Genomic DNA, 257555 nt, shown 5'->3' with positions numbered 1-257555 from the left:
TGCTTGGGGAGTGCTGTCTGCCTAGTTAGCCTCACTCTTTACCACGTGTCTTTGGTGAACAGTTCTTTAGAACAAGTGAAAACTACAGAAGTCACTTCTGAAGTTGCTGAAAGTGACTTAAGTGACTTAACTTGTCTTCAGTTTTTTTTTGTGTGTGTGTGTGTAGATAAATATTTTTTATTGAAGGGTAGTTAACACACAGTATTACATTACATTAGTTTCAGGTGTATAACATAGTGATTCAACATTTATATACATGATAATTCTAGGTACCAGCTATCACCATACCAAGTTGTTATCATATTTTGACTATATTCCTTATGCTATACATTACATCCCGGTTACTTATTTATTTTACAATAGGAAGTGTGTACTTTTGTTGTTGTTGTTGTTGTGAGGGCATCTCTCATATTTATTGATCAAATGATTTTTAACAACAATAAAATTCTGTATAGGGGAGTCAGTGCTCAATGCACAATCATTAATTCACCCCAAGCCTAATTTTTGTCGGTCTCCAATCTTCAGAAGCAGAACGAACAAGTTCTTACATGGAGAACAAATTCTTACATAGTGAATAAGTTACATGGTGAACAGTACAAGGGCAGTCATCACAGAAACTTTCGGTTTTGCTCATGCGTTATGAACTATAAACAATCAGTTCAAATATGAATATTCATTTGATTTTTTTTTTTTTTTAATAATTATTTTTTATTGAAGGGTAGTTGACACACAGTATTACATTACATGAGTTTCAAGTGTACAACACAGTGGTAGAACATTTATATACATAATTCTAGGTTCCAGCTATCACCCTACCAGGCTGTTACAATATCTTGACTATATTCCTTATGCTATACATTACATCCCGGTTACTTATTTATTTTACCATTGGAAGTCTGTCCTTTTTTTTTTTTTTTTTTTTGTGAGGGCATCTCTCATATTTATTGATCAAATGGTTGTTAACGACAATAAAATTCTGTATAGGGGAGTCAATGCTCAATGCACAATCATTATTCCACCCCAAGCCTAATTTTTGTCAGTCTCCAATCTTCTGAGGCATAACAAACAAGTTTTTACATGTAGAACAAATTCTTACTTAATGAATAAGTTACATAGTGAACAGTACAAGGGCAGTCATCACAGAAACTTTCGGTTTTGCTCATGCATTATGAACTATAAACAGTCAGTTCAAATATGAATACTCATTTGGTTTTTATACTTGATTTACATGTGGATACCACATTTCTCTCTTTATTATTATTATTTTTAATAAAATGCTGAAGTGGTAGGTAGATACAAGATAAAGGTAGAAAACATAGTTTAGTGTTGTAAGAGAGCACATGTAGATGATCAGGTGTGTGCCTGTAGACTATGTGTTAATCCAAGCTAGACCAGGGCAATAAAACATCCACGTATGCAGAAGATTTCTCTCAGAACGGGGGGGTGAGGTTCTAAGCCTCACCTCTGTTGATCCCCAATTTCTCACCTGATGGCCCCCCTGCGACTGTGCCTGTCTTAGGTTGTTCCTCCCTTGAGGAATCTTACCCGTCTCTGGCTAACCAGTCATCTTCCGGGGCCATACAGGGAAATGTGAAGTTGGTAAGTGAGGGAGAAGCCTTATTGTTTGAAAAAGTTAGCTTTTTACTTCTTTGCATATTTATGCCCTGTGGCTTCTATGCCCAGCATTTGTCTTGAGGTATCTTTACCACTTGGAAGAATTATGATACTCGGTAGATTTGATATGAGGCACGAATTCTATTTAAGGGTTGTAATTAGGAAGGAAGAAGAAAAGCTATAGAAGTAGCAGGCGGAAGAAAACATGGGAAGATTGATTATTTCTTTGATATATCTTCTTGTAGAGTAACTTCAGCATGTATAGGTTTTAAGCTACTACTTAAATTGCACACACACATTAACATAATAGGAGTATAGTTACATAACCAAAGCATATCTGTAATTACCAGCCATCTGCAGTGAAACCAAGAAAACCAGTTAGGCACCTTAGGCATTTGTGAAAACTTATCTATGATATGGTGGATATTGTCCAAATGAACTTGAACAGTCTGAGAGAAATCAGACAAATTAAAACAACCCATTCCTGGGGACTGTTCACATGCCATATGTTCTTTTAACAATAAATAGTTTGTAGTTGTAAGACTTTGGAGCGCTACAATTTGCACTTCTCCAAATTCTTGATTGAGTTCCAACAGTATAGATCCAGTCCAATTTTGTTGTTTTACTGTATGCACAGGCCAGCTTAGATATCTCCTTCCTCATTCCCATGGCAGGTCCAGGAACTGGTGGGATGAGTGCATCTACAGCTGTAGCAGTGCGTGGATCTTTGTTGGGGTTTTTTGATGATCGTCTTCTGGCATGAGTCTTCCAGAGGGTGCAGATGTTGGAAGTTCTTTTTCATATCGTATCTTAGTTCATTTTCGGGGTAGCCCAATTAGGCTTTGATCCTCTGTATAAACACAAACAGACCCTTTGCCTACACTTTTATATGCCCTTTATACCCTTGTGTAGAACTCGTTGGAGGTTACCACACAGGAACTGCCCTTTTTTTTTTTTTTTTTTGCTTTGTTTTTGGTATCACTAATCTACACTTACATGACGAATATTATGTTTACTAGGCTCTCCCCTATACCAGGTCTCCCCTATAAACCCCTTTACAGTCACTGTCCATCAGCATAGCAAAATGTTGTAGAATCACTACTTGCCTTCTCTGTGTTGTACAGCCCTCCCTTTTCTCCTACCCCCCCATGCATGTTAATCTTAATACCCCCCTACTTCTCCCCCCCTTATCCCTCCCTACCCACCCATCCTCCCCAGTCCCTTTCCCTTTGGTACCTGTTAGTCCATTCTTGAGTTCTGTGATTCTGCTGCTGTTTTGTTCCTTCAGTTTTTCCTTTGTTCTTATATTCCACAGATAAGTGAAATCATTTGGTATTTCTCTTTCTCCGCTTGGCTTGTTTCACTGAGCATAATACCCTCCAGCTCCATCCATGTTGCTGCAAATGATTGGATTTGCCCTTTTCTTATAGCTGAGTAGTATTCCATTGGTATATGTACCACATCTTCTTTATCCATTCATCTATTGATGGACATTTAGGTTGCTTCCAATTCTTGGCTATTGTAAATAGTGCTGCAATAAACATAGGGGTGCATCTGTCTTTCTCAAACTTGATTGCTGCATTCTTAGGGTAAATTCCTAGGAGTGGAATTCCTGGGTCAAATGGTAAGTCTGTTTTGAGCATTTTGATGTACCTCCATACTGCTTTCCACAATGGTTGAACTAACTTACATTCCCACCAGCAGTGTAGGAGGGTTCCCCTTTCTCCACAGCCTCGCCAACATTTGTTGTTGTTTGTCTTTTGGATGGCAGCCATCCTTACTGGTGTGAGGTGATACCTCATTGTAGTTTTAATTTGCATTTCTCTGATAATTAGCGATGTGGAGCATCTTTTCATGTGTCTGTTGGCCATCTGTATTTCTTTTTTGGAGAACTGTCTGTTCAGTTCCTCTGCCCATTTTTTAATTGGGTTATTTGTTTTTTGTTTGTTGAGGCGTGAGAGCTCCTTATATATTCTGGACGTCAAGCCTTTATCGGATGTGTCATTTTCAAATATATTCTCCCATACTGTAGGGATCCTTCTTGTTCTATTGATGGTGTCTTTTGCTGTACAGAAGCTTTTCAGCTTAATATAGTCCCACTTACTCATTTTTGCTGTTGTTTTCCTTGCCCGGGGAGATATGTTCAAGAAGAGGTCACTCATGTTTATGTCTACGAGGTTTTCGCCTATGTTTTCTTCCAGGAGTTTAATGGTTTCATGGCTTACATTCAGGTCTTTGATCCATTTTGAGTTTACTTTTGTATATGGGGTTAGACAATGGTCCAGTTTCATTCTCCTACATGTAGCTGTCCAGTTTTGCCAGCACCACCTGTTGAAGAGACTGTCATTTCGCCATTGTATGTCCATGGCTCCTTTATCAAATATTAATTGACCATATATGTCTGGGTTAATGTCTGGATTCTCTAGTCTGTTCCATTGGTCTGTGGCTCTGCTCTTGTGCCAGTACCAAATTGTCTTGATTACTATGGCTTTATAGTAGAGCTTGAAGTTGGGGAGTGAGATCCCCCCTACTTTATTCTTCTTTCTCAGGATTGCTTTGGCTATTCGGGGTCTTTGGTGTTTCCATATGAATTTTTGAATTATTTGTTCCAGTTCATTGAAGAATGTTGCTGGTAGTTTCATAGGGATTGCATCAAATCTGTATATTGCTTTGGGCAGGATGGCCATTTTAACGATATTAATTCTTCCTAGCCACGAGCATGGGATGAGTTTCCATCTGTTAGTGTCCCCTTTAATTTCTCTTAAGAGTGACTTGTAGTTTTCAGAGTATAAGTCTTTCACTTCTTTGGTTAGGTTTATTCCTAGGTGTTTTATTTTTTTTGATGCAATTGTGAATGGAGTTGTTTTCCTGATTTCTCTCTCTGTTGGTTCATTGTTAGTATATAGGAAAGCCACAGATTTCTGTGTGTTGATTTTGTATCCTGCAACTTTGCTGTATTCCGATATCAGTTCTAGTAGTTTTGGGGTGGAGTCTTTAGGGTTTTTTATGTACAGTATCATGTCATCTGCAAATAGTGACAGTTTAACTTCTTCTTTACCAATCTGGATTCCTTGTATTTCTTTATTTTGTCTGATTGCCGTGGCTAGGACCTCCAGTACTATGTTAAATAACAGTGGAGAGAGTGGGCATCCCTGTCTAGTTCCCGATCTCAGAGGAAATGCTTTCAGCTTCTCGCTGTTCAATATAATGTTGGCTGTGGGTTTATCATAGATGGCCTTTATTATGTTGAGGTACTTGCCCTCTATTCCCATTTTGCTGAGAGTTTTTAACATGAATGGATGTTGAACTTTGTCAAATGCTTTTTCAGCATCTATTGAGATGATCATGTGGTTTTTGTCTTTCTTTTTGTTGATGTGGTGGATGATGTTGATGGACTTTCGAATGTTGTACCGTCCTTGCATCCCTGGAATGAATCCCACTTGGTCATGGTGTATGATCCTTTTGATGTATTTTTGAATTCGGTTTGCTAATATTTTGTTGAGTATTTTTGCATCTACGTTCATCAGGGATATTGGTCTGTAGTTTTCTTTTTTGGTGGGGTCTTTGCCTGGTTTTGGTATTAGGGTGATGTTAGCTTCATAGAATGAGTTTGGGAGTATCCCCTCCTCCTCTATTTTTTGGAAGACTTTAAGGAGAATGGGTATTATGTCTTCCCTGTATGTCTGATAAAATTCCGAGGTAAATCCATCTGGCCCGGGGGTTTTGTTCTTTGGTAGTTTTTTGATTACCTCTTCAATTTCATTGCTGGTAATTGGTCTGTTTAGATTTTCTGTTTCTTCCTGGGTCAATCTTGGAAGGTTATATTTTTCTAGGAAGTTGTCCATTTCTCCTAGGTTTCCCAGCTTGTTAGCATATAGGTTTTCATAGTATTCTCCAATAATTCTTTGCATTTCCGTGGGGTCCGTCGTGATTTTTCCTTTCTCGTTTCTGATACTGTTGATTTGTGTTGACTCTCTTTTCTTCTTAATAAGTCTGGCTAGAGGCTTATCTATTTTGTTTATTTTCTCGAAGAACCAGCTCTTGGTTTCATTGATTTTTGCTATTGTTTTATTCTTCTCAATTTTATTTATTTCTTCTCTGATCTTTATTATGTCCCTCCTTCTGCTGACCTTAGGCCTCATCTGTTCTTCTTTTTCCAATTTCGATAATTGTGACATTAGACCCTTCATTTGGGATTGCTCTTCCTTTTTTAAATATGCTTGGATTGCTATATACTTTCCTCTTAAGACTGCTTTTGCTGTGTCCCACAGAAGTTGGGGCTTAGTGTTGTTGTTGTCATTTGTTTCCATATATTGCTGGATCTCCATTTTGATTTGGTCATTGATCCATTGATTATTTAGGAGCATGTTGTTAAGCCTCCATGTGTTCGTGAGCCTCTTTGCTTTCTTTGTACAGTTTATTTCTAGTTTTATGCCTTTGTGGTCTGAAAAGTTGGTTGGTAGGATTTCAATCTTTTGGAATTTTCTGAGGCTCTTTTTGTGGCCTAGTATGTGGTCTATTCTGGAGAATGTTCCATGTGCACTTGAGAAGAATGTATATCCCGCTGCTTTTGGATGTAGAGTTCTATAGATGTCTATTAGGTCCATCTGCTCTACTGTGTTGTTCAGTGCTTCCGTGTCCTTACTTATTTTCTGCCCAGTGGATCTATCCTTTGGGGTGAGTGGTGTGTTGAAGTCTCCTAGAATGAATGCATTGCAGTCTATATCCCCCTTTAGTTCTGTTAGTATTTGTTTCACATATGCTGGTGCTCCTGTGTTGGGTGCATATATATTTAGAATGGTTATATCCTCTTGTTTGACTGAGCCCTTTATCATTATGTAGTGTCCTTCTTTATCTCTTGTTACTTTCTTTGTTTTGAAGTCTATTTTGTCTGATATTAGTACTGCAACCCCTGCTTTCTTCTCACTGTTGTTTGCTTGAAATATGTTTTTCCATCCCTTGACTTTTAGTCTGTACATGTCTTTGGGTTTGAGGTGAGTTTCTTGTAAGCAGCATATAGATGGGTCTTGCTTTTTTATCCATTCTGTTACTCTGTGTCTTTTGATTGGTGCATTCAACCCATTAACATTTAGGGTGACTATTGAAAGATATGTACTTATTGCCATTGCAGGCTTTAAATTCGTGGTTACCAAAGGTTCAAGGTTAGCCTCTTTAGTATCTTACTGCCTAACTTAGCTCGCTTATTGAGCTGTTATATACACTGTCTGGAGATTCTTTTCTTCTCTCCCTTCTTGTTCCTCCTCCTCGATTCTTCATATGTTGGGTGTTTTGTGCTGTGCTCCTTCTAGGAGTGCTCCCATCTAGAGCAGTCCCTGTAAGATGTTCTGTAGAGGTGGTTTGTGGAAAGCAAATTCCCTCAGCTTTTGTTTGTCTGGGAATTGTTTAATCCCACCGTCATATTTGAATGATAGTCGTGCTGGATACAGTATCCTTGGTTCAAGGCCCTTCTGTTTCATTGTATTAAATATATCATGCCATTCTCTTCTGGCCTGTAGGGTTTCTGTTGAGAAATCTGACGTTAGCCTGATGGGTTTCCCTTTATAGGTGACCTTTTTCTCTCTAGCTGCCTTTAACACTCTTTCCTTGTCCTTGATCTTTGCCATTTTAATTATTATGTGTCTTGGTGTTGCCCTTCTTGGATCCTTTCTGTTGGGGGTTCTGTGTATTTCCGTGGTCTGTTTGATTACTTCCTCCCCCAGTGTGGGGAAGTTTTCAGCAATTATTTCTTCTAAGATACTTTCCATCTCTTTGCCTCTCTCTTCTTCTTCTGGGACCCCTATAATACGGATATTGCTCCTTTTAGATTGGTCACACAGTTCTCTTAATATTGTTTCATTCCTGGAGATCCTTTTGTCTCTCTCTATGTCAGCTTCTATGCGTTCCTGTTCTCTGATTTCAATTCCATCAATGGCCTCTTGCATTCTATCCATTCTGCTTATAAACCCTTCCAGAGTTTGTTTCATTTCTGCGATCTCCTTTCTGGCATCTGTGATCTCTTTCCGGACTTCATCCCATTTTTCTTGCGTATTTCTCTGCATCTCTGTCAGCATGTTTATGATTCTTATTTTGAATTCTTTGTCAGGAAGACTGGTTAGGTCTGTCTCCTTCTCTGGTGTTGTCTCTGTGATCTTTGTCTGCCTGTAGCTTTGCCTTTTCATGGTGATAGGAATAGTCTGCAGAACTGGGACGAGTGACGGCTGGAAGGACTTCCTTTCTTGTTGGTTTGTGGCCCTCCTCTCCTGGGAGAACAGTGGCCTCTAGTGGCTTGTCCTGCGCAGCTGCGCGCAGACAGGGTTTCTGCTTCCTGCCCGGCTGCTATGGAGTTAATCTCCGCTGTTGCTGTGGGCGTGGCCTGGCTCGGGCATCTACTCCAAAATGGTGGATTCGCGTTGGAGCAGGAGCTGCTGGGAGGCTATTTATCTCCGTAAGGGGCCCCCCTGCTCCCTGCAGCCCAGGGGTTAGGGTGCCCAGAGGTCCCGGATTCCCTACCTCTGGATTAAGTGGCCCGCCCTGCCCCTTTAAGACTTCCAAAAAGCACCCGCCAAAACAAAACAACTACCACAAAAAAAAACAAGAAAAAAAAATTTTTTTAATTAAAAAAAAAAAAAAATTTTTTTATTTAAAAAAAAAAAAGGTGGTCGTTCGTTTTTCTTTATTCTCCGGTGCCAGCCTCAGGCCTCTGCTCACCGGTCTTTCTGCCCTGTTTCCCTAATATTGGGGTCCCTGTCCCTTTAAGACTTCCAAACAGCGCTCGCCAAAACAAAGCAGCAAAAAAGCAAAAAAAAAAAAAAATGGTCGCGCGCTTTTCTTATGTCCTCTGTCGCCCAGCCTCCAGTGCCTGCTCACTGTTCTTGCTGCCCTGTTTTCCCAGTATCGAGGGCCCTACACTCTGGCCCGGATGGCTGGGGCTGGGTGTTCGGCAGCCCTGGGCTCCGTCTCCCTCCCGCTTTGCCTGCTCTTCTCCCGCCGGGAGCTGGGGGGAGGGGCGCTCGGCTCCTGCGGGTCCGGGGCTTGTATCTTACCCCCTTCGCGAGGCGCTGGGTTCTCTCAGGTGTGGATGTGGTCTGGATATTGTCCTGTGTCCTCTGGTCTTTATTCTAGGAAGGGTTGTCTTTGTTATATTTTCATAGATATATGTTGTTTTGGGAGGAGATTTCCGCTGCTCTACTCACGCCGCCATCTTCCGCCCCTCGGATTTGCCCTTTTCTTATAGCTGAGTAGTATTCCATTGTGTATATGTACCACATCTTCTTTATCCATTCATCTATTGATGGACATTTAGGTTGCTTCCAATTCTTGGCTATTGTAAATAGTGCTGCAATAAACATAGGGGTGCATCTGTCTTTCTCAAACTTGATTGCTGCATTCTTAGGGTAAATTCCTAGGAGTGGAATTCCTGGGTCAAATGGTAAGTCTGTTTTGAGCATTTTGATGTACCTCCATACTGCTTTCCACAATGGTTGAACTAACTTACATTCCCACCAGCAGTGTAGGAGGGTTCCCCTTTCTCCACAGCCTCGCCAACATTTGTTGTTGTTTGTCTTTTGGATGGCAGCCATCCTTACTGGTGTGAGGTGATACCTCATTGTAGTTTTAATTTGCATTTCTCTGATAATTAGCGATGTGGAGCATCTTTTCATGTGTCTGTTGGCCATCTGTATTTCTTTTTTGGAGAACTGTCTGTTCAGTTCCTCTGCCCATTTTTTAATTGGGTTATTTGTTTTTTGTTTGTTGAGGCGTGAGAGCTCCTTATATATTCTGGACGTCAAGCCTTTATCGGATGTGTCATTTTCAAATATATTCTCCCATACTGTAGGGATCCTTCTTGTTCTATTGATGGTGTCTTTTGCTGTACAGAAGCTTTTCAGCTTAATATAGTCCCACTTACTCATTTTTGCTGTTGTTTTCCTTGCCCGGGGAGATATGTTCAAGAAGAGGTCACTCATGTTTATGTCTACGAGGTTTTCGCCTATGTTTTCTTCCAGGAGTTTAATGGTTTCATGGCTTACATTCAGGTCTTTGATCCATTTTGAGTTTACTTTTGTATATGGGGTTAGACAATGGTCCAGTTTCATTCTCCTACATGTAGCTGTCCAGTTTTGCCAGCACCACCTGTTGAAGAGACTGTCATTTCGCCATTGTATGTCCATGGCTCCTTTATCAAATATTAATTGACCATATATGTCTGGGTTAATGTCTGGATTCTCTAGTCTGTTCCATTGGTCTGTGGCTCTGCTCTTGTGCCAGTACCAAATTGTCTTGATTACTATGGCTTTATAGTAGAGCTTGAAGTTGGGGAGTGAGATCCCCCCTACTTTATTCTTCTTTCTCAGGATTGCTTTGGCTATTCGGGGTCTTTGGTGTTTCCATATGAATTTTTGAATTATTTGTTCCAGTTCATTGAAGAATGTTGCTGGTAGTTTCATAGGGATTGCATCAAATCTGTATATTGCTTTGGGCAGGATGGCCATTTTAACGATATTAATTCTTCCTAGCCACGAGCATGGGATGAGTTTCCATCTGTTAGTGTCCCCTTTAATTTCTCTTAAGAGTGACTTGTAGTTTTCAGAGTATAAGTCTTTCACTTCTTTGGTTAGGTTTATTCCTAGGTGTTTTATTTTTTTTGATGCAATTGTGAATGGAGTTGTTTTCCTGATTTCTCTCTCTGTTGGTTCATTGTTAGTATATAGGAAAGCCACAGATTTCTGTGTGTTGATTTTGTATCCTGCAACTTTGCTGTATTCCGATATCAGTTCTAGTAGTTTTGGGGTGGAGTCTTTAGGGTTTTTTATGTACAGTATCATGTCATCTGCAAATAGTGACAGTTTAACTTCTTCTTTACCAATCTGGATTCCTTGTATTTCTTTATTTTGTCTGATTGCCGTGGCTAGGACCTCCAGTACTATGTTAAATAACAGTGGAGAGAGTGGGCATCCCTGTCTAGTTCCCGATCTCAGAGGAAATGCTTTCAGCTTCTCGCTGTTCAATATAATGTTGGCTGTGGGTTTATCATAGATGGCCTTTATTATGTTGAGGTACTTGCCCTCTATTCCCATTTTGCTGAGAGTTTTTAACATGAATGGATGTTGAACTTTGTCAAATGCTTTTTCAGCATCTATTGAGATGATCATGTGGTTTTTGTCTTTCTTTTTGTTGATGTGGTGGATGATGTTGATGGACTTTCGAATGTTGTACCATCCTTGCATCCCTGGAATGAATCCCACTTGGTCATGGTGTATGATCCTTTTGATGTATTTTTGAATTCGGTTTGCTAATATTTTGTTGAGTATTTTTGCATCTACGTTCATCAGGGATATTGGTCTGTAGTTTTCTTTTTTGGTGGGGTCTTTGCCTGGTTTTGGTATTAGGGTGATGTTAGCTTCATAGAATGAGTTTGGGAGTATCCCCTCCTCCTCTATTTTTTGGAAGACTTTAAGGAGAATGGGTATTATGTCTTCCCTGTATGTCTGATAAAATTCCGAGGTAAATCCATCTGGCCCGGGGGTTTTGTTCTTTGGTAGTTTTTTGATTACCTCTTCAATTTCATTGCTGGTAATTGGTCTGTTTAGATTTTCTGTTTCTTCCTGGGTCAATCTTGGAAGGTTATATTTTTCTAGGAAGTTGTCCATTTCTCCTAGGTTTCCCAGCTTGTTAGCATATAGGTTTTCATAGTATTCTCCAATAATTCTTTGCATTTCCGTGGGGTCCGTCGTGATTTTTCCTTTCTCGTTTCTGATACTGTTGATTTGTGTTGACTCTCTTTTCTTCTTAATAAGTCTGGCTAGAGGCTTATCTATTTTGTTTATTTTCTCGAAGAACCAGCTCTTGGTTTCATTGATTTTTGCTATTGTTTTATTCTTCTCAATTTTATTTATTTCTTCTCTGATCTTTATTATGTCCCTCCTTCTGCTGACCTTAGGCCTCATCTGTTCTTCTTTTTCCAATTTCGATAATTGTGACATTAGACCCTTCATTTGGGATTGCTCTTCCTTTTTTAAATATGCTTGGATTGCTATATACTTTCCTCTTAAGACTGCTTTTGCTGTGTCCCACAGAAGTTGGGGCTTAGTGTTGTTGTTGTCATTTGTTTCCATATATTGCTGGATCTCCATTTTGATTTGGTCATTGATCCATTGATTATTTAGGAGCATGTTGTTAAGCCTCCATGTGTTCGTGAGCCTCTTTGCTTTCTTTGTACAGTTTATTTCTAGTTTTATGCCTTTGTGGTCTGAAAAGTTGGTTGGTAGGATTTCAATCTTTTGGAATTTTCTGAGGCTCTTTTTGTGGCCTAGTATGTGGTCTATTCTGGAGAATGTTCCATGTGCACTTGAGAAGAATGTATATCCCGCTGCTTTTGGATGTAGAGTTCTATAGATGTCTATTAGGTCCATCTGCTCTACTGTGTTGTTCAGTGCTTCCGTGTCCTTACTTATTTTCTGCCCAGTGGATCTATCCTTTGGGGTGAGTGGTGTGTTGAAGTCTCCTAGAATGAATGCATTGCAGTCTATATCCCCCTTTAGTTCTGTTAGTATTTGTTTCACATATGCTGGTGCTCCTGTGTTGGGTGCATATATATTTAGAATGGTTATATCCTCTTGTTTGACTGAGCCCTTTATCATTATGTAGTGTCCTTCTTTATCTCTTGTTACTTTCTTTGTTTTGAAGTCTATTTTGTCTGATATTAGTACTGCAACCCCTGCTTTCTTCTCACTGTTGTTTGCTTGAAATATGTTTTTCCATCCCTTGACTTTTAGTCTGTACATGTCTTTGGGTTTGAGGTGAGTTTCTTGTAAGCAGCATATAGATGGGTCTTGCTTTTTTATCCATTCTGTTACTCTGTGTCTTTTGATTGGTGCATTCAACCCATTAACATTTAGGGTGACTATTGAAAGATATGTACTTATTGCCATTGCAGGCTTTAAATTCGTGGTTACCAAAGGTTCAAGGTTAGCCTCTTTAGTATCTTACTGCCTAACTTAGCTCGCTTATTGAGCTGTTATATACACTGTCTGGAGATTCTTTTCTTCTCTCCCTTCTTGTTCCTCCTCCTCGATTCTTCATATGTTGGGTGTTTTGTGCTGTGCTCCTTCTAGGAGTGCTCCCATCTAGAGCAGTCCCTGTAAGATGTTCTGTAGAGGTGGTTTGTGGAAAGCAAATTCCCTCAGCTTTTGTTTGTCTGGGAATTGTTTAATCCCACCGTCATATTTGAATGATAGTCGTGCTGGATACAGTATCCTTGGTTCAAGGCCCTTCTGTTTCATTGTATTAAATATATCATGCCATTCTCTTCTGGCCTGTAGGGTTTCTGTTGAGAAATCTGACGTTAGCCTGATGGGTTTCCCTTTATAGGTGACCTTTTTCTCTCTAGCTGCCTTTAACACTCTTTCCTTGTCCTTGATCTTTGCCATTTTAATTATTATGTGTCTTGGTGTTGCCCTTCTTGGATCCTTTCTGTTGGGGGTTCTGTGTATTTCCGTGGTCTGTTTGATTACTTCCTCCCCCAGTGTGGGGAAGTTTTCAGCAATTATTTCTTCTAAGATACTTTCCATCTCTTTGCCTCTCTCTTCTTCTTCTGGGACCCCTATAATACGGATATTGCTCCTTTTAGATTGGTCACACAGTTCTCTTAATATTGTTTCATTCCTGGAGATCCTTTTGTCTCTCTCTATGTCAGCTTCTATGCGTTCCTGTTCTCTGATTTCAATTCCATCAATGGCCTCTTGCATTCTATCCATTCTGCTTATAAACCCTTCCAGAGTTTGTTTCATTTCTGCGATCTCCTTTCTGGCATCTGTGATCTCTTTCCGGACTTCATCCCATTTTTCTTGCGTATTTCTCTGCATCTCTGTCAGCATGTTTATGATTCTTATTTTGAATTCTTTGTCAGGAAGACTGGTTAGGTCTGTCTCCTTCTCTGGTGTTGTCTCTGTGATCTTTGTCTGCCTGTAGCTTTGCCTTTTCATGGTGATAGGAATAGTCTGCAGAACTGGGACGAGTGACGGCTGGAAGGACTTCCTTTCTTGTTGGTTTGTGGCCCTCCTCTCCTGGGAGAACAGTGGCCTCTAGTGGCTTGTCCTGCGCAGCTGCGCGCAGACAGGGTTTCTGCTTCCTGCCCGGCTGCTATGGAGTTAATCTCCGCTGTTGCTGTGGGCGTGGCCTGGCTCGGGCATCTACTCCAAAATGGTGGATTCGCGTTGGAGCAGGAGCTGCTGGGAGGCTATTTATCTCCGTAAGGGGCCCCCCTGCTCCCTGCAGCCCAGGGGTTAGGGTGCCCAGAGGTCCCGGATTCCCTACCTCTGGATTAAGTGGCCCGCCCTGCCCCTTTAAGACTTCCAAAAAGCACCCGCCAAAACAAAACAACTACCACAAAAAAAAACAAGAAAAAAAAATTTTTTTAATTAAAAAAAAAAAAAAATTTTTTTATTTAAAAAAAAAAAAGGTGGTCGTTCGTTTTTCTTTATTCTCCGGTGCCAGCCTCAGGCCTCTGCTCACCGGTCTTTCTGCCCTGTTTCCCTAATATTGGGGTCCCTGTCCCTTTAAGACTTCCAAACAGCGCTCGCCAAAACAAAGCAGCAAAAAAGCAAAAAAAAAAAAAAATGGTCGCGCGCTTTTCTTATGTCCTCTGTCGCCCAGCCTCCAGTGCCTGCTCACTGTTCTTGCTGCCCTGTTTTCCCAGTATCGAGGGCCCTACACTCTGGCCCGGATGGCTGGGGCTGGGTGTTCGGCAGCCCTGGGCTCCGTCTCCCTCCCGCTTTGCCTGCTCTTCTCCCGCCGGGAGCTGGGGGGAGGGGCGCTCGGCTCCTGCGGGTCCGGGGCTTGTATCTTACCCCCTTCGCGAGGCGCTGGGTTCTCTCAGGTGTGGATGTGGTCTGGATATTGTCCTGTGTCCTCTGGTCTTTATTCTAGGAAGGGTTGTCTTTGTTATATTTTCATAGATATATGTTGTTTTGGGAGGAGATTTCCGCTGCTCTACTCACGCCGCCATCTTCCGCCCCTCGGATTTGCCCTTTTCTTATAGCTGAGTAGTATTCCATTGTGTATATGTACCACATCTTCTTTATCCATTCATCTATTGATGGACATTTAGGTTGCTTCCAATTCTTGGCTATTGTAAATAGTGCTGCAATAAACATAGGGGTGCATCTGTCTTTCTCAAACTTGATTGCTGCATTCTTAGGGTAAATTCCTAGGAGTGGAATTCCTGGGTCAAATGGTAAGTCTGTTTTGAGCATTTTGATGTACCTCCATACTGCTTTCCACAATGGTTGAACTAACTTACATTCCCACCAGCAGTGTAGGAGGGTTCCCCTTTCTCCACAGCCTCGCCAACATTTGTTGTTGTTTGTCTTTTGGATGGCAGCCATCCTTACTGGTGTGAGGTGATACCTCATTGTAGTTTTAATTTGCATTTCTCTGATAATTAGCGATGTGGAGCATCTTTTCATGTGTCTGTTGGCCATCTGTATTTCTTTTTTGGAGAACTGTCTGTTCAGTTCCTCTGCCCATTTTTTAATTGGGTTATTTGTTTTTTGTTTGTTGAGGCGTGAGAGCTCCTTATATATTCTGGACGTCAAGCCTTTATCGGATGTGTCATTTTCAAATATATTCTCCCATACTGTAGGGATCCTTCTTGTTCTATTGATGGTGTCTTTTGCTGTACAGAAGCTTTTCAGCTTAATATAGTCCCACTTACTCATTTTTGCTGTTGTTTTCCTTGCCCGGGGAGATATGTTCAAGAAGAGGTCACTCATGTTTATGTCTACGAGGTTTTCGCCTATGTTTTCTTCCAGGAGTTTAATGGTTTCATGGCTTACATTCAGGTCTTTGATCCATTTTGAGTTTACTTTTGTATATGGGGTTAGACAATGGTCCAGTTTCATTCTCCTACATGTAGCTGTCCAGTTTTGCCAGCACCACCTGTTGAAGAGACTGTCATTTCGCCATTGTATGTCCATGGCTCCTTTATCAAATATTAATTGACCATATATGTCTGGGTTAATGTCTGGATTCTCTAGTCTGTTCCATTGGTCTGTGGCTCTGCTCTTGTGCCAGTACCAAATTGTCTTGATTACTATGGCTTTATAGTAGAGCTTGAAGTTGGGGAGTGAGATCCCCCCTACTTTATTCTTCTTTCTCAGGATTGCTTTGGCTATTCGGGGTCTTTGGTGTTTCCATATGAATTTTTGAATTATTTGTTCCAGTTCATTGAAGAATGTTGCTGGTAGTTTCATAGGGATTGCATCAAATCTGTATATTGCTTTGGGCAGGATGGCCATTTTAACGATATTAATTCTTCCTAGCCACGAGCATGGGATGAGTTTCCATCTGTTAGTGTCCCCTTTAATTTCTCTTAAGAGTGACTTGTAGTTTTCAGAGTATAAGTCTTTCACTTCTTTGGTTAGGTTTATTCCTAGGTGTTTTATTTTTTTTGATGCAATTGTGAATGGAGTTGTTTTCCTGATTTCTCTCTCTGTTGGTTCATTGTTAGTATATAGGAAAGCCACAGATTTCTGTGTGTTGATTTTGTATCCTGCAACTTTGCTGTATTCCGATATCAGTTCTAGTAGTTTTGGGGTGGAGTCTTTAGGGTTTTTTATGTACAGTATCATGTCATCTGCAAATAGTGACAGTTTAACTTCTTCTTTACCAATCTGGATTCCTTGTATTTCTTTATTTTGTCTGATTGCCGTGGCTAGGACCTCCAGTACTATGTTAAATAACAGTGGAGAGAGTGGGCATCCCTGTCTAGTTCCCGATCTCAGAGGAAATGCTTTCAGCTTCTCGCTGTTCAATATAATGTTGGCTGTGGGTTTATCATAGATGGCCTTTATTATGTTGAGGTACTTGCCCTCTATTCCCATTTTGCTGAGAGTTTTTAACATGAATGGATGTTGAACTTTGTCAAATGCTTTTTCAGCATCTATTGAGATGATCATGTGGTTTTTGTCTTTCTTTTTGTTGATGTGGTGGATGATGTTGATGGACTTTCGAATGTTGTACCATCCTTGCATCCCTGGAATGAATCCCACTTGGTCATGGTGTATGATCCTTTTGATGTATTTTTGAATTCGGTTTGCTAATATTTTGTTGAGTATTTTTGCATCTACGTTCATCAGGGATATTGGTCTGTAGTTTTCTTTTTTGGTGGGGTCTTTGCCTGGTTTTGGTATTAGGGTGATGTTAGCTTCATAGAATGAGTTTGGGAGTATCCCCTCCTCCTCTATTTTTTGGAAGACTTTAAGGAGAATGGGTATTATGTCTTCCCTGTATGTCTGATAAAATTCCGAGGTAAATCCATCTGGCCCGGGGGTTTTGTTCTTTGGTAGTTTTTTGATTACCTCTTCAATTTCATTGCTGGTAATTGGTCTGTTTAGATTTTCTGTTTCTTCCTGGGTCAATCTTGGAAGGTTATATTTTTCTAGGAAGTTGTCCATTTCTCCTAGGTTTCCCAGCTTGTTAGCATATAGGTTTTCATAGTATTCTCCAATAATTCTTTGCATTTCCGTGGGGTCCGTCGTGATTTTTCCTTTCTCGTTTCTGATACTGTTGATTTGTGTTGACTCTCTTTTCTTCTTAATAAGTCTGGCTAGAGGCTTATCTATTTTGTTTATTTTCTCGAAGAACCAGCTCTTGGTTTCATTGATTTTTGCTATTGTTTTATTCTTCTCAATTTTATTTATTTCTTCTCTGATCTTTATTATGTCCCTCCTTCTGCTGACCTTAGGCCTCATCTGTTCTTCTTTTTCCAATTTCGATAATTGTGACATTAGACCCTTCATTTGGGATTGCTCTTCCTTTTTTAAATATGCTTGGATTGCTATATACTTTCCTCTTAAGACTGCTTTTGCTGTGTCCCACAGAAGTTGGGGCTTAGTGTTGTTGTTGTCATTTGTTTCCATATATTGCTGGATCTCCATTTTGATTTGGTCATTGATCCATTGATTATTTAGGAGCATGTTGTTAAGCCTCCATGTGTTCGTGAGCCTCTTTGCTTTCTTTGTACAGTTTATTTCTAGTTTTATGCCTTTGTGGTCTGAAAAGTTGGTTGGTAGGATTTCAATCTTTTGGAATTTTCTGAGGCTCTTTTTGTGGCCTAGTATGTGGTCTATTCTGGAGAATGTTCCATGTGCACTTGAGAAGAATGTATATCCCGCTGCTTTTGGATGTAGAGTTCTATAGATGTCTATTAGGTCCATCTGCTCTACTGTGTTGTTCAGTGCTTCCGTGTCCTTACTTATTTTCTGCCCAGTGGATCTATCCTTTGGGGTGAGTGGTGTGTTGAAGTCTCCTAGAATGAATGCATTGCAGTCTATATCCCCCTTTAGTTCTGTTAGTATTTGTTTCACATATGCTGGTGCTCCTGTGTTGGGTGCATATATATTTAGAATGGTTATATCCTCTTGTTTGACTGAGCCCTTTATCATTATGTAGTGTCCTTCTTTATCTCTTGTTACTTTCTTTGTTTTGAAGTCTATTTTGTCTGATATTAGTACTGCAACCCCTGCTTTCTTCTCACTGTTGTTTGCTTGAAATATGTTTTTCCATCCCTTGACTTTTAGTCTGTACATGTCTTTGGGTTTGAGGTGAGTTTCTTGTAAGCAGCATATAGATGGGTCTTGCTTTTTTATCCATTCTGTTACTCTGTGTCTTTTGATTGGTGCATTCAACCCATTAACATTTAGGGTGACTATTGAAAGATATGTACTTATTGCCATTGCAGGCTTTAAATTCGTGGTTACCAAAGGTTCAAGGTTAGCCTCTTTAGTATCTTACTGCCTAACTTAGCTCGCTTATTGAGCTGTTATATACACTGTCTGGAGATTCTTTTCTTCTCTCCCTTCTTGTTCCTCCTCCTCGATTCTTCATATGTTGGGTGTTTTGTGCTGTGCTCCTTCTAGGAGTGCTCCCATCTAGAGCAGTCCCTGTAAGATGTTCTGTAGAGGTGGTTTGTGGAAAGCAAATTCCCTCAGCTTTTGTTTGTCTGGGAATTGTTTAATCCCACCGTCATATTTGAATGATAGTCGTGCTGGATACAGTATCCTTGGTTCAAGGCCCTTCTGTTTCATTGTATTAAATATATCATGCCATTCTCTTCTGGCCTGTAGGGTTTCTGTTGAGAAATCTGACGTTAGCCTGATGGGTTTCCCTTTATAGGTGACCTTTTTCTCTCTAGCTGCCTTTAACACTCTTTCCTTGTCCTTGATCTTTGCCATTTTAATTATTATGTGTCTTGGTGTTGCCCTTCTTGGATCCTTTCTGTTGGGGGTTCTGTGTATTTCCGTGGTCTGTTTGATTACTTCCTCCCCCAGTGTGGGGAAGTTTTCAGCAATTATTTCTTCTAAGATACTTTCCATCTCTTTGCCTCTCTCTTCTTCTTCTGGGACCCCTATAATACGGATATTGCTCCTTTTAGATTGGTCACACAGTTCTCTTAATATTGTTTCATTCCTGGAGATCCTTTTGTCTCTCTCTATGTCAGCTTCCATGCGTTCCTGTTCTCTGATTTCAATTCCATCAATGGCCTCTTGCATTCTATCCATTCTGCTTATAAACCCTTCCAGAGTTTGTTTCATTTCTGCGATCTCCTTTCTGGCATCTGTGATCTCTTTCCGGACTTCATCCCATTTTTCTTGCGTATTTCTCTGCATCTCTGTCAGCATGTTTATGATTCTTATTTTGAATTCTTTGTCAGGAAGACTGGTTAGGTCTGTCTCCTTCTCTGGTGTTGTCTCTGTGATCTTTGTCTGCCTGTAGCTTTGCCTTTTCATGGTGATAGGAATAGTCTGCAGAACTGGGACGAGTGACGGCTGGAAGGACTTCCTTTCTTGTTGGTTTGTGGCCCTCCTCTCCTGGGAGAACAGCGGCCTCTAGTGGCTTGTGCTGCGCAGCTGTGCGCAGACAGGGTTTCTGCTTCCTGCCCGGCTGCTATGGAGTTAATCTCCGCTGTTGCTGTGGGCGTGGCCTGGCTCGGGCATCTACTCCAAAATGGTGGAGTCGCGTTGGAGCAGGAGCTGCTGGGAGGCTATTTATCTCCGTAAGGGGCCTCCCTGCTCCCTGCAGCCCAGGGGTTAGGGTGCCCAGAGGTCCCGGATTCCCTACCTCTGGATTAAGTGGCCCGCCCTGCCCCTTTAAGACTTCCAAAAAGCACCTGCCAAAACAAAACAACGACCACAAAAAAAAACAAGAAAAAAAAATTTTATTAATTAAAAAAAAAAAAAAAATTTTTATTTAAAAAAAAAAAAGGTGGTCGTTCGTTTTTCTTTATTCTCCGGTGCCAGCCTCAGGCCTCTGCTCACCGGTCTTTCTGCCCTGTTTCCCTAATATTGGGGTCCCTGTCCCTTTAAGACTTCCAAACAGCGCTCGCCAAAACAAAGCAGCAAAAAAGCAAAAAAAAAAAAAAAATGGTCGCGCGCTTTTCTTATGTCCTCTGTCGCCCAGCCTCCAGTGCCTGCTCACTGTTCTTGCTGCCCTGTTTTCCCAGTATCGAGGGCCCTGCACTCTGGCCCGGATGGCTGGGGCTGGGTGTTCGGCAGCCCTGGGCTCCGTCTCCCTCCCGCTCTGCCTGCTCTTCTCCCGCTGGGAGCTGGGGGGAGGGGCGCTCGGCTCCCGCGGGGCCGGGGCTTGTATCTTACCCCCTTCGCGAGGCGCTGGGTTCTCTCAGGTGTGGATGTGGTCTGGATATTGTCCTGTGTCCTCTGGTCTTTATTCTAGGAAGGGTTGTCTTTGTTATATTTTCATAGATATATGTTGTTTTGGGAGGAGATTTCCGCTGCTCTACTCACGCCGCCATTTTCCGCCCCACCCCTCATTTGATTTTTATACTTGATTTATATGTGGATACCACATTTCTCTCTTTATTATTATTATTTTTAATAAAATTCTGAAGTGGTAGGTAGATACAAGATAAACGTAGAAAACATAGTTTAGTGTTGTAAGAGAGCACATGTAGATGATCAGGTGTGTGCCTGTAGACTATGTGTTAATCCAAGCTAGACAAGGGCAATAAAACATCCACGTATGCAGAAGATTTCTCTCAGAACAGGGGGGGTGAGGTTCTAAGCCTCACCTCTGTTGATCCCCAATTTCTCACCTGATGGCCCCCCTGCGACTGTGCCTGTCTTAGGTTGTTCCTCCCTTGAGGAATCTTACCAGTCTCTGGCTAACCAGTCATCTTCCGGAGCCATACAGGGAAATGTGAAGTTGGTAAGTGAGAGAGAAGCCTTATTGTTTGAAAAGGTTAGTTTTTTTTACTTCTTTGCATATTTATGCCCTGTGGCTTCTATGCCCAGCATTTGTCTTGAGGTATCTTTACCACTTGGAAGAATTATGATACTCGGTAAATTTGATATGAGGCACGAATTCTATTTAAGGGTTGTAATTAGGAAGGAAGAAGAAAAGCTATAGAAGTAGCAGGCAGAAGAAAACATGGGAAGATTGATTATTTCTTTGACATATCTTCTTGTAGAGTAACTTCAGCATGTATAGGTTTTAAACTACTAATTAAATTGTGCACACACATTAACATAATAGGAGTATAGTTACATAACCAAAGCATACCTGTAATTACCAGCCATCTCCAGTGAAACCAAGAAAACCAGTTAGGCACCTTAGGCATTTGTGAAAACTTATCTATGATATGGTGGATATTGTCCAACTGAACTTGAACAGTCTGAGAGAAATCAGACAAATTAAAACAACCCATTCCTGGGGACTGTTCACATGCCATATGTTCTTTTAACAGTAAATAGTCTGTAGTTGTAAGACTTTGGAGCGCTACAATTTGCACTTCTCCAAATTCTTGGTTGAGTTCCAACAGTATAGATCCAGTCAAATTTGTTGTTTTACTGTATGCACAGGCCAGCTTAGATATCTCCTTCCTCATTCCCATGGCAAGTCCAGGAACCGGTGGGATGAGTGCATCTACAGCTGTAGCAGTGCGTGGATCTTTGTTGGGGTTTTTTGATGATCATCTTCTGTCATGAGTCTTCCAGAGAGTGCAGATGTTGGAAGTTCTTTTTCATATGGTATCTTAGTTCATTTTCAGGGTAGCCCAATTAGGCTTTGATCCTCTGTATAAACACAAACAGACCCTTTGCCTACACTTTTATATGCCCTTTATAGTTGGGGTTTTTTGATGATCATCTTCTGGCATGAGTCTTCCACAGAGTGCTGATGTTGGAAGTTCTTTTTCATATCGTATCTTAGTTCATTTTCGGGGTAGCCCAATTAGGCTTTGATCCTCTGTATAAACACAAACAGACCCTTTGCCTACACTTTTATATGCCCTTTATACCCTTGTGTAGAACTCATTGGAGGTCTCCACACAGGAACTGCCTTTTTTTTTTTTTTTTGGTATCATTAATCTACACTTACATGACGAATATTATGTTTACTAGGCTCTCCCCTATACCAGGTCCCCCCTACAAACCCCTTTACAGTCACTGTCCATCAGCATAGCAAATGTTGTAGAATCACTACTTGCCTTCTCTATGTTGTACAGCCTTCCCCTTTCTCCTACCCCCCCATGCATGCTAATCTTAATACCCCCTTCTTCTCCCCCCACTTATCCCACCCTACCCACCCATTCTCCCCAGTCCCTTTCCCTTTGCTACCTGTTAGTCCATTCTTTTTTTTTTTTTTTTTTTTTTTTAATAATTATTTTTTTATTGAAGGGTAGTTGACGCACAGTATTACATTACATGAGTTTCAAGTGTACAACACAGTGGTAGAACATTTATATACATAATTCGAGGTTCCGGCTATCACCCTACCAAGCTGTTACATTATCTTGACTATATTCCTTATGCTATACATTACATCCCGGTTACTTATTTATTTTACCATTGGAAGTCTGTCCTTTTTTTTTTTTTTTTTTTTTTTTTTTTGTGAGGGCATCTCTCATATTTATTGATCAAATGATTGTTAACGACAATAAAATTCTGTATAGGGGAGTCAATGCTCAATGCACAATCATTAATCCACCCCAAGCCTAATTTTCGTCAGTCTCCAATCTTCTGAGGCATAACAAACAAGTTCTTACATGGAGAACAAATTCTTACATAATGAATAAGTTACATAGTGAACAGTACAAGGGCAGTCATCACAGAAACTTTCAGTTTTGCTCATGCATTATGAACTCTAAACAGTTCAAATATGAATACTCATTTGGTTTTTATACTTGATTTATGTGTGGATACTACATTTCTCTCTTTATTATTATTATTTTTAATAAAATGCTGAAGTGGTAGGTAGATACAAGATAAAGGTAGAAAACATAGTTTAGTGTTGTAAGAGAGCAAATGTAGATGATCAGGTGTGTGCCTGTAGACTATGTGTTAATCCAAGCTAGACAAGGGCAATAAAACATCCACGTATGCAGAAGATTTCTCTCAGAACAGGGGGGGTGAGGTTCTAAGCCTCACCTCTGTTGATCCCCAATTTCTCACCTGATGGCCCCCCTGCGACTGTGCCTGTATTAGGTTGTTCCTCCCTTGAGGAATCTTACCCGTCTCTGGCTAACCAGTCATCTTCCAGGGCCATACAGGGAAATGTGAAGTTGGTAAGTGAGAGAGAAGCCTTATTGTTTGAAAAGGTTAGCTTTTTACATCTTTGCATATTTATGCCCTGTGGCTTCTATGCCCAGCATTTGTCTTGAGGTATCTTTACCACTTGGAAGAATTATGATACTCGATAAATTTGATACGAGGCACGAATTCTATTTAAGGGTTGTAATTAGGAAGGAAGAAGAAAAGCTGTAGAAGTAGCAGGCGGAAGAAAACATGGGAAGATTGATTATTTCTTTGGCATATCTTCTTGTAGAGTAACTTCAGCATGAATAGGTTTTAAGCTACTACTTAAATTGCGCACACACATTAACATAATAGGAGTATAGTTACATAACCAAAGCATATCTGTAATTACCAGCCATCTCCAGTGAAACCAAGAAATCCAGTTAGGCACCTTAGGCATTTGTGAAAACTTATCTATGACATGGTGGGTATTGTCCAACTGAACTTGAACAGTCTGAGAGAAATCAGACAAATTAAAACAACCCATTCCTGGGGACTGTTCACATGCCATATGTTCTTTTAACAGTAAATAGTCTGTAGTTGTAAGACTTTGGAGCGCTACAATTTGCACTTCTCCAAATTCTTGGTTGAGTTCCAACAGTATAGATCCAGTCAAATTTGTTGTTTTACTGTATGCACAGGCCAGCTTAGATATCTCCTTCTTCATTCCCATGGCAAGTCCAGGAACGGGTGGGATGAGTGCATCTACAGCTGTAGCAGTGCGTGGATCTTTGTTGGGGTTTTTTGATGATCATCTTCTGTCATGAGTCTTCCAGAGAGTGCTGATGTTGGAAGTTCTTTTTCATATCGTATCTTAGTTCATTTTCCGGGTAGCCCAATTAGGCTTTGATCCTCTGTATAAACACAAACAGACCCTTTGCCTACACTTTTATATGCCCTTTATACCCTTGTGTAGAACTCGTTGGAGGTTACCACACAGGAACTGCCCTTTTTTTTTTTTTTCTTTGTTTTTGGTATCACTAATCTACACTTACATGACGAATATTATGCTTACTAGGCTCTCCCCTATACCAGGTCTCCCCTATAAACCCCTTTAGAGTCATTGTCCATCAGCATAGCAAAATGTTGTAGAATCACTACTTGCCTTCTCTGTGTTGTACATCCCTCCCTTTTGTCCTACCCCCCCTTGCATGTTAATCTTAATACCCCCCTACTTCTCCCCCCCTTATCCCTCCCTACCCACCCATCCTCCCCAGTCCCTTTCCCTTTGGTACCTGTTAGTCCATTCTTGAGTTCTGTGATTCTGCTGCTGTTTTGTTCCTTCAGTTTTTCCTTTGTTCTTATATTCCACAGATAAGTGAAATCATTTGGTATTTCTCTTTCTCCACTTGGCTTGTTTCACTGAGCATAATACCCTCCAGCTCCATCCATGTTGCTGCAAATGATTGGATTTGCCCTTTTCTTATGGCTGAGTAGTATTCCATTGTGTATATGTACCACATCTTCTTTATCCATTCATCTATTGATGGACATTTAGGTTTCTTCCAATTCTTGGCTATTGTAAATAGTGCTGCGATAAACATAGGGGTGCATTGGTCTTTCTCATACTTGATTGCTGCATTCTTAGGGTAAATTCCTAGGAGTGCAATTCCTGGGTCAAATGGTAAGTCTGTTTTGAGCATTTTGATGTACCTCCATACTGCTTTCCACAATGGTTGAACTAATTTACATTCCCACCAGCAGTGTAGGAGGGTCCCCTTTTCTCCAGCCTCGCCAACATTTGTTGTTGTTTGTCTTTTGGATGGTAGCCATCCTTACTGGTGTGAGGTGATACCTCATTGTAGTTTTAATTTGCATTTCTCTGGTAATTAGCGATGTGGAGCATCTTTTCATGTGTCTGTTGGCCATCTGTATTTCTTTTTTGGAGAACTGTCTGTTCAATTCCTCTGCCCATTTTTTAATTGGATTTTTTGTTTTTTGTTTGTTGAGGTGTGTGAGCTCTATATATTTTGGACGTCAAGCCTTTATCGTATCTGTCATTTACAAATATATTCTCCCATACTGTAGGGTACCTTTTTGTTCTATTGATGGTGTCTTTTGCTGTACAGAAGCTTTTCAGCTTAATATAGTCCCACTTGTTCATTTTTGCTGTTGTTTTCCTTGCCCGGGGAGATATGTTCAAGAAGAGGTCACTCATGTTTATGTCTAAGAGGTTTTTGCCTATGTTTTCTTCCAAGAGTTTAATGGTTTCATGACTTACATTCAGGTCTTTGATCCATTTTGAGTTTACTTTTGTATATGGGGTTAGACAATGGTCCAGTTTCATTCTCCTACATGTAGCTGTCCAGTTTTGCCAACACCACCTGTTGAGGAGACTGTCATTTTGCCATTGTATGTCCATGGCTCCTTTATCAAATATTAATTGACCATATATGTCTTGGTTAATGTCTGGATTCTCTAGTCTGTTCCATTGGTCTGTGGCTCTGTTCTTGTGCCAGTACCAAATTATCTTGATTACTATGGCTTTATAGTAGAGCTTGAAGTTGGGGAGTGAGATCCCCCCTACTTTATTCTTCTTTCTCAGGATTGCTTTGGCTATTCAGGGTTTTTCGTGTTTCCATATGAATTTTTGAATTATTTGTTCTAGTTCATTGAAGAATGTTGCTGGTAGTTTCATAGGGATTGCATCAAATCTGTATATTGCTTTGGGTAGGATGGCCATTTTGACGATATTAATTCTTCCTAGCCACGAGCATGGGATGAGTTTCCATCTGTTAGTGTCCCCTTTAATTTCTCTTAAGAGTGACTTGTAATTTTCAGAGTATAAGTCTTTCACTTCTTTGGTTAGGTTTATTCCTAGGTATTTTATTTTTTTTGATGCAATTGTGAATGGAGTTGTTTTCCTGATTTCTCTTTCTGTTGGTTCACTGCTAGTGTATAGGAAAGCCACAGATTTCTGTGTGTTGATTTTGTATCCTCCAACTTTGCTGTATTCCAATATCAGTTCTAGTAGTTTTGGGGTGGAGTCTTTAGGGTTTTTTATGTACAGTATCATGTCATCTGCAAATAGTGACGGTTTAACTTCTTCTTTACCAATATGGATTCCTTGTATTTTTTTGTTTTGTCTGATTGCTGTGGCTAGGACCTCCATTACTATGTTAAATAACAGTGGGGAGAGTGGGCATCCCTGTCTAGTTCCCGATCTCATAGGAAATGCTTTCAGCTTCTCGCTGTTCAATATAATGTTGGCTGTGGGTTTATCATAGATGGCCTTTATTATGTTGAGGTACTTGCCCTCTATTCCCATTTTGCTGAGAGTTTTTATCATGAATGGATGTTGAACTTTGTCAAATGCTTTTTCAGCATCTATGGAGATGATCATGTGGTTTTTGTCTTTCTTTTTGTTGATGTGGTGGATGATGTTGATGGACTTTCGAATGTTGTACCATCCTTGCATCCCTGGGATGAATCCCACTTGGTCATGGTGTATGATCCTTTTGATGTATTTTTGAATTCGGTTTGCTAATATTTTGTTGAGTATTTTTGCATCTACGTTCATCAGGGATATTGGTCTGTAGTTTTCTTTTTTGGTGGGGTCTTTGCCTGGTTTTGGTATTAGGGTGATGTTAGCTTCATAGAATGAGTTTGGGAGTATCCCCTCCTCCTCTGTTTTTTGGAAAACTTTACGGAGAATGGGTATTATGTCTTCCCTGTATGTCTTGATAAAATTCCGAGGTAAATCCATCTGGCTCGGGGGTTTTGTTCTTTGGTAGTTTTTTGATTACCGCTTCAATTTCGTTGCTGGTAATTGGTCTGTTTAGATTTTCTGTTTCTTTCTGGGTCAGTCTTGGAAGGTTGTATTTTTCTAGGAAGTTGTCCATTTCTCCTAGGTTTCCCAGTTTGTTAGCATATAGGTTTTCATAGTATTCTCTAATAATTCTTTGTATTTCTGTGGGGTCCGTCGTGATTTTCCCTTTCTCGTTTCTCATACTGTTGATTTGTGTTGACTCTCTTTTCCTCTTAATAAGTCTGGCTAGAGGCTTATCTATTTTGTTTATTTTCTCGAAGAACCAGCACTTGGTTTCATTGATTTTTGCTATTGTTTTATTCTTCTCAATTTTATTTATTTCTTCTCTGATCTTTATTATGTCCCTCCTTCTGCTGACCTTAGGCCTCATTTGTTCTTTTTTTTCCAATTTCAATAATTGTGACATTAGACCATTCAATTGGGATTGTTCTTCCTGTTTTAAATGTGCTTGGATTGCTATATACTTTCCTCTTAAGACTGCTTTTGCTGTGTCCCACAGAAGTTGGGGCTTAGTGTTGTTGTTGTCATTTGTTTCCATATATTACTGGATCTCCATTTTGATTTGGTCATTGATCCATTGATTATTTAGGAGCGTGTTGTTAAGCCTCCATGTGTTTGTGAGCCTTTTTGCTTTCTTTGTACAGTTTATTTCTAGTTTTATGCCTTTGTGGTCTGAAAAGTTGGTTGGTAGGATTTCAGTCTTTTGGAATTTTCTGAGGCTCTTTTTGTGGCCTAGTATGTGGTCTATTCTGGAGAATGTTCCATGTGCACTTGAGAAGAATGTATATTCTGTTGCTTTTGGATGTAGAGTTCTATAGATGTCTATTAGGTCCATCTGCTCTACTGTGTTGTTCAGTGCTTCCGTGTCCTTACTTATTTTCTGCCCAGTGGATCTATCCTTTGGGGTGAGTGGTGTGTTGAATTCTCCTAGAATGAATGCATTGCAGTCTATTTCTCCCTTTAGTTCTGTTAGTATTTGTTTCACATATGCTGGTGCTCCTGTGTTGGGTGCATATATATTTAGAATGGTTATATCCTCTTGTTGAACTGAGCCCTTTATCATTATGTAGTGTCCTTCTTTATCTCTTGTTACTTTCTTTGTTTTGAAGTCTATTTTGTCTGATATTAGTACTGCAACCCCTGCTTTCTTCTCGCTGTTGTTTGCCTGAAATATGTTTTTCCATCCCTTGACTTTTAGTCTGTACATGTCTTTGGGTTTGAGGTGAGTTTCTTGTAAGCAACATATAGATGGGTCTTGCTTTTTTATCCATTCTATTACTCTGTGTCTTTTGATTGGTGCATTCAGTCCATTAACATTTAGGGTGACTATTGAAAGATATGTACTTATTGCCATTGCAGGCTTTAAATTCGTGGTTACCAAAGGTTCAAGGTTAGCCTCTTTAGTATCTTACTGCCTAACTTAGCTCGCTTATTGGGCTGTTATATACACTGTCTGGAGATTCTTTTCTTCTCTCCCTTCTTATTCCTCCTCCTCCATTCTTCATATGTTGGGTGTTTTGTGCTGTGCTCTTTATAGGAGTGCTCCCATCTAGAGCAGTCCCTGTAAGATGTCCTGTAGAGGTGGTTTGTGGAAAGCAAATTCCCTCAGCTTTTGTATGTCTAAGAACTGTTTAATCCCACCATCATATTTGAATGGTAGTCGTGCTGGATACAGTATCCTTGGTTCAAGGCCCTTCTGTTTCATTGCGTTTAATATATCATGCCATTCTCTTCTGGCCTGTAAGGTTTCTGTCAAGAAGTCTGATGTTAGCCTGATGGATTTTCCTTTATAGGTGACCTTTTTCTCTCTAGCTGCCTTTAAAACTCTTTCCTTGTCCTTGATCTTTGCCATTTTAATTATTATGTGTCTTGGTGTTGTCCTCTTTGGATCCTTTGTGTTGGGGGTTCTATGTATTTCCGTGGTCTTTTCGATTATTTCCTCCCCCAGTTTGGGGAAGTTTTCAGCAATTATTTCTTCCAAGATACTTTCCATCCCTTTTCCTCTCTCTTCTTCTTCTGGCACCCCTATAATATGGATATTGTTCCTTTTGGATTGGTCACACAGTTCTCTTAACATTGTTTCATTCCTGTAGATCCTTTTATCTCTCTCTATGTCAGCTTCTATGCGTTCCTGTTCTCTGGTTTCAATTCCATCAGTGGCCTCTTGCATCCTACCCATTCTGCTTATAAACCCTTCCAGAGTTTGTTTCATATCTGTAATCTCCTTTCTGGCATCTGCGATCTCCCTCCGGACTTCATCCCATATCTCTTGCGTATTTCTCTGCATCTCTGTCACCATGTTTATGATTCTTATTTTGAATTGTCAGGAAGACTGGTTAGGTCTGTCTCCTTCTCTGGTGTTGTCTCTGTGATCTTTGTCTGCCTGTAGCTTTGCCTTTTCATGGTGATAGGAATAGTTTGCAGAGCTGGGACGAGTGACGGCTGGAAGAACTTCCCTTCTTGTTGGTTTGTGGCCCTCCTCTCCTGGGAGAACAGCGATCTCTAGTGGCTTGTGCTGGGTAGCTGTGCACAGACAGGGCTTCTGCTTCCTGCCCGGCTGCTATGGAGTTTATCTCCGCTGTTGCTGTGGGCGTGGCCTGGCTCGGACTGCTGCTCCATAATGGTGGAGTCGTGTTGGAGGGGGAGCGGCCTGGAGGCTATTTATCTCCATAAGGGGCCTCCGAGCTCCCTGCAGCCCAGGGGATTAGGGTGCCCAGAAATCCCCGGATTCTCTACCTCTGGATTAAGTGTCCCGCCCTGCCCCTTTAAGACTTCCAAAAAGCACCCGCCAAAACAAAACGACCACAAAAAAAAAAAAAAATTTGTAAAGTTAAAAAAATAAAAAAATAAAATAAAAAATGGCCCCTCGTTTTTCTTTATTCTCCGGCGCCAGCCTCAGGCATCTGCTCACCGGTCTTGCTGCCCTGTTTCCCTAGTATTGGGGTCCCTATCCCTTTAAGACTTCCAAAAAGCGCTTGCCAAAACAAAACAGCAAAAAAGAAAAAAAGAAAAAAAATGGCCGTTCGCTTTTCTTATGTCCTCCAGCACCAGGCCTCCGGTACCCACTCACTGTTCTTGCTGCCCTGTTTCCCTAGTATCCAGGGCCCCCCCGCGCATGCACTGTGTCTGTGCTCTGGCCCGGATGGCTGGGGTTGGGTGTTCTGCAGTCCTGGGCTCCGTCTCCCTCCCGCTCTGCCTATTCTTCTCCCGCCGGGAGCTGGGGGGAAGGGCGCTCGGGTCCCGCGGGGCCGGGGCTTGTATCTTACCCCCTTTACGAGGCACTGGGTTCTCGCAGGTGTGGATGTGGTCTGGATGTTGTCCTGTGTCTTCTGGTCTTTATTCTAGGAAGAGTTGTCTTTGTTATATTTTCATAGATATATGTGGTTTTGGGAGGAGATTTCCGCTGCTCTACTCACGCTGCCATCTTGGCTCCTGTCCTGAAATCTTGTCTTCAGTTTTTTAATACTAAAATGAGTGGCAGGTACAGTACTGATCTAAAAGCATATGGAGACCTAAGTGATATGGATAAGAAAAGATGGGTTCAGAATAATTTAAAATGTCTTTTTTCATCAGAATGTGTTCTAGAATTACTAGTGACGTTTGCACAACCTTGTGAATATACTAAAAACCATTTAACTGAATACTAAATAAGTGAATTACAGCTGACCTCTTGAAAAACTCGGGGATTAGAGTTTTCAACAACCACCCAATTGAAAGTCTGCGTATAACTTTTGACTCTTTCAAAACCTAACTACAAATAGCCTACTGTTGGCCAGAAGCCTTTCTGATAAACAATTAACAAATATATTGTATGTAAAGGTATTACATACTGCATTCTTACAATAAAGTAAGCTGGAGGAAAGAAAATATTTTTTCGAATTGTTGCAAATCTACAAATCTTTTTGAGACATTTTGAGTTAAGGTTTGTGTATGGTGTAAGGGGGGTACAACTTCATGCTTTTGCATATTGATATCCAGCTGTCCCAGCACCATTTGTTGAAAAAAACTATTCTTTTCCCCATTGAATGGTCTTGCTGCCCTTGTTGACAATCAATTTGATGTAAATGTTAGGTATCTTTGATTTATTCAACTTTTTGTTTTCCCTTAAGTTAATAATTGCCTCTTTTTCTTTTATATAATTTTCTATATATCTAGCTGTGATCATTTCCATATGTCCCATCAGATGTATAAAATACTATTTGTCAAATATTTAAAGATGTCAGATACTTTATCAGTTTTCTTCCTCTGGAGACTGTCCTGCAGTTTTTGCCATCCTTCTCCTTTAGTCAGGACAAGCTCTCTGGGTCTGTGGCATAGCTTCCATTACAAGGTTTTTCTTTCACCAACTGTGCAAGTGGATCCAGCATCCCATTCCTTACATCTGTTGCTGTTTTCTTTCCTACTCAGCAGAACACATCTTGCAGTAGCTTACTTGGAAAGAGAGCCAACATGTTGATTCTTTATATATCTGAAAGATGTCTACGTTCTACGTTTCTCTTACTGACATACACTGATCTTACATTGATGGGTTGGCTAGTATAGAATTCTGAGTTAATGATTATTCTTCAGAATTTTAAAGGCCCTTGCCACATGGTCTTCTATCTTCTAATACTGTATTGAAAGTCTATTCTGATTCCTGTTCCTTTTCCTCCTTTTGAAAGCTTTTAGGATCTTTTTTTCTTCCATAATATTCTGAGATTTCAAGAAGATGTGTCTTGATGTGCTTCTTTGTCTTTTATTGTGCTGGGTATGTAAGCACTATTTTTAATCCAGAAAGACATTCAATTTAGGAGCTTTTTCCTGTATTTCTTTTACATCTCTCATACTCTGTTTTATCTTTTTAGAACTCCTACTAATCAGACATTGAACTATTTGGCTTTATTTTCTGACTTCCTTTTCTATTTCTTCTCTCTATCTCTGTTGGTTCTTGCTCTTGGTACCTAGTTCCTTTATTTGCAATTTTTTTTTTTGCCATAATTTATATTTCTTGGAACTGTATCTGTGGAGGTTCCCCAAGGCCTGAATTGAAGATGAGTTCATCCAGAGAAGATATGCACTGCTTCTGCTGGCTGCTTGATGGTAGTGTCAACCCAAAACCACTTTAAATTCTTGCCATTTTGTTTTTAGGATCAATAAGAAATTTAGGCAGAAAAGACACAGTTTATGTTTATAAATTCTTTGCAAAGATTTAAAAGAAAAAAAAAGATTTCCAATAGGTATCTAGGTTCCAGACAAGCAATTTTCTATGTAGTCCCCTGAGGTAGTTTTAGTGTTAGCATATTTTAAATCCACTCTTAAATGAAGATACAGTTCTTTGAGTTTGCAGCTTTATGGTAGGGGCTTTCTATTAGATTTCCAACCCTGGAAAGCCCTGGGCTCTCTTTCCTATGCCACAGTGGCACCCTGTGAAGCCACCGTGCCTAAATTCAACTTATAGCAAATGCCCTCAAAACAAAACATGCTTCGGTACTTGTCATATTTCTCTGCGCACCAGCTTTCACTTAGTTTTTGGTGTTTACATAGTTTTTGCTTTCTTGCCAGCTCACAAATTCATTTCTGAAGTGACCTTTTAGGCAAAGGATCTAGACTAGCTGAAACAATTTTGAAAAAGAACAATAAAGCAGGAGAAATAATCCCACCCAATGTTAAATAGCTATAGTAATTAAGATAGTGTGTTATTGGCAGAAGGATAGACAAATAGATTGATGGAACTAAAGAGAGAACCCAGAAGTAGACTTGTATAAATATGCCCAACTGAGTTTTAACAAAAGTACAAAAGCAATTTAACGGAGGAAGGATTGCTTTTTCAACAAATGGCCCTGGATCAGCTGGCTATCCATGGGTAAAAAAACAAACCCCAACCTAAACCTCACACCTAATGCAACAATGAACTCAAAATGGATATGAGGGAGGGCAAGACTAGAAGCAGATTTTACATTTCATTAATTCTGAGAGGCACTTATTTTTCCCCCCCAAAAATCTAAATTGAGACGTTTCACTATAACTATTAGCCAGACAGCAGTCATACTGTAATTGTCATTCCTGATCATAAGGATGAAAACTTGCCTAATGGATGCTAAATGGATTCCAAACGGCTTGGAAGAAAATTCCAGAGAAAAAAGAGGAACACTTAAAAAATATGCTGCATCACCAAAGCCCTTGATGGTACACGAAGACTAACTAGATTGTGTGGAAAATCGTGGACACCTAAGACTGAGTCAAAAACATGAATCATGAGTTAGCCCTTGAATGTGAAGTTTTAGGGATACTGTAACCATGTTCTCTATTTTTTTATATATTCATGAAAGTGAAATGTGATAAGAAAAATCTATATAAACCTTCACTTTCAATAATTATAAAAATTCTAAGTGATAAGGCAGTATGTGTGTGTCGTGTCACTGCTACCTTTTTTCTTAGCGGGAGCTAAAAAATGGTGAGTTTTACAACCGATGGCATCCAGGCAAAGCATAATTGTCTAAAATAGGTCAGGGAGATGAGGGGAGAGAATGCTTGAAATACTAGGAAGGAAAATCGACTCAACTCGGCGAATTATTAGAGGAGGGGTGAAGGTGAACGGGGAGGAAATCTAGGATGGTTTACAGGTTTCTGGTGTGGGCAACCGAGATTGTGCGGTTGGTAACCTCCCTGGGAGGGAAGGATAGGAGGAGGAGGTTTGGTGGGGGGAGTTCTATTTAGGACACACTGGGTGAGGAGCTTGTTGGCTGAGTTGATGGAAACGGATGCACGCAGCCCTTGTATTTGCATTGGTATTTGGGGGTACCGAACCCCGTGCCCAGTCTTCGGCCGCGAGAGCCCGCGGCTCTGCCTTAATGGATTCTGCTTCCTCAGAGTTGTTTGCCAGGGATGGGCTGGTGTGGTGCAGTACCGGCCAGATCTAGTAGGACCAGCCGTGCGTAGAGCTTCGAAACGCGCTTCTTGGAGGATTCTAGAGTCCCAGCTACTGCCACCGGGTCCGTGGGAGGAAGCGGCGTGATTGGCTGGAGGGACTTCAATCACTGCTCAGCGATTGGCTGAGAGGCACCAAACAAGCCAATTCAAACTACTGGGAGCCGCCCTTCCAGAGCGCTGGCGCGTATTTCCACCACGCCCTGCTACTCCTACTACTCCGCAAGCTGTGAACTCCCCTCGCAGCAACCGCTCCTTTCCGGGTTGGGTGAGAGGAGAGCTGTGATTGGCCGACTTGCAGGGGCGGGAGCTCGGCCTCGGGCTTTGCGTCTGTACTGGTGCCTGCGCTGGGCGGGGATTGGGCGGCGGGAGTGGCCTCGTTATCCGGAAGGCGTGGTCGGCGCCAATAAAAACGGGGACCGGCGCGGGTGCCGCAGTGGATTCTGTTGCCGCTAGAGCTTGGCTTGTGTTCTGGGGGCGGGGCTCGGAGCTTCAGTCGACTTCAACCGCAGCGTTTACCGTGCCGGGTTTTCTCTCTGCAGCCTCGGGAGAGGACACGGACCCCTCCTCCCTCTGCCAGAGAAATGTGAGTTGACTCTGGTGTGGGGGCTGCACATCTCCTTGCCAGCCCTCACGCCCAGCGCCGGACTCTGCGAGACGGAAAATGGCGCATTGCAGCAGCTGCAGCTACGCTGAGAACTACCTCCGCCGGCCGCCCCCAGACCTGGCCACCCCCGGGGAGGGGGGCAGCACCCCATTCCTGCCCCAGCTCCAGTCAGCACCCCAGGGCGGGGCAGGGGCGTGGGGGACTCACACTCACTGCATCCTCTCTGGTCTGCGGGGCGCCTTATTCAGGTCTCGGTATAGTGGAGCTGGAGAGAGGGCGAAGGTGGGGCTTGCAGGCACTGGGGAGGGGGCTCGAGATCCTTGTCTGAGTGAATCTGTGCTTAGGACCTCTGGGAAGTCTGTGATCTGTACACCTGCCAGTTGGTAATTTGGATTGCCCTGCAATCGCTGGATTTGTGTATGCCCCTCACCCTAGCTGTGACATGCATCCCCACTCTTGGCAGTGAGCAGAGCTCCAGAACTTATCTGCCAGTTCTCTGGCGCCTGGTGAGCAGCTCAGAAAGACTCAAGGGGCAGTGGCATGTGATTCCAAAAAGCCATTCATCCCAAAGCCACCCATATAGGAGGTGTTTTCCTGTCATTGAGTCTTGGCCAAGTATTTGGAAGAGAAATGGAGCTGAGGATTCCCGCCGTCCCCGAACATATTCAGTTTAGTCTCTGACCATTATCTTCACCATCAACCCCATTTCAAGATACTGAGGGAGAACTGTGGCTAGACAAATGAAGTACTTCCCTGTCAGGACCACAGTATATTTAACAGAGATTTTTCTTTCTTACTACTTTCTGGAGTCTTGGCCCGGGCTTAGGTATATTTGTGTTGCTTCTCTTAGTGACAAAAAAGGGAAAAGATATACTTAATGTTACATAAGGGTTATAGCTATCCCTAGATATTCTACTGCTGACTTTTCCCAACTCCCAGTAATAGTAAATGAAATGGTCCTTTCAAATGCTTTATAACCATTTCACTTTTTCTCTGATTTCTGCAGCTTTATCTGTATATGTGCCTCTCTGCATTTTGGCCAAGTCCTAGGATTCCATCTGTTTTCCTCTTGGGGAGAGGGACCCTTCTCAGCTGACTGGTTCCCAGTAGCACCCATGTGTGATGAACAGGAGATGAAGAAAGCATGGTGACTAGCAGGGCGTCACGAGGTCTCTGACCTTAATCTTGTCATTGGTGCCACCATTCTGGAATGCTTCCAAGACCAAACACTGGCTGCTACCTGCTCACTGAATTTTCCACTGTCAGAGAACTAGATTGTTTAGCTCAGCAGTAGCACAAGAGTCTTGGGGCTTCGTGGCTTTGTGTCTTTCTGTTTTTTGGCTTCTTTGTGCCTTAGAGGGAAATGGGAAAGCGATTCCTTAAATGGGGATGAGCTGGATGTAATCTGCTAGTATAGCTTCTCTGAGGAGTTATCCTCTAACTTTTTAGGCCAAAATAAATTGACTTACGGAGGAGTAACTCCTGGGTGTTAGTTCTATTGAGAGTAGTCCAGGCATTTCCTTTTCTGTGACTCTGATGGTTTACTCCCTGGTGCATTTAATTTACTTGGACTGCCCCTGTGAGGTATAGTTTGTGATATTCTGCTTCTGTTTGAGGAGTTCTGTGATTTCTGTTCTTCATCACATTTGAGGGATCTTTCTCTTGCCAGTGGGTTCTTCCTTGGGACAGAAAATCTCGTCTTAGGTTAGACTTACAGAAATTCCTTAGGGGGTGAATTTAGCCTGGATGTGTTGGAACATGGAGAGGAGTTTATCTTGAAGACTCCACCCTAGATGAATCTATTCTTAGGCTAAGGGAAAGAGAGGATGATTTCTCTTAAGTACTACAAACTAAGATTTCTCTTTGGAACATAAAGAACTAGGGGAGTCTTCTGAGTCTTGATGCCAAATCTAGAAAAGGAAGGGACAGAATGTCCCTTCAGTGCATGTACACTGAGGACCATGTCCCATATTTTTTGCTTCCTCTCTATGCTCTTGGAACAGATTCATAGCTAATATAATTGCTTTGGGCCCCAGTTCTGAGTGAAGCCCCCATCTTCTCTGCCAGAAACAAAGCAAGCAAACAGCCCTGACTCACTCCACCTATGGAAGCCTTGCCTTTGGGTGATTCTCCAAGTTGTCCTCAGAACAGTCCCAGTATACTAATTAATCATTGCATGAAACAGCCAAAAACTGGATCCTCTTCACAGAGTCTGTCAGCTTGCCTTTTCTTTTTTTTTTTTTAATATTCAGACATGGCAAAAAAAAAAAAAAAAAAGAGCTGTTCAATGGATAACACATGCTAAGTGAAAGAAGCCAGTCACAAAAAACTGTATTTGTATGATTCCATTTAGATGAAATGTCCAGAATAAGAAAATCCATAGAGACCAGAAAATAGTTGCTAGTAGCTGGGGAGAAAGAGGACAAGGGAGTGACTGACGGGTACAGAGTTAATTTTGTTGAGGGCAATCAAAATGTTATAAAATTAGTTGTGATGGTTACACAGCTTTGTGAATATAGTACAAACCACTGGGTTGCACTTTAAAAGGGAGAATTTTATGGTATGTGAATTATATCTCAATAAAGCTGTTACTACAAAAATACAAAAGAAAAAGTTGTTCAGTCCATGGTCTTTTCCTTGAGGGTTTAATCTTTTGTATGAATTTCTCCTAACTTGGTTTGGAGTTTTCTAGTTTGACTTCATGTTGAAAGACTTCTGACAGGGAAGTGCCATTAGGCCACAGCTGGCACATTTGTCCATGTAGCTGCCATGCCAGAACATGTGTCTGCGTTTGGGTCAAAGGACAGCCCAAACAGGACTCCGTGGTGCCACCCTGGATGCCCCTATGCCCCACCTAAATGTTGTTACAGGATCTTCCAGCTTTTGCTTCTTGCCTCTGTGCTGCATCTCCCTACTTGCTGTTGCCAGGGAGCTAGAATCCCTTCTGTGCATAGAACGTAATCAGCATTGTTGAGGTAGTGTGGGCTGAGCACGCCTGTGATCCTTTCTTGCCTTGGTTACTTTGTGTACGCTGTCCCCCTCTCTGCACAGGTCTGCTGCAGCTCAGCCACCCACCCAAACTCCCACCGAAGGGTCAGAAGGGACTGCCCCAGGTGGGGGTCCCCCTGGCCCTCCCAATACCACCAGTAACAGACGACTACAGCAAACCCAGGCACAAGTGGAGGAGGTAGGTGGAGAGCTTTTTCTTTGAGTTTCCAAATCACAGAAGTTTAGAAACTTCTCTTTGTTACAGAGGGGTAGCTAAATGCTCTGGGAGGCAAGGAATCCCTTAGGGTTACTTAGTTACTTAAAATTGCCACACAATTCCCTGGTCACTGTTCTGTCTCCCACCTCTAGTGGGGAGCTTAGCAGGCTCGTTTCTGCATCCCCTTCAGGTGGTGGACATGATGCGTGTGAATGTGGACAAGGTCCTGAAGAGGGACGAGATACTGTCAGAGCTGGATGACCGAGCTGATGCCTTGCAGGTAGAAGCGTCACAGTTTGAGAGCAGTGCTGCGAAGCTAAAGAGAAAGTATTGGTGGAAAAACTGCAAGGTGAATTTTCTTGTCCTCTCCCCCTTCTTTTCCTGGGTCTCAAGTCTTAGAGGGCAAGAAAACCCTCAGGTTCTACATTCCTTCTCTCTAGTGGTGTAGAATCTCTGCCCTCCAGAACTTGGAGGAAATCTCGAACGCTTCCGTGAGGTGCATTACCAGGAATGGCCACCAGGGTAGGCTAGAGAATTCAGAATGCTCACTGGGAGGCAGGGATGAGTTTGGAGGTGGTTAGTCAAGCTGCTTTTCCCCAAGATCCCTGGAAGAATTCTCACCTGGCCCTTCCTCAGACAAGCACTGAACCAATGGCTGGTATAGATGTAGTTATATATTTGCAGCTTTTAGGAATGAGCTGAACACTTGACTACGAAAAATGAACCCATTGATCCAAGATCCAAATGCTGCACCTCCATTGGAATTTGAGCGATAAAGAGCTGCAGGTGCTCTGTTGCTTCTGAGAAGCGTCAGCTGTGGTGCAGGGGTTGCTCTGGTGGGAAGCATGAAGGTTGGGCCCTCCCCGAGAGGCCTGCGGATCTCCTGGGAGACGTGTGGATTCTTTCATGATCCTGAGGATGCAGACGTTCTCTTCCCACGTGTCTAGTCCTGGCTCCTTTCCTCCTTCCCTAAGTCCAAGGGCCGGCTTTTTGTCATTGTTTCCTCAGATGATGATCATGCTGGGAGCTATCTGTGCCATCGTCGTGGTAGTTATTGTAAGTAAGTATCGCTGAGATCGCTGGTGGGGTGAAGAGGTGGGAAGGTCCTGGCATCCTCTCCGAGCCCTGCCTGCCTGGGCAGTGGGGCTGCTCTGACTGAGGTATGGAGAGCGTGGCGGTGGGGTCATCACCTGGTTCGGGAGGTGGGAAGGGCAAAGACGATGGGCTTCCTTGATGGACAAGCCTTCCTTCTACAAGGTACTATGGGAAGAGGGTCCCTGCTGTTCTGGGGAAGTGGGACTGTGCTCTTTGTCACTGCCTTGGGTCAGAGGTAGGCCATGGGGATGGGACACCTACAACTGGAAGACCTAAATGTCTAGTAACGATGTAATTTGCCCTCTTGTTCCCTCCTGTCTCTTTCTTTTCTCCATCTGGGACTTCCTGACTCCTGTGTCCAGTCTACTTTTTTACTTGAGAATGTGCTGCTCCCACCCTGTTCTCCATTGCCATCCAAACTCATGTCCTTCTCCCTCTGTGCTTTCTCAACAAAGTGCCCCATGTACCTTCATCCAGCCTGGCCCCGGCTTCTCCATCACCCATTCCTCCCTTTTCTGTTGCTTTCATTTGCACTGTGTCCCTCAACACCAGAAGTGCTGCTTGTGGCGCAGTCCTGAAGTCACTACCTGGAGAGCGGCAGTGGCGCCTCCTCCTGCCTGCTTCTGATGTACTCTCGTGTTCTCCCAAAACCAGAAAGAGCTAGAGGCCGAGGGGAGGAGAGGAAGGAGTGCAGCTGAGGTGGCATGCCCAAGGATACGCCAGGGTCAGGGGAGAAGGGTACTGGTACTCGTGGTGTCACCAGGAAAGGCCAGGCTACTGGCAGAAGGCTGGGAACAGCTGGGGAAATGGTGCCCACTCAGGGCTGCCCTGGCCACACGGAGCTCTTCTCCTGTGCCAGGCCTGAAGAGGACCCCGGGGGAGCCCCAAAGTCCAACTTGGTCCTGGTGCAATACCCTTTTAGAAAGTAAAACCTGTGTTTTGTGGTTGTTTCTAATCTGTTTGGCCAAAATTTTCTATGTTTTCAGGGATCTTAACAGTGTCCTGCTTTGTTCTTCAGAGAACACCTATTAATTCTGAAAATACCGGAACTCTCATTCCCATTCTAGAAGCAGTCCCATGAGCTCATAACTGGAAAGAGTTGTCTCTTGTTCACATTTTCTGCAACATTCTATATTGTTCATGAGGGCACCAAATAATTTTACATTGCAAAAGTTCGGGACTCTCAGTTAGTTTGATTATTGGCATAGATAGAGAATGCCTGGTACAGGAAAACTGAGTTGGGCCTGATTGGAAAATAACAATCTTCGAAGAAGCTACTTCTCACCCTCTTGTTACAGAAGGTCCTGTTCCATTCCTCCCTTCAGTTGCTAAAGGAGCATGAGGTTGTTAGAAGTTAGGGGGTCTTAGAAGTGAACCTCTTGGCCTCCTTTCCTCCACACCCCTTCCATGTACTTGCCAAAGGGGTGAGGCAAGAGGTCTTTCTGGAGGCCCGGCTGATTCTGAGCATTTAGACAAGTCTGGAGACAGGTGTTTTCCTATATTGCTCTGCTGTCACGGGGTCTCTCATTTAGAGCCAGCTCTGTTCTTCCTGCAGTAGGTTCCCCTTCCAAACCACCCATGCCCTCCGGAATTCCACTTTACCTCTTTGCCCTTCTTTCCCTTTGTGTGGTTTGTGGATGCCCCATGGTAACTGCTGAGCCTGTCTTGGTAGATACTGCTGGGCTTCAGGATAGACGGTTGAATGGGATAGACTCAGGTGTGAGGGGAGGAGGGCAGGCTGGGAACGGAAGGTGGAACCCCCATGACCCTTTGGTCCCTCCATCCTCCGATCCACAAGCAGGAAGAGGCTGAAGCCAGGCTGGGCTGGATCTAGATGCTCTCTTTCCATGCAGCAGCATTTCATTGTGCAAAACCATCCTCCCTCTCCCTTCGCTCCTGTTTCTCACGTTCCCTTCGTCCTGCCCCGAGGCGGGATTGAAAAGCTGGAAGAAAGCAGTCAGTGTACCCTCCCAACGGCCTCCTCGAAGGTCTCCACTCTCCTCTGGGCTCCTCCTTGCCTAATGCAGGGGGTCACCGCTGGAAAGAACCACCACTGTCCTCGATGTGTCCCAAGCTTGAAGCAAATTCGCCTCCTTGGCCCATCTAGCCCTGTCACAGGAATTATTTCCTGGGTTTCTGTCCCTCTGGGGCTCACCAGGTGTAGTTGGCTCTGTTCTTTTGGGGGGTGTTAGCCCTTCTACTTCCTTTCTCACCCCAACCCCTACCCTCTTCCGTCTTTGTTATCCGCCTTCCTCCCACCACCCATGTGCATGAGCAAATGTGCAACTAAACCCCGGGACTTGCAGTCAAATGAAGCCAAGTGTCCCACATCTCCTCCTTGGGTTTGTTTGCCATGAGATGATGTGGGGTTTCCACTGTGTGTCTGTCACCACCTCTCTGTTTTCCTAACCCCAATCTCAACGTGTGTAGAATAGTATCACTTGTACTTCCACCAAAGGCATGTGGCAGATTTACCAATTTCATGTATTCTGAACAAAGGCAAAAAATACAGATTCCTACCACTACACTGACTTGGTTGTTGTTTGGCTGGACTAACTGAGGACTGGGGAGCCGGGAGTGTTTCTTCTAGCGGTCTGACGTTGCTGGGGCCAGAAGCCTGGCTTGTGTGTGCTGTATGGTCTCCTCGAGATTAAAGATCTGGATTTTGGCAGAGGAAGTGGTCTCCGCATTCATACCGGAAGCAGCCCCATTCTAACAGGTGTGGTAAGAGGAAGTGACGGCAGGAAGCTGAGTGGGCGTTTCAGACATCCCGTCACAAACAACTGCAGGTTTGCTCAAACAGCTCCTTTCTCCTTCCTTGCAGGTCCTCAGCCTGCCTGTCCTGTCCCAGGGGTCGGGACCAGATGAGGCCTCTGGTACACACAATCTGCTCGCCATCATCCTCGTGCATGGGTTTTCTTTTGCTAATTCCACTCTGTTGACTAGGCACATTCTAGAAATGAGTAAAAGGAGAACTCTCTCCCTTGCAGCTGGGGGAGTGAGGTGTTTGTAGGTATGCTGAAATTCCCAACATCTGTCGAGAGGAGAAGAACCTTATCTGCAGCTCAGTTGTGGAGACTGAGCCTCAGGGCTGCCCCCGAGGGCCTGCGTTTCACACCTGGAACACTCGGCAAATTGGAGCTTCTAGGCCCGGGGACACACTCAGTTGGGTCTAGCATGGGGAGAGACAGGAAAGTAGAAAGCTTGGCCTCTGAGGACACAGGGGCTTTTATTTGGACAGAGTTCAATATTCGTGCATGGTGGTCCAACTCCGCCTTTGCCCACCATACCTCACCTGCCCTTTTCATAAATTCTTCCTGTTTTCTTTTCCTGCCACTGCACCTCAAGTCTGACTTGTGTTTTAGCCTCCAGACACTTCCTTTCTGCTGCCACTCTCACCTCCTCACGTTGTCTCCCTTGGAGCTCAACCCAGGGTCATTGTGAAGGGAGACAGGTCTGCCCTTCCCCCGAGCCAGAGCCCCCACGATCTGTCCTGGGGCTTTTTGAGCTCCGAGATTCGGTGTAAAGTCCTGGGAACACGTGACCACTCTTTTCTACTCTGAGGCAGGAGAGTAGCTACTTGGAGCACTACAGGGTGTTGGCAGACCTCGGTGAGCCAGCTAGGAGAAAACAAGGGAACAAGGTTGGATTCAGTTGGGATAACCCCAGAAGCTGGGAGCTGTGGTGGGGGTATTGGCTGGAACTGGGGAACTTGGGTTTCATCCCTGGTCTGGGTGGGGAGGTGGTTAGTTAGGGCAGGCTGATCTACAAGTGGGCTGGGTGGCGCAGAGCTGAGGGTGACCAGGCTCTTACCTTACCGTCTCTGAAGCCCCAGGAACAACAGGGCAAGAAGGAAGAGACTGCTGGCGAAAAGGACTCCAAAGGCCATTCTCTGCCCTATAGGGGAGAGCAGAGTGGGCGCGGATCATCTATGGAGCTGCACCCAGGGGTCTGCCCTGGCAGGGCCATGACGCAGTGTGATCCATCCCTGGGGGAGGAGCTCATGTCTGTGTGCTGCTCCCTCCCAGGAACTGGGCACAGAGTAGCGTCCACACTTGCTCTAGGTTGTTGGTCTGTGTGTTACTCCACACACAATTCTTTACCTCTTTCTACGCCTGGAGAAGAGTTTAAAATTGCTTTGCAAGAGAGATTTAGGTTAGAGTTGTGGTTGACAGTTAAACTGGGATTTTGTTTTTAATTGCTAGGAAATACTTTGTTAGGTTTACTATTTTGTGAAATAGCAGGGGAATGATAGGAGCTGAGACAAAGCCCTAGTTTGAAGCTTAGAGTGGTGAGCCACCAGGTGATGGCCAGTGCTCCTGGATGCTTACACTTTGGGGTGTGGGTGCCTGCCCTGCGCTGTTTAAAACCTTTAACAACATTCTGTGGCTTCAGGATGAAATTCCAGCTTGAAGGCCGTTGTGATATGTTCACTGATAGTAGTAGAAGGTTTAAGGCTTCCTGTTTTTCACATTTTCTCATTATTTACTAGGTAGGTGACTTGGGTGAATTAGTTAGCATCTGTAAGTGACAACTTACTCCTCAGTAAGATGGAAGCCATGATAATACATGTACTTCTCCATCCAGTGCCTAGTATTGTGTTTGATTCATGTAAATGCTCAGTAAATAGATTTACCTCCCAAGCTTCAGAGCCACCTCCCCCTTTCCCTAGACCCTTGGCTCTAGGTACGCAGTTACCCCAATTCTCTTCTGGCTGTTTTATAATTTGGCCTTCGCTCATGCTGTTCTTTTGGTCTTGGGTGTCCCCCTCCCCCTGAACTAGCAGCTCAGCTCGCATGTCTCCCTGGGGTCATCTTCTCCGATTGCCTACTCTGTCCCTCCAACTGGACTAAGCTCCTTGAAGGCAGGATCAGGAATTAATGCAAGCTGGTCTCCTGCTCTTAGCACATTGCCTGTTGCCCTCGAACCTGGGGGGAAAGGATGTCTCGGGATGTGTGGTGGCAGCTCTGGAGGCTGCCTCCTTGGGAAAGAAGTGGGGACTGAACAAAGTGCTGTGGGAAGCAGAACAAAGCCACAGATGAGCTGGAGGCAGGGAGCCATGAGCCCACGTCTGATGCGGGAAGAGGAGGGCATGCCCAGTACCTGGCAGGGCAACCCGGATGCTGGCCCTGAGGGGCTCCTCCAGGGAGATGTGGGTGACCTGGCAGGTATAAGAGGCTCCCGCAGAGCCAGGTTCCGCTGTCAGGGAGGAGGTGATGCTGTAGGTGCCCATTGCGCTTTGCCGGAGGCTGGAGAAGGAGGCACCGGAGACTGGGGCTGGGGCTCCACCCAGCTCCTCTCGGATCCATATCACAGTCACGTCCAGGGGATAGTAGCCAGAGACACTGCAGGTGAGGGTGGGTGGCAGAGCTTCGCTGGCCAAGCTCAGTCGTACTTTGGGAGAAGCTGGAAGAGTAAGTGAGTGCAGAGATTCCAAAGGGATGCAATGGGACCGCAGAGTTGACACAGTTGCCTCCTGAGAGGAAGCCTAGGCTGGATGCTGACATATCCTCCTCAGTGTGGCGCCACAGGGGTGTGGGGACCACACAGATGCAAGCCAGGAGGAGGTACATCCTCCCCAGGTAATTGAAAAAACAATAGTAAAACTAGCTAAAGGTTGGTTTGCTGCTGCTTATGGCAAATAAGCCAGTGATTTTAAGTGTTACCACAGTTGAAATATGCCCCCCAGTCAGGACCCTCCCAGTGCCCCTTCTTGGTTTGCCACCGCCCCTCCCAGGATGTGTCCCGAAGGACTGGGGTGATTGGACACAGCAGCCAAGGCAGGGCAGCAGGATCCCGGGCTGGGAAGTTTCTCCATGGAATCATCCGAGTGTGGCGGGAAGCAGTCCAACACTGTGTGCACTTTTAGGGTGGAGTGGCATTTAGGTTGTGGGAATGCAGTCTGCCTCTTGGGAAGTCGCTTTCTATTTGGAATCCATTCTGGAAAACACTCCCAATAGGCACATCCCTTCCCCCTCCCGCGGATAACCTAGCCGCGGCCTCACCTTGGACGTGGAGCTGGATGATTTGCTGAGCTCGGTACAGAGAGGTGGTGATCTGGCAAACGTAGGTCCCCTCGTCCTTCAGAGTGAGGCTGGGTAGGGTGAGGGAGGCATCCCCGGCCATGAGTAGCTGCTCGGGCTCCAGGGCAGCGCCCTCCCGCTTGACCTGTCCCTGCTCTGTGGTCCAGCTGTGCACCAGCTTCCCATCACCCTTATGTTGCAGCCGCCACTCCACGCCAGTGAGGGCCAAGCCTGGTGCCATGGAGAAGCCACAGTGCAGGGAGGCTGAGGACCCCAGCAGGAAATTCAGGGATGGGGTCCGTGTTGTCACCTGGAACTCCACTGTGGCGAGAAAAAGTGTGGTGGTGGTGGGCTTCTTCCTCCTTCAAGTCACCTGACCTCTAAGCTGTTGTAGGCATGCACCTGCTCCTGCCTTCTCAGGAGGCCAGTTGAGTTCATTTCCCGTCAGATGTAACCACAAAGAAATGGGGCTCTGGAAAGGCAGTGTGGCACACGTGGTAATCTTAACTTTTGTAGTCATTTAACGCGGGACAAGTGATGAACGCTATGAACTTCTCAGCAGAAAAATACACATGCCAAATGATGGGTTGCTGTTGACCTTCAGATAAGAACCACTGGAGTAGCAGAGAAAGCTTTGGAACCCTGGTTCTTCCACTTACTAGCCCTGTGACTGTGGGCAAGTCCTTAGTGTGGCCAACACATCTGCTTGAGGCAAGGCTGCTGGGAAGGCTGACTAGGTATGAGCTTAGAAAGCACACAGTGGTAGTATTTGTAGCAAACATGCCAAACATATATCTAATCAGACAAATCCAAGTGGTGGGGTACTCTGCAAGACAGCAGGCCTGAAGTCTCTGAAAATGTCAATGCTGGGAAAAACCGTTCTGGAGTAAAGGAGGCTAAAGGCACAAGACAGCAACATGCAATGTATGGTCTTGTATGATTCCTGGGCTTAAAAAGACAAAACAAAACAAAACAAAAAACAAGAAAGCTATAAAGAGCATTATTGGGGCAGTTAGAGAAGTTTGCATTTGGCCATTGTATTTGACAGTGTTGTATCAATTTTAACATGTTTTAAGTAGGATGTCTAGTAGCTACCAAGCTGTGGTGTGTGAGATGGGGACAAATTACTCTGGCAGGGAGGGGTATTTTACCATTGATACTGTTCAGGATTGCTAATGTACATAATGGTGAGGAGATATTCTTAAATCTTTACACACTGCACCCCATTATTGCCTGCACCACAATAGGCCACTCTCCACTTTGGTTTGCTGTTAAGGTGATGGTTTTATGGTTATGAAGGACAATATTCATCATGATATATATACATGTAAGCATTTGGGGTGAAGTGTTGAGTTATCTGCAGCTTCCTTTCACTTAGTCTAGGGAAGAATCTCTATATATCTATATATCTAGAGAAAGACATGTTTATCTGCAGGTGAGACTACAGTATTAACAATTGGTGAATCTAGGTGAATGGTGTACAGATATTCATTATATTATTTAATCTTTTTTGTAGGTCTAAAATATCTCAAAATAAAAAGGGGGGCCTACCTAGCCATGCCAGGGCTATGGTTGACACTGGATGGACATGAGAACCCCTTTTCTGATGTAGCAGTCTTAATTTAGGTTGGACCACAGGTTCAAGTGTTCTGGGGCTTTCTCAGGATAGGAGGGCAGACCCCTAATCTCTGGATGTGGTCATCTCTTTTTGTAGGCAAACTTGGATTTGAAAGGCTCTGGAGAAACCTATCATGTTCTCAATTTCCCATGCCCTCTGGGATGTGCTGGGTTGCAGAGGGCAACGGTTGGGCTTTACTAAGGAGATAATGAGCAAAATCTGTGTCCCTGTGCTCTGCTCTGGTCATCTTGAAGCACCAGACCAGGCTGGCTGTTCACCGGGAGTAAACTGGTGTTTGGCCCCGTAAGACTGCTGTGGACAGCATATGTGAACAGAGCATCGTTTATCTCATTTCCTCAGGCAGCCCAGTGAGGTGAACATTATCCCCATTTGGGGTGTTCAGGAAGAAAGGCCTAGGAGACTCCCTGAGGTGACATGTGGATGGAGGTAGACTTGTTCCCTTCTGTTCTCCATCCGACCTCTTGAAAAAACCAAACTTCCTTTCTGCTACTTAAATTTTCTCACCTGCAGTCTGAATAGTCCCCTGAGGGCTCAGGGGCAGGTGCAGTGCCGGGTGCAAGGCAGCCCCATTCTCAGTGTCCCCCAGAGTCTTCATCACCACAGAGACACTAGGCCCCCCTCCAGACAGCTGCACGTTGGCGATGAATGAAGCTGCTGTGTCAATAGGGGCCCCTTGTCTGGCCCGGAGAAAATAGTGGGAGATCTCGCAGGTCACCTTCTTCCCGCTGCAGTCGGCATGGAGCAAGGCCTCGGCCTGGGGAATCTTTACCAGGCTCGCTGGGGAGAAGGGCAGCACAGAGGTCAGGCTGGATGGAGAACACCCGGGCCCATGGGGGGCAGGGGATGGTGGGTGTACTCAGGAGCACACTGTTCCGGCAGAGGATCCCAGAAGAGCTGGGACTCCGGGTGGAGGGCTCTTACCTGAGGCCTCGAAGGTAACAGGTGGGTTGTCTTTGGTGTGTGTGTCCCCTTGGAAATCAGCAAAGCCTTCCAGGGAGCCATCATCCGTCACTGGCACCTGCCTCAGCACGAGTAAGGCCTTCACCATGTTCCTATTGCTGGCAAGGACTCCACCTTCCTCCACCAAGAAGCAGTCTAATACCACATCCACTGCCAGCCACTGCCTTTCTGCTGCAGAGAGAAGGCCAGGTGAACCTCCTGTCTAGTTACTTCTGTATTCACACCCACCTCTTGCCCCAAACTGAGTCATAAAAGGGTGAAAGTTGTCATCTAGGGTCCTAGCTTTCTCTGTGTTCCTTCTGTCATTCCCCCAACCAGCTTTCTTCGAAGCAACTGCTACTCCAAGTACCTGCTTCTTGGTGTGTGTTATTTAAAATCCTGGATTTTCCTTGCTCAGAAGGGTTTATGGTTTTACTCTTACTTCCAACTATTGAATGGAAGACCTTTTCGGTCAAAGGACTTCTCAGCAAAAGCAAACAAATGAGCAAATTGTCTTTGGCATAAGACACCGGACGTCGTCGTGTTACTAGGGGCTTGGTGGCGGTTGCTCAGTTTCTGGCCAGCCCACATGCTCTGCTCCCTGCCATTCAGTACAGGGGCGTCCCTTCCCCCACCTCGGGGGACACCCCGACCCCCCAGTGGCTTCCGGGGATACCCTTCCTCTCGGGAAGGTGTCTGCTCCCCAGCGGTGCCCGCTGCAGGGGGACAGCGGCCCCCCACCACATCCGCTGAGGGGTCCCTCTTTTCTCTGGCCTTTTTCCACCTGAGCGCTCAGCCTCTCTCACAACACAGTGGGTTCCTTACACAGCCAGCACTGAGCCTTTTTCCTGTTGGGCTTGGGAGGTGATTGGAAGCCACGCCGGCCCCCGTCTGGAATCCAGGGGAAGGTGGCGCCTGTGCTTCCCGGCACTGCCCTGCCGGCCTCCTGCTCACCTGCGTCCGCCGCTCCCGCCAGCGCCCAGCAGAGCAGCAGGCACCACCCCGCCGCGGCGCCCATGGGGGCTGCTCTCCGGCCTCCTCGCCCTCAGCCCTTCTCCGCTGCCTGCACGCTGCGACGCTGGAGGAGAAGGGGCTCTCCAAGCCCCTTGCTGGCCGCTACCTGTCGCCTTCTTTTCCGTCTTCCGCCTACTTACCTTTCGCTTTCACTTTGAAGAGGCGTCACCGAGGCGGCCTTTGCCCCTGGGAAGCCGTTTGCGGCTGGTGCCGGAGTTCTGCTCACTCTTCTTTCTCCTCACCTCCCCCCCACCCTGCAAAGCCTGGGCCGTTTGGAGACCTGACCGCACCATGTGCACCCTTTAGCCCCTTCCCAGACCCAAGCGAGTGGAGCTGGACGTGCGGGAAAGGAGGTGGGGTTGGAGGGGAGACTGAAGCCAGAAGCAGGGTTCCCGGTAGTCTGGGGACATTTCTTCCTTTCCTGTTGGAGCCACACCCACCGGCACCCCCCGCCCCCCGCCGACACACACTTCGGGTGGGCCCCTACACAAATCTGCAGTGGGGAAAGGAGGCGAGGGGCGGTCTGCGTTGTGAGATTGGAATTGCGGAGACCGGAGAGCCGCAGCCTGTCGCTTTATTTCACCGTGTTTGCAGGTCAGGGTACAGCGCGCGGGTCTCTCCTAGGGTGGGCGGAAGGGTGCTTTCCGCCTCAGCCCCGCCCCTCACGGGTGAGGCCGGCTGGGCGGGACACTCCCAGGCTTCGGCTGCCCACCCCCACCTCGTTCCCATGTGTCCTCGTCACCATCAATCTTGAAAAGGCACTTTCTCAAGTCAGCACACAGGTCCCGAGAGGACGGTACTGAAACTGGGGGTGCCCGGTGGGGTGGGGTGGAGGCTGGGACTTTACTGCAGTGACGACCCCCTCCGGGGAGCGCTGGCTCAGGGGTAGGAAGCAGGCTCTGGTTTTCGGTAAGCCTCCTGAATGGGGATGGCGCTGCCCTCTTCCTCCCTGGGGTGGCTGTACGAACAAGGCTCTGCGGGCGCCACTAGGCTCTCTTCATCTGCAGAAGGAATCCGATGAGTCTTGGCTAGCGCTGGGGGGCAGGGTGAAGGAGGAGAGATGAGCAAGGGGAGAAGGCTGGGGGCAGGGCTGTCAGGGGCGGCGCTGAGAGCAGAGGAAGAAGGGGGGCACCGGGGGGTAAAGGTGGAGCTAGGGAGCTTCCAGAAGGTTCCAGGCATGGGTGGCAGGGCTGCGATGGTGGGGCAGGGTGCACGGGTAGGACTGGAGCCCTGTATCTTTGTCTCTTACTTAGTCCGTATCTTCTTTGCTGATGGAGGAACACCACTCCGACCATGGTGAAAGCAAGGAACATTCCGGAGAGGACCACAAAGATGCGGATGCAGTCTGGGCTGCACAGGGATCTTTCGGCTGTGTCGGGCAGGGGCCACACCGCGGGTTTGGGGAAGGGCCTAGTCCTTGACTCCCCGTATTCCAGGCCTCCTGTTGCCCTGCCTCTCTCCTCTCCCCGACTCCACCCAGCCGGTGGACAAGTTCCCTCCTAATCCCCACACTCTGCTGCTGCTCCCTTTTCTCACGCCTAGGCCCAGGACCTTTCTGGCTGTCTTCCCTCCTGGACCCTCCTGTAAGCATTCTCTCTGCAGGTGGGAAGTGGGGACAAAACTCACGTGGCCAGGAGGTGGAGAGGGCTGGGGCAGGCAGCTGCCTGAAGTCAGCCAGAGTCTGAAAGTGCTGGGTTGTCTTGGCCTCTATTACCTCTGGTAAAACACACAGAGTGAGCATCGGCAGGGACCCCGCAGGAACTAAGGCTGGGCTGGAGGCCTAAGAGTTGCTGGGTGAAATGGGAAGGCAGACAGGCTGGCCAGGCAGCTCATGTGGGATGGGTACCACGTGTAGGGTTCTGGTTGGGGTGTGACCCTTACTGCTGTGGCAGGACAGAGGGTTGCCTGGAACTTACTTTTGGCATAAGGTAAGTGGCTGGGTTGTGGGGGAGAGCCTAGGGTCGGAGATGGATGCTGGCTCAGCGTGGCCTTGGGAGGAGGGTCACATTCCGTGCACTCCTTGTCCCTGCACTGCCAGTCCTCGGAGCAGGCACACTCGGCATTGGCAGTGAGGGTGCAGTTTCGAATGAGAAGACCTTGGGGACAGAGGAGGGCCACACAGGACCCTCAGGCCTCAGAGGGCTGGAAGGTCCACTTGCTTAGTCCTCCCCGCCAGGCCCCACCTCAGACCCACTTCCAGGGACATGCTGCCCTCTGTGTCCTCCCCACCCCCACTGGAAGCCTGCCCCTGTCACTGTCACCCACTGCCTTTGCCATTATTGCTGTTGTCATTAAAGAAAAAACTTGGACCTTTTGGAAAATTCATGATTCAGAAATAGGAACACTGAAAAGTAGAAACAGCTTACGAGATTTTCTGTCTTACTGATACCTTTATAACTTGTTACTGAAGCATAGCATACTTAGAGGTGCACATGCCATAAATATAATGCATGAGAACTGGTACCAATTGAGTTCACAGGAGTAAGCAGCACCAGATCAAGAAACAAGATGACCAGCAGTGTCATCTAACACCCCCAAGATAGCGACTAGGTTGACTTTTACCAGTGCCAGTCGTTTTGCGCCACATGTATGGACTCGTGTGTGTGCTCATCTGTCCGGCTGCTTTTGCTCAGCTCTCTGTGAGAGTCCTCTGTATTGCTGCATGCGACCAGTCTGCGCTCATGCTGTATAGTATTCCACCGTATGAATGGGCCATGACTGGTCCATCCCTTCTGATGTTAACAGGCATTTGGATAGTTTCCAGTTTTTAGCAATCAGAAATCATGTTGCAGTGGTTTCTGGTAGGTTTTTCCGCTCTACTAGAATTGCTTGATTACTGACCTACTTTGCCTTTAAAATATACATTTTATTCAAGTATAGAGGTCAGGTGCTGGGTGGTTGCTGATTAGCTATACTGGGGGAGGTGGGTGTGAGGGTCCCTGGGCTGAATTAGACCCTCAGGTGGTTGGGGTTGAGAAGAGGAAGGTGATTCTGGGGAAGGCAGCAGCATCCAGATGTGGGCCAGGCTTGAGCGGGAGCCTGGTGGTGCCTTAGAGCAACTCACTGGGGCCCCAGTGAGAGGAGCCCTGGCAGGTGGGAGGAGGTGCAGGATCCAAGGTAGGGAGCCACAGACAACAATCAATGTGAACAGTTTCCTGAGCGTATGCCTTCTGTCTGGAAAGGGAGAGGGACACAAGATCCTCCTTGCCATCCTATGCCCCTAGGGCTTCTTCTTCCTGAATTCCAACTCGAAGTTGTTACTAGAAGCTTGTTTCCTTGTGGCTCACCAAGAAACATGAGCCAGCCTGGCCAGGATCCCCAAGAGGGAACAGTGCTGGCAGAGAGGGCAAGAGGTGGGCAAAGGTGAAGGAGGCTGAGGAGGGGGTGGTCTGGGGGTGTCTTCCCAGAGGGAAGGTAAAGGTTAAGGAGGGGCTGGGATTGGTTAGGAATGGAGGCAGTGACGTTCTCAGTGATGAGCACCCAGAGACCTGGGTGTTCATTCCCCACGTGTGGCCCGTAGTTTCAGGCACTTCCCCATCCTACAGATGGGAATATTGAGGTCAGAGAGGGCTAAACTCATTCAGCCTCCTCTGACCCCCTCACACGTGGCCGCACTCCTCCAGAGTCCTGCAGCCAGCTGTTGCCTGAGTATTTTGGGCATCTGTGGATCCCATGGGGAAGGCACATGGTTCGGCTGCTCTGGAACACGGCACAGGGAGCACAGACTGCCTGGCATTTGGGAAAAGGCGTGGGGGTGGGGTTGCAAGGTGTGGGGAGGCTTGGACTAAGAAAATCCCAGCCCTGCTGGGGTTTCTACCTCAAAGAGGAAAGCATCCATTAACAATTGCATTTTTAAGTTAAGTGGACTGAGAGTACTTCTCTCGCATTCAAGATGTTGCCATTGGGCTGATTTGCAATGGCAGGACCTTTTATTTATTTTAAAGAATACAGTCCTAAGAGGCCTAGTGAGACTGACTGCATTTTACAGATCAGTAGTGTAGTGGTTCAGTGAAGTGGTCCTCTAGAGTGTCTTGCTGGAGACCATTTGTTCAAAGGGGCCACTTTAAAGCCTGATACTCGTATCTTTACTGGTACATAGTTTCTGAACTTCTAGCTAAAATGGAGAAACAACCAAAGAATTCCTAACAGCTGCAGATAATACACTTCTTAATTTTAAAAAAGCAGAAATTACAAAATAAATAAGAAAAACACAGGTCACATATATATATTCATTTCCCTAAACTGGCTTTTACCCACTGGCTGGTAGTGTTATTTCCTTAGAAAGATGTATTCCAAGTTCCAAACGAATATGCACCTCAGACGTAGCCAGCTCATCAGTGGGGGGCTGCTCTGCTGAAATCTGGGGTCCTAGAGTCCGTTCTCTCTCTTTACTGCCTTGCTCCAGCCATAGACCCATTTTCCGCAGTCCCCCAAATTCTGCTTACTTCTTCCCTGAAACACTAGACCTCTCTGCCTGTCATTGTGTGCCTGCTCAGGGCACCCCACTTCCTTGTCAGCTTTGGCTCCACTTGGTGTAGCCCTGAAGTCCTGACTCCCCTCCTCTCCGCTTCTCCACTCCCAGCCTTGCCCCAGCCTCGCTCCCCCAAATGCCTCCCCGCCTGGCTCACCGGAGTTGCAGTGCCGACAGCTCTCGCAGTGGCGCCGGTGGTGGTGGTCTGGTGCGAAGGAGGTCCCGGGAACACATGGGTTACACTGGGTGGCCTTTCCATGCTGGTCACAGTCCTTCACGAGGAATGTTCCTGTCAGTAGAGAGCCAGGGTCAAGGCCCGCGGGAGGCCGCTTCTCTGCCCCCTTCAAGGTGGTGCCTGTGGGGGGCTGGATTCCTCTTCTTGCTCAAGCTCAGCCTTGCTCTCTGCTTTCCCTTCACCCCAAACAGCCCCCTCTTCCCCACATCTCTTACCTGGCTCACACATCTGACAGCACACTTGTCCCCCAGCCCAGTAGTGCTTCTCTGGACAGCTCTTGGAGGTTGGGGTAGCTGAGAGCCCCGCCAGGGTCCCCAGCACCCACAGCCAGCAAGGAGGTGGCCGGGCCATGGCTCCTGCCCAGGATGCTTTTTCTGTGCCGTGGCTGTGCACCGCTGGCCTCGGGCGGGCAGCTCCCAGCTGGGTGCTGGTGCCTCCTGCACCTCCTGGGTGGTGGCTGCAGGTCTGCTTGAGTTGCCTGGCTTCAGGTGGCAAGCCGACCTTTGATGGCAGTTGAAGCTCTATTGTGGCTGTTTTTCTCTCGCAGCAGCACCCCCCTCCCCCTTTTCCGTGTGCTGGGTGCTGGGGAGTGTGTTAAAGGTCAAAGTGTGAGAAGACCTGCTGCTCTTCAAAGATGCGCTCTCTAACATACCAGCCTCTCCTTGGCTTCTGCCTGTCTCTCTCTCGTGCTCATGCTCGTGAAAAACATAAGATGTTGGGTGTGCAGTTGCCCCCCTTCCTGTTCACTCACTTGTATACAAAGGTGCACCTGTTACCCTTCTGGTCACAGCTCACAAGCTAATAAGCACTCAAGAGAAGGAAGGGGACCCAGAACTGAGTACAGGTCCACATGCTTGGGGTCAGATAAGTTTTCAAATTAAGGGTTTCACAGATTTGGGGGAGAAACTAACTCAGAGCCCCTCTGGGGTGGCCCTCACAATCCCGCACAACATCTCTGCATTCAGAATGATTGAACATTTCAACCAAGTGGGGCGAATAATGACTGACTGCCCTTGCATTCATTGGTGCCTGGTTTTATGGCCAGCGGTGTGCTATGGAATTGCTCAGAATTGCAAACGAGATGGAAACCTGTCGAAACATGACATGTGGCCCTGTTTGGTCTTCCTGCCAGCCTGGGATACGGGATCACCACTGCCCATCTGGCCAGCCTCCCTCCTCTTCTGTCATCCTCCCCTTCCTGTCCGGAGCACCTGGGCCATCTCCTCCCCCAGCGTCAGGCATTTGGGATGGTTCCAGGGCTCATCTTCCCTATTTCTGTGATTCTCCTGGGAAGACTACTTTGGGGATGTTGGAAATAGCTGGATTTTTTCCTCTTTGAGCCCTGGGAATGCATGGGTCGGAGCCTCCCCCTCCTCTTTCCCCAAGGCCTGAGGTATGGGGTGGCTTATTTCTCCAGGCCATTTTTCATTCAGGGACTTTGCAGTTGTTTCCACACTGCTGGTAAAATGTCACACTCCTGTGATCTCACCTGTTAGATCTGTTCTCTATCTCACTCTGGTTTCCTTTGTCTTCATTATTTCCATACCCTCCTGCCTGTCTCCAACCCCCTCCGCTCTTCGGGAGGGTCCTCTGAGGGGGAAGTCGCCCAGGGGTGTGAGCTGAAGAGTCGCTGAGGCCCGCCCTTCCTTTCACGCTGGGGCCCGAGGATGCTGCTGTCACTGGCAGTCCTTCCCCTTCTCGGGTTAAGGGCAGTGTCTTCACTGTTAGTCATAAGCTTCGGTGGGGCCTGTGGGATGGGTGAGACCCTAGAGGAATGGTGACGATTGGGGACCTGCAGGGAGGGTCCTGCCAAAGGGGAGCAGGGGGACTGAGGGGACCGCCAGCCTGGCCGGCCCGGGCTGCTCATCCATGCGAGGCCTGCATTCTCTCAGCCAGGGCCTGCTGTCCCCGTCCACGGGGAGGCAGTGGGGGCTGCCTGGCTCTCCCCAAGTGCCCCTGGCCAGAGCAGGGAAGCCTGGTGTCAGGACCTTTCCTCTGGGCAAACGGAATGACCACCTCTTCTGCCTTCTGTGCTGTTTGCATGGACTTCTGTGAGCCTTGGCCTCTCCTCAGCTGGCTCCCTAGTCCCCTCCTCTTGTCTACAGGCCCTGCAAGGCCCACCTGCTGACCTCTCCCTCCGATTTTCCACCACCACCTTTTCTTTTGGGGTTCAGCTTCTCCCCACACCTGGCTGGCAAAGTGATATGGTCTTTTCTAAACAACTCCCTCCTTTTCTCCCATCTCTAGAGCCAGGCCCACAGAAGCCCTTCTCTTTTGACAACTTCCATTACGTCAGAGGGGGCCTGACCAGCCCCTCAATCTGGAGCAGTGACTGTAGCCTGTGTGTCAGCTGGGGTCACCCTGCTCCTCAATATCTAGATCAGGTGCCCCTTGCTTTCTAATCAGGGCAGGGCCTGGGCTGAGTGGGGAGGGCGCGGGGCTGTGGACTGGCATGATTCCAGGGGTCAGGTGTGACGGTCACCTCTTGCTCTGCTTCCTCGTCCACCTGGAGCCTTCTGCTTTCCTCTCTGCTCTGGTGTCTCCTTACCTCTGCCCTGCCCCGGGCTCTACGTTTGGGACACAGGGCTTTCTTTAATTTTCCTCCAAACCAACTGTTACCAGAAGAGTGTAATGCATGGCAAAACTTCTACTGAAGCTTATATAGCATAAAGATGTAATTTAAAATCTCATTTTGGATATTCTTGTTCTTCCTGGTCTTTCCTACCCCAGAGATTTGTCAGTGTGGCTACCCTGCAAAGCAGAAGGGCACTGACCATCCTGCCGACTCCTCTCTCCCTTCCTGCCTCCTTTTTCCACGGCACGCTGCCTTTTAGAAATCTTCTGCCAGGCAGCATACCTCCTCTCTCTTTAGCCCCTAATCCAAAAATCAGTTGTGACCTTTTATAAATCTATACACAGAGTACTCAGAGGAATTAAACTCTCTCAAGACATTTACCTAGAAGAACGTTGTTATATTACATTGCTGTCAGAAACCACAGCTCCTGATCCTTATCAACCAAACCCCTTGGTTTTTCCAGCCTTCTTCACGCCCTCCTCCACTCCTACTTTCTTTGATGCCCCCCACCCCACCATACGCTCCTGCCTTAGATCCCCCTTCCCAGCCAGTTTTTGAGAGACCAACTGGGCAGGACAGTGGGGTGACCTGGTCAGTGAGGGTCTGTGTGCTCACATCCCAGTTCTATAATTTGCATTCCTGGGATTCCTCAGTCTGGGTCTCATGGGGGACTAACCAACTGTGGACGTTTCTTTCAACCTCTGACCACGTTTCAGTACCTCAGCCCCAAATCCTAGTGTCTCCTAGCACGCAGGCACTCATGAACTATTCGATGGTCTAGCCTCAGCCTTGCCCATGACAGTTCTATCCACAGGTATCAGGTTGAAACTTCAGGGGGCCCAAGGCCGCATTCACCTCCTAAACTCCACATCTCATGCATTTGACAAGTATTTGTTCCATGGCCATCCTGTGCCAGGTACCAGCTAAGGGACAGGCCACAAGGGTGAGAAATAACATGTGGTTTCTGCCCTCATGGAGTTGACACACCAGTGAGAGAGTCAGACGTTGGTTAGATAATCTCAAAGGCAAATATGGAGTTATTAGTAATGGTCATTACTGCAGTACCATGAGAGGACAGTCGGGGCGCCTGTACCCTAATGGGGGATTTGAGAGCTGGGGCCTCAACTAGGAAGCAGAGTTGAATGGAGGTAAGTGAGATCTGACTGCTCTCCACTTTCTTGAGAATTGTTTATTTGCTTTGGATTTCTCGACCCCTACCCTAGTCTTCCTTTGATCACTTCTCTTCCTTGATCAGTGGTTGTTTTTCTTATAAACAGAACATATGAAATAGGGATGATCTGTTGCTTGAAGGCAGAATTTGTAAATTGGTAGAATTTACATGTGTGCATGTGTATTTTGAAAAATTTTCACTACTCATTTAATTCAGGTTTTCTATTTCTTCTAGTGTCAGTTTTGGTAGGTTATAGTTTTCTGGGAGATTATCTGTTTAATCTGTTTCAGATTTATGGGCAGAATTGTCTAAATCGCCAGTAGATCGGTAGTTATTTTTCCCTTTTTCACTCCTGATATTGTTCATTTATAGTTTCCTCATTTTTTCTTGATACACTGCAAGAAGTATGTCTAACTTATTAATTGCTTCAAAGAACCACTTTTGATTTTATTGTTTTCTGTATTATTCTTTGCTTTCTGTTCCATTTTACACTCTGATCTAATTTTAAAATTATTTCCTTCCTTTAATTTTCCTGGAGTTTATTGTGCTATTCTTCTGACTTCTGGATTATTTGATTCATTGATTTAACATTTTCTTTTCTGATATCTGCATTTAAGGCTATAGACTTCCCTCTAAGAGCTATTTAGCCACATCGCTTAAGTTTTGCTATATTGTGTTTTCATTATTATTTGTTATTTTTTGCCATTATTATTTATATTGACATATTTATTCATAAGTACATTTTAAAACTTCCAGACAAATGAAGTTTACATTTTTTTTCCTTTTTTAAAAATTAATTTTGGCTTTATTTTATTGTGGTCAGAGAATGTCATCTGTACGTGTAATATGGTAGGCAGAATATCGCCCCCCCCAGTGCTGTCTCCATCCCTGGAACTGAACAGGTTCTGTTACATGGCAAAGGGGAATTAAAGTTGCAGACAGAATCAAGGTTGCTGATCCGCCGACCTTGAGGTAGGAGATTACCCTGCATTATGCAGGTAGATCCATTGTAATAGAAGGCTCCTGTGAGTGGAAGAGATGCAGAGAGAGAACCGGAGAGACGGCAGCAGGAGAATTCAGCGTGATGCTGACTTTGAAGATGGAGGAAGAGGTCCACGAGCCACGGACTGGGGGAGCCTCCAGAAGCTAGGATGAGCAGGGAAACTGATTGTCCCCTGGCACTTCCAGGAAGAAACCCAGCCTGCCAACACTTGCATTTTAGCCTAGCAAAACCCATGCCAAATCTGACCTACTGAACTTTGACAGTAAATTTGGGTTCTTGACAGCCACTTAGTTTGTGACCATTGGTTATAGCAACCATAGAAAACTAGTACATACAGATCCCCTGGCCTGTGTTTGAGATTTACTCTGTGGCCTAGCGTGTAACTGTAAATGTTCCATATGTGCTTGAAAAAAATGTGTACTTGTAAACCAAACTTTTTTGATTTTGTATTTCATTGAGAAAATGATTTTGAGTATGCATCCTCAAATATACACAATATTTGAAATAAATTGTGTTCACAGATTATATATTCAAGTATAAAATTCTATGTAAGTATATGTAGACATTGAAAAGGATGAGATAAATTTACATCGTTACATATAAAAATAGGAAAAGGATGAGGTAAAGTTAGGGAAAATGATAGTTAAAGATGTTATTTTTACTTAGAAGATCTTTTTACTCTCACAAGAATGAAAGTTAACATTTTATACAGTATAACAGTATATTAATAATATGTCTAGTAGCAGCAATGTGATTTAATGTGTTTCATTACTGAAAAATCTTGCTTCAGTTCTTTGTATATAGTGACTAGTAGGTCTGGGTCTAAGTTCAGTTATTTGGTTTTAATGACTGAGATGAAAAAGTGCTCTAGGTCAAACGATTTCAGCTGTGTTTTCTAGTTATGATTTGCGAGTCCATCTTCAGCAAGGCTTTTCCTGTTGGCATACTTGATGGCCTAGGTGGAGGGCATGTCCCTTCAAAGTGGCTTGGCAGTTAATTTTATCAGAACTTCAAGCGTTATTACTGGCCTGAGACCACTTTCTGTGTTATTTTCTTGGGGACAAAGGAGGTTTCCCAATCATGATAATATAAATTGGGACCCTAAACGTGGGTGAGCCCAAACTTACAGTTACAAATTTTCAAGATAACTTTTTCTCCACCCAGAAGGCAGACAGAGACAAGCTTTTTTACTGAGGCTCTGTGATGGTGAGTGGATTTTTCTAGATTTCCCTTAAATGCTTTAAGCTGTAGGTGGAAGGCCATCTTTCCCAATTCCCAGTTCAGGTGGGAGCAAGGTCTCCTCCCTGGGCTCTTGTGGGTATTAAAACCTCAGTCCCTAGTTGATCAGAGCCCCTCCTCGGCTGCTCATGCAGAAAATCAAGCAATTTCTAGCTCTGCCTGCTTCCCTGGCACCTGAAATTTCCCTTCCCTGGCACCAGGAAATTCCAAATTTCCCTGGAATTGTTAACAGCTTAACTCTCCATGTCAAAGAATGTTATACAGCATTTTGAGGCACTGATTGCAAAGTTGGAAGTCCCATTTTCTCAGGATACTCTCCTGATTTTCTGTAATATATGGTTTAAAGAATTAATGTTGGATAATCCATTTAAAAAATGGGCACAGGATCTGAACAGACAGTTCTCCAAAGAAGAAATTCAGATGGGCAACAGACACATGAAAAGATGCTCCACATCGCTAATTATCAGGGAAATGCAAATTAAAACCACAATGAGTTATCACCTCACACCAGTTAGGATGGCCAGCACCCAAAAGACAAGGAACAACAAATGCTGGCGAGGATATGGAGAAAGGGGAACCTTCCTACACTGCTGGTGGGAATGTTAATTAGTTCAACCATGTGGAAAGCAATATGGAGGTTCCTCAAAAAACTCAAAATAGAAATACCATTTGACCCAGAAATTCCACTTCCAGGAATTTACCCAAAGGAAACAAGATCTCAGATTCAAAAAGACAGATACACCCCTATGTTTATAGCAGCACTATTTACAATAGCCAAGAAATGGAAGCAACCTAAGTGTCCATTAGTAGATGAATGGATAGAGAAGATGTGTTACACATACACAATGGAATATCATTCAGCCATAAGAAGAAAACAAATCTACCATTTGCAACAACATAGATGAAGCTAGAGGGTATTATGCTCAGTGAAATAAGCCAGGTGGAAAAAGACAAGTATCAAATGATTTCACTCATATGTGGAGTATAAGAACAAATTTAAAAACTGAAGGAATGAAACAGCAGCAGAATCACAGAACCCAAGAATGGACTAACAGTTACCAAAGGGAAAGGGACTGGGGAGGATGGGTGGGAAGGGAGGGATAATGGGGAAAAACAGGGGCAATACTATTAGCAGACATAATGTAGGTGGGGGGGACATGGGGAGGGCTGTACAACACAGAGAAGACAAGTAGTGATTCTATAGCATCTTACTATGCTGATGGACAGTGACTGTAATGGGGTATGTGGGGGGACTTGATGATGGGGGGTCTAGGAAACATAATGTTTCTCATGTAATTGTAGATTAATGATACCAAAAAAAAAGAATTATTGTTGGTTTAAGGTAAAGCTAATTTATGAAATCAGATATTTTGTAAACTGACGTGTGTAGGGTTTGAGTGGTAATACTGGGTTTTTCTGGTTGTTGGTCATGTAGCCAGTGAAGGGCAAAACTAGTAAAGGGAAATTCTTATGGACTCCAGGGCAATGGAGGAACAAGGAGGGTCCTGGGCCCCAAACCCACAGAGGCAGGAGGTAGGTGGAGAGAGTGTGGCTTCCAGAATCACATAGATTAGTGGTCCAAAAGCATCTCTGCCAGTTAGTAGCTGGACCACCTTGGGCAAGTCCCAGAAGCTCTCTGAATTGAGTCAGCATCTATTTGGGGGTGGTGTCACTATGCAGCATGTCGGAGAATTAAGTGTAGTAGTATAAATTAAATGCCTTGCCTCGTTTGGGTACTCAATAAATGTTCATTCTTTTCCTCCTTTTCTTGATGTGTGAGTCCCAAGCAATGGGGCTGAAGGAACAGCTGGTTAACCTGGGAACTAAATTATAAAGGAGCATGAGGAGACAGAACACCTTACTAAACTGAACAAGCTGTGCACATGCAATACACCTTCTCCATGTATTAGCCCCACGTACAGGTTCTTCATAGCGCAGCCAAGCAGTTTTGCAGGGGCTGGGGGATGGTTCCCCTCACAGTGGGCTCCAGGGCCCTGGCATTTCCTATTTGCTTTGTTCCTGACCAGCTCCTCTTGCCAGCTCACATGAGTGAAGACTAGACCCACAAGCAATCTAGGGATCTCTGTGGGGGGAGGCAACTCTGTGATTCCTCCCATCGTCCACTGAGTCTAACACACTGCTGTAACCCATGAGTAACTCCCATGAGTAATTTGCCTTCATTTCCCCTCCTGGCCTATGCAGGTGTCATCTGAGCCCTCCTTTGTGGGGCCCATTCTCTTTTCAGTGATGTGCTGGAGCCAGCTAGGCTGTCTAGGCAAAGTCTGACTGTTAAATTGTCAGGACTCTAGGGATCTGGTTGCACATTGGTAGCTTGAAGTTGGCGATGGTGGGAGTACCTACAACCACGTAAATCAGCAAATGCCACAGAGGCAAGTTCCCCACTCCAGAGAGCTGACTGTTACACACTTGCCACCACATCTGTTCTACGGGCTCACTAGACCTGCACCCAGTAATTTTCTTCTGTCTTTTTTGGATCCGGAAGAGGTAGAGTTCTCTCTCTGGGGCTCAGGCCTTTCCTTCTGGCTTCTAGGCAGAACTACTCATGGTGAACTCCTGTCTTACTACTCCAGCCAGCTTAGGATCCCAAACTAGCAGGGCTGGCTGACTGGTTTCTGATCCTGGGGGTCTGTGCCCTCATTTTACAGGTGTCAGAACTGCTGGCCAAGGAAGTGAAATAACTTGCTCTTTGTGGCAGAGCTGGGAGAGAACCCAGGTCTCCTGAATTCTCCAGTCTTCTGACTATGTAGCACTTAACAGAGCCAGATACATATTTGGGGTGCAGTACATGTGTGGGACTGAATTTATACTTGACAATACCTTCCATATTCTGCAGTAAAATTTTCCTAACACACAGAGCAAGAAATAAAGACATGTCTCAGCCGCTCTTCCTGTGCCTTTCTGCTTCCTATCTCGGAGACTGTTCCCTGCTCTTTTGCTCTGTGAAAGCATCCCAATTTCTTTCTTTGCTTTTCTTTTTTGAAATTGAAATCTAATTATGCAAGTAATACATTCATACCATCTCTTTACAGAACATTAAACCAGTAAAATCCATCAATCCCACCAGTAGTTATGTGCAGTAAGAGTTATTGCACATGTCGTAGGAGATATATGCAAGAATGTTCGAGCGCTACTGTTTATAACAGCAAGGAAAAAGACAGAAAAAAAAGTATCTGTAGGCCCATAAATAGTAGACTGAATGACAAACTGTAGTATAGTTACCCGGTGGAATACTTCAGAGGGATGAAAATGAATGGCCTACATTCAGCCACATTTGCTCTTATGGATAAGTCTTTAAAACAATATTGCACAACAGTGTGAATGTACTTAATGCCATTGAATTGTATGCTTAAAAACAGTTATAGTGGTAAATTTTGTGCTATATATATATTACCACAATATAACAAACAAAGCCATTGTATAGCATGATACTGAGTGAAAGAAACAAGCCACAGAAAAGTACAAGAGTAAGATTCCATATATATAACATACAAAAGCAGGCAACAGCAAAGAATTTGTTGTTCAGTTGTACACACAAAAACGGTAAAACTAGAATGGACACAGCTCAGAGCTGGTCCCCTATTGGGGAAGGAAGGGTGTGATATGGAAGCTTCTAAGGGCCTACTAATGTTCTGATCTTAGCATGGGCTTTTGTGTTGTTATCTGTATATACTATTTCGTACATATGAAGTTCCCAATAAAAAATATTTTAAAATATAAATAATATAAATAAAATGTCTGGGAGAGGGGCGGAAGATGGCGGCGTGAGTAGAGCAGCGGAAATCTCCTCCCAAAACCACATATATCTATGAAAATACAACAAAGACAACCCTTCCTAGAATAAAGACCAGAGGACACAGGACAATATCCAGACCACAACCGCACCTGAGAGAACCCAGCGCCTCGCGAAGGGGGTAAGATACAAGCCCCGGCCCCGCGGGAGCCGAGCGCCCCTCCCCCCAGCTCCCGGCGGGAGAAGAGCAGGCAGAGCGGGAGGGAGACGGAGCCCAGGACTGCCGAACACCCAGCCCCAGCCATCCGGGCCAGAGCGCAGGGCCCTCGATACTAGGAAAACAGGGCAGCAAGAACAGTGAGCGGGCACTGGAGGCTGGGCGCCAGAGGACATAAGAAAAGCGGGCGACCATTTTTTTTTTTTGCTTTTTTGCTGTTTTGTTTTGGCGAGCGCTTTTTGGAAGTCTTAAAGGGATAGGGACCCCAATACTAGGGAAACAGGGCAGAAAGACCGGTGAGCAGAGGCCTGAGGCTGGCACCGGAGAATAAAGAAAAACGAACAACCACCTTTTTTTTTTTTTTTAATTAAAAAAATTTTTTTTTCTTTTTTTTTTTTTTGGTGGTCGTTTTGTTTTGGCGGGTGCTTTTTGGAAGTCTTAAGGGGGCGGGGCAGGTAACTTGATCCAGAGGTAGGGAGTCCTGGATCTCTGGGCACCCTAGCCCCTGGGCTGCAGGGAGCAGGGAGGCCCCTTACGGAGATAAATAGCCTCCCAGCAGCTCCTGCTCCAACGCGACTCCACCATTTTGGAGTAGCTGCCCGAGCCAGGCCACGCCCACGGCAACAGCGGAGATTAACTCCATAGCAGCCGGGCAGGAAGCAGAAACCCTGTCTGCGCGCAGCTGCCCAGCACAAGCCACTAGAGGCCGCTGTTCTCCCAGGAGAGGAGGGCCACAAACCAACAAGAAAGGAAGTCCTTCCAGCCATCACTCGTCCCAGTTCTGCAGACTATTCCTATCACCATGAAAAGGCAAAGCTACAGGCAGACAAAGATCACAGAGACAACACCAGAGAAGGAGACAGACCTAACCAGTCTTCCTGAAAAAGAATTCAAAATAAGAATCATAAACATGCTGACAGAGATGCAGAGAAATACGCAAGAGAAATGGGATGAAGTCCGGAAGGAGATCACAGATGCCAGAAAGGAGATTGCAGAAATGAAACAAACTCTGGAAGGGTTTATAAGCAGAATGGATAGAATGCAAGAGGCCATTGATGGAATTGAAATCAGAGAACAGGAACGCATAGAAGCTGACATAGAGAGAGACAAAAGGATCTCCAGGAATGAAACAATATTAAGAGAACTGTGTGACCAATCCAAAAGGAACAATATCTGTATTATAGGGGTCCCAGAAGAAGAAGAGAGAGGCAAAGAGATGGAAAGTATCTTAGAAGAAATAATTGCTGAAAACTTCCCCACACTGGGGGAGGAAGTAATTGAACAGACCACGGAAATACACAGAACCCCCAACAGAAAGGATCCAAGAAGGGCAACACAAAGACACATAATAATTAAAATGGCAAAGATCAAGGACAAGGAAAGAGTGTTAAAGGCAGCTAGAGAGAAAAAGGTCACCTATAAAGGAAAACCCATCAGGCTAACGTCAGATTTCTCAACAGAAACCCTACAGGCCAGAAGAGAATGGCATGATATATTTAATACAATGAAACAGAAGGGCCTTGAACCAAGGATACTGTATCCAGCACGACTATCATTCAAATATGACAGTGGGATTAAACAATTCCCAGACAAACAAAAGCTGAGGGAATTTGCTTTCCACAAACCACCTCTACAGAACATCTTACAGGGACTGCTCTAGATGGGAGCACTCCTAGAAAGAGCACAGCACAAAACACCCAACATATGAAGAATCGAGGAGGAGGAACAAGAAGGGAGAGAAGAAAAGAATCTCCAGACAGTGTATATAACAGCTCAATAAGCGAGCTAAGTTAGGCAGTAAGATACTAAAGAGGCTAACCTTGAACCTTTGGTAACCACGAATTTAAAGCCTGCAATGGCAATAAGTACATATCTTTCAATAGTCACCCTAAATGTTAATGGGTTGAATGCACCAATCAAAAGACACAGAGTAACAGAATGGATAAAAAAGCAAGACCCATCTATATGCTGCTTACAAGAAACTCACCTCAAACCCAAAGACATGTACAGACTAAAAGTCAAGGGATGGAAAAACATATTTCAAGCAAACAACAGCGAGAAGAAAGCAGGGGTTGCAGTACTAATATCAGACAAAATAGACTTCAAAACAAAGAAAGTAACAAGAGATAAAGAAGGACACTACATAACGATAAAGGGCTCAGTCAAACAAGAGGATATAACCATTCTAAATATATATGCACCCAACACAGGAGCACCAGCATATGTGAAACAAATACTAACAGAACTAAAGGGGGATATAGACTGCAATGCATTCATTCTAGGAGACTTCAACACACCACTCACCCCAAAGGATAGATGCACTGGGCAGAAAATAAGTAAGGACACGGAAGCACTGAACAACACAGTAGAGCAGATGGACCTAATAGACATCTATAGAACTCTACATCCAAAAGCAACAGGATATACATTCTTCTCAAGTGCACATGGAACATTCTCCAGAATAGACCACATACTAGGCCACAAAAAGAGCCTCAGAAAATTCCAAAAGATTGAAATCCTACCAACCAACTTTTCAGACCACAAAGGCATAAAACTAGAAATAAACTGTACAAAGAAAGCAAAGAGGCTCACAAACACATGGAGGCTTAACAACACGCTCCTAAATAATCAATGGATCAATGACCAAATCAAAATGGAGATCCAGCAATATATGGAAACAAATGACAACAACAACAGTAAGCCCCAACTTCTGTGGGACACAGCAAAAGCAGTCTTAAGAGGAAAGTATATAGCAATCCAAGCATATTTAAAAAAGGAAGAGCAATCCCAAATGAATGGTCTAATGTCACAATTATCGAAATTGGAAAAAGAAGAACAGATGAGGCCTAAGGTCAGCAGAAGGAGGGACATAATAAAGATCAGAGAAGAAATAATAAAATTGAGAAGAATAAAACAATAGCAAAAATCAATGAAACCAAGAGCTGGTTCTTCGAGAAAATAAACAAAATAGATAAGCCTCTAACCAGACTTATTAAGAAGAAAAGAGAGTCAACACAAATCAACAGTATCAGAAACGAGAAAGGAAAAATCACGACGGACCCCACGGAAATGCAAAGAATTATTGGAGAATACTATGAAAACCTATATGCTAACAAGCTGGGAAACCTAGGAGAAATGGACAACTTCCTAGAAAAATACAACCTTCCAAGATTGACCCAGGAAGAAACAGAAAATCTAAACAGACCAATTACCAGCAACGAAATTGAAGCGGTAATCAAAAAACTACCAAAGAACAAAACCCCCGGGCCAGATGGATTTACCTCGGAATTTTATCAGACATACAGGGAAGACATAATACCCATTCTCCTTAAAGTTTTCCAAAAAATAGAGGAGGAGGGGATACTCCCAAACTCATTCTATGAAGCCAACATCACCCTAATACCAAAACCAGGCAAAGACCCCACCAAAAAAGAAAACTACAGACCAATATCCCTGATGAACGTAGATGCAAAAATACTCAACAAAATATTAGCAAACCGAATTCAAAAATACATCAAAAGGATCATACACCATGACCAAGTGGGATTCATCCCAGGGATGCAAGGATGGTACAACATTCGAAAGTCCATCAACATCATCCACCACATCAACAAAAAGAAAGACAAAAACCACATGATCATCTCCATAGATGCTGAAAAAGCATTTGACAAAGTTCAACATCCATTCATGTTAAAAACTCTCAGCAAAATGGGAATAGAGGGCAAGTACCTGAACATAATAAAGGCCATCTATGATAAACCCACAGCCAACATTATATTGAACAGCGAGAAGCTGAAAGCATTTCCTCTGAGATCGGGAACTAGACAGGGATGCCCACTCTCTCCACTGTTATTTAACATAGTACTGGAGGTCCTAGCCACGGCAATCAGACAAAATAAAGAAATACAAGGAATCCAGATTGGTAAAGAAGAAGTTAAACTGTCACTATTTGCAGATGACATGATACTGTACATAAAAAACCCTAAAGACTCCACCCCAAGACTACTAGAACTGATATCGGAATACAGCAAAGTTGCAGGATACAAAATCAACACACAGAAATCTGTGGCTTTCCTATACACTAGCAGTGAACCAACAGAAAGAGAAATCAGGAAAACAACTCCATTCACAATTGCATCAAAAAAAATAAAATACCTAGGAATAAACCTAACCAAAGAAGTGAAAGACTTATACTCTGAAAACTACAAGTCACTCTTAAGAGAAATTAAAGGGGACACTAACAGATGGAAACTCATCCCATGCTCGTGGCTAGGAAGAATTAATATCGTCAAAATGGCCATCCTGCCCAAAGCAATATACAGATTTGATGCAATCCCTATGAAACTACCAGCAACATACTTCAATGAACTGGAACAAATAATTCAAAAATTCATATGGAAACACCAAAGACCCCGAATAGCCAAAGCAATCCTGAGAAAGAAGAATAAAGTAGGGGGGATCTCACTCCCCAACTTCAAGCTCTACTATAAAGCCATAGTAATCAAGACAATTTGGTACTGGCTCAAGAGCAGAGCCACAGACCAATGGAACAGACTAGAGAATCCAGATATTAACCCAGACATATATGGTCAATTAATATTTGATAAAGGAGCCATGGACATACAATGGCGAAATGACAGTCTCTTCAACAGGTGGTGCTGGCAAAACTGGACAGCTACATGTAGGAGAATGAAACTGGACCATTGTCTAACGCCATATACAAAAGTAAACTCAAAATGGATCAAAGACCTGAATGTAAGCCATGAAACCATTAAACTCTTGGAAGAAAACATAGGCACAAACCTCTTAGACATAAACATGAGTGACCTCTTCTTGAACATATCTCCCCAGGCAAGGAAAACAACAGCAAAAATGAGTAAGTGGGACTATATTAAGCTGAAAAGCTTCTGTACAGCAAAAGACACCATCAATAGAACAAGAAGGATCCCTACAGTATGGGAGAATATATTTGAAAATGACACATCCGATAAAGGCTTGACGTCCAGAATATATAAAGAGCTCACACGCCTCAACAAACAAAAAACAAATAACCCAATTAAAAAATGGGCAGAGGAACTGAACAGACAGTTCTCCAAAAAAGAAATACAGATGGCCAACAGACACATGAAAAGATGCTCCACATCGCTAATTATCAGAGAAATGCAAATTAAAACTACAATGAGGTATCACCTCACACCAGTAAGGATGGCTACCATCCAAAAGACAAACAACAACAAATGTTGGCGAGGCTGTGGAGAAAGGGGAACCCTCCTACACTGCTGGTGGGAATGTAAGTTAGTTCAACCATTGTGGAAAGCAGTATGGAGGTACATCAAAATGCTCAAAACAGACTTACCATTTGACCCAGGAATTGCACTCCTAGGAATTTACCCTAAGAACGCAGCAATCAAGTTTGAGAAAGACAGATGCACCCCTATGTTTATTGCAGCACTATTTACAATAGCCAAGAATTGGAAGCAACCTAAATGTCCATCAATAGATGAATGGATAAAGAAGATGTGGTACATATACACAATGGAATACTACTCAGCCATAAGAAAAGGGCAAATCCAATCATTTGCAGCAACATGGATGGAGCTGGAAGGTATTATGCTCAGTGAAACAAGCCAAGCGGAGAAAGAGAAATACCAAATGATTTCACTTATCTATGGAATATAAGAACAAAGGAAAAACTGAAGGAACAAAACAGCAGCAGAATCACAGAACTCAAGAATGGACTAACAGGTACCAAAGGGAAAGGGACTGGGAAGGATGGGTGGGTAGGGAGGGATAAGGGGGGGAGAAGTAGGGGGGCATTAAGATTAACATGCATGGGGGGGTAGGAGAAAAGGGACGGCTATACAACACAGAGAAGGCAAGTAGTGATTCTACAACATTTTGCTATGCTGATGGACAGTGACTGTAAAGGGGTTTATAGGGGAGACCTGGTATAGGGGAGAGCCTAGTAAACATAATATTCGTCATGTAAGTGTAGATTAGTGATACCAAAAACAAAGCAAAAAAAAAAAAAGGGCAATTCCTGTGTGGTAACCTCCAACGAGTTCTACACAAGGGTATGAAGGGCATATAAAAGTGTAGGCAAAGGGTCTGTTTGTGTTTATACAGAGGATCAAAGCCTAATTGGGCTACCCCGAAAATGAACTAAGATACGATATGAAAAAGAACTTCCAACATCTGCACTCTCTGGAAGACTCATGCCAGAAGATGATCATCAAAAAACCCCAACAAAGATCCACGCACTGCTACAGCTGTAGATGCACTCATCCCACCAGTTCCTGGACTTGCCATGGGAATGAAGAAGGAGATATCTAAGCTGACCTGTGCATACAGTAAAACAACAAATTTGACTGGATCTATACTGTTGGAACTCAACCAAGAATTTGGAGAAGTGCAAATTGTAGCGCTCCAAAGTCTTACAACTACAGACTATTTACTGTTAAAAGAACATATGGCATGTGAACAGTCCCCAGGAATGGGTTGTTTTAATTTGTCTTATTTCTCTCAGACTGTTCAAGTTCAGTTGGACAATATCCACCATATCATAGATAAGTTTTCACAAATGCCTAAGGTGCCTAACTGGTTTTCTTGGTTTCACTGGAGATGGCTGGTAATTACAGATATGCTTTGGTTATGTAACTATACTCCTATTATGTTAATGTGTGTGTGCAATTTAAGTAGTAGCTTAAAACCTATACATGCTGAAGTTACTCTACAAGAAGATATGTCAAAGAAATAATCAATCTTCCCATGTTTTCTTCCGCCTGCTACTTCTATAGCTTTTCTTCTTCCTTCCTAATTACAACCCTTAAATAGAATTCGTGCCTCATATCAAATTTACCGAGTATCATAATTCTTCCAAGTGGTAAAGATACCTCAAGACAAATGCTGGGCATAAAAGCCACAGGGCATAAATATGCAAAGAATTAAAAAGCTAACCTTTTCAAACAATAAGGCCTCCCTCTCACTTACCAACTTCACATTTCCCTGTATGGCCCCGGAAGATGACTGGTTAGCCAGAGACGGGTAAGATTCCTCAAGGGAGGAACAACCTAAGACAGGCACAGTCGCAGGGGGGCCATCAGGTGAGAAATTGGGGATCAACAGAGGTGAGGCTTAGAACCTCACCCCCCCGTTCTGAGAGAAATCTTCTGCATACGTGGATGTTTTATTGCCCGTGTCTAGCTTGGATTAACACATAGTCTACAGGCACACACCTGATCATCTACATTTGCTCTCTTACAACACTAAACTATGTTTTCTACCTTTATCTTGTATCTACCTACCAGTTCAGCATTTTATTAAAAATGATAATAATAAAGAGAGAAATGTGGTATCCACATATAAATCAAGTATAAAAACCAAATGAGTATTCATATTTGAACTGACTGTTTATAGTTCATAATGCATGAGCAAAACCGAAAGTTTCTGTGATGACTGCCCTTGTACGGTTCACTATGTAACTTATTCATTATGTAAGAATTTGTTCTCCATGTAAGAACTTGTTTGTTATGCCTCAGAAGATTGGAGACTGACGAAAATTAGGCTTGGGGTGGATTAATGATTGTGCATTGAGCATTGACTCCCCTATACAGAATTTTATTGTCGTGAACAACCATTTGATCAATAAATATGAGAGATGCCCTCACCAAAAAAAAAAAAAAAAAAAAGGACAGACTTCCAATGGTAAAATAAATAAGTAACCGGGATGTAATGTATAGCATAAGGAATATAGTCAATATATTGTAACAGCTTTGTAGGGTGATAGCTGGAACCTAGAATTATGTATATAAATGTTTTACCACTTTGTTGTACACTTGAAAAAAAAAAACCTACCTACTGCAGGGCACATTCAGGGTGGGGCATCTCTCCATTACCATGTCAAAAAAAAAAAATGTCTGAAAAAATCAGCTGTAAAACCACTCTGAAGGGACATGCCCTCCACCTAGGCCACGGAGTATCCCAACATAAATAGCCTGTTGAAGATGAGCTCATGATTCCAAATTAGAAAACACACCTGTAACACTTGGACCTAGAGCACCTTGTTCATCTCAGTCAGTCATTTAAACCAAACATTTGATTAGACCCAGACCTACTAGTCACTACGTATAAAGAATTGAGGCAAAATTTTTTAACAGTAATGAAACACTTTAAGTTACATGTTCTTACTAAATATATTTACTAAATACTGTTACAATGTATACATTTTTGCTATACAGTAATGTTTTATTGAGCACATACCTTCTTTCATGTTTATATATGAGTAAAAATATTGTTTTCTCCAACTTTATCTCATCCTTTTTTATTTAGACAATTAGAAGTGAAAATGAAAAACAATTGAGATAAGCCTCAATATCGCTTTACTTGGTCTCCTCCCACCAGCCCTCTCCTCTCCCTTTCTCCTCAGAGATAATCACTGTTTCAGATTAGCAAGTATTCTTCTAGAACTTTTTCTAAACAGACATATAACTTGTTTGTGTACTTTATTAGTTTACGAACATTCATGGCCAAAAATCAGGGAAGGACTCCCCCCACTCTTTGTAAGCTGTATGTTAATGAACAGGTTCTTTTTAGACAAGGAGAATGGAGGTTCAGAACCCCTGAAGATAGTCATCTCTCAGCAAAAAATCAGATGATGTTTCCAGCAAAGTCCCTTTTATTTTCTACTAAAAATATTGTTAAGCAAGATGGCGGCGTGAGCAGAGCAGTGGAAATCTCCTCCCAAAACCACATATATTTATGAAAATATAACAAAGACAACTCTTCCTAGAATAGAGACCAGAGGACACAGGACAACATCCAGACCACATCCACACCTGCGAGAACTCAGCGCCTCGCAAAGCGGGTAAGATACAAGCCCCGGCCCCCAGCTCCCAGCGGGAGGAGAGGAGTTGGAGCCGGGAGGGAGAGGGAGCCCAGGACTGCTGAACACCCAGCCCCAGCCATCCGGACCAGAGTGCACACACAGTGCATGCGTGGGGTCCTGGATACTAGGGAAACTGGACAGCAAGACCTATGAGCGGGTCCCTGAGGCTGGCGCCCAGGGACAAAGAAAAGCGAGTGGCTTTTTTTTTTTTTTAACTATTAAAAAAAATTTTTTTTTTTGCGAGTGCTTTTTGGAAGTCTTAAAGGGACAGAGACCCCAAAACCAGACGGAAATGTCCTGGGACACTTAGTACAGCAGCAGGGAATATGGGGATCTCTGGGCACTCTAACTCCCTGGGCAGCAGGGAGCACGGAGGCCCCTTACGGAGATAAATAGCCTCCCGGCCGCTCCCCCTCCAACTCTGCTCCACCATTTTGGAGCAGCATCCCGACGCAGGCCACACCCACAGCAACAGCGGAGATTAACTCCATAGCAGCCGGGCAAGAATCAGAAGCCCTTTCTGCACAGCTGCCCAGCACAAGCCACTAGAGGTCACTGTTCTCCCAGGAAAGGAAGGCCACAAACCAACAAGAAGGGAAGTTCTTCCAGCCGTCACTCGTCTCAGCTCTGCAAACTATCTCTATCACCATGAAAAGGCAAAATTACAGGCGGACAAAGATCACAGAGTCAACACCTGAGAAGTGGACAGACCTAACCAGACTTCCTGAAAAAGAATTCAAAATAAAAATCATAAACATGCTGACAGAGATGCAGAGAAATATACAAGAGCTAAAGGATGAAGTCCAGAGGGAGATTACAGACGTCCGGAGGGAGATTAAAGACGCCAGGAAGGAGCTTACAGAAGTGAAACAAACTCTGGAAGGATTTATGAGCAGAATGGATAAGATGCAAGAGGCCATTGGTGGAATAGAAACCAGAGAACAGGAACGCACAGAAGCTTACATAGAGACAGATAAAAGGATCTCCAGGAATGAAACAATATTAAGAGAACTGTGTGACCAATCCAAAAGGAACAATATCTGTATTATAGGGGTACCAGAAGAAGAAGAGAGAGAAAAAGGGATAGAAAGTGTCTTTGAAGAAATAATTGCTGAAAACTTCCTCAAACTGGGGGAGGAAATAATCGAACAGACCACAGAAATACACAGAACTCCCAACAGAAAGGACCCAAGGAGGACAACACCAAGACATATAATAATTAAAATGGCAAAGATCAAGGACAAGGAAAGAGTTTTAAAGGCAGCTAGAGAGAAAAGGTCACCTATAAAGGAAAACCCATCAGGCTATCATCAGACTTCTCGACAGAAAACTTACAGGCCAGAAGAGAATGGCATGATATATTTAATGCAATGAAACAGAAGGGCCTTGAACCAAGGATACTGTATCCAGCACGATTATCATTTAAATATGATGGAGGGATTAAACAATTACTAGACAAGCAAAATTTGAGGGAATTTGCCTCCCACAAACCACCTCTACAGGACATCTTACAGGGACTGCTCTAGATGGGAGCACTCCTAGAAAGAGCACAGAACAAAACACCCAACATATGAAGAATGGAGGAGGAGGAATAAGAAGGGAGAGAAGAAAAGAATCTCCAGACAGTGTATATAACAGCCCAATAAGCGAGCTAAGTTAGGCAGTAAGATACTAAAGAGGCTAACCTTGAACCTTTGGTAACCACAAATCTAAAACCTGCAATGGCAATAAGTACATATCTTTCAATAGTCACCCTAAATATAAATGGACTGAATGCACCATTCAAAAGACACAGAGTAATAGACTGGATGAAAAAGCAAGACCCATCTATATGCTGCTTACAAGAAACTCACCTCAAACCCAAAGACATGTACAGACTAAAAGTCAAGGGATGGAAAAACATATTTCAGGCAAACAACAGCGAGAAGAAAGCAGGGGTTGCAGTACTAATATCAGACAAAATAGACTTCGAAACAAAGAAAGTAACAAGAGATAAAGAAGGACACTACATAACGATAAAGGGCTCAGTCAAACAAGAGGATATAACCATTCTAAATATATATGCACCCAACACAGGAGCACCAGCATATGTGAAACAAATACTAAGAGAACTAAAGGGGAAAATAGATTGCAATGCATTCATTTTAGGAGACTTCAACACGGCACTCACCCCAAAGGATAGATCCACCAGGCAGAAAATAAGTAAGGACATGGAGGCCCTGGACAACACAGTAGAGCAGATGGACCTAATAGACATCTATAGAACTCTACATCCAAAAGCAACAGGATATACATTCTTCTCAAGTGCACATGGAGCATTCTCCAGAACAGACCACATACTAGCTCACAAAAAGAGCCTCAGTAAATTCCAAAATATTGAAATTCTACCAACCAACTTTTCAGACCACAAAGGTATAAAACTAGAAATAAATTCTACAAAGAAAACAAAAAGGCTCACAAACACATGGAGGCTTAACAACATGCTCCTAAATAATCAATGGATCAACGAGCAAATTAAAATAGAGATCAAGGAATATATGGAAACAAATGACAACAACACAAAGCCCCAACTTCTGTGGGACGCAGTGAAAGCAGTCTTAAGAGGAAAGTATATAGCGATCCAGGCACACTTGAAGAAGGAAGAACAATCCCAAATGAATAGTCTAACATCACAATTATCAAAACTGGAAAAAGAAGAACAAATGAGGCCTAAAGTCAGCAGAAGGAGGGACATAATAAAGATCAGAGAAGAAATAAACAAAATTGAGAAGAATAAAACAATAGCAAAAATCAATGAAACCAAGAGCTGTTTCTTTGAGAAAATAAACAAAATAGATAAGCCTCTAGCCAAACTTATTAAGAGAAAAAGAGAATCAACATAAATCAACAGAATCAGAAATGAGAATTGAAAAATCACGACAGACTCCACAGGAATACAAAGAATTATTATAGACTACTATGAAAACCTATATGCTAACAAGCTGAAAAACCTAGAAGAAATGGACAACTTCCTATAAAAATACAACCTTCCAAGACTGACCAAGGAAGAAACACAAAAGTTAAACAAACCAATTATGAGCAGAGAAATTGAAACGGTAATCAAAAAACTACCCAAGAACAAAATCCCCAGGCTGGACGGATTTACCTCGGAATTTTTTCAGACACACAGAGAAGACATAATACCCATTCTCCGTAAAGTTTTCCAAAAAATAGAAGAAGAGGGGATACTCCCAAACTCATTCTATGAAGCCAACATCACCCTAATACCAAAACCAGGCAAAGACCCCACCAAAAAAGAAAATTACAGACCAATATCCCTGATGAATGTAGATGCAAAAATACTCAATAAAATATTAGCAAACCGAATTCAAAAATATATCAAAAGGATCATACACCATGACCAAGTGGGATTCATCCCAGGGATGCAAGGATGGTACAACATTCGAAAATCCAACAACATCATCTACCACATCAACAAAAAGAGAGACAAAAACCACATGATCATCTCCACATGAAAAAGCATTTGATAAAATTCAACATCCATTCATGATAAAAACTCTCAGCAAAATGGGTATAGAGGGCAAGTACCTCAACATAATAAAGGCCATATATGATAAACCCACAGCCAACATTATACTGAACAGCGAGAAGCTGAAAGCCTTCCCTCTGAGATTGGGAACAAGACAGGGATGCCCACCCTCCCCACTGTTATTTAACATAGTACTGGAGGTCCTAGCCATGGCAATCAGACAAAACAAAGAAATACAAGGAATCCAGATTGGTAAAGAAGAAGTTAAACTGTCACTATTTGCAGATGACATGATATTGTACATAAAAAACCCTAAAGACTCCACTCCAAAACTACTAGAACTGATATAGGAATACAGCAAAGTTGCAGGATACAAAATTAACACACAGAAATCTGTGGCTTCCCTATACACTAAAAATGAACCAACAGAAAGAGAAATCAGGAAAACAACTCCATTCACAATTGCATCAAAAAGAATAAAATACCTAGGAATAAACCTAACCAACGAAGTGAAAGACCTATACCCTGAAAACTACAAGTCACTCTTAAGAGAAATTAAAGGGGACACTAACAAATGGAAACTCATCCCATGCTTGTGGCTAGGAAGAATTAATATCATCAAAATGGCCATCCTGCCCAAAGCAATATACAGATTTGATGCAATCCCTATCAAATTACCAGCAACATTCTTCAAAGAACTGGAACAAATAGTTCAAAAATTCATATGGAAATACCAAAGACCATGAATAGCCAAAGCAATCCTGAGAAAGAAGAATAAAGTAGGGGGGATCTCACTCCCCAACTTCAAGCTCTATTATAAAGCCATAGTAATCAAGACAATTTGGTACTGGCACAAGAACAGAGACACAGACCAGTGGAACAGATTAGAGACTCCGGACATTAACCCAAACATATATAGTCAATTAATATTTGATAAAGGAGCCATGGACATATAATGGGGAAATGACAGTCTCTTCAACAGATGGTGCTGGCAAAACTGGACAGCTACATGTAGGAGAGTGAAACTGGACCATTGTCTAACCCCATATACAAAAGTAAATTCAAAATGGATCAAAGACCTGAATGTAAGTCACAAAACCATAAAACTCTTAGAAAAAAACATAGGCAAAAACCTCTTAGACATAAACATGAGTGACCTCTTCTTGAACATATCTCCCTGGGCAAGGAAAACAACAGCAAAAATGAACAAGTGGGACTATATTAAGCGGAAAAGCTTCTGTACAGCAAAAGACACCATCAATAGAACAAAAAGGTACCCTACAGTATGGGAGAATATATTTGTAAATGACAGATACGATAAAGGCTTGATGTCCAAAATATATAGAGCTCACACACCTCAACAAACAAAAAACAAATAATCCAATTAAAAAATGGGCAGAGGAATTGAACAGACAGTTCTCCAAAAAAGAAATACAGATGGCCAACAGACACATGAAAAGATGCTCCACATCGCTAATTATCAGAGAAATGCAAATTAAAACCACAATGAGGTATCACCTCACACCAGTAAGGATGGCTACCATCCAAAAGACAAACAACAACAAATGTTGGCGAGGTTGTGGAGAAAGGGGAACCCTCCTACACTGCTGGTGGGAATGTAAACTAGTTCAACCATTGTGGAAAGCAGTATGGAGGTTCCTCAAAATGCTCAAAATAGACTTACCATTTGACCCAGGAATTCCACTCCTAGGAATTTACGCTAAGAATGCAGCACTCAATTTTGAAAAAGACAGATGCACCCTATGTTTATTGCAGCACTATTTACAATAGCCAAGAATTGGAAGCAACCTAATTGTCCATCAGTAGATGAATGGATAAAGAAAATGTGGTACATATACACAATGAAATTATTATTCAGCCATAAGAAGAAAACAAATCCTACCATTTGCAATGACATGGATGGAGCTAGAGGGTATTATGCTCAGTGAAATAAGCCAAGCGGAGAAAGAGAAATACCAAATGATTTCACTCATCTGTGGAGTATAAGAACAAAGGAAAAACTGAAGGAACAAAACGGCAGCAGAATCACAGAACCCAAGAATGGACTAAAGGTACCAAAGGGAAAGGGACTGGGGAGGATGGGTGGGTAGGGATGGATAAGGGGGGGGAGAAGAAAGTGGGTATTATGATTAGCATGCATAATGGGGGGGTGGGAGAAAGGGGAGGGCTGTACAACACAGAGAAGACAAGTAGTGATTATAGAACATTTTGCTATGCTGATGGACAGTGACTGTAAGGGGGTTTGTGGGGGGGACCTGGTATAGGGGAGAGCCTAGTAAACATAATGTTCTTCATGTAATTGTAGATTAATGATAACAAAAAAAAAGAAAGAAAGAAAAGAGGGATTACTCCCTGATAGGATAAAACTAACTGCAAATCACCGATTAATGCATGCTTTAAATATCCTTAATTTTGATCATTTAAAGGGTGTCAGATGATCAGCTATGGAAGTACGTTTTTCTGATAATATTCCTTTCTTTTAAAAAAAAAAAGCAGTTCCTGTGTGGTGATCTCCAATAAGTTCTTCACAATGGTATAAAGGGCATATCAAAGTGTGGGCAAAGGGTCTGTTTGTGTTTATACAGAGGATCAAAGCCTAATTTGCCTACTCCAAAAAACGAATTAAGATACAATATGAAGAACTTCCAACGTCAACATTCTCTGGAAGAGTCATTCCAGAAGATGATCATCAAAAAACTTCAACAAATATCCTGGTGCTGTTGCAGTTGTAGCTGCATTCATCCCACCAGCTCCTGGACTTGCCATTGGAATGAAGAAGGAGATATCTAAGCTGGCCTGTGCATACAGTAAAACAACAAATTTGACTGGATCTATACTGTCGGAACTCAACCAAGAATTAGGAGAAGTGCAAGTTGCAGCACTCCAAAACCTTGCGACTATAGACTATCTACTGTTGAAAGAACATATGGGATGTGAACAGTTCCCAGGAATGTGTTGTTTTAATTTATCTGATTTTTCTCGAAATATTCAAATTCAGTTAGACAATATCCATCATATCATTGATAAGTTTTCACAAATGCCTCGGGTGCCTAACTGGTTTTCTTGGTTTCATTGGATATGGCTGGTAATTGTAGGTCTGCTTTGGTTATGTAACTATACTCCTATTATGTTAATGTGTGTGCGCAATTTAAGTAGTAGCTTAAAACCTATACATGCTGAAGTTACTCTACAAGAAGATATGTCAAAGAAATAATCAATCTTCCCATGTTTTCTTCCGCCTGCTACTTCCATATCTTCTCTTCTTCCTTCATAATTACAACCCCTAAGTAGAATTCGTGTCTCATATCGAAATTACCGAGTATCATAATTCTTCCAAGTGGTAAAGACACCTCAAGACAAATGCTGGGCATAGAAGCCACAGGGCATAAATCTGCAAAAAAGTAAAAAGCTAACCTTTTCAAACAATATTGCTTCTCTCTCACTTACCAACTTTACATTTCCCTGTATGGCCCTGGAAGATGACTGGTTAGCCAGAGACGGGTAAGATTCCTCAAGGGAGGAACAACCTAAGACAGGCACAGTCGCAGGGGGGCCATCAGGTGAGAAACTGGGGATCAACAGAGGTGAGGCTTAGAACCTCACCCCCCCTGTTCTAAGAGAAATCTTCTGCATCCGTGGATGTTTTATTGCCCTTGTCTAGCTTGGATTAACACATAGTCTACAGGCACACACCTCATCATCTACATTTGCCCTCTTACAGCACTAAACTACGTTTTCTACCTTTATCTTGCATCTACCTACCACTTCAGCATTTTATTTAAAAAATAATAATAATAATAATAAGGGAGAAATGTGGGATTCACATATAAATCAAGTATAAAAATCAAACGAATAATCATAATTGACCTGATTGTTTATAGTTCATGATGTGATCAAAACCGAAAGTTTCTGTGATGCCTGCCCTTGCACTGTTCACCATGTAAGAACTTATTCACTATGTAAGAACTTGTTCATCATGTCATAACTTGTTCGTTATGCTTTAGAAAATTGGAGACTGTTGAGAATTAGGCTTGGGGTTGATTAATGATTGTGCATTGAGTCCCCTATACAGAATTTTATTGTTGTTAACAACCATAATATCAATAAATATGAGAGATGCCCTCTCAAAAAAAAATATTGTTAAACAATAATCTAGTATTTCTCAGTATGATCTCCAGCCCCCTCCTATTGAGGACCCTCTGCTTGAATTTCTCAGAGCAGAGAAGACCCCCATCTCTGGAGACCCTCATCACATATAGCATATGGTTACCACTTCTCCTTGGGAAGGGTCTTACCACCTTTTATATCTTCAATGATTAACAGCGAGGACACCTAACTTTCCCTTTCTTATTTGGAGTGTGGTAAGTTTCCTTTGTTCTCTAAAGGAAATATACACAGCCTGCATAAAATTCTCCTAACACACAGAGCAAGAAATAAAGCCTAAGGAACAAATCATGCATTGGTCCTCTCCATTTGCTGAAAAATTACCTCTTGGAAATGAAACAGCCCACACCATGTCCTTCTTGTGTTGCTTTTCAAAGTCCCATCTTTTTCCAGGTAAAGAAAGGATTGTTAATTGGTCTACTGTCTCAGCCTGCCAGGCAGAATTCTCCAAGGGCCTCTGCACTCTTGTGTTTTGTTTTTTCATAATGATATATCCTTCTAGAATTTTCTTTTTAAATCCAATAATGTGTCTTGGATATCATTTTGTGTTATACATCTAGAACTACTCACTTTGTTAAATAGCGAATGGATGTGCATAGGCTTTTAGCCATTCTCCTACTCATGAATACTTAGTTTTTTCCCAGCATTACAAATGGTGTTGCATAAATCTCTTAGCTTCCCTGTGCATGTGGGATGTGTCTTTAGAATAAGTATTGGGCACTGGAACCGCTGAGTCATACGGTATGCATATTTTTCACTTTAATACTGGCAAGCTGCCCTCCAAAGTGGCTCTACCAATTTACACACCCACCAGCAGTGGAATGAGAACACATAGTTCCTTGAATCTTGCCAACCTTTCATATTAACAAGCCATTTATGACAATCTAACTGGAGAAAAATGCTGTCTCATTGTTTCAGCACACATTCCTCTGATTTCCTGCGAGGATGAGCATCTTTCTGTGATCACTGGCTGTTTGTATTTCCTTTTGTGACTGACCTCTTTTTATCCTCGTGTCACCACCAGTGTTCTGAAGGCCACTCTTGGCCCTTCTGTACAGAAATCCTGTTTTGTGACCCAATCTGCAGGGCCTCTGCTGATCATGTGGGTCCTGTCAGAACTATTTGCTCTAGTGGCTGAGAAAAGCCTCATTGTCACAGGGGAGGTGGGACTTTACCTCGTTTGTAAGATGACAGTTTGGACTTGGGTGACACCTAGACCTCTCTGCTTCAGCACTAGATGCCTCCCTAAGACTACACTGACCTCAAAGCCTAGCCTGAAGGCTCCTGGGTGCATGTTGACTCTTTTAATTGATGTAAAATTCAACATTTTAACCATTTATAATGTGTAATTTAATGGTTTATAGTATTTTCACTACATTGTGCAAATATTACTGCTAATTTGAGAACATTCCCATCTCCCCTAAAAGAAACCTCATACCCATTAGCAGTTACCCCCACCTTCCCTCTCCCCCATTCCCCTTTCCTTTCTCCATGAATCCATTTTCTGTCTCTCTGGATTTGTCTTTTCTCAACATTTCATATACATGGAGTTAAATAATATGTGGCATTTTGTGTCTAGCTTTGTTCACTTTAGCACAATATCTTCAGGATTTATCCATGTTGTAGCATGTTTCATCAGTACCTCTTTCCTTTTTATGGCTAAATAATATTCTATTAATGGATATACCACATTTTGTTTATCCATTTATCAGTTAACAGACATTTGGGTTGTTTCTTCTTTTGGCTATTATGGATGCTGCTGCTATCAATATTCATGTACAAGTTCTGTGTGAGCATATGTTTTGAATTATCTTTGACATACACCTATGTGTGAAATTGCTGGGTCACATAGTAACTCTATGTTTGACTTCTTAAGGCAGTAACAGACTATTTTCCACAGCAACTGAACCATTTCACATTCCCACCAGCCATATGTGAAGGTTCCAGTTCCTCTACATGCTTACCAACACATGTTAATTTCCATTTAAAAACCTGTAGTCACCCCAGTTGGTATGAAGTGATACCCCTCTGTGGTTTTAATTTGTGTTTTCCTAGGACTAATGATGCTGAGCATCTTTGCTTTCTGGCCATTTGTATATCTTCTTTGAGAAATGTCTGTTGAAATCATTTGCCCATGTTTAAATTGGATTATTTGTCTCTTGTTGAGTTGTAAGAGTTCTTTATGTATTCTGGACATAGATTCTTATCAGATATACAATTTGCAAATATTTTCTCCATTCTGTGGGTTGTTTTTTCCTTTCTTGTCAGTGTGCTTTGATACATAACAGTTTAAAATTTTGATAGAGTCCAATTGTCTATTTTTTCCTTTTGCTTTTGGTATCATATTTTAGAAACCATTGCCTAATCCAAGGTCACACAGATTGACACCTGTTTCTAACAGTTTTTTGTTTTAGCTTTTACATTTATTCCTCTGATCTATTTTGAGTTAATTTTTGTATATGATTTGTGGTAGAGGTCCAACTTCATTCTTTTGCCTATGGATGTGCTTTGTCCCAATACCATTTGTTGCAAAGACTTTTCACATTGAGTGGTCTTGGCACCCTTATCAGAACCAACAACTGACCATCAATGTATGGGTTGATTTCTGGACTTTTGAGTTTATTCCATTCTTTGATGAGTTTATTCCATTCTTTGATACATCTGTCTTTTTGCCATCACCACCCTGTTTTGATTACTGTCACTTTACATTAAGTTCTGGAATCAGGAAGTGTGAGTCTTTCAACTTTGTTCTCTCTTTTCAAGATAATTTTGACTTTTTTGTGTCACTTGCATTTCCATATGAGTTTTGGGATTAGCTTGTCTATTTCTGCAAAATAAGGCTATTGGAGTTTTAATAGGGATTGCATTGGATCTGTAGATGAATTTGGGGAGTGCTGTCATTTTGGCAATAGTAAATCTTGCAGCCCATAAACACAGATCTTTCCATTTATTTAGGTCTCTAACGTCTTTTGACATTGCTTTGTAGTTTTCAGTGTGCAAGTCTTTCCTTAATGAAATTTATTCCTAAATATCGCATTCTTTTTGCTGCTATTGTAAATGGAATTGTTTTTCTTAGTTTCACCTTCAAATTGTTCATTGTTCATGTAACACATTAACTTCCAGAAGAGGCAGTTCTCTCCACCCTGTCTTGGGGTGTATGTGTGTTGCTATTGCACCTTGTGAGCCATTGCTTGGGCTCACCTGTGACTTATCTAAGTCACAGTTGGAGAATTTGATTTTGTGATGCAAACGGAAACATATCTGACTCATTTTTCCCACACTCCCTTTGCTTTTGACAGTTCCTCTCGACTGGGAGAGGAAGAGAGTGGGTTGATGGTGAGGACCTCTCCTTCTCACAGCTGCTTCCCCTGACCCTCCTCTCCCTCAGGGTTTTTGGGGGCACCTCCAAAGGTATTCTTGAAGGGCAGGGGCAGCCTTTTCTCTTACCTGCAAGGTGGGCCAGATTCCTTCCTCCTTTGGTGGTCATCTTGCTGATGGAGGAATGTTGAGGATGGCAGGCACAAGCAGGGTCCTGGGGGCTGGCAGGGCTAGAGGAACCCAGGGAGGGAGTATGACGATCAACCAGCTGGTGAAAATCTGAGAAGTGGAGGACCATTCAAGGTAAATCTGTGCTGCCTGGACCAAGTCCAAAGCCACCTCTCTGCTCGATCACTTGCTAGCTGGGCCCGTTGCTCAAGCTGAGTCTGTTTCCACTATACCGTGGGATGCTGATGCTTGCGTCACAGGTGGATGTGAACAACTAAGTGTGGTAACATGGGGAACATCCTGTATGGGGCTTGCTGGAGAAGGTGCCAGTAAATGTTCTTTGGAGTACAAGTTGACCATTAAACTCCTTTCCTTCTTGGAGTTAGGGCTGTGTGAGAGCTCAGGATCCCTGAAGTGGCACAGAGCTCATAAGGGAGGGGAAAGGAGGGATATGGGAGGCATATGGAACAAATCTCTCCTTTGCTAGAGCTCAGGGTCGGCAATGGGAGGTTTAGGATGGGCAATGTGGAGGTTTCTGGGGCTGAGCAAACCCAATCACATTTTCATGCCAAAGGAATGGGACAGCCTGTCTGGGGACAACTGCAAGAAGAAAGATATTGCAAGTTTGTGTTTTGTGTTATTTGCAGGCCAAAAAAAAAGTCTATGCATGGTTACTGGAATTTTAAACAAATATTAGTTTATTCAAGTAATCAATTTCAAAATTGAGTTATGCTTTTTAGGTTCAAATACAAATTTTGTTATTCTATTTTTGAAATCTAATAAAATTCTGAAAATCTTATTTTCTTTAATTTCAACCTATCAATTTTGTTTGACTATTTATAACACAATAAAACAAAGGCACTGGTCTTCACTTTTTTAGGAACATCTTTTATTGTGTTAAGCACACATAAAAAAGTAACCATCTTAATCACCAAGTGTACTGCTCAGGGGTATTAAATACATTCACATTGTTGTGCAACAATCACCACCATCCATCCCTATAATTTTTTCATCTTATAAACTGAAATGCTATACCCATTAAACAAAAACTCCTCATTGTCTCTTTCCCCAGTCCCTGGCTACCACTATTCTTGTTTCTGTCTTTTGATTTTGACTATTCTAAGTTCCTCATATAAGTGGACTCATACAGTAGTTGTTTTTTTGTGACTGGCTTACTTCATTTAGCATGATGTCTTCAAGGTTCATCCATGTTATACAGCATATTGCATAATTTCTTTCCCTTCTAGGATGAACAATACTTTATTATGTGTATATGTCCCATTTTGCTCATCCATTCATCCACTAATGGACATTTGGGTTGCTTCCACATTTTAGCTGTTATGAATAATGCTATGAACATGGGTGTGCAAATATTTCTTCATGACTCTACTTTCAGTTCCTTTGGGCATATATCTAGACATAGAACTGCTAGGTCAGGTGGTAATTCTCATTTTATATTTTTTGAGAACTGCCATGCTGCTTTCCATAGCAGCTGTACCATTTTACATTGCTACCAATAGTGCGCAAGATTTCAAATTTCTGCACATCCTTGCCAACACTTGTTTTCTGTTTTTTTTTTTTGATAGTTGCCATCTTAATGGATGTGAGGTGGTATCTCATTTTAGTTTGGATTTGCATTTCCCTAATGATTAGTGACTTTGAGCATCTTTTTGTGTGCTGATTGGCCATTTAGCTATCTTTGGAAAAATGTCTATTCAAGTCCTTGCCCATTTTTGAGTTGGGTTGTTTGGTTTTTGCTACTGAGTTATTGGAGTTCTCTCTATATTCTAGATATTAGTCCCTTATCAGATATATGATTTGCAAATATTTTCTCCCATTCTGTGGGTTTCTCTTTTACTCTTTTAATTGTGTACTTTGAAGGACAAAATTCTTAAATTTTCCTCAAGTCCAATGTGTTTATTTTTTCTTTTGTTACCTGTGCTTTTGATGTCATATCTAAGAAATCATTCTCACATCCAACGTTGTGAAGTTTCTGTCCTGTTTTCTTCTAAGAGTTTTGTTGTTTTAGGTCTTGCATTTCATTTTTGATCCATTTAGAGTTAATTTTTGTATATGGTGTTAGGTAAGGGTCCAACTTCATTCGTCTGCATGGGGATAAGTTTTCCCATTATCATTCATTGAAAAGACTGTCCTTTCTCTGTTGAATGGTCTTGGCACCCTTGTCAAAATCATTTGGCCATATATGTGAGGGGCTTTTTTTGTGTTGTCTATTTTCTTCCATTTGTTTATGTCTGTCTTTATGCCCACACTCTTTTGATTACCATATATTTGTAGTAATTTTTTTTACTGTTTTCTTTCTTTTTTTAAAATATAGTATTGATATACAATCTTATGAAGGTTTCATATGAACAATATTGTGGTTTGAACATTCACCCATATTATCAAGTCCTCACCACCACTTCCATTGCAGTCACTGTCTATTAGCATAGAAAGATGCTATCGAGTCTTTCCTTTTCTTCTCTGTACTACAGCTTTGTAGTAAATTTTGAAATCAGGAAGTGTGAGGTCTTCAGTTTTGTTCTTCTTTTTAAAGATAATTTTGGCTATTTGGAGTCCTTAACATTCCATATGAATTTTATTATGGGTTTTCTCTATTTCTGTAAAAAATGTCATCGGGATTTTGATAGGGATTGCATTGAATCTGTAGAGTGCTTTGGGTAGTATTGACATTTTAATAATAAGTCTTCAAATCCATGAGCATGGCATGTGTTTCCATTTATTTATGCATTCTTAATTTCTTTCAGCAGTGTTTTGTAGTTTTCATTGTACAAGTCCTTCACCTTCTTGGCTAAGTTAATTCCTAAGTATTTTACTCTTTTTGATGATACTGTAAGTGAAATGTTTTTGTCATTTCCATCTCAGATTGTTCATTGTTCATGTACAGAAATGCCACTGTTTTTTCTGTTTTGACTTTGTATCCTGGTACTTTGCTGAATTCACTTATTAGTTCTAACAACTTTTTTGTGTGTGTATTTTTAAGGTTTTCTACATATAAAATCATATCATCTGCAAACAGATAATTTTACTTCTTCCTTTCCAACTTGGATGCCTTTTATTTCTTTTTCTTGCCTAATTGCTCTGGCTAGAACTTTCAATACTGTGTTGAATAGAAATGGTGGAAGTGGGAATCCTTTAGGTAGTCCCTGATCTTAGAGGAAAAGATTTCAGTCTTTCACTATTGAATATGGTATTTGCTATGGATTTTTCCTATATGATTTTTATTATGTTGTGGTTGTTTCCTTCCATTTCTAGTCTGTTGAATGTTTTTATAATGAAAGGGTGTTGAATTTTGTCACACTTTTTCTGTATCAATTGAGATGATCATATGTCTTTTTCCTTCATTCTGTTGATGTGGTGCATTACAACTGACTGATTTTTTTTATGTTGAACCATCCTTGCATTCTAGGTATAAATTCCATCTGGTCATGATGTACAATCCTTTCATTATGGTGCTAAATTCTGTGTGCTAGTATTTTGTTGAGGATTTTTGCATTAGAGATCATAGGGTTACTGGCTTGTAGTTTTCTTGTAATATCTGTGCCTGGCTTTGGTGTCAGGATAATGTTGGCCTTGTAGAATGAGTTAGGAGGTGTTCCCTCCTCTTCAATTTTTGAAAAACTTTGAGGATTGGTATTAGTTCTTTAATGTTTGGTACAATTCACGAGTTCTAGAGTTTTTCTTTGTTGGGAGATTTTTGACTACTGATTCAGTTTTCTTATGAGTTATAGCTGTATTCAGACTTTCTAGCTTTTCATGATTTAGTCTTGGTAGGTTTTGTGTTTCTAAAAATTTGTTCATTAGTCAAAGTTATCCACTTTTTTGGTATACATTGTTCATAGTACTCTATTAAAATCCTTCTTAGAATAGGTAGTCATGTCTGTGGTTTCATTTCTGATTTTAGTAATTTGAGTCTTCCCACTTTTTCTCTTAGTTCATCTAACTAAAAGGTTGCTCAATTTTGTTGATCTTTCAAAGAACCAACTTTTGGTTTCATTGTTTTCTCTGTTGTTCTTCTACTCTCTATTTTGTTTATCTCTGCTCTAATCTTTATTACTTCTTTTCTTCTGTTAGCTTTCAATTTAGTCTAATCTTCTTTTTCTAGTACCTAAGTTGTAAAGTTAGGTTATTGATTTGAGACTTTATCTTTTTAATGTTAGTGTGTTTGTAGCTATAAAGTACCCCTTAGTACCACATTTGTTGTATCCCAAAAGTTCGGGTACATATTGTGTTTTCATTTGCATTTGTCTTCAAGTATTTTCTAATTTCCCTTGTGATTTCTCTTTTGATCCATTGGTTGTTTAAAAGTGTATTGTTTTATTTCAACAATTTTGTGAATTTTCCAGTTTTCTTTTTATTATTGATTTCTAACTTCATCCTACTGTAGTCAGAGAAGATAGTTTGTATGATATCTATCTTTTAAAATCGGTTGAGACATAATTTGTGGCCTAACATGTGGTCTATCCTGCAAAATGTTCCATGTGCACATGAGAAGAATGTATATGCTGTTGTTGGGTAAAGACTTCTGTATGTGTCTGTTAGATCTAGTTGGTTTATTGCATTAAGTTCTCTCTTTCCTTACTTATCTTCTGTCTGTTCTACCCATTATTATGAGTGGGGTATTGAAGTCTCTATTATTGTAGAACTGTCTATTTCTCCCTTTAACTCTGTTAATTTTTGCTTCATGCATTTTGATGGTCTGTCGTTATGTGTGTAAATATTTACAATTGTTATATCTTCTTGCTATATTGATATTTTTATTAATATGTAATGTCCTTTGTATCTTGTAACTTTTTTGATTTAAAGTCTACTTTGTATGACACTCCTCCTCTTTTTTGGTTACTGTTTGCATGGAATGTCTTTTTCTATTCTTTCACTTTCAACCTGTTTGTGTCTTTGTATCTCAAGCGATTCTCTATATAGTATATAGTTGGATTATGTGGTTTTTTTTAATCCATTCTGCCAAACTCTTTTGATTGGAGAGTTTAGACCATTTTCATTTAAAGTAATTGCTGATAAGAAGAGACTTACTTCTATTATCGTGCTATTTGTTTTCTATATGCCTTATAGCTTTTTTTGTCCCTCATTTCCTGCATTTCTGTCTTCTTCTGTGTTTAGTTGATTTTTCATACTTATATTCCTTTCTCATTTCCTTTTGTGTATGTTCTGTAGCTACTTTCTTTGTGCTCATCATGGGGCTTAACTTCAGTAACATACGAAAACTGTTCCTTTACAGCTCCATCTCCACCCTCTTTCACTTGTTGATTTCAGAGAATTGTATTTTATACATCATGTGCCTCAAAACATAAACTAAAATAATATTTTTAAATGTAGTCACTGAAATTATGTAGAAAACAAGATTTGGAGTCACAAACCAAAGTTACAGTAATACTAGCTTTTACACTTAGGCTTTTTTTCTTTGAAGGTATTATTCTCTCTTAAATCATGTCAAAAACAAAAAGTGCAGTTACAAACCACTCTTCTGATAATCTAGTTTTTATTATTGTCCATGTATTTATCTTTATTGAGATGTTTATTTCTCCATACAGCTTTGAGTTATTGTCTAATAATGTCCTTCCATTTTACCTTGCACCTCCTTGAACATTTCTTGTGGGGAATGTCTACTGGTCATGAGCTCCCTCAATTTTTGTTTACCTGGGAGTGCCTTAATTTCTCCCTCACTTTTGAAGAACAGTTAGTTCTGCTGGATGCAGTATTCTTTGTTGATAATTTTTTTCTTTTAACACTTTGAATGTATTGGTCTACTGCCTTCTAGTCTCCAAAGTTTCTAATGACAAATCTGTTGTAACTTACTGAGCATCTCTTGTATGTGGTGATTGCTCCTCTCTTGCTATTTTCAAGATTCTCTCTTTGTTTTTGCCTTTTGAAAGTTTGATTATGATGTGTCTTGGTTTGGATCTCTTTAAGTTCATCTTACTTGGAGTTCATTGAACTTTTTGGATGTTTATATTCATATTATTCATTAAATTTGGGATGTTTTCAGCCATTATTTCTTCAGATATCCTCTCTGCCCCTTTCTATTGGCCTTCTGAGATTCCCATAACATGTGTGTTATACCTCTTGATGGTGTCCTTCTGGTCTTTTAGGCTCTATTTGCTTTCCTTCAACCATTTTTTTTTTTTTTACTGACACTTAGACTGGATAATTTCCATTGTCCTGCCTTCAAGTTCACTGATTCTTTCTTCCTGCTCAAATCTTCCTTGAATCCCTCTAGTGAATTTTTTATTTCAGGTATTGTACTTTTCATCTCCACAATTTCTTTTGGGTTTCTTTTTAGGTTTTCTATCTGTTTATTGATATTTGCATTTTGTTCACCCATTGTTTTCTTGCCTTTTTCCACATCTTCCTTTAGATCTTTGAACATCTTTAAGACAATTGTTTTAAAGTCTTTGCCTAGAAGATCTGCCATCAGGTCTTTTTCAGGGACAGTTTCTGTTGACTTATTTTTTTCCCTTTAAAGGGCCATACTTTTCTATGTCTTTATACATCTTGTGAGGTTTTTGGTTGAATACTGGACATCTGAATCTAATAATGTGGTAACTTTGGAAGTCAGATTCTCCACCTTCCCCAGAGTTTGCTGTGTATTGCTTTTCCCCCTTTTTTATTGTTGTAAGCTGTCTATGGGCCAAGGATTAGCTTGAGGTATAAACTTAAGGTCTTTTCTGAGTCTTTGCATAGGCATACATTGTCACTTTCTAATTTTCCCTAAGTATGCTGTTGTTTTTGAATATTCTAGTCTTTAGTGTTTGGCTCCCTAAAGGGAAGAAAGCAACAAATGAAGAGTGGGGGGAAAGGCACTGGCCCTTTAAATCCCTTAGAAGTCATTTCAACCACAAGGGGGGGATCTAGCAGCAACTGGGGGAGGTGCAACAATGGCCACCTGTGTCTTTGTCTGTACCTCTGTGATCAGAAGCAGCAATCAGCTCTCAGAGCACAGATTCCTGATATTTAGAAGACAGGGTCATTTTTGCCCACCCTGTTTTCCCCAGGGCGTGTGCAAGCTGCCCTAGGAACATGTGCACAGCTCCCTTCCTTGTAGCTGGGGGCAGAGGATGAATAGTTGCTACTGTGATAACAGCTAAAATTGACCAAAATTAACCATAATTTTCTGTCCAAGTCTTCCCCTGGAAGTTGTGAGCCTTCCACAGACCCCAGAGTTCCCAAAGAGTCACATCAGACAGGCTCTGCCAGTGCAACTGCTGTCTAGGTGGGGAGCCAGATTCTTGGGGATACCTACTTTGCCATCTTCCCAATCATCTTCACTTTTTCAATTTAACATTTGATTAATTTAAGTCAAACAATCTAAATTCCATTTGCAAATATAATCCCCTGAATTCCTTTAAGTATTTTAAATCATATAACTAAGTTTCACATAAGTACTTAGATGCATGACTGGACAGGCTTATGACCCTAACAAGAAAAAAACTTCCTAAATACTTACTTTTTGTAAGTCTAATAGATGTTTAGATATAATGGATTGTAAGTCCCCTTAAACATTATAATTCTGTTTACAGTAAACATCTTTTATACCCTTCAACTTAGAATCATTGATTGAAAATCAGCTATACATTTTTAATAGAATGAGGATAATTTTATGGCTCCACTATATTAAATTTTTAAGCATTACAAAACTTAAAATACTAAATATACAATGATTAAAACTTACTTGAAACTTAGCATGAGCTTGACTTGCTCCATTACTTTTGTATCAGTTGAGGTTTGGCTGGCGAAGCAGGACTGCCATGAGTGATATGGAATAAGGAAGTGGCAAAGGGGTCTGTGGGTGTCTGTCCTCTGCATCTGTGGCGGGCCTGAGATCATCAGAGGTCAGTCAGAAAGAAGTGCTGGAAGTGAGGTGGGGGAGAGCAAGATAAGTGGACTATCTATCTGTCCCTCACCACCTCCAACCTTGATGATTGGCATTGCCTATGGGACCTGGCACCCTTTGCCATGGGGATGTGTATAAGCCTGGCCCAAGACTTGGAAAAGCTGAAGGAAGACATCTGACAGGATCTGAAAGTCCTGCAGGACTGGCCGCTCCCCATGCAGACAACATGAACCAGCAGAGCGGTGACTGTGCGTACGAGCAGCAGCATCTAGCAGCCCACACTAATCCTCAGGGTGCGCTGGTTGCTGCTTCAATTTTGCTTTTAAATCTCACATTTCTCTTGTGGCCAACTCTCGCCTGGAACCATACAGGGGGGGATTTCATCTTAGCTAAGCTGGCATCACACAGAACAACCACGTGAATTCCAAACCTGCCTGGAGTTTAAGGACATCTGTCACTAAGGGAACAGTTTTACTATCTCAAGTGGACAATATATGACCATGATCTGTGATTACCATCTCACGAAGGTGAAAGTCATCTATATGCCAGGGATTTGAGCCTAGGATGCCAGACCTGGGGCCTGCACAAGTCTTCTGGATTGAGTAACTAAGTTCCCTTAAGTGTTTTTAACTCCATTTATACATTTAACATATTTTTTATTTTGTCTAAGTCCACACCTGATGGGTTTAGATTCGCACCCTGCCTTCTGGATCCAAATAGTACAAGAGTACCTGACAGTCTGGGAACCCCACCAGAGCTGCAGCTACTCTTAGCAGCTGCGCCCTTTGGCCTAAATGAATACTGCATCCTTTCCTTATTCTTGTCTAAATGGGTCAGCAACTCTAGAGATGTTTCAGTGACGTCCCATGAGCATCTACACACCTCCACAGGCATCTGCTTGCTACCCTGAAATCACACTAATGCTAAGCGCTGAGTGAGGACCCTGCAGGGTCCCACAGGCGGCTCTGGGGAGTGGAGAGAAGTGCGTCACTACGTCCGCCCTCTATCGGCATCTTCACAATTAAAATCACACATCCAGGGCAGCAAACTATACGTCCAAGAAAAGGACTGAAGCCAGAAAGAACCATGCACAAACTGTGCATTAAAATTTAATGAGGCCGTCTGGGGAACTCTGGGTGTGGTCAGAAGGGGTTTGTGGGTTCATTGCACAAGCAGAAGCTTCAGGTTTTGGCTCAGCGGCGAGGAGCGTCTCGGCTCTTCAGCGCTGATTTGAGCAGAGGCAGGATGCTTGTAGTCCTGTCCTGTCTGTCTGGGCTTTGAGTGCCCCCTTGTGGTGGAATAGTGATTCCGGTCTTCATAGGGTCTCGCCCTCTCAGGAGCCCAATCTTCTGGCTCCGTGACCGTTACTATTAAGACATAAGAGCAGAGATGCCAGGTGGCTGACATACCCCCAAAGATTTTCTGTGTCTGCACAGCGGGTTTCAGTGAGTCCTAGGGATTTGGGGGAGCCTCTAAGGGAAGTCTGCTGATACAGGCAGAGGGACTCAGTCCCACAGACTCTATCTAGTCTGTAGCTGTTGAATAATCTGTCTTTAAAATAACATGAGCATTAGCTGATCTTAAAAGCTCCTATACTTTTCAGCCTATTAGGTCGACTGTAGACAAGTAGTTCTTACTTAGCTTTTGAGGGGCCAAGGGGGTTCCTTTGAGAATCTGAAGAAAGATGTGGATCTTCCTTTAGAAAATGCACACATACACAATATTGTGAAAAGAATCTCAGGAAGTTAATGAACTCTTTGGGGATCCAGGGACCCATATAGTTTGTAGAAGCCCCTACTCTAGACCTCTGCTTCTGTTAGTGTCTCCAAGACTTGATGGCCTTAAATAGGTTTGCTTCCCTTGTAAGGAGATGGACAGTGTCAGCTTAAGGACAAGATATCTGGAGAAGGAGAAGTACCAGGGATAAAATTTCTCTTGTGAGAGAAGTAACATCATTACCCTCAAGATGTGTAGAGAGGTGCCTTGTGTACTTTTGTGAAAGTATTTTGGAAAAAAATAGCAAAAATAGATAATTCACATAAGGAGATGAAAGGTGGGCTGCTCTCTGGAAAGATTTTCTAAAACAATTCCTTTTAAACTCTACTTCAGATTTTCTGAAATGTTTCCATGGACAAGGCAAATATTTAAGAGATTAAAAAACTTGCACTGGTCTGTTTCTAGACTAAAACTTAAATTGATCCATGTCCCTGAGACACACCTTTAAATGGATTTTCTTTTGGATGGGTGCTATTCATTTGCCCAGAAAATATTTACTTAATGTACTTGGAAAAGTGAATTTTAGAGTTGGCAAGCACTTCAGACGTCTGTTATTCTGATCCCTTAATTCTCAAGACAAACAACATCAGGCCCAGAAAGGTGAAATGTCATTCATTGCTCATTTATTTATCCACTCAAGTTTATGGATCACTTCCTATGCATCAGGAACTGGGCTTTGAATGAGGAATAAAAGTGGAAAAACACTGAGAATAATGGGGTAGAGAGGTGTGTAGACAAACAACCATAAATCAAAAAAGATAATTGCTTAAATGGCGATTATTCAAAAAGCATAAGAAATATAGCCAAAACCCATCTACAATTGCTCAAGTAAGATGATTGCACAGAGGTGGTAGCATTTGAGCCACAACTTGATGGATGCACAGGGCTTTGCTGAGTGGGCTGACGATGTTTCTGCCAGGCTTAAGAAACAGTACACAGGTTGGACAGTGCAATATGGTGCCAGGCTGAGGGACAAGGGGGGGCCTGAAATCAAGCCTGCACTCCACTCGGAAGAACTGGCATCTTTTCCTAATCTGCACAAAAAGCACAGTATGGGCCTCCAGTCCTAAAAAGTGGATGAATGCATAGATATCTGCAAGTGCAAGGTGCGTTCTGAGAAGTTTTCATTGTGAGAACCATTAGCTCAGAACTGCTAGTGTAAAAGCACAGGGTGAAAGGTGATGAGCTGACAGGCAAGCGAGGCCAGGTTAGAAAGAGCTTCGTCTACGACCATAACGCTAGTAGTGGTAATGTTGGGGGTGGAACCTGGGTGCCTTCCTTCCAGACCATTACTCTTTGTGCAGCAGCGAATTGTCTCCAATTAGATGCTGAACTCTGTGCTGGGTACTGATGAGGATAGAGTGAGGAATATGCACAGGCCTTGCCCCTGGGGTCTATAATCAGGGAGGAGGGTGAGACCCACACAAAGAGTAATAACAGTAAAATGTGATAAATGGCAATAGAAGGAGAAGAAGGAGTACAGGGGATAAACTCAGCACCCAGAAGGGGTTGGCCTTAGGCTTCATGCCACTCGCCAGGATTCAAGGTCAGGGCTGTCTGACTTCAAAACCTTAAAAATGCCCACACTCTTTAACTCAATAATCCCACTTTTTGGACTCTACCCTAGGGAAATAAATGAAGATAAGTGCAAAGATTGAGCTATAAGGAACATCTGTGAAAAAATTTTTATAACAGCAAAACATGTTTTCAAAAAAGAAAATCATCTAAATGTCCAACAATAGGAGATTGGGTAAGTATATTGTATTAACAATGATGGAATATAAAAGAGCTATTAAAATGTTTTTAAAAATCTATTTATCAATAGGGGAAAAGGTTCAATATTTTACTGAACGAAATAAACAGATTAAACTACATACTGCATAATACTGTTTTTATAAATGTATTGAAGAATTTACAACTGTGTGGGCATAATAGTGATTAATTTGAAGAGAGGTGATGATGACTGAATTTTATGCTTTTTTTTTTTTTTGAGAGGGCATCTCTCATATTTATTGATCAAATGGCTGTTAACAACAATAAAATTCTGTATAGGGGACTCAAATCACAATCATTAATCAACCCCAAGCCTAATTCTCAACAGTCTCCAATCTTCTGAAGCATAACGAACAAGTTCTTACATGGTGAACAAGTTCTTACATGGTGAATAAGTTCTTACGTGGTGAACAGTGCAGGGGCAGTCATACCACAGAAACTTTTGGTTTTGATCACGCATCATGAACTATAAACAATCAAGTCAGATGTGATTATTGTGATTCTCCTTTGATTTTTATACTTGATTTATATGTGAATCCCACATTTCTCCCTTATTATTATTTTTTAAATAAAATGCTGAATTGGTAGGTAGATGCAAGATAAAGGTAGAAAACATAATTTAGTGCTGTAAGAGGGCAAATGTAGATGATCAGGTCTGTGCCTATAGACAAAGTATTAATCCAAGCTAGACAAGGGCAATAAAACATCCACGGATGCAGATTTCTCTCAAAACAGTGGGGGTGAGGTTCTAAGCCTCACCTCTGTTGATCCCCAATTTCTCACCTGATGGCCCCCCTGCGACTGTGCCTGTCTTAGGTTATTCCTCCCTTGAGGAATCTTACCTGTCTCTGGCTTGAATTTTATGCTTTTTGCTAACCTGAATCTTCTAATTTTTCCTATGATAAATAGGTCTTACTTAAAAGTAAATAAAGTTATAGCAGAGCATTTACAAAAAGTTTCTGTCTCCTTCCCTGTAAGGTGGAGACACCCATTGGGATTGAAAAAGATAAGGCATTTAAACATTCCGGACAGGGCCTGGCATGTAGCTAAGTGTCATTAAATATTAGCTGGTGATGTACTATAATAACAGCTACAACATGAACCACTTCTATTCTAATTACTAGTCCTATTACAATGGCAGGGCTCCTGCCACGCCATGACTATTGCTACCTGCTATTACTGGCTGTGGCTCAGGGTCAGGACTCAAAGCCAGGAAGGGACAGGTGGGGGTTGTGATTTTCGTTTTCAAGATACAGTCCAAGGTAAGATGCTTTGCTCCAGCGGCAACAGTTGGATGGGAGGCAGTGTTAGAGATTAGAAAATGAGGTAGCGTAAATGTCCATCAGTAGATGAATGGATAAAGAAGATGTGGTACATATACACAATGGAATATTACTCAGCTATAAGAAAAAAACAGATCCTACCATTTGCAACAACATGGATGGAGCTAGAGGGTATTATGCTCAGTGAAATAAGCCAGGTGGAGAGAGACAAGTACCAAATGATTTCACTCATATGTGGAGTATAAGAACAAAGAAAAACTGAAGGAACAAAACAGCAACAGAATGACAGAACCCAAGAATGGACTAACAGTTACCAAAGGGAAAGGGACTGAGGAGGATGGGTGGGAAGGGAGGGATAATGGCGGGCAAAGAGAAAAGGGGCATTACGATTAGCATGTATAATGTGGGGGGGGCACGGGGAGGGCTGTGCAACACAGAGAAGACAAGTAGGGATTCTACAGCATCTCACTGCACTGATGGACAGTGACTGTAATGGGGTTTGTGGGAGCGACTTGGTGAAGGGGAGAGCCTAGAAAACATAATGTTCTTCATGTAATTGTAGATTAATGATACCAAAATAATAATAATAATAATAATAATAAAACAAAACAAAAAATATAAATAAATAAATAAATAAATAAAAAGAAAATGAGGTAGCGCCTCAGTTCTCAGCCCCCTCCTGGCCTTGGTGGTGTCAGTGCTGGGTTGCTGCTGAAGGGGCTCCTTCAGTTGGAGTAGCCTGGATCTGAAGGCCTGAGTGCGAGAGGAGGGCTTCAGAGGTTACGGCTCCTCGGAGGGCCTTGCTAAGCCTGTTACTGCTTCGAAGGCCCAGGCACCCTGGCCTTTGTCCGAATTGCATCTGACCACATACCAACTGAGGATCCCACTCCTTTGCCTCGAGTCCATCCCAGTGAAGATCTTGCCCAACAAAGAAGATCACCCCAGTCCTTTGGACCACTTCCTTCCAAGCTCTTTACCAGCTAGGGGCTCTCCTTCCAAAGCCAGACCTTATTCAGTCTTACCAGATCCCTAAATCTTAGTACCCCATAGATAAACGATTCTGTGTTCTTTGTCTTGGATAATATTTTGTAGGAAGATTTCCAATGTGGCAGGAGGCAGAAACACTTGAAAAGAGTTTGATTTTTTTAAAAGAATATATTTATGTTAAAGTGTAATTTGTATACCATAAAATGCATAGATTTTAAGTGCACAGTTTGATGAATTTTGACAGTTGTGTATACCCATGTTATCACCATTCCAATCAAGTCATGGAATATTTTATCACTCTGGGAAGTTGCCTTGTGACCATTTCGTCTTCCTCCCCCCCAAACAAGTACAGCCATTGTTCTTTTATCACTGTAGATTAGTTTTGCCTGTTCTAGGATTTCATGTCAATGGAATAATTATTTTTGTCTAAATTATTTGGCCCACAGTTTTTGAGATTTATCCACGTTGTTGCCTATACCTATAGTTAATTTCTTTTTATTATCAAGTGTGTTCCATTGTGTGAATATGTGTGTGAACATTTGCTTATCCATTCACTTGGTGGACATGTGGGTTTCCAGTTTTTAGCTGATATTAATAAAGCTGCTGTGAACATTCTTATCCAAGTATTTTGGATATATGTTATTATTTTTGTTGGATGAATACTTAGGAGTGAATATTGCTTAGGATATTGCTTCATAATAGGTGTTTATTTAGCCTTATAATAAACTCCCAAAGAGTTTTCCAAAGTAGTTGTAACATTTTAAACTTGCACCAGCAATTTATGAGAGTCCCAGTTGCTACACATACTTGTTAATAATTTGGTGTTGTGAGCTTTTAAAATTTTAGCCATTCTGGTATAATGGTACTGTTGGGTTATTTAGAAGTGTTTTGCTTACTTTCCAAATATTTGGGGATTTTTAAATCTTATTATTACTTATTTCCAATTTCTTCTGTTCAGGTCGGAGAACATAATATTTTAATTTTAATCCTTTCAAATGACTGCTATTTGCTTAAAGACCAGCCTGTGTTATATTTTGGTGAGTGTTCCATAAGCTCTTGAAAAGAATGTGTAGTCACTGTTGTCAGGGAGAGTGTTCTATGAATGTACATTAGGCCAAATTGGTTGATAGTGTTGTTCAAATTTTCCATATCTTTGCTGATTTTTTTGTCTATTTGGTCTATCAACTACTGAGAGAGGAATTGTTTTTTTATTTTTTTATTTTTGTATCATTAATATACAATTACTTGAGCAACCTTGTGGTTACTAGATTCCCCCCATTATCAAGTCCCCACCACATACCCCATTACACTCACTGTCCATCAGCGTAGTAAGATGCTATAGAATCACTACTTGTCTTCTCTGTGTTATACTGCCTTATCTGTGCCCCCCGCTACATTATGTGCACTAATCATAATGCCCCTTATTCCCCTTCTCCCTTCCTTCCCACACCCACCCCCAGTCCCTTTCCCTTTGGCAACTGTTAGTCCATTCTTGGGTTCTGTGAGTCTGAGAGTCTGCTGCTGTTTTGTTCCTTCAGTTTTTGCTTTGCTCTTATGCTCCACAGATGAGGGAAATCATTTGGTACTTGTCTTTCTCCACCTGGCTTATTTCACCGAACATAATACTCTCTAGCTCCATCCATGTTGTTGCAAATGGTAGGATTTGTTTTCTTCTTACGGCTGAATAATATTTCATTGTGTATATGTACATCTTCTTTATCCATTCATCTACTGATGGACACTTAGGTTGCTTCCATTTCTTGGCTATTGCAAATAGTGCTGCAATAAACATAGGGGTATCTTTTTGAGACTGGGAAATTGCACTCTTAGGGTAAATTCCTAGGAGTGGAATTCCTGCATCAAATGGTATTTCTATTTTTAGTTTTTTGAGGAACCTCTGTACTGCTTTCCACAATGGTTGAACTAGTTTATATTCCCACCAGCAGTGTAGGAGAGGGTTCCCCTTTCTCCACATCCTAGCCAGCATTTGTTGTTTCTATTCTTTTCTATGTTGGCCATCCTAACTCCTGTGAGGTTATATCTCATTGTGGCTTTAATTTGCATTTCTCTGATAATTAGTGATGTGGAGCATCTTTTCATGTGTCTGTTGGCCATCTGAATTTCTTCTTTGGAGAATTGTCTGTTCATATCCTCCATCCATTTTTTAATAGGGTTATTTGCTTTTTGGGTGTTGAGGCTTATGAGTTCTTTATATATTTTGGATGTTAACCCCTTGTCAGATATGTCATTTACAAATATATTCTCCCATACTGTAGGATGCCTTTTTGTTCTGCAGATAGTGTTTTTTGTTGTACAGAAGCTTTTTAGCATGATGTAGTCCCATTTGTTCATTTTTTATTTTGTTTCCCTTGCCCGAGGAGATACATTTCAGGAAAAAGTTGCTCATGTTTATATTCAAGAGATTTTTGCCTACGTTTTTTTCTAAGAGTTTTATCGTTTCATGACTTACATTCAGGTCTTTGATACTACATCTAATCTGCTTTTAAATCCCTCTCTTGTATGTTTCATTTCAGATATGGAATTTCTTAATGATTGAATCTCTGTCTTAAATTTTTTCTGAGTTCTTGAATATTTTTCTGTACCTCCGTGAGCATGTTTATGGTTTTTATTTTGAACTTTCTGAGGAAGATTTGTGAGTTCAGTTTCATTTGGCCCTTTTTCTGGGGTTTGTGAGATTTTGGTCTGAACCATATTCCTTTAACATTTCATATTTCTGTGTGGTGCCCTCTAGTGCCCAGAAGCTCTAGTCTCTGGAGCTGCTTGGCCCCTGGAGTGAGGTTGGGGGTTGCAGGGGAGTGGGGCTGGTGCCTGGGGGAAGGAAAGAGCTGTTTCCTGATTCCTGGCTGCAGTGCCTGTCTCCACTGTGAGAGCCAGTGGGCCGAGCACCCAGGTGTAAGCCTCTGTGCTTTGCATCTCTAGCTGTTGTAGGTGGGGCCTCCCTCTGGCTGGCCTGACACCAGTGCAGTGACTGCCTGTTTGCGAACTGATGCTGGCAGCCCAGGAGGGAGGTGCAGCAGGCTGTGTGTCACAGTGGGGGGCCTCGGAGCTGAGTAGTCAGCCAGGGGGATGGAGCCCCTGCAGCTCCTCAAAGTTCCCAACCTGCTGGGCAGAGTGCACCCAGACAACCCGGTCCACCTATCCCTTCTCCCGCACAGCAAGCTCTGTGCAAACCCCACCCCTTTAGCAGCCCTTTCGCTGCTAGGAAGCCTCTCAGACCGGCTGCCTTTCCTTTGTCCCACAGTGGCTGGATGTGGATCCCAGTCTTCCAGAAATGGCCAGAACCTCAGTCTCTCAAGCACTCCACCTGTCCCAGCTCCCCAACCCCACCAACCTCCAGAGCACCACACAATGTAGGTTTGTGTTCCAAAGCAGATCTTCAGGGCTGGGTATTCAGTAGTTCTAGGCTTCCACCCACTCCCGGCTCTGTTTCTCTTCCTCCTGCCAGTGATTTGGGGTGGGGGAAGGGCTTGGGTCCTGCTGGATCAAGGCTTTGGTATGTTACCCTGTTTCATGATGTCTGTTCTGTTCTCTCCAGGTGTATGCAGTCTGGTGCAGCCTTTTTTCCTGTTGCTGTTTTAGGTTTAGTTGTATTAACTATATTTTCATACTATATGTGGTTTTGGGAGGAGTTCTCTGTCTCACCTCTCATGCCACCATCTTGAATCAATCTCCCAGGAATTGTTAAATCTCCAACTATGATTGTCTATTTCTTCCTGTGGTATTTTTGTTTCATTTATTTTGGAGCTCTATTTTAACATGTGTACACATTTAGTATTCTTAATTTTTAATAATTAATTCTTTTTCTTGATTCTACTTTTTTTATCCTTATGAAATGACCTTTAAATATCTCTGCAATACTTATTTTGAAACTGGCTTTCTTATGCTTACTGTGTGCATGGTATATATTTTTCTATCCTTATATTGTTAATGAGTCTGTGTCTATATGTTAAGAGCTTGTCTCTTGTAAATGTTGTATAACTGGGTCAGACTGACAACTTTTTACATGATATATTTAGTCCATTTATGTTTAATACAGTTATCAGTATGGTTGGGTTTAGCTTACCATCTTATTATTTGTTCTCTACATGTACCCTCTGCAGAGACAGAAGCAAGGGTGCCCAGTGCCCCACATCTCAGGAGGCCCCATGCTTTGGAGTGCCTTCCTCAAAAATTTCTAAGGCCCCCACCAGTGCCTTTGGACAAGGCAGCCTGGCATTGCCATCTGGGCAGGGTGCCTCCAGACCAGACCTGTTCTGTGTAAGCCCCTTCCACCAGAATAGTGCTAATACCCTGGTTTAAAGTAAGTCTGAGGTTGGATACACAACAAAGTCAGGGCTCTGGGTGTTGATAGAGCCCATTGCCAACCCTTGGGCTTGAGTCAACCCTTGGACCTGTGGATCAACTCACCTGTTCGTGTTATTACTATGGAGGTGCTTCCTCCACTCCGAGGTGCCTCCACTCTGTAGGTGTGGGCAGGCCTGCATCCTGTGTCACCCCCCATATTCCAAAGGCAGTCAACCACCCCCTTTGCAGGATCTGAGCTACAGGTCCTCTCTTCTCCAATTGGTGTAGTGATGTTGTGTTCTTCTAGGTCAGTCTTTTCTTTTTTTTGGCAACAGTTTTGAGATATAATACACATAGCATACAATTCACCTATTTGAAGTATACAGTTCAGTGGTGTTTAGCATATTCACAGAGTTGTGCAACCATTACCACAATTTTAGAACATTTTTATCATCCCCAAAAGAAACCCTGTGGCCGTTAGCAGTCATTCCCTCACCCCCACTTTTTCAACTCCAGGCAACAACTAATCTACTTTCTGTCTCTATGGATTTGTCTATTATGGACATTTCATATAAATGGAATGACACAACATGTTGTCCTTTGTGTCTGGCTTCTTTCACTGAGCACCATGCTTTCCAGGTTCATTCATTTTGTACCATATATCAGTACTTCATTCCTTTTTATTGTCAAATAATATCCCATTGCATGACTATAACACATAAAATTTTTTATAAAAAGAGTTTTTTGAGATATAATTCATATACCATACAATTCACCCATTTAACATATACAGTTCAACAGTTTTCAGTATGTTCACAGTTGTGTACCATCAAAACAATTTCTCTTTTTTCTTTTTATTAAAGTGTTATTAATATACAGTTTTATGTTGGTTTCATATGTACATCACAGTCGTTCAACAGTCCCTGTGACCAACTTATATTGTGATTGTGAATTATTGTGTCTCTTTATCCCTCTGCCCCCCTGCACCTGTCCTCCCCCATGGTAACCACCAGTCACTTCTCAGTGTGAGTCGACCGCTGTTTTGTTCCTTCTGTTTTGCTTTGTTTTAAATCCCACAAATAAGTGGAATCATATGATATTTGTCTTTCTCTGCCTGGCTTAGTTCACTGAGCATAATACAGTCTAGATCCATCCATGTTGTTGCAAATGGCAGTATTTCTTTTCTTTTTATGGTGAATACCATCAACAGAATTTCAGAACATTATTACTGTTACCCCCAAAAGAAGTTCCATGCCCCTTAGCCATCACCCCTTATTTTCCCTCAAACCTTCCCTGCCCTAAACAACAGCCAGTCTACTTCCTGTCTCTATGGATTTGCTTATTCTCAACATTTCATATAGATGGAATCTTACAATATGTGGTCCTTTGTGACCGACTTCTTTGATTAAGCATAGAATTTGCAAGGTTCATCCATGTTGTACTTCATTCCTTTGTATTGCTAAATAATACTCCACTGCATGGATATACCACCTTTTATTTACCTTTTTACGAGCTGATGGACCTTTGGGTTATTTTCTCTTTTTGGCTATTATGAATAATGCTGCTATGAACATTTATGTGCCGTGTTTTGTGTGGACATGTGCTTTGATTTCTCTCAGTTGTGTACGCAGGAGCAAGGTTGTTGGTCATATGGTAACTCCATGTTTGACCTTCCTTGGAGGTGCTAGGCTCTTCTCCAAAGTGACTGCAACATTTTACATTTTCACCAGCAATGTATGAGGTTTACAACTTCTCTACATCCTGTCAATACTTGTTATTATCTTAATTTTATTGTAACCACCCTAGTCAGTGATAGCTCACTGTGGTTTTTACCTGCATTTCTCTGATGTCTAATGTTGTGGAACATCTTTTGATGTGCTTCTTGGCCATTTGTATGTCTTCTTTGGAGAAATGCCTAGTCAAGTACTTTATACATTTTTTAACTGGGTTGTTTGTCCCTTTATATGGTGTCATAGGATTTTCTTATATGTTAAAGTCTCTTATCAGATACATGGTTTCAAATATTTTCTCCCATTTGGTGGGTTGTCTTTTCAGTTTTTGATGGTATCCTTTGAAGCATAAAAGTTTTTCATCTTGAAGATGTTTTGATGAATTTATGTTATCTTCTCTTTTGTTGCTAGTGCTTCTGTTATCACATCTGAGAAGCCATTGCCTCACCTAGGGGGAATATAGATTAGCCCTATATTCTTTCCAAGAGCTTTATAGTCTCATCTCTTGCATTTAGGTATATTAATCACTTGGAGTTCATTTTTGTATAAGGAGTGAGATGGGGCTGAACTTCATTCTTTTGCATGTGGATATTCAGTTGTCCCAGCATCACTTGTTGAAAAGACTACTTTCTCCCAATTGAATTATTCTGTCACCTTCGTCAGTCCTAAACCATGCCTGCAGAGGGATGGATATTCCTTGCGTGACTGGCTCCTTGGAGTCTGTCTCCATAGTCTGGGACTCGGCTCGGGATTTGAAGGAGTTTGTATGCTAATTTGGGGGGCTCTGCTCTAGTTCCTTCTTTCCTGAGAGTGCCCTTCAATTCCAGCTGATGCAACAGCGCCAAACTCTGACTCCTTAATAAGACTGCCAATTTCTTCTTGAGCTCTGTCCCTATGCACCTTATGAAAACCTGTAAAAGCCAGACAGACGTGGATCTCACCCAGTGTGTTACCCCTTTTTTAAGTATGAAATCTCCTCCAGTGTCTACCCTTTTGATCACTTTCTAATGTCTTCAAACAACTGCTTTTTATATTTTGTCCAGACTTTATGAACATATATATCATAGTACCCTCTTATCTGTGGGGGATGTGTTCCAAGACTCCCAGTGGATGCCTGAAACTGCAGATAGTCCCAAATCCTATATATACTATGTCTTTTCCTATGCACACATCCCTGTGACAAAGTTTAATTCCTGAATTAAGCACAGTAGGAGATTAACAACAGTAACTAATCATAAGATAAAATAATTATAGCAATATACTGTAGTAAAAGTTACGTGAATGTGGTCTCTTTCTCTCTCAAAATATCTTATCGTACTCGTTTTTTTGTGGTGGTGTGCGATGGTAAGACACCGACGTGATGAGATGAGTAAGGTGACTGACAGTGTGACGTGGTGTTCTGCTGCTTCAGGACTATCGTCTGCTTCCTGAGCGTGGTCAGCTGTAGGTAACTGAAACCATAGAAAGCAAAACCTCAGATAAGGGGGGACTGCTGAGTAATTATTCCACTACAAGCTACTCTGCTGTTATCAGAACACAGTTTGATCTTTTAACCTTGTCAGACTGCAGGTAGTCTGTATACAAGAATCTTGAAGGATCAGCTGTTTCCTGGACTAGAAAGTCCAGAAAATTATGGCACAGCCTAAATCTTCAAGGGAAATGAGTTCATTCATTCATCCTTCAAACACTCACAGATTTACAAAGCACATATTAGGCATTTGGGAGCAGGGGTGTCTGAGACACAGTTCCTGCCTTCAAGAGGCTTGTAGTCTAATGAGCAAACAGATATTGGTGTGTGTTTAGCAGTTCATGGAGCATGTGTTCTGCTGCATTTAATCCTCATTACAATTATGTAATTTCCCCCACTTTATGGATGTGGAAACTCTGACCACAACCTCCAGTTCTTGCTCAGCCACTCGCACTTGCCTGGCCTACACTCAGGGCTGCCAGTCCACTGCCTCCTCCACTGATTTTTAACCATCAGCTCCTTCCATTTTCACTTCCTGTTCTGTCCATCTTGGATCCACTATTTCTGTTACTCTTTTGTCAATATTATAAAATTCCTTGCCTCTCTGACCTTTCATCACATCTTTGTGGAAACACCCTAATCCTGAATGAGCTGAACTATTTCCTTCTCCATGCGTGCAGCTGGGTCTCTGAGTATCACTGGGCAGTGTCACATGTCAGCATAGGTTGATACTTCAAGTTCATGATCACCAGTTGAGCCTGCAACACTGCCTGGTGATCCTGCTACCTCCTTCTGGTCCACCTGCTTCTTTCCTCCATGCAATGACTATTCACATTTCCTCTATTCTAACTTCCAAGTCCTACCTCCTCCTCTTGTTCTCAACAGCTGGCTTGACATCCATTTTTACCAAAAAACTAAGTGCCACCAAATATACAAACACACCTGCATTTGTACATATCCTCCTCCCTTCTCTCCGTTGCAGTGGATACAGGTGCCTCTGCTTTCTGAGGCCAGTTCTTCCACATGCATTCTGAACCCTATTTCATGTGACCTACTCGGGAATCTTATGTTATTGGTCATTTTCTCCATTCTGAGGCTCCCACCACTTCTGTACAAACTGATTCTAAAGTGTATATGAGAGGCAAAAAGACCCAGAATAGCCAATTCAATATCAAAGAGCAAGAATGAAGTTGGAGGACTGCCACTACCTAACTTCAGGTCTTACAAAGCTACAGTAACCCAAACAGTAGGGGATGGGCAAGAGAATAAACAGAGAAATAAAACAGAACAGACTAGAAAGCCCGGAAGTAGACTCACCAAATGCAGTGAACTGGTCTGTGGCAAAGGAGATAAGGCAACACATAGAGAAAGGACAGGCTTTCTAACAAAGGGTGCCGGACAACTGGATATCCACAGGCAAAAAAACAAGTCAGAACAGACCTTATACTTTTCACAAAAATTAACTCAAAATGGATCATAGACCTAACTGTGAAATGAAGAACTATAAAACTGCTAGAAGATAATACAGGAGAACATCAAGGCGATCTTGGGTCTGGCAAAGACTTTTTAAATACATCACCAAAGGTACTGTGTGTGAAAGAAAAAATGGATCAGTGAAATGCCATTAAAATGAAAATTTTCTGTTTGTGAAAGGCAGTGTTAAGAGAATGAAGACAAGCCATAGACTGGGAGAAAATATTGGCAAATGCAAATATAACAAAGAATCTGTGTTAAATGTATACAAAGAATTCAACAGTAAGAAAACAACCCAATTTAAAGATCCACCAAAAATGGGCAAAAAGATCTGACGAGATAGCTCATCAAAGAAAATGCAGAGATGGCAAATAAGCATAGGAAAACATGCTTTAACATTTTATGTCAGCAGGGAAATGTAAGTTATTTTTTTTATTAGGCCTTCATTGAAGAATACTTGACATACGATATTACATTAATTTTAGGTTGTACAACATAGTGATTCAATCATAATATACAATGCAAAATGCTCGCCATAAGTGTAGTTACAGTCTGTCACCAAAGTTATTACATTATTACTGACAGTATTCTGTATGCTGTACTTTTCATCCCCATGACTTATTTATAACTGGAAGTTTGTACCTCTTTATCCCCTTCACCTGTTTTGTCCATCCCTGTGACAACCTCCCCTGTGGCAACCATTAGTCTGTTCTCTGTTTATGAGTCTATGTCTGTTTTCTTTGCTTGTTTTGCTTTTTAGTTTCCACATACAAGTGAAATCATATGGTATTTGTCTTTCCCAGTCTGACTTATTTCACTTAGCGCAATACCCTCTAGGTCTATCCACATTGTCACAAATGGTAAGATGTCATTCCTTTTTATGGCCGAGTGATATTCTGTTTTATATATATATATATATATATATATACATATATATATATATATACACATGCATGCCACATCTTCTTTATGCATGCATCTATCAATGGGCACTTAGGTTGCTTCTATATCTTGGCTATTGTAAATAATGGTGTGATAAACATAGTGGTACATGTATGTTTTCAAATTAGTGTTTTTGTTTTCTTTGGGCAAATACCCAGAAGTAGAATTACTAGGTTATATGGTAGTTCTATTTTTAATTTTTTGAGGAACCTTCATACTGTTTTCCATAGTGGCTGCATCAACTTACATTCCTACTAATAGTGCATGAGGTTCCCTTTTCTCTACATCCTGTCTAATACTTGTTACTTAGGGTAAATGTAAATTAAACAAGATACTACCACACACGTATTAGAATGGCTAAAATCCAAAACACTGATAACACCAATTGCTGGCAAGTATATGGAGCAACAGAAGCTCTCACTAATTGTTAGTGGGAACACAAAATGGCACAGCTACTTTAGAAGACAGTTTGGTGATTTCTTACAAAGCTAAACATAGTCTGACCATATGATCTGGCAGTTGCATACCTTGATTTGTACCCAAATGAGTTGAAAACCTACGTCTACAGAAAAACCTGCATGTTTTATTTAAGCAGCTTTATTCATAATTGCCAAAACTTGGATGCAGCCAAGATATCCTTCTAGGTGAATAGATATACATCTAGATAATAACATAATCTGCAGTAAGAAGATATGAGCTATCAAGCCACAATAACATATGGAGCAAGCTTAAATGCATGTTGCTAAGTGAAAGGAGCCAGTTTGAAAAAGCTACATGCTGTATGATTCCAACTATATGACATACTGGAAAAAAGTGAAATTCTATAAAGATAATAAAAAGATCAGGGGTTTCTAGGGGCATGGAGAAAAGGGGGGGATGAATAGATGAGTCACAAGCCTTTTTTGGGATAGTGAAAATAGTCCGTATGATACTGTAATGATGGATACATGACATTATACATTTGTCAAAACCCATAGAACTCTACAACACACAGTGTGAGTTCTAATGTAAACTATGGACTTTAGTTAGTAATGATGTATCAATATTGGTTCATTAATTGTAACAAATGTACCACACTAATGCAAGATGTTAATAGTAGGGGTTCAGGGTGTGTGTGTGTGTGTGTGTGTGTGTGTGTGTGTGTGTGTAGAGGGAGAAAGTATATGGAAACTGTACTCGCTGGGCAATTTTTCTGTAAACTCAAGCTCTAAGAAATAGTCTATTAACTAAAACAAAACAAAAACTACCTTTTCTCAATTATACCTTCCCCCCCAGCTTTTGTTATTTCTCTCCCCCATCATAGCCAAACTTCTTGAGTTTGTCTAAGTAATATAGAAAATAATAATTTACATTTATTAATGCTCACTATGTACTAAACACTTTTCCTAGATTATTGTATTTACTCCTCACAGGAGTCCTACTGCACTGGGATTGTTTTATAGAGTTGGACCCTGAGGTGTGAAGGTTTTAGGAACTTAACCAGCCTCACTCTATTGGTAAGTGGTGAAACCAGTGTTTGAGGACAGGCTGCTGGACCTTAGAGGCAGAGCTCATAAATCCCTGTATGCACAGCTCCACTTTCTCTCCGGGGCCCTGACATTGCACAGCTCGGTGGGCACCAAGATACTGTAGTGTATGTAGTGCCTCCTGGGACATAATGTGAAAGGTGCCTCCTGCGTGAGCCCAGCTGACCTCTCACCCAGTCTTCATCTTGCTCCATCCCCATCTCTTTATTTGCTCTGCTCTTGCTAAGGTCAATGGCTGCATTTTAGTAAATCCAATGGACTCTTTTCAGTCTTCATCGTATTTGACCTCTCAGCAGGATTTGACCTAGTTGACCAGTCCTTTCTTAAAACATTTTCCCACAGACATCTTATTTCCTTGATTTCTTCCTGCTTCTTTGACTCTTCCTTCTCAGTCTCCGTTGCCAGCTCTTCCTCCTCTACCTGACTGTTAAATGTGGGACTTCCACGGAGTCTTGTCACAGGCCCTTTTCTCTTGTCACCCTCGTACACTCTGTAGGTGATCCTATTTACTCTTATGCCTCAGTTATTATCTATCTAGTGAGGACTCCAAATTTAGGTCTCCACTCCGTTCAGTACCAACATTTGGTGGTCTCATATGGTCCTTATAATCAACATGCTCAAAACTGAATTCTTCAGGTCCTGCACCGTACTTAACCCAACCTGTTCCTTTTTATTTTACTTTATGTGTGAAATATACATCCTAGCAGAAAATTGTGCACATGTTTATGTATAGTTTAAATAATTACGAAGGGAAACAGCTATGTAATTACCACCTAGATCAAGAGATGGAGCATTATTAGAAGTTTAGAAGTCATCCATGTCTCCTTCTGATCACAATCAACTTCCTCCTTCCTAGAGCAATGAGTACACAGTCTGTGGTGCCAATCGTGGCTTTGAATTTTGTTGTGTTAGTTTCACCACTTATCATGCATGCTAAACAATGTAGTTTGGTGTTTTAAAACTTGATGAACAGAATCACACTGTATGTTTTCTGCCTTGCTGCTTTTTCTCAACAAAATGTTTATGAGATTCATGCTTATTGCCATGTTTTGCTATGTTCATCCACTTTCATTACTATATAGCATTCCATTTTGGTGATTGCACAATTGTTTATGATGATGAACTGATGGGTTTATTTCAGTTTTTGGAACTGGAATTATGGCCGCTGCTTCTGCTGATCCTGTGGTATATGTATCCTGGTTATGACATGCATACATCTCTCTGGACACCCCTTCGGAGTGGACTTGCTGGGCCACAGAGTATTGTCAGCTTTACTAGATAATGACAAACTGATTTCCAGAGTGATTGAGCCAATTTACACTGCCTGGACAGTATGTAGTAGTCCCAGTTGCTCCACACATTTATCAACATTTAGTACTACGTACTGTCAGAGTTTAAAATTTTTGCTGATCTGGTAGATGTGCTTTTATTTATCTTTCTCTGATGTCTAATGAGGCTGAGCGCCTTTCTGTGTATTTGTTAGACGTTTGGATTTCCTTTTTTGGTGATGTGAGAATTTAGGTTTTTGCCACCTATATATCTGGATTCTCACTGCTTCTTAGACTTTTTTCTGGGTCATTCCTTACTAGCTTGTCATTTCTCTGGTTCACTTTTCCATGATTTAAAAAGTGTCCATGATTTTTAGTTGCTTTCAGCCAGAGGTTTGGACTGAGAAACGTAGTCTGTTATTACTGGAGACAGGAACTTCTCTATTATTTTCTTTTTCTTTTCTTTTGGTATCATTAATCTACAATTACATGAGCAACATTATGTTTACTAGATTCCCCCCATCTCCAAGTCCCCCCGACATACCCCATTACAGTCACTGTCCATCAGCATAGTAAGATGCTATAGAGTCACTACTTGTCTTCTCTGTGTTGTACAGCCCTCCCGGCCTATTATTTTCTTCAATACAATATTTCTGGCATATAAAAAAGCATGGATAATAATATAACTAATCACACATGTAACCATGACTCAGCTTAAAAAATGAAACTTGCATGTAAACCTGAAGCCCTTTATAGATCTCTTTCCCCGTCTTTTTCATCCTAAAAGAAGCTAATATCTTGATTTTGGTCTCATCATTTCTATGCATATTTTAATAATTTTTCTACAAATATATCTAAAGTCTATATATCGAAATCTTGCTTATTTCTTTATTTCACCTAAATGGTATTAAACACTAAGTATCTTTTTACCAACTAGCTTTTTTTTAAACACCTCTCCCTCTTTCTCTCTCATTCCTTCTCTCTCTGTATATCATATGTCACGTGGGTAAATTTCAAATATAAATGTATATATATAAATAAATGTGCAACAATAAAAATGAAATAACTAAAGCTACATGTATCATTTTTACTCTCCTAGTATATTTGTATTACATTGTATAAATATATCCCAATATATATATCCATTCTGTTGATGGAAGTTTATATGGTTTTCACTTTTTAAACTAGTACAAAACAATGTCCAAATCAACTTTCTTGAGTATGTTTCCTTGTCCATCTGAACAAGAGTGTCTCCAGATTATGTACCTAGAAATGAAGTGTGCATCATATGTAAGGATATGTATGTTCTGTTTTGAAAGATATGGCCAAATTGCCGTCCAAAATGATTTAAATTCATATTCCCCTTAACAATGCATGAAAGCTGTGGTTGCTCCAAATCCTTGCCAGTTCCTGATTTTATCACATTTCTTAATTTTTGCTAAATCTGCTATGTGTGAAATAGTATCTTGTTATTTTCATATGTATTTTCACGACTTCTAGTGAGGTTGAATATCTTTTCAAAAACCTTTTTTGGCTTTGGTTTTCTTCACTAGTGAGTTGCTGGCTCATATTCTTTGCCTGTTTTTCTGTTAGACTGTCTTTTTCTTACTGACGTGTGGTTTGTTTTGTTAACATTCTGGATAGTAATTCTTTACCAGTTAAATGAGTTGTAAATAACTTCTCCCAGTCTGTCCTTTGTTTATAGTGTCTTTCAATGGACAGAAGTTTTACATTTTAATGTGGTCAAATTTATTAACCCTTCATAATTTTCTAGTTCAATAAATGACGTCATGACCCATTCAGTTGCTCAAGCCAGAAATCTGGCATCTCCCTTCTCTCCTCCCTCTCCCTTGCTTCCCATACCCACTCAGTTAGCAAGTGCTGTTTATTCTAATTCCCAAATAGCTCTGGAATCCATTTTCTTTTCAGCCCACGGCCACCAGCTTTGCCCAGGTGACTGTTAGCTCCCTCATGACTAGCAGGTCCTCCTGGTATCTCCACATCCTTCCTCTCTTGCTATTGCCTAATCCATTTCTCCCACTGTAGTCAGAGTAGCATTTCATAGTTGCATATCTGATCATTTCATTCCTCGGCTTAAAACCCTTTAGTGGACTTCTGACCGAAACGAAATGCTAGCAAGAGTGTTGCTCCCATCTGTACAAGAAAATAGCTGGAAAAACTTCTCATGAGTGACTTTTCTTGATTTCTTCGGAGAATCGAGGTCATAACACAATAAACCTGGAATCTAGAGAGAGATAGGCACTTACAGGGAGACATAGGACCTGAGTATTTGCTTACTTGAGAAAGCATTAAACTAGAAAAAGTTTAAAAACTAGTAAAGATCTAACATGGGTTATTGAGAGTGTGGAGCCAGTGGGAGCTGCAGGCATAGCGAGGTTTGCACTGTCTTTCAGGCTTTTGCTTCAGGAACACTACCAGTCACCACAGGAAGAAAGAGGAAAGAGCAGAGGACTCTGAGAAAGTCCCCCACCCCCAAACTCTGTGGTGCCAACTGGGTGGCAGGGAGCAGACAGCAGCCACTGTCACCAACCCCCGACTCCCTGTTCTAGGATGAGCCTTAATCTGCAGGAAGAAAGTCATCCAAACCTGTAGATGGAAACTCACTGAAACTGAAAGAGGAGAACATGGGTAAAAGTAAACCCTTCCCTTGAGAGAGGCAGGACCACTTGTTAGGCCCAGCAGTACATCTGGAGGAGAGGCAGGAACACCTGCAAAGGCCACACTCCCAAGACCCAGATTCATGATGTCCACCTAAGACTGCAGCTTAATCATGCCGCTGGGGAACACACACAACCTCCTCCACTCCCACCATCACATCACAGGCATCCAGTCAGCTCAGCAGGGGGAGGCACCTGAGAGAGCCTGCAGGAGGCAGATACTCTTTGGGGAATAGCACAAAGGGAAGATAGCAGAGCCCAACGGGAGAACAGAAGCAAAGTATCACTGGAGGAACCTGAAGCCCCCAGGAAGCTGCCAGTAGCCATAGCAAAATCAGACTTCAAACCCAGCTTGCCTCCCGATTAGATGAGTGGAAACCCCCGCACTAAAGGGCTGGCAGAAAGAAAGGAATGTTCATCTTCCATCATAGAAATATTTACATTTGTATCTATGTCCAGGAAAAAGAGCTCACAAGTGAAGGGCAAATTAAAAGTTTATCAAATTAACAAATATAGGAAAGTCAGCTGCAAAGGGGGGTGGCACTCCAACCCCCACATTTTTCAAGGATCAGCTGTATAATACTATTTGAAGGTGGACTTGATAATTTAAAAATATATATTTTAAACCCTAGGACAACCACTAAAAAGGTTTAAAAAAGATAAAAATAGTCAATAGCAGAGATAAAATGGGATAATAAAAAGTGCATAATTAAACCCAGGGAATGTAGAAAAAGAGGAAAAAAGAAACAAAACAAAGGGTAAGTGTGTCGCGCGCCCCGTCCTCGCCGGCAAGAACAGCACGCAACAACAGCAGGATTCTTCTGCAGAAAGCTTTACTCTTCAGCTCTTTGTGAAACAAATGTGTCGGGCAGGACCCAGACAGGAAGAAAGGGTCTGCTTATATAGGCCTCATGCTCTACGCTGATTGGTGCTGTTGCATAGGCCTTAATTAGCATGACACTTTGGCCTGATTGGTTCATATGCTCAGACTCAATTTGCATGGGTTTTTGTTGCCCAAGTTGTTTTTCTCCCTTATGCAGGGACTTCCTCTTAAAGAGGGCGCCATTTTCAGGGTGCGGCAGGCGCGGCTACCAACATCTCCCCCTTTTTTGTTTTATAGAAACTCAGAACGGAACATGTCAGCTGAGGCGGAGATAGAGGCCTGATCTCCAGAAACATTTGATGTCCTATTTTCGGAGAGGGGTTTGTAGACATCTACCCCTATGCAATCAGGCATGTCTCTCAGAGGGGTCCAAAACCTCTTGCAGTGCATAGCCTAGCATCCTCTAGCAGACGTTGGGACCGTCTGGTACAAAGGGTCTTGGACCTTTTCTTTGACCCTCTTGCACCGCGAGTTTCTTAGGGAAAGCTGCAGGTAAGCGATAAGGTACCCGGGCCTGGTGCAATGCCACAAGGGCTCAGGGTGCAAGGGCTACCTCAAGCTAAAGCTGAGCTTCTTTATTGAGCATGTTGAGCCATACTTGGGGAGAGGCGCCAATATCTACTGCCATCAAGGCTTGAGCAAGGATCACTTTATCTTGCCTGTGTTGGGCACGGAGCCTGCATAACAACCAGAGTAGGAGCATGAGACCTCCAAGCATGAATACACCCATCCCAGCCATGCCCGCCCACTCTTTAACGTGGGAGAGAGCTCTGTGGAACCAGGAAGAGAGTCCTTCTGCTACGGAGATATCTAGCCGGGTGGAGTTGATGTGGGTTATTTCTCGCCGTAGCTCTTCCAATGCTCCATCAAAGTCTTGGGACCAGTTTCCTGAAAGATACTGGGACAGGCTTCGTGACAGATTAGCTGCTCGCATAAAGTTTTCATATTGTATGCTAGTAATGCAGAGAGCGCGAAACTTTCGCTCACATCCCAATTGGGCTAACTGCCAGAGCACATCTAGTTGCTCTTCCACTAGATCTACTCGCTGATTGAGGACCATTATTCCTCCTTTCAGCTTGCCATCAAGCGTGGACTGATGGTCAAGGGCAGAGGATACTGATTCCGCAAGGTTATTGAGTTCTGTAGCTGATTTGATAGAGGTGTCTAAAGCTATGCCAGCTGCGGTGGCTGCAACTGCGGATATGGAGATTAGAAGCACTATAGCGGCTGTAGCACCGAAGTCGCGTTTCTCTCGAAACAGTGTCATGGTATTAGGTGCGTCTACTGGGACGGGGACCCAACGAGGAATACGGGCTATTAAGGCATTGGTAAAGTTAAGTGCATCCCAGCACTGAGACAGAAAACAGGAGGTATTGGAACAGGAGTTAAAACCATCATTGGACAAGATAAACAGGAATGGGGGGGAAAGGCATACTGGAGCTGGTGGGAAGGGGAGCCTGGGGGCTCCCTGCGTAGAATTGACTGGGGAACAGAAACGAGTGGTAGGGCTTGAGGATTTCACATCAGTATAGCACTGATAGGTCATGTTGTAGCTGACGCCTTTCCCTCCACCCAAAAGGGCAGATAGTGGGGACAGGTCTGTACAAGAGCCATTAATGCCACACAGCATCCATTTGTGAAAAGGATTCCTGTTCATAGGCTGGGAGTAATTGCTATCTTTTATCAATGCTGTTCCCCAACTTCTACCTTTGGTCATATCTGGGGAGATAGTGAACCTCTGGTGTGTGTCTGCCCAAGTCACTGTAGCTGACTGGCAGTCTGTCCAGGGCCATGGTTCTCCCTCATAATCACCTAAACAGTGGGGAGCATATTTGGGTTGACGGAGGCTGGTGGTTGAGTTAAGGCCTCCGGAAGGGTCTACAAATGTTCCATTGATCCAGAGAACATTCTGGGGGATCGTTAGGTTCTCGGGCCCCCCAAGCACGATCCCCGTTATCGGATCACTGAACCAGCCATATTTTCTCTGCTTTAGGGAGATACAGTTGGTTAGATTCTTAGTGGTGAAACATAATGATCCGTCGGTTATAAAGGATCGGTTTTCTCCCAAAGGAGCTGTTGTGGTGTCTTTTGCCAGGTATGGCAGATTTATGCTAGAGTTGGAAGTAAAAAAACGTGGAAAAATTGCTGCATTGAAGCGGACGGGCATGGGCTTAGGAAAGGCAGACAATATTCCCCATCTCAGTACTCCCTGAATCGGGGTTCCCAGCGACGAGAGCAGGATCAGTAGGCACAGAGAGGTCATCTCCTTTGTCCAGGACCTTCCTTGTCAGGCGCTCTGGGATCCAGAAGGGGTTTTCTTCACCCTGGGGAAAAACACATACAGCTCCCCTGGATCTAATTATAATTGGATCCGGGCCTTTCCATTGGTTAGATAGTACATCCTTCCATTTTACCAGTTCTTGTGGGTCTTTTGGCCACTGATTATGGCGGTCCGCCGCTGTATGGCCTTGAGCGTCCAGGTTCAAAAAATTGAGAGTGAAAAGTGCTAGGGCTATAGCTGTTTTGGGTGTGGGGGGTATGTCCTCAATTCCCCCTTTTTGTTTAATTAGATAGGATTTGAGAGTGCGGTTCGCGCGCTCCACAATCCCTTGACCCTGTGGGTTGTAAGGAAGACCAGTGATATGTTTAATTCCCATGTGATGACAAAATTGAGCAAATTTGGCAGAAGTATAGGCGGGACCATTGTCTGTTTTGAGGATTTGGGGTAACCCCCATGCGCTCCAAGCCTCAAGACAGTGCTGGATGACATGGGAAACTTTCTCTCCAGACAATGGGGAGGCAAAGATGACTCCCGAACACGTATCTATAGACACATGTACGTATTTCAGCTTCCCAAAGGAAGAAATATGTGTCACATCCATTTGCCAAATTTGCAAAGGCTTAATACCTCTGGGATTGATCCCAACATGAGGTGTGGGAAGAAAACTGCAGCAATGTTGGCAGCTAAGAACAATGTTCCTAGCTTCAGCTCTGGTTATACTAAACCGCTTGCGCAATGTTTCAGCAGTGACATGGAATTGTGAATGGAATTTTGAAGCTGTGGCGACAGGGTCTAGCAGAGGGAAAGCTATACTTCTAGTTGCAAGGTCTGCTAAGTGGTTGCCTTGGGTCATAGGCCCGGGAAGGCCTGAATGTGCTCTAATGTGGGTCATATATAAAGGAGAGCATCTAAGGAGTAATTGTGATTGTATTTGTTTGAACAGGGTAGCTACCGAACTTGATGCTTTGATCAGTCCAGCTACTTCTAGGGAATTAACTGCATTAACAACATAACTAGAGTCTGACACAATATTTAAAGGTCCATGAAAGGTTTGTAGTACTTCCAAAACTATATGGCATTCTACTATCTGTGGAGTATTGGGTGTATAGTTTTTTGTCACAACTTCGCCATTATGGACATAGGCACCTGTACCTGTCTTGGATCCATCTGTGTAGACTGTTTCTCCATGTGGCAACGGGGTTTGGCTAGTGATCCGAGGGAACACTAGGGGATGAGTTTTAGCAAAATTGAGGAGGGGATGCTTTGGGAAATGATTATCAAAGGTTCCTGAGAAGCTATAAGCAAGTATGGCCCAATCATCATTCATAGCACATAATGTTTGTATCTGCTCCATATTGTAAGGGGTTATGATTGTTGCTGGAGCTTTCCCAAAATGTGTTAATGAGTTTTTTACTCCCCTCAGAGCGAGATCGGCTATGGCAGCTAGGTAATATTCTATAGTTCTAACTTGAGAGGCTCGGGGGTGGATCCAGATCAATGGGCCTTGTTGCCACAGGACAGCAGTTGGCAGTCCCGGAGTAGGAAGGATGCATAACTCAAAAGGTTCATTTAATTGTATCCTATTCAATTGTGCTGTCATAAGGGCTTGCTCTACTTTGTGGATAGCTTGTACTGCCTCAGGTGTAAGAGAGCACGGAGATGTTAGTTGTGGGTCCTCCTCTAGGATTTTAAACAGTGGTTTCAAGTCAGTGGTAGGTATCTTTAAAAATGGCCGCAACCAATTAATGTCTCCTAGGAGTCTTTGGAAATCATTCAAGGTTCGCAGCTGATCATGTCTTATCTCAAGCTTTTGGGGGTAAATAACATCTGTGGAAATAGTGGTTCCTAGAAATTTGTTAACACTAGATTTTTGGACCTTCTCACTGGCTATATTCAGTCCCCAAGTCTCTAGGGATTTAGTGAGCTTTACATAGGCCTCTTCTACTTCTGCTGATTGTGGGGAGCAGAGAAGGATATCATCCATATAGTGAATAATTTTTAGTTTGGGGTAGTTTTGGCGAATTGGTGCTAGCGCTTGCTGAACATACAGTTGACATATGGTGGGGCTATTTGCCATCCCTTGAGGGAGGACTTTCCACTGAAATCTGGCGTCTGGTTGCTCATGATTAATAGCTGGCAGGGTAAAAGCAAACCTTTCTCTATCTTTGGTGTTTAGGTGTATGGAGAAGAAACAATCTTTGATGTCTATTATGATTACTTTCCATTCTTTGGGTAGAGCAGAGAGAAGTGGCAGTCCTCGCTGGACAGGTCCAAATAGCCTCATTTGAGCATTTACTGCTCTCAAGTCATGAAGCAATCTCCATGATCCTGACTTTTTTCTGATTATAAATATGGGCGTATTCCATGGAGATACAGAGGGTTCTAAATGTCCTAATTGGAGCTGTTCTTGTACTAAATGGTGAGCTGCTTCTAATTTCTCAGAGGATAGGGGCCACTGAGGAACCCATATGGCCTCCTCTGTAAGCCAAGGTATGGGCATGGCGTCTTCAATGGCCCCTATGAAAAACCCAAACCGCGACGGTCACTTTTTACTTTGGGTATGATAGGCTCTGTGCGTCCCTGTTGGTGTTTCCCTAGCCCTTTACCAGGGATATATCCCATATCCATCATCATGCCTCGGGCAGGGGTGGAGTATTCATTAGTTTAAGGCCTAGGCCCTGCATAACATCTCTCCCCCACAAATTGACTGGCAGTGGGAGCACATAAGGGGTAACTGTACCTTTTTGCCCTTCAGGCGCCTGCCATCTCAATGGTTTGGCACTAATGGTAGGACTAGACTCATATCCTAAACCTTGTAAAAAGTGTGAGGACTGTGTTACAGGCCATTTGGAGGGCCACCAGGTTGCAGAGATAATACTTTTATCTGCTCCAGTATCTAGGATTCCTTCAAAACTTTTTTCTTCTATTTTGAGAGTCAATTTTGGTCTGTCTGCTAAGTCTAATGCTATGAAAGCGGAATTGTAGTTAGAGGAGCCGAAACTCCCTTCTCCTCTCTCAGTGGTGGCGGCTGGGTAATTGGCATGGAGACTGGGCAATACTAGGAGTTGGGCTATGCGGTCTCCCGGGGATATAGGGTAGATACCTCTGGGGGCTGAGCACATAATTTTTACTTGTCCTTCATAGTCCTGATCAATAACTCTGGGGTGGACTACAAGGCCTTTTAAGGCAGCAGAAGAGCACCCCAAGAGCAACCCAACTGTATCTGGTGGTAAGGGGCCTTTAAAGTCTGAGGGGATGGGTTGAACTCCCATCTGTGGAGTTAACACTATTCTGGTGGTGGCACGGATGTCCAATCCCGTGGAACCTGGAGTGGCTCTCCTCGGGGGGCTTGGTTGCTCCCAAATGATACTTGTGTGCTGGTTGCCCCATATATTTGTGGGCCCTGACGGCGGGGGCCCCTCTGGGCGTTTTTTGGCAGCTCTAAGGGTTTCCCTTCTATGTCTTTAACAGATCGGCATTCATTGGCCCAATGTCTGCCTTTTTTGCACTTAGGGCATAATCCAGGGGTCTTTTGGGTTGTGTGCTCTAAAGTTGGGCTTCTACATTCTCTCTTTATATGTCCTAATTTCCCACATTGAAAACATTTAATATTTTTATTGGTAATTCTGGCTTGTTTGTGGCTTTGTAATATAGCCGCGGCTAGGCCCGCATTGGTGAGTGGTCCCCCTATTTCTCTGCAGGCTTTTAGCCAAGCATGCATCCCCTTCTGTTTCCAGGGTGTAATCGCTTGCCTGCATTCTTTGGTACACTGTTCGAATACTAATTGCTCTACTAGGGGCATAGCTTGCTCTTGGTCCCCAAATACTCCACCCGCGGCCTCCATCATGCGAGCGACGAAATCTGAAAATGGCTCGCTCGGCCCTTGGATAATCTTTGTCAAATTGCCTGACACTTCCCCTTTGTTAGTGAGGGCTTTCCATGCCTTGGCAGCGCACGCGTTTATTTGTGCGTACACCTGCGTGGGGAAGGCGGTCTGGTTGGCAACCCACTGTCCCTGGCCTGTCAACATATCATATGACCATGCGGGTTGCCCTTCGGCAGCGTTTGCACGTGCCTGGGTCATGCTGATATCATGCCACAATGCTTTCCACTCTATATATTGTCCCATGCTAGTAAGGCATGCTTTAGTCACATACTGCCAATCTGTAGGTGTCATAGCTGTCTCTGTCAACCTTTCAATCTGCGCTAAGGTGTAGTTAGCACTGACTCCGTAAGCCCGAACGGACTCTGCTAGATCTTTAACTTGTTTATGGCTCAGGGGCTGGTGGGAGCGTACCCCGTTGTCCTCAAACACAGGGAACATTTGCTTAATTGCTAGTATGGTATCTGGGTGACAGAAAGTATGTGTACCGCTCACATAAGGTGGCGGAGTAGTGGGCGACAGAGAGCACCCTGCTTTCATTTTCTCTTTGGTCTTCCTTTCAGCCTTGCTGGTTCCCTTACTTCCGCACTTCGTGGTGCTAGTCTCCTCCTCCTCTTCCGAGGACATTAGTTCATCTTCTGATTCCCTATTGGAAAGTTGGAGTTCCCTCAACTCTTTCCAGGGGTATTTGCTATTTTCTCTGAGGCGGTCGTCACCTGCTTCTTGGGGCTCTTTCGCTTTTGCCCTGGACGGGCTCTCTCCCTCACTCTGGGGCTTTTTAACTTTCGTTTTAGCGGCCCTTTTTCGGCCGCGAGCTAGCTCTGTCTCCCTTTCCGTTTCTGACATACTTTCTTGGATGTCTGACAAGGCTCTCTGACCTGCCTTTATCACCTTTTCACACTTCATCCTGCAGGCAAGCTCTAATCAGTTTCCATAGTGGTCTAGTGCCTCCTCTCAAGTGTCCTTCTTCCTATCAAGATCTTTCCCTAACTTGTCCCAGCTCGGGATGGAGAGGGACCCTGAACAGATAAACCAGGGGGCAACACGGTCTACTTCTTTTACAAATGATCCTAAAACTTTGGCAGAGACCTTCAAATTTCGCTCTTTGAGAACTGCCTGTAGTGCTGAGACTAACGATGGTGCGTTTTCCCATGGTGCCTCTTTATTTACAGAGAACCATCAGCCACCACCCTTAAAAGCGCATCTCTCGGAACTTACCTCTCCGGGCTTTCTTCTGTCCTGCAGTTCTGAATCCTCTCCAGATGTCTGAAGGGTCCTCCCTGTGCCAGTGATGTTCTGGTTCCCGGGTTTCGGCCCCACTTGTTGCGCGCCCCGTCCTCGCCGGCAAGAACAGCACGCAACAACAGCAGGATTCTTCTGCAGAAAGCTTTACTCTTCAGCTCTTTGTGAAACACATGTGTCGGGCAGGACCCAGACAGGAAGAAAGGGTCTGCTTATATAGGCCTCATGCTCTACGCTGATTGGTGCTGTTGCATAGGCCTTAATTAGCATGACACTTTGGCCTGATTGGTTCATATGCTCAGACTCAATTTGCATGGGTTTTTGTTGCCCAAGTTGTTTTTCTCCCTTATGCAGGGACTTCCTCTTAAAGAGGGCGCCATTTTCAGGGTGCGGCAGGCGCACGGCTACCAACATAAGTGGAACAAGTAGAAAACAGCAAATAAGATGGCACATTTTAATCCAACTTTACCAATAATCACTTTAAGTGTGAATAGTTTAAACATACTAGTTAAAAGACAGAGATAGTTGGATTAGAATAGAAAGCAATATCCAACTTTATGCTTTTTACCAGAAATTCATTTTAAATATAAAGTGTTCAATAGATTAAAAATAAGAGAATGGAGAAAAATTAACCATGAAAACACTAACCAAAAGAAAGTTGCAGTGGCTATATTAATTTCAGATAAAGTAGACTTCAGAACAAAAACAGATCAGAGATAAAGGGAGACATAATATATTGATAAAGGGATCATTTCTCCAAGAAGACATAATAATCTTAAACGTGTATGAACCTAACAATAGGGGGAAAAACTAATAGACCCAAAGGAGAAATACAAAAATTCATGATTTTAACAGAAACTTCAACACTCCTCTCTCAGTAATTGATAGAACAGGTAGGCAGATAATCAGTAAGGATATAGATACCTGAGTAGTCTATCAACCAACTTGACCTAATTGACATTTACAGAACACTCTACCCCACAATAGCAAAATGTACATTTTTCTCAAAAGCACATGGAACATTGACCAAGTTAGAACATATCCTGGACCACAAAACAAACCTTAACACAACACATTTAAAATAAAATAATTGAATGATTGTGCATTGAGTCCCCTATACAGAATTTTATTGTTGTTAACAACCATTTGAACAATAAAAAATAAAAAATAAAAAATAAAAATAAAATAATCATAAGAAGCATCTTCTCAGATCATAATGGAATCACAAAAGAATATCTGGAAAGCCCCCAGGTATTTGGAAGCTAAACCACACATTTCTAAATCTCTTATGGGTCAAGGAGGAAGTCTTTGAACAAAAATAAAAATGAAGACATAACATATTGAAAATTTGTGGAACGTAGCTAGAGCAGTGTTTTGAGGAAAATTTATAGCATTAAACACATATATTAGAAAAGAAAACCTAAAATCAATTAAGTTTCACCATAAGAGAAAGAAGAGCAAATTAAAAGCCAACAGAAGGAAAGATTAGGGTAGAAAGCAGTGTAATAAAAAACAACAGAGAAAAAACAAACAAAAAAATGGTTCTTTGAAAGACTGGTAAACTTGGTTAACCTCTAGCCAGGATGACTAAGGGGGAAAAAAAGAAAGGAGAGAAAAAGAGAAGAAAAAAATGACCAGTAACTGCAACAAAAGAGGAGCCATCAGCATTGACCACACAGATATAATAAAGGAATACCAAGAACAACTTTATGGCCATAAATTCCATAACGTAGATGAAATAGATTGATTTCTTGAAAGACACAAACTACCAAAACTAATTCATGGGGAAACAGATACCTGAAAGAAATTGAATTTATTAAAAATCTTCCAATAAACAAGCTTCAGGCTGACATTAAATCATCAATAAATTATACCAAACACCTAAGAAAGAACACCAATTCTACATAGTCTCTTGAAAATAGAAAAAGGAATGCTTCCTAGATAATTTGATAGAACTAGCATTGCCATAATACCAAAACCAGGCAGAGATATTACAAGAAAAGGAAACTACAGAGACCAAAATTCCTCAAGAACATAGATGCAGAATTCATCAACAGAATATCAGCAAATCAAATCCAGTAACACATAAAAAGGATGATATATCATGACCAAATGAAATTTATCCCATGAATGCAAGGTTGGTTATATATTTAAAAATCAATCAATGTAATATATCATATTAACAGACCAAATAGGAAAAACCACATGATTATCTCAATAAATTCTGGAAAAGCAACTGACAAAATTCAACATACATTTGTGATAAAAACTTTCAGCAATTCAGAAGAGGGCAACTTGCTTAACCCAGTAAAGAATATCTATGAGCAACTTACAGATAACATGACGCCTCATGGTGAGATACTGAATGAAGATCGGGACTGAGACAAGGATGCCCTCTCTCACCTCTCCTGTGACATAAAAAGAAATGTGTACTTTCTCTGCCTGAGGTTCTTGACACAGAACTCCTAAAACCCTTGCAATCTGCTGAATGATAGGGCTGATAGGAGCATCTTTTGTTCTAATGTTTAGTCTTTGACCCTGGTTCCTGACACAGGGTTCCTAGAACCCCTGGAACTTCCTGGGTGACAGGAGTGCCTTTTGTTTTAAGGAGGTCACTCTTGGTAGGGTCCTGGATACCTTCAGCATGGAACTGGTCACCAGAAAGACTAAGCCATGGTCAGAAGCTTGGAACTTCTTGGAACCCATTCATCCTTCAGGAAGAGGATATGGGCTGGAGATTGAGTTAATAATCGAAGATGCTTCCATGATGAAGCCTCCATGATATCCTTAAACTTGAACAAAAAGAATCAGAGAACTTCCAGGTTGGTGAATGCATCCACAAGCTAGGAGGGTGGTATACCCCCGGCTCTGTGGGGACGGAAGCTCTGGGGCTCTGGACTCTTCCAGACCTGGCCTTATGTACCTCTTCACCTGGCTGCTCATTTGTATCCTTTATAATAATCCTGTGATAGCAAGTAAAGTGTTTCCCTGAGTTCTATAAACCCTTACAGTAAATTATCACACCCTGAAGAGGGGATCTTGGGAACCCCTGATTTGCAGCCAAGTTGGACAGAAGTGGGTAACCTGCTGACTCTAGGTAGTGTCAAAACTGAATTAAACAATAGGTCACAATGAACTGATATCCGCAGAGAACTGGATAATTTCTTGGTGTGGAAAATGCACACATTTGGTGTCAGAAGTGGTGTGAGTAGAAACAGGTCCTATTAATTGGTGACAGAGAAGTAGGCTTTGCTAAAACAGCCTTGACTCATGGGAACATGTAGCTTGGGACGAGAGAGTATGAACGGAGAGGAGTTGGTCGGTGAGGAACCTTTGATTCCTGTGTGGCTCCCTAGTCCCTCACGGTCTGAAACTGCAGCTGTGCCATGACCAGTTACACGTGGAATTTAGGAAAGGTGGTAGACTCCATTCCTGAGGGGTTGGCTCACTGGACATGTAAGGAAATGCAATGTAACAAGGGTGCTTAATACACAGACCCTCGGTTCACGTTAGCTGTGATAGCTTAAGTGAAAGTGAAAGGGGTGCTGGGATGGCTCTCCATGCTGGGCCAAGCTCACAGGCAGTGGGGCTGACCTTTGGCCTTGAAGCCATCTGCACAGGGAAAAATTATGCCAGGACAACAGGAAGTACCTCTAAGGCCTCCGCTTAACAAGAAGGTAGTCAGACTCGGGGAGGACAAAACCAGGAAACTGGAAACCAAGGGGTGTGCTGAGAAGGAATCCTCTCATCCTGTAGTTGCTATCTCAGTAGAAGGGCCTGTTTGGGCCAAGGCAGTACCTGCAGCTTACTACAGAACAGTCACAGATGGCTCTACATGGCCCACCACTGCCCTGGAGATCATTCCTGAGGGAGCAACCAGCCTGCTGGGCTGGATGAAAGTCACCGTTCACATGTGTTTACCCTGAGAAGAGGGACCACCCCATTCCCGCTGTAAACACCACGTGGAACGCCCCAGATGAAGCGGCTGATATGCTTCATACACAAGCCATGTGGGAGTGGCTTTATGATGACCAGGATGTTTGTCTGTGAATATGCCCATTACCCAGGTTAGGTAAAAGGGCCCCTTTTTATGGGCACCTCATGTAAACACTGCTGCAAAACTGAACAGTAATTCCCAGAAGCCCTGTCAGATTTGCTGTCCCAGCTTCCCTGTATGGTTCTCACCAATACCAAGACTGTTAAAGTAATGACAAGAAAATGGGGAGTGACATACGGGAGCATCAAGGGACTGTCCCTGCCGGGTAGAAGTTTTTAGATGGTTACTGAGAAATGCACTGAATGATGATGGCAGACTTTGACAGTGAAACGAAGGTGTTGATACAACCTCACTGAAGGTTGGATGGACCAATGGGATGCCTTCTTGGTTCCCCAACATGAAAAAGCCCCAAATAAGTATTTTTCCTTTATTCTAGTTTGTAAGAGTTTAAAAAGTGAGAAGGCAAAAATTACAATGAGAAACGTGTGGGGCAGTTGTTAGACGGCTTAATCGAGGTTAAGACTGACCCAGAGGCCAAGGTCATCTTGGTCCCACCCCTAGCTGAGGACCCAAAGCCATGTGTGGATAAAATGGCTGGGGGTGGGGTGGGGGCAGAGATTTTTCTGAGACTCGTTCACCCAGTAGCCCAATGCACTGTGATTCCAAAACCTGTTGGTGAGTCTTAAGAAGGGGCTAAGATGAGGTCAGCAGGATACGTGATGCAGTGGTGGATGGAATCAAGTAAAAATTTGGATGCAAATTGATGGTAGTTCCAGGATGAATGGACAGTATCCTGTTTGGAAAGCCACCCCATTGAGACTGTCAGAAAGACTGAAGGGAAGGTTGTCTCCCAATAGGCTGAATTGCGGCTGTTTTCTAGCAGTGGTGAAAGAATTGAACAATGGTAAAAAGCCCTGTGTTTGGGTTTTTAGACTCATGAGCCGCCATAGCCACTAGCCTGACTGTATGATGAAGGTACACAGGCAGTGGAAAGCTGGACTATTAAGGGGATGCCTGTAGGGGCTGTGGCCCTGTGGAAGTCACTCCGGTAATTTAAAGGGTGCATTAAAATAGTACATGTTGATGCCCATCAGAAGAACCCCCTTCCGGATTCAGAAGGTGATTGGAACCATCTGGGAAGTGGCCATCTGGGTCCATGACATGAGTGGACATGGGTATGCAGAGGAGGGCTGAATCTAGACATAGTCCTCTTGCACTCTGTGAGGCACGAAATGCCAAGAACTGGTCTGTGACAAGAGAGACAAAGACTGCAGATGGCTCTGGAGAAGATTCCCTGGGGAAAGGCCCTGCACATAGCTGGCACATGGATTACATTAGATCAGTGCCAGTAGTCCCAGGGGACTATAAATGGGTCTCAATAGGAACAGACACTTACTGTAGACTAGGCTTTGCATACTTGGTGTCTGTGGTAAATGCAAACGCTCAAAATGTTATTAAAGGATCAGTCCAGAGGATACTGCCTCAATTAGGGTCGCTGAGTTACATTTCTTCAGACCAAGGGACACACTTTACAGCCCATAGTGTCCAGCAGTGGGCCAAGTGGCATGACAGTGAATGAACAAATCACACTGTGAATCATCCTTAGGGTAACTGAGGTCTAGGAGAGAACTGGAACATGTAGTAGAAATATTTGCTGCCTAAAATGTGGGGAGAGAAAGGCATGAGGGGCGGCTTACACACCTTCCTGGGTGTCTGCTCTCACTTAGTGTGAGGGGGCTAAGGAGGAGTAGACAGATTCCTCCAGCTTCCTGGGGGACATGGGGGAGAGGGGTGGGGGAGGATGCTGGAGCCACTCCACAGTCCTTCCCCACATCACTGCAACTTTCCTGTGATGGGATGCAGTGATCCCCGGACCAGGCATACAACTGTGCCAGAAGCAGGGGTGATTCCTAAACAAGAAACTATAACTATACCTTTAGGCCGTTAAGCCAGAATTCCTAAGGGCCTGATAGGGTGGACTGTGCCTTCACTGCATCTGGAAAAGTTGGGGTTAACAAGGAATGCTGCTGGGTTGCCTCGTGGTCAAGAGAGTCCCCTAGTTCTGTCCCTGTGTCCCACTTCCCTATATAAGTGGGCGTGGACTGATGGGGAGGCACTTGCTAGACTAGCCTTGCTGCCAGCAATCTGAAACAGCACTGTGGCCGAACCTCTGGGTGGACCAAACGTGGAAAAGTCTGGGTGAAAATAAATGGAGAGAAGGAGAAATCAGAGCTGAGGGTAAGGCATGAGTAAGTGGGTTAGTCAATAAGGGGAATCCAACATAATATTGCTACCTTGAGAGAGACTCAGAGCTAGAGAATAATGCTCTGTCTTAGCGCACTTACAACCAGATGCCCGGAAAGGGCAAAGCTATGTGTTTGCTGGAACAGCCGCTCCTTCTGTAACCTGATATGAAAGGATTTCAATCTAAAATGGTACAAGAAGCTATGAAATGGAGAATCTCATGCATGTGCCCTCAGAAGAATGGAACTTAACAAGAGAAAGACTGACTTTCACTGTCCATCAGCATAGTAAGATGCCACCGAGTGACTACTTGTCTTCTCTGTGCTACACTGTCTTCTCTGTGACTCCCCCACACCATGTGTACCAATCATAATACCCCTCAATCCCCTTCTCCCTCCCTCCCTTCCTACCCATCCTTCCCCACCCCTCCCCTTTGGTAACCGCTAGTCTGCTGCTATTTTGTTCTTTCAGTTTTGCTTCATTGTTATACTCCACAAATGAGGGAAATCATTTGGTACTTGTCTTTCACTGCCTAGCTTATTTCACTGAGCCTAATACCCTCTAGCTCCATCCATGTTGCTGCAAATGGTAGGATTTCTTTCCTTCTTATGACTGAATAATATTCCATTGTGTATATGTACCACATCTTCTTTATCCATTCATCTATTGATGGACACTTCCATATCTTGGCTATTGTAAGTAAATAGTGCTGCGATAAACATAGGGGTGCATATGTCTTTTTGAATCTGAGATCTTGTTCCCTTTGGGTAAATTCCTAGGAGTGGAATTCCTGGGTCAAATGGTATTTCTATTTTGAGTTTTTTGAGGAACCTCCATATTGCTTTCCACATGGTTGAACTAATTTACATTCCCACCAGCAGTGTAGGAGGGTTCCCTTTTCTCCACACCCGCACCAGCACTTGTTGTTCCTTGTCTTTTGGGTGTTAGCCATCCTAACTGGTGTGAGGTGATAACTCATTGTGGTTTTAATTTGCATTTCCCTGATAATTAGCGATGTGGAGCATCTTTCCATGTGTCTGTTGGCCATCTGAATTTCTTCTTTGGAGAATTGTCTGTTCATATCCTCTGCCCATTTTTTAATCAGGTTATTTGCTTTTTGGGTGTTGAGGCTTGTGAGTTCTTTACATTTTGGATGTTAACTCCTTGTTGGATATGTCATTTAAAAATATATTCTCCCATACTATAGGATGCCTTTTTTGTTCTACTGATGGTGTCCTTTGCTGTACAGAAGCTTTTTAGTTTGATCTAGTCCCATGTGTTCATTTTTGCTTTTGTTTCCCTTGCCCACGGAGATGTGTTCAGGAAAAAGTTGCTCATGTTTATATTAAGGGATTTTTGGCCTGTGTTTTCTTCCAAGAGTTTCATAGTTTCATGACTTACATTTAGGTCTTTTATCCATTTAGAGTTTACTTTTGTGTATGGAGTTAGACAATAATCCAGTTTCATTCTTTTACATGTAGCTGTCCAGTTTTGCCAACACCATTTGTTGAAGAGGCAGTCATTTCCCCATTGTATATCCATGGCTCCTTTATTGTATATTAACTCACCATATATGCTTGGGTTTATATCTGGGCTCTCTATTCTGTTCCATTGATCTGTGGGTCTGTTCTTGTGCCAGTACCAAATTGTTTTGATTACTGTGGTTTTGTGGTAGAGCTTGAAGTTGGGGAGCATATTCCCTCCAGCTTTATTCTTCCTTCTCAGGATTGCTTTGGCTATTCGGGGTCTTCTGTGGTTCCATATGAATTTTAGAACTGTTTGCTCTGGTTCATTGAGGAATGCTATTGATATTTTGATAGGGATTGCATTGAATCTGTAGATTGCTTTAGGCATGATAGCCATTTTGAAAGTATTAATTCTTCCTATCCATGAGCATGGGATGTATTTCCATTTATTGGTATCTTCTTTAATTTCTTTCATGAGTATCTTATAGTTTTCAGGGTATAGGTCTTTCACCTCCCTGGTTAGGTTTATTCCTAGGTGTTTTATTCTTTATTTATTTATTTTTATTTTTTATTTTGGTATCGTTAATGTACAATTACTTGAATAACATTATGGTCACTAGACTCCCCCTATTATCAAGTCCCCCCCCACATACCCCATTACAGTCACTGTCCATCAGCATAGTAAGATGCTATAGAATCATTACTTGTCTTCTCTGTATATACTGCCTTTCCCTTGTACCCCCCTGCTACATTATGTTTGCTCATCATAATGCCCCTTATTCCCCTTCTCTCTCCCTTCCCACCCATCCTCCCCAGTCCCTTTCCCTTTGGTAACTGTTAGTCCATTCTTGGGTTCTGTGAGTCTGCTGCTGTTTTGTTCCTTCAGTTTTTGCTTTGTTCTTACACTCCACAGATGAGTGAAATCATTTGATACTTGTCTTTCTCTGCCTGGTTTATTTCACTGAGCATAATACCCTCTAGCTCCATCTATGTTGCAAATGGTAGGATTTGTTTTCTTCTTATGGCTGAATAATACTCCATTGTGTGCATGTCCCACATCTTCTTTATCCATTCATCTACTGATGGACACTTAGGTTGTTTCCATTTCTTGGCTATTGTAAATAGTCCTGCAATAAACATAGGGATGCATATGTCTTTTCGAATCTCGGCTCCTGCATTCTTCGGGTAAATTCCTAGGAGTGAAATTCCTGGATCAAATGGTATAGTTTTTTGAGGAACCTCCATACTGCTTTCCACAATGGTTGAACTATTTTACATTCCCACCAGCGGTGCAGGAGGGTTCCCTTTTCTCCACATTCTTGCCAACATTTGTTGTTGTTTGTCTTTTGGATAGTGGCCATCCTAACTGGTGTGAGGTGATATCCCATTGTGGTTTTAATTTGCATTTCTCTAATGATTAGCAATATGGAGTATCTTTTCATGTGCCTGTTGGCCATCTGAATTTCTTCTTTGGAGAAGTGTCTAGGTATTTTATTCTTTTTGATGCAATTGCAAATGGAATTGTTTTCCTGATTTCTCTTTCTGATAGTTCATCATTAGTATATAAGAATGCAACAGATTTATGTGTATTAATTTTGTATATTGCAACTTTGCTGAATTCAGCTATTAGTTCTAGTAGTTTTGGGCTGGATTCTTTAGGATTTTTTATGCACAATATCATGTCATCTGCAATGATAGTTTAACTTCTTCCTTACCAATCTGGATGCCTTTTATTTCTTTGTGTTGTCTGATTGCCGCAGCTGATTTTTATGCTAAATAGTTCTGCACAAGCTTATGGTAAGGTAAAATAGCAATAGATCAAGGGTGGGGGAAGAGTAATCAAATTAGTATAAGAATATAAAATGTATGTAATAGACTTATAGAACATATTAGTTGTTTCTTTTCATCAGTCCCTACTCCACACTGGCTTCTTCAAATGTTAAGCATATTCTTATTGGTACTTTTGCTGTATTTATTCTATAAATGCTACACCAAATATAATGCTCTGACAGGTATGATTATTTTGCTATAAGGAGTCTGTGGCCAGAACCACGATTCAGTATCATACCATACAGACAAGTGTCTGCTGCCCAGTGAGCACTATAAGCCAAGCATGGGACACCGGCTTTTGCAAAAGGAAAGAGCTTTACTGCAAGGTGACTGAGCAAGGAGACAGGAGGCTAGCTCAAATCTGTCTCCTTGCCCATCAGCAAGAGAGGTTTTTAAGGTGTGGTGAAGTGGGATTGACTGTGGGAGTTCCTATTCAGTTTTCTCCATCCCACAGTGATTTCCACATCCTCTGATGCCTGTGATGACCATGTTTTATGTATTAGGTAATTAGTTGCACAGTGATTTGGGCCTGCACATGCTCTGGATGGCTCAGCCGGTTTCACCCAGATCTAGTGGGTTTCTGGGGTGAGACTGATAGGGACTTGGAAGCTTCTAGTCATTTTCTGAAAAATAAGAATTTTCTGTGACTGTGGCCCTGCAAGGCACAGTTTCAATACTAGAGGTCCTAACTGGTGTAATAAGGCAAGAAAATGAATATGTGAAGTAATATATCTGTCACACATTGCAATTAAATTACTTCCATCATTTTAGAAACATGTTAGCAGTATTTACTAAAACAATACATATTTCTACGTTATGATTTCACAGTTCCACTTCTAGGTATATACTCAAGAGAAATGAGGTCATTTATTTATAAAAAGACATGTACAAGAATGTAGTAACTTTATTTGTAATTGCTGAAAGCTTAAAACAACCCTTAAGTTGGAAAGAACCAGGAGAATGGAGAAATAAATGTAGGTATATTCATACAGTAGAATAACACATAGCAAAAGTATAAAAAGAAACCAAACTACTGATACTAGCAACAAGAAGGATACATCTCAAAGATGCGATCAAAAGAAGCTAGATACAGAAAGGTTGGTATGACATGATTCCATTTATATGTAGTTCAAGTTTAGGCCAAACTAATTGGTGGGGATAAGTCGTAAGTCAAATAGCAGATATTTCCGGGAGATAGCGTATATCTCAGATAGCATATATATCTCCTAGAATATAAACTGAGACCCAAGCAGTAAGGATTACTGATTGGGGAAGGTCATGACATCTTCTTCTAGGGCGCTGAAAGTGTTCTCTGTCTTTTGAGATGGCAACTTGGATCTAAGATATGGAATATGTTCATTTCCTCCACCTATTTTTTAATCCGGTTATTTGCTTTTTGGGTGTTGTACACTTAAGCTTAGTCCACTTTGCATACTTTACTGTATGTATGTTATGACTTAACATGTGAAATAAAAAAGAATAAAAACTACAATGGGGAGAAAAAACTTGAGTGGTTTCCTATTGCTTTTAGGGTGAAGTAAAAAAATCCTTATTGTCGTTTACAAGTCTGAATGATCTGCTTCCTGCCAACTTCTCTAGCTCCATCTATTTCCAGGCTCCAGCCAAATTATTCTTCTGATCACAAGGCATTTGCATGTACCATTCCATCCACTAGGATCGCTCTCCTTCCCCACCTGCTTCACTTAGCTAATCTTGATTATTCTTCAGGAAGCATCTTAAATCACCAGAGGGAAGCATTTTCTGATCTTCAAGCTTAGATCAGGCTTCCGACTACACGTTGTTTCTCCTTTATAGTATTTATCTCACTGTAATTACTTTTCAAGCTTCCGGAAGTTAGGTAGCTGGTCTGACTTGTATTTTCAGATGCCCAGTACATAGTAAATACTCATTTACTAAATGCTTATTATGAAAGTGAGGCATGGGTTAGTTTAACAAATGAGTAGTGAGAGGCCAGAGAATATGAACTGGGACCCAAGCCTGTCACCAAACCCTGTTGACTCCATCTCCAAGGTAGTTCCTCAAACCGGCTACCTTTTTCCATTTCCCTATTGCAATAGCCATCTACTGGTCTCTCTGCTTCCATTCTTATTCATTATCCATCAGCTTACTATAGATAATAATCCATCAATATCTATTCTCCACAGAGCAGCCAGATCGCTTTTTTTTTTTTCTTTTAATGTGAAAGGAGATTGTGTCTCTTCCTTGCTTGAAACTTCCAGTGGCTTCACTACACCAAACTCCTCACCTTGGCTTACAAAGCCCTATGTGATCTGACTTTCTGCCCCCATCTGGAGCCACTTCCCCGCTCCCCACCCCAGACTCTAGCCTAGACTTGCAGACTCCTAATTCCTCTCACGTCCCAAGCTCCTAGGGCCTTTGCACTAGCTGGTCCCTCTGTCCGGAACATTTTTTCCTTTTAGCCTTCCTGGTCCAGGATGGTGGCCACTAGCCACATGTAGCTACTTATGTATTAAATTAAATTAATATTTCAATTCCTCCATTGCATTGTTACACTTAAATTGTTCATTAGCCACATGTGGCTGGTGGCTACCATATTGGATGGCACAGATAATAATTTTTTATCATTCCAGAAAGTTCTGTTGGATAATACTGATAGAGCTTTTGTAAATAAGACCAGTCCCAAAGGTAGTCTTTAAGCCTCAGGTTTGGAAGTGATTGTCTCTTGGGGTCCTGTGCCCTGGAATGGCTGCTGCATAAATCATCCTATCTGAACAAGCTACTTTATCAAACAGGTGTTTTGAAGGTCACTCTGTAATCTCAGGATCTCAGAAGTATACTACTTGAAATAAGTAACTCTCTTCATGATGACTGCCTAAAATTGAACAGATACATAGAAGATCTCTTAACATAGAACTATGAGCTGAGCAGAAGCATGGATGAAAGATGTGTCAACAATGGGGGAGAGGAGAGGTTGGCAGTCTTAGATATTAAGCTAAATTAGCTCTAAGGTGTAATTTCTTTAGGATGGACTGTTGCATCAGAAATGCCTTCAGCTATGAGGAGCATAAAACAGACCAATACTATAGGCCTAGCTCACTTACAAAAATCTGAAATAAGATATAAGCAAACAGAATGCCAGAGGTACATTAGAAGAAAAACACCAAGATCAAGTGTGGTTTATTCCAGGAAGGTAAAAATAGTTTAGTAGGAGGACACTGATTTATGTAGTTCATCAGAGTGATAGATTTAAGGAGAAAATAGTGTAATTGCCTCTGCAGATGCTTAAAAGACATGTGTTTTCCTAATAAAAATTTAATATCTGTTAATTTAAATCAATGAAATAGTAAGAGATGGATATTTCCTTAGCATAATAAAATAAATAGATCTATTTTAACTCCTGCTTAATAGGAAAATGCCGAAAGTGTTCCCATTAAAATCAAGATCAAGATAGCGGCCCATTTAACATTGTCCTGGAGGTACGGCCAATGTGTTTAGACAGGTTAAAATATATTAGAAGTATAAAAATTAGACAGCAGAGATTAATTTCACATTATTTATAGGTGAGTACCTAAGAGAACCAAATGAAAAAATACTGTAGGTGATAAGAGTGAATTCAGTAGGGGAAATTCAGCCTGGGGAAAAAACTTAAAAGACAAAAGATTCTATTTCTATAATGCTTACAAAGGTAAAACACCTAGTAATGAACTTAACAAGAAATACTCAAGATCTATACTTAAAAAAACATTAAAATACACAGAGGGACCCAAACGGAATCAACAAACAGAAAGCTATAGCATGTTCCAATTTTTCTTTCATGGGAAGAAGCCCAAAATAGGCACTTATTGAGTGTTGGTTCAGCTGTTCGATGATACCTCATGAACCCGGTTTTTCCTTTTCTTCTAGAACCTCCATCCTCAGAAGACTGGCTTTTTATCTCCATGGCTGTTTCCTCATGATAGCGAGATGCCTGCCATAGCACAGCCATCATGTCCTCACACATACATTTCCCAAATGAGAAAGAAGGGACAAGGAAAGCCAGAAGCTTTCTCCTAATGATGCTCTTTGTTCCATGGAGGAAGATTTCCCTGGACATGTCATTGGCCAGAAATGGCTCCTGTGCCCAACCTAAACCAATTCCTGGCAAAGGGGAATGGGTTCACTGGCTCTTGGGATAGGGGGAAGGTCTCCCCTCCTGAGACCATGGAATCTCTGCCCTGGCACAGAAATGGGGATCTGTCCTAGGAAAGGCACAGAAGTCTGTCAGACAGGTAGCAGAAAGAGTCCATCACAGAGGTCAGTGTGAACCACTCCATTTTTTGAAATTCTCAGTTACCCCAGGGGAACATACCCTACATCTCCCCCTGCTATGACCCAATACCCAGTTACACCCATCTGCCTCTGCCTCCTCGCTGGCCTCCCTGCATCCAGGGTGACATCCGGGCTCCGTATTGGTTTTCTCCTCCATGTGGTAAAGGAGTAGCGTTCTCAAAAACAATACGTAAGAGACTAGCTGGATTCAGATTTAATTATCCCATTATTAACCCTATTGTATCTGATTCCCTCTTTTGACAACAGTAATTAAGAGGCTGCCCTCTTGGGCTTCCTATCCACTTTCAGTCTAGACAGGTGCTCGGCTCACCATGAAGCATAAGCTTTCTTAATGTGTCTGGGAGCCTATGGCAAAACAAACATGGGCTGTGGTTTAGACTCAACTGTGTCCCCAAAAGCCATATGTCCCCTAGTAACTCAGAATGTGACTGTATTTGGAGACAGGGTCTTTAAAGAGGTAATTAAAGTAAGGCCATTGGAATGGGCCCCAATCCAACGTGACTGGTGTCCTTATAAGAAAAGGGGATCAGGACACAGACACACATGGAGGGAAGCCCATGTGAAGACACAGGAGACGACAGCCATCAGCAAGCCCAGGGGAGGGGACCAAGCCTGCCAACCCTTTGGTCTTGGACTTCTAGCTCCCAGAAATGTGGGAGAATAATTTTCTGTTGATGGCTACCCAATTGGCAGTACTATCTCATGCAAACCGAGCAAATTCAGACAGGCAGATAAAATCCTAAATGTGACTGGTGTCACCTAGGACTTGGCCTTAGGACCATTTCTTTAAAAAATTTTGTCTTCTTTTATTTTGTTGAAAAATTATATATTTTGTTTTTGTTTTTCTATATAAACACACTGGAACAATTATTATGTATTCACATTGTGTGGATGTAGCCTGCAAGAGCAGGAGGATTTGACTCTCTGTAAGGATACAGCTCACCATTATTTATTTCTCAGAAAGGAAGTTGGACCTAATACATCCATGGTCAGCCTTAAGGAACCCATCGTCTCAGTTGGACCAGAGGACTCCTCGCATGTCCTCCCTGGAGCCACACCATGTTGATGAGCCCCAGCAACAGAGTTCTTCACATCAGACCCCGAGGGTGGCCTTCTATGGAAGGTGCAGGCAGCTGGTAGCTCACCTCACAGTCCTTCCAGCTAGGACGGTATGGTCTCTACCAGGCAGCAAGGTAGATCAATTCTGGGGCCCAAACAGTTATTAAGAAGAGAGCTTGAGAACACTTAAAGTTCTCTTGGGAAAAAGTATAATAAGACCAAAAAACAAAATAAAATGTAGGAATCATGTGTGCATGAAGGAGGCTTAGATCTCTACACCAACAGAAGGTGAATTGGCCTTTCTCATCTTATGTCAAAGTGCCTATCTTTCCTTTCAGCCAATCTTGCAGAACACGTTTTCACTGTGCACTGTGGCAGAACACGTGAGCACTGGCTGAGACTTAATATCCGTGGGACATGCAGGGGGTCTGATTATTTGAGAAAACCAGCCCATTTTAGCTGGTCAAAGAAATTCTATACAGGGGTGGTATGTAAATTTTTACCCAGGACGCCTCTAGAGCCGGACTAACGGGCTGTAAATCTAGCTTTGCCATTTGCAGCTGAATTGGGCAAGTGACTTACCCTCTCTGTGCCTCAGTTTTCTCATTTGTTAAATGAGAATAGTAACAGTAGTATCTCATGAGACATTATGAGGATCACTTAAGTTAATACTGTAAAGCGCTCAGAACACGGCCTGGCACCTTGTCAGCAACCACTGGCTGCAATCTTTATTACTGAGTTACATATGCCAGTCCCTCACAGAACTGGGTGGGATTGTATTTTAGTGTTTTGACCTTTGCCTTTGATAGTGCTCAAGTGGAATAATGTTTCTATTTAAATCCCAAGGAAATAAATGATCTAAGGCTCAATCTCTTCTTTATTTGCATGTGGCTACAATTTATAAATATACTTGCCACTCTCTTCCCCCTCCACAACTCCCCCTTTTACTAGTAACTCCCTTCTCCCTGGCTTTTAGTGACTCACTGTCCTCTCTGGGAGGGAAGGGGTGGGGTGGTCCTCCATGTAGCTCCACCTGCATGGTATCAGGTCCACCTCAGGCCACGTGAAGTGTGGGCCCTCCCAGGCCCTCTGAAGTTTGGCACGAGCACCATGCGAATCCATTAGAGGTCCCAGCATTGTCCAGCAAGTGACCACGTGGCTGGCACCCCTCTGTGCCGTGCCGAGGGTGCGGAGTGCCACGGGGGGTTGGCAGGTGCTTGGTATGTATGCCCTGTCCGTGCCCGACGCTGAGCTGGTGCAGCCCCAGTGCACAGGGGCTCTGCAGTGAAGTCCCAGGCATGCTCAGGTGATGGTAAGAGTCCCTGGCGCACACTGTGCCCAGCCAGTGCCTGGCCCTGCTCTTGGAGACCTGTCTGAGGCCTGGCCCCTGGGGTACCTCTCAGGAGCCCTACCCAGGCCCGTTGGCAATCCTGTGGGGGTAGGGCAGCCTCAGGGAGAAGGGGATGTTGTGCCTCCCCTCTCCTGGCCGTTCCCAGACACCATCAGGCATGGGTGATACAGAGGGTCTTTGGCCCTGTTAGAGGGCGTGGCACCCCAGTGTCTCTGTCTCAGCCAGGTGCCAAGCTTTGCCGTCTTCCTGGTAGGGTGTAGAGAGCCCGGGAGGGCCAGGGGCACCCACTTCAGGGACAGGGTATGGAGGCTCGGGTGCAGCAGGGGGGTCTCCAGGGCTCTGGGACCCCCCCAGCACTGGCCCATTGTAGATGTAGATATTGCCAGTGACAGTCACAGACCCGCCGGTGACATGAATGCCGTTGGTACCTGTGGGAAGAGAGGCAGTGTGAGTGGGGCCAAGGTGGGGGGGAGGACACTGTTGAGGAACACAGGCCTGGGTGGCCAGCATCAAACCCCTGCTTCCCGAATGCCCTTGTCCCTCTGCCTTCTCCCCTTTCCTCTGTCCTTGCTCCCCTTTGCTGTTAGTATCTTGAGTTCTGCATCATTTCTGTGTCTGGGTTTTGCAGTCTTCCTCTCCTCTCTGGCTGGGAATCTGGCTGGCTGTGGGAGTCTTTGCCCAGCCCCTCTGTCAGTCTTTTCATTTGTGTCTGGCCCACACCCTCTCTCCCTGCCCGCCCTTCCCCACCCACTCCCCTCCCTGCCACCTGCCCCAAGCTTACCGTGGGCCACCTGGTTTTGCTCTGGGAGCTCTGCCTCCAGCTCTCTGGCCTGGTTCAGAGGACTCTGCTGCTGTAGCACCTCGTCCTCCAAAACTGGGGTCGTGGGGAGCCCAGCCAAGGTGGGGGGCATGTCCCCAGAGAAGGGCAGAAGCGGCTCGACCAGGTCAGGGAAATGTGGGTTCACCCTTGGGGGCTCCCAGCTGCCATGATCCATATTTGATTCCTCTCCCTGAAGGACAGAGGCAGAGAACCGACCAGTGACGTAGCCCTCAGACACACCTTCCCTAATTCCCACATGGACCCTGTGCTCCACCAGCTCTCCTCCTCTCTGATGCTCCTGCGTGGAGGCCTCAGCCCTTGACGCCCCCTGAAGCATGTGCCCCCGGATGTCCCAATGGCTGTCTCCCTCATTTCTTCAGCTCTCTGCTCATAGATCAGCTCACCAGAGAGGCCTTCTCTGTCCACTCTGATATCCTTGGCCACTGTCACTCCCTGTCCCCCTACTTTATTTAGAAATTATCTAAATACAACTATAAAACTGCTTTATTTAGAAATGTTCATTACCTGATACATATTTGTTTAAACTTTTTCTTGCTCCAATGGCTTGTAACTCCAGGAGGGTAGATACTTTACGTTGCTCACTGCTCTAGCCAAGTGCCTGGCACATGACAATCTCAATAAATTCTTAGCCGAATGACTGAGCGAATGGATGTTGACGCCTGCCTGCCCCACCTTGTGCACCTATCTCCCGTGCCCCTCCTTGCCTCCTTCCCAGCCTTCCCCATTACCTCTGGACGCCTCTTGAGCAGGGATCCTGCAACGCAAAATGGAAGGCATGTAGGGCTGCTGGCAGGCTTCCACCCTCTGCACCCACCACGGCGTGTTGCTGCCCACCCTGGGGTCCCAGAGGAACAGGTTTTCATTATCCTCTCTTCACCCTCAGGGTGGGGGCCCAGGTGGAGGTGAGGTCTATGCTGGGGGCAGGCATTGGGAGTCTTGAGGGTCAGCACTGGGCAAGTTGAATATCCCCGCCCCACCCATCCAGGGCCTGCACCCCTGCCTGCATCACGCTACTTCCTACCCAGCTTTCTGCAGAGAGAGGGGTGGCTCTTCCAGGTGCAGGCAAGCACAGTGGTAAGGAACAGGAAGGAGACCAGAGGCAGCAGGACGGCCAGCACCAGCATGGTTCCTGCTGGACAGCAGACAGCACGGGTGATGAGAAGGGCAGAGGGCAAGGGAGTTACGGAACAGCTTTCCACTTCTCTGGGCAACCCAGACAGAAAAGAGGGAGCAGGTTTTCCTGCAGCCCTACTGCAGTTCCTAAAGGCCAAATCAGAGAAGCTTCCCTTGGGTTACAGAGAAGAGGAACTAGGCCAGTCTTGGGGAGAGCCTCCTGACAGCCAAGAGAAACTGCATGGTGGATGGAGTTGTTTGGGGGGGGTGCAAGAGGCTACCCACCTACGACCAAGACGGAGACAGTGTTGGGTGGGGAGGATGGGAGTCTGTGCAGTTGGTTTTCAAGGGCTGAAGGTGGCAGGGGGGCGGCAGATCAGGGAGGGTGGGACTTCGGGTTGTGCGCAGACTCAGGCCACAGGGTGGAGCCACATTTCTGCGGACTTGACCATCTTACCAGAGGCCACTGTAGGGGCAGAGATTGCCCCTCTTTGTGGGGGTGTCTGCAGGGCTGGGGGAGGAGGGGAGCCACTCTGCCTGTGGCTGCCTGGGAAAGAAGGGGCTGCCGGTTCCAGGAGGGGAACGAAAAGGGAGGCTGGGAATTCAGCGTCTCAGGATGATACGTCCTTTCATGGGCCTGAGCGTGGCCATTGCTAGCACGGAGTCTACAGTGCCCATCACATGTGCCTGAGGACAGGCAGTAAGGCTTGAACATTTGCATACTGAAGTTTGCCTTTTCTGGCCCACCTAAATCTGTGGCTTAAGGAAGGGCAGAATGGGAGACCTGGGAAAAAACTGGATCTGGAGTCTTGGACTCCTGGGTTCCAGCCCAGTGGTATGAGTTTTTAAAGTAATTTCACCTCTTTGAGCCTCAGGGTTTTCATAGATAAAATGAGGGGGTTGCTCACATACTCACTCAGATTCCAGCTCTAAAATGCCAACTGTATTTGATATATAGTTTAAAAGTAATAAAAGAATATGGAAAAAAATGTATGACATAGTTGAAAGAAGAATCAGGTTATAAAATATTCAAATGACTCTACTTTTAGAAAAAGAAAAGATACATACAGACATACACAGAAACACATCTGGGAGAACCTATTCAAAAATTAAGAGCAGATATGCCAGGTGAGTGTCCTGTGGATGAGTTTTAGTTTTATCTAAATTTTCTCATTTTGTGCAGTGTGCATGCCTCATGGCACCAGCTTTGGAGTAAGAAAGACCTGAGGACAGGTCCTCATAACACCAGCTGCCATGCAGGTGATCTTGGGCAAGCCACATAACCTCTCTGAGCCTCAGTTTGGTATCCCTCATCAGTGAGGATGAGAGAACTGCTCTATAGGGTCATCAAGAGGACTAAACATGTTAGTGAATGTCAAGTGTTCGCAGAGTGCCTGGCACACTGCTTCTCAATAAATGGAAGCTATTATATAAATATTTGGTCATTTAAAAAAGTTAATAAACTCTCCCCCCATGGATAATGATTGCAGTCATTAGAAATATCCAGTAATTGTCTATTAGGCTAGGAAGAATAACTACACAGAAAAAAAACAAGAAAGAGTCGAATGTGGAATCATCAAACAATGAAAGTGTATTATCTAATAAAGAGGGGTTCAGTCTAGCAAATGGATTACATGATGGTAGCGTGTCCAAAATGATGACAGTGATACCAGCTACAGTTACCTGTCAGTGAGGGGGTGTTTCCTGGGGTCCTGTATAATGCATAACTTTAAAAGTGTGTGTGTATGTGTGTAAACTGGTCTAGGGTTACTCAGATTTCTCTTTTAGGAGCGTTTCTTCTTGCCCCAGTTCTGAGAGGGAAGCAGTCATCTTTTCCCTATTTTTTGGATGGGAGGAGTTAAGGTGTTTTCCCAGACCCTCCCTCCCTGGGCCCCTCAGCCCTGACCCCTCACCTGGCATCTCGGGGGGCTCTGGTGGATTTCTGCAGCTGGTGTCCATCTGGGCGGTTCCTGGAGCTGCTTCCACCAGGCCCTGGTCCTCACACCTGTGGGGGAAAGAGAGGCCGCACTCAGGCGGGCACGTGGCTGGAAGTGGCGAGGCAAGCCCATGGAGCTGAGCATGGCGCTGGGGGTGATGTGTCAACAACTGGGGCTTCAGAGGGCGGGAGCAACGTGGTAGGGGCACACTCACCGGGTGTGAGGCTGGCAGCGGGCACTGGGGGAGGAGGCGTTCTGGAAGTGCCCTGCCTTACAGGGAACACAGTTGCTGTTAGCCTCCCCAGCTCCGTCTGGCAAGAAAAAGGCAAGGCCGGCCAGGGTGAGTGGACGAAGGGATGCTCTTGCCCAGTTGGAAATTTCCTTGACACCCACTGGGTGGACCCCTTCCTGCCCACCGGCCTCATTCTGTGGCTCCCACGCTTCCTGGCTGCCCCCCTTGCCGAGCTCCCCCTACTGAGCCTCTGCACCCCCCTGATTCCAGTCCCTGGTCTGTTTCTCAGCAGTCCCTTCTGTGAGCCTTTCATAGGAGGGAGAACAGAACCTGAGGGCTCCCCAGGGACACAGTACCATGCTCCCTGCCCCCATTCAAGACCACCAGCACCCAGCCTCCCCCTTACCCTCTGCTCTTGGTGACCTCTGACCTTTGAGCTCAGCTTCCGTGCCAGGTGGGCAGTCAGAGAGTGGCTCGCAGTGTACACACTCAGGGTCCCAAAGGACACAGAACATTCCTGGCTGGCAGCGGCACTGGGTTTTCTGTTTTCTAGTGCAAGGCGCAGTCTCCTTGAAGCCCAGCACTGATGGGGAGGCAGGAGCGCTCAGCAGAGGGGCCGCGCTCTGGGAGGTCCCAGCCCTCCCCGGGCACATCACCACTCACTCTGGTCACAGGGGCGGCACAGCTGGCAGATGGAGAGATGGTTCCAGTGCTCGTTGTAGGAATTTTCAGGGCACATGGCACAAACTGTGTCTTGGCTGCGGCTACATTCAGATGAGACGTGCATGCCTAGAAAGTGAGGGGGCAGGAGTGTCCAGGGACTGAGCTTCCGCCCTCACCTCTGCTCTTGCTGCGTGACCTGGGCCTGCCCCGCTTGGGGCCCACACACAAAGGATGGCCAGTGTCTCTCTGTCTCTGCCAGCTGGTTTTCCTGGGATGGTGTCCGACTTCTCTCTGAGGCGGTGAGGTGGACCGGGGGCCCTGTAGCCCACCTCCCTGTCCCAGGCCTTCTGCGGCCATCGCCTCTCACCTGGGGGGCAGCGGGAGCAGCAGGCCTGATGCTTGGGCTCGTAGTACTCTTCTTCCCGGTCCCGGCAGGTTTGGTTATCCGTGCGATAGGGGGGCACCTTCCAGAGGAGATGGAGGTGGGGGTAGAATTATGCTGGGGAGGGCAGAGGGACTAGCCAGAGGGCTGCCCAGACCCATCTTCCCTCCCCAAGCCTGCCCCACCCACCTACACAGCCCCTCCCTCACCAGTCGGGGCTGGGAGGCTGCCAGGAGCCCGCAGAGGCCCAGTATGAGTGGCCCCCAGGCCAGGCCGCAGGAGGAGGCAGCCCTCGGCAGGCGCATGGCGGCCAGGCAGCCCGTCGACCAGAGGGGTGGAGGCCTGCGAGGAGGGTGGGAGGCCTGGACGTCCTGCCGTGGTGGCAGCAGCCTCCCGGGCCCAGGGGCTGGGACAGGACTGGCTGATGCGCCCCGGGGGGCTGGAGCCTCGGGCCAGGCCTGGCCTCCAGGGCTCCAGAGCCGGGCTCAGGAAGTGGGAGTGGAGCGAGCCAGCCACGGGGCGGGGACAGGGAGCGCTGGGAGCCGAGGCAGCTGTCGCAATCGGGAAGAGGAACAGGCTTGGCTGCCCGACGCAGGGCGGGAGGGGGTGGCCGGGAAAGCACGTGAGGGCAGCGGGGCCGGAACCAGGCCTCCTCCCTTCTTTGAGAGGCTGACCGGGAGAGGAGGACGGCAGGGGCAGGCCAGGCCCGGCTGGTGGGGAAGAGACAGCGCACAATCCTCAGATAGGCCCCCAACAGCCCGTCTGGGCAGAGCTGACCAGGAACAAATGGAGTTCAGACAGAGCATTGTTCAGCCAGGAGCCGGATCTGAAAAACGGAGGGACCTGGGACTGACAAGCACGGAGAGGGCAGAGACCCACAGAGGCTGGGGACAGCCAGCCAGAAGCAGCATGTGGGAACCACAGTTCCAGTTGGCAGACTCTCTGGACTCCTGGATTCTGGCCCTATAGTGTGACTTTTTTTTTTTTTTTTTGGTATCATTAATCTACAATTACATGAGGAACATTATATTTACTAGACTCCCCCCTTCACCAAGTCCCCCCCACAAACACCATTATAGTGTGACTTTTTAAGATAAGCTGCAAAAGAGTAGCAGGCCAGCCCTCCCTCCCCTGATGCAACTCTGCCCACACATTAGTGGGCACAGGTCACCTACAAGACCCCGCAGAGGGTGCAGTGGGCCCCTGCTCCTGGCCCCTAAAGCACGGGAGGATGAAGACCGAGTTCCAGATGAGTGGGGCCCGCTGTGCCAGAGCTGAGCCCATGCAGCCCCCTCGCTTCGAGGATGAGAACACTGAGGCGCGGCTGACGCGCACAGGAGACCAGGATTCCAGGGGAGCCTTGTGTGGTCCCTGCCCCTTTCTTCCCATCCTTTCCCTGCAACCACGAACAACCCCCTGAGACTACCTGTAGTTGTCTGCCCCCTCCCCACTTCAGCGAGGCCCTCTGGTCTCCAGGCTTCTGTGATCCTGGCTGACCTCCACCTGTCCTTGAGGCTTGCTCAGGCACTGGGAAGCACCCCCATCCCAGGTTGTGCAGCCCCCATGCAGACAGCTCTCAGTGACCCACAGGGTCTCCTGCCCCATGCAGACAGCTCTCAGTGACCACAGGGTCTCCTGAGAAGAACTCAGGGCCAGTCTTCATTCTTCCATACAATCCTCCCCAACTTTTCTACTCTCCCCTAAATTATTTTGAAGCAAATCCCAGACATATGTCACTTGAAAACATTGAGGATTTTACTCTAAAAGACAGGTTCTTTTTCTTTTAACTGAAATATATAAACAATGAAGTGCACAGCACACTAACTTTACATGTACAGAGCCTATGAGCTCTGCAATGGCCATGTCTGGGTTCCCAGTACTTGGCACAGAGTCTGGCACACACCGCGTGTCCAGTACATATTTATAGAATAAATGAATGATGCCTTCCCCACATCCCACAGCCAGTCTACGGCAGAACCAACCTAGGGCCCCAGGCTCCTGACTTCCAGGTCCCAGATCATTCCAGCAAACACACTGCCTCCCTGGGACTTAGGGCTGCCTCCCCTGGCATGAGAGGCTGGCTTACTCTCTTGTGAGAGGTCCCCTGGGCACTGCTCTGCTCCTGTCCCTGGAAGCCATGTTCAGTGCTCCTCTTTCCCCTCGTTGGTCTGACAGGCTGGCAGGCTCTGGGTGGAAGAGCAGAGAAGTCCTGGTGCAGCATGCGCCTGGGGAGGAGGGCTCACAAAGGGGCAGGGGTCCACCTGAGCTCTAGACATTCCACTCTCCTCTCCTGGTACAGGCATCCGACCTGCACTCTGCTTGTAAATGTTCATCCAGGTGGTCCACCGCTGCCCAGAAAGGGAAGAGACAGAACAGCATGCCCTGTTCAGGCTGTGGCTCTCTCTGAGTCAAGGGGACTGGGGCTGAGACTGGCACTGCCGAGCTCTGAAATGCATAAGGGTATGTGTGTTGAGTGGCCTCAAGTTTTTTGTTCTCTTTTTTCTTTTTATTATGGAAATTCACACAAAATATATACAAACACAAAAGGGGAGGAAATAGTCTTGTGAACTCCTAGCTTCAACTCAGGGCCAGTCTTCATTCTTCCATACAATCCTCCCCAACTTTTCTACTCTCCCCTAAATTATTTTGAAGCAAATCCCAGACATATGTCATTTGAAAACATTGCAGGATTTTACTCTAAAAGACAGGATTCTTTTTATTTTAACTGAAATATATAAACAATGAAGTGCATAGCACACTAACTTTACACGTACAGATGAATTTTCACTTTCGCTTGTTCCTGTGAATGTCCCCAGAAGGTTTCCTGCACAGCAGAAGGTCCCTGCTTTACAGGTGAGCACTATCTCCAATGCTTTTTATCCCCAGCTGGCTGAACTACACATCCTTCTTTCTGTTGCCTCTCATGTCACTTTGGCCTTCAAGGACTCTCTGGGACCTAAGGAAAGAGCCCTAAAGCCTGTACTTTAATCTTGCCCCATCATTTCACCTCTCTGGGCCTCTTTTTTGGTGCCAGTCAGTTGTTGGTTTACCTGCAGAACTGCCCTCCACCTTCCCCTGCTCTGGTCCGTACCACTAAGGGGAACTACATGTCCCAGATGCCTCTGTCTTCTGGGTAGGTTCAGCCAATAGGAAGACAGGTGGGTGGGCGGAGGGAAGAATTCAGCCTTTCTCCCCAGTCTCTTTACTTTCAGACATAGCCTGTGGTTGGTTGTGTTTCTTCCTTTCCTCCTTCATAATCCCATTTCTTACCAGGGAGCCCCCACTATTTAGATCTTGCCAAATAGCTCTGCGAGTCTGTAATACTACATTACCTTGCTGTCTGCCCAGCCCTAGAGTCGTAGCTGCTTCCAGCTTTGCTGTTTCTGGGTTACCTCGCTTCCTGTTGGCTTCTCAGTTCATCCACTACCCATGTACCAATTCCCTGTGTTTTCTTCCATTTGAAAGACTTGGAGTGTTTCCTCTTTCCCAGGGGGAGCATAATTGACAAACCTTGTCAGTAAATGGTTCTTGTGCCTTCCGGCCTCCTCCAGGAGGACGAAGGGAGACTCCCTTGGTGAGGAATTCTGGATTCCTTGAGGGTATGCCATTGTCTCTGCTCCTTTCACGTTCTTCAACAGCTTCCTTGAAGTTTTAATGATTTGCATTAGGAACACCAGACCCAGAGCGAGCACACCATGGACTCTCAGGACTTGTGGGGTGGGGCTCTTCCCCCAGGTCTTCAGCAGAGGGGATTGCTCAGAGATCCTTCTTCTCAGAGGCCCATGAAGAATCCAAAAGGGAGTTGGTGGGTGTGGATTCCTCTAAATACTCCCTTTCCTTCCTCTTCCCCTCTCTCTGTTCTTAGCCAACTGGTGCCCTTGGAAAGAGTCTGGTAAATACTGAGAAATGTGTAACTGATGAGGGTCATCTTTCTCCAGAGTGCATTTTCACTAGGGATGGTCCTCTAGCCCAGTTGTTCTCAAGTGGGGTGATTTTGGCCCCCAGAAGACACTGGCCATATTTGGAGGAGTTTCTGATCGCCATGTTGCAGGAGGCGTCGAGTGAATATTGGCCAGTCTGCTGCACAGGATGCCCCACAACAAAGAACTATCCCAAATGTCAGTAGTGCCAAGGCTGAGAAATCCTGCCTCAACCTGAAGGAATAAGCTGCTAATGGTGAATGTCTAAGCATCCTGCCAGGTGACTGGACCAGGAGTGGCAGGGGATTGTCTGGTACATCAATTTAGGTTAAGGAGAAGTTCATAACATATTAACACAGATAAAAGGGTTTACTGTTTTCACCTTGGGCAGCCCATTGTGGAAAAGCTAATTAGCTCTAAGCACTAAGAAATAAGAGTTATATTTAATTGAGTTACTCATTTTTACCCTAGAAAGGATAGAGACTGAAACAGAAAAAGTGGAGGATAATTTAGATAAATGAATAGATGAAAAATTGGTTGGTTATCAGATGAAATTAGGATATTTGATATTTTGGGGATGCTTGCTCATAGCACACCACTCTCTGTCAAAAATAAACCTTGGGTCTTGCCCAAGATGCTAATTCTGCTGTCTTCTGCAGAGTGGGCCAACAAAGAGTTACCACTAGACAGTGGGGCCCCCAAGACAGATAAGCCCAGTGCCTGTCAGAGAACTCACAATATGACCCGCGCATAGGTAAACATGCCAATATACACATGCACATGCACACAGCAGCGTAACAGTACACAGTGCGGGGAAAGGGCTCTGGACAAGGCTCTCTTGGGAGTGTGGAGGAGAAAGTGACCACTTCTGTCATGTCCTGTTCTTCAGAGAGCAAGAGGTGGAAAGACCCACTGGACTCATGACCTTCATCCAGCTGTAGAACCTCTATTTCACTTCTCTCCCAGTAGCCTTTGCTCACTTTATGGCCACACCAATGGTTAGGGAATAGCTGGTGCTGGTGGGGGTTGGCGGCCCTGGGAGGGAAGGAAGAGCTGGGGCTCTGGGAAAGGTTGGGGGAGCTTCCAAGACAAGGATCCCCATGGCCTCTGGTCCCCCACAGAGCAAGACTCCACTTCTCTGGAAGTCAGGGGAGCAGTACTGGGAAAAGGGAAGCTTAGTGATCCATTGGGCCCCATCCCTAATCTTGGGTGACTGTGGACAAGTCACTTTGTTCTCTGGGCCTTGGTTCCCTTGTGCATTAAGCAAGGGGCTGGATGTGGAGTCAGCTGGAAGGGGACTTTGCAACCATCTGGGCTGCCTTATTCCCCCTGCCCCACTATTTCAATTTTCAGATAAGAGCACTGGGATCCAGAGAGGCAAAGTGGTTTTTGCAAAGTCACACAGTTTAAAAGCAGAAATGGAAGTTACAGAATACCTGTAACATGGTTCCACTCATGGAAAAACTACACATTAAAAAAAAATACATGTAAATCTATAAGAACGCACAAAAAGATATAGAGGGATGCACAGATTACAGTGGTTCCCCTTGGGTAAGGAGTGGGTAAGGAATGGGACAAAGGGAGGCTTTTATTGTTCCTTATACTTCTGTATTGTTGAAAAATTATATCACAACAAAAATGTATTTGGGTATTACACCTGCACTTAAAAGATAATATTTAGTATTTATGTTACATTAATATTTGGAGCTATCACAAATGCATAGGTCTCAGATTTCTATTTTTCTCACAACAACAAGCTTGCTCCAGCCCATTCCAGATGGAGAATGCTGCTGTTTCTAAGCGCATAGCCTGGCAGGCAGCTACAGGGACACCACACAGTCTCGTCAGCTCAGACCAGGCCTTGCAGTTCTTCTCATAGAGCCCTTGAGATGAAAACTATTTGGTGTGCTGCCCTAAGCCAGTGGTTGCATTTCAGGCACCAGCTAGCAAATAGAAAAGGCAGGGAGGTACTTCTCAGAACCTCTGAGATAAAGTAGGCAAGGTGCTGCGTACTCCATTATATAGGATTGTCCTTTATTTAAAGACCTGGTTCAAAGGTGAATGGAGCTTCTATTCTAGGGGTGCCTGGGTTCTGTAGGAAGGTGGGACAGTGTAGAGATCACAGAGCCAGGGAGATAATCCAGGACCCAGATTTCTGATGAATCCATGGACTCTGTGTGATGTGTGAACCTTTCTGGCTTTCAAAACCAGGTGCGGGAGAGCCCCGATTCTCCATGAGTCTGTGGCTGGTCTGTCTTGGGAAGTAAATGGCAAAAGCCCAGTGGAGACAACCCCAGAGGAGAAGAATTCTGATTCTGTTTCTCACTCGGCTGCTATTTTGTTTTGTGTCCTCAGAAAACTGGCTTATCTCCTGTCCCCAGCAGGCCTCAGAAAACTGGCTTATCTTTGTGGAGGATCAGTTTCTTCATCTGGAAAATGGAGAAAAAGTCAGCCTTTCCCCTTCCTTAGCAGGGTGTCCCCAGCAGGTGTCAAGGGAAGCAAAGGACCAGGCTTTGGAATCCTGGTTGACATCAGCTCTTACTCTGAGAGGCCACAGGAGACCAGCAGAGAGGAAGCCATAGGGCTGGGTTGTGCCCTGAGCCTGGGTACCTTGCTCCCCTTTTCTTTGCCTAGTAAACTCCTGTTATTCCTCAACACCCAGCTGAGATGACACCTTCTCCAGGAAGTCTTCCTGAGTCTCCACAGGGTGAGTGCCTCTCCCCCCATGCCCCTAGCTCCCTCAGCACGCAGTTCTTATCTCTGCCACTAGAATCCTTATCTTATCATATTGCAGGCTTGTCTTCCCCCACCTGTCCACTCAAGTTGGGCCCCCGTCTGCCTGTCCCAGGCCGGCTCTGCCCAGGAGGCGGGAGAAGCCGGGCACACACTCTGGGCGCCTCCGGGGTGGGGGCGGGGGGTGGTCCACCGTGGCAGACCTCCACAGTCACGTGCAGGGCCTGGGCCTCCCTGGGCCCTCTCTTTGGGCCTGGTTCTCTGACCCTTCCCTCTCTGCTTGCTCACTGCTTGGCACTTTGCTGCTGGATTAAGTTTGGGGCAGAGATTTTGGGGAAAAACACAGCCTCTGCCAGTGAGCTTCCCTTTCCTTCCAGGTGTGGCCTCGGGCCGTGCCCACCCTTCTCCTCTGCGACGCCCAGCACTGCCCACGTCCCGCCCTGATGCTCCCTGGGCTCCAGGCCTGTGCCCAAGCGCTCGGCCTGGCCCCTGTGCTGCCTCTTGGTGCCCACATTCCTGCAACCCCGTGACTACAACAGCGGACATTACACATTCTTGGCCTGGCAGCCAGTGATGTAAAAAAGAACAGAATGTCCCAGGGCCCCGCCCAGCCCCCACCTTCACCTGGGCCCCTCCCAGGCTGGCCTGGTCGGGGTGGGGATGAAGAGACAGGAGGGAAGAGGATGGGCCGGGGGGAGAGCTGAGGCAGAAGAGGGCTTCCGGTGAGTGCCAGCACCAGGCAGGCCACGAGGTGTGCCCTCATCAGTGGGCAGGGAGGGACCTGCAGATACCCCTTCTCCTTCCCCTCCCAGACCTGGGGTGAGGCTGACCTGTGAGTGCCCTTTCGGGGATTCCTCAGGGAGGGGACCTAGCTTCTGGAAGCCCACTTGGGGCTCCCTTCCCTCCCTGTCCCCCCTGCCAGGAGGGGAGGGTCCCTTTGGGGCTGACTCCCCACCCCCCTGTCTGCCTCTCCCCTAACCCGCTCCGCACCCTCACAAGTTCTTCCTCCTGTCCTCCTCCATCATTTCCATTTCCCACCCTCCCTGCCCTCCTTGTCTTACTCATCCTGGCTGTCCTTTCTCCGTGTCTTGCCCTCCTGGCTTTGCATTCAGGATCCTTCCAGTTGTCTGAGATCTCTGGCCCTCCCCTGCCACCCTGTCTCCTAGCTGGTCAGCTCCCCAACTCTTCTTCAGACCTGGGTTACCTTCTGCGGCCCCAGCACCCCCGAGTCACCGGCTCTCAGGAGCCCTCCTCCCTTTGGAAAACTCCGCTCTGACTCCGCCTTTGGCCCACCCCCTGCCCTGCTCACCTTTAATTGAGATGCTAATGAGGCTTCTGTGGCTTCCAGCCCTGCCCGGCGGGCGGGCTCCCTGGCCAGGCCGCTGCACCTGTCAGGTGAGGGGGAGGTTGGACTGCCAGATTCAGCTGGAAAGGAACCAGTCCCAGTCCAGCCACAACCTGGGAGTCGGGAGCGGGAGGCGGCCCAGGCCTCCCCGACCCTGCAGTCCTTGGGACGACGAGGGAGTCAGGGCACAGCCTGAGGCGAGGGCGGGAGACCCAGGAGAGAGCCCGACTTAGAGGGGGAAAGACAAGAGCAAGGGAGGCAGGATCAGAGAGTCTGGCACCCAGAGAGGAGGCAAGCAAGGAAGAAGACAGCTGGGGAGAGACCCAAAGAGAAGCAACAGGCAGAGAGACCCACAGCTAAGACACGGGTCCTGGAGGAAGAAGGCCAAAGACAGACTGGCCCACAGCGGAGGCTGACTGTGGGGACAGAGAGGGAGGTGCTAGGACAGAGACCAAAACGTGGCCTTTATCAGGGAACAGAGAGGCCCCTGCAGAGCGGTCCAGCTCCTGTCCTGGCCCCGATTCCGGAGGTCAGCTGGCTCTGGGGAAGGTGGAGGGATGGAGGAGTGGGCTCAGGTGGGTTGGGGTTTAAGGTGATGATGGGGGACGGCGCCCAGAGCCCAGCCCTGACCCTCACCCTCCACAATCTCCAAGGGCTCATGAAGGGAGACAAGCGCGAGGAGCAGGGGCCGGGCCCTGAACCTGCGGCTCCCCGGCAGCCCACGGAGGAGGAGGAGGCCCTGATCGAGTTCCACCGCTCCTACCGAGAGCTCTTCCAGTTCTTCTGCAACAACACCACCATCCATGGCGCCATCCGCCTGGTGTGCTCGCAGCACAACCGCATGAAGACCGCCTTCTGGGCCGTGCTCTGGCTCTGCACCTTCGGCATGATGTACTGGCAGTTCGGCCTGCTGTTTGGAGAGTACTTCAGCTACCCCGTCAGCCTCAACATCAACCTCAACTCGGACAAGCTCGTCTTCCCTGCCGTTACCATCTGCACTCTCAATCCCTACAGGTCAGTCGTCCCTCTGCCACTTCAGGGGGGCCCAGAGGTTCCCCCTGGGCAGGCAGACCCTCAGACCCAAGGGCAGGAGGTGGCCCTCCTGTCCCCAGCAGGCCTCGCTTGGGCAAGACAGGGAACCCTCTACCTGATGGACTGGCAGTGGCTCTGCCCACGGGGCACTCCAAGCCCCCAGCCTCACCCAGGGTGCGGGTGGACCACCCCTCTTCCTTTCCCTCCTTCTGCCTGCATGTGGGAGGGAGTGCTGTGAGGTTGAGATGCCAAAAAGGCCGAGTTGTGGTCATCCCCATCCTTTCCCCGGAGCAAGAGGAGAGGGAAGGGCAGGCAGCCCCCACCCCCACCTGGAGAGAGGACTCTAATGGGGAGGTGAGGCCGCGCAGGTGGTGGTGTGGCAGTGGGGGGTGGGAGCTGGCTGAGGTGGGGCCCTGCCCATCTGTCCTAGTGTGGAAGGAGTTCGTTTTGGGGAAAACAAAGTGTGGGGTGGTGGCAGAGTGATCTGAGCCCTGAGCCAGCTGAGGCTGGGGGTGGAGAGTTGCGGGAACCGGACGGGACAGAAAGCAGCCCCCTGTCCCCCAGTCTCCCAACACCCAGGTGACCCCTGCTGGGCTGAAGAGTTCACCTGCCCAGGTGCCTGACTTTTAAGTGCTCAGGTGTGTCCTGAGGTTTTGAGTTTCATGACTGCTCTTTGCCAATTTTTCATCTGAAAGCCAAAGGGGGTGGTAACCGTGGAGAAGAAAGGAGGGCAGGACTGGGTGTTTATATATACCTTTTATTTATATATTCACTCAGTCCAGCAATGCCAGCCAGACACTGTGCTAGGCACCTGGCAAATGGGTTCATTAAAAATTCACACACTCTTCGTTAAGGCCAGGTCCTTTGCTAGGTGGTGGAAACGCAAAGATAGAATAAGATGGAAGAGATAGGCATGGAAACACCTGCAGTCCACTGTGCTAAGTGTAATAAAAATTGCGAGAGTTACAGTCTCTCTGCCTGCAAGGAGCATAAGGCTTATGAGTGTGTATTTGTGATTGCATGAGTGTGTGTGTATGTGAGCAAACATATTGGGTGTGTGTGCAATTATGGATGACTGGGACAGGTCACATATTGGGGGTGGAGACCCCTACTCCCCATATTCTACCATGTCCCGAGGTGTGTCATTGACTAATAAGGGTTGGGACATCCTGTCCTGCAGAGAAAAAGCTGCTGGGCCATTTAACTGATTAGCCTCCTTCTAATGTATGGGGTAAGGGGTCATTGACTAGGAAAATGCTGATGCCCCAGACACTGCCAAGTACTCTACAGGAATCCCTGAGAATTCTCACAACAATCCCACAAGGCAGGTACTGTTATTATCCCTTTAGTATTTCCCTGAGAAAACTGAGGCAAAGGGAGACAACTCACTAGGTCACAGAGATAGTGGTCGAGCTGTGACTCACCCTCTGTTTGTCTGATCACAAACCTGTCTCTCTCTTTTTTGATAAGTATTGTTGATATACAGTCTTATATTGGTTTCAAGTGTACCACACAGTGGTTCCACCCTTACCTATATTATTAAATCCTCACCTCCAATAGTGCAGTTACTACCTGTCACCATAGGAAGATGTTACACAGTCACTGACTCCTATCTCTTCTTAATACCCAAGATGTGGGACGGGGAATAAATGAAGATTCCATCAGATGTTCACCTCGTATTTCTGGGCTGTCCATTCCTTCTTTCAGCCTCCTTCCTCTTCCCCTGGGGCCCGTGGGCTTTGCTCCTCTTCCTCCTGACCCTATGGCCCCCCTGCCCTGATCTTTCCCCCAGTCCACCCCCACTACCTCTGGGCTGTGGTGGAGGGGGGCGACCTTGGGCTGCTGTGAGCCAGTGGGCAGGCAGGAGGTAGGGACAACAGTCAGGGTGGCAGGCTTTCAATGTGATATTTGTGGTTGAGAGATGTGGGTGAGAGATGGAGAGGGCAGGGTGGATGTGTTGAGCCTGTGTATTTCCTAAGGTCCTGCTGGGTTCAGGGCCCTGGACAGTCCAAGAAAAAGCCCCAGGGAATGGAAAGCAAGTCCCCGCCTCTGGGGCCTGTAGGCTGGGAGGCAGGGGTCCACACAGAAAGAATCCTTCAGCCCAAAGGGCTGCCGCAGGACAGAGTGAGGAGAGAGCACTCTGGAAGAGAGGGGAGCTGGGCTAGTTCAGGGGAGGGATCCTGAATACCTACTCTGTGCTTGGTTCCATGTTGGGGGCTTGATTAGTACTATCTCATTAATCCTGAAAAGTCCAGGGACGTGGGCATCATTATGGTTCACATTTTGCAGATGAGGAAATGGAGGTGCAATAATCTGAGCAAGGTGACACAAAAAATAATAAAACAATGACAGTTAACACTTACATGCTACTTAATATGTGCCAGACATAAGTTAAATATTTACATTAATTAGATTTTTAATTTTCACAAAAGACCTCTGACGTAGGTAGCAGTGTTATTCCCATTTTATAGATGAGGGAACTGAGGTCCAGGCAGACTAACGTGCCCAAGTTCACACAGGTGGTGAAACTGGACATCAGAAATCACTCCCCTCACCTGGGAGCCAGTGCGTCTCAGGTTAGCAGCCAAGTACAAACCAAGTGTGTTTGATTTCAAAGTTCTTTCTCCTGTTGCACTTCAAGGAGGGGCAACAGCAGCCCAGAATCATGGGGGGCTGGTGGGAGCCCATGGGGAAGAGCAGCAAAAAGGGGTGCAGGAAGGAGGGACGCAGGGCTTCTGGCTTCTGTCCAAGGAGAGAGGCAGGGCTGGGTGGACACCTAATATACAACCTTGTGGGTGGCGACCTGGTGTGAATCACCGCTGCTGGGGCAGGAGGCAGGGGGCAGGTGACTCCCGCCAAGGCAGCAGGGAGGAAGTGGGTGAGACAGAGGAGCCTGGAGATAGCTGGTATGGGGGCAGGGTTGGGTCAGGGATGCCTGGCTCCCAGCAGGACACACACTGAGAGGGGAAGGAGGAAGTGCTGGGTTCTGGGCAGCTCTGTCACTTCCAGGAAAGGGGGCAAGGGTGGAAGATCTTCTGATGCTAAGCAAGGAGGTGACAAGAACCTGGTGTGAAGGGTCAGCCTCTGTGATCCCTTCCTTCCTGGTCAACGCAGGGCTTTTTTCACCCACTCCTGGGAGGGATTAAGGCTGGATCTAAGGAAGGACTTGGGTTCAAACAATAAAGGAGGTCAGGGAATCTTCCTTCCCAGAGTAGGCAGGCAGGGGCACGGCAGCGGGAATGGGGGAAGAGAGGGCGCTGAGCTAGGCCATCATCCCTAAGCTTGGTGGGGAGACCCTGCAGGATGTGGACACCAGGCTCTGTGCTGGCGGCCCGGCAGGCACAGGAGCCCAGACTCTTGGCGCTGACCCCACCTCAGTGATGGGCTACTCTTGGCCTGAGCCTCACTGCCTCAGCAGCTGCTGGTAGAAAGTTTTTCCTTATGCAAAATTTACCTCATCATAACTTCTCTGAAGCTGCCCTAAAAACAGCTCCTCCTTCCTTACCCCACGGCTATGTCAGCAGCAACCTCCAGCAGCCTGCAGAGCCCACCATTGCATCCTGGTCCTAACAAGCTTTGCTGAGGAGGGACTGTCCCCCCAGAGGCAGCTGAGGAACCGAGGCTCTGAGAACTGGGGCTCTGCATGGCTCACCCGGCTGTTAAGTGGAGGAGTCAGAGTTGGAATCTGTCTTCCACCTGCTCTTGTTCAGACGGCAAAGTCACATGGCAGATAAGTGGCCAGCAGTGCTCCTGTGTCTCCTGTACCTCCTTTGCCAGTACTTTTCATATATTAACTAATTTAATCCTCATAACAACCCAATGTAGCAGGTACTAGTCATCCTCCCACCTCACAGGTGAGGAGGCAGAGAGACACAGGAGGAGTAAGTTCTCTAAGGCTAGCCCTCTGACGGGTGCCAAGACTAGGATGTGAGCCCGGAGCGCTGCTTCGAACTGAGTTCCTGTGACTTTCCCTTTGAAACTGATGGCATGGTTTCCAGGGCCCTCGCCTTCCTGGCTGTCCTTCCTCTGACAGTCAGTGGTTTGTGAACATCTATTGTTCTTAAAATGTTGCAGCCAGGATTGAAGTCCACATGTGATCTAGGAGCTCAGAGGGGCTGACTGTCCTCAGGAGGCTCACAGTGAGGGGCTGTGGCCACACTGTGGGCAGGCTGAGCTCACAAGAGGCCGTGTGGAGGGACCCCTTCCAGGCTGTGTGTTCACAGCTCCCTGGGAGACAGGCTGGAGGTGCTGAGATGTGGAGGAGAATGGGCCTGGGGAAGGGGCCAATGACAGGGAAGTCAAGGCTTCTAGGTGGTCCCTGGAGGAAGGAGGGAGTTGGGTAGGCCCCCAGATGCCCAGTGGCAATGGAGAGGAAGCTGGTGAGTTTCCGGTACCCAGCTTCACCTAGTACTTCTGGAATGCTGGCTGAGAACGCTCTGCTAGGGGCCTCTGGGTGGGTGGGATGGTGGCCTGGGCAAATCCCAAGGCTGCCCAGTGAGCATGGGCTCTTCTCTAGGAGGCCACCAGGGAGAGAGAGGGAGAGAGGATGAGGAGATATGCAGACAGGCAGAGAACAAGGGAAGCTGTGTCCCTACTCCTGCCAGTCTGTCCTGGGCAAAGAAGAGGGGCTGGAGGGGAGACGGCCAACTGTGGGAAAGGAGGCTTTGATTCCCAGTTTCAAGTGCTCCTGAGCCCAGAGGCAGAAGTCACGGAAACAGCAGGGGCAGTGGCATCCGACACACCTAGGCTCAAATCTTGGCTCCTGTTATTTCTTAGCTGAGAAATGTTAGGGAAGTTGTCCAATCGAAGGGCCTCAGTTTCCACAGCTGTAAAATGGAAATAGTAATGCCTGCCTGATGGCAGTGGGAGTGAGGGCAGTGAGTGTGACCTGGGAAGGAGGTCAAGCAGAAGGGCTGAGCTGTCCTGCTGAAGCCCCTTGTGGGCATACTTTATCCCTGTCCAGCCCCGGTCTCCTCTTGCCAGGCCCTCCTGCTTGCAGGACAAGATCAGAGGTCATGTGCATTTTACTCAGTGGCTGGTTGTCTTACCTCTAGGTGTTGACTGAAAGGGAGGGAGAGATTGCTTTTTCGAAGGGATGACGTGGGAATACTTCTCCCAGCCTTAAGCCAAGAAACAGGAGCACAGTAGGCCTTAGCAAGTGAGGCATTCTATAAGGGGCCTGGCCTTTCCTGCGGTGGTGGTGGGGCTCATCCGAGGCCTCTCTCAAAGAGGCTTCTCGGAGGGAGCCGACACAGAGGGGCTGGCACACGGACAGCCTGGGCTCAGTGGAGAAGAGTCACGTGGGTACAGAAGTGACAGCCTGAGGTCAGTGATGAGAATGAGGGAGGTGTAGGAGGCTGGAGAGGGGCACCAAGGAACTTGAGACAGTAGGCGGGATGGGAAGGGAGGCCCAGCCAGAGATGTGCTGGCTCATGTCATGCAGCTGACTCCAGCCAGGTTGGGAGACCTGGATTCTTCCTACGTGACCATGAGAAAGATATTTCAGTTTCCTGGGCTTCAGGCCCTTGTGGTGTTTTTCTGATATTCAGTGGCCTCTTCACTTTGTATCACTGGATATTTTCTCATTTAAGCCTCTAAGAGCTTCATGTGGTAGGCAGATCTAGTGTTATGCCCATTCTACAGATGAGGAAAGTGAGGTCGCATTCAGAAAGGTTGGGTTACTTACCAACATTACCCAGCTAGCAGGCATGCAGCCAGAACACCAGGACCCACATCCAGCTGACTCTGGCTTTGGCTCTTTCTGGGACATGTTGCCAACCTCCTAAAATAGCCCTAAGTTAGCAGAATGGAGGTCAGAGTGATCGTTCTGACCCATTTCCTGGCTTGTGACCTTGAACAAGTCACCTGCCTTGGGTTTTTTACCTGTGAAACAGAATGACAATAGTATTAGCTAACAGTGGCTCACAGTGTGTTGAATTACACTGAAGATTAAATAATATATATTCTAATACCACAGTACCTCATCCATAGTAAGTGCTTAATAAATACTAGCCATTAATGCCATGCTTTTAACTACCAGTAACAAACAAGTCTCTCAAAATGTCAAACTCACACCTTCAGCCTGAGCTACATTTTCTCCTATGAGGGGATGAGCGGGCAGCTGGAGCTGATGCCCAGGGCCCAGCCAGCTAGACTCTTCTGAGGAGAGGGAAGTGGAGCTGAGTGGAGAGGGACTGTGAGGATGTGGACTAGACAGTGGTTAACGTTGCTGCACATTAGAGATCCCTGGGGCACTTATAAAAACAACCTTGTTTGAGTGCCACCCTGTTCCACTAAACCTGAATCAGTCAAATGGGGCCCTGCACATGTATTTGACTTTTTCTTTAATTGAGGTATAATTTACATGCAGTAAAATGGACAAATCTTAAGTGTGCACTGAGGTTTGATAATCAAGTTATTGAACATTCCCATTCCTGGTGCCCGTTTGTGGTAATCCCTACCCGACTCCCTCTCCCACAGGCATGTTCTGACTTCCATCACCATCAATTAGCTTGATCTGTTCTTAGACTTCATATAAATGGAATCACACAACAATTTTCTTGTATGTATGTCTGGCTTATTTTGCTCTGTTTAATGTTGCTGAGATTCTCTGTTTTTTGCCTCTGTCAGTCCTATTTTATTGCTCAGGGGTATTGATGGACTTTGGCTTGTGTAAAATAGGCATAACATCCACCTTTTTGGTTTTTAAGAATAAAAGCTGCTGTGAACATTCATGTACAAGTCTTTTTCATTGGTCTTGAGTGAGTACCTGTCAGTGGAATTGGGTCAGATAACCAGAGGTGCAATTGCTGGGTCATAAGGTGGACAGATGTTTGTTTAACTTTATAAGAAACTACCAAACAGTCCACCGACTCTGTTGTACCGTTTTAGAGAACCACCAGCAGCAATACAGACTGATCCATATTCTCACCAATATTTGATGTTGTCAATCTTGTAGTTTTAGCCTTTCTAATGGCTGTTAAATAGTACTTCATTATGGTTTTAAGTTGCATTTTCCTGAGGACTAATTATGTTGAGCATGCTTCCATGTGTTTTGTGACCATTTGTGTGTGTATATATATATATATAAATACACACACATATAATTTGGTTCATTTTAAGAACAATTTGTCTTTTTATTGTTGATTTGTAAGATGTCTTAATATTTCAGGATGAGGTCTTCATTTGATTTTTTTTATTACAAACTTTTTTTATTCCTCTTTTATTCCAAAAATGTTCTGCCTACTCCGAAGTAATGAAGATTCCTTCTATGTTTCCTTCTAGAGTCTTCATGGCTCTGAAGTTCATGGTTAGGTCTGTGATCCATCTTAATTTTTGTGTATGGACTGAAGTAGAGCTTAAGGTTCATTTTTTTCTTTTCAGTGAAGTTGAAAAGTTGTTTCAGTACTGTCTGTTTAAAAAAATTATTTTCCCCATTGAATTAAATTGGTGCTTTGGTCAAAAATCATAAGCACTACACTGTTTTGATTACTGTGGCTTTATAATAAGTTGAAGTCAGGTAGAGTAAATACTCCAACTTGACTCTTATTTTCCAAAATTGTTTTGGCCATTCTAGATTCTTCCATTTCCATATTATCAATTTATAATCAGCCTATCAATTTGTTAAAAAAAATGCTGAAATTTTTATAGGGATTGTGGAGAATCTAAGGATCAACTTGGGAGACATCTCAACTGATTGAGTTTCTAATTCATTTGTTTTGGTCTTTTGATTTCTCTCAGCAGGATTTACAGTGTAGAGGTCTTATACACCATTCATTCCATTTATTCCTAGCATTTGATGTTGCTTATGTTATTTAATACTGTGTTTGGTGATTTCATTTTCTAATTTTTTGTTGCTATTATATAAAAATACAATTATATTTGTATATTCATTTTGTATCCTGCAACCTTTATTTATTAGTTCTAGGAGTGTTTTGGTAGATTCTATACCTAAGGCGCTGCTTGTCTTGACTGTCATGCTGGAGATGGAATGGGGCCTCTATTGAGAAGGAATGTGCCAATTTATACTGGACAGTGTTTTTCTTCTGGTGTTTGGGTCCCACCCAAAACTCATTAAAACTGAGTCAGTGGAGGAGTGTGCAGCATCATTATTTTTCAAGTTTCTAGGGAAAATTCTAGAAGTGCAGTCGAGAACCCTTGATTTCAAAGGTGCCCGGGTGGCCGACAGGCCCAAAGAGCACCGTCGTCTGAGGGATCAGGGTGCGGTAACCTGCGCACCGTGAGTGCTTGTTGGGCGCGTCTGGGCTTGAGCGCGTCTGGGCCCGAGCAGAGGCCGCCCCCTCCCGCCGTGGGGAAGGGCAGATAAGTTCCGGGTTCCCTCCCCGGCCTGGGCGATAGGGAGGAAGGCGCTTCCCGGGCGCCTCCCGCCTCTCCCTTTCGATAAATAGGCCGCAACAAATGCCGTCATGCCGGGGCTCGCTGTCGCCTCCACATCTCCCGCGGACACACCTGCCTGCACCCCGACGTCCCCACCCCTTCGAGAGAGCCCTGGGGACACCAGAGCTACTCCCCGAAGCTTCTCCGGGATGAACCGACCGCACCGGCGACGGACGAGAAACCAGGCGGGGCGGGCGGGGACTTGCACTGGCCGGCCCCCGCCCCGGCCGGCCCTTACCGGTCCCCGCCCCTTCCAGGTACACGCAAATTAAAGAGGAGCTGGAGGAGCTGGACCGCATCACCGAGCAGACGCTCTTCGACTTGTACAAATACAACTCCTCCCGAACCCTGCGGGCCCATCTCCGAGGCCGTCGCGGCCTCCGAGAGTCCCTGCCTCACCCCTTGCAATGCCTGGTGGTGCCGGCCCCGCCCCCCGCGGCCCGCAGAGCGCGCAGCGCCGCCTCCAGCGTGCGGGACAATAACCCCCAGGTGAACAGGAAGGACTGGAAGATCGGCTTCAAGCTGGTAAGGCCCCGCCCTGACTCCGCCCCCTTCCCGGGCCCCGCCTCTGACACCTGTCAGAGGCGAGTCCTCGTCGGCCTGCTGGCAAAATAAAGTAAATGAATACAGTCTGACAAATAAAACGACGGAACATTTTCCCGTGCGCCTGCTTGTGGGGTCTCCTCGCTGGGGGCCTCCGCAGGCGCGGCTAAGCGGCCGGAAGTCAAATCTGTTGTGGGAAACGCAGTTTGCTGAACTGCGGTCGCCCTTGCTGGGTGGGGCTCAGTCGGCGCGCTCCAGTGGGATAGGGAACGGGGCTCTGCCGGCCAAAGACGGAATAAGGCGGAAAGAAGGAGACTTAAAAAAAACCTGTTTTAATACAAAAATAAAAGGGAGAGTAGGAGGAAGTGGGAGAGCAGCAGAAGCGAGAAGGCCCGCATTAGTGAGAGTGGGCCGTGCTGCCAGGACGCAGGGGCTCTCTGGTCCCAGACCGGCCGTGGGGCCAAGCCTCTTGATTCCTCAGTCCTCTCATCCGTGAAATGGGGAGAGGAGTCCTTGCCCACCCTCCGCAGGGGCTGCATGAATGACCTGGAAGGTGTGGACAGCCCGTCTCCTCCCTGGACTACTGCTTCCTTAAGCCTTGCTGTGCCGGTCCACTCCTCCTGGGGTCTGCTTCCCTGCCTCCTGTTCTTCCCCACTCCTGGCTCCCAATCCTGCCTGTCAGTCCTCAGGAGCCCAGAGCACTCGTTTCCCCACCTCGGTCTGTCCCTGCTGCTGGTCCTCTGACCCTCTGTGGTCTCTGTGTCTAGTGCAACCAGAACAAAACAGACTGCTTCTACCAGACATACTCCTCGGGGGTGGATGCGGTGAGAGAGTGGTACCGCTTCCACTACATCAACATTCTGTCCAGACTGCGGAACCCTTCCTCGTCCCTGGAGAAGGACGCACTGGACAACTTCATTTTTGCCTGCCGCTTCAACGAGGCCTCCTGCAATCAGGCGTGAGTCTCTCCTCCGGGCTCCGGGCTCCCCAGGGAGACTCTCTTCCTGGGCCTAGCACGATGCCCAGCATGGGAGGCACCCAAGAAATCTAAATAAATGTCTGCGGGGAGGAGGGTGAAGCCCTGATCTCAGGTCCAAACCTCTGGCCTACGGATCATCCTGCAAGACTTGCCACTCCCTGTAGGGCTTGGGAGTGAGGCAGCCTTCTATGGATGCCCTGGGGAAGCTGAGGTTGAGGTCTGGCTTTGAGAAACCAAGGGCTGGAAGCATGGTTCTCTGACTGCTAAGACCTTTCTCACCCCGGTCAAACTCCAGTGTACCTGGAAGGTCCTCTTGGTCCCTCACTCCCCCGTCTCAGATGGCCAGGAGTGGTGTGTGGAAATAGAGATGAACCGGAGTTCCTGCCCTGGTGGTGTTGCTTCCTGGCCCGGGGATTTCTGGGCATTTCTCATCACTCTTCAGAACCTTCTCCTTGATTTGTAAAATGTGGATTGAGGCAGGGGAATGAGATTCAGTCAGTGTCCATTCAACAATTTTTGACTGTCTGGGCTTTGTGCTAGTCACCGTTCTAGCCATTTGGGATCTGTTAAAGAAGACAACATACATAGTCCTTGGCCTTTTGGTATTTTACCCAAGTGATGAAGATGTTGGTAACACCCATCTCCAAGTGCCTGAGACGGATGTGAGGGCACCTTGCACACTGCAGTCAATGATGGGTCTCATTACCCTTGTGCTCAAACGTGTGAAAGTGACCTGCCCTAGACCACCAGGCCAGCCTAGCTAAGGGTTCTTCCCACCCAACTGTACTGCCGGCCAGGTTCTCTCTCTGTTTTAACTGTTGTCATAGTGTCCTTTCAAAGAGGTTGTGAGGGCCTGGAGAGGCTGGGCGTAAGGGAGGTTCCCTTCTGTAGCCTCTGGCTCTTCCCACCCCCACCTTCCCCTCCCTACTTCTGCTCCTCGATTTTGTTTCAGGCACCATCTCTACTCTACACGGAGCCCTTCCCTCCCCTGTTGTTGTGGACTGGCCACAGGGCCAGGTGTCACCTGCTTCAGCCCCTGCCCTCCCCTGTCACACACACCCTGCCCGGCCCTGTCTCTAGTGTTCATGTTTGAGGACCAGCTACCAGCTGGGAAGTGAGACAGCAGCCCCCACGCCTGGAGCTCACACCTGCCACTGAGTCTCTGTCACCTCCCACTGCTCTTCTCTGCCAGCCCACGCTCTTCCCTCCCCATCAGTGGAAAGGCCATAGTTCATCTCTGTTCTGATGCTTAGATCACTACCTTAGCTCCAAGCCTCACCATTTCTTTCCTGGCTATTATAACCTCCCCTCCCCAATTGTGTTTCTGTCTCAATTTTCCCTTCATTCTGCAACCATAGGAAACTTTATATCTCACTATTCTTACTTCTCCATACTGCACTTTACTCATCCCTTAGTACTGTTTAAAATCTTTGGTGTCTCTCATGGCCTTCAGAATCAAATCCACTCTGTTTATCACGGCTTCCTCGCCCCTCTCCACCCCCATATCCAACACCCTATCACCTTCTCTCCATAATCTTTACTTTAATAACAGCTTTATAGAGATATCATTTATACACCATAAAATCCATCCTTTTAGTATATACCATTCAGTGGTTTTTAGGGTATTCAGAGTTGTGCAACCATCACCACCATCTAATTTTAGAACATTTTCCTCACCCCAAAAAGAAATCTGTATGCATTAGCAGTCACTGTCTAGTCCTCCCTGTCCTCTGAGCCCTGGGAACCACTAATCTACTTTTTTCTGTCTCTATCAATTGCTTGTTGTGGACCTTTCATATAAATGGAATCATAAAATATGTGGTCCTTTGTGTCTGGCTTCTTTCACTTAGTGTCATGCTTTCAGGGTTCATCCATGTTGTAGTATATATCAGTACTTCGTTCTTTTTTATGGCTGAATAATATTCCATTCCGTGGATATGCCACATTCTGTTTACCTGTTCCTCAGTTGATAGACATTTGGCTGTTTGTACTTTTTGGCTTTTATGAATAATGCTGCTATGAACATTCGTGTACAATTTTTGCATGGGTGTATGTTTTCATTTCTCTTAGGTGAACACCTAGAAGTGGAATTGCTGGGTCATATAGTAATTCTATATTTAACATTTTGAGGACCTGTCATCCTGTTTTCCTAAGGACCATGCCATCGGGTATCCCCCCAGCAGCATATGAAGGCTCTAAATTCTCCACAGCCTCTACTTGTTATTGTCTTTTTTACTTTAGCCCTCTTAACATATCCCTGTAGTCTTAATAACAAATTATGAAGTTCTTACTAAGTGCTAAGCACTGTTTGAAGTGTAATTTAATCTCCATAGCTCCCCTGTGAGGTAAGTGCTGTTAATACCCCCATTTTAGAGAGGAGAAAACAGTAGTACAGAGAGATTAAGTAACTTGGTTGGTTCCGCAGCTAATACTCGTTAGAGCTCGGATTCAGATACAAGTAGCTTTGTTCTGGAATCTGTGCTCTTAACCATCACCTTATACTACTTCTCATTTATTCTTATGTCCTTAATATCTATCCTTTTGTAGGTGTGTTTTCCAAGTGTGTATGTAATGTGTACATAAATGGTGTGCTGTATATCTCATTTCACCTCTTACTTTTTACAACTGAGCTCAGTTTTTAAGATCCATCCACATTGTTCATAGAATCTGTTGATTGCACCTGCTGTGCAGAGTCCATGGTGTACCTCCTCTACACTGTGCTTGTCCCCTCTCTCCCACTGAGCAGGGCTCACAGGGCCCCTGAACTAGCCTCTTCTTCCATCCCCCTCTGGATCCAGCCTTTGCTCTGGAAATGCTGACTTTCCAGAATGTGCACCAGTTACCTCTGTGATTTTGTTCTTCAAGCCAATGGAATATTCCAGGTCATCTACTTCCAGTCTCCTCATTTTGCAGATGAGGAGCATAAGCTTAGAAAAAAAATAACTTGGCCTGAGGCCATACAACCAGAGCCCCTGTCATTCCTGCCCTGGGCTCTGCTCCTCTCCCCACTCTCAGCCCCACCCTCACCACTGGTCTCCCTTTCAATTCTAACCCTGTTCCCTAACATTTCTCCATTTCATTTGTTCATTCATTTGACAACTATTTATTAACTAGCTCCTATATGCCAAGAATTGTAAAATTCATCCAGAGACCATACAGAGATAAATGAGGTGTGGCTCCTGTTCTCAAGGAGATCACAGAAATGGGGAACTAAGATTTACCCAGTGAGACGCTGGGGACACTGCAAGAGTCTTCAAAAGCAGCACAGTGACAGGAGAGAGGTTGCAAGGCCAGTGAGGTCAGGTGCTTGGTGGGAGGAGCCTGGACTGGAAGGTGGATGACCTAGTTTGAGTCCTGAGTTCATTATCATCACTTTTCCCATGACCTTGTGTGACCTTGAGCAGCTTCTTGACTTCTCTGAGTCCCAGCTTCCTCTTCTGTGACATGGGGGATGATGCTTTCACAGGCTGCTGGCTGGAGTGCCTGAGGGAGCATGGGAAAAGCTCCCAGCTTTGTGTGGGCACATAGTAGATGATAAGGAAACGGAGGCTGCTGAAAGTCCCCTCTCCCAGAGCTGCTGCACTTTCCTCTCTGACCCCACTCTCTCTCTCCTGAATAGGAATTACTCCCACTTCCACCACCCAATGTATGGGAACTGCTACACTTTCAATGACAAGAACAGCTCTAACCTCTGGATGTCTTCCATGCCTGGGATCAACAATGGTGAGCCGCCCCTCATCCCCTCTGTCCCCAACTTCCATCTCAGCCTTGCCTCTGCCCTGCCCACCACATTCACCCTACTTGAGCTCACATCCTAGAGACGGTGTGGGCCCCTGGGCCTCCCCACTACATGCCTCTCTCTCTCCTGGAAGGAGTCTCCTCTGTTCTTTCTCTCCCATGGGCACCACACAGTCCATTCCAGGCATGGTAGGAATCCTGTTCTGCCCTTCCTGTATGCCCCCAGAATCCAGCCCAGGGGTTGCCAGATATATTTGTAGGTCTTCCAGGCCTTGTTCTCCTTGGAGCTCTGGAGACTAGGCAGGTGGGAGGGAGGGTGGGCTTCCATCCCCTAATGCCTCTCCAAGACCTTCCTCCTCCTCCTCTGCTCCCTCTGCACCCCTCAGGTCTGTCCCTATTGCTGCGCACAGAGCAGAATGACTACATCCCGCTGCTGTCCACAGTGACCGGGGCCAGGGTAATGGTGCACGGGCAGGATGAGCCTGCCTTTATGGACGACGGAGGCTTTAACCTGCGGCCTGGTGTGGAGACCTCCATCAGCATGAGGAAGGCAAGGATGCTGCCTGGGAGGCCTGGAAAGGGCCCAGATTAAAGAGGGCAGGGAGAGGACATGGCCATTGACTTGACAGCCAGCAGACTGTGGAGGGCGACCATGCAGGGTGGGCCTTGAGCACGTAAGGGCCTCAGGAGCGGAGATCGGGGTGGGTGGACTGGCAAAATGGGCATCAGGAAGTGGGGCCTAGGGAGTGGACCTTGGATGAGAGGGCTGAGAACAGGTTTGGGATGTGCTTAGGATTCCAGGGGATGCCAAGTATCTTTGAAAGTAGCCCTGGGCTGAGCACTGGGGCTCCTGGGGGCATGTTTTGAAATGCTGAGGCAGAGACACTGGCCAGGAGGAGGTACAACCTGGGACTGAGGGAAGACAGAGAATTCTAGAAGCAGCCTGGGCCACTTGCTCTGCCCTCTGCCCTCTGACTTGTTGGTGTGCGTGGTTTCCCAGGAAGCCCTGGACAGACTTGGGGGCAACTATGGTGACTGCACCATGAATGGCAGCGACATCCCAGTCAAGAACCTTTACCCTCCCAAGTACACGCAGCAGGTGAGGCCAGCCGTCTCTGTGGCAGCTATGTCCCAGGCCTGCACTGCTGGGCAGTCAAAGCTGGAGGGTGCGTGCGTGTGTGTGTGTGTGTGTGTGTGTGTGTGTGTTTGTGTACTGCTGGTGGAGGGAGGGGGTTGATGTGGAGCGCTGTTTGCCCTCTGTCCCTGCCCTTCTGGCTGGGATGGGGGGCAGGCCTGAACCCCTCCCTTTGCCTCCCCTCTCTCGCAGGTGTGCATTCACTCCTGCTTCCAGGAGAACATGGTCAAGGAGTGTGGCTGCGCCTACATCTTCTACCCACAGCCCGAGGGTGTGGAGTACTGTGACTACCGGAAGCATGACTCCTGGGGTGAGCCCTGAGCTGTTACTGCCCTTTCCCAGGAGCTCTCCCCTCTTTGACCCTCTTCTCTGGGCGGCTTCTGGCTGAGTCTCCCCGTTTTCCAGTCTTTAGACTCGCCTCTCTCAGTTTTCCTTGCACTCTGTCTCTCTCCATCTCTCTTCCTCCCTCACAGTTTCCCTCTTGGTTTTGGCTTCCATGTGTTGAAGGAATGGCCTCATTTAAAAGTAACTTGCAGCATAGGGAAGGAAGAGCATGTGAGGAAAATCTCCCTCCTTCCGTTTGCTCTGCCTGCTGAGGGTTCAGGCACACTCTGCCCGTGGCTTCCCCACGCACGCTGGGCCGGGGAGGCACAAAACAGCCCCTTGGGTACAGGACGGAAACACTGAAGTTCTGTTATCTATCACATTCCCTAACACCTTCCATTTTATGTATGCTTTATAATATTCAGAATGTATTCATTCAATAGTAGCAGGTATGTAATTTATAAACCAGATGCATATGTTGGAGTTGCTTAAGAATTTTTTACCTACAGGAGGGCACAATCAAGTTTGCAGAGCACTGGAATCTCCTTATCTTGGCCTAGGAATAGACAAATCCCTTTTCCTTTTCACGACAGCTGGGTTTTCAGCAGTGAGGCTGTGTACTAGGAAACCGAAAGAGAAAGAAAATCCCAAACGAAAAACCACAGAAAGCAGAGGGTTGGCATTCCTGGCTCACACGTTGTCATCTGACGCAGCTGAGCAGTCCTCCCAAGGGTCCTGCTCCCTGGGCTCCCCTGGGTCCAGCTCCCTGCCAGGAGGCAACTGGCCTTTTCTGGAAACAAGCCTTCACACCTCCCAGGGGACATGGCAGGGGGCACTGCAGACCCAGAACTTAGTGTCTGCCTTTGTCTTGGTTCTGAATGTGTTGATCTTTCTGCCGCCTTCTTTCCCTGGTCTACTCCACACAGCTTCTCCCCTGTCTGCACTTTGTTTGTTGGTTCCTGTCTGTCTGACCTTAGAAGATCATAGCACATCAGAGCTGGAGGGAAATGCAGAGGCCATCTGACCCTACCTTCTTTCTCATGAGCAAGCAAGCTGAGGCCAGAGGGGAGACAGGTCCTCCCAGGACATGCAGAGCAGGACTCCCTGCCACTGCTCCGCATTGTCCCCAGTGTTTTCTAATGGTTTTGAGTTTGAAAATCTGTGAGAAAAGTAACAATGCTGATTGCTGAGAAGCTGTGATGATGGCAGAGAGGAAACCAGGTTGAAAACAGCCCATTGAGTTCCCTGACAGACTGCTTGTGCCCCAGAGAAAAGGCCCAGATGGTCCCCATTCTTCCTAATTAAAGGTCTCAGCCCTGGTGGATGCAGGGATTTGGGTCAGAAATGAAGGCCTTCCGAACTGGGTAGCTAAAAGTAGCAAGAATGACAAATAACCTTACTTAAAACTTGGCAAATAGGGGAGAAAAGGGACCTATAGACCTCTTACTATTTTTTATACCAGCTTTATTGAGAAAATTCATATCCCAAATAAGTCATCCATTTGAAGTATGCGATTCAGTTTTGGTTTTTGGTATAGTGACAGTTGTACAACAGTCGCCACAGTTTTAGAACATTTCATCACCCTGAAAAGAAACTCTGGGCCCCTTAGCACTCCCCAAGTTCCCCACTCTTTGCACCCCACCTCTTGCAACTGCTGATCTAGTTTCTGTCTCTATGGATCTGACTCTTCTGGACATTTCACCTAAATGGAATCATACAATATGTGGTCCTTTGTGTTTGATGTCTAAGCATAATATTTGCCACCTTGTAGCATGTGTCAGTACTTCATTCCTTTTTATACCTAAATAATTGTCCAGTGTGCAGAGAAACCATGTTTATCCATCACCAGCTGACGGACATTTGGGTTATTTTAATTTTTTGAATTATGCTGCTGTGACACAACTTTTTGTGGACATGTTTTCAGTTCTCTTGGGTATATACCTAAGAGTGGAATGGCTGAGTCATAGCACCGCGCTGTGCTTAACATTTTGAGGAACTGGAGACTGTTTTCCAAAGTGTCTGCACTATTTTACATCCCCAGCAGCAGTGTGTGAGGGTTCCAATTTCTGCACATTCTCACTAATGCTTGTTATAGTCTTTTTTTTTTTTTTTTAAGTAGAGCCATCCTGGTGGGTGTAATCTCTGTGGTCTTACACAATCGTTCCCATTTTTCTTTTTGACTTTTTAGTTCTTGCCCATATCCCACTCATCTTTACAGAGGCATATCCTGTTTTGTTTTGTGTTCTTCTGACTTAGCTTCATTTCTTAAACAGTTTTTTGGTGCTGCCACTGAGGTGGCACCACTGTAATGTTACGATGTTCCTGTGAAGTGGGTGCCCAGGGATCTTGGGAGGCCTCCTGGGTGTGGGGTGGAGAAGGGTGAGGTGTCTTAGGAAAGTGGGCACCACTCTGCACCCGCAGGCTACTGCTATTACAAGCTTCTGGACGCCTTCTCCTCAGACCGCCTGGGCTGCTTCACCAAGTGCCGGAAGCCATGCAGGTGAGTGCCCTCTTCCAGGGGGGCATGGGCTGGGCAGCATACAGGGTGCCCCTCACTGAGTGCCCTTCTCTGTCCCCAGTGTGACCAGCTACCAGCTCTCTGCCAGTTACTCACGCTGGCCCTCCGTGGCATCCCAAGTAAGCGGGGATGGGGTGGAATGTGGGGCGTGTGTGTAACGCCGTGGTCTTCATTGGGTATATCTGTGTGCATGTGTTTGACCCAAGCCCTATAAGCCTGAGAGGATGGGGGTGACCCCTTGACACCCCCTTTCTTTCCCAGGACTGGGTCTTCCAGATGCTATCCCTGCAGAACAATTACACCATCAACAACAAAAGGTCAGTCCCCACCGTCCCAGCCCCGGGAAAGGAATCCTTGGGAGGGATAGCGGACCTGGGAAGGGGCACTGATACAGTATGATTGGAAGAGGGGCTTGTGAGGATCCCCGAAGTCAGCCTGTGCCATTTCTTCCCACTCGCTCCCCCACACCAAAGAAATGGAGTCGCCAAACTCAACATCTTCTTCAGGGAGCTGAACTACAAAACCAGCTCCGAGTCCCCCTCCGTCACGGTACGCCCTTCTTCGCCGGGCCGGGGGTTCTCACGGGGGTCTTAGTGGGTGACCGTTGGGGAAAATAAGGGGGTGCTTCTGGGGGCCAGAAGTGGGGCCAAGAAGGTAGGGGGCCAAGGAGAGGGGTGAAGGGAAAGGGTGGGTTGAGAGAGTTGGAAGGCGGGGAGCTTGGCTGGGGGATGAAGTCTCAGCGCGGTGGGAGGGAGGAGTGTGCCAGGTGGGTGCGACTGGACAGAAGGGGCCACCGAGAGGCCCCTGAGGGGGGCAGGTGAGGGCCTCAGTGAGGGGGGCTGGGCTCCAGAGCCCACCCCCAGTGCTCCCTGTGCCTTTCACTCTCACAGATGGTCGCCCTCCTGTCCAGCCTGGGCAGCCAGTGGAGCCTGTGGTTCGGCTCCTCCGTGCTGTCCGTGGTGGAGATGGCAGAGCTCATCGCTGACCTCCTAGGCATCACGTTTCTCCTGCTGCTTCGGAGGTTCCGGAGCCGCTACTGGTCTCCAGGCCGAGGGGGCAGGGCTGTGCAGGAGGTGGCCTCCACTCCAGCCTCCTCCCTCCCCTCCCAGTCCTGCCTCCAGCCCGCATCCCCCTTCTCATCCCTGCCTGGCCCTGCTACCTCCCCGGCCTTGACAGCTCCTCCCCCTGCCTATGCCACCCTGAGCCCATGCCCATCTCCATCTGGCTCAGCGGGGGCCAGCTCCTCTGCCAGTACCCAGGGGGAGCCCTGAGGGGGAAGGAGGAGGATGTCCGCCCTCCCAAGGAAGGCACTTCCCCTGGTGGGAAGGGACCAGCCCCAGCAGGCTTAAAGAAGGTCTAGGGGCTTCCTCTCAGAGCTGCCCAGTGGCCTGTGGGGGGGGGCAGGAGGCAGGCTGGCTAAGGCGCTACAGAAACTGCCTGGAGAATAGGGGCCAAGGAAGCTTCCTGGACTTGCCCTGCTCCTGCCCTGTACCCCTACCCTCGAGGACGCTCTGGTTTCCTCACCCAAATGCGGCCAGGCCTCCTTTCCCCTTGGAGCAGCCAAGCCAGACTTGGAGCATTGACAAGGAACTTTCCCAGGAAACTCCTGGTGACCGGAAACAAACAAGGGCACGCACAGCTCTGAGCAGGCTTCTGACCCAGAGATGGCTGAGCCAGCCTCAGAGTGGCCAGGCCACACTGCTTTCCAGTGACACAGACGTTTGCTTCGCTTCTTGAACTTGGGTGGGGAACCCCGCCCAAAAGCCCCCTTTGTTAGTAATTGGGCAATTCCCCTTCCCTGACTCCCCAGGTCGGGGGCCAGAGCAGACCAATGCAGTCAAGGTGGCCATTCCTAGTTGGCTCTAGAACGCTTCCAGCCTTGTCTACCCCAGGCCCCAGCAGAGCCACGCCCCGCTGCCTCTGCCTTGTGTCCTTTGTGTCTCTGCATATTTGCTCAAGCTTTTTCCTTAGCCTTTGAAGCTTCCCCCCCGCATTTGCTGGAGAACTCCTGTGCATCCCTTAGAACGCTGCTCAGACTCCCTTCTGTGCAGGCTTCTGCCCACCCTCCTCAGAACTGATCCCTCCCCTCTCCTCTGGCTGCCATAGGACTGTCGGAGTGCTGCTGTTGCATGATACTTGTTCATTTGTGTCTAGCCTCCCCTAGCTCCCTACACTGAGCTGCTGTGGACAAGGACTGTGTCTTTCTCACTTGTGTATCCTCAGGGTCTAGTCCAGTGTCCTGCTTGAAGCAAGTAGGCAGGACCTCAAAATGTGTGTTTCATAAGGAATGTCTGGAGAGCTGGATGGGCACCACAGTGGGGGTAGGGAGTGGATGTCAGTCCCTGGGTCACTGCCCAAGCTCTGGGGTGGGGGGTCCTGGGGGCAGGGGGGACCAGCTCCCAAGCCCCTGGCCTCACTGTGGAAGTGATCATCCTTCCAGGGTTTTAGGAGAGGCAGACCGTCCTGCTAGCTCCTCTGTGGTGTTGCTGAGCATCTGCCACGTGCCTGTCACCAGGTCAGGGTGGGAGGGCGAAGACATGCACGGCCCCCCTCAGACCAACCAGGCAGGTCTCAGCTAGGGGTGACCTGCCGCTGTCCACTGCCTGAACTTCCTTTTGCTTCCCTAGTTCAGTCAGTGCTCCATTCGCTGAGGAGCATGCCCCTCTCAGCTGCCGCAGGTGTCCTCATCTGCCGCCTCCCCACTGACTGCCCAGAGGATGGAGGAGGAGGGCCTGCAGCCTCCAGGCCTGTGGGTTCTCCTCCTGGCACCAGCACAGACAGCGGCATTGGGAACCCTCCCAGCTTTTCATAAAGGAAAAGGAGGGCTGCCTGACGGGGACCCAGTGGTGGGACCCCATGCCGTCTCCCACTCCAGCCTCAGACTGGAACCTAGAAGTTACCTTCCTCCTCATCTCTAGGGATACCTGCTGCCTTGGTCATGGTCCCCTGAGTTACAGTCTCCTTGTGCTGAGGAGCCAAGTGAATCATGGGAAAGAGGAGGATGACAGGAGCAGAGGTAGCAAAGATCCTTACTGGGAACTGATGTGATGGCTTCTGACTTCCCTTTCCTAGACTCGGGCTGATGAGGGGAAGACACTAGTGTCACAAGAGCCTCATGTTCAGCCTGCCCTGGTCTGCTCTCTGCCTTGCCCTGCCCATCCCCAGCTTCCTGTCCTCTGTGGGGTTGGGCAGGACCTGCTGGGCAAAGCTGGATCTGTTAAGGATGACAGTGGTCAGCACCCCCAGCCCCGCTGAGTCTCTCCTGGGCCACTGTGCTTCCACCCTGAGGTGTTCCTGAGCCACACCTTACCCCTGGACCCTACGTTGTCTCCTTTTCCTTACCAAGGTTGGCATGAGATGACCTGCCAAGTTCATAATTCTTACAGAACCTGGGTCTCCCACTATGACCCAGCCTGTCTCCCTGTGACTCATGAAGCTGGAATGGCAGGGCCTGGGCCAGAACTGTGTCACCCTGATGCCCTTTTGATCCCTCTGTGCTGCTGTGGGGCGAGTGACATGATGGTGGGGGGGGTCTCTGCTAGTTGAAGCTCTCTGCCCTTCATCCTTCGCTCCACAATCCCTGCCGAATCCGTCATTCCGGCCTGCCCCTCTGGCTGCGCCCCTCCAGTGTCTCGCCCTGCCTTTCTCTCCCTCACCACTATTTCTGCCCCTGGAGGGCTTACCATCACCATTCTCACCTCCTCCACGGCTCCAGTTAGCTTTTCACGTTCTTAGGCCCAGTCACCTCCTGCCATCTTTGTTTGAATAGAATTTTATTGAACAATTGGATACCACCTTCCTCAAAACGCTAAACTTATTGAGTAAATAAGCATTTATCCTGAACAATAAAGGAAATTCTGTGCCACCTTGGGTGTAATGGCTTTGGTAGTTGGCACAGATAATTAAACATTTCTTGTAACAGAAAAAATAGATTAAAGTTATTACAGGCAGACCTCGGAGATACTGCCGTTTTCAGTTCAGACCGCCATAATAAAGCAAATGTCATGATCAAGTGAGCCAAATGAATTTTTTGGTTTCCCAATGCATATAAAAGTTATGTTTACGCTATCCTATAGTTTACTAAGTGTGCAATAACACTGTCTAGAAAAAAGTGTACATACCTTAATTAAAAAATACTTTATTGCTAAAAATATGCTAACCATCATCTGAGTTTTCAGTGAGCCGTAATCACTGATCACAGATCTCCATAATATAATAATGAAAAAGTTTGAAATGTGAGAATTACCAAAATGTGTGTGATAAAATGAGTCACAAGAAATACGTATTTGGTCATTCGTATGAGCAAATAATACACTTCCCAAGTATGTTTGGTACAGTTCCTGAAAACACTGCAGAACTTTAAAGGTGAAATGGGTGTCTTGTCCTGTTAATGAGAGGCTTTTGGACCCCACCCAGGGGCAGGGGCTGGAGGCTGAATCAGCCAAGGTCCAAAAACGTAGTCAGTCATGACTATGCAATGAAGCCCTCACAAAAAGCCAGAGAAGTGCTCTGCCAGTTTGGATCCTGCTTCTCAGTTGGAGAGAGCAGCATTTGGGGAATCCGAGTGCTCCCCCGAGCCTGGCCCCAAGCTCCGCAGGGATAGACGCTCCTTCATTTGGGACCTTGCCCTATGTATCTTCATCTGGCTGTTAACCTGCATCCTTTATTCAACTGGTAAATCTAAGTGTTTTTCTAAGTTCTGTGGGCTGCTCTAGGTGAGTTTCAGCCTCCTTGAATCCAACTTCAACCCTCCAGATCTTTGGAAGCTGGAGGGAGGGATGGAGTGAAGTCAGCCAGAGGTGCGGGCATCCACACTCCATTCTGTCTATAGATGCTCTGCTCTTGGGATCAAAGAGGGGTGGCCAGGCAGAGCTGGGGAGGGTAGACTCCAGGGTGGGGGGACAGCTGGTAAGTCAAGGGGAGAAGGGCCCAGGAACTCCCAATTCCAAGCCACAAAACCCATGGACTTTACTCCTCTCTGGTCTCCCAACATTTTGGGCAACCTCAGCAGCTTGAGGACCTCAGGCCTGGGCTGGGTATGGGGAAGGTCATGGTACCCTGGGGGTATTTGGATGAGCATTCTACCCTGGCTGCAGGAATCATCTGGGAGATGTCATGCACAACTGGACATGGCATAAAATACCCATAGCGTGGTGTCTGAATTAAAGAGACAGATAGAAAAGTGACAATCTGCCTATCATAACAAAAAAGGCCCTTGGATCAAAGCCAGGGGCCTAGGGTCTTGGCTGGCTCTGCAGGGAACATGCTACTTGTGTCTCCTGGCCTGAGCCTGATCTTTTACATCTATTAGACAAGGTGGTGCAGTAGGTCTGTAAGGTCAATTCAGATTGATGTATCTGAGTATTTGGCAGAAGAGCTCTGAGAATATACCAGTAATGCCCAATCGAGATAGCTGTAGTTTGCAAAGCATGTTCACAGACATGATCTGGTTAATCCTTGTGGCGCCAAGTTCCCCAGGTAGAGTTCCCAGGTGGGTTCCCCAGGTAAGTGAGCCAAGCATCATTATACTCCTTCTCTAAATGAGGAACAGGAGTTCCCTGGAGCTCCTGCCTGAAGCCCTACAATTGGTGGCAGAGCTGTCTGGCCTCAGGCAGATGGAGACTGAACCAGATTGAGTGAAGGGTGTCACGGCCCCAGTCAGAGCAGAAAACCAGAGTCAACATTTACTCTGAGGTTGGGTTGGAGGGGGGCATTCCCGAGAATGCAGGAGATGAGGGTGTTCGCGGAGGACTCTGGGAGAAAGGAAGGGTCACTAGGGAGCACTGAGTACTTGCCATGTGTCGCACACTTATCTGTGCTGTCTGGGTAAATTCTTACAACCTCTGAGGCAGGTTCTGTCTGGTTCGCAGTTTGGAAAACAGGCTCTTAGAGTTTAGGTTGTTTGTCCAAGACCCCCTCGCAACCCTGCCCCCCATAAAAAGCGACGGATTCTGCACCGGAACCCGGTGAATCCGACTCCAAAGCCCTGGGTCTTTTCTACTGCTGTTCGTCCGGGGATAGGCCAGGTGATGTGGGTGGGGGGCTTGCCGCCCCCGGGAGTGTGGCTGGGAGTGGTCAGATTGGTGGGCCGGAGCTCGAGGCCGCCGGGATCCAGGCCCCCGCCTCAGCCGGGGCTCCCACAGGGTTAACTCGGCCCCCTCCTCCGCCTCCCGCCTCCTCCCGCCTCCTCCCCCGGCTCTTCCTGTCCCGCTGTTGCAACAGCCGGGCTGCCGCTCTCCCTTCCCTCCCACCTTCTCCCCGCTCCTCTTTGCTTTACTTTTCCGAGTTCTCCGGGGCTCCGGCCTTCGGGGTCTGACGGCCCTGGAACCAGACCTCAACTTCGCCCCGGTCTCAACCCTCAACTCCCCTGCCCAGGGCCCCGGCTCCCCTCGGGACCTCGGAACCCCGTGCATCCCGGACTCGGTCGCTGCGCCGGGGTGCCTGCCGCCGCCACTGCCTGAGCCCCGATGGGGGAGTGAGAGGCCACAGCTGGCCGGACATGGGCCTCCCCACCGTGCCTGGCCTGCTGCCGCCGCTGGTGAGACCAGGGACGGAGGGTGGAGTGGGCCGGTGGGTAAAGGGCGTGCCAGGCAGCGGTGGGCCCTTCTTGCCAGCCCAGTGGCCCAGCCTCGGGCCTGCGTGGCCTAACTCCAAACACGCCATTCGGGTTTCCCCATTCATCCGCCCACCCTGAGCCCACCCTGCGTGGGGGCAGAGGAGAAGTTTGGAAGGCAGGGAGTGGAGGGAGCCCCGGCCTCCGACAGCCAAGGAGGTTTGCTGAGACCAGGGGGTGTCTGTCTGGGAATGTGGTCCCGCCATTCACGGAGGGTGAAGAGGATTTGGAGGGGTAAGGAAGGGGTGGAGCAGGGAAGTTTAGTCCTCTCAGGGTCCAGCAGATTCGGAATTCTGGAATTCTCTCCGTTTGGTCACCTGGCTGGCCCCGAGTGTGTTGGGCTGTGAGAGGCTGCGGGAGGGCCCTGGCTGAGCAAACCCTGTCAGAGGCAGGAGCGACCTGCTAGTGAAGTGGGGAAACAGTCCAGGAGAGGCGATGGGTCGGTGGGACCCGGTGCAGTTTGGTATGCTGTGCGGCAGGGGGTACTTGGGGGTGGAGTGGAAACTGGATGGGGCACGGCACCCTAGGGAGAGCGTCCGGGTGCCCTCCCAGGCCCAGGCCCCCCGGGCCTCTTGCCCCTCCGCCTCTGGCTCAGCTTCCAGGCAGGTGGCCGCTGTGGGCTGCCCTTCTCTAGGCAGTAGAACCACCTTCACCTGATCAGTGTCCTGTGCCTGCCTCAGCCCCCACCCCACAGCCCTGAGCGACAATTCCCTGGTTTCTTCTACAGTTCAGTTTGGGGAAGTTGGTAGAAAGTTGTTTTTGTCACTGGAAAATGTCCCTTTCTGGTGCCTCATCCTTGTGTCAGTGCCTCCTTAATCCCCCTCCACGTCCCGAGCAGATTCCCTGAGCCCCTCTTCCCCACCCCGGGGAGCCTGGGGGTGCGTTTTCCAGCCTGTGTTGGTCAGTTTCTTCTTTCTTCCCTGCCACACCCCTCAGCGGCTCCCCACCTCCTCTCCTCAGCCTCCTGCTGTCTCCTAATCATTCCTTTCTCTCAGTCTCCCCAGAAGTCTCCTGAGACCCTCAGACTCTTCTTTTTGAAATCTTTTTTTCTCATTTCTCCCCTACCTCCCCTCTAGTACGCATTGCTAGGCCTTAATTCCCCGCCCATCCCTGGTCTCTGTCACACCGTCAGTATTCCACTCCTCTGTCACCTCCTGTCTCTGTGGTGCCTCCCATCTCTCCCCTTTGCTTGAGGCTGCCTTTCTCCCAGGCTGCCCCTGTCCCACTCTGGGGTAAGATAGACTGTGAATTCAAATCCCAGCCCTCTCACATATTTCCTGTCGGAACTTGAGGAGGCTCTTGTATCCCTCCATGCCTTAGTTTCTTTATCTCTAAAATGGATGTAATAGTCACTACCTCATACGTTATTTTAAAGATTAAGTAGATTGATATGTGTTAAGTATTCCATTTATTAAGTGCTTGCTCTGTGCTAGACACTGTTTTAGGTGCTGGGATTACAGAAGTGAACAAAGTCTCTGCCCTCATGGAGTGTACATTCTAGTAGAGGAATAGGATACATATGCATATGGAAGGCACTCAGTAAGTGTGAGCTTCTGTATTGGTAGGATTCGTGGTAAGCACTTGATGGCCACTGTGTTTGGAAAACAGAATGTACAGGTAGCCTGAGCAGATGAATGAAGATGCTGGGGGCTGAAGCTGACCCAGGCAGGTGGAGGCAAGTCTGCCAAGGGACAGAAACTCAGCCTGGAGCTAGAGGCAAGCAAGGGATATGCAAGGCGTGGATAAGGCTGGCCACGAGTTTTTCCATTGCTGCCCATTCAATGGACAGCACCCACAGAGAGCACACAGTGCGCACGTGTTGGGGCAGGGAGTGGGGAGTGGAGGAGAGTACTAGAGAGACTGCAATAAAGCTACCAGGATTTTGTTGCTTTCAAAGAGCCTAGGAGTCTAGGAGGTGAGAGAGCTTACAGCAAAAAATGATTTCAGAACAGTCCAGAGGAGAATATCCACAAAGACACTGTGATGGTGTGCCCTGAATCACGGCTGGGAGGCAGAACCAGGAAGGGGAGTGAGCATCTTCCAGCTGCTTTTTCTTGTTTAGCAGATCCCAACCCTAGCGTCCATGCTCCTGGACATGCCCTGAATAGATGGCAGAGCCTACAAGTGACTGGCCCAACTGAGAACTCTAGGGAGCATGAACAGTGTACTCATCTCTGCGTCCCTGGCAGCCGGATGGGACCTGGTGCATAGACTGTGCTCCTTACCTGTTTGTTGAATGAATAAAGGAACAAGGGATTGGTCAGATGGAACAAGGGAGGGAAAGCCTCATATAAAAGTGGATTTGAAGATGAGATTTGAAGTCACTGGCTGGCAGCGTGGCTAGAAAGAAGGGGTTTGAGGGTGAGTAGAGGAATGGAAAGTTGGGATTTGTGTTAGGGATGGAGGCAGCAAGCTGTGCACCTTGGCTGGAGTGGAAGGGCCACGTTGAGGAATAAGAAGAAAGGAGGATGAGAAAACTGGAGGGAGTGGGAAGCAGGTGAAGAGAGAATCTTGAGCATGGTCCCAGTTAGAGGGATTCATTCATTCACTCATTCATTCACGAATGGTTCCCTGAGGACCCCCTGTGTCTGGGGATGTATACAGAATAGCAGTGGTTCCTCTGCAAGTACATATTGCAGGAAGGAGCAGCCTGTGGAAATGATGTTTGAGGTCAGGCCCTGGAGAAGAAGATTCCTACACATGTGGGTGCAAGTTGAAGCCTGAATGCAGATAAGAAAGTGCGTAGGATCTATTGGAGCAGGAAAGAGGCTGGTGGCTGGTAATTGGCTGGATGAGATTTGTAATAATCCAGGTGTAAGGCAACCCGTGGATGTGGAGGGGACTGGAGATTGCAGAGGAAAGCCTGGCAAGATGCCCTGACAGGCGGGATGACAGCAGGGGTAGGGACAGGGCCTTGAGGAGAGAAGGATGGCAGAGCTCTTGGCATTGGTTCCAAGAAGTTGTCGGTGTCACATTTACCTAAGGCCAGGAGATTGGTGAAGATCGGTGAATTGAGTTCAGGGCATGCCAAGCATTGGAAAATAGCCAAGTGAAATATGTATCTCAGCGGCTAGAGAAAAGGTTTCTTAAACTCGTAACTGCCTTCCTATCGTTCACAGGTGTGCACCAGTGAGTCTGAAAAGGACAGGAACATTGTCAGAGTCTCCACTGAGGGTGTGTGTGAATGTGTGCATGTGCGTGGGGGAGCCGGGTAATTTGAAAAGTCACTCCTGGAGATAAATACATTCTTATAGGGGGTACTGACTCCCTACTCCCCTCTTTGAGAATCGCTGGCTCCAACTGGAGTGGAAAACAGTCGTTAGAGGAACCCATCAGTCCATGTTTGCTGTGCTCCCCCAGTTCTGGGTGCTGAGAGGAAGGAAACAGGAGGATAAGACCATCTTTGACACCAAGATACACTCTCTGATCTCTGGTCTCCTAGAGTTTACTGTCTGTTTGGGGAGATCATATCTACCCAGGATAATTATATCATGTCTATGTGGTCTTTTTGGGTGGATCATATCTACTTAGGATAATTACGTTAAAAGCCAAAAGCAGCTATAGCTAATTCATGTTATTGAAGTTCACAAGGGCCGACAGTTCATGAACTTGGGTGGGGAAGTGGCCTTAAGGGAGAGCTTCAGGGGAGAAAAGGTGGGGTCTCAACAAGGGAGAAGCTGTCATGATCCCTCCAAAGACTTTGACATTAAAGTAACAAACATGTTTTAGCCGAATGAACGAATTAATGCGGGGAAAGGGAGCAGTAAGTGGTTCTGTGAGGTGGCGTGTGAGAGTTGGACCACAGGGTCGGGCTCCCCTGCCTCTGCCCCACTCTGCAGCCCCGGGACAGGAAGTCATGCTTCAGAGCCTCCCCTGGCGGAAGTTGTGGGGGAGTTGGAGGGGTGCTGGGCCACCTACTCAACTGTCTCTCCACCAGCACCTCCCAGCTTCCTGCCTTTCCAGGGCCTTAGGCTGACTGGGCTCTGGGTGCCCAGAGCTCACCTCTTTCTGTTGTTTTGCTGTAAGATTATCTGCTAAGGACCGTGCTCCCTGGCCAGCCAGGGCCAACCGGTCAGGGGTGGGGGGTACCTGAGGCCCTGCCTCCCAGGGCTCAGAGCCACCCTGGGCACTGCTGGGGCCATCAGACCTGGGAGACAGTGCTCGTTGTCTGACATCCCTTCTCGCTCCCCCACTCCAGGAACTGGGTGTTCAGAGCTCTGGAGTCTTTCCTCTGCAGCCAGTGGGCTGGGGGAGGGGCTGTGGACACTCAGAACTGGCCTTATTTCCTAAGGATTGTCTGGTGACTCTAGGGAGGTCCCTAAACCCAACCTAACTGGCCAGAACCAGCCGGGCTGTGGGAATGCAGTGAACCCCAAGTGGGAGGGCGGCCTTCGTTTGCTTCCATCTGGAACTGGGGAGTGTCGGGGCTCCTATGGGAACTAGGAAAAGGGTTTGTCTGGAGGGGATGGTTGAGCCGGGAGGCGGAGCCAGGGCGGGGCCTCCGCTAAAGGAAGGATGCTGAGGGCGGGAAGGAGTCGAGTGGCCCTCGGAGGGATGGGTACGTGACCTGATGGGAGGAAGCCAGGGGTCGCTGGAGACTTCCCTTTGGGATAGAATGGGACAGGGAGCCATTTCCTGAAATACGTGGGCCAAGTGGGACAGGGGTCCATTGCCTGGCTCGTTTGAAGAGGAGGGGGAGCAAAAGGGACCCTGTGTGAAAAGGGGCCTGGAAGGGGAGACTGGCCCACAGGAAGAGGGGATCAGCTGGGGCACCAAACGCTGGCCGGTCCCTTCAGCCTTTCTGCTGACTCATGACCCTTGAGGAGCTGAGGAAGCTGCTGGTTCCCTCTCCCCTCCCTTAAATCCCCTCCCTCCCTCTGGCCTGAGTCACTGGGCGGAGCTGCTGGGAAAAGATTTCCCTTTCCCGGATCTGATTTAACCCCCAAAGTGCTGGAGAGGGAGGAGAACTCTTGGCCCGAAAAACCTCCCTCCCTCCAGGGAAGCTTATTCCTCATGAGCCAGTGCCCTCTCCCCCCAGCCGCTCCAACCCCTGCAAAGCTTCCCCCAAGGCTGTCCTGGAACTGGAGCCCCCAGTTCTTCCTGACTCTTGTCTCTGTGGGGCTGGCTTTGTTCCCAGCCCCTGGGATGGAATTCCAAGTGCCAGTGACCTTAGGTGCTGTGAGCTTTTCTTCGGGGAAAGGAACCTCGCTTTCAGGATTGGGAAGCGCTTCCCATAACCAGCCCAAAGGCTTCCTGTTGCCCTGGAAGCCCCAGTTGTGTTCTCAGGGGAGACGACACTGCTGGTGTGAGTGGGGAAGGGTGCTGCCCTTTGGGTAGGGGAGCGTGCCCCTTGGAGGTTGCTGCTGTGTTTCTGAGTGGGTGGCTTCCCCTGCCTGTGGTGAGTTGGCCGGATCTGCTATCCCTGTGGACAGACGGCCCTCCTGTCCAGGGCAGGGGTTTCTGTGACCTGATGAATTTGCTGCTTTCCAATGTTGAACATACCTGAGGACATCCTGTTATCTTTACATATAGTTGCTCTTATAGCAGAGAAAAAAAATCAAGACTCCAGGAAAGCCAGAAAGAGGCTGGGAGATCAAAGAGTGAAGTCTAGGTTGGAGCTCCACATGGATGACTCCCGGATTTGTGTCCCCGGCTCTGAAGCCAGAACTGGGCAGGTGATTCAGTTGTTGTGGGCTTGACCTGAGGCTGCCAAACGCACCTTCCAGAGTGCCCCAGTGTGTAAAGGGCTTCAGGACTCCCTGGCATACCCTCGGCTCCTGACTTGGTGGTCAGCTGAGCTGGACCACCAGCCTCTGGCCAGCTCTACTTGTGCGCAATGCAACCTATGTGCCTTTGCCTGCTCCTGTCCCCACCTAACTGTCACCCACGTGTCCCATTCCTGACCTGGACTTTCTCTTTTACGCCCCTCTCCATCTGCCCTGGCCAACCTAGGGTGTTTGTGAAGACTTAGTGGGGGAAGGCAACACATCGCCCAGTCTGAGGGCAGGATCCTGAGTGAGGTTTGGGTACAAGTTTATAAACTCTTCCTTTGCTTCTGCCCACTCCCCAGGAATGCTGCCCACAGGAACATGACTCACCTCCACTCAACCTGATTTTATGTGAAACCTCTTTATTGGTACCACACATGTAACAGGAAACTGCACAGATTCTGATTGTTCACCTTTGTGAATGCTCACAGAATGCACACACTGTGAACGCAGGTGGAGAAACTCCCCAGTCTTTAGGGCTGCTTGCGGAGGAAGGGCCGTCATTGAGGTAACCTGCCTGTGCCAATCAAAAAATAATCCTTGCACACCTGCCTGTGTCCAGCGCTATTAGTCGTTATGGGGAAATTAGGATAAAATACATCCAGGACCTGAGATCTACGGGCCGTAAGCTGGAGGGACAAAAATGAGCACACAGGACAGCCAGAGAATTAAGTACTAGGTCACCCGGTGCCAACTGTCTAGGCTTAGAGGAAGAACCTGGAGCGTGAGTGGCTGTGGCAGGGGGAGAACGTCCTGCCGGGGAAGGACTTGACCTGGGCAGGTTTTGACTTGCTTCCTGTGAGACTCCTGCCTCCCCTCTTCTGATGGCAGTCCTCTGTCTGATTCTTCCCCAGGTGCTCCTGGCTCTGTTGGTGGAAATATATTCCTCAGGGGTTACTGGACTTGTACCTAACCGAGGGGACCGGGAAAGGAGAGATAGTCTGTGTCCCCAGGGAAAATATAGCCACCCGCAAAATAACTCCATTTGCTGTACCAAGTGCCACAAAGGTAGGAGAAAGTGGTAACAGTGGATGTCCTCCAAATGGGGCCCTGCTTCTTCGCGTGCTTTTCCCAGATGTTTTAGAATCAGGGGCACCTGACCTCTGAGCCTCCTAACTCGGCTGCCTCTCCTGGGCTGGAGTTTTCTCCCTCTGTCCCTCTCCTAGAGACTTAGGGAGGTGGCCCTGGAAGTCTTGCTAGCTCAAGCTCTACCTTGAGTGCTTGGCTGCAGGCTGACCCTGACAACCAATCACAGGGACCTACCTGTACAATGACTGTCCCGGTCCGGGGCTGGACACGGACTGCAGGGAGTGTGAAAACGGCACCTTTACTGCTTCAGAGAACTACCTTCGGCAGTGCCTCAGCTGCTCCAAATGCCGGAAAGGTTAGTCTCCGGAGGGGCCAGGGCTGGAAACAAATGGAGCAGTGGGTGTTCAGAGTGATGTGTGTGCCTGTCCACCTGCAAGGCTAAACAAATCTGTGCTGGGGGTGTGGCAGGAATGCCTGTGCACATGTGAGTGTGTCACAAAGACACAAGCCCCATGGTAGGGAGGGGACTCACACCCCATTGCTTCCCCTCTCCAGAAATGAAGCAGGTGGAGATTTCCTCTTGCACAGTGGACCGGGACACCGTGTGCGGCTGCAGGAAGAACCAGTACCGGAATTACCGGAGTGAGAGTCTTTTCCAGTGCCTGAACTGCAGCCTCTGCCTCAATGGCACTGTGCACATCTCCTGTGAGCACCGTGCTCCCCACCCCGCAGCTGAGCCCTATCTCGGGGAGAGGGTCTCAGCTTTTTTTGTACCCCTGGCCCGGGAGGCAGCTCCTCCTTTCCCTCCCATCCCAAGTTTGTGGGACCACCTTCATGCTGGCCATCTGTCCCCTGCCCCTCCTGGCTCTCCCTCTGGGACTCAGCATGCAGGGTAGGCCTGCTTTAGCTGTGGTGCATCTCCCCACAGGCCAGGAGAAACAGAACACCGTATGTACTTGCCATGCAGGCTTCTTTCTGAGGGAGAATGAGTGTGTCTCCTGTGTCAAGTGAGTATGTGTCACTGCTGGGCATGGGATCAGGTGGCTGGGGTGGGATGGCTGGCTTTGTGTGAGAGCTACCAGGGGGGCTATAAGACGCCCCAGGGCGCTCTGGCTCCTACTGGCTGTTTGAGTGGGAGGCACTTCACATTCAAGGCACCAGTCTTTCTCCTTCCCCCAACTTGTACCTCAAATCTGAAGAAGTCTTTGGGGAAAGAGGCTCATACCCACCCCAAGGACTTACAGATCTTAGACATTCAGATTCTTGGCTGACAGGGTCTATTAGAGTTCATTGATTTTTAGACACATACTTGCACATCTCTGAAATTAGACTGCATCTTTGAAAAATTGGTGAGGTATTGTGGTTTAATTGGTGGCTGTGTATGTGTATGTGCAGTGTGTAAATAATGGTGCCCCTTATTACCACTGGCATTGTGAATGATGCGGTACGGCATTTCCTCCCCAGTCCCTTTGTCCAGGCCTCACTCCTGGGTCCACAGAAGCTGTTCTTGCACGCTCACTTGTAAAGAGGAAACCCTTGATGGCTCTGAAGTTGAGTTGACCTGGGTTGAAATCTTAGCTTAGCCACTTAGCGGCTGTGCAACCTTGGGCAAGTTACTTAACACCTTTGAGCCTTAGTTTTCTTTCCTCTAAAGTAAGGATAATGGCATCCACTTGGCAAAGTTGTAAGAAGTCCCCTGCCCCTCAAAAAAGCCAGAGTGTCTGACATGAAACTATTTGTTTTTCCAAGTTTCCTCTTCTTGAAAGAGCTTTTATACCCATTCCATGTGGTTCTTACCATGAACGTGTGAGTGGGCCAGAGTGCCTCTTCCTGCTTTTAGATCCCTGCTGAGAACTCACCTTCTCAAATTCCTCTTAGGACCCCTATGTATTCTCCTCAATCCACTGCCCAGTGACAGCTTCCAACAAGGGAAGCTGTGCCTGTGTAGTATGTAAATAATGGTGCCCCTTACTACCAACGGCAGATCAAGTTTGATGTGGTAGGGTGTTCCTCTTCAGTCCCTCTGTCCAGGTCTCCTTCAGAGATGCTGTTCTTGCACACTCACTTGTAAAGAAGTGAGCTGCCTCCAGCAATATGTAGTTTTAAATTTTGCACATGCTCACTTGACCCCTCTCTCAAAGTCAGGGATTTGTCACTAGCAGTGTTAAGGTCAAGAAAAAGCTCTTCGACCTCTCTTTGCCACAGGCTTCTTATCAATAAAACATTGATAAATACAGTTCAATGACAGCTACCATTTATTGGCCACTTACTCTATGTCAGGTACAGTGCTCGTTTCCATCTCAATCCTGATAGGTGGGTAGGACCCTATTTTACTGATGAGGAAACTGAGGCTTACAGGTTAAATGACTTGCTTGGAGTTACACTGCTGGCCAGTGAATGGACTGGAATTTATACCCTACCCCTGACTGCTTTTAACTTTTTTTTCTACCCACCTTCTTTCTTCAAGATTAACTCCAGTTCTAAAATTAAATGAATGATTCTGTGCTTGTTTCATTCCTCTGCAGCAGTTCCCAAGATAGGTTCAATTTCCATTATATCAAGAGATAACTAAAATATTTGTAAAGCAAAGAATTTCCAACAGTCTGTTTTTTTCCTGTGTTCCAGTTACGGAGAGCCCTATCCACCTGTGCCCTCTTTTCTTTTAGCTGCAAGAAAAACATGGAGTGCATGAAGTTGTGCTTACCGCCAACTGATACTGTGAAGGTCCCTCAGGACCCAGGTGAGGAGAAATAGACCCGCGCCCTTGCGTACCTGCCCTCTCCAGCCAGCCAGCCCTGCTACCTCCCCCTGCCCCTCTCCTCTGACCACAATCTACTTTGTCTCCAGGCACCACAGTGCTATTGCCCCTGGTCATCTTCTTTGGTCTTTGCCTTTTATCCTTCGTCTTCATTGGTTTAATGTGCCGCTACCCACGGTGGAAACCCAAGCTCCACTCTATTAGTGAGTGGGGCCTTTGAGGGGGAAAGGGGGCTGTGGGATTTGGGAGGACGTTGGGTGAGATGGCCAGGCAGGGTGGGAAATGAGGAGTGTCCCCTAGTTGGCTGCGGAGGACTACGCAGGCAGGAGGTGGCCCTGATGGCTCGTGAGAGGTCATACTGCATCACTGATTCTCTCATCCCTGGGGCCACTTTGGCCCTCAAGCATGTCACCACAAGTCCCCATGGCCAGCCCCAGTATGGGTGCCAGGGCTGAAAGAGGAAGTGAAAGTTGTGACACTTTGTTTCTTTTTTCTCAGTTTGTGGGAAATCAACACCTATAAAAGAGGTAAGATGAAACCAAGGACCTACCCCCAATCATCCCTGACTGCCCATTACAGTCCCCTAATACCGAAATCACCTGGAATCGCCCTTGGCACCCTTGGGCACCTCTAACTTCCTCCAGCCCCACACCCATCCACAATAAAGAGGGCTGGAACTTTCTCCTCGGAAGCTAACGCTGTGCCTTCTCTTTCAGGGGGAGCCGGAGTCCCTGGCCTCAGCCCCAAGCTTCAGCCCCACCACCGGCTTCAGCCCCATCCCCAGCTCCAGTTTCACCCCGAGTCCCGCCTTCAACCCTAGCGGCTGGCCTAACTTCAGCGATGTATCGGCCCCCAGGGAGCTGGCACCACCCTACCAGGGGGCTGGCCCTATCCTCCCCACGGCTCCAGCCTCCACCCCCAACCACGCCCCCCTTCAGAAGTGGGAGAGTGCCCACACGCAGCGCCCAGAAGGTGAGCTCCCCCAAAGGAATGAGGGGCTGGAAGCAGGTGGGCCGAGGTCCTGGATAGCGCGTGCCGGGGGCGGGGACAACGGCGGGCCGGGGCGGGCGTCCCCTGCTGCTCTGCGCTCACGGGCCCGCTTCCCAGCAGCAGACCCAGCCAACCCCGCGACGCTGTATGCAGTGGTGGACGGCGTGCCCCCGTCGCGCTGGAAGGAGTTCATGCGGCGGCTGGGGCTGAGCGAGCACGAAATCGAGCGGCTGGAGCTGCAGAACGGGCGCTGCCTGCGCGAGGCGCACTACAGCATGCTGGCGGCCTGGCGGCGGCGCACGCCACGGCGCGAGGCCACGCTGCAGCTGCTGGGCCGCGTGCTCCGCGACATGGACCTGCTCGGCTGCCTGGAGGACATCGAGGAGGCGCTCTGCGGCCCCAGCTCCCAGGCGCCCACCCCCCACCTCTCCCGATGAGGCCCCGCCTCCTGGGAGGGGCCTGCCCTGAGGACTGCTGCTTCCTGCACCTGCAGCCGCAAAGGACAGGACGGTGCAAGACGCCCTCCTGACCCTTTTCCCCGCAGGGTCTTGGAGTGGGGACAAGCATGAGCTGGCAGCCACTTACCTGGTGCTACTCTGTCTGTGTACATAGCTTTTCTGAGCTGCCTAAGCACTGCTGGGGGTCAGTGCGTGTGCGTGCGAGTGTGTGCGCACATGTGAGACAGACATGAGGTGTGTATGTGAGGGGTGGGGTGTTTTCATGAGAGGAGATGTGTGTGTGTCTGCGTGCACGTGAGACAGACGTGGTGTGTGTATGTGTTTTCGTGAGATAGGCTGAGTGAGCCAGGGAGCCCAAGCTGGTGTTTGTGGCCATCTGATGTCTGGAGAAGCCAGCAAGGCCGTTAGGGGCCCCTGGTTGGCCCTTGCGCCTTTTTTCACAGTAGGCAGGCAATCTTTGTCCCAGCTGTGTTACACTAATAGAAACTGGGCCCCCATCTGCCCCCTGCCTGGGCAAGCACAGAGTGAGCTGAGCTGTCCCAAGGGGTGGGAGAGAGCAAGCGCTGAACAATGGGGCCTCCAGCTGGAGCTGTGGACTTTTGTAAATACACTAAAACTCTGGAACTCAAGCTCTGCTTCTGGAGTGAATGGTCTTTCCATGAGGTGGGTGTGGGAGAGTGGAGCAGAGACCTGGATCCTGATGGGTGGGATGGGAAAAGCCCTGAGCTTGGGGTAGATATTCCACCACGATGCCAATGAATATAGGAGCAGCTGTGCCCACTCGGTGACTCCCCTCCCCTCCAGGGTTGCTTTCTTCCCAGCTTCATCTAGTGCTGACCAGACAGTCATTTTTATGCACAACTTTATGTGGGGCTCCAGTGTGTCTATGGTACATAAATGTTCATCTCTTGATCCCCAAAGTCCTCAGAGCAGGAAGGGCAGGGTGCCTGGGCCAGGCTTCTTAGCAGAAAGTGTGGTCCTTGAGGTAGAGCGCAGGGGTGGGGGTGGTGACCAGCACTCTTGTGGGGAGATTCCGTTGGGGAGAAATGCCAAGGGTTCTGAGTGTTCCTCACACCTCTCTGAAAAAGGAGGTGGGTGTTAGGCAAGGTCTAAGTGAAGAGTGAGGCTAAGGCCCCTTTCCTGCCATGGCCCCACTCTGGTACTGCCTTCCTTCCCCTCTCCCCGCTGACATCCTACTCTGGCACCCCCTCCCACACCATGTGGCCTTCCCCTCTGCTCCCCCAATCCCCATGCAACCTTTCCTTCAGCACTTACGATGTGGACAGGGGGGTGTCCAGCTGTATGATGTGTGGCCCACGCATCCGCCGCAGTTGGACCCGAGTCAGCTTCCGAGGCCTGCTGTCCCCAGGCTCAGGGATACCCTCGATCCTTTGGCCGGCCAGTTCCTCCCGGATCTCTCTGAGAATGTCCTCAGCCCAGAGCGGGGGATGGGAGACGCTGCCACCAGGTGCCAAGTAGACAGGCCCCTCTTCTTCCTCATCCCCTGAGAACTCCCAGGAGCTGTCCCCAGCAGAGTCAGAGTTGGCTGCGGAGCTGGGTGGCTGCCTCTGAAGTCGGGCCCTCTGCAAGGTTTCCATCACCACATTCCCTCCCACTGAGGTCCTGTCTTCCTCTTCAGACCAAGCCGGTGGGTCTCCCCTGGGAAGGCTGCCTCCCCTTCGGATACATCCCTCTGGCAGTTCTGGGGCACTTCGGCGTTGGGGAGCTTGGGAGTCAGGAGGCTGGGGGCGCAAAGGAACACCTCGGAGGTCCAGGGTGGAGAAGGTGAGGCGAGGATCCTGCCGAAGAGCCCGTGAGAATAGATGGGGCAGCGGAGAGTGGGAGCCTGGGAGCAGAGTGCTGTAGCCAGAGTCGGAGGTGTCTGGCATTGAAGGAGTGTCTTCATCTGTGTCTTCTGTCACCACCAGGTGGGGGATGATGGTCAAGATCTCAGGAGTCCTACAGTTAATAGTCAGATGCTGAGGGACAAGTTCAAGTCCGGAAAGTCTCCGGTCCTCACACTATCCAGTAATGGCCCCTCCCCCAAGCTCATTTCAGTAGCATCCTCACATTGCACTGATGTGTCTTGCTGGCTGCACAATAAGCTCCCCTCCGGCATTTTAGCCACAGCACTTGGACCAGTACCTTGTGTCAAGTAAGTGCTCAGCTATTTGCTGAGGGGTTCCTGAGCTCCCCTGAAGTTATCTCCCAGTGATGGAGCGGATCTTTTTTTCTCCTTAGCCCTGCTGTTGAAAAGCTGTGTGATTGCAGATGAACCTCATACTCTGGGGGGATTTGGACTAGCGGATCCCACAGCTCTGACATGCTGCAAATCTATACTGCCTCCACTCTCCACCCCTGGCCCTGGGAGCCTGCTCTCCTCTCAGGGAGTTCATGTCTCTGTGCCTGTTTCCTTCACCCTGTGCCAGCCCTAGGCTGGCTAAGCCCCAAGGCTGTCCCATGGGACCCTTTGCACAACTGGTGCCAACCTGGTCCACTCCAGCCTCCAGCCTGGGATCCTTGATTGATCCTAATCCCCACAACACTGTCTTTTCTCAGCCTCGTGGGCTCCTCTCCCTCCCCGCCTGAGGGTCTCTAATGGGAGACCTCGGAGTTCCTGTGGACCTTACCTCCCCTCTGTGCTGCTCTGAGAACCCTCTTGGGAAGGTGTGGAGGGCCTGGTGCCTTGGGACGTGTGGTCCTGGTCGCGATAGAGAGCCAGGAGCTCCCTCTTCTGTTGGACGTACTCCTCTGTCTTCAGCTTCTGCAGGGTGAGCTGCGGTGACACTTTTCATTCAGAGCACTCATTTATTGAGACTTCCTGTATGCCAGGCACATGCCAAGTGCTTTACATACATTATCTCATTTAATCTTCACAACTGTTTGAGGTAGATACTATTTTTTACTCCTATTTTCCTACTGAAATGGAAATGGAGCTTAAGTAACTGCTAAGGTCTTACAGTAAATGGGGTGAAGCCCAGATTTGAACCCTCAAGCTGGTCCTGGGGGTGGGTAGGTTGAACAGAAGGCCCCTTTTCTTGCCTGCACATTCTTGTTGCCTCTCAGGCCCCCTTGGCAAGCCCTCTATCAGGTCTGTCCCCTCCTCCAGGAAGCCCTCCCTGATAAGTAGTGATGTTGGTGTAAGTACTCTGAAAGGTGCTGGGCTCTCCGGTTACTCTCTCCTACTACCAGAGAACTCTGCTGTCCTTCAGAGATGAGAGAAGACCATGCCAGGAAGACAGAGATATAGTATATTTTCTGTCTTCTCCTCTCAACGTTTTCATGCAGGTGTCCTCGGAATAAAATAGTGACATCTGAGAAGTGGTTTACAAAGCACCTCCACATGCATGTGGTCATTTGATACATGCCATCATCTTGCAGGGTGGAAAGTGTGGATATTAGCCCATTTCACAGATGAGAAAACAAGACAGACTATTGGCATTGCTCAAGGTCGAACAGGTATAGAGAAGCCGAACTTGGGCTGGCCTTTCTCTGAGAGTCCCTGTTCAGTAACCACTTTTTCACGAGCAGCCTTAAAGGGCAGAGAGTTACTAAAGGACAGCCTTTGCTTAGGGTGGGGGAGGGAAAGCAGCAGAACCCATGGAGAGGTTGGGTCAGAGGCCCAGCAGAAGGGAAGTTGTGGTGGCTACCAAGGGCAGTGCTGATATTAGCACTCACTGGTGTGGCCATATTAAATGGCCATTGTTGAAATACTCCACTCTGGTGAGCAGAGGGCTGCTGTCTGAGCCTTTCACCTCCCTTCCCTAGGGACAACCCCATCCCCCAGGATACACCAGCTAGAGGGGTAACAACTGGCACAACACAGGACTTCTAGGTCAACCCTGCACCCCACGCACACACACTGTAATGCACCACTCGGACTGCTTGATGCAAGTGCCATACTGGTTGTTAAATAACTGTAATCTGTCCCCAGCTTGGGGAATATGAACGAGCAACTCTTGGACACCCAGAGCTTCCCAAAGCCTCTCCAGAAACAGCAGGTGGGTGGGTCGGCACAAGTGACATGTTGGAGAAATGCATGAACAGAGACAGAGAAATGACACCAGGCTTACAGTCCCATCTCCTTCCCCTGGCACTGCAAGTTCCTCAGTCTTGTGAGTGACAGTACAGTGCAAATGTTAGGTAGGAAGATAAGACAGGAGCAGCCAGAAAATGAGAAGATAAGATTCAAAGCAAAAGCTGCCCAAACCCTGCCCTGTGAAGACAACAAAGGCTTTGCCGGCAGATAACTTCCTTCCCAACCAGACCCCAATGTGGGTACAATCGGACGGAACCAAAAGCTGCCCGAACCACACCTCCGCATGGGGAAGGACACGCTCACTGGGAGGGAGGGCTGTGTAGATGGACCTGTCAATCAAATAACCCCACCTTGTCAAAGAGGCGCCACCTAGCCAGAATGTAATATAAAGGCAGGAGTGATATAAAAGTTCAGGGTCTTTGTCCACCTTGCCTCTGGCCCGCTTCTCCCTAGGAGTGTATTCAAATAAAACTCACTGTTTCACTACTGTGTCCCTGACTTTCAGTTCTCTGCAGCGGAGGGGACAAGATCGGAGGAGGAGGAGTACAAACCCAACCCTAAGATTCTCGCCAGAGTGAGGGCTACTGGCGCCTGGGGGCAGGAAACCAGCCCCGACACCAGTCCCAGTGTGGCACAACAGAGCCGGGTCCGAGGCCTCCTCGCCCGTCCCCAGCATGGCAGGGAGCTAGGAGAAGGGGGTGGGTGGGCAGCCGGCCCTCCTGATGAGACGCCGCGCCCTTTTGCCCCACAAGACCCAAGTTCAGTTGGGTGTTTGGGAAGTCCAGGAAAGGGACGTTGTATGGAAGAAGTGAACTGGAAGGAAGGGGTGGGGTTTGCAGAGCTTCCAGTACTGGCATCTCCACTGAACTCGCCTTGGGCCCCAGTCCGGGAAGAAGCAGAGGGGGTGGAGACCTCAGCACCAGGGGAAAGCACGAGGCCCCAGCCACCCCCAAGCCTCTCCCGCCACCCTGGGTCAGGTGAGAGGAGAGACACGTTAGGCAAGGTGAGAAAGGGAGAGGAAATCCATGTATGTGACACCCTATAAAGCCGGGACGAGGAAGGGAGGGCTCCCCCAGCCCCGCCTCACGATTCTTTCTTTGTCCTGGTGGAGAACTGAGCCCTGGGAGGAAATGCCTCCCCTCCCCCCGTCCCCAAGTCAGGCTCTCCTCCCCGGTGTGGACTAAAACGGACCTCCTGAAGGTGCCCACGGCCTCTCTGGGGGGCAGATGCTGAGGTGCTTCCCCAACCAGCAGGGGGCCCCACCCAGGTGCCGCCAACCACCCTTCTTCTAATGGGCCCTGCGCCAAGCAGCTACTAACGTCCTCCTCCCGTCTTCTGCGTGGTAGCTCCCACTGTCACTACAACGCCCCAGACGCCCTGGACCCAGGGAAGTAGGGTCACCCCTCAAGAACAGGGGGGGCAGGGAGCCTGCTTGTCCCCTCAGCGGCCTCACTCTCAGTCCCCCTCCTTGGCTTGGCTCGGTCTCAGCTCTTTCCGCTCTGCCACTTCCCTTCATTTTCCTCTTCCCAACCCCTGCTGTGCGTACTGCCCAGCTTCGGCCTCCCTCCCCTGGCCAAGCTCTTCGGCTCTAAAAGCTTAAGGCGCCCCCTACCCTTTTCAGGAATAAATCTACGTCTACATTTCTGTAAGGCGGAGAAAACAAAGTCTGACCCCTGGGGTTTCTCTATCCCGGGGACCAATAGATATGCTACTGCCCTCTTCTGTTCAACACAGACTGACGGTCCCGGGGCGGCATTCCCTCCAAATGTGCTGGAGACAATAGCAGCGCAAACTAATTTAAAAGATTCAGGGTTCCTTGTTTCGCCAAGGCAGGCCCGGCGGCGTGTGCACTCTCTGGTACCACGAGAAGTGACATCCTTTCCTCTAAATGCCTGGAGAGAGACTGCCTGGGCTTAAGTGAGTTTGCATAAAATACCAGCAACTTTTTAGTGGTTGCCTGCCTGCCTGCGGGGTCTAAAGGGAGAAGGTGGGCGGGGTGTTGCTGTGGGGCTGGGAACCAAGGGCAGAGGACACAGGTCTGATGGTGGAGGTGGCAAGGAGAAGGGGCTGCCTGCCTGCTGTCCTGGGGAGGTGGGGGCTCCAGGAACCCTGAGGCTTGTTGTTGCCTTATCCTCTTCTCCCCTCTCACCCAGCCCTCCTTTCGTACAGCTTAATTAACCACTACAGTGGTGTTCATTGCCAGCCAGTCCTACCTTGGCGACACTGGTGGGGCTGGGGAGAGGGGTGCAGAGAGAAGGCACCTGCCATGCACAGAGAAGGGACTAAAAGCAGGCTGGAAGCAGGGGTCAGGGCTGTTGGGAGACCACTCTAACCACAAAGCCATCCCTAGACCTCCCCCACCTCTGGCCTCCTGGGGACAGGCTGGACCTTGTTTAGGGATTCAGGGAAGGGGCAGCCCTGCGGGGCTGGAGGACTCAAGACCTTGAGAGTCTGATTTTCATCCTTATTTCTTCTTTTCTTTTCTTTTTTTTTAATGACCAAAACCTCATCATCATGTTTTACTCTCCTAATTCAGAATTTTTTAAGACAGGATTTAAACAGAGACCAAGCTCTGGTTTTCCTTTTCGCAGATAAGCTCTCCACGTTGTGACATGATACCACAGATAAGGTTGTGGGAGGAACACTTAAAATTGTTTCCAGAACCACGTTTCCCACACATTCTCAAAGGTTTCAGAAGCCCTGATTACCTAATGAGCCAATAACAAATTGCTGTTACCCATTCCAAGCAAACCCCGTAAGAACACTAATTTGATTTAAACTCTAAAAATAATGAAGTTGCATTCTTTAGAAAGCGTTTACACTAAGATTTCTTTCCTTGTTCAAAATGCCTTTTCCTTTTCTTGTAATGAGGTTTGACATTCATATACTAGTTTCAGGTGTACGAAGCAATGATTTGAAATTTATATATATTTGAAATTATCACAGTAGGTCTCGTGAATGTCCATCACCAAACATTGTTACAAAAATTCTTTTTTCTTGTGCTAAGAACTTTAAGATCTACTCTCTTAGCGACTTAGCTCCTCCTTAGTCCCAGCTGAACTCCAGGTGTGTTTCCGTATTTCCAAAAGCCCTGAGGTGTCTCTACTGGGTTGTCTCCCAATACCTCATTTCCAAAATGTTTCAGTTTAAAACTAAATTTTACTGCCCTAGCCCTACCTCTCCCCAGAAGCAACAACTAACACAGTTTGCCTTTGTAATGATTTCATTTTGGTCAAAGGTACCATTGCCCAAGCAGCCTTTCAAACAGGAACCTTGGGAAGTTAACCATCCTTGGTCCTTGAGGACCTGAGTTACCCAGCTGAGCACCATGCTGCCTCCTTAATCTGAATGATTTCTTTAAATCTCCCCTACAAGGCAAGTTATTATTTATATCCATTTTGTAAGTGAAGAAATGGAAAGGCCACATAACTCACCCAAGCTTCCCCAGCTACCAAGAAGTAGAACTGGGGTCTGAATTTTGATTTGCATGCAATAACTACAGGCTTTTAACCACAGTCTCCCAAAGGCTCACCTGTTTCTTCCTTCTTTAGCATCTTTCTTCTTCCCCTTTATTTCTGTTTCGCAACATGTCCCTAAGGCCATGGCAGTAAATCTCGATGTTTCACACCCAAACTTGTAAATTTCCTATCCACCAGTCTCTCCCTCCCACCTATCACACTGCCACCTGACAGTTCAGGACGAAACACAATGGTTTCACAGCTGCATTCCCTTGCTCAGATCTATGGTGGCTCTCTCTTGTCAATTCATTTCAATTCAGTATCATCCAGAACACACTTTTCTGTAGCTCTTAGGTCCTGTAGAGCCTGGCCACCCATCACTTGCTCACACAAACCCTTTGTTCCAGACTCAGACAGACATGGTCACTGTCCCCAGAAGAAATCCAGCCCAATTGCTCCCTTGATTCTTCTGCTCATGGTCTTCCTCATCCTTAACAGTCCAACTCAAATCTTCACTATTTGGCCATTCTGCTCGTGTAGGGGGTTGAACAGTGGCCCCAGAAAGATACGTCTAGGTCCAAACCCCTGGAACCTGTGAATATGACCTTATTTGGAAAAAGGGTCTTTGCAAATAGGCAAAGAGCCTAAGTTAAGGGTGAGATGAGATCATCCTGGATTTAGGGTGGGCTCTAAATCTAATGGCTGGTGTCTTTATAGAAGGGAAAGGGAAATTTGGACACAGAGACATAGAGTGGAAGGCCACGTGAAGACAGAGGCAGAGAGGGAGTGAAGCAGCCGCAAGCTAAGGAACACCTGGAGCACCAGAAGCTGGAAGAGACAAGGGAGGATCCTCCCTGGAGCCTGGGAGAGGAATCCGGGTCCTGCTGACACCTTGATTTCCAACTTTTGGCCTCCAGAACTGGGAGAGGGTAAGTTCTGTTGTGTTAAGTCACCAAGTTTACGGTAATTAGCACTGGTCCATTTGGACCTCTCTTCTTTTGAATTCCTCTAGCTTTTATCACATAAATCTGCCCATGACACTCTCCTGTTTAATACCTTCACTAGGTGCTATAGGACAAAGTTCAAGTTTCTTAGCATGTCATCCAGAGATGGGCATGATCTCATGGTACCTGCTGCCCAGCCTCTCTGCCACTACACCTGCCCTTGTGACTTATGCCCTAGTAATACAAACCACTAGGCTGGTGGTTCTCTGAACACACACGACTGTGTCACTTCTGACCTTGGTATTTTCTGCTTCTCCACTTGGAATACCTTTCCCTCCTACTTAGTTCTGCTCATGGATTCTAAATATCCCCCCCAAAAGGAGCTCAGTCAGTAGGTCCTCTGTAAGGCTTCTCAGCCCTCCAATCCTGCACTGCTCCTCCCAGCCCCCCCCACCCATGCAGAATGCATTCCTCATCCCAGTTCCCTTCTGTATACATGTTTCTATGATTTGTAAATGAATTTATCTAGCTAGGCTGCAGTGAATATCTCTTGAGGTCAGGTGTGTTATTCTTTTCTGATTCCCCAACACCTACCCAGAACCTGCAGTCAGGAAATGCCCCGTTAATGTCTGCTGAATGGAAGATGAAGTTTAGAAGTAATTGGTTTCAGGGTGTAGAGACCTTTAGGGGATGCCATCTTGGGCTCTCCCAGTGACTGGCACCACAGCTGGCCCATGCTCGTAAGGATGGTCAAGGCTGGGTCTCCCTCTTGAGGGTACCCCTGAGGGGCTGAGGGGCTGAGCAGGATGAGAGGCTCCTGCACCTACCCCCAGCCTCTCTCTCTCTCTTTCTCTCTCTCTCCTCCTCTTCTCTGTGCTGTTTCTGAGCTCCAGGTCCTTGCCATCCCTCCCCATGCCAGGCTTTCACATACCTGGGCCTGCTGGGTCTTCTCCAGCCACTGGACACGGTCTGCAGCACTGGGGCAGTGCACAGTGAGGGCACTGGAAACACACTGGAATTCAGTGAGGTGGATTATCAGGAAGCTGTCTGGGTGGAGGAGAAGGTCTGCGTCAAGGGCTAGGCCTTATTTGGTCCCCATCCTGTCTCCTCCCTCCCCTTGCCAAAGGACAGGAGAAGGGAAAGGTCTCTACAGGAGAGACATACGAGGGTCTCGGAGTGGTCGGCACACAAGCTTCTCCAGCGAGAGTGGGGGGCGGATAACCTTGGCTTTGTCTGCTTTGCGCTGGGGCTTGGTCACCAGGAGCATGTCGGAGAAGAGGAACAGGTACACATCGAGCTGGGACACGTGCACGGGAGAAAGAGGCCACAAGGTCAGTGGAGCAGGGGGAAGGGCGGGACAGGGATGGTCTCACACACCGGCGCACAACGGCGGAGGTCAAGGGCAGAACTGTGGGATGCTAGAGCTGGAAGGGGTGTCAGCTCAGTCCCCTCTCACTTTACGGGCAGGGGAAGTGTGGATGCAGCGTCATACAGACAGCCAGAGCTTAGCCAGAACCAGGTCCTCCTCCCAGTCACTCACAGACACAGACACAAACCCTCTTTTCCCATGCCAGCCTCTCTGGCTCTTATTCTGCCTCTCTCACACTTCCCTTCATTCTCTTTAACTCCTCTCCCATTTGGATCTTTCTCTCCATCACTTCCCTGGGGCTGTCTCACCTTCCCTTCTCGCCCCTCCTTCATGCGCGCAGGACCCTCCTGCAGCAGCTGCCTGGTGTGCTCAGGAGCGATGCCCAGCATGGGGGACATCAGGTCTAGGGTGCAGAATGGACGCAGGTTCTGAAGGGCACAGAGGGGAGGTCAGGGGCTCGGCAGGGCTTGTCTCTACCTCTCAGCCGAGGTGGCCTGTGCTGTCCAGCAACTTCTCCCTAGGAAATGACCAGCCTCCTTTTTACCCTTTTGACCTCCGCCCCTTGGGTGCTCACTGCTGGGAAGGAATGACCGGCTTACCTCTGTGGTTCTCTACCCTTTCCCTCCAGGCCTCCACTCCTCCGTTGCCAAGCGCCCCCCTGCCCCCTCTCACCCTCTCACCTTCTCCACCTCATCACTGGATGACTCCAGCACCTCATAGGGCCCAATGCGTTGGGCGGCAGCCACCAAGCTCTCCTGCTCTTCATCCTGGCGGACCTGTTTATTGAGGTACCGCAGGAATGACTCCACAGCTGCGATCTGGGTGAGGAAGGAGGAACCGCTTAGCCCCTTCCCTTGTATGTCCCCCCCAACCAATGACAGCCAGGGCATTCTCAAGGAGTTGGTGCCTCGCTGGCACATACACATGAGGAATGAGACCCGTAAGAGTTTCTGGGAATCGGTTCCCGCACACCAGCCCCCAGGCCAAGGGCACTGGCCCTGCCAGGCCACCTACCATGGCGTTCAGAGCCTCTCGGGCTTGTGCCTCTGGGCTCCGCTTGAGCACAGCCTGGAGCAGCAGTGGGTACTTGGTGATGCGCTGGTGGGGCTTGATGAGCAAGTCCCCCAGATGCTGCCTCCCTGAAGGCTTGTGCTTCTCACACCACTGGCAGGGAAGGAGGACAGGGGGTCAGGAGTCTGCAGGCTCCCTCCTGCCTTGGACCCAGCTGGAGATGGGCTGACCTGGTTGTCTAAGGCCCACTCCAGGCCCTTCCCCAGGCACCTCATCCCCCACCTGCACAAAGGCCTGGAAGAGAGGGTTGGTGTCTTGCTGCTCCCGGGCGTAAGCCATGGTCTGCTTCACTTGCAGGCAGTACTGGACATAGGGCTGGAACCGCTCGCTGAACTGAGGGACAGACATGGGGGATGGGCAGCAAGCAGTCATGAGATACAGGCTCCAGCTGCAGAACATGAGGAGCAGGCGGGGAGAGGGCCTTACACAGATCCCTAGGCCCACTACTGCCGACCTCTCCTTCCCACGGCAGCTCCCTCTGTGTTCCCAGGAGGAGTTGAGGTCCAGAGAGGAAAACCCACTGCTGCTCTCTGAGCTCCTACACCCAGCTTCTGCTGTGCCCTGTGGCTCTGGACCTGCTCTCCCACCATTAATAATGCAGCCAGAATGTTCTCAGGACACTGCAGATCCCATTTCACCTGGGCAGTGGGTAGAAACCTGAGGCTTGCCCAGAAGCCTTGCTCCTGAAAGGGGGCTGCCTAAGGCCCCCAGGACATGGTGCCCCACCTTTCTACCCCATTCTAAATCTGTAAGACCCACAATTTCCTGGTCGGGTAAAATTGTGGAAGCAAGTCTGATCCCAGGCCTCTTTCTTCCTCTTCTCACACTTCATACTCCAGGTGCCCTGTGGCCTTTATACCTGCCCCATAGCCTAGGGGACACCTAGCCTTCCCTCCCAACTGTTTGTCAATGTCTGTGGCCAAGAAGTATGATTTTGTAGCTGATAAGAGCCTGAGTGCAAACCTTTCCTGAGATAGCTTCATCTCCAAAGGGTCTCAGAAGACCAAAGAACCTTTGGGTCAGAGGTCATGCCTACAGAATGAAGGGCAGGAGGGGAGGTGGTATTTTGGAGTGGGGGCTGTGTCATAAAGGTATCTGTGTGGCTAAGACATGCCCTGAAGACAGGGTCCCTCTGGGCTCTCCCAGTGGGGCCCCAGATGTGGTCCCTCCCCATGCCTCACCGTCAAGAAGCCGTTCTTCAGGCTGACAGGGTCCAGAGGCTGGCCTGAGGCACGGGTCTTCTCCAGGCTGGGCCCCAGCACCTCCTCCCAGAAGCTCCGGTGCACCCGAATCAGGCTGGGGATATTTCCAAACAGGGTCTCAGCTGATATCTGGAGGAGGGAGCAGGACAAAGCCATGCCTTGGCAGGTCAGGCAGGCAGCGCTGGCACAGCTAAGCTGGGGCGGCTGCGGGTGGGGTCCATCTGATGGCTGAGCGCTGGTGCAGGAACGGTGCAGCGGCTGGGCCCCAGGCCTCCTGGGGGTCCTGAGCAAGAAGGGGGGTAGGAAGGCAGGGGGTGCCCTAGAAAACTGGGCAGTGGGGGTTCACACCAAGCAGCTTGGAGGGCTCTTGGGGGGCCCACCACCCACTCCCCAGGCTCCCCTCCCAAGCCCCCACTCACTTCAGTCAGCAGCCCCACACGCTGCAAGTTCAGCAAACCGGCAGCTAGGAGCTGGGGGCAAGGAGACAGGAGGGTCTCAGTGCCTGACCTGATCCTCTTGGGACCCCAGCCTAGCCCTTCGATGCATCCCCACCCCTCAACTTCACCACAGCTAACATTTCACCTGAGACCCTGGGCTGGTCTCAGATCAGAGGCATCTCCTCGTTTCCCGCCTGCTGCCACCCGCGACCCTGCCCCTTCTGGTCCAGGGGTTGGGGTAATGGGAGGGTAATGGGGAAATGGCTGAGGGTGGGGCCTGTCAGGGCTGCGCGAGGCTCACACTGGTCATGATCTTGAGCTTTTGCACGTAGTTCAGCTCTGTGGTCAGTAGCTCCCATAGTGCTTCCTGTTGGTGGCAGAGCTCCTGGTTCATCTCCTGGGGTGGGAATGGGGCTGATTCACTTGGGGAATGGTGACAAGAGTAGCAGCTACTATTTGTTAAATGCTACAGGGTCTACTTCATAGATGACCTTTTGCTCCTCAAACCAGTCCTCCAGTGTGTAGGCAGTTTTGTGCCCATTTTACAGATAAGGCAACTGAGGCTCAGAGGTTTCCTGTCTTGACCAAAGTCTCACGAGTAAGTGGTAGAGCTGGGATTGGAATCTAGAGCAAGACATCTCCAAATGCTTTCCCCACATGACCCCACTTCTCCAGGCCTTTCCCTCCTCTAGGGCCGAGGGGAAAGGGATATATGTGTCCATGACACTGTGGGGGCACACCCTGTGCTCCAGGCCCACCTTGTGCTCAGGTACAAGCTCCTTCCAGGACTTCTCGATGACCATGCCCCTGTCGCCGCCCTCTCCTATTTCCCAGTGGTGGCGGTCCTCAGGGGGCAGGCGAGGCATCCCGAACATGCTGAATGTATGCAGCCGCACCTCCAGCGCTCGGGCCTTGCTGACGTCCTGGGGGAGCCGAGAAGGGGATGAGTCCTGGCACCAGCTCCCAGACCACCTGGCCTGTGGAGGGCTGCGTGTGTGCCTGGGCATGGGAGGTGGCAGGCAGCACTGAGTGTGAGTGGGGACACGGGGCCTCCACCAGGGATTTCAGGGGAAAGCTGTTTCTGGAACATGGATGGACAGGCGCTTTGGTTCACAGAAAGGTCCCTGGACAGAGGGGTCTGTCCTGGCTCCCTGGCCAGACACCTTCCAGGACTCTGACCAAGACTGAACCCTTCAGAAGGACCTTCAGGTGGAGCCCAGAATAGAACTTAGTGACAACATTTTGACATTTGCCCATAAAATGGACATTTTTATGACAACATGGCTTAGAGATGCAGTTCTGAGAGGGTCTCTAGACAGAGCCAACCTGGCTTCTTGGAGGGGCTGCAGCTCTGATCATCTGTGGACGATATCCTAGCTCAGGCTGTGAACATGGGGACAGGAGAAGAGGACCCATTACCTTGAATTTGGGAGAGTGAGGTGGGACAGCCCCATAATGGCCCCCATGTCTCTTCTCAGGCTCTAGTTCTCGCAATCTGATGGGAGGCAGGCCTCGGGCCTGGCCAGAACCCTTGGCAAAGGGGACATTGTTCTGTAGGCGGCGGCGGCTGGGTTCCTAGATGAGGAGCAGGGTAAGTTCTGGGGGCCTCCCTTCCCCCAGATCCCAGAGAGCTAGTGGGGGCCAGGGTTGATTCCAGACAGCACTGCCTACCCCTGCAAGCCGGGCTGGCTCACTCTCCTCTCCCACCAGGGAGGCTGAGCTGGGCTGGGGAGGGGCATGCCCCCTGGCTCTCTGGTGGGCCTGGGAGCAGAAGCAGGGCCATCTCCAGAACAGGAGCATAGGTGCTCGCGTGCCTGGCTCTGGCGTGCACCCCCAGTGCCCGCCTCCCAGTGCCTGTCTAGTCATGTGCACTACGGGCTTGTACAATGCATGACACCCACTGCATTCTGGGTTCCTCACAGCTTCCCCTGTCTGTGAACAGCCACCCTCACATGTGGAGGTGAGGGCACACATGTGTAGCCTCCTCCCCAGGAGCACGCAGCCTGCATGTCCTCTCCAGTTGGGAGTGGTCGCCCTTTTGCATGAGAGGTTGAGGCCATGGCCACAAGTCTCCTCCCAGGCAGGCCTGGTCACATTCCTTAATTTGCCTGTGGCCTGATTTACCCCACATATTTCCTAGTCTCTCTTCCTGCCCTCAGCCTGGGAGAGTCACCAGCTGCCCTCCCTGTCTCCCAGGGCCGAATCCTCCTCCAGGAAGGCAGGGGATACCCCTAGCTGGAAGCAGAACTGTTCTCAAGGTGGAAGGGAAGCCTGGAGGCTGAGGGAAAGACCACAGCCTCCACACCTCTTTCCTTGGTCAGCTCTGGACATGGGCCAGGAGGGTGGAACTGGGGTGTTGCTGAGGCAGGCCCTCTTACCCCTCCCCACTTGTTCAGTGGGGACACCCTGAACCTTTGCTCTTCCTCCAGTTATGATTCAGAGGGAGGCAGGTCTCAGGAAGCCCACAGGCTCCTCCCAAGTAGAGGCGGGAGTTGGGAAGGTGCCAGCCCCAGGGTTTGATGACACCCCCCATCCTTTGCCTGGGACCTGTCTAACAGCACCTCCTCTGAGGGCCTGGCTTCTCCTGGCTCTTGGCCTCACCTGCCCCAGAGTTCCAGGAGCCTGGCCCTGCACTGCTCTCCTCTCCCTCAGAGCCCAGGAAGGGGGGTAGGGGTGAGGGGTGGGAACAGAGCAGCCCATGAACCTGCAGGGGCACAGAGACTTGAAAGCCTTGGGTCCTCCCTCCTGCTCCACCCAGGTCGCCTTTAGGGCACAGCCTGGACTCACCAGCAGGGGGCCTCCTTGGGGGTAGAAACTGCCAGCAGTGCTCTGGGGGGAGGCCTGAGACCGGCCCCCGTAAGTCTCAATGCGGGAAGCTACAAGTCCTTGGAGGGGACCCCCATCGGGAGGACCAAAGTCCTGCATCTCTTCTCTCATGGATCACCTCCAAAGTCATAGCTCCATGTCCACGAGAGGGGGGTCCTCTGAGGCTGCAAACAGGAATGGAAGGGCCAGCTGCGTCAGTGGGTGGCACCAGCCTAGAAATCAAGTGGGGAGGGGAGGGCCAAGGGCTTGTCACTGTTGGGGGAGCATAGCTGCTTCATCTATGACTTAGTGGGGGTGGGGTATGTCCCCACATGCTGGGAAGAAAAACCTGGGAGCTATACCTCGTCCCTCACATGTGTGCCCATCTGGAGTACCAGCTCCCACAAAGGATGCTGCAGTCCTGGCAGTAGGTGGGAAAAGGGGTCACAGACACAGCTGGCTTGCTGGATGTCCCCAGGTCGGGAAGTCCCCTTGAGCAAGCTACACCCTCCCCTTCCCCATACACAGCCTGGGCTGAGGCTGCAGGGAACGGTAGGGAGAGTGGGGCCACGGGAGACTGCCTGACATGACACCTGTTTTTGTGCAGTCCTCGAGCTAAGAGTGTAAACGTTTTTTACATGTTTAAATAGTTGGAGAAAACCAAAAGAATATCTCATACTACACGAACCTTATATGAAATTCAAATTTCAGCGTCCACAAATAGTTTTATTGGAACACAGCCACATTTACTCTTTTACCGATTGTCTACGACAGCTTTCCTACTAGTAGTGAACCAAGACCATATAGGCTTCAAGGTCTAAAATATTGACTATCTGGTCCTTTACTGAAAAGTGTGTCCACCCCTTACCTGCACCCTCCGGCCACAGAGAAGGAGGTGAGGGAAGACAGCTATCAGCCGCTGGCCTTAGAGATGACCCACGGGGAAGCAGGCTGTCTGGTCTGCCCTGGGATGTGGGGAACCTCCACGGGGCTGGGAGTCAGGTGCAGGGCTCCATCCCTAACCGCTAAACCTGGACACTGGGCCACCCTCAGAGCGGGGAGGGCCTGGAGAAGAGAGCCTCCTAGGCAGATGCCATCCTCTTCCAGGTGGGCCTGAAGCCCCTGCTCAGCCCTCCCGGTATTTTTTCTCTGATTTATGAGCCGGGGAGGAAAACGTTCATGTCTCCCAGACCTCCTCCCCCAAATCCTCCTTCAGGGGCTCTGCCTCCTCTCCCTCTTCCTACCCAAGGCCCTTTTTGAGTTTTGACCCCGCTTCCTTTCCCCTGCCCGCCGCGCTGCCTCCCCTCGCCCGCGGTCAGTCCGCCCAGCACTCCCGCCCCTCACCTGTGCCCGCAGGTGTCCCTGTGCCCAATGCCCGCGCTGTCCGCCCCGGCCCGCAGGGCTCCCGGTCGCCCACGGCTTCCCCAGCGATGCCAGCCCCGCTGCCCAGCCTGGGTCTGGGACGGAGCGCCCCGCGGGGCTCGGGCAGCGCAGGGACAGGCCGGGTCGGTTCGGGCGGGGCGGGCAGGAGGGCGGGGACGCGCCTGGCACCGCCTCTCGCCGTGGGCCCCGGCCTGGCCGCGCAGCGCGGGCGCCCGTGGGGCCTTGGGGGCCAGGGTCCTGCCGCCCCGCGCTAGGAGAGCTCCCTTCGCAGAGCCCCTTCCCCTTTCGCGTTCGCACTTGAACTCACCACCCACCTGCCTGACGGAAAGGATGGGACCGCGCTCCGCCCTCTGTCCCGCTCAGACCCTCGCGAGGCCGGGCGCCACCGCCGAGGCTGCCAAGGTGATGACCGAGTGGTCGGTGGCAGGTGCCCACCTCTCTTTCTGGATGCAGCGATTGCCGCTATCCCGTCCTACCCCTGCCTGTCTTCCTCCTTTAACCAGGCAGGGGAGGGGACTGCCTGCCGGCAGAAGGGTGTAGGAGCCAGGGACCCCTGCCCCCCCCACCCTCGGCGCTCTGGCTGTGGAGTCCAAAGTGTGGCCCTTATCTCTCACTTGCCTGACCTGGCCATCGTGTGGAAGGCTGCCTCTGGACTTTGCCTTTGCTCCGGGGATGGCATCTGGTGCCAGGCTGAGACCTGACCCAACACTTCTCCCACTACCCAAGATGGGTGTGGAGTGTGGATGGGGTTAGGAGGATCATATGGGGGCACCGACTGAGGCTTCACTGGCAAGCAGGCACCTGCCAGGCTTCACAAGGGCCATCCCGGCATCTGCGGTGGCTGCTAAACAGACACTGTTCAAGGGTGGGCACTTGCAGGGCATTGCAGGAAAACACCACATTTCCCATCCCCAAATCGGGGCACATCATCTGGCAGAAGCACTGGATATGGGGACTCGGTAGCATCCAGGGATATGTGTGACCATTATAATCAACAATCATGAAGCCAAAGACCCTGTAATGGGGTGGAACAGGTCTGAGTACCTCCCCAGCCTCCACCAGGCCCCGCGGTCTTCCTCCAGGCAAATCAGCTACGCAGCTGGATAAAATCTCTTACTTTTATAGAGCACTCTGATGACACACTTTCAAAAGCATAATCTCATTGTATCACCAGGGAAGATGGTCTCCATTCTCTGCTCCTGTCTGGCATATTAAACACAGAAATGTTCTGAAGTGTTGTTAGAGCTCACACTGACTCTGACCACTTTATTTTGTCTGAGAGAGGGATCTTTATTACTGGACGGTTCCTGATTTCGTCCGCCCTCCCCGTTTGCCCTCCAGTACTCTTTCTGACTTGTGCTGTGTTTGCTCTGTTGCTTCAGAAGAATTCTAGCTCGCTGGGCTCTACCTCCCGCTTCCTGCCGCCCAGGTGATCGGGATCAGTTTCGGGGAGAGAAGTTGGGTGGGGCAGGAATTGCAGTGGAGAGAGAGACGGAGACACACAGAGAGCCAGGATGGCCAGAGTTGCCATGAGGGAAAGAGCTAATGAACCTGGAGATGGTGATTACTGACTATTAAATGACACCCCAGAGAAAGCTGGTGCCAAGTGGCCCCAGCTTCCCCTCCCAGTGTCACCCAGAAGGCGGTGGAAGGAAAAGTAAAGAGGGAACTGGAAATTGAGAGAGCCTCAGAGACTAGCCAGGACTTACAGCCTCCGGGGCATGGCTAAACTGGCCTGCTGGGCACAGTGCGGGGGAGGGAGTTAACCCTTTCATTTCCCTCAAGGCTGAGATACCATCTCCACCTGCCACTGCCCCAGGGCCAGTCTTCAGCCTCTGCGAGGAGAGGTTCCCAGGGAAAGCCAGAGTCTAAAAGCAGGAGGTGTGGCCAGCACAAACTGTGGGCTGGGAGGCGGGACTCCTGCGTTCTGTTCCTTCTCTTCTGTCCTGGTTGTCAGATTTGTTGCTCTCACAACCTCCGTTTTCCCTAGCGCCTTCTGTGCTTGGGGGAGAAGACGCCTGTGACTGAGAGAGGACAGCTCAGGGTGCTGAAAGAAGCCTGAAGAGTTGGGAGGTTGGAGGGTTGGCCTCTACTGAGGGGCCCTGGGGAGCTCTGGTTCTTGGCCCAGACAGGGGCACCTGCAGACTTGTATTTCTTCCTGGCTGGCTTCAGACTTTCCTCCTATCTCTAGCTTGAGTCCTGCATGCCTCAGTTTCTCCCCCAGTGCATATTCTGCTCATTAGGTCCCCAGCTCCACTCCACAGCTAATGAGAAGTTGTCTGCTGTCCAGAATTGGAGCTCTAAGAATCAAAAGCCTCTGTCTGATACAGCATAAGGGTAACTTTCTGGGGCTGGTGTGGGGGCCCCAAGTCCCTTCTGTCCCTCTTCCCAGGCAGGAAAGTCAGGGACACTCACATGAGCCCTGAGCTAAGCCCAGTACACACCTCTTAGGGCTGGGCAGGCCTGGTTAATGATGGGCTAGCAGGGCCAGGCAGCTGATGGGAGGTGTGTCCTTCTTGGCCCAGGGTAGGGGAGAGGAGGGGCAGCTGAGGGCTGGAGCTGGGAGGCATAGGTCTTGAGAAGCAGCTCAAACCAGGAGGTCAGGCCCCTGGGCACAGCTGCCCATGCCTCTAACAGGACAGAGGCCCTCCCTCTCTCCCTTCCTCCCTTCTCCGCCTGGCTTATTTCACTGAGCATAATACCCTCTAGCTCTTCTCCCTCCCTTCTTTCCATCCTTCCTTCTACACTTACTGGCAGGGCTCATCTGTGCAAGGTACTGGAGTATATGGAATAGATATTCCCAGAATGAGGAACAGTCCTAATCCCAGTATGACTGACGGACAGTCCCTGACTTCAGGAGGTCACAGCCTAATGGTGAGTAAAACATTGATGTATAAGTTGTGCACATAAGGAATGAACCAAGAGCTTTGGGGTCACTTTACAGGGACTAATAACTACATTAGGAGTCCAGGAAAGCCTTCATAGAGGAGGTGAACTATGTGCTGGTACATTATGGATGAGTAGGAGTTTGCTGGGCAGAAAAGGAGGGAAGGGCATTTCTGGAGGAGGTAACAGCATGAACAAAGATCCTGAGAAGTGCAGGAGCATGTTTAAAAAGAAAGGGGAAAGGGCAGGCTTTCCCAGAGGCATCCAGAGAGTCTGCCCCAGTGGTTTCCTGAGGACATCCCATGCTCCAAGAATCTGATCTCTGGGTGGTTGCTTAGGAGGACAAAACCCTCTCCCTGGTATTTAAAAACCTCCATAATATGACCCCAGTTATATTTCCCTCTCACCTGCTTGCCCCCTACTCCACCCCTGGACATGTCACTATTCTCTGAACCTGCCTCAGTTTCCCTGATTCCATGCCTTTGCTCAAAACTTCCCCTCAGCTGGCATAATGCTCTTGGCCCCTTGTCCTCCTTCAAGGTCCTGCCCCAGGACTGCTTCCTTCATGAAACTTCCTGGTAATCTCCTGACCAGAGCCATCAGTTCCCTCCTTGCTTTCAGCGGCCTTGGCAACGGTTTCTTTAAAAAGCACCACTCTTATTCTGCCCAATACTGTTGTTAATTGCATATATGCCCATGTCCTTCACTAGACTCCAGGCTGCTTGAGGGCAGGGATAGCCCCACATAGGGCCTGGCACAGGATGGGCATCCAGTGTGTTTGTGCAGACGGAACTGCAATGACTTGCTGAAGAGTCAAATAGAATCTGCTTGCAGATATACCTACCAGCTGTTATCTCTCTACACCTGCCCAGAGGAGTTGCCCGTGTTTTACTGATACCTGGACTTCATCCATAACCTTAGGTTGTCATTACTGGAGCTTCAGCTTTTCCTTGGAGGTCCTTTTAAAGGTTTCTGCCCCTTTATAACAGATGAGCCAGGTCAGTTTTACCTTGCACACCAGTTCCAATGAGTTAGCAGTGGTTTCTCTAGAACGTTATGTCAAGAAGGATTCTGTGGTTGATGAGGGCTCAGAAGAAAGAGCCCTAGGGTGGCTTAGCAATGCCTATATTGCAGGGAGGAAGGGCACCCTCTGCCTTAGGCTGGTTTATCAGATACTTTTCTCATGTTTAAGAAGACGGGGGCAATATGAGTGCAAAGGATCTTTGCCTCTGGTGGAAGCTGAGCAGGGAAATGAGTGGAAGAGGAGCTGAAGGCCCCAGAGGTAGATTTTCCTTCTTGGGATTTCCTGGGGCAGATCTTGGATTTAGGTGTTTGAATGTCCAGGCTCTGACCTGTGCCCCTGTGCTCTGACCATGTCCCACCTGATAGGATATGATCAGGAATTTTCGCCAACCCTGTAGGGCCTTTGCAGCTCAGGGTCCCTAGCAGCCTTAGCACATGAGGCTAAGGCAATGACACTGAGCAACCCCCTCACCCTGCACCCCTGGCCTGGCTCCCACTGTGGGAATGCTCCCAGTCCTCTCCTCCCAGGCAGCTCAGGCCTTTGAGAATGTCAAGAATGTATCAAAAGTGAATCATCTCCAGAGCTGTTTTCTTCCTGGCTTTCTACCTTTGCCCCATTGCACCTGGGGGCCATGGTCTCCCCTAGTGGTACCCCCTGGAAATGCAGTGAGATTTGGCTTGGTTTCTGGAGCCCGGAGTGGACAGACCCCAAGCCCTGGCCTTTCCCAGTTGAACAGGACCCACGTGGTCTCGCAACCCAGCGTTCCTCCCCACACACTGGCTGATATCCTTGGCAGATGGCCCTGCCTCTACCTGATAACCTGCAGCAATGCTACTTCCAGAATCTGTGCCTTTGTTCAAGTGGTTCTCATCAGTGGAAGTGTGGTCACTTCCTTCAAGTCCCCTTCGTCCAAGCAGTCATTTGATTTCCTCCTTCAGGTCTGTAATGACAGTGGGTCTCCACCTCTTCAGCCTGAGAGTCACTCAAAGGTAACATGTAATTATGAAGTTTAAGCTCTGGGTCAGTCCTTGCAAATGTTTTCAAAGTTAGAACAGCCCACCTCCCACCATGGTCGGCTTCTACTAGCCCTGTGGCTTCTGTCACAGCCAGCCCTTGCTCGTGGCATGTGTATTTTGACGTTCATTTGCCCAGGGTGGCTAACTGTCCCAGCCCATCTCATTATGACACATCTTGCCCAGCCCAGAAAGATGGGCAGATGTTTTTACTCTTAGACGCTAGTACAGATGTCTTAAATCATTATTTCTAATTTAATTTGACAACCTTGACTTTCAGGAAGTTCTATCTCTGGCCCAAATATGTGCAGCTCAAGCATGAGGTAATTTCCTTATGCTCTGGGAAATATCTTTCTCCTATCGTGAATCTCTCTTTGGATATTGAACCACAGTTTGGGGCATTTCAGCAGCGTCCAGAAACCCTGGATCCTTCCCCATCCTTCGAGACCTTAGCTCTCAGTTTGGGTTCATATGGGTGTTAGAATGGGCTTTTGGTCTGGCCATTAGCCTGTAGACAAGAGACCTCTGTGAGCATTTCGGAGCAATGTCTTTCTCTAACCTTGCCCCCATTTTTCTCTGGTCTCCACCCTAATTGTGCATTAATCCTTTCCACTTGCCTAAATGACCTTCAGTCATGGCCTTACACATCCCTTCCTGCTCTTCTGTCCATGCCAGTGTCTTTGTTCACAGGCAAGCCCTCCACAAGGGCTTTTCAGGCAGGCAGACTTGACTTCTCTAAGTCTTCATCCTTACTTGGAAATGGAGGATAATCATACTAAATTTGGGGATCATTATAATAATAACAGCTAGCTTTTTAATAAAACGATTACTATGTGCAGGCATAATTAAGCACTTGACACATCTCATTTCATTTAATCCTCACAAAAACCCTGTGAGTTAGGTATTATCCTCCTATACCAGAAGAGGAAACAGGCTCAGAGACATTATATAACATATTCAAGAGCATGAAGTTAGCAAGAAGAAAAGCCAGGATCTGAACTAAAATTTATCTCATTCCAAAGCCTTTTACATCTTTCACACTATTCTAGGGGAAAATAAATGGTTTGCTGTGTGTTAACCTGCCATACGTCAGGAAAACCAAGGAACACTGACTCCTTATTTCTACCCTGAAGATCATCTCAGCATTCAAAGAAACAGAAATCCATCCACAAAGCGTTGAGAAGTGGCGTTGGTCTTTGCTAAAGGCTGCTGGCCTGGAGCACAGTGGCTTGTGGCTCCCCACACAGCAACATTTCCTACAAACAGCATATACATGCTTCAGTCCCAGTCTGCAAAATGCCACTCCTCACGGCACCTGTTCAGATTTCTTCCACCCTTCCGCTGTCTCCTCCAGGCCTTCTTCCTGATCCGGAGCTCCATTCCTTTCCTTTATAAAGTCATCACTCTTGTCCAACTTGGGGGATCTGTCCACTTTTCTGTTCAATAAAACCAAAGATTTTTCTGGGAACCCACTATCCTCAAAAGAGGTAAATAAACTCCCTATATGCTTGTCCCTGGCGATCTGGGCCCTCAGTGCATGTCTAAGGCATATAGAAGGAAACCTCAGGGGTGAGACAATGTAACTCTGGGGAAAGGAAATCCCGGGGCAAAATACCTCTAAAACAGAAATCAGTCAAAGGGAGAAATAAAGTTTAAAACCTGTTTATTGCCTACAAACTGCAGTCCAGGGCCATCTCTTTCCTGCTCTGGCAGAAGCAAGCAAGACCTACCCCTAACCTCTCAGGTTCAGATAAGCCCTTGGTTGTCCAGATAATTAATTACCTATTGATATGGAGATGAACTACTTTTATCCACCCCTGAGGAATGCTTGTTAATATGCAGATGCACTAAAGCTAGGCGATATATTCTGGAAATATTACAATTTTACCCACAGTCCACCCCTCCAGAAATCTCGCCTCGCAATCTACTCATTCCCCCTCTTCCGCAATGGTCTCTGGGTGAGAAAACTGGAGCATTGTCACCAGATTAATGACATACAATAACAACAGCAATAAAATCATGATAATCCTCAAGCCAGAGAATTCAGCTAGGTTCAAAGTCCTCTGCAGGTTAAGTCTATAGCTTGCCCATTCCATAGGCAGGCAGTAGCTGAGGAAGGTAGAGAGTTCAGAGCAGTCATCATGTGGCAGCTGCAGCCATGGGGCCCATCCAGGCCACAAGGATTATAGAAGAAAATAACCTTAAGGGTGATAAGATACATGTTTTAATGACACCAGCATAGGTAAATCTTGTCCATCAGGTAGGATACATGACAGAGAGTGGTCCTGTGACAGGACAGTGGCAGGAATGGGATCTCATCCTGGTCTAGTGTACCAGACTTTCACCCCCCTCCCTGCGGGAGTTACAGATGGGTATATACAGATCGATATATAGGGCCACGGGAGGTACATGCTCTGGTGGTAAAGATAAAATAAAACTTCCCTGTAAGATGCCCTTACCTCCTGGACGTTTTTGGTACACTACCATGATCTTTGGGGGCCTCTCTGCTGTTACTCCAGGAATACACATGAGGCCAGCTTCCAGGCCTTTTCTCCAAGGTGCCAAAGGGCCAGCCATCGCTGGTCCATGTGTCAAAATGCCCAGGGCCACATCCATTCAACAGTGTCTCCAGGGTTTCATGCAGTAGGGGCTGGCAGCAGGATGTTGCTCTACTGGCCATATCCTGGCTTCAATAACTCTTCTTTGGTTTGCACATGCAATTGTATAGGAGAGGCAGCAATGTGTGTGTGAGCATGTCCACAGGGCTCAAGGCTCCTTTACATGGCTTCTCATTCAAATGCCGTAGCACTGTCCATAGGTGAATTGACCACCCCCATAGACTATTGGTGTCCAACTTCAGGTCAGATTTCAACAAACCATTATATTTCTCTATCATGCCTGCCCCAGTAGGATTATATGGTACATGAAATTTCCACTTTATTCCTAATTGCAGCAGCCATCCTTGTAATGCATGTCCAGTAAAGTGGGTGCCTTGATTGCTCTCAATCACCTGCGGCCAGCCAGAGGCTGCAAAGAGATGCTCCAGGCCCCTCTTGGTGGTTTGTTGATCTGCAGGAAGAGCAACCAATAGTATAGTAGCTGTGTCCACACAAGTCATGGCATACCAATATCCTTCCAACATGGGCAGCTGCCCGATACAGTCTATCTGCCACCTGACACGGGGTATCGGCCCCCTAACTATTGTCCCTTGTTACTGTGAGACTTGGTGTCAGTCCCTCTTAGAGCACACAAGGCACTCCTTCTGGGCTCTGCTGACTTCTTCAAAGGTCAATGGCAAGCCCCACCAATGGGCTACAGCCCACATTGTCTTTTGTCCCATGTGCAACAAATGCTGGTATAGCCCTTGGGCCACATCAGAGGCAGGCTTTCCTTCTAGCCAACACACCAGGGCCAGTGTGTCTGCTTCATCATTCCCAGGGGATGCCAAAGGCAAATGGCCAGTCACATGATTTATTGTAACTCTCTTAGTCTGACCAGAGGCCCATAGGTCTTGCCACAACTCTTGCCCCCAAAAGGGCTGGTATCCAACCATCCAGTCGGCATGGTACCATGTTCATAGCCTTAGGGTCAAGCCCTGATAGACGGCCCAGCTGTCAGTACACACAGCTATAGGGGAGGGCTCCTGGGTGATCACGAGCCATACTGCCCGCAACTCAGCCCATTGGCTGCTCTTCCCCTCTCCATCCTCCATCCATATTGTCTCAGTCTTAGCACGGAAAGCCACAGCCCTCCACTTTGGGGACTGCTCACAACTGGAGCTGTCTATATACCAAGCATCTTCAGGTATAAGGGCTTTTCCCTCCTGATAAGGACTCTCGGCTACCAATGGCTCAAAAGCAAGTTTTTCCTGCTTTCCACTGGTATAGGTCATTGGCCCCAATAAGTGTTGGAGTTCTCCTCTTAAGGGGCTAGTAGAAAGGGTGCTGCACTGCTATAAAAATTCACCCTATTTGGCCAGTGTTGGCATCTATGCCACGCCACTCCATGGCCTTTGGGTCCAGTCTCAAGCCCACCCCGTGATAGGACAGGTGGTTATTACCTTGGTCGGAGCTGTTCCAGTGATGTGCTCTGTAGCCATTGAGGTGTGGTACACAGCAGCCAGTTGCTTCTCTGTCAAGGTGTACCAGACCTCTGCTCCTTTCCATAGCTGTGACCAGAATCCAATAGGTTGGCATGTCCGTTCAAGCTGCTGCCAAAGGCCCTGTCCATAACCATCTTTGGTTACATGAACATCTAGCTCACAGGGCCTTGATGAGTCCATTACACTCAAGGCCTGCATTGGCCCTGACTGCCCGCTTGGCAGCAGTAAAAGCAGCTGTACATGTCTCATCCCAGTCCCACCTGATGGCCTTTCATACCAACCGGTATAAGGGCTTCAAAATTTGTGCCAAGTGCAGGATAAACACTCTCCAGTCACCCCAAAGAGCCCAAAACTCTTGTATACTGCCACAGTGGTAGGGGTGGGGAAAGCCTGGACCTTGTCTATATCTGCTTCAGGAATAACATTAGTTTTACCTGACCAGACAACCCCCAAGAACTTTACAGAAAAACCAGATTCCTGAACCTTGGTGCTTTTCACAGCCCATCCTTTTTCCTGTAGATGTTGCAACAGTCTAGGAACTGCCCTTCTAAATCTGAAAGAGAATCAGATGTGAACATAATATCAATGTAGTGATATAACCGCACCATCTGTGGTTTATTTCATGTGGTCAAGTCCTGGGCTACAAGTTCAGGAGAGATGGTGGGACTGTGGAGGTATCCCCTGTGGAAGGACAGTGAATGTCCACTGCCGGCCTTCCCACGTGAAAGCAAACTGTTCCTGACTTTCCTGTATTACGTCAATAGAGAAGAAAGCATTAGCAAGGTCTACTACATAATGATATGTTCCCAGCTCATGGCTGAGGGTGTCCAGAATGTCTGCTATAGAGGGGACAGCAGCATGCAAAGGGGGTGTGACTTTATTCAGTTTCCTGTAGTCCAAGGTCATATGCCAGGAGCCGTATGGCTTTTTCACTGGCCACACTGGGGAATTAAAAGGACTATAAGTGGGCTTTATGATGCCACCTTCTCCAACTCCTGTAGAGTTTCTCCAATTTCCTTGTGCCCCAGGCAATTTATACTGCTTAATATTTGTCACCTGCCGAGGTACATGCAGAGTTACAGGCGGGTGCTTAGCATGTCCCCTCAGGACTGCCTTTACCGCATGTACCCTTAGTCTGAACTCACCTGCAGTGGTCTGTGACCACAGGCACTGCAGGATACTGACCCCCAAAATATATTCAGGGATGGGAGAAATATACACAGTATACTCCTTTGGGGGTAAACATCCTATCCCCAGTAGAATTTGGGCTTTCTTCACTCTAACTGCCTTACACCCATAGCCATCTATCACACCAGGGGTTCCAGAAAAATGCTCAAAGTTACCATTAATTGGAGAACCCTCAGCTCCTGTGTCCACCAGCGCCAGGACACCGTTGCACATTCACAGGGGACCAATGAATTGCTAATTCTACATGTGGCTTCTGGTCTTCACCATGTTCCCCAAGGTGGGGACCTTGACTCTACCCTCAGTCAAATTGCAATGCCCAGTCATCCTCCTGTGGGGGGTGAGGGCCCAGGTGAATCCTGAACACTGTCTCCCAGGAAGTTTTGCAGGGACACAGGCTGGGCATGAGGCCTTGACTCCGGTTTCCGTGTCCTGGACCTCAGAGGTGGAACTGCTGCTCTGGCTTAATTGGTGCCACAGTTCTAACAATATTTTACTGGGCTGCCCATCAAGTTTTTCTTTCACTACACTGGCCTTTATCAAATCAACCCACATCTGGGTCCTTGAGACCTTTATGGGGTCTTTTGCACCCCTCCTTTCAGTCGTAGCCTGTACTGCCTTCCACGCCATCATTGTTTCAACCTCCCCAGACCTACTAAAGTGCGAGTAGCCTCACTTATGGGTTGCCCTATGTGGGGGGCAAGAGTAGTCACTAGAGACCCAAAGAGAGATGTGGGAGCTGTATGCTGCACCAGATTTCTCATTCCTACAGCGAACACCTCCTCACTGAGGCCTTGGGGGTCCATATTACAGATGATATTTTTCATACCCAATTCTTACAGTACCTGTTGGAGCTCTGCATATGTTTTCCAACTACTAGGTAAATATGATGAATCACCCTGATTAGGCCAAACTACTCTGATGGCAGCTGTCAGCCATTCCAGAAGTGTCTGATTCCCTGAGGCGTGACAGGCATTTTGCAACTGCTGCCGGAGAGAAGGGTGAATTGTTAGGGAAGCCATTCTACTCATCTCAGTACCTGACAAAACAGTGTTTCCCCCCATCCCCATATCCCAGAGATGTAAAAGCCATGCAGGCAGAGATTCCTATGGCCTCTGCCTATATCGGATGCTCATGTCCACCAGCTCATCCTGAGTATAGGGATGGAGCATGGAGTGCTCCACAACCCTTGAAGAGCTCCTCCCCCTGAGGAGCCTAAGGTTGTTTTGTTTTTATTTTCTTAATTGCAGCCCAGCAGGCTTTTAAAACAGGAGAGGCTGGTACCTGGGGTGGTGGATTGGCCCATGGCCCCACCTCCTCCTCATCTCCGCCCCCACTCCTCCTCCTCGCGGATGCTAAGGAATCTTCCAGGAGTGTGACCTGTTTCCAATAACTGTCTGTCTTCCTTAATGACATCCCATAGGTTATCGCTCAGCTCCTCCAAGCGATGCTGAAGAGCGTCTCTCTCCTGCCTATGTCCCTCTGTTTCCTGTATAATATTTTTCACTATCTTGATGAAAAGAGACCTTACAATGCCAGCCGCTACAAGGCCACTCAGGGCCTCTAAGCAGCCTTCTATCTGACTGAGGCTAAATCTGCAACTTCCGGTGTCTCCACCCTTACCTAGTTCTGGGGAAGGCCCTGCCCCTCCAGGAAGTACTTTACCCTAGGCCAATTCCCCACTAGGGGCTCCCAAATTGGAAGCCCCACAGAAAGGAGGACAATAACAGGTGAAGCTGCACCCTCTGCTGCTGCATCCACTGGAGCCTCTCCACCATTCACAGGGGGGTTCCGGGCATCTCCCCAACATCTCTAGGGGCAGCTCTCCCAAAGATCATACCAATTATGACAGATTTCAGGTTCAGAGGTCCTGCCAACTAACACCAGATGTAACTCCGGGGAAAGGAAATCCCAGGACAAAATACCTCTAAAACTGAAATCAGTCAAAGGGAGAAATAAAGTTTAAAACCTGCTTATTGCTTACAAACTTCAGTCTTGGGATGTCTCTTTCCTGCTTCAGCAGAAGCAAGCAAGACCTACCCCTAACCTCTCAGGTTCAGATAAGCCCTTGGTCGCCCAGGTAATTACCCATTGATATGGAGATGAACTACCATTATCCACCCCTAAGGAATGCCTGTTGATATGCAGGTACACTAAAGCCAGGCAAGATATTCTGGAAATATTACAGTTTTACCCACAGACAACCAAGAGGGAATTTCAAAAACTATTTTCCTCCTGTGTCCCCCATTCCATCTCCCTTTCTTCTCCTTCCTTCAGTACCTGTGTGGGGGAAAGAAGTGAGGTCATTTGTCACTCCTTGCTCGCCATCTGACTCAATTCTGCACTTCCTGCAAAACTCAGATTGATCCCGCCCAACCCTCCCTTCACTCCTGTCCATGGTCTGCCCTTTCCTACCTTAAATTCCTGTTGCTTTCACTGCCCCCTACATTTGTCTTGACTTTATTGTTACCAAACCTTCCATGGCGGGCATCTTGTTTCCTTAACTAGGTTGAAAGCTCCTTAAAAACAGGACCCTGTCCCTTCATAGTGCCCACCTAGGTGCTGGGCATGTGAATGAATGGAACTTGAACTGATACTAATAAAAGATTTGATAGGCAGGTGACTATAGAATAATGGTTAGGAGTGAGGTCTCTGGAGTTTGCATCCTGGCAATGTTGCTGGGTAGATGGTCCCTGGGTTTTCATGCCTCTGTGGATCTATGCCACCTGCGAGCATCTTGCTCACTCACTCTGGGCCTGGCCTGGTCATTGCTTTGGTCAGTAGAGTGGTGGAAGTGACAATGCATTAATCTTAGGCCTCAAAAGGCTTTGTGCACTTTCATTCCCTCCGGGAATCTTCCCACCATCATGAGAACAAGCTCAAGATAGCCTTCTGGAGGATGAACGGCCACGTGGAGGAGGTCCACACCATCCTAGCTGAGGCCACCCTAGGCCAGGCAGAGCAAAGCCAAGCCTTGACCACAAACGCATGAGTAAGGCCAGCTAAAGTCAGCCTAGCCTGGCCCAGGTGAGCAGACCCTCTTAGCTGACCTATGGACTCATGAGCAAAAGTGAATCATTATTATTAGTCTGTTATTACAGGTTTTGTGGACGTTTGTTATGCAGCATTAATGTGGCAATAGATAACTGATACACCCACTTACCAGCTCTATGACCTTGAGCAAGCTATTTAATCTCATGTACCTCAACTTCCTTGCCTGTAAAATAGGGCTGATGGGGACATTGTTGACAGCCTGCAGCTGCGCTGCCTTCTAGGACTCCCTCCTTGAAGAACTCCCTCACTCAAGGTTCTTTCCCCTCCCCTGGGGCATCCTGCATGCAGTGACTGGCTGATGTGGAAGTATAAAGTTCTGGCCCCCTTGTTCCAATGTGAGACAACTCTGCAGGGGCATCCTAGCCTCAGAGCTGCCTGTGGGATCAGCTGGGGCCTTCGTCCGACTGCATCATCTCCCTACTTCTTCCTCGCTTCATTTATTCTCCACAGTTAAGTCCAATGGTGCTTCGAATAAACTTCTTTATTTGTATCTCCACTTACAGTGATTTCCTGGAACTCACCTGTGAGAAGGGATGCAAGTGACTGCATGGCCAGCTCCAGCCAATGAGATGAAAGCAAAAGAGTCACATGGCAATTTCCTGAAATGTTCCTTCTTAAGACTATTGTCTTCAAACAGTACACTTGTTACCACTACCAAAATAATTTTGGAAAACTGTATATATCCTTGCACATTTCTTAGATGTAGAAATTTTCTTTTTAGTTTTAAATGCAACTTTTAGCATGTTATCAATTTTAACATCAAAAAAGATTCACTTTTATTTTAGCGTCTCATTTTTTAAAATTCCAAAATAATTTATAAAATATTTAAAAATATTTATGAAAGTAAAATATGACTTAATATAATGACTTCTTGTATACCCATTTCCTGCCTACATTATTACATTTTGCCCCAAATTGCTCTCTCCCATACTGTCTACCTATCATTAGAATTATTATTAGAATAAAATTGGTGGAAACAGAATATAATTTGAAATTTATATTAAACTTGAAAAATTATATTGGGATGGTGCTTCCCCAGTGAGATGGACAGAGCTTCCCCCTGACCTCCCTACATTTTTTCAGAGGCAGCATAGTGCAGTTAGTTGCTTAGCTCATGTTTGAGGTCAGGCAGTTCTGATTTGAATACTGGTTCTGCCAAACTTATTAGCTGTGTGACCGTGGGCAAGTTATTTAAGCTCTCTGTGCCTCAAAATCTTCATAATAATAGTATCTATCTCATGTGGTTGTGATGAGGGCCAGATGAGTTAATATTATAAAGTACTTAGAACATTACCTGATATAAGCACAATTTACGCTTGTGATATAAATAGAATGCATCATGGACAAATAATTATTTGATGGAATAATTAGTGTTCAGAGCAAATTAACAAGAAGAAAAGATATTACATTACTAGTAAGTTGGAGACTTACAAATGGTGTATTAATAATTGTTAGGTGCATTATTTCCAAGAGAATCGTATCAAAGTGTTAAGTTAATCTAATAAGAACATGGTAAGAATAAACAAAAGAGCCGAAAAGTGACTGATGATTGACAGCAAGCAGGAGACATGTACCCAATTAAAAACAAAAAAAACAAACAACAATGTGACTTTCCATTAACCAATAATTTGGGGGCAAAAGTTAATGAAGGCATTTTTTTTACAAGATAGTAAGTGTTTACAAAAATATAAAACACTGAAGTGCCTCTGATATATGTTCCTTTTCTTCAAAAATGTCATGTTCATCTGTGGAAAGTAAATGTGAAACTTATTACTTCCTCCTCCTTGAAGTCATGCAAATGCACAAGGAGAACAGACCAGACAGCTCAGCAGAGAGGGCTGGCCAGGCTCCTCCCGCTGAGAACCGAGCCAGGGCTCGGGGGTGCTTCCTACCGGAAGGGCTTTGCCCAGACGCTTTTTAAGAATCATGCATATTTTTAAGATACACTGATAAGGCATGGAGCTCTGCCATGAGTCTGTCACCTGCTGATACAAGGAACCATCACCTTCAGTATTTCATTGCTTTGTGCTCACGGGAGTCTCCCTCAGGAATCAGGCAATCTTGGATAATTTGGGGCATATGGAAATTAATACCACTCCTGATGCCCCACTCTATATGATAGCTGAATGCAGAACACCCCTACATGAACCCAAATATCGTTTTATTTTCACACTGTGCCCATAATAAAAATATAGACATGACAGAGAAGACACGAAGACCTACCATAGGTCTATGGGGATTTGATTAAAAGGTTTCACTAAAACCAGCGTTTCGGTGGGTTTTTTTTTTGTTTGGAGCCACGATGGTTTTACAATCCAAGCATTTTATCTCAGTAAAATTTGAGAGGGATGAGAAGCTGAGAGGTGTCAGGTGTGGATTATGTTTTAACACCCCCCTCCTCTATTAGACAAAATTATTTTCAGCAATAATCGTAACGTGATTACATTTTATGTTTGCCCTTACTAAACAAAAGTAGTTCACCTTGTCATTTGCCTTCCTGTTGACTGTTTAAAATTTTTATTTTTATTTTTTCACTTTTTAAAATGTTACACACAAATAAGTCCTAGCCAGGGGTAAAATAACTCAGTTTATCTCTTTAGTCTTTACAATCATGCGGTTGTTTTCTTTGGATCTACTGTTGAATTTCGGAGATCCGCAGTTCCAGGACGGAGCCCTACCAGCCAGGGGGCGCCGATGATTCCTGAGGAGGGCACCCTCATAAACTCGCTCTGGAAAGGGGCACAAGGGGCTGAGTAGGCGGCTGTCGGGGGCCCACTGCATGCCTGGAGTTTCTTTGGGAAATTCAGAAAATAATGGGTTTTTTAAAGGATGAGTTATACACATATGCTAATTTGAAGTTTATCTATCTATTATTGAAATCCAATGGTAATGAACGCATTTGTTTAGATTTGGAAGTTAGACCAGCAAAACATTTTTCAGGGAGGATTATTCTATCCCAGACATTGTTGAGAATTGCTGGCCAAGGGGGTAATAAAGGGCAGTTGGCTTTTGGATGATTACTGCTTTAAAGTTCTCCGGAGACAGTGCATCTGCTGCCTGCCCGTGGCGGTGGGCGCCAGTCCCCACACCCCTGCTTTTGCACGCTGTTGTTAAGAGGTCTACCTTTCTTTTTTAAAGTGGCAGGATGGCGGCACAGGACGACAGGCAGGCGGGACAAGAGAGCGGGCAGATGCCTTGACCGCAGACGGGAATATTTCAGGAAGGAGACGATGGGAAGCGGGATCAGCCGTCTTTCAACTGAGCTGAGCCATTGGCAGATTCAATGACCTCGGTTCACACGGCAGCCAGCACCAGCCCGGGGCCCCTCTTCTACCCCTTGCTGTGTCGGTATGCACGTACTGCCCTCCTGGATGTGGAGGCTGAGGGAGCCACCCCCGGGCTGGCAGAACAGGAGGGAGCCTGGGGCCCCGAGGACTCCACGGAGAGTATCCTGCGTCTCCAGCCTGTACTCAAGTCAGAGAGAAATGACTCCGTCTTTTACGGGGTTTCTGATACTTCTCCATTGAGAGAAGGCCCTGAGACCTAAAGGCCTAATAAGGTGCTTTCAGAGTGAAAGAGGGAAGAGACTTTACGGCAGGAGGGAGCTCAGGCAGGAAAGCCAGGAGCCAGGAGACGGCCCGGGGAGTTTAAGGCGTGGAAAGAGACTCAGGACCCAAGGGAGCCTTGGGGCGCCGGAGAAGGAACTCCGGGATGCTGGCAAATGATCCACCTGTGCTTGTTGGCGTTACCTAACCTGGTCGGGAAGGTCAGCTGTGCCAGGAGGTTCCCAGAAGTCCCGGGAGGAAATCCAGGGCCCCTCCCAGGGTTGCCCCGGGCAACTTCTGTTAGTAAAGAATCCGGTTTACTACCTTCTGACTCACGGTCCCCTATGGTTGCTGTGGTTACCACCACCAAAGAAGTGGAAATCCCTCCTGCAGGGTGGGGTCTGCAGAGTGGAGTTGTCCCCTCCCGTTTCCGGTGCGGACCCTAGCGACTTCTGCCTGTAGCAGAGGTGGTGGTGGGGAGCCTCTCTCTAGGGAACCTCAGGGGTGGGGTTCTTTGGGGCGGGGATGAGAGAGAGGCCGGGGCAAGGAGCGAGTGGGTGCCGAGGGACAGATCTCCGGTCAGACCTGTTTGTGCCTGACAACTGTGGGCTCCCCACTCTCTCTGAATGGTTATGGGAGGAGCCCCGCGGGTGGCAAGAGAGAGAACATTGAGGGCTCATTCACATTAGAACGAGCCTCAGGAGACCTGGTGGCTTTCTTACCGGGGACAAGCGGGGTTTGTTCCCCAAGGTAGTGGGGGAATGACGGGCCAGATTTATAAATGCAAAGCCAGGGGAAAGGGCTCTTTGACAACTGGTGGGGCTGTACACAAAGAATCCGAAAGAAAGGGGGGCCAAAGGGACAGATGGCTTTTAAAAAAATTATTTCATCTCATACGTTTGCATAAAGTCTTACAGGTTATAAAACACTTGTGCATCCATTTTCTCATTTGCTTTTCAAAGAAGCTCTGAGAAAGCCAGGATAGGAAATGCCCATCTATTCCAAAATGGGGAGAAGAGAGCTTATAGAACTTGATTAACATGGCCAAGATCAAAATCAGGACTGGCTCACAGTCCAGGGCTCTTTTTACTAATCGGTGTTTCTTAGACTGGCATCCACAGTTTTTGTGTCTGGTATATACAAAGTACCAAAGTTTTTGATGAATTACAAATTTGTCACAAATCTTAAAATAATAAAACATTAAAAAAGTAACAACAATGGCCTTGTTTTAAATCAATGGGAAAGATGTATCTGTAATCTTCACTAAAGTATTTATATTCAGCTTGATGTCAGATAGCTGGAGCCAAAGCTCACAGCTCATGTCCAGTGAGGTTTTTTTCTAACATTTCCCACTAAATTAGGCAAACTTAATCCAGTGCTTCGTCAGACAGTTCTGGACAAGCAGATGAAACTTGAACTCAGAACTGTGGGGAGCATTCTCAGGGAAGACAGTTTAGAGAATACAAACGAAAACCACAGTGAGAAACTAAAACCACTTCACACTCACCAAGATAGTCATAATAACAATAATAATAATGAGGAAAAAAAGTATTGATGAGAAAGCAGAGAAAGTGGAGCCTTCATACATTGCTGTTGGGAATGCAAACTGGTTTAGCTGCTGTGGAAAACAGTTTGGCAGTTCCTTGAAAGGTTGTAGAATCACCATATGACCCAGCAGCTCTACTCCCAAGAGAGCTGAAAGCCTCTTCCCACGAAAACTTGTACATGAATATTCAGAGAAGCGTTATGCACAATAGCCAGAGAGTAGAAACAGCACAATGTCCATCAAGTGAGGAAGAAATAAAAGGTATCCATATAATGGACTATCATTCAGCCATAAAAAGGAATGAAGTATGATATATATACTACACTGTGGTTGAACCTTGACAACATGATGCTATGTGAGAAGAAGCCAGACACAAAAGACCACATATTGTATGATTCTATTGATATAAAATGTCCAGAAGAGGCAAATCCATAGAGACAGAAAGTAGATTAGTGGTTGCCAGGGCTGGGGGAGGGAAGGAATGTGGACTAAGTGCTAATAGGTACGGGGTTTCTTTTTGGGGGTGATAGAAATGTTCTGGGATTACATAGCAGTGATGATTGCACAACATAGTGAATAAACTAAAAACCAGTGCACTGTACACTTAAATGGCGAATTTTATGCCGTGTAAATTATAGCTCCATGAAAACGTTAAAATGAAACAAAATCCAGGTGAGTACTTCTGCTCTCCAGGGTCAGTGCGCTTCCTGGGGCTTGGAGGAGGGAGCAGTTTCTCCTAGGTGCTTGCCTATTTCTACATGAACACATTGAAAAGAATGTATTCTTACAGATTGCATTTGGAATTATGGTGGAAAAGTTTTCTATTTCCTTCAACCGCATTGGGTCAGGAGGCATCTTGAGAACTGTCAGTGGTTCTCTGTGAATTAAACAGTGGTTTTCATGTGCCAATAATAATAACTAACCGGCTGAGTATTTGTTATATGCCAGGCATTATCCTAAGCACTTAATATGTATTTCTTCACTAATCTTTACCACAACTGTATGGAGTAGGTGTATTTTTACTGTTATTATCCTCACTTCCAATTTTCAGAGGGAAAAACTGAAGCACAGAGGGAGGAACAGCCTGTTATGAGATTTTAAACACCTGCCTTCTTGTTCCCAAAGCCAGTGCTCCAGCTGTACTGATTCGGTGTGTCTTTTTCATTCACAAAATAATCTCTAATAACACAAAATATTTCTGTCTTGAGTTGGGGCATTTCAGAGACAAACAGAACTAGCAGTCATAGACAGCTCTGACTTTAGATGTTTTCCCCATTGTAAAAGCGATTTCACAGCGTGTGCATCAGGATTTTAGCCAGCCGTAAAGAGCTGAATGCTGATATGCCTACCCGATGGTGATTGCTCTTGTACCTCCTTTGCCATTGTTACGTGACATCCAACAGCAGCATGTGAAAAAACTGCATTCTAAGTATTTACGTCACTGTCTTCAAACCCGGTTTGTCTGCCTTTCCCGGTGCATAACTTGTACCTGTATTTACTCTGAGGAGAGAGAACAATAACACCAAATGACATACTATGTTCTTGGTGCCTTTTTCTGTCTTTAGCAAAACATTCAGTTTTTTTCTTGTAAGTACTATTTGTGGTTATTCTGGAAAAAATCAGGAGGCTCTGATTATGAGTGAGAAACACAGCTTTGATGACTTTGTGCCATAATTTGACATTCACAGCTGATAATGCTTTTGGTGAGAAAGGGTGAATAGTCAATAAAAACCAGGTTCCAGATAATCTGGTATTTCCAACCTGCAATCCATTTTTGCTTATCATCCAAAATAGTTATTCTTACTTTTGTCTTTGTTCCAGCATGTACAGACATATCGCCACTGAAATCCTGTTCGTTGTTTATAGATGACATTGTTCTGAGTGTCAGATCTCCATTACTATCTTCCTTCCCACTTTTATGAGCCCATAGGGCACCTTTGAACCACTTATGATGTTTTGTAATTAGGGGCTATAACATAGCATGATAGTGTGAATGCATAAAGCACATTTTAAAACATAAGCAAAAACAGGTGTATGACAGGAACACAAGATCGGCCAAGGTAAACTGTCCCCATTATTAAAGTAGTTCTGAAATGTTTGAGATTGCAATAACCATTGAGAATGTAACAATTATTAACATGATAAGATGTGTGTGACAGCATAATCGGTGTTGTATTTCAAATTTGTAGAAGGTAGGGAACAAAATAATTCATCCCTTTGTCCCTGAAACTACCAGTCTGGAAATGCCCAGATGATGCCCCACTGATAAAACTGTCTTTGGAAACATTTTAGTGTTCCAAAAGACTTTAAATTCCTAAGAGATGGGCTGCGGAAAAGATTACTGAAGGACAGATAGGTAGACTGGGGCCATCTAAAGCCGAGGGGAGAGTCGGAGAGGGGACTCAGGACCGTGGACTCAGGAGCACGTTTTTGGGGAATCCTTCCTTTTCCCCTCTGGCCTGGGACTCCCATGCAATAGTCGTAGCCTACCACCAGAGGGGAGTGGAGAGCTGAGCGTGCCTGCCAAGCAGCCCTGTGGGTCTGTTTAGCGTTCTTCCAGGCTTTCTTGAATGCTATCTAGCCCTTGGCTCCTAAACCATATTAATTTTGGTTTTCATCCTTATATTCAGAGTTCTTAACCTGGTGACTCTGGTCCAGCTTCTGATGGTCAGTGAACATGTAGAATTGATATATAAAAGATGTGTGCCTGCTATTTACAATAGTCAAGAAATGGAAGCAACCTAAGTGTCCATCAGTAGATGAATGGATAAAGAAGATGTGGTACATACACACAATGGAATATTATTCAGCCATAAGAAGAAAACAAATCCTACCATTTGCAACAACATGGATGGAGCTAGAGGGTGTTATGCTCTGTGAAATAAGCCAGGTAAAGACAAGTATCAAATGATTTCACTCATCTGTGGAGTATAAGAACAAAGAAAAAACTGAAGGAACAAAACAGCAGCAGACTCACAGAACCCAAGAAAGGGACTGGGGAGGATGAGTGGGGAAGGAGGGATAAGGGGTGGGGGGGTGAAGAAAGGGGGCATGTATAATGTGTGTGGGGGCACAGGGAGGGCTGTACAACTCAGAGAAGACAAGTAGTGATTATACAGCATCTTACTGCACTGATGGGCAGTAACTGTAATGGGGTATGTTGGGGGGACTTGGTGATGGGGGAGTCTAGTAAACATAATGTTCCTCATGTAATTGTAGATTAATGATACCAAAAATATATATATATATGTGTGTGCCTGTGATTAGCCTGCATTTTTCTATCAGGAGGTTTTACAGTTTTAAGCAAACTCTCAAAGAGATCTGTGACCCTGCCACTCCCCAAACACTATGGGGTAAAGTGTCACGTGTCCCTGTGACTGTGTAGAATGCAATGATGTCAGGTACAAATTTGTTGACATTTCCCAGTGGCAAGCTCTTGATATATATATTTAACATAATCCTCAAAACTACCTTGCAAGATAGCCCCCCTTCACAGATAAAGACCCTAAAGTTAAAATTGATCAAAGTACTTTATCTCAGGTTACACAGCTACTTCAGTTGTGAGGCTGGGAATCAATTCCAGGAATGACTGACTCTCTGCATTGTTACCTACACCGAGAAGGAAAAGACTCATTCTCTCATCAGCAAAGACAGGAGGAATTGAGCGTGTGTCCAGCAGCATGCTGGGCTCTGGGGTTAGGGGCGAGCCAGGGGGTGGCTGTGGTGGTCTTGGTTGTGGGAAACAGACAGTAAACAAAAAGCATGTAATTGCAAACTGAGGAAAGTGCTTTTAAGAAAATAAACAGGACATAGAAAAACAGGGAACTCTACAGAGGGATTGGCCAGGGAAGGGAATTAGCCTGTTAGCTCAGACTGAAGGACGCAGGAGCCTGCTGTGGAAGCCGTGGACGCAGAGCCTGGGAGGAGCCTGCCTGGGTACACGGCTGGGGGCACTGGTGCAGCGGAACAGAGGACCATGAGCAGAGGTGAGGGTGACAATGAGGCAGAGGCCATTAGGGTTTTCTAGAGGCTGGGGAAGGAATTCAGATATTCTGAGAGAAGTGAGAAGCCATTGTAAGGTTTCAGTAGTGTTAAGTACATTCACACTGTTGTGCAATTAATTTCTGGAACTATTCTCCTTTTGCAAAACTAAACTACTTTGCCCACTGAACAACCCCCCATGTTCCACTTTCTATCTCTGTGAGTTTGACCACTTCTGGTGCCTCATGTGAGGAAGCAGAATCCCATAGGTTATTTTTGTGTGTGTGTGATTAGCTTATTTAGCTTAGTGTAATGTCCTCAAGGTTCATCTATGTTGTGCCAAGTAGCAGAATATCTTCCTTTTTAAGGCTGAATAATATCCCAATGTGTATATATACTGTATTTTGTTTATCCAGTTATCTGTCAATGGACACTTGGGTTGTTCTTACCTTGTGGCTATTGTGAATAATGCTGTCTCAAACATGGGCGTATAAATATCTCTTCAAGACCCTGCTTCCAATTGGTTTTCCTTTCTTTTTAATTAAAGTTTTAGAAATGGTAATACACGAGTTTGGTGCAAATTTCAAAAGATACAAAATCACTCTGGTTGGGTGGAGAAGAGACTCGGGACAGTCAGAAGTGCAAGGATGTTACACCATCCAGGTCAGAGGTGGGTGGCCTGTCCCGTGGTGGTGGCCTGCTGATGGAGAACAGTGGACAGTGTTGCTGTGCTTTTAAGTTTCTGGGAGGTTCAAGTGGGATGTCAAACAGGCAGTTGGGTGTGATTCTTGTGGGCAGTCGGGATATTGGGAGTTGCCATGATATAGATGGCATCTGGGGTCCTGGGGTCGGCTAAGACTGCTAAGGTAGGGTGTGATGGGGCCTAGAACCAGACCCTAACGTTTAGGGGTGGGTGGAGGAGAAGCAGGAAGCACGCCTAGGGGTCGGAGAGGAGGCAGTGGCCACTGTGAGGTGACCCCCGGGGGGAACTCATGGGATGGGGAGTAGCCACCCCGTTGGGTTGGGCAGCATGGGGCAGCTGGTGACTGGACGAGAGTGGTTCCAGCTGAGAGGCGGGGGCAAGGCCAGCAGAAGAAAGCCCGGGCACAGAACGCAGACGGCTCTACAGGGAAAGTGGAACCGCAGTCCTGAGTGAGGGACATGGGAAGGAGCCAGGCTTGGGTGGCTGTTCTGTTTTTTGAAAAGCATTCAGCACAGAATCATGTTTTGATGCTGAGGGGAAGGTCCGGTGGGGAAAGAGGGGAGATGCAGTTGGTGGGAGGGAGGGAGTGGCCGGGCCCAGGGCCCCTGCACATGGCTCCCTTCGTGGGGGCGCCCCTCCTCTGTGGTGGCAGGAGGGAAAGAGGAGATGGGGTCAGGCGGAGGAGGATGGATCTAGCCAGGAAGCTGAGAGAGCGCTTGTCTGAGGGCTCCATGTTCTGGTGGAGGGAGAAGCTGTCAGGTGAATCTGGGAGCGGCAGGGGTCCAGGCAGTTCTGAGGAGCAAGGACTGTGGGAGAGGGCCTTTCCTTAAAACACATCTTCGGGGCCACTGGAGGGCGCTGACAAGGAATCGGTGCCTCCATCCGCCTGTGTGCGGCCCAGGAGTAGCTCGTCCAGGGCGGAGGCTGTTTTAGGAGAGCATGGTGGTTGGGGCAGTGAGGAAAGGGGACTCGGGACTTCTGCGAGGGGGCGAGTCCAGCGAGGATCTACGGGCCTCTGCTGGTGGACAGAGAGGAGAGGCTGGAGGAGGGGCGACAGGCTGAGGTCTCTGTGATGACAAAGAGCTGTCCCTGAGCAGGAGGCCAGAGAGTGCGGTGATGAACCAGATGCCGGGGGCGTGGGGCAGGTTCACGTAAGTGATAGGATCCAGGGTGTAGCTTGGGAGTGGGGGGCTGGGCAGGAGGAAGTGGTCATTAGGGAGGGAGAGGCCAGGGACAGGTGGCTCGGCCACGTGGATTTCAAGCTGCTGGAAGATGAGAGGGCAGTGGTGGCCCGTGGCTGGTGGCTGGGAGCCAGAAGCTGATTCTTTAGGGAAGGAAGGGGAGGGGCAGGGAGGCTGGAAGGTGACAGAAAGAAGGACAAGCTGGCTGTCAAATATCCAAGGATGCTTATAAGGGGTGGTGGGCGGACATGGCTTCTGGAAGCAGCTGGAGCAGGAGGATGTCAACCTCACTTCCTGCCCCTAAAATATGTGGGGGATGTGAGAATAAGGTCAAGGTTTACATATGAAGAGTTTTCTGACCTTAACTGGGCGTGGGGCACGTAGGCAGGCAGCTAATGGGCTCTTAGAGGTGTCTTTTCTCCAGGAAAAGTGTACGGAGCAGCTCTGACCCCGACTCGCAGTCTTACTTCCCTACCTTCCAAAATGTTTGAGGTCTGTTAGGGGCTGTCTGGCCTTGTTTGGCATAAAGGTTTCGTTCGTTCAACAAATCTAATTGAGCCCCGGATATGTAGGCACTCACTGTTCTAGGCCCCGGAGAGAGAGCAGTGAGCAAAAACAGAGAAAAAGAAATCCTCCCCCTCTTCCCCCGCGCCCCAGGAGCTGGCGTCCTGGGGGAGGGAGGAGGGGGTGCTGTTCAGGTTCGTTCTCCAGGCAAAGCTACCAGCAGGGTAAGTAGTTCAGGGCGCTGGAATGTGGATGGAGAGTGACCTCAGAAAGTGAGTCAGTTTTGTTGCTTTGGGGGTAGGGAGAGGTGGGTGACCCTGGAGGTAAACAAAAAGGGCCTCAGGACCTGGTGTCTGATGCCCGGAGCTGGACAAACCTTGAACAAATCATTTACTTTTCCTGGTAGCTCATCTGTAAATGGGAGGAATAATCCCTCATTCCTGCCTAAACTGTTGTGGAATTAAATGGAAGTATTATTAAATAATGAGGTGCTCCATAGTTCCACAGACCATCATTATGCCATTACTTAAGTCTTTCTTTCCTTCCTACTAGCCTTAGAATCAAATTAACATGCGATAGATTAACAGGAGAAAGTCAAATTTAATTTTGTACGTATGGGAACCCCACATACATAAGAGGTTCAAAGACAGAAAGGTAAAATGGGGTATGTGTGCTATTCTGAGCCAGGGAATAGGATAGGGGCCTGGGGCCTCAAAGGGGAGGAGGGCAATGCATGGGCAATAAGAACAGGTGCTTTGTATTTAGCTGTTTGCCCTGCCATACAACGGGTCACTCAGCTAAAATACATCTCTGGTAATAACCCTTATTTTGGAAAATACCCCAATTTAGATTTTTCTATGTAGTGTAGGGAGGGGATGTAAACCCGGGGAGAGGAAATCCAGGGGCAAAATACCTCTAAAAACCAAAATCAATCAAAGGGAGAAATAAAGTTTAAAATTCATTTATTGCTTACAAACTGCAGTCTGGGGCTGTTTCTCTCTTTCCTGCTCCAGCAGAAGCCAAAACCGGCCCTCCCCTCACCTCTTAGGTACAGATAAACCCTTCTTGCCCAGGTAATTATACCCACTGATAGGGAGATGAACTTCTCTCCACCCCTGAGGAAAGATGCAAATGCACTAAAGCCTTACTTCTTTCCATCTCTGAACATATTGATATGCGGATATACTAAGGGCAGAGGTGTCCCTGGAGCCCACAGGGTCTTGATTGCCTTCAGCTCAAAGTAGTCCACATGACCACATGACAAAGCGGCACATCTTGGGGCAGCCAGTCCTTGACCCCCACAGGCACATCATGGCAACCACCTCTCCCAGGGTGGCTATCAAATAAGATAATATGCATAAAAGGACTAGCAAAGTGTCTGATACATGGTCCTGGGGAAATGTTGGCCACTCTAATTCATCCCGTGGCTATCTCCAGGGACTTGTTTGCGGAGGACCAAGCTCCCCAGGGAAGGGGAAATGGTCGTTGAACCAGACGGAGGGCTGGGAGTCAGAGCGCTGGAGGCAGGGCACGAAACCCCCCAGGGCCCGGCACCCTCGGGGCCTTAGCTCCCCGGGGGCGAGGAGGAGGAAGGAGCCCACTGATGAGGAAGTCCGGTGAGGTTTCCAGGGGTAAGTGCAGCTGGAAGAGGCGTGGGTGCGGACCTCTGCCTTCTTGCTTGCTTCCTCCACCCTGCGCTCCAGTCTCCAATCCCTCCCCCATTCATTCATTTAGTACCCTGTTACTGAGGGCCACCTATGGGAAAGTGCTGTGTTTAACCGTGGGGAGCGGGTGGGAAACAAGCAGGCCGGGCCCCTGCCCCCAGGGCCCACCTCCCAGGTGGGGTGGCGGCGGACAGGAGTAGTGGGCCGTGGGTTCGGTCGCTGTAGGCTGAGGGGTATTCCCGGTCTTGCCAGCGGGGGCGGGAGAGGTACTGGTTTGGGTACGTAGGCCGCCCCAGCTCTGATTTGGCCCTGGCTGGGGTTGCCGGGAGAAGGCCCAGATACTCACCTTTTAAAAGCGCTCTACATTGTGGGAAGGGAGGGAGGAGGGAGATCTTTCCCTCCAGCTTTTTCCGTTGAAGGTGCTCACATCCACTAGAAAACGGGAGCAATGCCACAGTAGACCCCACGCGGTCGTGACGTGGGTCCCCCGAGTGTCAGCATCCTGCGGCAGGAGCGGGGAGGCTGCAGGGCGGTGGGCGGTGAGTCACCGCGGGCGGGGGGCGGGCAGTTAGGCCTAGGGGGAGGCGAGGGCGGGGCTGGAGCGTAGGCGGGGCTGGGGGCGGGGCGGAGTCGGTCCTCCCGGATTCCCGCGCCCCCGTCCGCCCTGCTCGTCGACCCCCGGGGCGCACACGCGGCCCCACAGCAGCTCTTCGCCGCAGGCCGGGCGTCGCGGGGACTCACTTTCGGTTCCCGAGGGGCCTCGGTCGCCCCTGCAGCCGGGGGTCGGCCTCCTGTCGGCTCCGCCCGTGTGCGCCCGTCTGGCGGCTTGCGGTCCACCCTTCAAGGCCCGGGCTCCGGGAGGAGACTTTGGGCTCGCCTGGGTCCCGGCCGCCCCCTGGACTCCAGGACTGTCCAGACCCGGGCTTCCCCTTCCTCGTGGGCGCGCTCCGAAAACCCAGAGGGTCGGTGTGGGGGCGCGCGGGACGGGGCCGGGGTCGGCCTCCTGGCGTGTCCTGCGGGGCCGGGTGTCACCCACCTTCCTGTTGGGAATTGCTTTCCTCCGGAGCAGGCTTCAGGGCCCCGCCCGGGCTGGCCCGGGACCAGTTGGCTTCCCCGTGCAGGGCCGGGCTGTGGGCGGCGCAGAGGCCCCGCCAGAACCAGCGCCCGGCAGAAAGCCGGCTGTTTCTGGGGTGTGCCGGGTGTTCCAGCCTCTTCTCAGAATCAGGAGGAATAGGAACGCCTGGGTCCCAGCCGCATATTGAAGAAGGTGCCCGGAGAGGGTCTGGCCCAGAAGCTTAGGGTGTTAAAGCTGTAGGCGACCTGCAGTTCCTGGACCACCGGCCTTGCTTTGGCGATCCTGCCCAGGAAGGGGAGAAGCTTGGCCAGAGGCCTCAGGGCGAGGCTCTGAGCTCGGCCCATGGGAAGTGCCTAAAATAGTGCCTGGCATATGTTCAGCCATAAAACAAAATGTGTAATAAGATGATATATATAACACACACACACACAATAGGTAATCTTTATAGGGCATTAACTGTGTGCCAGGTATTGTTCAAGTGCTCTTCCTGTATTATCTCATTTGATTCTTACAACTACACTAAGACATAAATACTGTTACTATCTCCATATGGCACCTGAGGAAACAGCAGTTCAGAGAAGGTAGGTACCGTGCACAAGATCACGCAGCTAGGCTGTATAGTGTGGGGTTAAACCCAGACCCCCTGACCTGAGAGGCTGTGTGCATGAGACTGACTAAGTACTGGGTGAGTCCCGTAATAGACTGTGAATGGTTTGCCCAGAAGAGCCCAGTGTTAAACCAGCGGTGAGGGTAGGCGCCGCGCCCTCACAGAAATCCTCTGGTGTTGTGAGCTCTGCTGCTCCTGCCAGAGCCCCGAGCTCTGTAGTTTCCCTAGGTGCCGCAGGGCTGGAAGAGAACCACTGAGTGTGGCTCTGGTCCATTGCTGGCTGTCTCTGTGGCCCCAGGACCAGGCCCATCATGGCCGCTGCTGGCTCAGTGAACCACACTTGAGGCTTTAGTGAAAGTTGCCTTTAGTAGGGTTTCCCAAACAAGTGACAACAGAGTGAGGTGGACCTGGGGTTCCTTAAAATCAGCTGGGGAGCATGTTAAACACTCAGATTCCAGCCCATTGGAGAGCTGAGGTTCTCAGCCTTGATTGTACAGTGATAGCCAGTGGACTTGAGAAAGTGCTGGTGCCTAGATCCTACTGCTGAGAGATCCTGATTGAATGAATCTGGGGATCAGCACGGGCATCAGGACGCCTCTAGTGTTCAGCTGAGGTGGGGGACCAGTGCCCTGAGGATTGGTTTGGTAGGGTTGAGGTGGTCCCAGGAATGAGCATTTTAAAGGAAATGCTTGTGTGACTTTCTTATGCAGCTGTGTTTGTGAACCTCTGGTGTAGAACTCACTATCTTCGAATTGGCCTTGAAGAGTGTCCCAAATTCTTCCAATGGAAGCTCCTGTGTCAATTCTGAAGGGGTTGTGTCCCTTCTCAGCTGCTCTTGGCCCCTGCCTGATAGGATTTCTCTCCTTACCAAGGGCCAGTGGCCCCACCCACACAGGCTCATTTCTTGCAGATCCTGGACAGGGTGGTCACTCCTCTGAGCTCGTCACCTGGAGCTGGGACTCTTGAATTTGGAGGGCTTCCACCAGCCACGCTGGTGGCATGGACCCTCACATCTGACTAACTCCCGCAGGTCTCCAGTAGAATGTGTCATCATGCTGTGTGAGCCAGGGCGGGGGACTGATTGCTTCCTCCCCTCCTGGGATGTGCTATCTATCCGTCTCTCAGTGTTGCATTCTGCTCTGGAGTACAGTTACATCTGTCATCTCCCAGCTTGATATCTTTTTGTTGCTTGTCTTTGGATATAAGGTGTTTTCCTGGATACTAGGTGTTAGGCTAAGAGTCTAGGGACCTGGGGTTTGGACTGTGTGCCCTGGGTTGTATCACTTAACCTCACTGACCTTCAATTTCCTTATCTGTTAAGTGGGCTGTTAATGTGTCTTGTTACCTCAAAGGATTGCTGTGTGGTTCAAATAAGGTAGTCTGCAATGATGTACTTTGGTGACTACAAATCGTGTCTCCAGTGTTATCTATATTAATTGAATTGGATAGACTGAGCTTTCTCTTCCCTAGTTGGCAGGGTGAGGGGTAATTTGCCCTTTCTTAGGGAGTACTCAAGCTGTCAGCAGCTGATATTAAAAGTCCCTGACAATGGAACACCCTAGAATCTTGCCTCCTTTCCTCAGTGAATCAGAGTGGACTTGTTGAGAACCTATGGAATGTATGCCCGACATCGAGTTAGATATGAGGGGGTTCCAGGCTGCTTATTGGGAAGTGAGGTGATCCAAATAGAAAAAGAACTGGGTAATGCTGGGTGAAAACAGAGTGAGTATAGCATAAATGGCCAGAGAATAAATACTTTAATGCACTGAAGGAACCTGAAACAAAAAAGCCCAGACAGGTTGGAATTGGGTTAGGGGGAGAGGAGGGTTGTGGGCAAAGCGCCCTGAGAGGGGTCGCCCGTGCGAGAGAAGGTTGGATCAGCGGGCCAGCCCCCGGCTGACTTGGGCAGCATCCCCGCGCAGCGGACTCCCCCAGGCAGGGACGCTTCTCAGGCCCCAGCATCAGAGAAGGGAGCCCTACAGTAGGCACCTAACGGAGCTGCGGCTCCTTGCCTTCTTTTCCTTTGTTTTTCTAAGCCAAAAAAGCCATCCTCCTTCCAGCAGTCTCCTTAGGGAGAGCTGTGCCCTGCCCCTCTAGAATCTGCTCTCACTGGTAACCATTTTTGGTACATTTATGGGGAAGGACAAATAAAAGCCTCCTCCTTCCTCCTATCCCACTGGCCAGGGCAGAGGCAGGGCAGCCACAGTCTGATAGGTCCTTAAGTTCCCAACACAGTAAAAGTTGCTTGTTGACAATATTCTAAACCCCTCAGGTTGCCGGGTTACCCCGCATAGGGCCCCCCCCTGTAGTCCTGTCTCCCTCAGGCTGGGTTCTCTGGCACCCCCAGGGCCAGCTCATTCTGTTCCTTCCTCCGCATTCCCTTCCTCCCCCAACACAACATGGGCTGTGACTGCCTAAGTGCCCCCACCCTTCACCAGAGCTGCCATCCATTGTTCTCATAAATGCTCTTGGGGAATAGATGCAATAAGGGAAATCACTCTGTTAGGGGCCAAAGAGGGATGGGAATGGAAAGGGTGGGTGATGGAAAAAGTGACTCCCAGCCATTCCCTAGGCCTGGGCTGGAAGGCGGGGCCGAGTGGTTGCTGTGGTGATGGCCAGAAAAGGACTCTGTCCTCAGAACTGGAGAATGTTTGTTGTGCCTTTTCCTCCCTTAATGCCTCTTTCCCCACCCCTCGACCTCAGCCCATGCCTGAAGGGCCTACAGATTCCCCAGGTTTAGCTGCTTGTGCCTCAGTTTCCCAGCCTGACCGAAGAAGAGAGTGTGCTGGATATTCTGCTTGCCCCTCCAGACCACGCTCCCCGCTTCTCCACCAGCTCTGCAACTAGCAGGCTGAACCTGTGTGGACTGCCTCTCGCCGGCCCCAAGGTGATTCAGCATCCCGGGCTGGTTTCCCTTAACCCGCCTGTCCCCTTTATGATTAACCCCTCCACTAAGCTCTCCTCAGGCACCCCTTCTGGATACCCTCTCTCTCTTGCTGCTGAAACCCTGACTGATACAGAGACTATCTTAGTAATGAGGAAGGAAGCAGTTGTCTGGGGACTCCTGTCTTTGTGGTCAGGCTGGCTGTGTGGGTGGGGCAGCCTGCCAGGTGCAATTCAAGATGTACCCAGAAGGCTGCCCTGCCTAGCAATACTCAGGCTGAAGTCTTGAAGTTAGAGGGTCATTTCTCTGGATTAAAAAGTTTCTCTGTGAAGATGCAGGCATTCCTGAGGAAGGTGAGCACCCTATCTAGTCATTCTTTCTCAACATGTCTTACTTTCATCATATAAGAAGCTTGGCTGAAGCTTGAAGAAGCTGCATAAATGCAAGGACTGTGTCTTCGTTGTAGAGACAGGTGGCATGGCGCCTGGTGAAAATGGGTTTAAATAAAAATCTGTTGAATAAATTTATTCACCATTCAGCAAATGTTTTTTGAGTGTCTATGTTTCAGGCACTGTTCTAGGTGCTTGGGATATAGTACTCACCAAGGCAGACAAAGATCCCCTCAGGCAGAGAGACAATACATGTTATATATATTTTATATATTTGCATACACATATATATTTAAATTTTAATATATGTAGATAATGTTGGAAAATGGTGAGTGCCATAGACAAATAAAAAGAGCAGGGTAAAGGGGATTGGGAGTGTTGGGGGCACGTGTTAATTGTAGTTTTATGTAGGGTGGTCAGGGTAGGCCTTATTGAGAAGGTGATGTTGGAGCACACTTGAAGGAGTGGTGAGGTGCTTTGCTATCTATCAGAAGGGGAGAATGATACACACAGAGGAAATAGCCAGGGCAAAGGCCCTGTGGCTGGAGCTTGCCTGGCACCAATAAGGAACAATAAAAAGCCCAGTTGTTTGGAGTGAAGTAAGCAATGGAAAAGTGGTTTATGGTGACACTTTGCTTCCTTTTCTGGGCCTAACCTTGCTTTCAGGGTCCCAACCCTAGCACCTAGACTTTGAGGCCTGCTACCCCCTCTGGAGAACCCCACTAGGCCCCATAACCCCTTCCCCTTCCTCTGTCCCCATTACTCTAAGTAGCCAAATCTCCTACTGTTCCCTTAGTGTATCTGATTTCAGAGACAGTTGATAAGAAAAGCAAAGGGTTCAAATGAATAAAATAAATGTGGCTTTTAGGAGTTTTTGAAGTGGATATTTTATAATCAATCCCACAATGGTGAAGTTTAATACAGTGTAATAGACTCTATTATAAATGATCAGGGACTGTCTGGTCCAAGATGACAACATACTTGGTCCTGAGTTCACCTTCTCCCATGGACACACCAAATGTATACATGGAGCAGTTCTCTCTGAAAGAAATCCAGAAATCAACATAACAACTTCTACACCTTGGATGAATGAGAAAATGCCCATGTCAAAATGAGGGGAAAAGGCTAAGACACACTCTTGCCATAAACCCTGCCCCTGGCACGCTGACATGCAAGTGGGAGGGAACTCACAAGCCCCAGCATCTCCCCACAGAACAAAGGGTCTGGGTCCAATATCTTGCATTACAACTTCTAAGACTTCCACCCGAGGAACGGGTCTCCAGAACACTTGGCTCTGAAAGCCAGTGGGGTTTGCATTCATGGTAGATTATAGCAAACAAAGAAACAGTCCTGAATGGGCTATCCCCCAAGAGCTTAGTGCAGAGGAAACACACAGAACACCCATTTCTTAGTCTTTCCCTGAAAGAGCCTTATTTGCAGACTTTAAAAGTTGCTGCCTGAGAGTCAGACTTCTAATTTAACATGCAATGAGGGGCTGACTGTGATTCTCCCAGAAGACAGAGACTGGGAAACAAGCTGGTGCTCTCACCATATTCTCCCTAAGGCCCACTCCAGGTCTCTGGTGTCTCCTTGGAAGGAGCTCGTGGATATATTTGGTACTTTGGCTTTTGCAGCTGCCATCTAGGGAACACACTCTACCATCATGTTCTGTTACAGATGATACAGTCTGTTATACTGCATTAAATTTCACCAATGTGGGATTGATTATAAAATACCCACTTTAAAGTATCCTAGGAGCCACATTAATTTTATTTATTTGGACCCTTTGCTTTCCTTATCAACTGTCTCTGAAATCAGATACTCTAAGGGAACAGGAGAATGATGAAAGTGTCTCTGATGACCACTGGAGCTTGTGCTCAGGGATCCTGCAGGAATTTAGCAAAGAAAAAAATCCCAAAACAAAAAACAAAATTCTTAACCAATTATTGCCCAGAAATATCCCCCCTCAGAGGAAACAGACAGAAATGCCCATCTCCCAGCCTTTCCCTGAAAGAGATCTCTTTGCATCCTCTAGGAGCTACTGCCTGAGGGCCCAGCTTCCAATCAGCCTGCATGGCTTCCAAACAGCTTGCATATGGGTGCTGACTAATGTTCTTTCCTTTGGGACACTGACAGGTCTTGGCACATCTTCAAATACTAGGAACCACTAAGAACAGAGAAGGTGACTTGAACAAACACAAAGGTTTAAGAGACAACCAAGAGCTCAGGCTAGACTGAATGATGTTCATTTCCTGCATGAAACCACTCTGTCACGATAAGGAGAGGTGGCTTTTTTATCTAATGCACAGAAACCAACATGGAAATTCAAGGAAAATGAAGAAACAGAAGAATATGTTCCAAACAAAAGAACAAGATAAAACTCCAGAAACAGAGTTTAATGAAATGGAGTTAAGTGATTTATCTGACAAAAAGTTCAAAGTAATGGTCATAAAGATGTTCACCAAAGTTAGGAGAACAATGAATGAAAAAAGTGAGAACCTCAATAAAGGGACAGAAAGTATGAAGAAATCCCAAACAGAAATCACAGAGCTGAAGAGTACAATTGCTAAACTGAAAAATCCAACAGAGGAATTCAATAGCAGACTAGATCAAGCAGAAGAAAGAATCAGCAAAGTTGAAGACATGATAGTGGATTCATCTAATTAGAAGAACAAAAATAAAAAAGAAGGAAAATGAATAATGGTAGCTTTAGGGACTTATAGGACATCACTAAACAGACCAATATTTATATTACTGGAGTCCCAGGAGAAGAAGAGAAAGAAAGAGGCAGAAAGGCTACTCAAAAATAGTGGCTGAAAACTTTCTTAACCTGGGGAAAGAAATAGAAATGCAGATTCAGGAAGCCCAGAAAATTCCAAACAATATGAATTCAAAGAGACTCATATTAAGACACATTACAATAAAATTGTCAAAAGTTAAAGATAAGGAAATAATCTTAAAAGCAGCAGGAGAAAAAACTTGTTACATAAAAGAGAACCCCCATAAGACTACCAGCAGATTTTTCGTCGGAAACTTTGCAGGTCAGAAGGGAGTATCATCAAATATTCAAAGAAAGAGCCAAGCTAGAATACTCTAACCAGCAAAGTTGTCCATCAGAATTAAAGGAGAAAAAGAGTTTTCCAGAGAAGCAAAAGCTGAAGTTGTTCATCCACCACTAGACAGGCCTTACAAGAAATGTTAAAGGGAATTCTTTTTTTTTTTTTAGATAATTATTTTTTATTGAAGGGTAGTTGACGCACAGTATTACATTACATTAGTTTCAAGTGTACAACACAGTGATAAAACATTTATATACATAATTCTAGGTTCCAGCTATCACCCTAAAAAGCTGTTACAATATCTTGACTATATTCCTTATGCTATACATTACATCCTGGTTACTTATTTATTTTACCATTGGAAGTCTGTCCTTTTTTTTTTTTTTTTTTTCTGTGAGGGCATCTCTCATATTTATCATCAAATGGTTGTTAACGACAATAAAATTCTGTATAGGGGAGTCAATGCTCAATGCACAATCATTAATCCACCCCAAGCCTAATTTTCGTCAGTCTCCAATCTTCTGAGGCATAACAAACAAGTTCTTACATGGAGAACAAATTCTTACATAATGAATAAGTTACATAGTGAACAGTACAAGGGCAGCCATCACAGAAACCTTTGGTTTTGCTCATGCATTATGAACTATAAACAGTCAGTTCAAATATGAATACTCATTTGGTTTTTATACTTGATTTATATGTGGATACCACATTTCTCTCTTTATTATTATTTTTAATAAAATGCTGAAGTGGTAGGTAGATACAAGATAAAGGTAGAAAACATAGTTTAGTGTTGTAAGAGAGCAAATGTAGATGATCAGGTGTGTGCCTGTAGACTATGTGTTAATCCAAGCTAGACAAGGGCAATAAAACATTGCATATTTATGCCCTGTAGCTTCTATGCCCAGCATTTGTCTTGAGGTATCTTTACCACTTGGAAGAACTATGATACTCGGTAAATTTGATATGAGGCATGAATTCTATTTAAGGGTTGTAACTAGGAAGGAAGAAGAAAAGCTATAGAAGTAGCAGGCGGTAAAGGGAATTCTTTAAGCTGAAATGAAAGGATACTAATTAGTAACAGAAAAACATAGGAAGGATAAATCTCACTATAGGTATAGGTAAATATATAGTAAATTCAGAATACTATAATGTAATGGTGATGGGTAAATCACTTATAAGTGTAGTATGAAGGTTAAAAGACAAAAGTATTAAAATGTCTGTAGCTATAATAATTTGTTAATAGGTACACAAGGAAAAGACAAATTGTGCCATCAAAAACATAAAATGTGTGTGTCAGGGAAGTAAAAATGTAGCACTTGCATCCAATGTCAGCCTAAAACAGTGTTATAAATTAAGAAGTTTTATAGAAGCCTCATGGTAATCACAAAGCAAAAACCTATAGTAAATATATAAAAGAAAAGAGAAAGGTTTCTAAGCATACCACTATAGAAAATCATCAAATCATAAAGGAAGAGAGCAATAGAAGAAACAAAGGAATTGCAAAAGCCAGAAGTGAATTAACAAAATGACAATAGTTGGGTCTGTACCTATTAACGATTAATTTAAATATAAATGGACTAAGTTCCCCAAGAAAAAAACAGAGTAGCTGAATGGAATAATAAACAAGACCCACTTATGTACTGCCCACAAAAGGCTCACTTTGACTTTAAGGACACACATAAACTGAAAGTGAAGGAATGGAAAAAGATAATCATGCAAATGGAAGCCAAAAGAAAGCAGGGTTAGCTATACTTTTATCAGACAAAATAGACTTTAAGCTAGATACTATAAGAGACAAAGATGGTGATTATATAATGATGAAGGGGTCAATCCAACAAAAGGATATAACATTTGTAAATGTTTATGCACCCAACATGGGAGCACCTAAATAAATAAAGCAAATATTAACAGACATGAAGGGAGAAATAGACAGCAACATAATAATGGTAGGGGACTTCATTACCTCACATTCAACAATGGTCAAATCAACCAGACAGAAAATCTATATGGAAACATTGTACTTGTACTATGTACTAGCATTGTACATGTACTAGCATGTCTACATGTTAGACTAGATGAATTTAACAGATATTTACAGAACATTCCATGCAGTGTCTGAACACATTCTTCTCAAGTGCCCATGGAACATTCTCCAGGCTATAAAGCAAGTTTTAATGAATTTAAGAAGATTGAAATCTTATCAAGCATGTTTTCCAACCATAGTGGTATGAAACTAAAAATTAATTACAAGAAGAAAACTGGAAAATTCACATATATGTGGATATTAAAAACATGCTGCAGAACAACCAGTGGGTTGAAGTAGAAACCTTTCAAAGGAGAAAAAAAAGTCTTGAGACATATGAAAATGGAAATATGACATACCAAAACTTATTGAACAAAGCAAAAGCAATTCTAAAAATGAAAAATGCCTACATTAAGAAAAATGATGGAGAGAACCAAGATAGCGGCATGAGTAGAGCAGCAGAAATCTCCCCCCAAAACCATATGTATTTTTGAAAATACAACAAATACAACTAATCCTAAAAGAGAGACCAGGAGACACAGGACAACAGCCAGACTGCATCCACACCTACGAGAACCCAGCACCTCGTGAAGGGGGTAAGATACAAGCCATGGCATGGCGGGACCTGAGTGCCCCTCACCCCAGCTCCTGGCAGGAGGAGAGGAGTCGGAGCGGGGAGGGAGAGGGAGCCCAGGACTGCTAATCATCCAGCCCTAGCCATCCGCACTGGAGCACAGACACACAGTGCGTGCATGAGGTGCTGGAAACTAGGGAAACAGGACAGTAAGACCTGTGAGCGGGTTCCCGCAGCCGGCGCACCCGGGACAAAGAAAAGCGAGTGCTTTTTGAAAGTCTTAAAGGGACAGGGACCCCACAGCTGGACGAAAGCGCCTGGGACACTTAGCCCAGCAGCTGCGAATCATGGGGAGCTCTGGGCACCCGAACCCCTGCAGTGCAGCTCGGAGGCCCCTCACTGCGATAAACAGCCTCCCGCCTGTTCCCCCTCCAATGCGGCTCCGCCATATTGGAGTAGCAGCCTGAGGCAGGCCACACCCACAGCAACTGCAGAGCTAAATAAACTCCATAGTGGCCAGGCAAGATCAGAAGCCCCATCTGCACGCAGCTTCCCAGCACAAGCTGCTGGAGGCCACTGTTCTCCCAGGAGAGGAAGGCCATAAACTGGGCAAGAAGGGACTTTCTCTTACCCAACACATGCGCCAGCTCCCCACAAATATATCTATCGCCATGAAAAGGCAGAAGAAATTGATACAGACCAAGATCACAGAGGCAAACCCTGAGAAGGAGATAGGTCTTCCTGAAAAAGAATAAAAAATAAAGCTCATAACCATGCTGATGGAGCTGCAGAGAAATATGCAAGAGCTAAGGGATGAAGTCCGGAGGGAGATTATAGAAATGAAACAATCTCTGGAAGGATTTATAAGCAGAATGGATAAGATGCAAGAGGCCATTGATGGAATAGAAACCAGAGAACAGGAACGCATAGAAGCTGACGCAGAGAGAGATAAAAGGATCTCCAGGAATGAAACAATATTAAAAGAACTGTGTGATCAATCCAAAAGGAATAATATCCGCATTATAGGAGTACCAGAAGAAGAAGAAGAGAGAAAAAGGAATAGAAAGAGTATTTGAAGAAATAATTGCTGAAAACTTCCCCAAACTGGGGAAGGAAATAATCGATCAGACCATGGAAGTGTACAGAACTCCCAACAGAAGGGACCCAAGGAGGACAACACCAAGACACATAATAATTAAAATGGCAAAGATCAAGGACAAGGACAGAGTTTTAAAGGCAGCTAGAGAGAGGAAAAAGGTCACCTACAAAGGAAAACCCATCAGGCTATCATCAGACTTCTCAACAGAAACCTTACAGGCCAGAAGAGAATGGCATGATATATTTAATGCAATGAAAGAGAAGGGCCTCGAACCAAGACTACTGTATCCAACACAACTATCATTTAAATATGAAGGAGGGATTAAACAATTCCCAGACAAGCAAAAGTTGAGGGAATTTGCCTCCCACAAACCACCTCTACAGGGTATTTTAGAGGGACTGCTCTAGATGGGAGCACTTCTAAGACTAAATAGATGTCACCAGAGAAAATAAAATCACAGCAAAGAAAGCAGACCAACCAAATACTAACTAAAGGGAAAAAATAAAATCAACTACCCACAGAAGCAGTTAAAGGAAGCACAAAAGAGCACAGAATAAAACAACCAACATATAAAGAATGGAGGAGGAGGAATAAGAAGGGAGAAAAATAAAGAATGACCAGACAGTGTTTAAAATAGCTCAATAAGTGAGTTAAGTTAGACAGTAAGATACTAAAGAAGCTAACCTTGAACCTTTGGCAACCACGAATCTAAAGCCTGCAATAGCAATAAGTACTTATCTTTCAATAATCACCCTAAATGAAAATGGACTGAATGCACCAATCAAAAGACACAGAATAATAGAATGGATAAAAAAGCAAGACCCGTCTCTATGCTGCTTACAAGAGACTCACCTCAAACCCAAAGACTAAGGAACAAAGAAAGACTGAAGGAACAAAACAGCAGCAGAATCATAGAACCTAAGAATGGACTAACAGTTACCAAAGGGAAAGGGACTGGGGAGAAAGGGAGGGAAGGGGGGGATAAGGGTGGGGAAAAAAGAAAGGGGGCATTACGATTAGCATGTATAATGTGGTGGTGGGGCATGGGGAGGGCTGTGCAACACAGAGAAGACAAGTAGTGATTCTACAGCATCTTACTACACTGATGGACAGTGACTGTAATGGGGTTTGTGGGGGGGATTTGGTGAAGGGGGGACCCTAGTAAACATAATATTCTTCATGTAATTGTAAATTAATGACAACAAAATAAATAAATAAATAAATTAAAAAATATAACCAGCCAGATTAAAAAAAAAATTACCACACACTCTCCTGGGATATTTATTTTATCTGGTAAAAAATCTTTCAGTGCTTAAAATGGGGGGAGGTTGCATTGGATAGCATCTTATTACCAAAGAAACACATTTCAACTATGAATGAAATATGTGTACTTTCATTCAAATGCCTGAATCCTTTTTTTAAAATTGGAATAAAGTTGATATAAAATAAAAAAAAAGAAGAAAGAAAAATGAAAGATCTCTAATAAATAATCTAACTTTGTACCTTAAGGAACTAAGAACAAACTAAGTCCAAAGTTAGTAGAGGCAAGGAAATTATAATGATTAGAGTGGAAATCAATGAAATAGTGACTAAATAGACAACAAAAAAGATCAATGAAACTTAAAAGCTTGTTTTTTGAAAAGATAAACAAAATAAAAAAAACCTTTAGACTTACCAAGAAAAAAGAGAGAGGACTCAAAAAAGTTTATAAATGCAAAAGGAGACATTACAACTAATAAAAACGACCTCACAAATATAAATGATCGTAAGAGATTATTATGGGCAATTATATGCTATCAAATTAGACAACCTAGAAGAAATGGATGAATTCCTAGAAACATAACCTATGTTTTAAGACTGAATTATGAAGAAATAGACAATCTGAACAGACCAATTACTAGTAAGTAATCAGTAATCAAAAACTTCCCAACAAAGAAAAGTCCAGGATCCAGTGGCTTCACTGGTGAGTTCTACCAAACATTTAAAGAAGAATTAATATCAATCCTTCTCAAATGCTTCCCAAAAATAGAAGGGAGAAACACTTCCAAATTCATTTTATGTGGCCAGCATTACCTGATACCAAAACCAGATAAGGATACTACACAAAAAGAAAATTACAGCCAATATCCTTGATGAATACATAAGCAAAAATCCTCAACAAAATAATGGCAAACTGAATTCAACAATATGTCAAAAGTATCGTAAACCATGTTTAAGTTGGATTTATTCCCAGGATACAAGGATAATTCAACATCTGCAAATCACTGTGATACACCACATTAATCAAATGAAGGATAAAAATCATATGATCATCTCAAAGATGCAGAAAAAGCATTTGACAAAATTCCATATCCATTCATGATAGAAATTCTTAAGAAACTAAGAACACACCTCAACACAATAAAGGCCGTACACAACAAGCCCACAGTTAACATATTCAACAGTGGAAAGCTGAAGGCTTTTCCTCTAAGATCAGGAACAAGACAAAGATGCACATTCTTGCCGCTTTTTTCAACATGGTATTGGAAGTTCTAACCAGAGCAATTAGACAAGAATAAGAAATAAAAGACATCCAAATTTGAAAGGAAGAAGTAAAACTGTCTCTATTTGCAGCTGGTATGATATATATAGAAAATTCTAAAGACTACCGTAAAAACCTGTTGGAACTAATAAACAAATTCATTAAAGTTACAGGATAGAAAAATCAGTTGGGTTTCTATACACTAATAATGAACTATCAGCAGGAGAAATTAAGAAAACAACCCCAGTTACAATTGCATAAAAAGAATAAAATACCTAGGAATAAATTTAATCAAGGAGGTGGAAGAACTGTACAATGAAAACTATAAGACACTGATAAAAGAAACTGAACAAGGCACAAATAAATGGAAGGATAGTCTATGTTCATGGATATGAAGAATTAATATTGTCAAAATGTTCATACCACCAAAGCAATCTATAGATTCAGTGCACTCTCAATCAAAATTCTAATGGTATTTTCCACAGAAATAGAAAAAAAAATCCTTAAATTTACATAGAACCACAAAAGACCCTAAATGAAGTATTCTTGAGAAAGAACAAAGCTGTAGGCATCACATTTCTTGATTTCAAACTATATTGTGCTTTTCCGCCTGCTCCCCACTCCCTTTGAGTGCCCCTCTGGCTGCACTGCACTCCCTCTGAGCTCTAGGCTCCTGCTAAGCTAGTGGCACCGTCATCTCCCTCCAGACGCCATCATGATCATCTATCTAGACCTCATCAGCCATGATGAGATGTTCTTCTACAAATACAAGATTTGAGAGATTGCAGAAGGGCTGTGTCTGGAGGTGGAGGGAAAGATGGTCAGTGGGACAGAGGGTAACACTGATGACTCATTCATTGGTGGAAATGCCTCTGCTGAAGGTCCTGAGGGTAAAGGTACCAAGAACACAGTAATCACTGGTGATATTGTCATGGACCATCATGTGCAGGAAACCAGCTTCATAAAAAAAGCCTACAAGAAGTACATCAAAGATTATATGAAATCAATCATATAATTGATTGATTTTCAATTTCAGGCAAACTTGAAGAACAGAGACCAGAAAGACTGAGCCTTTTATGACAGGGGCTGCAGAACAAATCAAACACATCCTTGCTAATTTCAAAAAATGACCAGTTCTTTATAGGTAAAAGGATGAGTCCAGATGGCATGGTTGCTCTGCTGGACTACCATTGAGGGTGGTATGACCCCATATATGATTTTCTTTAAGGCTGGTTTAGAAATGGAAAAATGTTAACAAATTTGACTATTTGCATCTATCACCTGCCATCCTAACTTGCTGCTACCTGCCATCCACACACCACCAGGACTTAAGACAAATGGACTTTGTTTTGAACTCTTTGTTTATTTTGATCTTGATTTATTTGGAGTGGAGATATTTTTTAGAGAAAAAACATGTCATGCAGTCTAAAAATAAAATGCATTTAAACTCATTAGAGAGAATGCCTCTTAGTTTAATATGTATTTAAATCCATCCTGTATAGTGTTCCTGGAGAAACTGGAGCCTGGCTGTAGGCCACTACTAGAAAGCATAAGACTGTCTTCAGATTACTCCTACAGTGAAAACTATTTCTGGGACTAGATATAAAAACCAAGAATCAAGTCTTAATTCTGAATGAAGTAAAGGGCAAGACCAAGCTCATAGCAGTGCCAGCATTTGAAGTGTGGATTCCCTACACATTTCATCATCTACAAACAGAAGTAGTTAAATCTGGAAGAGATTACTGAAAGAATAAAAAGAGACTAATACAGTTGGGAAAACCTATATTGTGAAACTATAATAATCAAAACAGTATGGTATTGGCATAAAAACAGACAACACAGATCAACTGAACAGAATTGCAAGCCCAGAAATAAATCCATGCATATATGGCCAATTAATTTATGACAAAGGAGTCAAAAATATGTAATGGAGAAAGAACAGTATCTTCAATAAATGGTGCTATGAAAATTGGACAGCTACATGCAAAATAATGAAACTGGACTGATACATCACACACAAAAAACAACTCGGAATGAATTAAAGACTTGAAACCATAAAACTTCTAGAAGAAAATATAGGGGGTTAAGCTCCTTGACATCAGTCTTGGAAATTATTTTTTTATTTGATACCAAAAGCAAAGGCAGCAAAAGCAAAAATAGACAAATGGGACTACATCAACAGGAAAGGCTTTTGTACAGCAAAGGAAATAATAAAAAAAAATGAAAAGTTAATCTATGGAATGGGAGAAAATATTTGCCAATCATATATCTAATAGGGGGTTAATATCTAAAATATATAAAGAACTCATACAAATCAATAATAAAGATAAAAAAATAATTGGATTAAAAATGGGCAGAGGATCTCAATAGACATTTTTCTAAAAAAAGGCATACAAATGGCCAAGAGATATATGAAAAGGAGCCCAATATAACTAATCATTAGGGAAATGCAAATCAAAACCACAGTGAGATAGCACCTACCCCCTGTTTAGAATGGCTATCATCAAAAAGACAAGAGATAACAAATGCTGGTGAGGATGAGAAGAGAAAGGAACCGTTGAGCACTGGTGATGGGAATGTAAATTGGTGCGGCTACTGTGGAAAACAGTGTGGAGATTCCTCAAAAAACTAAAAATAGAAACACCATATGATTCAGCAATCCCACTAATGGTTATATATGGAAAGGGAAGGAAACCATGACATTGAAGTGATGTTTATTGCATCGTTATTCACAAGAGCCAAAATATGAAAACAACCTAAATGCACATCAATGGATGAATGGACAAAGACAATGTGGTATTATACATATGGTGGAATATTACCCAGCCATGAGGCAGAGAGAAATACTACTTCGTGACAACATGGACGGACCTGGAGGGCATTATGCTAAGTGAAATAAGCCAGAGACAGACAAATACTGCATGGTATCACTTATATGTGGAGTCTTAGGAAGAAAAAAAATTCAAACTCATAGAAATAGAATGTAGAAAAGTGGTTGCCAGGGCTGGAGGGTGGGGGAAGTAGGGGGAGCTTGGCAGGATACAAGAAGGGAGAGGAAAGTGTATTATTTCTTTTTATTGTAGTGACAACCTTGTGAATCAGATACTATGACTAGCACTTCACTGAAGAACCAAGGCCCCATGAGGTTAAGTGACCTGCCTAAGACTGCATAGTGATTTTAGAAATAAAATCCAGATCTTTCTGATTCAAAAATCCCATGCTGTTCCTATGGTTTATTTTTCTCTGTTTTTGTGTGCATTGATTGTCCAAAATCTCCAAATATTTCCACCACTTCAGGTCTCCTGGCAAAGGCAGAAGGGGGCAGCTGCCAGCAGCTGTGGCAGAGGAGAGGGGAGTGCCTGTGGGGGCCCTTTGTAGTAAGGTATTTTTAAACCTGGGCCTTCTCCCTGTGACAAATATTAGATATTTCTTCTGGCTCTTAGACTCTGGGAAGGCTTCCTAGTCTCTTCACAGAAACACACCCAGGAGAGGCAGTGCTCGGGGGTCAGGTGAGGCCAGTCAGCCTGGAGGGGTGTACCCAGGCTTCTCCGGAACGTGGCCTGGGGATGTGTTTGGTTTACCGTGGGATCGCCCTGCCCACAGCCCCTATGGAGAGAAACTGTCCTGAACCACGTGGCTGGGCCTTCTTTGGCCACAGGTGATTGGTCTAGAACTGACCCCCCCAAGGGCAGCCCCAGGGGATAGGCTGCAGGGGCCCCCACCAGAGCTGATGGTGAGGGGCTGGGCTGTCTGGCAGAGGAGCAGAAACAGACGAGCAGAAAGAGCAGAAAAAGAGGCAGCCCACCAAAGAGGTGAGCTGGGTTCTGAGTGCCCCAGGTTCTGAGCATAGGCCCCTTCCTGAATCATGAGGCCCCAGTGTAGCTCCTCTGGGGTTATTGGAATCCTTCAGACCCTTGCAAAGAAGTCCTTATAAGAATCCCCTGATTTGTGACCTAGTTGAGTGAGCGTGATTACGGCAACGAAGAGAAGCATGAGGACCATCCTAGACTGTAGAGCCTGATGTGGCCGGCCCTGCCTCGCTGACAAAGGTCAGGGCTTGGGGGCTGGTGGCCGCCCACACTTGGGTCACTGGTTCTGGTATTTCATAGGGATGGATGTGTCAGGGCCTGATCTGGCGTAAGGGTAACATTTGGGCTAGAGGCCGAGCCGGGAGAAAGGGCAGCAGGTTTCCAGCCGTGACATCACAACATAGCTCAGCTGTGGGGTGTTATAAGTGTGCGTTACTCATAATAGTCAAAGCACTAGTTTATATTTTAAAGCAGATACTTATTGCGTAAATGTTAGCATACCATTCCTATTATCTCACCCCTTGTTTTTTAATTTGTGAATAATTAACTAACTGTCCCCTTTGGCAAGATGCTGAAGTGCCTTTCTGCCTGGGGCAGGGGGAGAGGCCCTCAGGGAGGGGCGTGTGTGTGGGCTTCAAGGAAGACCCACTGGCGGACAGCCCTACTGTGGGGGCCCCACTCTAGGCCTCAGGTCCCACTACCAAGCCTGGGGCCTTAGCACTCCAGGCTGTTTCCTTCCCACAAAGAGATGTAACAAGAATCTTCCTTGGGGTTGCAGAGAGGGTGGAATGAAAACCTGTTGTGAAACTGGCTGTGAATTGTGCAGTCCCTCCAAGGTCAGAGGTCATTCTCAGCCTGGGCATCTCCTTTTTCCCATAAGGACCTTCCTGATCCTCTCTGCATGCCTTCCGCCACCTCCTCATTCTCAGCCAGTGGTTTATCTCTTCCTCATGGAGTGCCCAGGTGGTTCCTGGACTCCCAGCTGTGCCCACCTACCTGTTTACAGGCATCTGCCCACCCCTCACCCCCTACCTCTGAGCACTTGAAACCTGCCTCCTTTCTCCACTCCCCAGATCTGTAACCTCCCTCTCTCTCTCTCTCTCTCTCTCTCTCTCTCTCTCGGCTCCCTTCCTGAATGTGCTCAGATTATTCCTGTCTGAAAGAGGAAATTGTCCCTTGACCCCACATCACATTCAGCTACTGTTTTCCTCTTCCACTTCAGAGTCTAACTTGTTAAAGATAAGCTTTGTACCTTTACCTGCTCCCGTTCCGTTCTCCCCCAAGCCCATCTATTCTTTAATTGCACATTTACTGAGCTCATGTGTCAGGTGCTGTTCTAAATTCTTGCAAGTACTGACCTGTTTAATTCTCACAACAACCCTAAGAGGGAGGTTCTATTAGTAGCCCATTTTACAGATGAGGAAATTGAGGCTGGTGAGGTTAAGTGTGATCTCACAGAGTGCAGCCCACACACAGGACGTAAGTGGTACTGCTCATGTCAAAGCCAAGCAGGCTGCCTCTGGGGCTGTGTGCTTAGCCGCCTCACCACCCGCCTTTGCCTTTACACCATCTAGCAAAACGCTGTAGAGGTCAACAGCCACCTCCTTGTCTGTACAATGGCACCTTTCAGACGTTGTCCAGCCTGAGTTTTCAGCTGCATCCCCATTGACTCCCTATCTCACCCTGGCTTGGGACCCTTTGGTTTCTTAAATCTTGATATGCCTCTTTCTTCCCATTCCCCCCACTTCCCTTAGGCGAGCTCATCCGTTTTTATGAGCCTATGTGCTGCCTTCCTCTTTGTCTTTCACCTACGTCTCTCTTCCGACCGAGTCTCCTGCTCTCATGCTGTGCTGCGCACCATCCTCATGGGATGTCGTGTGGATATTCTAAATGGCCCCCAGCTGCATGCAGGCTGTGTTCAGGGGTCTGGATGTTTCCATTCGGACACGGGAGGCCATGCCTGGCTGCTTAGCAGAGGCAGGGCGAGGCAGGGGCGATCGGTATAGTGCTTTAGCAAGCCTCCAGCCTTGCACACACTGTTCCCTGAGCCAGGTGCCCCTCTTCCCCTCTTTGTTAGCTTGTTTGGGATACCTTGGGTCTCAGCTTAAATGTCACTTTCTCAGGGTAGTACTTCCTAAGACCCCTCCTGCAGCTGTGTCCTCTTCCGCTTCTCTCGGGTCACTTCCTATTCAGGGCTGCGGTTGCCCATTTTCTTCTCTGTGTACCCCACCTTGCCCAGGTAACCGGTGAGTTTGTTTCTCTTTATATTTGATATGCACTCTGCCTTGCTCACAGAAAGCCTCCCATACATGTGTGCTGAGTGACATTTTATGACTAGATCCGTCTGGAACAGTGGGAGGGAAAACAAATGCAAGATGGTGGTTTGGTTTGAGAGAAGTCCGAGGGCGAGGCACAGAAATGGAAACTCAGAGTGCAAATAGCTGTGCGTGTGCGTGTCCGTGTGCCTCTTATCTTCCTCTTGAGGGGTGATGAGAAGAGCATGGGTTCAAAGTATGGTGGACCTGGGTTCAAATCCCTGTTCTACCACTCACTGCAGTGGGACCAAGAATAGTTTCATAGCCTTTTTGTTTCTCAATGACACGTTACCTGAAACTGCTCAGCATGACATGCTAGGGGGCCAGGACTCTGCTCCTCATTCTGTCCCCAACTGTCCCTGTGCTCATGGCCTCCCTGCCCTGTGCCTCTGTTCCCCATCTGCAAAGTGAGAACTGTGGCCAGAGTACTTCCAAGGACATATCCACATTCAAGCCCTGTTAACTCGATGTATCCTTCTCAGATTTTCATGCTCTGGACTTTCAGCACAGCAGGAAGAATCCCTCCCTAAGGAAGAAGATGGTGCTGTTTGCTCCAGCAGCCCTGCACCCACGAGAGAGCATGCCCCTGCTCACCTGAATGGGGTGTGTGTGGAATTAGAGAAGGTGTTTATGCAGATGGAACAGCCCCCACCACAGAGGCATTGCCCCACTAAACCTGTTCCCACTAGCAGGGTGGCCTGAAGAGCTGGTAAGACTCAACAAGTTTTTTGTGCAAATGCTTCTCTCTTTTCAGCCTTACAGCAGCCCTGGGGCAGTGCTGTTGACACCTCCAGCATGCTGGATGTGGTGGGGGCCTGTATTAGAGTTCTCCAAGGAGACAGAACTAATCAGCTGTGTGTGTATATATATTTAGAAAGTGATTTATTTTAAGAAATTGGCTCATGTGATTACGGATGCAGGCAAGTCCAAAATCTTCAGGGTGGGCTGTCAGGCTGAGGACCCAGCAAAGAGTGGTGTTGTGGTTCAGATTAAAGTCTGAAGGCTGCCTGCTGCAGAATCCTTGCTCTGGGAGGTCCGCCTTGTTTGATTGAGACCTTCAACTGACTGGATGAGGCCCACCCACATTATGGAAGGCAACCTGCTTTACTCAAAGTCCACCAATTTAAATATGAATCTCATTCAAAAATACCCTCACAGAAACACCCAGGATAACGTGTGATCAAATATCTGGGCACTGTGGTCTAACCAAGCTGACTGTGATGCACTGTTTAATCCCTACGACTGTGAGGTAGTTGTTGGGAATCCCTATTTATGATGAGGAAACAGCGGCACGGAGATGTGACAAGTTAACTAAGGGCCATAGAGTTATGGTGGCACGTGGTTGTCAAAGAGTCCTCTCCCACAGACAGGACCTGAGAATGCTCTCTGGATTTTACTGTAAGTCCTGGGAGAGGAAATCCTGGGGCAAAATAGCTCTAAAAATTGAAATCAGTCAAAGGGAGAAATAAAGTTTAAAACCCGTTTATTGCTTACAAACTGCAGTCCAGGGCCGCCTCTCTCCTCTGCTCCGGAAGAAGCCAGCAAGCAAGCCCCTCCCTTTAACCTCTCAGGTTCAGACACACCCTCGGTTGCCCAGGTAATTACCCATTGACATGGAGATGAACTTCTCTCCACCCTGAGGATATGCAGATGCACTAAAGCCAGGGGAGATACTCTGGGAATGTTACAGTGTTACCCACAGTTACCAACAGGCAGGTGACCAGACATGTGGTCACAGTTAGAAGCAGATGGGAGGTACCAACATATTTTAACTAGAAAAGAGATGGAGGGGCAACCTGGGTGACCGACCGCACCTCTCAGTGCCTAGATAAGACTAGCTCATCCCTTCGCTCCCATTGCGGAAAGTCCGGTGCCTTCCCCCAGATTTCTAAGGTTGTTTGGCTGCGTTCTCTGGGCTAATCAGCTCAGTTCCTGCTTCTGCCCAGGCAGTGACTTTAGCACCCCTGCCTGTGCTGTTCCTGTTGGTCAATATACCAACCTTTTTCCTCTATTTCAAAATCCACCTCCTCCGCGCCCCTCTGTGAGGCGTCTGTGTTTGTGGCAGGCTTTACGGATGGCCTGGGGAGACGGAGGGGATTTACGGAGCGGCAGTGACCACCGCAGCCTGGGTATGAGACCGCCTGTTCTTAGAGAACTCTTGGCCATTTCTGCAGCCCTGGCTCCAACTCCCTGTTCTTGGCATCCTTCCCCATCTCCCTTCCTCTCACCTCCTCTGCCCTCTCTTATCACTACCCTCTTCCTCTCATAAATAAAAATGAAACACCTCCCATTCCGCCTTCTCTCACCCAGTGCTCCTCTTGGCCTGGGCCTCCCTCCGGATGTCCCAGCAGTGGGTGGATGTTTTCTGAGAGTTCTTTGGGAGAGGCAGCAGGTCTCCTCCTCCTGGGTGTCCTTGTGAAGGTGGGGTCCGGCTCCTTCTCCCACAGGGGCTGGGACGAGGCAGCCTCTGCGGTCAGCTCAGGTACTGTCCTTCCCAGGCCTGGCCAGGTGAGAAGTCCGCCTCACCTGTCTAGCCTGCGGCAGGTGGATCTATTTTGAGGACAGACCCCCCACTGCCTCAGCAGGAGACTCCAGGTGCGGACCCCACACAGCTCTGTGATTTGTCCCCCTGGTGACTTGTCCCCAGTGAGTGGGCACCCTGGCCAGAGGGCAAGAGGGGCTGGTCTGGAAATTGCACTTGGCATTCTGGTGTCTGCCAGACCCTGTGCTCGGGAGAACACCCACCACCAATCCCCAGGGTCCCCCTCCACTGGGAATTCTTTGGGTTCTTGTATTCTGAGCCCTTCCTATGCCGCTTGGGAATCTACACAGCCTGTTCCCTGTTATGGGCTCTGAACGGTATATGTCAAGCTCCATGAGTGCTGGAGGCCTTTGGGCCCCTGAGGTGTGAGGTACAGGAGGATGGTGCTATGGGTGTGAATGCTTAAGTCCTGACTCCATCACTTACTGTACAGATTTGGGCCAATTACTTAACTTCTCTGAGACTTCATTTGTAACAGTGGAGATCAGAGCTCCTCTAGCATGAGGGTTTCTGAGAGGACAAAAAGGGAGGATAAGGTCAGCCCTCACACAAGGCTGTGTCCAGGTCAAGGTCCAGTGAACGGAGAGCCTGGGTGGACCCTGCCTTCTATAGCCTCTGGCCCCTAAGACGAGTGGGACATCACCTGGTGTCCTGCCCTGGCCCCCAACTCCAGCCTGGATGTCTAGGGGCTTAGAAAACCCCACTAGATGCCATTGCAAGATGTCATCTGTGGTTTCAGCCAAGATCTCCTGAAAGGCAGTGGGAACTGTATCACTGGGTGAACAGTTGTAGTTGACACGCCTGAGCCCTGGAGGTCCAAGAAGCTCATTTGTGCAAGTGGATGGTATGCTCTGCCTCCCTGAGTGACACCTGCCGTGGCCCAGCCCTGGGCATGGGCGGGAGAGACCCCTGTGCTGCGCTCACCAGCTTCCTCTCTATGTGAGCTGGCAGACTGCACTCAGTGGTGGGGAGCCTGCGTCTGCTTGACGCTTGTGCTCTCTTTAGCCAGATAATTTGGACAGAAGAAGATGGAAGAAGGGAAAACATTGAGCTCAGTGTAGCCATCGAGTCATTTTTCGTGATTCCTCTGTGCGCTAGGCAGCACCACCTTTAGACCTGAGTTGGTACCCATTTTCCCCTTCCCACATCTCTGACCCTCTACCCCATGGCCGGAGGGGTTGCCCTGGGGCTTTGTGGCCAAGCCTCAGTTTCAGAACAGCCTGCAGCCAGCTCTCTCCTGCTGGCTGGTGTGGCATCACTGAAAACTGAGTTGTTGGAGTGGTGCTGACATGCTGATTTTATGAACTCAAATTGTTTATGTAGACAGAGGCCCAGACAAGGAGTATTAGAGCAGACAACGTCCTGCCCTCCAGGAGTGCATGATCTCATCAGGGGAGACAAACTGGGGCCAGAGGGGCTGTGACAAGGAAGAAGGCAGGCTAAGGGGAATAGATGACGAGGAGGGCCTCACTGACCGATGGTGTGGAGGAGCAGTGAGACGTGCCTGTGTCCATCTGGCGGTCAGGCTCTCCAGGCAGAAAAAATGGGAAGTGGAGGTGGGTGCCTGCTTGAGCTGAGTGGGTGGGGAAATGATGAGGACAGCGGGTGGGGGGCCAGACCAGGCAGAGAGTTTACAGGCCCCTGTAAAGACTGGGTTTTATGAAGAGAGATGTGGAAAACCACACAGGGGTTTGAGCAAAGGACACGATCTTACTTACATTTTTAAAAGGGTGACTCAGATTCATTCACGTTCACAGCTATGTAGTATTTTATCATCTAAAGAAAACAACTTATCCACTCTCCAGCCAGGAGCTCTCAGCCCTTTGCAATGATAAACAATGCCATTAAACACGTGTTTACACACCTCCTGCCGTGCCCGAAAATCACTTCTGTTGCATAGATTCCTGGGACAGAAACTGCTGGGTTGACTAACATCTTGGAACATCATTAGAAAAATGCCAAGTTGTTTTCCAAAGTTAATCACACTTCTACTAGCCATATGCCGGAGAGCCTGTTGCTGTATGTAAATAAAACCTCTGCCCACATATGGTCAGGCTTTGTAATAATTACAGGAATGGCCTAAGTGGGAGCTCCCTGTGGTCCTGATTTGCATTTTCCTGATTGCTAATGAAGCTGAGCAGCGTCACCCTCATTTAACATGATGCACTGCAGCCCTTTGACAGGGACCTTGGCTCCCCGCCGTTGGAAGCCCTTTCTCCGCTCTGACCTCTCCCTCTGCTCCTGGGCTGCTGCCTCCTTGCCTCCTTTACCATGTTCCCCTCATCAAACTGACCTCTTGGCTCTGTCCTAGGACTTCGTCTGGCTCTCGTTTTCACTCATTCCCCAGGCTCTCTGATCCAGCGTCATGGCTGTCATGCCAAGAATATGCTAGCAGCTCCCTTAAATGGCTCCTCCCCAGAGCCTCTGTGGAACTTCATGTATTGAACTCTGACTACAGATTTCTCCACTTGGATTTCCAACTGATGTATCTAAGATTCAAATCCTGATTCCCTCACTCCAAAACCTCCTCCAAAGTTTCCCCTTGTCAGTAAAAGGCAACTCCATACTTCCTGCTTGGAGTCACCCTTGACTTTATCCTATTAGTGTTAGCTCCAAATTCTATCCGCTCCTCACAACCTCTTCCCCCACTACCCTTGTGTAGACCACCACCATCTCCCACCTGGATTAATCCAGTCATATCTTAACATACATCCTCCTTCTTGGTTTCCCTGCCATCTATTCTCCAAACAGAGGGAGATTTTAAAGATTAAACCCTGCTTAACCCTGCAATTACTGCCCGTCTCATTCAGAGTAAAGCCCAAAGGCCTTGGAAGGGCTTCTAAGGCTGTCTGGCCTTTTCCTTCCTTTCTGAGCTCTTCTCCTGTTCCTGTCCCTCTTGCTCACTCTGCTCCAGGCTTGCTGGCCTCTCTGCTGTCCCTGGGACCTGTTGACACCCTGCTGCATAGGCCTCGCAGTAGCTGTTATACTGCAATAGCTTAAATGTTCCTGTAGTTGCTATTGTCTCTTTTTTCCCCAATAAAAAGCTGTTCATAGGCAAGGGCTTTCACTGCTCAATCTCCAGCACCTGGAACAGTGCTTCGCACAGAGTGAGCAACTATTTAGTGAATGAATCAATTAATGGATTATTATGATCAGCTACATAATCTAACCCATTTAAAGAGGAAGTGACTTCATGAGGGCTGAGAAGCAGGGAGAAGGTGGTTAGGTCAGTGGACTGGAGGCTCTGGGCAGGGTTGGCAAACTGTTGGATTTGGAGCATTAGAGGGAATGAGTCTGAGCAACAGGAAGGGACTAGAGAGAGGATGAAGAGCCTCTTGTTCCTCCACCTCCTTGGATGCTTAGCTTTGGTTTCCTCTGCTGCTTCCTTTTCAGCTTTTTGGTCTTTAAAACTGGAGTGAAGTAATGAAACAGGGTAGGGCAGCATTTTTCAAATTGAGGGACACAGCTTATTAGTGAATCATAAAATTAAGTTAGTGCATCTATAAAAATGAACAGAATAGGAACCAGCAGAGTGCAGCATGTAGCAAGGGTATCATATTATAAAACTTTCATTTCAGGATGTGTACACGAGGGTTTTATGTAAAGTACATACGTGTACTGAGTCACGCATATGGTTAGGCCATAGACAGACAAGTTTGAAAGCCACTGGCCATGAGAGGGGTGAGGAGGCACAGAATGGAGAGGCCAGATCATTGGCCACTAAGACTTTACAGGGGTGGTGCTGGAGAGAAAGATATTTTACCAGGGTCAAACTCTTCCAGAAATGCTCCAGAATATGCAGGTGATTGCAACGAGGTGGTTCTTACTCTTTGCCCCAAGAAGTCTCTAGTTTTAAGACTTCCTGCTTTTGCACAGCCCAGAGCCTGATGCGGCTGCAACCTGCTTCCAACCTCCATGTCACAGCCCCAGGGGCTGGTTTCCTCACATCTCTCTCTCCCCAGGCATGCTCATCAGTGATAACAGCCACACAACTGCAAGGCCAGCAGCCTTCACTGAGGCCTCCACATGCTCTACCGCAATGCTGCAAGGCACACAGGAGCCTTCATTTTATATGGACAGCCAGGAGTTCTGAGGCTGTGACTTGCCCAGGGTCACTTAGTGGCAGAGGCAGGATTTGAACTCAGGTCTGTCTCATTCCCCAGGGCAGCCTTTGCAAAGCAACCCCATGGCCACCCTCACCAGCTGGTTGATCCACTCTTACAGACCATCCTCACAGCATAGCATTCAGATTTCACACTTCAGTACAATTATAAATCGCTACATTTCATGGATGTTGGGTTCTACAGTTCAGACATCCAATGATGTGTGGGCCTTTCCCCCCACACCACGCTGTTCTGACTCATTTCTGACACTATCAGTTCAACTCAGTTCTATCTACCCGAGATAGCATCAGATTCCACAGGCTGAGCGCTCAGTCATAATACCGCCCTCCACTTTAGATGCCAGTCCCAAGTCCAGGCTGTCACCTGTGCTTGACTAACTCATTATAAATCAGAGGTTCCCATGACCTCCTCCGTGGGTTTGATTAATTTACTAGAGTGGCTCACAGAACCCAGGAAACCAGTTTACTCACTAGATTACTGGTTTATGACAAAGGATATTAAAAGATAGGAATCAACAGCCAGATGAAGAGATACCCAGGTAGAGGTCCTGAATAGAGAAGCTTCTGTCCTGTGGAGTTTGGGACCCACACTGTGGCTTGTTTTTACTTTCTTGTTTACCAGCCTGGGAGTTGTCCACACTCATCATTCTGGGTATTTATGGTGTTCCATTACTAGGTAGGGTCGGTTACATCGTTGGCCGTTGGGGGTTGATTCAATCTCCAGCCCCTTCCCCAGAGGTCAGAGGGGTGGGCCCGAGAGTTCCAACCTGCCAATCACGTGGTTGTTTCCCTGGCAACCAGCCCACCCTTAGGTGCATTCCAGAGCACCTAACAACCTCAGGTGTGGTTGAAATGGGCTTGTTATGAACCTTTCAGGATACCTTTATTGTTCTTATCGCTAAGGACATTCCAAGGGTTTTAGAAGCTCAGTGCCTCAAACTGGCAAATGGCCAAGCATATTGTAAATTCTTCTTATAAATCACAATATCACAGGTTCTCTTACAGAGTTGAAATGTAAACATTAACATTCTTGAATGGCTACAGTCCCCAGTGAATGCCAATGGCATCCAGAACTCTGTTGGGAGTACAGAGAAAGAGTGAAGATTCGGCTCTGCCACAGGGGGTTACCATCAGGGGACTGGAGCCTTAGAGATCCTCCGCATTCAACAAATGACAAGACTGAGTCTGTCACAATGCAGGAAAGAATCAGAAGTTGTG

General features: G+C 46.4%; 7 protein-coding genes, 1 long non-coding RNA gene and 1 pseudogene across 30 annotated transcripts; 5 read left to right on the top strand and 4 right to left on the bottom strand.

Moving 5' to 3' along the window:
- The first annotated feature begins 34300 nt into the window (after positions 1–34300).
- VAMP1 (vesicle associated membrane protein 1) lies at positions 34301–139966 on the top strand. Of its 2 annotated transcripts, none has more exons than XM_036910109.2 (5): positions 34301–34465; positions 37538–37673; positions 37882–38040; positions 38700–38751; positions 139908–139966. In XM_036910109.2, coding segments are annotated over exons 1-5 (393 nt in total). In that variant the 5' UTR covers positions 34301–34463; the 3' UTR covers positions 139952–139966. The 2 variants fall into 2 exon arrangements, with proteins under 2 accessions (XP_036766004.1, XP_036766005.1); XM_036910110.2 differs by lacking the exon at positions 139908–139966 and adding an exon at positions 39149–41317.
- Positions 41997–48586, bottom strand: TAPBPL (TAP binding protein like). 4 transcript variants are annotated; one of them, XM_036910095.2, is made up of 7 exons: positions 48213–48570; positions 47370–47579; positions 46953–47225; positions 44792–45130; positions 43890–44192; positions 42600–42683; positions 41997–42406 (listed from the first exon to the last, which is right to left on the bottom strand). In XM_036910095.2, the coding sequence occupies exons 1-6, from the start codon at positions 48403–48405 to the stop codon at positions 42601–42603; spliced, it is 1401 nt and encodes a 466-aa protein (XP_036765990.2). In that variant the 5' UTR covers positions 48406–48570; the 3' UTR covers positions 41997–42406; position 42600. The 4 variants fall into 4 exon arrangements, with proteins under 4 accessions (XP_036765990.2, XP_036765995.2, XP_057347218.1 ...); XM_036910100.2 differs by having other exon boundaries at positions 48342–48558; XM_057491235.1 differs by having other exon boundaries at positions 47370–47506; positions 48213–48325.
- On the bottom strand, positions 49058–53458 carry CD27 (CD27 molecule). Of its 3 annotated transcripts, XM_057491237.1 has the most exons (7): positions 53323–53458; positions 53026–53161; positions 52427–52503; positions 50318–50509; positions 50028–50117; positions 49651–49770; positions 49058–49402 (listed from the first exon to the last, which is right to left on the bottom strand). In XM_057491237.1, exons 1-7 carry the CDS (start codon positions 53456–53458, stop codon positions 49281–49283), a joined length of 873 nt encoding a protein of 290 aa, XP_057347220.1. In that variant the 3' UTR covers positions 49058–49280. The 3 variants fall into 3 exon arrangements, with proteins under 3 accessions (XP_057347220.1, XP_057347219.1, XP_036766003.1); XM_057491236.1 differs by lacking the exon at positions 52427–52503 and having other exon boundaries at positions 49058–49435; positions 50318–50497; positions 53030–53161; XM_036910108.2 differs by lacking the exon at positions 52427–52503 and having other exon boundaries at positions 50318–50497; positions 53030–53161.
- LTBR (lymphotoxin beta receptor) lies at positions 136279–142401 on the bottom strand. 5 transcript variants are annotated; one of them, XM_036910103.2, is made up of 10 exons: positions 142148–142401; positions 141924–142020; positions 141557–141682; positions 141300–141476; positions 140876–140972; positions 140638–140729; positions 138633–138743; positions 138340–138365; positions 137552–137780; positions 136279–137198 (listed from the first exon to the last, which is right to left on the bottom strand). In XM_036910103.2, the coding sequence occupies exons 1-10, from the start codon at positions 142241–142243 to the stop codon at positions 136957–136959; spliced, it is 1293 nt and encodes a 430-aa protein (XP_036765998.1). In that variant the 5' UTR covers positions 142244–142401; the 3' UTR covers positions 136279–136956. The 5 variants fall into 5 exon arrangements, with proteins under 5 accessions (XP_036765998.1, XP_036765999.1, XP_036766000.1 ...); XM_036910104.2 differs by having other exon boundaries at positions 138633–138740; XM_036910105.2 differs by having other exon boundaries at positions 141324–141476.
- A 6999-nt stretch (positions 142402–149400) lies between these two features.
- On the top strand, positions 149401–172929 carry SCNN1A (sodium channel epithelial 1 subunit alpha). 5 transcript variants are annotated; one of them, XM_036910091.2, is made up of 13 exons: positions 149401–149423; positions 150590–150950; positions 159623–159890; positions 160676–160866; positions 164507–164610; positions 165012–165175; positions 165626–165724; positions 165953–166070; positions 168506–168584; positions 168664–168721; positions 168864–168919; positions 169076–169151; positions 169493–172929. In XM_036910091.2, the coding sequence occupies exons 2-13, from the start codon at positions 150595–150597 to the stop codon at positions 169871–169873; spliced, it is 1950 nt and encodes a 649-aa protein (XP_036765986.1). In that variant the 5' UTR covers positions 149401–149423; positions 150590–150594; the 3' UTR covers positions 169874–172929. The 5 variants fall into 5 exon arrangements, with proteins under 5 accessions (XP_036765986.1, XP_036765984.1, XP_036765983.1 ...); XM_036910089.2 differs by lacking the exon at positions 149401–149423 and adding an exon at positions 149824–149986; XM_036910088.2 differs by lacking the exon at positions 149401–149423 and adding an exon at positions 149994–150511.
- Positions 172930–174794: 1865 nt separating this feature from the next.
- On the top strand, positions 174795–186847 carry TNFRSF1A (TNF receptor superfamily member 1A). 3 transcript variants are annotated; one of them, XM_036910117.2, is made up of 10 exons: positions 174796–175140; positions 181838–181991; positions 182239–182367; positions 182568–182654; positions 182941–183019; positions 184679–184752; positions 184860–184973; positions 185269–185297; positions 185487–185742; positions 185881–186847. In XM_036910117.2, exons 1-10 carry the CDS (start codon positions 175102–175104, stop codon positions 186195–186197), a joined length of 1278 nt encoding a protein of 425 aa, XP_036766012.1. In that variant the 5' UTR covers positions 174796–175101; the 3' UTR covers positions 186198–186847. The 3 variants fall into 3 exon arrangements, with proteins under 3 accessions (XP_036766013.1, XP_036766012.1, XP_036766011.1); XM_036910116.2 differs by having other exon boundaries at positions 174800–175140; positions 182568–182717; XM_036910118.2 differs by lacking the exon at positions 184860–184973 and having other exon boundaries at positions 174795–175140; positions 182568–182717.
- A 216-nt stretch (positions 186848–187063) lies between these two features.
- PLEKHG6 (pleckstrin homology and RhoGEF domain containing G6) lies at positions 187064–203059 on the bottom strand. 7 transcript variants are annotated; one of them, XM_057491230.1, is made up of 16 exons: positions 202888–203047; positions 201526–201776; positions 200158–200313; positions 199497–199661; positions 199040–199135; positions 198721–198771; positions 198281–198430; positions 197322–197432; positions 197043–197192; positions 196709–196846; positions 196337–196456; positions 195824–195956; positions 195591–195706; positions 188849–188994; positions 187494–188177; positions 187064–187297 (listed from the first exon to the last, which is right to left on the bottom strand). In XM_057491230.1, exons 2-16 carry the CDS (start codon positions 201673–201675, stop codon positions 187288–187290), a joined length of 2376 nt encoding a protein of 791 aa, XP_057347213.1. In that variant the 5' UTR covers positions 201676–201776; positions 202888–203047; the 3' UTR covers positions 187064–187287. The 7 variants fall into 7 exon arrangements, 6 of the variants coding, with proteins under 6 accessions (XP_057347213.1, XP_036766006.2, XP_057347214.1 ...); XM_036910111.2 differs by having other exon boundaries at positions 201526–201728; positions 202888–203046; XM_057491231.1 differs by lacking the exon at positions 200158–200313 and having other exon boundaries at positions 201526–201728; positions 202888–203048.
- On the top strand, positions 191146–194563 carry LOC118924883 (uncharacterized). The gene is made up of 3 exons (XR_005029772.2): positions 191146–191260; positions 192087–192174; positions 194433–194563. It is a non-coding gene; the product is annotated as an uncharacterized LOC118924883 (long non-coding RNA).
- A 41204-nt stretch (positions 203060–244263) lies between the features above and the next one.
- Positions 244264–244873, top strand: LOC118924773 (translationally-controlled tumor protein-like; annotated as a pseudogene).
- The last annotated feature ends 12682 nt before the right edge of the window (positions 244874–257555 follow it).

This window comes from Manis pentadactyla, chromosome 14 (assembly GCF_030020395.1).
Source record: "Manis pentadactyla isolate mManPen7 chromosome 14, mManPen7.hap1, whole genome shotgun sequence".
Taxonomy (NCBI): Eukaryota; Metazoa; Chordata; class Mammalia; order Pholidota; family Manidae; genus Manis; species Manis pentadactyla.
This window is presented reverse-complemented; position numbering and strand designations above follow the sequence as displayed.

Excerpts from the sequence above, each read along its gene's own strand:
- VAMP1 (XM_036910109.2), top strand. Across the intron at positions 37,674-37,881 it reads CCCAGGCACAAGTGGAGGAG|GTGGTGGACATGATGCGTGT; the intron begins GTAGGTGGAGAG and ends CATCCCCTTCAG. Across the intron at positions 38,041-38,699 it reads ATTGGTGGAAAAACTGCAAG|ATGATGATCATGCTGGGAGC; the intron begins GTGAATTTTCTT and ends TTGTTTCCTCAG.
- TAPBPL (XM_036910095.2), bottom strand. The coding sequence starts at position 48,405 with ATGGGCGCCGCGGCGGGGTGGTGCCTGCTGCTCTGCTGGGCGCTGGCG. Across the intron at positions 44,193-44,791 it reads CATCCAGCTCCACGTCCAAG|CTTCTCCCAAAGTACGACTG; the intron begins GTGAGGCCGCGG and ends TTACTCTTCCAG. Across the intron at positions 42,684-43,889 it reads CATCCGGGTTGCCCTGCCAG|GGCAGAGAATGGCCTTTGGA; the intron begins GTACTGGGCATG and ends TCTCCCCTATAG.
- CD27 (XM_057491237.1), bottom strand. The coding sequence starts at position 53,458 with ATGGCCCGGCCACCTCCTTGCTGGCTGTGGGTGCTGGGGACCCTGGCG. Across the intron at positions 52,504-53,025 it reads CGGCACTGCAACTCCGGTGA|AAACTATGTACCAGTAAAGA; the intron begins GCCAGGCGGGGA and ends CTAGAAGTTCAG. Across the intron at positions 49,771-50,027 it reads CCTCTCCACCTCCTGGCCAC|CCGAAAGATCCCTGTGCAGC; the intron begins GTGAGTTTTGTC and ends TGCCCGACACAG.
- LTBR (XM_036910103.2), bottom strand. The coding sequence starts at position 142,243 with ATGCGCCTGCCGAGGGCTGCCTCCTCCTGCGGCCTGGCCTGGGGGCCA. Across the intron at positions 140,973-141,299 it reads GAGGTCACCAAGAGCAGAGG|ACGGAGCTGGGGAGGCTAAC; the intron begins GTAAGGGGGAGG and ends TTTTCTTGCCAG. Across the intron at positions 140,730-140,875 it reads CGCTGCCAGCCTCACACCCG|GTGTGAGGACCAGGGCCTGG; the intron begins GTGAGTGTGCCC and ends TTTCCCCCACAG.
- SCNN1A (XM_036910091.2), top strand. The coding sequence starts at position 150,595 with ATGAAGGGAGACAAGCGCGAGGAGCAGGGGCCGGGCCCTGAACCTGCG. Across the intron at positions 165,176-165,625 it reads CCTCCATCAGCATGAGGAAG|GAAGCCCTGGACAGACTTGG; the intron begins GCAAGGATGCTG and ends GTGGTTTCCCAG. Across the intron at positions 169,152-169,492 it reads CCGAGTCCCCCTCCGTCACG|ATGGTCGCCCTCCTGTCCAG; the intron begins GTACGCCCTTCT and ends TCACTCTCACAG.
- TNFRSF1A (XM_036910116.2), top strand. The coding sequence starts at position 175,102 with ATGGGCCTCCCCACCGTGCCTGGCCTGCTGCCGCCGCTG. Across the intron at positions 183,020-184,678 it reads GAGTGTGTCTCCTGTGTCAA|CTGCAAGAAAAACATGGAGT; the intron begins GTGAGTATGTGT and ends CTTTTCTTTTAG. Across the intron at positions 185,743-185,880 it reads CCACACGCAGCGCCCAGAAG|CAGACCCAGCCAACCCCGCG; the intron begins GTGAGCTCCCCC and ends GCTTCCCAGCAG.
- PLEKHG6 (XM_057491230.1), bottom strand. The coding sequence starts at position 201,675 with ATGAGAGAAGAGATGCAGGACTTTGGTCCTCCCGATGGGGGTCCCCTC. Across the intron at positions 200,314-201,525 it reads CCCAAGGAGGCCCCCTGCTG|GAACCCAGCCGCCGCCGCCT; the intron begins GTGAGTCCAGGC and ends CTCCTCATCTAG. Across the intron at positions 188,995-195,590 it reads AGAAGACCCAGCAGGCCCAG|CTCACCCTGCAGAAGCTGAA; the intron begins GTATGTGAAAGC and ends GTGTCACCGCAG.